Source organism: Carettochelys insculpta, chromosome 11, assembly GCF_033958435.1.
Source record: "Carettochelys insculpta isolate YL-2023 chromosome 11, ASM3395843v1, whole genome shotgun sequence".
Taxonomy (NCBI): domain Eukaryota; kingdom Metazoa; phylum Chordata; order Testudines; family Carettochelyidae; genus Carettochelys; species Carettochelys insculpta.
Window position 1 is genome coordinate 21,485,377 of NC_134147.1, and position 263,457 is coordinate 21,748,833.

The 263,457-nt window shown below is 42.3% G+C and overlaps 3 protein-coding genes and 1 pseudogene across 6 annotated transcripts; 2 read left to right on the forward strand and 2 right to left on the reverse strand.

Annotated features, from left to right (window-relative positions):
- Positions 1-2,405: 2,405 nt before the first annotated feature.
- Positions 2,406-146,575, reverse strand: BICD2 (BICD cargo adaptor 2). 2 transcript variants are annotated; one of them, XM_075005003.1, is made up of 8 exons: positions 145,862-146,499; positions 67,569-67,781; positions 29,224-29,376; positions 26,593-27,045; positions 23,968-24,987; positions 22,491-22,642; positions 7,727-7,937; positions 2,406-4,549 (listed from the first exon to the last, which is right to left on the reverse strand). In XM_075005003.1, the coding sequence occupies exons 1-8, from the start codon at positions 146,099-146,101 to the stop codon at positions 4,544-4,546; spliced, it is 2,448 nt and encodes an 815-aa protein (XP_074861104.1). In that variant the 5' UTR covers positions 146,102-146,499; the 3' UTR covers positions 2,406-4,543. The 2 variants fall into 2 exon arrangements, with proteins under 2 accessions (XP_074861104.1, XP_074861103.1); XM_075005002.1 differs by lacking the exon at positions 2,406-4,549 and having other exon boundaries at positions 4,558-7,937; positions 145,862-146,575.
- On the forward strand, positions 129,402-129,753 carry LOC142019256 (small ribosomal subunit protein eS28-like; annotated as a pseudogene).
- A 51,467-nt stretch (positions 146,576-198,042) lies between the features above and the next one.
- Positions 198,043-221,353, forward strand: TMEM40 (transmembrane protein 40). The gene is made up of 10 exons (XM_075005408.1): positions 198,043-198,186; positions 205,065-205,121; positions 209,300-209,401; positions 211,599-211,634; positions 213,605-213,637; positions 215,564-215,626; positions 216,230-216,301; positions 216,388-216,462; positions 217,253-217,315; positions 217,778-221,353. Exons 2-10 carry the CDS (start codon positions 205,073-205,075, stop codon positions 217,795-217,797), a joined length of 513 nt encoding a protein of 170 aa, XP_074861509.1. The 5' UTR covers positions 198,043-198,186; positions 205,065-205,072; the 3' UTR covers positions 217,798-221,353.
- Positions 221,354-221,720: 367 nt separating this feature from the next.
- TKT (transketolase) lies at positions 221,721-258,580 on the reverse strand. 3 transcript variants are annotated; one of them, XM_075005219.1, is made up of 15 exons: positions 258,369-258,462; positions 250,645-250,691; positions 247,744-247,861; positions 244,969-245,082; positions 243,537-243,634; positions 239,044-239,235; positions 237,996-238,114; positions 235,020-235,213; positions 233,265-233,429; positions 231,845-232,001; positions 229,105-229,235; positions 226,312-226,395; positions 226,038-226,131; positions 223,793-223,915; positions 221,721-222,041 (listed from the first exon to the last, which is right to left on the reverse strand). In XM_075005219.1, the coding sequence occupies exons 2-15, from the start codon at positions 250,647-250,649 to the stop codon at positions 221,854-221,856; spliced, it is 1,782 nt and encodes a 593-aa protein (XP_074861320.1). In that variant the 5' UTR covers positions 250,650-250,691; positions 258,369-258,462; the 3' UTR covers positions 221,721-221,853. The 3 variants fall into 3 exon arrangements, with proteins under 3 accessions (XP_074861320.1, XP_074861321.1, XP_074861319.1); XM_075005220.1 differs by lacking the exon at positions 258,369-258,462 and adding an exon at positions 257,190-257,206; XM_075005218.1 differs by lacking the exon at positions 250,645-250,691 and having other exon boundaries at positions 258,369-258,580.
- Between the last annotated feature and the right edge of the window lie 4,877 nt (positions 258,581-263,457).

The following is a 263,457-nucleotide window of genomic DNA, read 5'->3' on the forward strand; positions in this document are numbered from 1 at the left end:
AAGGGGGTTACAGCACTCACATGAAAGGTAAGTGATGCAGATTCAGTTCTCAACTAGGATTCAGGGTGAGAGAAGAGAGATCTACAGCTGTCTCTCAGGTGAATAGCTTAATTAACAGACTACAGCATCAGTAGCTTTGGAGCAATCAAGATTTAAGTATTCATAGCAAGCAGAACAGCTTCTACAGGAAAAACCAAGAGCAACGCACTGCTGAATAGTGTGGTGATAAGATGCTCACTTGGGCTATGCCTACACAGTGCCTGAACCTCGAAATAAACTATTTCAGCATGTGGCGCTGTCTAAACCTAAGTGATGAGGTGTAGAGGGATGCTGGAATAGTGCACCCATTATCTCAAACTGTTTTGAGACAATGGGCATGTTTCTGAGATGTGGGCAGCTACTTCAGGATACTGCCGTATCCCAAGATAGCACCCACCATGTAGACATAGGCCTGGAGGGGTGGAGGAAGCCTGAGTTCAAGTCCCTGCTCCAGAGCCAGGAGGTAACCCGGACCTTCCCCCATCCCAGGTGAGTGCATTAGCCACTGGGTGAAAGGTTACAAGCTGCGATGGACACATACCTGTCTGTTTACAGATGACTGGAATGAAATAATTTCATGTAACCCAAACCAGACTTTCCTGTTTTTCTGACAAACTCAGAGCATTTTTTAGCCAATGAATCCTCCAAAAATGGGAGGAGGGGGAAGGTGAGCAAAAGACAACACTTGACAATTGGGATATGTTTAGGGGAGATAGCACGAAGAGTAGAAAACCCAGTCATGCTTCTTCTATATACCATACAGGTTTTTTGAAGGTGTAGAGGGGAACACAAAACCCTGTTTCTCTCTGGCCATCTCTCTACTGGCACTTTTAATACTGTGCCTCAAAAATGCTATCTGAAGAGAAACACTTGCACTAGACACTAGCAGGCAGCCTTAGTAACAGCCCTGGGGGAGTGGAACTTAACGAAGCTTACAAAATGCCACATTCCTTGCAAAGACCAACCTCGGTGCCATTACCTCTGACATGGTATCAAATAGCTCTGTCCAACTGCCTGGAGTTATTTACTCCTTCCCACAATACAAGAAACCTGGGCCCTTCTAAATCACTGGGATCCAGAACATCTGCCCTTTTGGTCTGTCCTCCCCTTACTCCCATCAGTGGTTCTGCCCATCTAAGAGAATTGAGGTTACGTAGCACATGGGAGGGCTGAGCCCTCAGAGACAGATTTTTAAAGGTATTTAGGGTTCTCAAGAACGGATTTTCAAAAGCACCGAGGGGGTTAACTTCCATTGAAATAGCTTCAAAAATCAGATCCCAATTTCCTTATAAGAGATTTTAAAAAAGTGATTATTTTATAGTGTTCACTGCAAAGCAGCAAGTACTCACCTCTAAATTGCTGACTCTCCAGGTGTTATATTTGGTGGCCAATTTCTTTAATTAAGACTAACTACAGTATCATCTGTCAGTCCAGCATTTCAGCTCTGAACTAAGTCTGGAAAGTCAATACGTGCAACATGCCAGCAGAGGCGCTCAGTTTTTACACCAGGAAGAAGGGTGTAAGAAATTAGCATTGCATTAAACCATACAAAAGAAACACAGCTACATGCTTTCCTTGTATTATTTTTGCTGTTTTCCCAGTACACAGATTTTTACTCAAGCTCTTATCTTTTGAATTGATCTGTTCTCTGTGTGCGCTTATTTGCACATATATATACTTTTGTTCTCTAGGCACAGAAATTCTGCTGGGAAAAGTCCAATTAAAGCTATGGGAAGTCGTGAATGAATAAGCACTAACAGATCGGGCCAAGAGCCTTGTCAGGCATGAGTTCTGAGAATTTAGCAGGCAGAACACCACACATTTTGTGAATGCTTGCTAAAGTTTAGCTTCCTTTAGTCATAATGTACATTAAGTTGTTTGGCTTTTCTAATGGAATTGAATACCAGATTATATAAACTACAGTTGGGTTTGGTGAGGACAACCCCCATTCTGGGAGAGGACAATATTACAAACCTTAAAAATCCCCACAAACCTGTATTTCATGTTCCTAGAGGTCAAGACCAACTCACAGTAAGCAAGATCCTGGACCAGCTTTGTGTGTTATTTTGGTTGATAAAAAGTAATTTAGTTACAGGTCAATTGTATCTACAACTTCCTTTTCAGTTCTGAAGGGTCCATCAGAAATTACTATTAAACGCACAAATGACAGTTAATATATGTAGGGCTTCGTTTTTCTACTCAAATGACACATAAAGCAAACAACCTTCTAGGTTTTTCACAGGTAAAACCTATGACAAAAATACAAATATTCATTTAACCTTGTGCTCAGATTCTTAGTGACCTAGGAATATTTCAACAAATTAAAATGTCGAACATTGGAAAAAAAACCCAAACCCAAAACAATAAACAGATCTCCTTTTCTTGTTTATTGGTACTGCCAATGTGACTACCTTTACACAAGCAGATTGCTTTCCTACATTACACACTTTTTGTAATTTAGAAGTAACACTTCCCCACCCCCATGCTTTCTAAAGTTATCAAATTAGCAGTTACACCTTAAAATCAGTTTTCCACATTTTTCTTTTAAGCAATGACATTTACTTTTTCAGATCTGTGTAAAGGTTACTTGGCAAGAGTACATGCATATGACATTAAATGGAGACCAATCCACCACTAAAAGATAATGCACATAAAACATAATACAGTACTTTGACATCATTTCAAATAAATACCCACATACAAATGTAGTAATTTTTAAATGTAACAATATTTCATGTGAATCAATACTGTAACAAAAGATGAAAATAGAAGTCCCCACATCTAGGAATAATAGTGCTTCTTCCAGGAAACAGAAATATTTTCCCTGCTGGCAATATTACTACAATTTGTACTTTTTTGGCAGGGAGGGAGGGAAGTTTCCCCCCTCCCAGAAGTACCAATTTAATCATTCATGCTAGCCTCAACAAACAGCACCAAGGTAGGCAGGCACAGCTTGCTGATGCACTTTTCACTTTCTGTTTCCTGAAATTACAATGATTAGATACAACATGCAAGAGAAGGTATTAATGTCTTGTCTTTCACATTTCAAACAATACTATGGTTAAACTGTTATCCACCACCATACATAGCTAACAGAACGTCAACGTTCCCAATACATCATCTGTACTGCAGCCACAAATGTGTTAATACATCTTGCTCATTTGTTCAATAAAAGTCCATTTGGTTCCCAAAGTGTATTCGGGTTTTTTTTCTATACCCCTGAATTTGCAAAGATCTGCATGATGAAGTATCATTGACTAACAGTATTTTTTACAATTTCTTGTGTGTATATATAATCTCTATAGGACTAGCCATTAAAAATGTGCGAAAGGGGAATTCACTTTGCACTTATTGCTCCACGTCTTTACTAAGTTCCAAAGCAACTGTTCATTTCTTCTTGTATAGACTACACTATTCTAGGATTCTCACTTAAATTATTAAAGGCACTACTGGTAATAATGAATGACAAAAAAGGCTCTGAAATAGAACACCCTATTCATTGATAACTTTAGAATTTTTCCTTTCTAAATGTACCATAATTTGGCACAATAAAATGAAGACGTAACAAAACAATTCCAATTTGGAATTTAAGCCATACAGTTGTATAAAATTCTGTTAATCAATAATACTTCATACCTTCCTAAAACCCAGAAATTCTGGAATTCATAGGTAATACTACTTATTTAATATTTTTCAAGTGCCTATTACTGTTTTTAACTAGAGCAAAGTCAAGTTTTCTTCTTGTTACATTGAACTATTCCTAAGAATAATAATACAATATGAAAAAACCCCAGAATTTGAATACCCTGGATTTCTTAATGAACATGGCAGCTAAAAATCAGTAATTTTAACACATAAAGCTTAACATTTTATAATAATAAAAAAGCTGCTGAAGCACAGCACATATATATAGTTTAGCAGAGCTCCTGGTTTTTGTGTTGAAACTCTTTATCTAAACACTGTCTAGAGCAAAATCAAAAATAGTCCAAATCTCTGCCACATGCTGATGTAGAAAAACAACAAGCACAAGCCCAAAAAGGGGAGAGAGACTATGAGCACAAACCACTGCGTTTCATATAAACTCTTCTACATAAAGAATTAAAAGAAGCTAAAGTAAAATATCAAAATATCAAAAGTGCACAGGTTTAACAATCAGATTAAAAAATGAGTATCTGCAATGAACTAATATGGTGATCATTTCTGTTCAAAGTAGGTTTCTTCAGCACTTGTAAGTTTTCTTCCTGCAGCAGCTCGTATTAAGTAAAGCTTGTTTGTTTTACAACTTGAAATATAAAAGTAAAATTGCAGGTAGTATACTGGAAAAGGTGTTCAAAACCAAAAAAAAAACAAAAACAAAAACAAAACAAAAAAAAAAACAGCCCAACAATCTAGGATCAGGTCAGTGGTTTCCATTCTTTGTGCAACAGCCTACCACTGTTAACCATAACGAGACAGGTTAAGAAATACTGTTGCACTGTTGGAAAGGCCTTCTCCAGGAACTACTCTAAAGCTGAAAAATGGAAAACAGAATAACATTAGAAAAACTGGAACTCATTCATCAGTTAAAAACTGATTACTTAATACAGAGTGCACTGCAAGATCTCCATAGCAGGTTAGTCAGCTGAGGGACATCTGTTAGTTTCCCCAAGAGGCAGTCATTTTTAGTTGGGATGTGCTTTCCAAGCAAATGAACAATGTTTCACATGAGGACTGCTCAGAAGCAACAGCTTTGCAGGAAGGTTTTTTACAAGTACTGAATAAAGCTAGGCTGTTCGAGCAGAAGATACAGCAGTGAGTATGCAAAAGACATTACCAGTGAAGATTTAGGTTCTCCCATAAACATGCAAGTCAATATCTCATGCAGGCCAATGCTGAGAACAGTAATCATTCAGAAGAAGAGCCTGCTTGCAGAGGTAGGTGATGGCTTAATTTTTCTAAGCAAAATCCCAACCCATTAAAGGAAAATGAAAGACTTAATATGGCATAGTTAAGTTTCAAGAGATTTGTTTAACAAAAGTACAAGCCCCCCCATAATCTTAAATATATTGAACATACACACAGCAGTAAAAAGCCACTTATGTACTGTTGCTCATTTTTCTTTAGATCAGGATTTAAAACATACATTGACAAGCTTACATAGCCTGGTTGTTTATCTTAAGAGCCATAGAGATGAATAAAAATGGAAAGGATTACTAAAATGGTTGTAATGTAGCAAAACTATCTGTATTTTGTACTGAGACAATATTGATAGTGACAGTAACACTGAAATCTTCCTCTGAAGGTTCAGTTGACTTGAAAATTTATCAGTGGCTGTCAAATCTTAAATTTACCTTTTTTGTCATTAGTATTTTGTGACAACAATACCACTAAAGACAAGGAAGCAATAAGAATGGTATTAACAGCTTCCTATGAAAGTGGAAACAAAACAATAGCTGCTTCTAATGGAGCAAAATGAGTTAGTAATGTAAATGACTACTTTTAGAAGGTACAGTATTCGTTATGCTACCCACATTGCAAAATAAGAATAAAGGCCTTTTGGATGATTGTGCAGCAAAGAAGAAAAAAGCAGGATTGAAAACTGGTAAAAGGTATTTTTTAAAATATCAAACCTGCTACATAGCAATATTAAAGCTCAAATTCAAGAGAATACAGTGGTTGCTAAAGATCAAGTAATTGATACACAGGGGCCTGCTTTTCGGGCCATAATTACTGTTTTTTTAAATGTCGTATGTGCACATGTAATTGGGGCATGTACTAGACTTCAAAAATCCACTTCTTTTAAAAATAGATATTGGCAGATGTGATTCTGGCACCAAATTTAAGAAGGTCTCAAGTCACTGAAATATTTCTTGTAAAATAAGATTTTTTTTTTGTGTGTTTTTTTTAAATTCTGACCTCCAATTTGGTTTGGATTTTAGAAGCATTTCTTAAAGTCTCTCAGAAGCCAAAGACTGTTTTTCTCTCTATTGGGAAAGCAGGCTGTGCGCCTTACTACTTGACATTTATATTGTGGTATCTCCTGACTACTTATAGGCAGAGTGGCAATACGCAGGAAGAAAGCGGCTGACCATCTACAAAAAATGGTAGTGAAATGGGGCAGTACTACACCAGGATTATTAGAGTGGCTTTAGAAAACATCACTATCAGCAGACAGAACTGTGCAGTCTTGGATTACTTTAAGTTAATACTATAAGCATACAAAATTATTTGAAAAAAGTACAAAATGAACAGGGCTTTACATTAAAATAAAGTTTGAGGCTAGGCACTTCAGAAACTTCTATCTTTTAAAAAATGTGCCTCTATTGTGCTCCACAAATTTTCCACAATTTTAAAAGCAACATTTTTCAATCTTGAATGCTTATCACTTGTATAGGCACCAGTTATGAAGTACACTTTTTTATGTTATCAAACATATTGAAATTAAGTGGCTAAAAGGCCCCTTAAAAGTCCAATAGCAGACAAAGCAATTTTTTCAAGATTAATGCATATGCTAATCTACTTCATAAATATTTATTAAACAATATGAACTGGTTAAATTTCCTGTGCCTATAATGTAGAGCCCTGTGAAAGGTATGCTTGCATAAGGAATGCAATATTTTTGTATATTAAGAAAACCAACAAACAAAACAGAGCTCTGAAACACTATCCCATTGATATTAATACTGAGAAGCACTATATTGTGACTTAAAAATAGTAGAACACTGAGTCATACTAATTCTGTACAGATATGGTGTGGCTACAGTAATAGGTAAAACACCTTTTTTCCAAACTGTTATGCTGCAAAAAGCAACGTAAGACTACAACCATCCTTTCTGTACATGATACTTTTTCACAGCATAACTTTAACATGAAACTGCATATCAGTTAGAATCCTAATATTTTTAATTTTCAATTTCATTCCAGATGGGGAAATATTGCATATTTTAAGTAGAATATAAATGTGCAAGTTTCTTTAGGTTAACCCTCTGATGTAGAGAAGAAAGCAGAGCTTAAAAACGTATCCTATGTTTCTCCAACTTTTATAGCTTGTAAAAGGTTTGGGGACTTTGGTCAGTGGTGATATGGCAGAAAATTTCTGATGACTGCCACAGCGGGCAAATCTAGTTTTGGTACTGGTTTTGAACTGGTCTGCATTTCCATGTTATACATCTAACTTCAAGTATTGCATTTCACCACTTTTTGAACCACATTAACAAAGATTTTAGGTTTGCTTTTTCCTGTTATTAAATATCTTTTTTTATTTGAAGTATACAGTAAACCCTGGGGAAAGGACCACATTTGTGCTAATCAAACTACACAGTTGGTAACACCAGACCTAGTAGATCTGGTATACACTTTCAACACTTACCCATAAACAGCAAAAGCAGACATGTTAACTGTGGAAACAAAAGTTCCTTTCCACTGTTTACTTGTTAATAAGATCTCCATACGTATGAAATAGTTACAGTTAAGACCAGCATAATACCATTTGTATTACATGGTTTAACAACATATTAATACAAGTCAACTCACCGCAACATTAGATAGTGGGGATTTGGCCTGACAATTACAGCATAAAAATTAGATGCATAATATGATTTCCTACATGCTTCTGCTAGTCACAATAGATCTTATACTTCTCACAAAACACCTGGTTGTTAAGGACAGACCCCTCAGCTCTATCTCCACAGGAGCGGATATGACTTACACTGGGGTTACTGGTCTTGGCTTTGGAAGCAGATTTAGTGCGCACCCTTTTGGACTGCTCATGGTCAAGCTCCAGATGCTCCAGGCGCTGGGTCAGTGCCAGTTTTTGCTGGATAGCCATACGAAGCAAGGAGTTCAGCGTCTTCTTCTCATCTTCAGCAGCTGCGAGCTGGCGTTGCATTTCATCCAGCTGTGTGACATATTCGTCACATCTGCAATGAAATATATCAAGAAACTTTAGCAACCCTATTTCCCATGACAAAGCAGGAATCCTCTGTGTGCAGCAGACATGGCCACAGGCTGATGGGTAGGAGCTTTTTTAATAATCTGTTGTATGCATATTTATATAGGAACTTCAGCAAAAACACTGTGCAGCCCAATTAGTTTCCTCTGTGAATCTCCAAATCCCAGTAGTGCTCAAGCTCTCCCACTCCACGTAGTATGCCCACAGAGGGTTCCCTGTTGACTCAAGTATGGGACCTGGATGCTCTGTGAAGGGGCTCTGAAAATTGAATGCCTCACACTAACATGAAGGTACAATATATTTGACACGACAGCCATGACTTATGTCTCATGACTCATTCCTTCATTAAACTGCAGCATTTTGTTAACAGAAAGTTAGACCTTTAGTTCTAAGGTTTAATTAGAATGAAAGGGTGTTATTTTTAATAAAATGCCATTAACACAACTTTACCCTTGACTCCAATGAATTCATTCCCCTATTTTCCATGAGAAGTAAGGCTGAGGAATGTTTAATAAACTCCTCTTCGTATGTTCCAAGCCACAGCCAATGTCATATTGAATTCACTTACTCTCCCTGTCCTAAAGAAAAGGCCAAACAGCTGTCCAATGCTATTTCAATAGGCTTTATGTTTTAGAGGAACAGTTAGAGATTCCAAAACTGCAGTTTTCCCTATCCTGTTTGCTGGTGTAAGATACCAGCTATTTAGTGTTCATTGCTCTTTTGTTTTGAGCAAATGTGTTCATAGGTTTTATGCAAAAAATTATTGTTTTCAATGGAACGGGTTTGAAATCAATTTCTAATAAAGAAAAGCTGGGCCCTTCCAGTGTGAGTTACACAGTGTCTTGCAGGGCAAGCTCCACAAAGGCCTGTGAGATGTTTAATCTGCAGTCGCTTTCCTGAGCTATTAAAACTGCATGTGCACCAGAAACAATTCTAAATGAAGCTCTTCAAGTATAGGTGTGTGGGCATAGTACATGTAGAAAACATGAGGAAGACTGGTATAAAAATACAAGTATCAGAGAGGTAGCTGTGATAATCTGTATCTTCAAAAGCAACAAGAAGTCCTGTGGCACCTTATAGACTAACAGACATTTTGGAGCATAAGCTTTCGTGGGCAAAGACCCGCTTCATCAGATGTAGCACGTCTTTGCCCACGAAAGCCTATGCTCCAAAATATCTGTTAGTCTATAAGGTGCCACAGGACTTCTTGTTGCTTATAAAAATACATATGTCTATACAATCAGCAGAAGTTTCTCATGACCACATCTGTAAAATGGAGCACCTGCATAAAAATCAAAGCCAAACCTCCAACAGCAGATCCTTCTTGTGAAATGAATGGAAAAGTCCAACAATCTATTAGCAATGTATATTCCTAAAGCAGATTTAAAAAAAAAAAAAATCTGCATTCAAATGAAGATTTGGAGATCATTCTTTAAAAAGGGCTGTATTATTTTCCCATTTACTTCAGGCAGCAGAGGTGAGTCTACAATCTAAGTTGAGTTTGCAGAAGAAAAAAAGTTTTTATTTTGAAATAAACATCGGAGAAAGTTTCCAATAACTTCCCCCGTTATTGTCATGTCATGCTCATTTCAAACTTCAGCGCACTCAGACTGCACCCTAGATTAGCGTACCAGGGACCCCTAGACTCAGTGCCCAGAGATGGAAATCAACTTTTTTTTTTTTTCTTTATAAAGGAACGGGACTAAGAGTGAAGACCTAAGGTGATAAATTCTTGCAGAGTTTTGAGACAAGGCAGTATGCTGACTCCACTTCTCTTCAGCCTAACTATGGAGTAATTAGTAGAACCAAGCCAGTGGGAAGACAGATAAAACTATCCATGCTGATATTCTGGCCCTTTTGGTTGATAGCAAAGAGGAATTAGTTAATATGGCATAAGAATGGGCCTGTGTGTTTGAACACCATGGTTTGAAGGCGTAAACACACAAAGGCTACGTCTACATGAGCCCCAAACTTCGAAATGGCCACGCAAATGGCCATTTTGAAGTTTCTTCATGAAGAGCTGAAATGCATATTCAGTGCTTCATTAGCATGCGGGTGGCCACGGCACTTCGAAATTGATGCGCCTCGCTGCTGCACGTCTCGTCCCCACGGGGCTCCTTTTCGAAAGGACCCTGCCTACTTCGAAGTCCCCTTATTCCCATCAGCTCATGGGAATAAGGGGACTTCAAAGTAGGCGGGGTCCTTTCGAAAAGGAGCCCCGTGGGGACGAGACATGCTGCGGCGAGGCGCGTCAATTTCGAAGTGCGGCGGCCGCCCGCATGCTAATGAAGCACTGAATATGCATTTCAACGCTTCATTAGTAAACTTCGAAATGGCCATTTGCATGGCCATTTCGAAGTTTGGGGCTCATGTAGACACGGCCAAAAAAAGCAGAAGTGACGTCAGGATGATGATTGATTGACATTTCAGGAGAGAAGGTATTGCAGAACTACTGAGATATGTAACCTATTATTTAAATGAGTTTCTGACCAAATGACTGGGGGATAGCTAATGTGATGCCAATTTAAAAACAAAAACAAAAAAAAAAACCAACAACAACAAGCTCCAGAAGCAATCCTGGCAATTTTAAGCCAGTAAGTCTAACCAGTACCAGTAATAAGCCTATTTACAACAGCTTCATTAACAAATACATTACAAAGCACAAGTATACTGGTTAGGTGGTGGTTGGTAGCATTAGCTGATCTTTACTCAATCCAAGGGCAGCATGGCTTTGAGAAAGCTTTCAGCTGCGTGGGGGAAAAGGGGCAGGGCTGAGATCTTGCCTCGTGTGTCAATGAAAATCGGCCCATGTGCCACTCTTGGCACACATGCTGGAGATTGCTGATCCCTGGTTTGGAATGTCTTGCAGCTTTTTCACGTTTGAGGCATTTCATAACTTCCTTTCCTGATTCCATTCTCCTGAATGGTTCCTTAGACTAAATTATTCTATATGTGAAACAAATCAGTATCTCAATCTTGTTTGTGTCTGAACCTACCCAGGATTCCTTCATAGAGCAAGAGAAGCAATGTTTTGCCCGTAAGAACAGTAGTCCATTTAAACAGAACAAATGAGGTTCAAAAGATACAGGCTTTAGCACACATGGATGCAGGTCTTATATATATATCTGTTCTGTTGACCTACTTTCCTCCCCTAAACTGTTCACAGAATCACAGAAGGTTAGGATTGGAAGAGACCTCAGGAGATCATCTAGTCCAACACACTGCTCAAAAAGGGCTAATCCCAACTAAATTATAAAACACATTTCAAATTTATTCAACAGCAATAAGCAAACTTATAAAGCATAATTCCCAGTACTACCTTGTAGTGATGCAGTATAACAATTCACACAAAAGATCATGATTTTTTTTACATGCACTGTTATTAATTTGTAGCTTTGCATGTCTAAGAGGAAAATATCTCCCCTCTTTATAAATTCACATGTCTGGTGCAAGCAAGGTTTCAGACTATGTATTCCACATAGTGTGCTTAGATGAGTAGAACTGAAGAGTCCTTTGTTCTGAAGACACTTTTGAAACTAAAATAATTGAGTTTTCATGCTTACAAAGGAAAATAAGATTAGCATAATTCAAGTCTGTGGTGCATGTACTTCTATAGGTGTATGAAGCAGACCTTGAACAGATGGCTTTGATGTAGTTTCCCTGGTCAATTATCAGTGATAAAAGCAAGCAAGAATTTAAGGAAACCACCAACTTGAAAAATTTGAAATAAGATATTGTATAAAAACCTTAAACTCTGATGATACAGAAAACGGAAAATCCCTGAAGAGTTCCCTAAAGCAAAAGTTAAAACATTTAAAATTCCCATATGTAAAGTTAAATTATTCCTCAAAAGCAAAAATCAAAAACATGCTGAATAGCAATGTCTCCAGGGTTAAAGAGCTCATTTTCCAAAGCCATTTAACATTACTATTACTTATTGCACATGCCAATCTCTCCTTATTTCGGAATACATTAAAACTGGTTAATTAATCCTGATATATTTTCAATCATGTGGTTTGTCATCTTTTACTCTGGTAAGATCTGTATTCAGAAAGGTAACCCTTGTAGCTATTTGGCATGTGCACTTACTTACACCCATTTACCTATTCCTATTTTCAACTGTGATCAATATAAAGCCATTTATAAAAAAAAGCAGTAAGCAGAACAAGGTAACTGAAGAAGCCTCTTTGGAAACTATGACAGTTACTTTAGCCTCTACCACATTAAACTAAACTGCCACCTACATTAGAAATTACAGCAAAGAGGATTAGTGTCTCCCAATTTTTCCTCTTTATTCAAAGATGAAAAACAGATCAAAGTACTGCTAAAATGACAGTTAAATGAACAGGTACCTGAACAGAGACTATAGCATGACTATAAGAGGCATTAGCTACCACCTGCCATATTAATCTCCATCTCTACGGCTGGAATAAATTTGATGAGATAAATCCTAGCATCATCATCCCCAGGAGGGGTAAAGAGGCCCTTGCCAAAAAAACATTTCCACTTGTGCTGCAAGATGGGTGGGCCTGTAGAGGAAGAGAGGGGTCAGGAAAAGTTGAACCTCTCTAATCTAGCAAATGCTTGTCCGGCAACATCCGTAATCCAACAGGATATTAGCCAGACAGCCCACCACATCATGGGTATGGCCAAGTTTCCCCGTGGTCCCATGAAGTTGGTTTCCAGCCACCAGTCCTGGCTTTCAGTGTTCTGTGCTGTTATTTAGCTTTAATTTACCCCTAAATGTCTTCTAAGAGCCCAGTAAGCAGTGCAAATATTGGTAATGCTGCTAGACAATATTGACTTTCTGTGGGCCTGCAAATTCTCTCATTTGTCATAGGTGAGGTCCCAAAGGTGCTGGATGAGAGAGGTTCAACCTGTAGCTCCATTATCCTTCTATCCAAAACTACAGTAGAAAACGCCCACCAGTTCTACCATTGCTTTGTAGGTTAGAGGGCAGAAGAACTTCTTTCTTCTCCCCAGCCCCCTGAACAATCCCTAGTTTGGGTTTAACACCTTAGACAAGATTTAGCAAAGTACCATTTCAATTTATTTAGAACACCAAGTTTTAAATGGCTGATTGCATCAGCTCCCCATACAATGCAGAGAAGTAAAGTACAAGTGAAGGTGCTTCATTTGAGATAGACCACCTCTAATTTACAAATTTTCTTTCACATAGGGCCAAATTTTAACTTTTCTCAAGCCAAACACCTACTGGACTTCATGGAATTTTTCTCACCTAGGGGCTATAGACATTAAACTTCATTTACTCCAGTCTCAGTCCAATAGATGTTTAATTCCCAACTCACTTTATATAGATTAATATGCAATCAAATATCCGTATCCCTATCCCTCGGCAGCCTTGACACCAAAGTGCATAGCAAGGAAAACAAATAGAAAAAGAAAAAAAAAAAAGCACAATCTAACAGAAATGCAGTTATCCCACCCACTCTGACAGAAGTGGACTCTAAGCTGTCCATGAGTTCTTGACCTTCATTAAAAGCAATCGGAATAAACAAACTGAAGCCCAATCCTGATCTATATCAATATGCTTCTACAACATGAATTTGTGTGGCTCCAGCTACAGAAGCAAAGCCCTAGTCCTAATCCAGTGTCTGAAATATTTTATGAAGTTACTTCACAATCTTGACTTGTCTGCCTGTGTGGGATCAGGCATGTGTAGTGCACATGCTTAGCAGATCCATGTAACCAAGGCATTCTTTCAAATATATCTCAGGAGTAGAGATCAAATCAATTCAAATATCTACTGCAAATCTTTTCTGACTTCTGCCCACTCCCTACTCTTCTGGACATCTTACACTGAAAACTCATCCAAACTGCATATTAAACGGAAGTTACTTATGGGCTTGTTGCCATTTGGTTACAACTCAAGCACAGATTACATCCAATATATAATTTCCTAGATCGCTTATCTCAGCCATATATAATGAATACTTTTGCAAAGTAAATGTAATAACTGTTTAAAATAATCATATGGATAACATCTTCTGCAGCTTCATATTTCCCAGGACAATTACCTCTATAACACACAGGCCAAAGTCAGATCTACAATCTCAAGGAATAAAATGGGACTCTGCCAACAAGCTCTACCTCCTTACATCCTACTGAAGGGTCATGAACAAATATGGCGGGGGGGGGCAACTGAATTTACCATTTTAATAAAACACAGGAAACCCTATTTCTGTATCAGGAGTGAAATTAACTCTAATGAACCATTGCATTTCCATCTAGGCCATGTATACAGAACAGAGGGCCTGTACAGTTGCTCTCGCTGCTAGCTATCTATTAGTTACTAGGTGACACTTGAGGTTTTGATTTTAACCATAAAAACCCTTGCCTATTTGCGTTGCTGAAGTCAACATACTGACTGCAGTGTTTTCCATATAGTAAGATTGGTGGAGGCTTCTCTTGTCATCCAGGTGGGGTACTGGAGTCAATGGGGGAGCACTAAGAGATTAATTTATTGTGTCTAAGCACCTGCCATAGTCTTTGGCCAGTGGATCGAATGCTGCACTGTTGATCCACCACTCGTGAAGTGAGCCCTTACTGCCCTCATTGCCACACAATATGACCATCAGCCAAGTAGAATCATAGAACACTAGGACTGGAAGGAACCGCGAGAGACCATCGAGTCCAGCCCCCTGCCCCAATGGCAGGACCAAGTACTGTCTAAACCATCCCTGACAGACATCTATCTAACCTGTTCTTAAACATCTCCAGCGATGGAGATTCCACAGCCTCCCTTGGCAATTTATTCTACTGTTTGACCACCCTGACAGTTAGGAACTTTTTCCTGATGTCCAACCTAAACCTCCCTTGCTGCAGTTTAAGCCCACTGCCTCTTGTTCTATCCTCAGAGGCCAAAAAGAACAAGTTTTCTCCCTCCTCCTTATGACACCCTTTTAGATACCTGAAAACCGCTATCATGTCTCCCCTCAATCTTCTCTTTTCTAAACTAAACAAGCCCAATTCTTTCAGCCTTTCTTCATAGGTCACATTCTCTAGACCTTTAATCATTCTTGTCGCTCTTTTCTGGACCCCCTCTAATTTCTCCACATATTTCTTGAACTGCGGTGCCCAGACCTGGACACGACACTCCAGCTGAGGCTTAACCAGCGCAGAGTAGAGCAGAAGAATGATTTCTCGTGTCTTGTTCACAACACACCTGTTAATGAATCCCAGAATCATGTTTGCTTTTTTTGCAACAGCGTCACACTGTTGACTCATATTTAGCTTGTGGTCCACTATAACCCCTAGATCCCTTTCTGCTGTAGTCATTCCTAGACAGTCTCTCCCCATTCTGTGTGTGTGAAGTATTTACAACATTCCCGTGAGATGAGGAAGCCTCATTACCTAAGGTTTGCAAATGAGGAACTGGGGCACAAAACAATTAGGCGACTTGCTCGGAATCACATAGGACAGCTGAGATCTGAACCCAGATCTGCCTAGTCTCAGTCATAAACCTAGCCTTAAAGCTATCCCCAGGGGGACATTAGAATATGATTAATTTTATAGCTCTGGTCCCATTCTCGTTTGAGGGAAGCCTTTGACTATTTTTTATTGTATTTTTCAGTCTTATGTCAGACGGGCCTAGACCCTATGATAGGTGCACTGTTACAAATATAAACACATAAATCAGTACAGGAAGCCACTAGTGTCATTTTACAGTATTAAATTCTGAATACAGTTTGAATTCTTCTTTTTTAATGCCACTATGTCTTGTTACTTTCATATAGAGGACACTGGCAGAAAAAAGGTATGGTGGAAAAGATAACACACTGAATCATTCACTGTCTCCAAGCTATACTATACTGCTGGGTGTACAAATTGGGAGACAAGTGCGTGTTAGCGAGGGCTCATAAGACCCAGCCTAGCCTAATTTTTAAGATCCCAGTTTTTCCATCTGGCGTCTCTGAACTGAACATTTATCCAACGCAGAAATATTCCACAACTTTTTGCACAACTGTCGTAGTCCAGCATGAAGCTTAGTAATGTGTGTCTCCTACATATAAATTTCGCAATCCTCTTGTTCAGTTTACAGCCTCCATTGTTCATCACTTCCTCCGTTGTCTGTAGGCCCCCCGGGCATCTGAACAAGAGGGTGTTCTCCAAATTAGCTTAGCTATTTTAACCACTCTGCCAGTTTTTGGATTTATTTACTCCATTTCATATTCACATGGTCAGTTGGAGGCCTCCTCTGTGATGGTGCACAGTCATTATTCGTTAATTGCAGTTTGGGTGGTAAAATTCACAGCCTGTTTCTCTTATTCCAATGGCCTTCGTGGAATTTCTTCTCCATTTCTAATCTAGTCTCATACTATGCACCGTACTTGTCTTACCAGCCTCTTCTAAGAGGTCATCTTCCTGCCTGCTGACCAGCTGCAGAGGTTGTCTACCCTTTCACCTCCTATTTATGAAGTACTGGAGCATCAGGATGCTTGTTAATTACATCTAGATGAACTTGTGCCCTGCTTGTCAAAGTCGTCTATTCACTGCAGGACACCACTTCTTAATTACTGTTCCATCATTATTCTGAAGGGAAAACCTTGATTCTCATTGCATTCTCCCTTCTCCTCTGTTTCTGGGAAGAAGGTTTCCCCAGAGGTTCACTGTAAGGTTTTATTTGTTGATGCTCTACATAACCAATTTTCCTGTGGCAGTTGCTCTGCTCAGTGAATTCAGCAGCCTGTGCTCTGAAGCAGGGAATTTGCTATTTGCTGTGGCAAGTTCTTTTTAGTGCTAGTATTTATTTGTCTTCCTTGCAGACCTTAAATAGTTTTCTTCTGTTAGAAGAGGCAGAATATTTCTGCAGAATGGTCTGAATGGATCTGTTTGATTCAAGGTTTCAGCTTCTTACAACACACAGACACTACATTTGAAAACAGTTTGTCTTTGGAATGGACAAGTCTCTCATTTCGCTTTCTTTAGGTCTCCATTTGAAGCTGCACCCTTTTAATGTCTTCTTATTTTGTTAACTGTTTTGATCTTTGCATGCATTATTCCCTGATGTTGTATGTCTCAATGCTGTGGTCTTTGTGCCGAGATGTGGGATTTTGTTCTTATATCTGCACTCTTAGGACAGAGTTCAGCAGCCAAAATAGAAAGAGCCATTTTTTTTTTTAATTTTGTAAAAAACTCAATAATTCAAGAGTCACAATGCATGTGAATATGAGACAGTCTTTAACATCAAACCATCCTGTTTGTGACCCCTAATTTAAGAACAGTCCACACACAAGGATTTGTAATGTGATACATGTTTACTGCAGGACACTTACATATTCTATGTCCTCACATTTTACATGTGTGTGTTTGTACTGTCTTCCTGACTTTCACTCCCAAACTCATTCTCTGTCTCTCGATTCTGAACAATTTCATTTTTGTTTTTGAAATCACTGTACAGCTGCTCTGATACTTTGATGAAGCCCTCTTACATATTCATCGTCCATCAATGGCTTTCCTCATTTCACGATCGTTTGAGTTGCCACAAAACTAGCCACACAGTTATTCTACATGGTGATTTCACCCATTTAGCAAGCATGTTTTCACTTTGCTCTGCGTAGCAGCTCCTCCACAGCCTGTTTTGTGGCCTCTCCAGCTGGATGCCGTTTGGCAAAAGTAGTGTGGTTTGTTTTTTTTTTGAGAAAATGCCTCTCGAGGGTGTATTTTTTGTTGTTGGCGACTTTCTCATTACAATGAAACAAAGGGAGCAAGGCCAAACTCGATATAAATGCAAAGGATTGGATCCATCCAGTTTGAAATTCTCTGTTTTCAACTTCCATTTTCCTCTTTTTTGAAACCACTCCTGATTCACTGTAATAATGCCAATTTTAGTTTACATTTAATTTCAGTTTTCTTTCTTAAAACATGTTGCCCTTCACAGCATGAATACCTCAGGCTTCCTTTTCCCTTTCAAAATCAAGACTTTATTAGCAACATGATCAAAAACCAGATACAGGATCATATCCCACAATGCACTGCACACATATTAAAAGAGGGAATTATCCAACATTTCAAGATCACATATTGTTTGCTATTTAGATATGAGCTGTTCACTGTTGGGCTTTTAGGTGTTCATTATTCATCAAAAATAATGATGAGAGTTTTTTCCGTTTTGTTTAAACTTTTCAACAATAGTGTCAGGAGCCATAAAGAAGTCCTTAAAAAGCCACCTGCAGCTCCAGAACCACAGGTTGCAGACCCCTAATCTAGGTCATGTCTACATGGCAGGAGCTATTTCGGGATACTGCAGTATCCCAAAATAGCTGCCCTGCATCTATGCAATGTGCCTCTCATTTCAAAATATTTTTTGAAATGACGGGCATACTATTTCAAAATCCCTGGACACCTCATCGCAGGAGGAGTAAGGGATGCCTCAGAACAGTGCTTTATTTTGACACGTGGTGCTGTAGCGTAGCTTGTTTCGAGTGTAGGCTGTCATGCATACACAGCGTTAGAGTTGTAGCATGGCCTGAGGTTGGATGTCCAGTCCTTGAGAGGCAATGCAGACTGTTCTAGTGCGTCACACTAGCTCACTGATCAATTCGGTCTCTTTGGCCCAGATTTTCATTTGGCACTGATGTTCTTATTCAGTGCTGCAACACCTACATGATTTAGGAGCCTGAATCTCACTTGTGGAAGAGAAATTCAGAAGTCTAAATTCTATCAACAGGATTGAAGCACTTACATCCCTTTTGGGCATGAGATTCAAGCTTGTAAATTGAATTAGGTGTTGCAACACTGAGCAAGGGCAGCAACATTTGAAGACCTTTGAAAAGCTGGGCTTTTTGCTCCAACTCAAAGATATACACAGAAGGATAAAGCAGTGCAGCACAGAAAATTCCTGGGACTAGCCTTTGGGAAAAGGAGCGGAGTCTGCACATTTCCATGTTTGTAGGTAGGAACCTGCTCCACTATGCGTACAGTTAAAAACAGAAGAAAAATCAGAGTAAGATAGGAATTTTGTGCAAACTAAAGAAACAAATCTCTCCCAAGGGGCTAGCAATCTAGTTTTCTCAAAACGCAGCCAATGATATCCTGGGAACTATAAGGGTCCCATTCAAAGATCATGATGTACTTTTCATATGGGCACATCCTGGGTTCAGTGTTTTTTTTAATTTTATTTTAAATTTTAGAAGGGTGTCCATGTATTCATTAATATATTAAAATGCTATTATTTTTAAGAGCTGGGGAAGAGGACGAGACAAGAGGACATGAGAAGTACAATGGAATCAGCATTAGCCAGTCTTCAGATTGAAACCCAAGCATCTTCCTTTTCCTTCAGCTTTTCTATGCTTGTGATTAATCAATACCTGCATGATCAGGGTTTGGATTTTGATTGAAAAACTGGTCTTTTCTCCCAAACCAGCAGTAGTGCCTTGTGTTTAGTCTGCCATAGTACACTAGCTTCTTCAATAATGACTTGTTGGTCGATTATTTTCTGTCCTTCACCAAGACAGCTTCTTTTGACCACACTCTTTCATTCTAGCATCGGCTAATGAGACAGGCTATTCCTCAAATTTTGTTTTGCAGGGCCTCCTCCGTCCACATCAAGTCCCGTCATGTGTTCGTTATTTATTGAAAACAGTTGATAGTAAAGTCAAATTAGTAGGCTTAACCTACTTTAAAGGAAGTTAGGCCTCTATTTTTAATGCCTATTTATAATTTCAGCTTCCCTCATGCACTACGAAACGGTCAGCCACTCCACTCCACATACATCCCAACTAAATAGGGACATATTTTGGGGAAGAAAGGATTTTTCACAAGCTGCACATAAGTCTGCCAATTAGTCTCAGTTTCAATATAAAATAACCTGTAGTAATTATGTTCAATTCCTTGATGTCTTCAGGTGGAATTGCTGATAATTCCTCTTCTATATAGATGACTTAAGATACTATATGAATTCAGGTGTTCAAAGGTGAAAGACTAGCAGACAATCACCATTCATGCAGTCCTCTGCTTTCTACAGGTTGCTTTGGGCTCTTACAGCTCACTCCTTCCTCTTCCATTGCAATGCCTGGTAAAATGGGACCTTATAAATGTTAGGTGGTCCATTGTGCAAGCAGGTTGACAGTGTGTTAAGGAAACAGAGCCATTCCCGAGTTCTTCATTCACTGAAAACTGTCACTGACTTCACCGAGCATTATGGCTACAGGCTTAAGCTCACAGACTCTCTCTCTGAACCTAGCTCAAAGGTATATAAGAATCTTCTCTTGTAACATATATTTTCCTTCCCCTTAAAAGACCAGGGTGGAGCGCCTAATGACAATATGCTAGGAATAAGGAAAAACAGAAGAGAAAATTCCCCCTGCACCATTGCATTCTATGACAGAAAAACAATCCTTTTAGGGCAACCAAAAGAGGATTTTAAGAAGTGAAGATACTATTGAAGGAAAAATCTGCTGTGGTTAAACATACATGTGGCTAAAGATACACCTTACGTACCAACTACCTTTACTTAACCTTTTAGCCAAGTTTAAAAAATGGATTAAGCTGTTTGTTTTCACTTCCTACCCCCTTTGCTTCCTACTTCCAGCCATTGTCTCATTGATATGTAACTAGTTATGGCAAGATTTGGCTGTATTAGTTCCAGGCTTGTGTAAAGACAAACACGGGAAAGGCAGGAAGTGGGGACACCAAGAAAAGTCTATACTGGGCATTAAATTGTGAAGAATAATGATCTGCCAATTCATCATCATCATCATCATCATAATAATTCTCCATATCCGGTTTCTCTTTTTGCGTGATGCCCAAATGCCAAGGATATTGCCGGGAAATAGGGTACTTCTATCTATCCAACAATGAACTTCTCTGGAATTCTGCTATCCCTTGAGTGATGTACTTTGGATGGAGCCATCCTCTCAAGTGTCTGAAGCCTCAGAGTCCTCACAAATGTTCTCATTCATCCTCACTGTGGTACCATCTAACAGACGGCACAGAAAATCCTTTCAGAGTAAAAATAGCTCATGGCAGAGAAGAAGAAGATATAAGCAGTACCGAGTGTAAGGATGCACACAGTAAACCTGCCCTCCCTGGAGGTTAGCGTAAATGGATAGAGCAATGCCACCCAAACTACTGAATTACAATAAATGGTGATCTTCACAAAATCTGCGCTGCCCCTCTTGCATTGCTTATATAGCTCTGCATGGGTTATTCCTACTTTTTTTAAAAAAAGTCTAACAATTTGAAAGTGCTTACTTCAAATATTTTTTCAGGCTCATTTCAGACAGTGTCTCACTGAACTTCTCCCTAGGTGAGGAGATCTGGATATGGAAACAATATAGCTGGGTCTACACGTGCCCCTTCCTTTCGAAAGGGGCATGTTAATGAGCGGGTTCGAAAGATGCTAATGAGGCGCTGCAATAAATATGCAGTGCTTCATTAGCATAATGGTGGCTGCGGCAATTCAGCTTTTCAAATCACGCACTGCCTGTGGAGATGGGACCTTCTGAAAGGACCCCCCCAGTTTTCGAAAGCCCTTCTTCTGATCACAGATAGGAAGAAGGGCTTTCGAAAACTGGGGGGGGGGTCCTTTCGGAAGATCCCGTCTCCATGGGCAGCGTGCGATTCGAAAAGCCGCACTTCCAAATCGGCGCAGCTGCCATTATGCTAATCAGGCGCTGCATACTCATTGCAACGCCTCATTAGCATCTTTCGAACCCACTCATTAACATGCCCCTTTCGAAAGGAAAGGGCACGTGTAGACCCAGCCTATGTGTATTTTCCCCAGTATTCCCTCCAACACTGAGTTTTGCTGGGCTGAGAGACAACGTCAGAGACAGGCAACTCCAAGCAACATGCAAATCAACAACTCCTTTTACAGCGCGTGATGTATCAGCATGTTCTCCAGGAAGACCGCAAAACACAGCTAAGCAAGGCAAAAACAAATGCCACATGGAAGTCGTGATGCACCTCTGACAAGGCTAGCTTTGTAAATGGCAAGAGAGACAGGTGCCAAATGCAGCATCTGCTGCTCTAAGATATTTTTTCTTTAGGTTATTAAAATATTGATACTTACTCTTTAGTACTTGCCAGCACCTTCCATATTACTCTGCGTACCACAGGATTCAATTACAGCTGCATCTTCATTGCGTAATATATGCTCATTTTTATGTTGTTTTACATAATCACCACTCAACCAGAATGTAATTCACAACAGCTAGTTTCTCCCTCCCCACAACTTTCACATTACAAAGCCCCCTCCACCATCCCTACGCACTCCAGAGTCCATATGATTTGTTACAGCAGCATGCTATATCTCTGTCATTCTCCTAAGCAATAGGGAAACGTAATGGCTAGTCACTTTAATTCAACATTTCAAACCGTAGAAATGTGAAGGAAAATAAGGCATCCCCTTTTGTTTTTCCTCTCTAATATGATGCCATCTTTACATGGTCAATACTGCTGTTTGCAATTAATATTTATTTATTAATTAATATTTATTTATTCCACATACAAACAAGGAGTGTTTGGGGATCTCAAAGAGAGTTCACGTGTTCTTTACCTTGTAGCAAACATCGCTCTCAGAGAAGAGAAGGTGGCAGCATCTTCTTTTAAAGCCTTCAGCTCATTACGCAGCTTCATCATTGTTTCCGTAACCATAGCCTTCTCATTTTCATATTTGCTTTTTAAGTTGGCAAGGGCTACCTCTGCAGTCTATTGTTTACCGAGAAGAATAAAAATGTACCAGTTAATGAAACTCTTCATTTAAGGGTAAACTAAGAGGTTTTTAATCTCCATTCATACAATGAAACATTTACTTAGCACTGAAATGTTAAGCTTCTACCAAACTTTTCGTGGACAGATTAAATAAATTGCCTATTGGAGACAGAGCATAGTTTATTTCAAACAATGTAGCATCCTCCCAAAGAGGTCACTGAGGATATTTAGTTAATTGTGTATGTACTCCCAACACTTTTGTTGAGTCAAAAGGTACTGCGAAGATACAAAAAAGATAAACTATATAATTGAGCACTTTATGTGTAAATTGTTAGGACTATATGTTTACATAGCTTCTAAAGTATACCAGGTTTTCAGGGTGGATTACATTTCTCAAACCATAACATTGCAAACCAAATGAGTACAAGTCTATTTCTGAAATAATGTTCTAGACGATTATTATTTAGCTTAACATCTATGCTTTGAGGTAAATTTGAATTTGCATCTCCTTAATTTTATATTAAGCATAATGTAGCATTTGTCATTTGATGCCCTTGGCTGATCCCAAGTATTCTAATCCAGCTACGCTACCAGAGTTATCAAAATGACATGACATAATCCAGTCTCAAGTTTAAAAATTTCTGTTTCTGCTTGTTTTTTTCCCCTTATTCATTTTTAAAGGTTCTTATACCAGTCTCACCACCATGGAATGTTTGAATTTTGTATGTGCAAAACCTCAGAAAGGACATACCTTTTTAACAATCCCTTTAAAAGGCCAGCAAAAATGATTCTTTCAATAGAAAAAACAATATTTACCTAATATTTTCAGTGAATGCAAGGATTATTGATCCATTACACTATATATAGCCTAATATGTTTTAGGCAGTCACTACTGAACCTTGGCCAGAAAGGTTTGTGAGCCTACTTACTTCTAACCTTCAAAAAGCCACTATTCCAGTTCAGAGAAGATGCCAATAGCATTCCATTATATGAGTTTATTCATAAATCCCCCTAGGCACTACGCTGAACACTTTCCATTTCTCTTGTCATCTCAGCGAAATTGGAACTCATGAAAGGCAAAAGCATGTCAAGGTTTTGACTCCCTGGACTGCACAACATCAAACTTTTGTCTTTAGGGGAATCCATTACTCACTAATAAATAAGAGTTTTTCATGGACTTGAATGGAGCCAAGATTTCACCCATGACTGCAGTATCTAACATATGTGGCAAAGGGATCATTACAGTCAAATTTGCTTTAATGCTTTCGCAGATGAAGTAGCTCTGTAAAACCAGGGATATCATCTCTGCAAAACCTGCTCACCTGTTTGTTGGCCTTAAGGACAGTTCTCAGGGTTGCTATCTGTTCTCTCTTAGTGCTTAGCAGGGACTTCAACTTCAGGATTTCCTCCATAAGAGCTTCCTTGTCTTTGTCCACTACCGGCCCAAGTTCTTGGGTGGCAACACGCTGCCTGGACAACTCAGTTGTTCTGTCCACAGCAGCCTGTAGGTGTTTGATCTGATCGCGAATGATAGCAATCAAGTTGTAAATGTTCATGGGTTCCTTCCGAGGATCTGACACGGGAGATGGGAGGGATGACACTGGAGATGGACTGCTGTCACCACTTCCATTCTCTGCCTTTCCTAGGTCTATAGAGAGCAGCCCTTTAGAGAGTAGGATTGGCGACCTTCGACCTCTGCCCTCGGGGCTGCTGCGTCCTCCTCTGCCCTCCTTGTAATAATCCAGCATCACCCTGTTTGGAGTTTCATTGTTGCACATGCAGACGTGGTGATACAAATTGGCCAGTTCCTCACTGAATGTGACCAGTTCATCTTGGGCTACACTGAGACTGCCCTGCGATTCTCCAGCAACATCACTCACTTTCTTCAGCTCCTTCTCCAGCCTGCCTACCTGTTCTCTATCTTGCCGATTTGATTTTTCTAGCAAGGTGATCTTTTCCGTCAGAGCTTGGCTTTCAGTCTCATACCTGCTCTTCTCCTCCTCATACTTAGACTCACACTCTTCATATTTGGCCTTAAGGACTTTAAGCTCGTCTTTTAGGTCACCAATCTCTGCCACGGCCACTTTGTACTTGCACTCTAGGATCTCTGGCCCATTGATGTCCACTTCGTAATAATCTCCGTCTTCGTGGCTGTCGCGCTCCTTCTCATTGTCAAGAGCAGACTGACGTTCCTTGCTGGCTTGGAGTTTTTTCATTGCATTAAGGTTCTCGGTGAGCCTGCCGACTTTTTCATGCTGCTCTGAAAGGGCTCCCCGGGTGTTCTCCAGCTGTTTCTGAGATTCTTGGAGTGTAGATAACAAATTAACTTTTTCTCTTTCCATCTGAAACACAAAGTCAGACATGAATTATCTGGAAACAACTATTCGTGCAGTTTGATTCTGTACAAACAGATGAAAAAATGGTGAAGAGTCTATAAACGTTCATACAGCTGCAGAAACTTGGCCCCTCATACTTTGTGGATAAGGCAATTTCACTTACATTAAATACTGTTTCAAAACCTATTGGCGTTACTAATTTGCAGCCTATGGTGGTTCTGACATTCATTAAGAATTCACACACATGCACACGCTCTCTCTCTCTCTTTTCTGTTTTACTAGTCCTTTCCACAGCATGAGCCTCTTAGCGAAAATGTTATCTGTTCAGCCAAAGCTGAGCACAAACCAGTAATATCCTGTAAAGTGCCTCGGAACACTTCTTGGTATTGGTGACAATTTTGAAATGGACAAAAGCAAACTGCCACTGCACAAAAGAGTCAGTTTACCATATGTACACTGAAGAGACCATCCATTCCTGTTTATATCACTCTGAACCCAACAAGAGGCATAATGTGGTTTTGGAATCATAGAATCAGAACACTAAAACTGGAAGGGACCTCGAGAGGTCATCAAGTCCAGTCCCCTGCCCTCATAGCAGGACTAAACACCATCTAAACCATTCCTGATAAATGTCTACATAACCTGCTCTTAAACATCTCCAGTGATAGAGATTCCACAACCCTACTAGGCAATTTATTCCAATGTTTAACTACCCTGACAGTTAAGAAGTTTATTCTAATGTCCAACCTCAACCTCTCTTGCTGCAGTTTAAAGCCCATTGCTCCTTGTCCTATCCTCAGAGGCCAAGGAGAACAATTTTTCCCCCTTCTCCTTGCAAACCTCGAGGTACTTGTAAACCGCTATCATGTCCCCTCTCAGTCTCTCTTTTCCAAACTAAACAAGCCCAGTTCTTTCCATTTTCCCTCCTAGCTCATGTTCTCTAGATCTTTAATCATTCTTGTTGCTCTTCTCTGGACCTTCTCCAGTTTCTCCACATCTTTCTTGAAATGTGGTGCTCAGAACTGGACACAATACTCCAATTGAGGCATAATGAGTGCTGATTAGAGCAGAAAAATGACTTCCCATGTCTTGCTCACAACACTCCTGTTAATGCACCCCAGAATCATGTTTGCTTTTCTTGCAACAGCATCACACTATTAACTCATATTTAGCTTGTAGTTCACTATGACACCTAGATCCCTTTCAGCAGTACTGCTTCCTGGAGAATCACTTCTAATTCTGTATGTATAAAACTGACTGTTCCTTCCTAAGTGGAGTACTTTGCATTTGTCCTTATTAAACCTCATCATACCTACCTCAGCCCATCTGGTTGGCTTGTTTGTGTGTATATAAAATCTACGCTGGCCATAAGCCCCTATGAATCATAGGGCCACAAAGGAGCATTAACAGCCTCAAGACCTAGAGGTATTACAGGTGCAGTTTGCGCTACATTAGGATAGATGAAAAAGCTCCACTTCTAGTATTTGAAAGATGCCCCATCAGACTGCTGGAACTGCAAGAAAAAGAGCTTTTAAAAAGACTGGGTTAGCCCAGTGTAATCTCAGAAAGCTAATGTAACAGAAACTTATTACCTAGGATTGTGACGTTTACCTGCACAAGCTGTTGTTTCAGCTTCTGGATTTCTGATATATTGAGCTCACTCAGAAGATCTGAGACCAGGCTTGGGGCTGGAGGAAAGCTGTCATTCTTCTTGGGGGTAGATGTACTATTTTTGCCATTGTTAATTTTGCCGAGGCAGTTCTGTTCAAAGCCATTCATGATTTCATCATTATTGGGCTCTGTGGTTTCTTCACTGAATTTCAGTCCATCCAAAGAGATGTTCAGGTGGCTGGTGTACATGGAGTCATTGATGTTCATGTAATGAGACAGCTCTTTACGAAGGTTGTTCTTCTGCTCACGCTCTGTCTTCAGGGTCTCCAAGGCCTCCTCGAGTTGGCGTTCTGATATTTCCTTCAACCGTATAGCATCTTCCAGCTGGCTGTTGAGAAATTCGGTTTCTTCTTCAAGCCTTTTGATTTCATGTTTTAGGCCTTCAAACTCCACCTAACAAAACATATCATAACACATGATCACACCTGGCTGTAAAGTACTCACAAAGCAATTTCAGAACACTTGACTGTTATGTATTTTATTTAGCTAATTATGCTGGAGGGGGCAACACTTTTTAGGTTCAGGACTCTAGTTTCTGATCCAGGACTACAGACATCGTTCATTTAATCTACCTTACGCAATAAATATGTTCTGTGCAAACTGTGAACGGCTGATTTACTCCAAATTAATCAGAATAGTTGTGATATGCATCCTGTTGCAAAGAGGCTGCACTGAACAGTTTTCCCTAGCAGTGTATAAAGCCAACGGTCTGGCTGATCAGTAAGTTTGCACACGCAAACTGACCCTCAACATATTTAAAACCAATGATTTAAAAATTGCAAGCCTGATTTGCTCCTGCATAGCTCCACTGAAATGACCTGTTGTGGTACAGTGATGAAAAGCCACATAAATTACAAATGTATGAGAAATGCCTCATTACTAAACAAAGAGTAGGAGGTCTTTAAATCAAACTTATATTGACAACACAATATGAAGTCTGTATTTCCATAGTTTTTTCATCTGCACAATGAGGAGAAAACTATTTGTTGTTAACCTTAATTAACAGCCATTAATGTTTGTACAGCTCTTTGGATTCCTCACAAGGAAAAAAAAAAAAAAAAAGAGAGTAGCAGAAGTGCAAAGTACTGTATTATCTTATTTATTTTTGTCAGTGAGGAAAAGGAGATTTTTGAATAGTAATATTCCCACAGTGTGGTATCACTGAACCAGAACTTACTCCAGACATAGGCCCTCTGTGTCAATTCTGCTCTGCAAATGATTCTGGGAAGATTTTAGGGGGTTCTTTTAGATGTCCCAATGGATTAATTAAAAACTAATATAATTCCACCCACTGAATTTTGGGATGGCAAAAAGCAAAAAAAAATCCTAATGTTGTGAAAAGAAACTTACTTACTATGGTTCTAAACTATACCCCCAAAATCACAATATTTAGGGTGGTGTTCACTTTATCAAAGGATCCAGGCCACACAATGATAACGAGCAACTGCTGGAAACGACAGCCATCAACCAACACTGCCTGACTTAAAGTTGGCTAAAGCTCAAAGTCAGCATTAGTGAGTTTAATTGGCTTTGGGTGCAAAGAATTAAGTATCTAGAGGCAATTTCACTTGCTTTCCTATGGGCCAAAGTGAAATCGTGCTGGCCAGAAGGAAAAAAGAAAAAGGAAGGAGGACAACACTTTTCTATTTCCAGTAATTTTCTTCAGTACCTATTATAGCTGTAAATGCAGTGTGTGCAAATAAGCCAGTTCCTCAGCTGAAGATCTGGACCCATACATTAAACTAAGGGAGAAACTTGTAAGCAACAGTGCTTTATGTTAGTTGAAGTTCATCTGCTTCAAGCAAACCACGTATCCTCAATGTGTGATGTCGGGGCGACCATATCCACATAATCCTAGCCCACCCTCAACTCCCCCTTATGTGCTGGCCTATTTGAAGCCCTCTTCTGGGCACAAAGGTGGGGTAGGAGCCCAGTTGTACAGCCAGTCCACCCACAGAGTTTGTGCACAGAACCCTTTCCACCTCTGGATGACTTTCACATTGACAGATATGGAGGTCCATGTATCTGAACATCTCTCAACATGAGTTGAATGAACGCCTTCTGTTGAGCAATCCCTTTAATTCTTGGGGGCGGGGGAGGGGAAAGGTGGTTATGGACAAAGAAGAGGAAAGTTAAAGCAAATCCCAATAAGTTTTAACCTCATGTTTCCCATATTCTGTCTAAGGTAAGCACCACTACATTTTTTCTCCCCAAGTGCTTCTTATCTCAGTAAAATGGCAGTTATGTTCTGAAGCCTCCCAAACTATGACACTTTAAATACAACTGACAGGATCTCAGCGGGAAAGAATGACTAGACATCACTATTTTTCTCTGAACAGATGAACAGAGGTGAAAGTAAGCTGGTGCGCTGCTCCAGCTGGCGGGTTAGGGCACTTTGCTGCAGGAGGAGTGAGGGCCACTACTAGCCCAGGTCCTGGAGCTTTCTGTAGTCTGCCATGTTAAGCAGCAAAAAGGTGAATGAGGCCAGTAGGGGGCACCCCATCTCCAACGGTCTCAGATTGCCCCAATTTAGAGCCTCCCCTGAGCCAGGAGGTTTATTTCAGTACTTGCCTGGTTTTGCTTCAGGACAGACACTTGTTTCTGAAGGCTGATGTTTTCTTCTTCAAGCTCAGTGTAGTCTTGCAGCAAACGAGTTTCTCTGAATTTATATTCCTTGATGTCATCTCGCAAGCGGGCTCTCTGGGTCTCCACATTCTGATTGATCTGTGGAAGAAGAACCAAAAATATAAGCATTTACATTAAACTCTCTCAAGTGATCACTATATAAACAATGCTTCAATTTTAAACTAAACCATACATACAACCTCTTTTTTTTAATGAGACTAACCTGAACCTGTTTCCCCCCCAATTTTGAGCTGAAACCTCAGGGAATTAAGTACTTTACACAATAATTAATAACAGAGCTACCTGTTTATCTTACAGGGAACCAGGCCCTCTCAGAGAAGGATATAGGCCCAAGGCATTTTGAGTTTAGAGGCCCTAGCCCAGCCCACCGACATATCTACCTTCTCATTTACAGGGTCATACTCGAACCAAAACAACAGATGAAAATGAACACTTGAGATATTTATTTATTAATAATTAAATCATATCAATAGCATGTGTATTAAAAATGTAAGTTTAATGGCGACTTTCTATTGCAAGCAAAAAAATCTTCATTCTAGTAATGCTTTTCTGACTTTGTTGTGTGCACACTCATTTATAATTGAAGAAAAATTTAATTTATGTGCAACATCACTATTAATGTTAAACACTGCAAGCCCAAACGCTCGTCCCATTGTAGAATGATGATAGTTCGTTACTTGTTTTAACACATTGAATGTGCATTCACCTGAAAGCCACTTATTCAGATAGACTGACAAAAATACGCAATGCAATTATGATATTAAGAAATACTGTCAACAGTCTAAGATTGAATATTTCTATTTCTTGAAACAGTTTTTGGCTTGCATTTGATTTTAAGTTGGTGGGATGTATACGTTTCAGGAAGATATTGTCACAGAGATCTCTTGAAATTTCATTGTTACATCTTTGTGAAAACTGTTCAGCTGCTGAATACAGATCTCCATTGCTTATTTCTCTGAACTCCCAAAGGAATCCAAAAGGGCAGAGATTTGTCACGTTGACACAAATCAACATGTAGACCAGATTTGATGGACTCAATTTTTTTTGTTTGTTATTGACTCAATAGTGCCTTCCTGCATCAGATTGAGATGTTAGGCTGCAATTGGTGGACAACTCAGATGAAAGGTCAATACACTGTGCTACTAATTTGAACTAAAAGGATTGTGTCCCATTAATCACAGTATATATTATTATTATTATTTATTATTATTATTATTGTTAGTTGTATGTTAGTTATATGGTAGTTACTTAAGGAGTAATTCAATCATATACCATTCAACAACCAATATAGCATTGTGTGCTTTAATTACAAGATTAGCCTCGTGGATCATTTTTAATCAGCATTGTCCACATGTACAACATTAAAATGCGTTCAAAATTTTGGATGTATACTTATGAACTGTCTTAAGCTCAGTGAGCACCTGTGTGAATGTAAGTGATTCAAACTCACTTAAAGCCTCTCACAGAGTCCAGAGTCTGTGCAACTGGTTTAACACCATAAATTCATGCTGACCATCTCATTGTTGACATGCCATGAAAGGAAACATGTAGATGCTCCTTCAGAATTTCCCACTTCTGAGGACTACTACTGAAGAGGTTGTACAATTGCTAGATTGTTCCAAAGTATGTGATTGCTTCCTTGCATAATTCAGCATGATCAAAACCAACAAGATTTCGTGTGTGGTTGCCAAAACCTGAGAAAATGTAGTTTGGATTTTGCTTAAGATGGACTGCTCATACTCCATTGTACTTTCCAGACACGTTGGATCCATTGTCATAGGCTTGACTAGTGCAGACCTGAAAATTTAATTTGAAGTTTTCCAGAATTTCTAACACACAAGCGGAGATTCCTTTTCCTGTTTTTGTGTGAAATTATTGAACAAAATGAATTGTTCTTCAGTTGAAACCTTTGAATTTCCTTCAATTTTAACACATTGAACAACCAAGGTCACCTATTCTTCATGAGAATGGTGTGGAGATGCAACAATAACAACTGAAAAGTACTTCAGATCTCATCTTTCTTCAAGAATTGTTTGCACAAATGTCCCACCCAGCTCAATCAATGCACTTTATATTCTGGTACAGATAATGGACTTGCACGTGTTCTCTGTCTTGTGAGTCATGGGAATACTTAACATGGCCTGATAAAAGTAGGTCATACTTGCTAAGAAATTCAAATATAACAATAAAATTTCCACTTGTAGGGTCATCAGTATGTTGACTGGAACCAAATAAACCCAATCCCTGTTCAGAAAGAAAACCAATGACATGCAATAGGCTCTCAACATTTTTTTTTCCAGTTACCTGTTTCCGTGCTTATTTCACGCAGGAGTAGATTGTCAATGGAACTGTCAGCTAGTGCTGCTCTACTAGCTGATTTCCACCTAACAGTTATTTTTATGCGATACTAAAGTTTCATGTGCAGCTATTCAGTCTTTCAACTTTCTCCCACCTCTACTGATGCTCCAGCTGGATGGATCAGAGAGTACTGATACATTTGAAGTAATACTGTTAAAAATCAAACAAACAAGGTACACAATACAGAGCCTGCTTTTCCTTGCTCCAGCAGAGCCAATCTCATCTCCATTTGGGAGGGTTTTTATCAGCAGATGAGTAGGAAAAGCATGATTTTCCGCATATTACTTGGAATCTGAGAACAACTAACTTTGAGAAATGACTGCATTTGAGCAACATTGTTCATACCAAGAAGTTCAATATCAGGTTCTGATGCCATTGTTGTTACAGTGTGTCCTGTGCTAGTCAAAAGTTCTTGTTCTTGCTACACAGTATCTCCAAGTTCCTAATTTTCTGCCTGCAAAGTCTCTAAATTGAGTGCAGACTCTGCATCTATCGCTGATGTTGGCATTTCTGTGTCTTGGTTAATGACCTCCTCATTTTGAGGCAGTGACACTGAAATGTCATTTGTGGGTACAAAGTTTTCACCATCAGAACTGCAAGTGTCACTGCCATTGTGGTCACCATCTAATGGCTGAGGTGTCTTTTCTATGAAAAAATGATGTTATTGGCTTTAAAGTCTTAACTGCTGCATCAGTCGTGTCGCTTTTGCCTTCCAGGATTTGTACCACTTTCAGATCTTTGCTTCATTTTTTAAGGAGGTCCTTTTAAAACACAGTAACACAATAAATTAATTCACTAAAGGCTTCTGATAACACAAAACTTTAATTGTATATACTTTGTAATGAATATTATATAACAGTTTGGGGGTGTTATTTACTGTGGCCCTTAAAAGCCTTATTTCAAAGTCTTGAAATTCCATCGGCTAACATGTTCCCATTATTAAATTCCTCCAATAACTGGTGTGTTATTATGAATATGAACAATGGGTGACTGCCAGATTAGATACAAGGTTTATTAAACAACTAAAATCAAAAGATTATCATCACAAAAAAGCCTTTTTTTGGTGAATCTAAAATTGGACCAAGAGGTAGCTTACAGCTGAGTCTGATATGGTTATTGTATATAAAGACATGCAAGAAAAAACAAGAACACAAAAATTTCCTATGCGGTGGTAAACCATCTAATTTATACGGTCAACACCCTCATGACAGGAAAATCACTTTACAGTAACAGAATTGCTACTTTCAAAATCTCTAAACTATGCAAAGACTGTAAACAGCATTTCATAACATCGAGTCACTAATCACAGAAGCTATGCCAGTCATGCAGATGAAAACTTGTCTGTGACCATCAATTTTTGCATGCGCGCGTGCGCGCGTGCGCACACAGAGAAAGAGAGCTTCTTTTGTTGTCTCTTATAATTGAAAGGTATATAATAAATGGAAGTGACTTAGTGGAAAAAAGTCAACATTTGAGGCCTCCGGGCCATATATGCCCTGCTCTCCCACCCCAACCCCACTATGGCTGACAGGGAACTATCCTGCCTTGGAACTCCCTCGTGTGAAATAACACAGAAAGCAATATTAATAGACCTCTCATGCACAGGCTGTAAGAATCAGGACAAAGTCTTCCCACTTAGGACACTGAAGTTACTCACCTCAATCCATCTGTAGGCATTTAAATAAAAAGGGCTTTTTAAGAGGGCAAACACAGTTTAGTTTTAGGCAGCCCATATTTGAATACCGGGCCTAATGGCTTACGCTCCTCACCAGAATTTAAGACCATCCCCCATGCTGACAACGTAGCACAGTAACTCGGGGATACTGCAGGATTAGAATTAGAAGTGCATCCTTTGGATGAAACATGGAACTGATGACCCCCACAGCCCAAGATATCAAACAGGATATAAAGGCGCCACTCAGTCCAGTACAATGCAGATGTAAGTTCTGTAACTTTCAGTCATTGCTGGTTTTAAGTCCTGTAACTGCAGTTTGTTCTATATAGTTATATTTTGTTTCTTGAGCTTTGTTTTGTAAAAGCTGCTAGGTCTGTATTAAATATTACAAGTTAATAAGAAATTGTTTATAGATACCACAAGTCTCTAAGAAATCCTGTCTGTTACTTTGTAAAAGAAATTGCTTTCTGTGTGAGAGTGAGGAAAGTGTGAATGTGGTGCATGTTTGAAAGCTACTTCCCCTTTTTCTTTAATCCAGTAGTGACATTTAATAAATGACCTATCAGGGTAAGCCTGGGGTGGTCTCTAATGAAAAGAAGGTAACAATTAGAACAGGCTGACAAGTTTGCTAAATTGGCTAATATTCCCTCTCTTAGGAATAGCCCAAGATTTGTACAAGATATTGCTGAGCAAATCCTGTCTTCGTACATGGTCATCACAACCATCCAAGTCATTCCTGGAAAGCAATTAGGGATATGGGAGTACAAAAACCAATCTAATGAACCAAGTTATAATCATATGACATACATATGGACACACTCAAATACTGAGCTAACACAAATACCATTTCTTCGAAAGCTTCTCTGCATTTTGCCAGATTTTTTCCCCCCCACACAATTTTTAACTTCATGCTATACTGAACTGTAACAATGAAAAATATACTTTGGATGTTAGGGAAAATATTTTCAGAGGAAAAAATGGCTAAAAGATTTTTCAGCCATATAAAAGCAGCCAAATATTTTGCAGCTGTATGCTTGATGGTGTAAATATAGTAGCTTTTCAAGCCTTTACAAAACAAGAGAGGTTGTCTATTATCAATTCAGCAATTTAGGCTATCACATCTTGTCACTGCTATCCCTCATCCAGCAGCCTAGTCAATATACAACAACAGTGCTTCATTCTTTTCTGGAGCTGGAATGCAAACTAGTAAAATAATGCTACTTTGCATTCTCACAGCATAATGTTATACTACTGGTTGGAAACCAGAATATCAACACATCTTGCAAATTCATCAAAACACTGTGCAAATCAGCAGCCTCTTCAACCAAGACACACAGCACAGACCTCAAGCAGGCATTAAAATAAAGACGCAACACAAAGAAACGTATTCCAGTAGAGATGTCAAGAGCAGAGTCCGTTGTGTTTGCAGGATATAAGTGGAGTTAACTCACCTGGAGCTACAAATCCAATAAAGTTAAAATAGGGTCCCTCCCACCTTTGCTGGAGATTCAGCTGTGCAAGTTAGTCTATTTACTTTTACCAGGCAAGAAAATGGAATCCCTGTAGTGGAAGGCTAAATTAATGCTGATTGCTAAAACAGACACTCAAATGCAATCAACAATGCAAATGAGAGGCCTTTAGAGCCCATATTCCAGAGCACACATCACAGCTCTACAACAGAGTTACTAATCAAAACAAAAAGCAGTCAAGTAGCACTTTAAAGACTAGCAAAATAATTTATTAGGTGAGCTTTCGTGGGACAGACCCACTTCTTCAGACCATAGCCATACCAGAATAGACTGTTTTGGTATGGCTATGGTCTGAAGAAGTGGGTCTGTCCCACGAAAGCTCACCTAATAAATTATTTTGTTAGTCTTTAAAGTGCTATTTGACTGCTTTTTGTTTTGCTAGTGTGTAGACTAGCTTGGCTCCCTCTGTTATTAATGGCTTCCATGGGGTCAGGTTTCAAGAGACCATTTGTACTTTTAACTATAACAGTGAAGGGTTCAGAGATTTTGAGTCTCGGAACTTTGTGGGACCCTTTTACTCCCCATTTCAATTCATATGCGTTTTTCTCTGGGCTCATGGCTTTGGTGCAAAAATGAAATTTGGGCTTAGTCTCGACTGATAGATTCATGAAATGTCTAACAAATCCTAGCCAAGTAAGATTCATAGCTTGTAATGAAAACTCCAAACCAAGCAAATCTGCAATTTATAATCTACAGTTGCAAGCAGATCAGTTTTTATTTTGTGCTTTTGCAATGCCTTTTTTAAGAGATTCTAAAAGCTCACTGCAAACATTTATGATTAAATCTTCACAATACTTTTGCAGGTAATATTTCCTCCTATTTTACAAAGGAGTACTGGTTAAGGCAGACAGACACCCAAACTGTTGTGAAGCAGAGGGAGTTTAAAATAAATGTAGAATTCTAGAGAGCCAAAAGTTATAGGCAGGCATTAATGAATATCAGAACTCCTACCCCTGCTTAAAGGCCATATCTCAGGAAGAAAGAAGAATTCACAGCCAAATTATTCAAATTATTAAAAAGCTAAAATCTTAAAAGGTTCCTTGGTTATGGATAATGAGCCCATTCTCATACCTTTACCCACATGAAAGTTCCACTTAAGTCAATGGTACTCACACATACCCCATCTCCCCAAGTGAGTGACCAGCTCCCCCATAACCTTCAAGTTATTCTAAAAGTAAGATATTGTGAGGTACGGTGCTTTTTTGGTGATGGTACTTGCTGTACTGCAGCTCCACAAGATTGGCGGGGGTGGGGGGAAGGGAAGAGATACACACAAGCAGCCCAGATTTTAAAAAACAGTAGGGTCTCAACATTCACAAGGGTTCTATGTTTAGAACCCTTGCAAGTGTTGATTTTTCGCAAATACGGGGGTGCCCAGAGCCCTGGGGGAAGCGGCAGCTGCCAGCGCTCCCTGCTTGGGGCCCCGGGGAAGGGGCCACCTGTGAATAATTGAATTTGCGAACCTTAAGTTCACAAATCGTGAGACTCTACTGTAGCTGGTTTGCTTTCTGAACAAAAAAATAGATACGTAACCCTGGTATTTTGTGCGTCTAGAAGACTGTAGTTTCCATTTGCTCCTATCACATTTAGGCCTAGCATGTATGGATGTTGCTAGTTTCAGATGTTATAGTTAGGTCTCTGGCTGTCTCATATACAGTAAACTCTTTCATATTTGGCAGCTCTGGGACCAGAAGGCTGCTGGATATTCAAATATTCTGGATGTTAGAGAGGTATACTTAGCAATGTATAACCCTAACGAAAAACAAGATTAGATATTAAACAAAATTGTATGCAAAGTACTTTATTTACTGACAGTATTTTACTGCATTTGCTGTATTTATTTGTATTTACTTTCACGAGACTGTACTTATGGAAAACGTAACTAAAATTTACTTAGGGTTAAAAATGCCAATTATTTCAGGGTTCTGGATGATAGAATGCCAGATATGAAAGAGTTTACTGTAGTTGCCTAACTGCTGAGGCTTAGAAGTCTGGGGTGCCTGTTTATTTTCCCCACTCCATACATAAAAACACAACACATATCCACCAAATGCATGGATTCAATGCCCTGGCCTCTCCACCAAAGGAAATTACACTGCATTCATGCCTACAATTAATGACAATGGCAATCATTGTTCACAGTATAGAAGACAGCTTAGTATTAGTGCCTATCAGCATGCCAGAGTTCCCTCTCCTATTAACTAAGGAATATTTTCTGCTATACAAAAAAATCTCTCTCACTCTACTCAGCAGAGGATATTCATCAGATTGAATACATGGTAAAATGATTCTGTTAATTAAAAACCACACAGATGTTTTGTCTGAACTGTGCATCAACCCTCCTGTTAGAATATTTATCAGTGGAATTTCTCCCACATGAGTTGTTGAAGGGATCCCCATGTTGAAGGGATCCCCATTTTACAACACAGATATTAGTCATAGCTATTAGAACCAGCAGACATTTTCTTGGCAACAAACGAGGCAGGCCAATTCCACATTACCCCTTATGTACTAGGGTACAAACTGCTTTAGTTGGTGAACCTAGAGGCCTGTTCTCCACCAGTGACATCAATGCCTGTATCTGAATAGAAGATAAACTGGAAAAATATTGAATTCAAATACAAGCTTACTTTAATTTCCTCCATGTGGGAGACAAATGGCACTAAACATTTGGGAATAGCCTCTTTAATTTGGAGGAAAACGTGCACGCACACACATGCGCACACACCAAAGCAGGCAAAATGGTGGTCCTGCTGAAGTCAATAGGAGTAGAACCAGAAACAAAATGTAAATTCAGAAATCTACAAATAGGTAAATTTCTCTTTAGTGTCTCTTAGGGTGTGTCTTCACTTCCAAGTGATTGACACTGGGTCTGAACAGTCAGGTTAGCCAAGTCTGGGTATGAGTCACTGCAAAAACCATAACTGAGTTCCTGAATCATCAGCCGTGCTGCACCCACCTATACATGTGGCTAAAATTTCTGGGAAAATCTCCCCAAGTTCTTTGGGTCACACTACATGAAGCTATTCTAGAATTCCTTCCTAGCCAACTAAGGAAGAACTAATCTGTCTTCCCAAGCAGTGGGGTGGAATCATGTGAAGGTATTGCAAGACTGTCGGCTCTCAAGCTTATTAGCCTGTATCCTCACTGCAACAAGAGCGATTATCACCCTCGGTGAAAGTGGCAACCAGGGTTTATTTTACAGATTGGCTGGGTCACCTTAAAAGGACTGAAAATGCCACTACATTTGGCTGAGATGGGTTTGTGTATGGATGGGAAGGGGATTCAGGGTAACTCACAAGAACCTTTAACTGCAGTGAAGACATTTTCAGTGGGTCTGAGTAGGACTTCTAGGTGTTTTGATAAAGTCAACAACAGAATCAATAGGTATAACATATAAGATCAGTTATTTTATGAGCTACACCTGCAAACTCACGTACTGACCAGCTACAGTTCAGCTTCTATGCATCAGCCTACAAAAATACAGCCCTCATGAAGGACAGACAGCACTGGACACAAAGCAACCTTTGGTAGCTGAATATTGAAGCTGGGATCAGTCAGGCCAGCCTACAGCTGTTAATGAACTTACACTTAAAATAGGAAATTACAATCACATCCTGGTGGGGTGGGTTGAGAGAACTGGCTACTGTGCCACTTAAATGCCGGAGGCCTGAGGCCAGCCAACCCTGATGATGTGTGGGAGCCATCTGTGCTACATTAACTGCTCTGATGGAGCCTGATGAAGAGCAGCAGGAAGTATGCTGTGGGGGAGGGAAGTACCATCGAAAGTGGGTATTTATATCAAAACTTAGAGGCCTTGAAATCGCAAAGATTGTGTGGCAACACATACTAAGAGCATCAGGGAAAAACGGGGCCTTATTTAAAAAAAAAAAAAAGCAATATTTCAATTCTTTAAGACTTCTGGGAGAGAAAAGACTAATTTTGAATTATGGGTCCCATGTTTGGAGGTCTGAGTCTGCTTTGCCCTAAAGCACAGGAAGAAGGGGTGGGAGTGGAGGAACCTCAGGCAGCTGTGGCAGGGACAGCAGCACGTGAAGAATACTGCAAACACAGCAGTCAAGGCCTTAAGATCAGAGGAGCTGCCCCTGCTGGGAAGGCTGGAGACCATGACACCAGTGTAGTTTGAGCCTTAAGGCTGAGCTCCAGCCAGGTAAAGCCTGGGAGAGTTAACTGACTTGGGAACCACATCGGGAAAGCAAGCACACGTAATGTGTGAGGTGACCATCCGTCCCATATTAGGCAGGATGGTCCCATATCTGGGACTCCAAAAAGGCATGCCTACTTATTTTTTAAGAGGGACTAATTGTCTCATATTTGAGCCCAACCCTGCTGATCTTTTCTGACAGCAGCTGTGGAGTCACTTCCCCAAGCCTCAGGGAAGTGAAGGAGCGTGGGTGGCTACTGTGGCCCTGCTGCTTCCCCAGGGCAGGCTGGCCACTGTCACTTCCCTGGGCTCCCATGGAGGGCTGGCCGATGCCAACTCCTTCCTGGCTCCCAGGGGGGCTGGTGGAGCTGGTAGGAGCCACTCCTTCCCCGCATATCTCCCTGTTCCGTATTTGGGACAGGAAGATATGATCACCCTCGTAACGTGCAGGGTGGAGCAGGCACATGCAGCTCATGCACCTCCCCCAGATTTTTGCTAGGTTGGGAGCTGGATAGAAGGAGTGTGCCTGGAAAACGTGCAAGCTGCCAGTGCTCCCTCTGAGCCCCACTAGGCGGCACCCAGAGCTGGGAAGCGAGACCATGTTAAAGCAGGTAAAATAAACAAGGCAAGTCAAAGTGGGTAAATTCAAAATGATAGTGATGTGCTCATCTGCCAGTTTCCCCAAAAGTCATTTCATGGCTACCCAGAATAATTCTGGGAATCTTTGTGGTTTACTTATTTTACCTTGTTAGGGTAAAATAAATTAGCCCAAAGATAAAGGAAGAATCAGCACTTACAGCTTCTTCTTCAAAACAACAATCTGGTAGGTCTTTTTAAATATCCAATGGCCACTTGCTTTGAAATCAGTGTTTGGTGTTACAGACCTTAAATCTCTCATTAGCATTTCACAAGGTTCCTTTGAGTAATTTAGTTACAGGGTTAAGGACAAATGCAAATATTTGTAATAGTAATTAATAGGGTATTTCTCTTCTTTTTAATAACTGAACATCTGAATACATTCTCACATGAGCACATATTTTAATTTAGGGTTATCGAAAGGAATCCTATAGGCAATGCAAATGCAATGTAATGGCAGACAACTGATTACAGATAAGTAAATACAATAATAGGAGTACCAGAGGGGTAACCAAATTTGTCTGTATCTTCAAAAACAATAAGCCCTGTGGCACGTTATAGACTAACAGATATTTTGGAGCATAAGCTTTCATGGGCAAAGACCCGCTTCATCAGATACATCACACAATAAACAATACGATACGTCATCATCAGACACGACGGACTACCTACAAAAAATAACATGAGCATCTCTTCTGATGTCTACTAACAGTAGAGTGAATTCATTTGAATACTTACTAATACAGTTAACACTTCTTTGATAATCACAGACAAGTGAATTGGCTTATGGCTCCTGCTTGAGCTAGTCTGTCAGCCTCACAGCCTGTTTCAGCTGATTATGGAAAACTAAGCCTTGCCTTCCCTTTGTCTTTATACAATCTTCTCCTTGTGTCACTTTCATATCAACAAACCCTATATTTAAATCTACTTGGGAAAAAAAAACAAAGCAACAGAAATGTAGCACTTTAAAGACCTAGAAAATGATTTATTTGGTGATGAGCTTTCGTGGGACAGACCCACTTCATCAGATCATCATGGGTCTGTCCCACGAAAGCTCATCACCAAATAAATCATTTTCTAGGTCTTTAAAGTGCTACATTTCTGTTGCTTTGTTTTGTTGCAGTACAGACTAACACAGCTACCTCTCTGTTACTATTCTACTTGGAAAAATCATTCTCTATCAGGTAAGTTGTATCATAAGAGATGCTACCATGGTATAAAATATACAGCTTCAGTGTGATTCAGTACTCTGATTACGATTGGTATTACATCCATTTTTGGTTGATGTAAGCACAAAAGAGTTAAAATCAATGATGTATAAGGCATAAAAATCAGCTTTTTGTCACTTGCAGAGGTACTGCTGTGTAATAAATTCAGTATTTTTGGCAGGCAAGTTAATAAATACATGTACTATTAGCTTGCTTGAGAATCCTCCTTAGCAATAACACCACTACCCTAAAGGTAGTTGTCTTTGGAATACAACAAAATGTACTTAAAACTAGTTACAGCTGTCCACAGATGTACATTTAAAAATAAAAACATGATAAGATGCTGGAGAATGGATCTTAGAGTTGATATATGCCAAAAGCATTGTCCAAAGTATGGAAGTAATTTATTTGTACAGCAAGAATTCAATTCTTGTTCTCCATGTTCACTGAGCTGTCTTGACCACTGTACAAAATGGGGTGATACTGCAAATGAAGCCCACGTGAATACACATTTTTTCATGTCGCTATTGTAGGTCCCTAAGGGCAGGATCTGCCTCTCTATTATTGGGTCAGATTCAGTGCTTTCACTGTGAAACTGGCTCCGAGCAAACCTTGTGTGCCACTCTTATACGTTTGCTGTCTCTCTTTCAGAGAGCACCAGTTGCCATAGAGCAGATGGCTGTCCCAAAAAATATTCCACTTGTATATTTGGTATTTCATGCAAGAAAAAAAGTTAGGGGCCATAGCTTGTAAATGTTGACCTACGCAAGTCTACAGCTTTCCCCGTTACATGGCATCACCAGTGGAAAGATGCATAAAGAGATTGCAACGGATTGCAATTTCCTTCATTACTGTACAGCAGCTAGTTCACGGAGGTCTCACCTGGAAAAAAGTCAACTCCTAACCATTGTCCTAAAAAAAATCACCATGAAAACTGAAGAAACCGCTCTACCAGGCTCAGGGCAGCAGACCTTGTCATTAGCTTCAAAAAGCTGTCAAGGTGGTGAATACAGATTAACAATGTTCTGAATGTTTCATCTGTCTCAGGAACGAGTATCCCACAGCAATTTCCCCACAACCTCATGCTACAGCCTATTCATGGCTTAGACTATCTGGATAACCCAACTGATTGTGGGTATGATTCCAGGGGTTAATTTTGAGCCACACAGTGCTTTTGCATCCAAAAAACCTAATTGTTAACGGAGAACTATTTTGGCTAATAGCCAGCATTAAGAGAGGCCAGATTTACAAGAGCCCATGTGCAATTCTACCTTGTGCATCTAGTTTGTGCACTAAATAAGGTAGAGACTCCATGGCAAAGCAGTGGCTGATGGTGCAGTTTAAGACCCTCATCATGCACAAGGGGCAACATTAAGATTGCACAAGACACTATTCATTTGGCTTTTCTTAACTTTTGAATGATTGTTTTTACCACTTAAATATTATTTTAATTAATATTTTTATGTAATTTATTAGAGGGTTTTTTTCCCCTATTTATAGGAGAAAAAAGATTAAAAACAAATTCTGCTAGGTGTCACTATGAAAATCCATTCACACCAGGCATGATCAGGCAGGTCTGAAGCCTGAACTTCAGCACTGCAACACACACAGCTTGAGCGAAAGGACGAATTGCATTAGCTACCAGCAGAAAGCTTTTATCCTGAAGGTGGGAGATGGACTGTTAAGCCCATGGACTGTGTCCAAAGGTGGCTGAGGGATCCTGACTATCTTTCACACCACTCTCCAGAGGCTGGAGGAACTTCAGCATCTGATATCAAAAATTTTGCATTGTTTTTGGTTTTGCTTTTCAATCAAAGGATCCAAAATTATTTCTGCCTAGAGTAGGTATTTAGATACTATATTTGCATATTAAGAAGCCACAAGTGGACTACAAAAGATAACTCGGACACCTTTGTGCCACTTTTCTCCTTACTTGCACAAATTTTACCTCAGACAGAGGTGAATATCTAGCCATGTTTTATTATAGTTTATATATACACACATACAATTTTGGTAGCAAAGTCTCCTGTGCTTATGCCTTTTGACACTATATTTAATACACACAAAATATACAGTACAGAAAGACCTCAAAAAAAAAGGGCACCTTTGGGGTGAAGGCTGGAGAGCAAATGACACCATGCCGCAAAGGTCTGTGCTCCTCCATAGCAGACAGGATAGCAGTTTAGATTATATATGAACTGCACAGTACTTGATTTGTCTATAGCTCAGGGTGATCATCCTCCAGTCATAAATGTACTACTCTGGATATTTCTCACTATAACTTATGGATCCATTGCTAATCTCATCTTGCTATTCAGGCTACTATATCTGTGAGACATACTGTTTGTGGTGATCTGTGTTTTGTTTAGATTCTGTTCACCATTTTCTTTGATGAAACAAATACAAAAAAATGTGTGTGAACAAACTGTTATAGGAAACTTGTTCAATTATCTTCCTCATAATTTGCAAGGAGCATTATTCATAAATGTTTAGTAAAAAGTAAATATTTATTCATGTGTCTTTATTTACAAACACGTATCAGTCTACATTGCATCCAACAAATTGAGCTCATGAAATAAATGAAATGGATATTGGATGGGAACAGGGTGTTCCACATACTGTAAAGGTACTAAGCAAAAATCTATATGGAACACACCATTTATGGATTCCAGCAGATACAAAGGAAAACAATTAAAAAGCATCTTGGTTGTTCCACATGTATATTAGCACAAACACACTAAAAAGATAAACCTTCAGCCTGATTTCATATAGGGGGAAAAGAACTTTGGCAGGGAGGGGGAAGGTGTATTATACCCAGTATTATCTGTTTCTTCAACATGAAAGATGTAAGGTTCCCTAACAGAAGAACCTTTTGTACAAGAGGCTATCTACCATACAGGAGTCTGAAGCAGGGGCAGATTCCACCAGGGATGTTGCACCCTTCTGGATAAGCACAGGCTGGGAGTGGTACAAAATCCCTTACCCCAGTCTCTAACAGAAGTACCACCTATTGTGGCACCTTGTGTAGATTCTGTGAGCGCTGGTAAAAGACGACCTTAGTGAAAGTGTCCTGATGCAACCCAAATGTTACCCCACCTTAGGGGTTTGTAGAAAAACCTAGAAGTCATGCCAGATTTGTTCAAAGTCATGAACCAGGAGCCAACTCCTGGGTTACTGTAGATCAACTTCTGGTTTCTAAAGGAAACCACCCCAAAAGGTTTGCACAATATCTCTGCAAACCAAAGAGCTCTAGTAAATGAAATCTGCCAGTCATGCTGGGGCAGACAAGATGAGTTCTAAACACAAGAACTCTACAGGAAATCGAAGATGGGAAGGGGAAGGAAGAGACAGTAATGTCCTCAGAGCTCCAAGAGGGCTGGTGGGCATTACCTTTCTTCACCCTCCTATAGCCACACAAAAGAGGAGTATATAGTTAAGGATAACCACTCCTTGTACCTTTTGCCATATTTAATATATGGCTTCTGCTACCTTTAAAATATTTTAACGGCAGCCATGCAGATAAATTCAAAACTTTAGAGGTGAACTTGAATGACTGGTTTCTTTCCTTTCCCCATTTTATCCAAACATTCATTCCATGGAGAAATAGCTAATATTTTCATCTTTATCGCTACTAATCTCTCATATTTTTCCTCATATTATTTCCAAGGTGAGGTGTCTGGTTTACCTTGATAACCCCAAATTTTAGTCACAGCCTACAAGCCCTTTAAATAAATAACTTTTATGAAGCTGTAAAAATTAAAGACTTATTACCACAGAGAACAAAAAAAAAAAAAACCCACACCACACCCCACAGATTCCTGTTCTGTGCAACATTAAAAGCTTTGCTTATTTAAAAAGCGCCAAGAGCAATAAACCCACAGGCATTTAAATCTTCCATAATTTCTTAATCAGCACAAAGCCTTGGCATAATACAGATATTTGATTAGCAACTATTGCTTAATACACAGTTTTCTAATTAACGCTTCAGATTTTTGAACCGATCAAAGACCCAAGTTTCAAAGCACAACCCCAAAACCTTTTCTTTGTCACGGTTAATAAGGAGAGTTGACATTTGTGCATATGCAGCTGGGACTACAGACACATCACTGTCTCTTTTCTGTCAGCGTGTATTTGTTTGTGTTCCTTGTTTGAGGATCTGCCTTGATCAAATAAGCAATGCGGTCTTCCAGAGGTGCCTTTAGGTAGGACTTGGGATGTGCACTGCCTCCCTATGCTGCTGCCAAATTTTTAATTACTAAAGGGGTGCCCTCACATGCCATTCCAACTAACTAACTGTCTAGCCCTGGCTGCACCCTCTGCCATACAGGCACCAGTCAGTGCGAAGACTGAACCAAAAATATCTGCTGTGGCTTTTCTCCCACTTCACTAGTTACCACTGCCCTCTGGACTCCTTCCTGGGCTGGTAATCTGCATATTTTCTGGGGTGGGGAGGAGATTTGTAGATATGGGGTGGTTGGCACTGGTGTGGCTACACTCATGCAGCTGCAATAATGCAAACCCCAATTACAATTGCAGTCCATGGATGTAAAACAAAGCAAAAAAAAAATAAAACCCAAAACAAACAAACAAACAAACAAGCAACTTGCACCAGTGGAGTTAGAGTGGTATAACTACACCAGTACTAAGTCGTCCTCACGGCAGAGAATTCCTAGAAGCAAAAGATTCCATGTATCTGAGGAAAGCCAAACACCAGTGATGTGCTGACCATGTGGGCTTCTCACCTACAAAGCGGGGCGCTACAAATGCAAAGTGCAAAATTGCATCCAGTCTCAAGGTTTATCCATTCTCACGCTTTTAATGAAAAGAAACAAGCACATTATTTTGCAGCACTTTTGTACACGCACGTGTCCAAATTCTGTATTGCCCCTGCCGCATCCCAGAGGGGGAATTTACAAGGAAAATACTGACCCAAGCGTAACAACAGTGGCAGGAATAGCATAGTGTGGCACTATTCTAATCATCTCTCTCCCACTCCCCCTGCATTGAACTGCTTGCTAAGAAGAGAAACTCCAGATGCTTTTCAATTCCAACATTTAAATGACTGGCAGCATTCCACGTCCTTTATTTTAATCAGGAAGGGATTTAGCCCTTAAGAGGCATGCTAAGGTAGGGTGACCATCCATCCTGCATCAGGCAGGATGGCCCCGTATTTTTTTTTTAAAGGGACTAATTGTCCTGTATTTGTGCCCTCTTCCACTAACCTTTTCCACCAGCAGCTGCTCAGGTGCAGCTGCTGGTGGGAGTCACTTTCCCAAGCCTTGGAAAAGCAGGGGAGCGTGGGCAGCTGCTGCATCCATGCTGCTCCTCCGGGGCTCTTGGGTAGGCCGACAGCTACTACTTCCCCAGGGCTCCCGGGGAGCGCTGGGGGTTGCTGCTTCCCCATGGCTCCAGGGGAGTGCCGGCAGCTGACGCCTCCTTCCCGGCTCCCTGGGGCTTGGCGGAGCCAGGAGAAGCCACAACTCCCCCCGCCCCCACCATATCTCCCTGACCCGTATTTGGGACAGGGCAATATGGTCACCTTATGCTAAGGGAACACCAATCTATTTCAACACTCATGGTGTTAATTCAAAGGATTTCTTTGAAGGGCTTGTATTGAGAGAGATTTTACACCTCTGCTAACTTGGCCCTGAGGGCAGGGATGAGTGTGCTGCTGGAGCTTTGTAAGAAAGGTACCGCCCAACCAAAACATGTCTTTGGAAGCACTTTAAGTGCCAAAAGACAGCTAACTATTTGCTGGCTTCTCAGTTTGTGGTAATCTGCAAGAGAAATCCAAGCTAATCATGATGGAAGTAACATGCAATAGCATGGCAAAAGAGCCAAAATGAAGCCCAGTACCAGGAAGATATCAGAGCGACGCCTTACCTACTAAATGCACTTTGGTCCAATCTGCCTCACAGCGATATTACCTTCTGCTCTTATGGAAAGAAATTAATGCCTTATTATACAACCGACACCAGCATGACTTCACTTGCGCACACATTAAAAAAAATGTGCCCTGGTCTAAACTCTTACAGTGTTAGCGTGAGAATCAATGACACTAATCGCTACAGTCAGCCACGCTAGTTCAAATTGTTCTAGCTTGCAATATGACCTGCTGCCACTGGGGGACTCCTGGTGAGGCTGAAGCCTGTGGGCTGCAAGCAGCAGGGGAATTGTGTGTAGAACAGGGATTTGGGTTTATGAGGGGCTAGGTCAACTTAGCCCTTCCCATGTCCACAGACGGGGGGCACTTGACACAGAGCCCAGCAATTCAAAAGGGCCTGGGGCTCTAGGTTGCTGCCACCACTACTGTGGCAGCAGCCAGAGACACAGGCCCTTTAAATTATCACTGGAGCACCAGGAAGTACGCACCATGCAGCTCTTAGGGCTGCCTTGAGGGTGTGGGAAGTTTGTGCCTTTGGCAGCACGCTCCAGCCCTGTTCCTTCTACGTGAGGCCATGCCCCTTCCAAGAACATGTCATTGCCCCTTCCTTGCCCAAGGAATCCTGTCGGCCCCCTGGACCTTCCAGAGACAAGGTATGAAGCTCCTGCTTCTTCACTTCAAGTAAGGGCAGGGGGTGGGGGGAGGCACAAACATCAGAAGGTGATTTTGAGCCAGGGGAATTGGTTCTCGCTCAATCTGATGGTATCAGGCAAGTCTCTGAGCCAAGGAGGGTTCTGAGCCTGAGCTGGGATTTAGATGGAAGAGGGAAGAGCCTGGGGGATAATTTTTGAGCCAATGGAAAGAAAAGGACTCAGAACCTGGAGGGAATCCAACAGGAGGGAGAACTGTGAAGCAGAAGGACATTTTGGGGCACTGAGGAGCTGGTCAAAGGAATTTGGGGGAGAGGTTCAGAACTTGGAAGGGGGATGGGTTGGCTTGGCAGGGAAAGACAGAATAAGGTCCATGGAGCAGGAAACCATGGAAAGGAGAGAGAAAAAAAACCAACACGTCAGGACTGAGCAAGGGGAGTTACTCTGCTCCTTAAAACAGTGCTGCTCCATTTTTATTTTGAAAGTGGCTTCACTTTCTTTCCCATCTCCCCACCTGTGTATTTTCCCAGGTTTTCCCCCGCTCACCCCACTCTTCCAAAATCCACGTTTCAGTTTGGAAAATGTGGTCACCCTGCAGTAAGTAGGTGAGGAGAAGGTCTGATGCATAGAAGTGGCAGGCAAGAAACCAGAGAAATGGGTCTCTGCTATTGGAAACACCCGTACTTATTCTGGAAACCAGCTGTGCCATCTCCCCCTTTACATTTAGTAAAGAGAGGGTTTTCTGGGCCTGCTCACTAGAGTCTTTTAGGCTTTGCCTATATACACTTCAAGGTGACCTAAGGCTCTGCAGGACTCGGCAGTCTGAACATGTTACTGATATTTTCAGAGAACATTTCAAAGAGCTTTGCAGCACAAAAATGCACTGTATGATTCACATCTGGTCAGAGGTGAAATTCTGACCTGAGTGAACTCCCATTGACTTCAGCTGGGTCCAGGACTGCACTCCAGGTGTTTATAACAAGCAAAACTGACTTCAGAGCTATTCTGATGCCTGGAATTTCCAGAATGACCTCAATTTAGTGACCTATATCCGGATAATCCTCAAACTGTCTGACACCTCAAATTACATCCATAAATTTTTGCTCAGATCGTATGATGGGAAATTCCATTTCCACCCATGAATTCAGATCTTTTAAAAAATTACTCCATTCTGATTTTGAAGCTCCAAGTTTATATGTTACGTTCCCAGTATAAGCAACCCATTACACAAAAGTGTTGCAGAGAGATCAAGAAGGGAACCTGATAACTGGACAGCCAATCTGCAAGCTCTCTCAGCATCCAGAAGACTTATAGTTTTGTTCCAAAAATAATGGTTAGCTGATAGATCAGGGCAAAATCATGCCCTAGGAAATCATTCAGGGAGGATATGAACACATCGTTTCACAGCCAAAGAGTAAGAGGCAACAAACTGATGTTTTGTAGGAGGTCAAAGGTCTTTTTAGGACAGTGTTCCTCAACCTGGGGTACATCAACTCATCTAGATATTTACTTTGTTTTACAACAGGCTACATAAAAGCATTAGCAAAATCAGTACAATCTAAAAGTTCATTCAGACAGGGACTTGTTTCTACTGCTTCATGTGCCTTACACTGAAATGTAAACTACAATATTTCTACTCCAATTCATTTATTTGAAAATAAGATAGTAAAGAGTCAAAGTTTCCAGCAATAATCTGCTGTGATATTTTGTGTGTGTTTTTGTAAGCAGTTTTTTAAGTGAGAAGTAATTTAGTGGTATGCAAAACTAATCTGACTGATGAAAAGCATACAGTAATCTGGATGGGTTGAATGGAATATTTTCAACACCTCAGGTTACCTTAGGACCATGTTTCTCAACCAGTGGCACATGTACCAACAGGGGTATGAGAGAGAAGACTGGGGATACTTTTTATTTCCTCCCCCTCCCTTTTTTTTTTTTGGAAAAGGGGGGCTTCATCATAAAGAAAAAATCGTTTAGAAACACTGTTTAAGGAGACAGGAAACAAAAAGAATACTAAGACCACACACAGGGAAACAAAATGAGCACTAAACAGTTCAGTGGGAGCTAACAGCCAGACAGATATAGATGGTGTGTAGAAACTGGCAATTCCACAGCTCATCATTCAGATCTAGCTTCCCATATCGCCCTCCCATTGAGCCATAAGCAGGTCACACATTGTATTTTAACTACCCAAACTACAAGTCATGTTTTAATTCAACTAAAAGACATCTGACTCTGAACCTATTGGAAAAGAGCAATTTCCTTATTTTAAATTCTTTCCAGAACATTCTCTCTTCTATGCTCCTCCCCCCATTAAAATGGTAGGGAAAAAAAGAGCCCACGAATGTGGTATTGTTCTGTCAGGAATTAAAAATATTGGGTGACTTTAAATACAAACGTATACCAAGGAAACGCTGAAGTAGCGCCAGCCTGGGTTTTGAAATAAGACAGTCATAAGTCTAAAAGCATTGAAGTTCAAATTCCTGACTGAAATGTACTACCTAAACAGTGACTCTACACCAGGGGTCAGCAACCTTTCCGAGCAAGTAGCCCTACTTACAACAGCTTCATTAATAGATAAATTAAGATGCAGAACTTTACCATTCAGGTGGTGGTTGGTAGCACTAGCTGGTCATTTGTTAATCCACAGGCAGGCTCCCAGCTGCATGGGGAAAATGGGGGCAGGGCTGAGCTCCCGCCTCATGTGCCCATGAAAATCAGCTCAAGTGCCACTCCTGGCACCCATGCTGGGCGTTGTGGACCCCTACTCTAAACCTTTCCAGACAACTGTACCCCTTTCAGGAGTCTGATTTGTCATGAGTTCATCCAAGTTTATAGCTCACTTAAAACCTGCTTGTTTACCAAATCAGAAATACAGAAGTACCACAGCACCATTATTACTGAAAAATTTGCTTTCTCCTTTTTACCATATAATTACAAAATAAATCCACTAGAACCTAAATATTGTACTTACACTTCATTGTATAGTATGTACAGCAGCATAAACAAGTCATTGTCAGTGCAAAAGTCTACCTTGCAATGGCTTTGCCAGTGCTTTTTATGTAGCCTATTATAAAACTAGGCAAATATCTAGATGAACTGAAGCACCCTGTGGAAGACATCTGCATCCCCTTAGGGGGTATATGTACCCCTGGTTGAGAGCCGCTGACCTATTTATTGCATTGTGTTCTATAACAGCAAAGTATGTGTGGTGTGATGTGATCATTTAAACAATAAACTAACAAAAGGCAGTTTCTCGCTCCAGAAATTGACCTACAGCCTTATATTTAGGAACAGAGTCCTTCCTTTAATTATAGCCAGACTGCTGCGTATGCAGGACCCGTTTATAATACTTGACTCAATTACCACATTTCATCATGAGCAAATTGAGGATTGTTTTCCTGATTCTGTACATGATGGCTCCCCACAGCAAATTACAGTCAACATGATTGTCAATCTCCAAATTGTAAACTGGACTAGGAGCTAAGGTGCTTTGTTGTTTATACTAATAATCACTCCGAATGAAAATATGAGATTGGGTTGCCCAGTGTATCTCCCTGTCAGAGCTGCACTGTTCCCGACAGCATTCTGCCCCGCCTACTAGCAAATGTCTCAGACACTACCACCAGAAGTCACTTACACTCTACTCTGGGCTGATTAGGCCTCAGTTGGAGTATTGTGTCCAGTTCTGGGCACCGCATTTCAAGAAAGATGTGGAAAAATTGGAAAGGATCCAGAAAAAAGAAGCAAGAAAGATCAAAGATCTAGAGAACATAACCTATGAAGAAAGGTTGAAAGAACTGGGCTTGGTTAGTTTGGAAAAAAGAAGATTGAGGGGGACATAATCGCAGTTTTCAGGTGTCTAAAAGGGTGTCATAAGGAGGAGGGAGAAAACTTGTTCTTCTTGGCCTCTAAGTATAGAACAAGAAGCAATGGGCTTAAACTGTAGGAAGTTTACAGTTGGACTTTAGGAAAAAGTTTCTAACTGTCAAGGTGGTCAAACAGTGGAATAAATTGCCTAGGAAGGTTGTGGAATCTCCATCTCTGGAGATATTTAAGAACGGGTTAGATAAATGTCTATCAGGGATGATCTAGACAGTACTTGGTCCTGCCATGAGGACAGGGGGCTGGACTGGATGACTCTCAAGGTCCCTTCCAGTCCCAGCATTCTACTATTCTATGTTTTCTCTAAAACATTAGAGTTTTCCCTATCTTAATTTCAACCCATTTTCAGAGTTTTGACCTTCCTTCCTCACCCAAGCCCTACATATTTAATTCTTTATCCTCTCCTCAAACCATTCCTTTCAGACCATGGATAATTTTGAGCCTGGTCTAAACTTAATTTTACTCAATACAGCTACACTGCTCAGGGGTATGAAAACACTACATCCTTGAACAACATAGGTAAATCAACCCAATCCCCAGTGTAGACAAAGGTAGGTCAACAGAAGAAAATGTCCTCTAAACCCAGCTACTGTCAATCAGGAGGTCTTCCTCTCAGCCATGAAAATCGCCGTCCAGCCTCATGGGCTGTGTTGACACTAGAGGGTTATGCAGGCAAAGCAGCACAGCTATGCTGCTAGAGTTCCAGCGTCTGTTACTCTTCTTTGAACTCTCTCAAATTTATCCACTTTTTTCCAGTAGTCAGTTGCCCAACTCTAAATGCAAAATCATAGGCACAGATATATTTCATCCCTATGGAAAGCAACTACTGCCTCATTGTTCCATTGGGGCAGTCCCTCAGTAGCCCACAACTGAATTGGCTCTTTTATTTTGCTGACATATCCCGTTGGAGACTGGTGTCTAATTTGTTGCCTCATGTACATAAACATACATGCCACTTTAACAGTCTAAGATTTTAAAGGTTAACCAATGACTAGCCTTCTTCTACTCTGAGGTGCTAAGGAGTCTAACTTATTTTCTCTTCTACTTTAATATTAAAGACCTATTTTAATATCCATTAATCATTTACAACAACATTCTTGTCATGAAGATTTACAGATAACACATTATATTCTCCAGCCATTTGGGACCATATTCTCAGGAGTTTTGTGCTAGATTACACAAATTAAGGTCTCTCTATGCTAACCGGAGGGTCAATGCTACAGAGGTCAATCTCTGGGGCTCAATTTAGCAAGTCTAATAAGGACACACTGAACTGAATGCTGGCGGCATGCCTGTTGACTCCAGTACTCCTCGCAGTTGCAAAGTGTAAGAGAAATCAACAGGAGAGTTTCTCCCATTGACCTCCTGCAGCAGGGATGGCACAGAAAATTGATGTAAGGTATGTCAACTCCAGCAACACGCATCTGACTCAGTGGGTCTTTACCCCTGAAAGCTTATGCTCCAAAAAGCTGTTAGTCTAGAAACTCCCAGAGGACTTCTCATTGTTTTTAACTCCAACAATGCAATTGACTTAGCCAGATTTCCATATCTTACATCGATTTTCTCCCCTAGTGCAGACCTCACCTTAGTCAGATTTGAGGAAAGACTTTACAACTACCAATGTTAACAAAGCAAGAAGTTATGAACTGAACAAAGATGTCATAGGGTACATCTAACCTATCAGTTTAGCTTTGTCATAACACTGATATACGTCAACATTAATTAAAGGTTTGGTTAGGTGTAAACTAAGAATATTGCATTTGCCTTTAAAGGAAAAAAAAACCTACCAATATAGTAAGGAGCAGTTTTTACAAACTACCCTATCTCTGGGATGTAATATGGGTTTAACATCCCAACAAAATTAAATAAGAGTCAGCTCTCTCACAAATACCTTCTCGGGACTGCATCACTGTTTAAAATGACAAAACAAGCCATTAGGCCAAACTGTTTCCATGACAACCCATCAACAGGGGAGTTATGTTCAGGGATGAGAATCAGGTTCTGCTGGAGGGAATTTGGGCGTGAGAGGAGTATTAGGCATCTACATTGTGTACTGTATACTACAGGGGATAAAAATGTAAGACATTAAATGGCATTAGACAGAACAAGAATGTGTTTCAGTTCTACATACCCCTTCTTCATAGGTATCAGTTATTCAATCACAACCTGAATCCAGGAGGACATTTTAGTTTAGAAAAACAGGACGGGGCAGATTATTCTGAGACTGAAGCGATACAAATTTATAACTTTACATAATGAGTAAAGCACACACAGAACACCATGAACTTATAACAGATTGGCTCTGGCCCTACATTCAAGGCACTGTCCCACCCTATGTGAGGAATTCTCCTTATTCAAGAGCTGACAAAGTGATGGGGAGGAGGTGCAACCATGGAACTAGCAGATTTAGGATACATCTTCACTGTACAATTAGCCTAGGCTTCTACCGCAATGTTATTCCAAACCCTGTCCCATCCAGCCACACAAACCCACTCAACTGAATTTCATAGTGCTTTCAACCCAAGCTAGCTGGCCCAGTGGTTACTGAATTAGATCCTGTTTTATCTTCCTTTTACAGACACCAGAGCAGTGGCATTCAATTAAAGCCCAGTCCTGCAGCCTTCACCTTGTACTACACAGCTCTTTAGCTGGACTCTTCACCGCAGCTACCACTGAAATGGCAGCCACTATGTTAGGAAGTTTATAGCGGAGGGTGTGCTCCAAGCTCTAATGTGATAAATGCTTCCAAACTGCAGTCACCTAGCATTCCAGTTTCAACAGTCGGCACCATTTTCCTGGCTTCACACATACTGCAAGTTTCCTTGTAATAAATTATCCAACCCCAAAGATTGCCTGTAGTCAGTATTTTGAGAAGCAAATGAACAAAAAGAATGTTTGACATGTTTTTTCGTCTCTCTCACCACTTGTATTTACTATTCAGCAGGGCGCCAGTGATTCACTGAAATAACTTCAGGTTTATTATAATCCAACTGCAGATGAAGTCTTGTTGTCTACTTCTCCCAGCTGACCTGCAAACAACAATCTCAGCTCTTTGCAATTTACAGAAACAAATTGGGACATTTGTCAAACAGTGACTCAATTCTGTTTCCAGATATTTCCTTTGCCTTCCCCTTCTGCGTCACTGATGCCCAACTATAATATGAACAGGATAGGCTTTGGGTGAGTCTGTCAAGTGTTAATGTGATGCATTCTGAGGCCTTGTGTATGCACAAGAGTTACACCACTAATTGTCCCAATACCTAGTTCTACAATGCTTTAACTATATTAGTAGCACAACAGTGTGGACACTGCTATACTGGTCTATAAGTTCTTATGCTAGTGCAGTTGATTCCCATTATGAAATAAACTGCCAATACAAGGAACCTTTCTACTTATATAACTTCAACTAAAAAGCAACGTGAACAACTAAAATGATTAAAGGTCTAGAAAATATGACCTATGAGAAAAGATTAAAAGAATTGGGTTTGTTTCGTTTAGAAAAGAGAAGGCTGAGACGGGACATGATAGCAGCTTTCAAATACCTGAAAAGGTGTTAACAGGGAGGAGGCAGAAAAATTATTCTCCTTAGGCTCTGATGATAGGACAAGAAACAGTGGGTTTAAACTGCAACAAGGGAGGTTTAGGTTGAGGTCCCTTCCAGCCCTAGGATTCTAGGATTCTAGGTTGGACATAAGGAGAAATTTCTTGACGGGGTGGTTAAGTACTAGAATAAATTGCCTAGGGTAGTTGTAGAATCTCCATCACTGGAGATATTTACAGACAGGTTGGTAAATAACAGGTATGATATGGAAGGTGCTTGGCACTGCCATGAAGGCAGGGGACTGGACTTGATCTTGATGTCCCTTACAGTTCTAGTGTTCTATAATTCTATCCACACTAGATGTTATACTAGGGTAACTATGTGAGGTAAAAATCAACCAACCAATCATGCCCCAACTGAAATAACTATACTGGGGGGAAAAAAATGATTCAACGATTAGGTACACACTGGCAACACAGAAAGTGTTACAAGTTTCTCCAAATCTACCTTCACTGATTGGATGATTGCAAAAAAGCAGCTTTTGTCCAAACAGTGCACAAGTCAGATGCCTGCCTGAAAACGACAGAGCACGGGGGAAAGTTAAGCTCAGCTACAATGGTCATCTAAACGCAACCCATTCACTAGCCTATCACTGATATAAGCAGTTAAGACAATGGAGAAACAAACAATTGATATAGGAGCTGGTGCAGTGGTAGCACAAGTCAATACAATTGTGACCATTCACTAACAAAGTATCTGTGCTACCTTTTTGGACTGTTCTTATCACATCTGTAAAACAAATATAAAAAGACTCAAAGCTATCCCGAAAGCAGTTCTGGGTCACTTTGCTTAGCTGTCAAGCTACTAAACAAAACTGATTTTAATTCAGGTACATTACAGTACTGCTTTAGGATGTACTACTACATATCCAAGCTCTTCAGTTTCAAAACTTCGCCTCTCAAAAACATGCCAAACAAATTTTACTTGGAAATCGTGCGAGGGGACTTTAGTGGAGGTAGCAACCCAGACCTGCCAAACCAAAACAGTGCCGCTATCTTCTGCGGTCTAAAAACTGTAATGCTGCTGGAGTCTGAGATTTCATTCAGCAGCCAAAGAGCTCTTTTAATAATGGTTTGTCAAGTTATTTCAAGCCATGGTCAGACTGGATAGAATGTTTTCAGTCAGTCATTCTCTACGCTGTCTATGTAGTTTCAGATCAGAGCAAAGATTATTTCACAGGGGATTATTTTACTTCTCCGGAGTTTATGCTGGACAGAAAACTCTGACCAGACAAAGGTCAAAATGAACATTGTAAGACGCCATTATTTTTTAAATGCTGTGTTCCTTCCAGTGCAGCACCAATGATCACATGCCAACTTAATTCAAAGTGATGCAATGAAAAAGATTCTCACATATACATGGTACAAAGATCAATTCCCAAACAATAGACTATCTTGGAATCTTGCCACTAACGGAACCTTTGAGACTCTTGATACATAAGCATAATAGACTAATAAATAATGAGACAAAACTCTCTACACTTATGTATTACTTTAAACCTAGAATTTGAAAAATATGCAGTATGGTTAAAGAGCGACACGTGCATCCCTTTAAATTTCCAGCATTAATTTATTTTTCAAAATTCTGACTCTCTGGGAAGCAGCCGTTACAGAAAGAGAAATGCTGTTAACATCTTTCTTTCTTCAACAACAATGGAGAAATCAGGAGCAGATGCCTCCTGGAATACATGCAAAGCAAATCAACTGAATTTCCATGACAATTCATCTTCTTTTAAATGGATTTTATATTATTTCTCAAAGGGCTACAAATGATATATGCTTCTCCATTGTAAAAATACAAATTTCTCATCTTCATCAAAAAAGGGGGAAGTTGTCAGTTCAAAATCAACTCCAATGAAGATGAAAGGTGGGAAGAAAACAGCTGTCATCTGTAACCATCTGCAATATGCTGAGACAGCACCCAGCAGCAAGTCTGTATCATACTGTTATCACCACATTTGAACTTCCCCTAATGAACAAAAGACAGGCAATTACTCTGCCTATTTACCCAGTCATCTCTTCCAGTGTTCTAGAGTCAAAGGAGGGTGAGAAGGAGGGGGGAGAAAAAAAAAAAAAAAAAAAAAAAGGATAAATAAAAAAGGGTTGGGGGAGTTGTGGGGGAAAAAATCTCACTGTGACTCTTCTAATATGTTGTGGAGATAAGGAATTCAATCTTGCAGATCAAATTTGATAGTTTCAGTTCCTTTGAGATATCCACCTATCTCCAGCTTGCTTTTAGGAAAGAGTATTGTCACTTAACAAAAAAAAAAACAAAAACAAAAACAAAAACCAGCCAGTTTCAAGCTCCATTAATGATTTCAGTGCAAGGAGTGTTTAAAAAAAAAAAAAAAGAGGCTGTCACCTATAAATCAATAAACAAACAATGCTTTCTTCAGCAAACTGACATATTTCACATTAAAATGTTTCTTAAATTATGTTCCACAGAACACTGGTGTTCGTGAGCATCTGACACTTTTTTATCTCATATACTGATAGTTTCTGTTATTAAAACCAGATACAATGTTACTTCTTCATTGCTATGATACCTGATTAAATTACTTCATTTTGTTTTTTCTCTGTGTGCCACTGTTCGGTTTTTTTTTTTTTTTGGTCTGACAACAATTTTTTTTTAAGAAAATTTTCATAGGTGTTCCACATAAAAAGTGTTATATGGTGTTCCATGGTCTCAAAAAGTGTAAGAAACACAGATCTTGAGTATTTCTTTTGAATTTTAGGACCTCTCTAATCCCACAGACATGAATTCTAGAGGGGATCAAGCCTGTTTTGTGAGAATATTATGGATCCAAAGGTGTTCTTTCTAAAATTGGCATTTGACATGGTATCTGCTCTACCTCCCAAAACTGTTGTGCAAAGTGCGGTATGCCAGATGTTTGCTACTCATCTCCATCCCCCTGCCACCCATCCCCAAGGCATATTTCACAGTGGTGAGATAGAATGCGTGCATGTAACATACCTTGGGAAATTTCAGCATGAAAGGCAATATACAACTGTTATTTGTTTAAGATTTTTTTACCCCCTAGGATGCATGAAGATGGAAATGAGTGATGTGAGATATCAAACCCTCTACACAATGAAAAAAAAAAAAAAAAAAAAAAGGAGAACTGAATTCAATACTGAGCAATAACCAAAAGCACCAAAGCAAAGCAAAGCAAAGCAGAGGTACTGTAACTTTAAGTTGTATATGACTTGTGAACGCACAATCTATGTCCGCTGATTCCACCGCACAAATACTTCACGTTTGGACTTCTCATCAAAGTAACCGAAAGGCCTCAACTTGCCAATATGCCACACAATGTGGTGTCTAATTTTCAAGCTTGGAGCTCTAGGTGACTGCCAGGTTCACCTATACTGGACCAGGAAAAAATACAGCCTGTGGGCCGAATCCAGCCCCACAAGTCATTGGATCTGGCCAGCAGTCCATCAGAAGCCTCAGCTAGGCTCCCTACCAGCCTGGTGCCTGCATGCTGAAGGCTGTGAACATGTGGGGGGAAGAGGCTCCACCACCAGCACAATCTCCCTGCCTGTACCTGCCCATAGCACAGCCTGAAAACCAGCCCATCCCATCCCACATAACTCAAGCCCTCTGTTGCCCTGCTTCTGCACCCACACCCCTCCCAGACCCTGTATCCCAATCCCCTGCTCCAGTGATAACTCGAATGCCTGCATCCCTCCTCCACGTAACAACTTCCTCACAGACCTTTCACCCCAATCCCCTACTCCCTTATCTCCTCCTGCACTCATACCCCCTACCAGACCCTGCACCCTTTGTATAACCCAATCCCTAATAGCAAGTTCCCTGCTGCACCCAACCTTCATCTCCAATCCCACATCTCCCCCATTAATATCATAGAAGAATGCAGCCCTTGACCACTTTTCAAATCCTTGGAGTGGGCCCCTCCCCTTGCGCCCCAGTGGAAAATTATCGCCCACCCCAAGCCTACATGGCAGGCTGGCCCTGCTTCCCTGCCCTCCTCTACAGCAGGCCATCAGACACAGACACCTCATTCTTTCTCCAACATACATCTCTGATACAAACCCCCTGTTTTGCTGTCAATGTACCACCATTCCCTTTCTCCCTTTGCTTCTTTTGCCATTTTCTGAATTTATACCATGTCTACGCTACAGCAACCCAGCTACAGGGCTGTATCTAAACCGCGGTTATGAGGATGCTTCCTACTTCAGGGACAAGGGTTTTTTCCCCCACCAGCACCATTACACCTCCTCTCCAAGACATGGTCACTACCAGTATCTACAATGGGGGTTAGGTTGACCTTATTATGTCACACAGGGCAACAAATATTTCATAGCCCTGAGCAATGTACCTAGGCTGATCTAATGTTTAGGTATAGACCAAGATTCTCCTGTTATTTCATATTTTATTTATCATCGTGCAACTCCACTTTCCTCATTTAAGTCTCATTGAGGACTTCCTAATTTGTTCTCATAAATCTTCCTTCCTCCTTACACGGATTGTTTTCCCATGTCCTGTCTTACTTGATAAAGTCTGCCGGCAAGGGTAGTAGTCTTACTCTGCCTGCCTGCAAGCAGTCAGCATGTGTGTGCGAGCATGCACATTTATGGTGCTGTAAGATTAACATTTCCAGGCCTACCCTCACCTCACTGTGTGGCAAATTGACAAGTTGAGGCCTCTCTCCTTCCTGGTAAGTGCATCAGAATATATGTACTATTTCAATTTGGAGTAAATAGTTTACCAGTTTCTTGTGGGGCGAGGGGCACCACAAAGAAAAACAATCCACAAAGAACTAATCAGCATTTATCAAATGTTTAACTATAAATCCTACTGGGAAAGAGAAGTAACCCAGCGACTTTGGGAATACTCTTCTCACTACTTAGAATGCTATGGCAAGTGCTTATGGGAACTTGGAGGACTAGAACAATTGCCCTACTGTCTACTTAGAAAAAGAGCACCAGACAGTGCTGCTGTAGGCTGACGAGCACTTTGAGTCTAATAGCCAGCTTAATGGGCTACCATGGTGATGGTGTTGGCACCTAAAAATACACTTGATAGAAATCAAAAATTCCCTTCCCCACAGACAAACGGCTCTGAATAGAGCAGGCTCTGTGCTTTTCAGCAATGCCTTTCCCATCTCCAGTTCTCTGTCTTAATGTCAAGTTTCAAAGACCATGAAGAGCTGATGTCGAATTGGTGACGCTGATGCCTCTAGCGCTCAAGTAGCTGAAGATCCAAGACCACTGGCAGGCCTCTTTGTAAACTGGGTCTACTGGGAGACAAAGGAGAATGGGACTGGGATCTGGCACTTCTCTGAGGGACAAGGATAGCACCGAAGCTCTTGACCCTGAGAGGTTGCCTGACTTAGGGCTTGTCTATACTATGGGGAAGATCGACCCATTCAGGGTTGATCTTCTGGAGTTAGATTCCGCACACCTGGTAGAGATGCACAAAATCAAACCATCTGGGGACAGCAATCGACTTGTGTACTCCTCGCTAGTGCTATTGTGAAGAGAAAGGGAGGTGTATGGGAGAGTTTCTTCATGGATCTCCCTCTGCATAGGTGGGTCAGGTAAGTCAATCGCAGACAAGTCAATTCTAGCTACTCAATTGCCATAACTAGAATTGCATATCTGCAATCAACTTACCTGCCTAGTACAGACCTAGCCTTAGTCTCAGTTCTCAGGGCTAGAAGAAAGTCAGTGCTGACCCCAGGACACAAGTCTCTGGGTGATCCCTTATGGCAGAACAAAACAAGCAGTCCTGCAGCACCTTAAAGACTAACAATATTACTTATTAGTTGATGAGCTTTCGTGGAACAGACCCACTTCTTCAGATCTGGAGAGCACTGGAGAATCATGGCAGAGTGATGAAGTGAGGCGACATTTTGAGATCCCCAAGCACAGAGGTTTTGCCCTTCCTGTTGAGAGGGTTTAGCCCCAGCTGCTGTCAAGGAAGGGTTCCCCAACTCTAGACATCTCCTTTCCTCTCTGACCTCCCCCAGGGCTTTGTTCCTGAAGCTCTGCTCCAGCTCAAACGGTAAAAGCAATCAGAGGAAAAGCCCTGCTGCAGTAAACCAACCTGCATTCATGATGTTTTCTAGCACTGCTGCTGGGTGAGTGAGGCACTGCAGATTCCTGACACTAAAAAGGAGATGATCTGAGTGCTGGACCACACTGCAAATGCTGATGCTACTCAGCAAATGCTGCTCTTGCCCTAGACTAGTGCCCTCTTCCTGTTGGAAATGCTGCTTAGGAAGGGGGAGAGAAAGACAAAAACCTGGCCTTGTAAGCAGGCCTAGAGAGCCTTAAGAACATCTCTCTGCCCTTAAAGAAAGGCCATTCTTGGTTTATGACAGTACATAAATACTGTCAACAGGAGAAGCTAATAAGAAGTCCTGTGGCCTCTTACAGACTAAGAAATATTTTGGAGCATAAGCTTTCATGGGCAAAGATGCATCTGATGAGGTGGGTCTTTGCCCACGAAAGCTTAAGCTCCAAAAGATCAGTTAGTCTGTCAGGTGCCACAGGACTTCTTGCTGGTTTTGAAGACACAGACTAACACCGCTACCTCTCTGATACTTGTCACCCTGCAAGGAGGAGCTAATGTGCAGCCTAGCAGGGTGTGGCAGAAGTCACAAAGGAACTGCTTCCTAGAACAGTGGTTCCCAACCTTTTCAATGAGACAAACAATTCCATGGCACACCCACTTTTTTCAGATTAACTGATTGCTCATAAACATTGCCCCTCTCCACCAGCCCACTGGAGTGGGGACATGCCTCATTCCCACAGCAGGAAACAAGCAGTCTTGCTGCTTGAGCCTCAGCTGCTGCTGGGTCATCAGTTTCCCCATGCAGAGACTCTGCAAAAAGCTGCATTAAGAGGAAATTGACAAAATTTCACTGCACAATAGGACAGTTCTCATGGCACACCAGTATCGGGGCACGCCAGGTGCAAATCACTGCTCTAGAACGTGAGTTAAGTCAGAAAGCTTGTCCATCAGTACAGCCTGATATAACACTGGATACTTATCTGGAAGAGAAAAAGGACACTAAGTGCAGTGACTGGGCTAATTCCTTAATACAACATTAACCTGCTACCCTACATTACCTCCACAATCTGTTCCCAGAGGAGAAAGGGTTGACCTGGAAAATAAACAGGCATGTACAAAGTGTTGCCCCTCTGTAAATAGATTTTTATGAAACTTGGTGAGTCCTCCCATGGCAGAATACTTTTGGAAGGGGGAAAAAAAAATGTTGGCATTACCCATTTAAAAAAAAAAAAAAAAAAGAAAACCAAGGTTGGGAGAGGAGAGAGAAAGCAGGATCAAAAAACTGCATTTTTGCCCTGCAGTTTGACATGTATTTTCTCCATGTAGCACAACCAAACAAAGATAACTGATAACACAGAACAACGCAACACAAACAGGTTTCTTCAGAATGAGCCTTACGAAAACAGCTGCAATTTTATGGTTTTAGATGACTGGAACTTGTTCATACTTTCCTGATAACTCTGAATAAGAGAATTTATTTTTTCAAGCATAATTTACTGCAGATTACACAGAGCCATGTCATTTTAGCCAGTCTAGTACTTAAATTTGATTTTTTTAAAACCCAGATACTGAAACAATACAATTGTTTTGAGATCATTTTCTTCTCCAGTTTGTATAAAACTGAAGCATCTTTCCACTTTCCATGCTCTCTTGGGAAAGCATTGCTCAATTATTTTATGCCTTCTATCTACTGTAGTGGTTATGGTGAGGTTGGAATCATCTGCTTTGCAATCCTACTGCTAAAATGAAGAAAACAATAAAGAAGAGAAAAAGGAGTGGTAATTACCAATGGCTCAGATTTCCTTCTAATGAGTCCTCCAGGGCACAAAAGTTGCTGAGCCGCACTTGAATTCGCATCTGGTAACCACCCTGTCAATTTGTCTCAACAGGACTGAGCTAGATACTTCAATGGAAAACCAGCAAAAACATCTCAACAGGATTGAACTAGATACTTCAGTGGACAAACTGTTAAAAATATTTGGATCTACTTCTGCATCTTCACGTGTACTAGAGGTCATTGTTTCCTTAGCAAAGCATTGGTCACCTACCCATGAATGCTTATGAGAAGATCTCCTCTTGGACATAGGTTCTGATGGTTTCCAAAAAAGATACAAGGACAACAGAATGAGTTTGATATTGATCTTAGAATTTTTCATGGAAATTAAGGGTAAATTTTTAACACATAGGCCGTGTCTACACGTGCCCCAAACTTCGAAATGGCCACGCAAATGGCCATTTCGAAGTTTGCTAATGAAGCGCTGAAATACATATTCAGCGCTTCATTAGCATGCGGGCAGCAGCGGCGCTTCGAAATTGCCGCGAATTGCCGCCGTGCATCTCGTCCAGACGGGGCTCCTTTTCGAAAGGACCCCGCCTACTTCGAAGTCCCCTTATTCCCATCAGCTCATGGGAATAAGGGGACTTCGAAGTAGGCGGGGTCCTTTCGAAAAGGAGCCCCGTCTGGACGCGCCGCGCGGCTGCAATCCGCATCAATTTCAAAGCACCACTGCCGCCCGCATGCTAATGAAGCGCTGAATATGCATTTCAGCGCTTCATTAGTAAACTTCGAAATGGCCATTTGCGTGGCCATTTCGAAGTTTGGGGCATGTGTAGACACGGCCATAGAGTAATTAACTATCAGAACAACTTATGTAATCATGGTAGATTCCCCAACGCTGACAATTTCTAATTCAATATTGGATTTTTTTTTTTTTTTTTTAAAGACATGCTTTACAAATTATTTTGGGGAAAGTTGTATGGCTTGTGTTTTATAAGAGTTGAGACTAGTTGATCAGAATGGTCTCTTCTTCCCTTGGAATCTACTAATTATTATCTATTATTTATTTTTGGTATCCAATGACAAAAATATCCTGCTACATTACATGACCACTAACATTGTCCAATATAACTCAAGAGCGAGCTGCTAATTAGTCTCAGGACAACTACTTCCCTATTCTGTTATTGAGGATGGGTTGATCTTTCTTTTTATGTTGTGATGAATAAAGGGTAGCCACACAACAGGTTACTTACTACAAGGGAAGTGCTAGCGTCTCCACCAACACTGCCAAATATATCTGGGATTTTTGTCTCCCTGGTCCATTAAATTCTCATCTTTTTACTGTTTGACCATGTGGTCACCTCCACCAGGAAATGGACTAAGGCCATCTCAGGCCTCATTGATATGCCACCCTCCTTTCTGAGGTAACCAGTCACTAACAGCCTGAGCCAGACCTGAAATCAATCAAGAGGTAGCGAACACCACCGTGTTCCACTAGGGATCTCAGAAGCCAGCCTATTAATTCCTTTTTGAAGAAATCTGTCCAGCAGCAGTAAGGCAGAACTTCCCAAACCTATGCACTGAATGAGCCAAATACCGCAGGGGAACTATTACAGCAGAGCGGGGAGATGGGAAAATTGAAGTGGATCTCTATGGTCATAGAACAACTAGCCACACTGTTTATGCCTTCCATGTTGCCATTGAGAGGAATGCAGGAGCACTCTATGTAATTTACAGGGAATGGAATCTCCTTGGACTACAGTCTGGTGTCTCTCTCTATATATAACTGTCTGTGCCTGCATGGTGTATGGAATGGGAATACTTCTCTCACCACTACACAACTGCTATTGCATATTCTCCTCCAATTCTCCCCTGTAATGGTTTTGAATAAATACACTCATATGTACTGTATGCATAAATTTTTCTTGTATGTCTCATCCCAGTTTCACTCAGCTAAGGAGCACTGTGACTTAGCTATTCAATACCCTGAAGAAGATGATGAAATATGAATGGTTTGAAGCTCTGCCACTACTTGACCCACTGCTTTAGAAAAGGGCGAGTCTGTCAGGTTAGAAATGTGCAGCATTTTGGATTGGCTCTAAATACACTAGAGAACTTGCGATAGTTAATACAACATGGTTCACATGCGCTGCCTTGATATTACAGCTAACAATGGTAATTAATGGGTGGTTTAAACTTAAACGTTACACAGAAGTAAAGTACCTTCACAGGAGGGGAATTCCAAAATATATAAAGCCAGCTGGCCCAGATGTTTTCATTTGAGCATTACAGGCCTTGTGTTATGTTTTTCTTAGCAGAAGAAACAGCTGGGCCTTAGCAAATGGGAAACAGGAAAAAAAAAAGCAAAGCGAGGACAGAGGAAATGACATACAACTACTCTTTTTAAAGCATCTCTATTCTTAAGTATTCAAACTCATCAGCACGGGTCTAAGTTTTAGAATACACACATACAGTACGGCAAAATACACAGTTCTGCCACTTTTTTTTTTTTTTAGTGCAGGACTATTCCAAGTTTAATTTACTCATTTAACATTTACAGTCAACCATGCAGTAAAATTCTTTAAATTACTCTGACAGCTGATTTGTAGTCAGACGTATAACATGAAATTTAGCAAATTTTCCCACCCCACACAAGGGAAACTTCAAGCTTCCTTTTTTAAGCACAGGAAGAAACTCCCCAAGTTCTCAGGAGTGATCTGATGTCACCATTTCCCCTTTTTTACGGCTGCTCAGCTCTCTCTGGCCCAAATCTACTCAAAAAGGTTCCCCTCTCATACACATTGTGTGTGTGCGTGGCAGAGGGAGGATGGGCCTGAACCAAGCTGAACAGCTTGTCCTAATGGAACTAAGGCAACATTCTATTAATCAATATGATGCTTTCTAAGCAAATCAGGTAGAGTTGTTTCAGCATGACAGTATAAAAACCATCAGCTACAGCTGCTGACTCATTGATTTTTGGAGTCAAATCTGCTGATCAGCATGTTTGAAAGAGCATTTGAAATTTTATTAAGTGCACAACGCGGTGGCTCTCGGAGAGGGGAGAAAGGAAGGGAAAGGATTTAAATTGAGCTTAATAGTAAAAAATAGATACTTGATAGCTCTGCATGTGTCTGCAGAGACTGGTTCATATGCTCTTATTGCCTGAGTATACCAGCATGGCTTGACTCCAGCTTTACAGTTCGGCAAACAACAGTGGCACACAATCAGCGATAGAAGAGAGTTGGTCTATTCCTGTTCAATAACTTGTAGTAATTCAAATCCCCATACGTTTCTACTAAAAAGACTAGGTGCTGACTGATCCTGATTTTCTGCTGCACTGAAATAATGGAATTTTCCAGGATGACTCAATTTAAGTGCATTATTGTTCCTACCACGTATTTGCCATGTATATACCATTCATATAGAGGAGAGAAAAAAAAAGGAAAAACTAAACAAAGTGCCTCCGTATGTCCCTTAGCATTGTGAACTATATACCAGGTAAACCTATATAGGAACTGCCCCACCAGCCTAGTACTCAAGTATTCACAGGCAGGCACAAGAAATCTGATAACAAAACAATTATGAAATAGTTTCTTGCAATTTATCATTTTTAGACAATTTTTATCTGATCTATATTGAAGAAAATGGTTTGAAATCAGTGAATTTTAAACTCAAAACGTTAAAGGATTCACCTCCTTGTGTACCTGTATGTTTTTGTTTTTATGTGAGTTATAAGTGCTGGAATAGTTTGGTGCAGCTGTCCCAGGCGTCATGCTTTGGGGAGCCTTAAAAGGCTCAGGGCAGCCAGGGGTATTACTGGGAGGGAGGCCTACTACCAATAACAGGGTTTGGGCCTGGCCCTGCACTCCCCAGCAGTGGCAGCAGCCACAGGAAGCAGAGCGACTCAGCCCCAACCTGATCTCCACTTCACTGAAGCAGTGGAAAACGGCTGGGAGCTGAGCTTAGGAGAGTTCCCCACAGCAGGCTGGGGCAAATCAGTCTGCTTCTCAACACTGCAGGGAGCATGGAGAGGGCAGACCACTGCTGCCAGCCCCCCCCCGGGGAATACCCTAGGTCGTGTCACTCCCACGAGGGGATATAGGGGAAGGGGTGGAGTGAGGATAGAGGCAGGGCCTGGGGCAGAGGGAAACAGGGGTGGGGCTGCCCCTGGGCTCTGCACTCCCCAAGGAACAGCCCTGACTATAAGAGTCCATATATAATGGAATTGTTTGATTAATCAGTTAAACGTCTCTATTTCTTCTCTACAGATAGCCCAGCACTATTCATATTCTGCAGCCATAAACACTGAAGGAATATTATGATCAGGACTGAAATGAAAGGGTCACATCTTTTGCGACAGCCATTCACGTGACCCTTGAAAAGCAGTCTGTTACTCTGAAATTAAATACAAACTTGTAACAATAACAAAGGGAAATGGTATTAGGATTTTGACAGTAACCGAGTTCAAGGTTTTAATCCTACCCATGTGTGTATTTTCAAGTTAGGCTGCAGAAAGTTTTAAGTCATCTTAAAACAAAGAGTCAAATTCTGTCCCATTTCTCGCACTGATCCAACCCTCTGATTTCACTGCAGAAGTTGCTGCCAGGGTGCAAGCCAAGGCAGAACTGAGTCAGGAGATTAAGCCTGAGCTAAGCAATGTTCCTGTTTCTTAGCTGGATACAGTGCTTTGTTTCAGTCCCAAGAGTGACACCCTGTCTTACTAGCTGCAGGCTAACTACACGGAATATTGATCCAGGATGATTTCACAAGGCATGAAGCAGAACACTAGGCTTTCACAATGGGCAACACAAAGCATTCTTACAGTTGATGCCATGATGCACAGTGTCCATTGCCCCTTACCTCTTTCAGTTCCTGGGCGACAGAATTAAGGCGTTCATTTTCAGACTGGGTGTTGGCAAGGACATTTCTGAGCTGCTTGAGCTCAGTCTGTAGCTCCATTACTTTTTTCATGTAGTACTCTTCTTTGGTAGCAGACTCCTGAATCAAGGTCTCCTCTCTGCTCTCTCCATCTGCTGCTACTTTCTTGTGGTTGGTATGAGCCTGTCCAAATGCCTGGAACAGACATAAATAAATAAATAAATAAATAAATAAATAAATAATCAGTGTCTGATTAATAAACATGTTGAACTTTGTATAAAACCAACTTCCATCTTAATAGCTCGTGAACGTTTCTGAAATGCAAAATAAACAATTAAACACCCTTTCCTTGTACATAAATCACTCGCTTCATTACAGGGCAGATCATTCGCCAGTGCAAGCCCACCTGGCTGCACTGACTTCAAAGAAGTTGAACTGACGTACATCCACTGAATCTCTGGCTGTAGGTGGACAAGGACTTGGCCTTATAATTGGAAGCCATTTTGTGTAAGAAGGGCCCCTAAAAACTGTAGGATAAAGCCTAAGGAGCATTTCCAGTGACTTATTCACGATGCATGAGCAAACAGACACACAGAACCTTGGAGACCTGAGGGACTATCTACTATATTTCATACCGCTGGACATGTCAATTTTGACAGCTTACTCATCGCTTTTGTCACTGCCGTTTAAATGTAAATGCTGTGCCAATAAATACATTTTGTACACAAGAAAAACAATTTAGGGTATTCCTCCAAAATCTGGACTGAAAAAACAGTTACAATGGGCAATGTCAAACAGTGAACAACCTCTTTTTGAAAGCCATGCAGCATTCATGCCCCTTTCTCCAGCTTGAGCACAGATGGCTCGAAACACAGAAGCAGTGGAGCGGTTCTTCATTTGTCGTTGCCAGAACTGATTTTACTCCCTGGTGCAACTTCTAGCTCCAAAGAGAAGCTGACTCTTCAAAACAAGCATTTCGTTTTATCCAGGGTTTATAATCAAATCCTCCTGCCTATGCTACTCGTGTTTGAGGTGTGGATCAGGACTCAGGGTCCCAATTCTGCAGAACACTTCATGGGATGATGCAAATGCTAAAAATAAAGCACATGCTTACATCTCATTGACGAATGGCATTTAACCATGTTTGCAAGTGGTTTGCTGAAGCAGTGTCTTAATCTCCAACTGGACAAGCTGTCCGTGTAATGCTCAGATACTATACTTTTATTCTCCCCAGCTTCCTTCTCTCTTGGCATGATGTACAGCAGGAGTCAGCAACCCCTGGCACAGGTGCCCAGAATGGCAGGCAAGCTGATTTTCACCAGCACATGAGATGGGAGCTCAGCCCCACCTCTCTTCTCCCATGCATCCTGGAGTTTGCTCAAAGCAAGGCCTCCTGGTGATTAACAAAAGATCAGCTAATGCTACCAACCACCACCAAACCAGTAAAGCACTGCATCTTTATCTATTAATGAAGCTGCTGTAAGTAGGACGATTAGGCTATGGCCACACAACAAAAGTTATTTCAAGATAACTTTGCAAGCATCTACACTATGCACATGCGATTTTGAAAGAGCAGGTGTATTATTTCGCATTTCATAAACCTCATTGCAGAAGAACACCACCTATTTCAAAATAGGTGTTGTTAAGACACGGAATAGCACTATTGCAAAATAACCCATAATGGTGCCAAATGGCATTATTTTAAAATAGGCACTACGTGTCCAGACATGCTATTTTGAAATAGCTGGGTGCTATTTTGAAATGCATTCTTGGCTGTGTATACACTTGCATTCCTCTTTTGAAAGAGAATGCAAATGAGGGAAATTGAAAATGCAGACAAGGCACTGATTTACATACCTTGTACTTTGTTTGCACAATCTCTTTTCGGAAGAGATACTTTCAAAAGAAAAAAAAAAACAATCAGTCTATATGGGGCTCTTTTGAAAATAAACCCCATCTTTGAAAGAAACCTTTTCCTATTTTATTTCAGGAAGAAGGGTTCTTTCGAAGAGGGGGTTTATTTTTGAAAGAGCCCCATCTACGTTGCTTTCTCTCTTTCCAAAGAAGCTCTTCCAAAAAGAGGATTATGCAAATGAGGCACCGATTTACATATCTGATGCTTCATTTGCATTTTGATTCCTCTAGCTGTGCTATTTTGAAATAAGCTATTTCAGAATAGCTATTGTGGAACGGCTTATTTCAAAACAACACTCGTGTAAACATAGCATTAGTGACTTGAAAAAATTATCACCAGCACTCAGGCCATACATAGAGGTCAGAGGTGAAACTCTGGCACTTCGCCTCAGAAATTTTGCTGACCCCAGTGTGTAGTATAAGTGGTCTGGTCCACTTCTGTGACAGCTGAATCATAGAAAACTGATTTTAGGCTAGCAGGTTCTTCTGGTCCCTGGTTTTCCTTTGTGATGGCAGAAGCATTTCACAGCAAAATTGTTCTTCAAGATGTAAGCATGCAAATCTCAAAAATTCAGTGAGCATCAGACGGCAGATCCTGTTTGTACAGCCCAGCCCACTGCTTTCACTAAAAGACATTATAAAGCAAAGCGTTTAACAATTTAAGTAGGTATATACTGGTAACAATGTCTGACAGATCGACTGGAGTCAATGAGATTAACAAATGCTATCTTTAAACTGTGGTACGTATTCATGATCCAGTCCACTCCAAGCTGAATTTGGGGCTTCCAGGTGCTAGCACAGTTTTCAGAATGCCTGTCTCCAAAAGGCAGGCATATCACAGCTAGTATTTCTATTATACTTTAAGCCAAATCAATGACAGACTGACTATCATCACCACCACCAAAGGAAACTCCCTTCTCTAGTCAACTGTAAATTTCTTCTATTAGCCATTTTTCTTCCAATCTTCAAATGTGTCGTATCACCACAAAAGATTGGCTGCCAATGTGTATAAGTAGGTTTCAGCATTTCATTCTTCTGCATATTAGACAGGAAGCATTTACTGATGCAGTAATTATTGAACACACAAAGGCTGAAGGAGGCGACTGATATGTCTGCACGATCTGTTAAAGGCACACACTTACTGCTCTTCTCAGAGTGAATTTGATTTCAGATAAGCAAAATCAGAGAGCAACTGACATATACGCACTGAGGTACAGCCATTGAGGAAATTCTCACCGGAGTCACTCAGCCAACCCCAGGGAAATGAAAAAGCATCACATTTCATACAGAGAGTAAAACACCATCTGGGCAAGTCCTTATCAAAATGAGTTTCAACTGTATAAAGCAGCTGGAAAGCCTAATACCTCAGACCTCCATAAATGTCAAAGAGAGGAATAAAGAAAAAAAATTTATATATATATATATAAAAAAAAAAAGCTGCTTCTCCTCAACGTACTGACATTTTCCCCCTAAGAATTAAAATCAGGTTTTTTTGGACCTGCATTTTTTTTTTTTTTTTTTTTTTTTTTTTAAGATTACAATATGGAGAACATCCACTTACATAGTAATATCAACCTTTTTCAATATGACAGGGTTTCCTTCCCAGTAGACAGCCAACACTGAACAGCTACAACTTAAACTCATTTCTGATCACCCGCTTAAAACCAAAATGAAAACAAACTATTTACTAAATTATCTACAGACAAATTCTTGAGAGCAATGAAGGGTTTGCAGTCAAGCCTTTGGATGCAGGTGTCAAGTTTAAGATTTCCTGTAGGCGTTCATAACTCTCACACATCAGCCAAGAAGCAGCACTTTGTCACCGTCTCACTGGCGCAAATACAACCTAAGGCCAAGTTCACAGGATCACAAGAGCTGCCATACTGGGTCAGCCCAGTGCTCCTCTCTCTCCAGTAGTCTGTCTGCAACTGTTGCCAGGACCAGACACTTGAGAGGAAAATGCAAGAAACCTCCTACTCACTGGTAGTTGGGAAATTGGTTTAAACTCTTACTATTGCTTCCATTACTGATCATAACTCTGGATCTTCTTGTTTTGCACACAACATATCCCATCTCTAAGAATCTTGGTATATTTGTGATCTCAGTGACGGCCTCCAGGGCATCGAGTTCCACAGTAGAACCACACATTCTGTGAAACTATTGTCATGTAATAAGCTCAAATTTGCCAATTTTTAATTTCATTGATGGACACCTTTTTCTTGCATTATGGGACAGGGACAACAGAAATTCCCCAGCCACCTTCTCAGAACCTTGGCTCTTTTATGTACTTCAATCTTTTTTACTCCAGTTCCTTTCCTTTCCGAGATAAACTATTACAGTCTTTTCACTCTCTCTTCACATAAGATTTTGCCCGTGCCCCTGATTATTCTGAGCGTCCTTCTCTGACCCTTCCCTTAATTCTGCAGTATTAAGCCATACGTCGTTATAAAATGTGACAAATACAATCTTCTCAAATTGTGTGACAAAAACCGTGACTGAAGTCAACAGCAAATACAGGCTCAGTCCCATGATTTATTCTGTGCCAAGTCCACGTACATCATATTGCAAAATAAAGGCCTAAAAGACTTAACAGTCTATCACCTGGAAATAAGCGCAGGGTACCCTGTTCGAAGGAGGTTAGTTGTTTCAGTAGAGGCAAGAGATAACCCCATCAAAAAGCCAACCATCACAAGAGCAGACATTCTTATGGGTGATTTTTTCATGAATCAATGGCTCTACAGGTAAGGAGACTTAGCTAGTTTCTAAACTCTCATGTGTGGCCCACCCGGAATAAGGCTGAGGCAGGGCACTGTGGTACGTACATGCTGACTCTACCCAAGATACACACATTATACGTGAGACGCCTTCACTTACAAAGCTGTCAGCCTGGGTCCTTTCTCTAATACTAAATAAACCTGAATGGGTGGAGTGCAGAGCTGGGGGGTACACCTGAGGTGTTCTCCCATTTGTAACCACTGTGCTTCTCTTCATGTTATAACTAGTAATTTCTGTAAATGTTATAGGCTATGTGGAATGAGAAATTTTATGTCCATATGTTCATAATTAAAATGCAAATGTAATTACCATCCAAAGGTTAGGGTTCAGGTCTGTTTCCAAGTAAATAAATAAAAATCAAATGTTAAGAGAAAAAACAGAGTTTAACAACATGTATAAAGCCCATTAAAAACTAGTCGTGTGCACAGCTTCCTCTTATATCCTTTGCTATGAAGACGGAAGAACTACTGGGGGAATGGGGAGAACTCAGAGTTAAGTATGCTCTCCCCTACTAAATTACCTAGCTACTGTGCTGTGATTAACAAGCATCAGATACCATCATTTCCCTAAGGCTTTTAAGAAAAAAGTAAAGGTAAACATGTTAGTTCTATCTGCACAAAGAGATCTCATGGGGCATGTCTACGCTACAGTTATGTCAGCCTAACTTATGTCACTGTTCGAGCTGAATAAATCACACGCACACCCCACACACAAGAGACATCAATTACACCAGCACAAGTGCTGGTGTGGACAGCACTATCTCTAAAGGACAGGTTCTCCAACCAACATTTCTACCACTGCCCACATGGGCTGGAGTAGTAAAGTAGAGGGGAGGCCTCTTTCTTCTGTTGGCTTAAAGTGGTTACATTAACAGAGCTGGCAGCAGCACTGTTGCCCTTCCTCTAGGGTAGCAGTAGCTTAGAAGAGGAAGGAGGCCACTTACAGGGGGATCACTGGAGAAGAGTCACTACATGTCACTAAAATGAAACCCTGACTGGAGAATTCAGAATGTCGATACTACGTGATCATGTAATTAGAGAGATTATCACAATGCTTACACACAAGGGGACAGAGTTAAGATTGCCCAGCCACTTTTAATTCTGCCACTTCCTAACTTTTGAGCATTTCAGATTGCAGCTTTAATAATGTCCTCTTTACATAGGCTTGTGTCCATGTGATATCTATTTGTGCATATATACACACACAAAGAGAGGGGTACACTTTTTACTGCAAGTTTGTGTAGCAAGCTACCACAATCCATGTAGAAGTTTTGGCAGATGGTGACTAAAAGTCTGGGAGGTACCAACCTTAGAACAATTACTAGAATTCTCTCTGCCCAGTCCTCTCCCTGTACTGGTAACCATATTGTTTTTCCCCCAGGGTGAAGCCAGCAGCAGGAGCCAAAATGTTCTTTATTTAGAGGTGTTGCCAGCAAAACACTTCCCTATATCAATACAGTGCTAGTTTATGTTGCCATCTGCATGCCTCCGAACAGTTCCTCACTGTGGAAGGATATTTTATGTTAGACCCACATATACTTCGGACCCACATAGATGTTTATTTCCTCAAGGCTTACGTTACAAATAAGGAACATTCTACTTATGAAGCTGAGGTTGGGGATAATATTATATGAAACAAAACCTCTTTCTACACATATGATTGCAAACTTCGTGAATTATTCACAGCTCTGCATCTTTGAATACACAGTTGTGCTCCAGGGGGTTGAATGCTATGGAAAATTGTCCTGTAGGCTCAAGGAGAAAATGATCAAGCAAATGTAGTCTGGAAAATGAGCATACTACCAATTAGTATGCATGGAGGGTATTTAGTCTCACTAGGTTTTCTGGGTCTCCCACCCCAACCACCATACTCTAGTTGCGCTTTATGGATAAAACACTGAAGGTGCGCATGGAATTGTATATGAAGTTGTGGAAAAAACAAAAAATCAAGTTATAGATTACCAATTTTATCTGCTTCTCTCCCAATTGTTGAAAGCTTAATACTAAAAATTAAACTAACCTCATTGGCCGTTTCTACACACAAATGCTAATGAGGCACAGATGTAAGTGTCTGATGCCTCATTAGCATATGGTCACATGATCCAGAGCACAGAAGAAGCTCTTCTGGACTCCAAAATAGCCATGTCGAAGTGCAATCCCCGGAGATCTCCCAGAAGGAAATCCCCCTTCCAGAAGCCCTGTCTCCCTGAACCATACAGGTTTGTTTAGTCAAGTATCATTTGTTGCACTAATATTGTGGACAGCAATATAGTAAAAAAATGTTTTTTGATTTTAACACTTAATCAGGGGTGCAAAATGCTCCTCGTTTAACCACTGAGCTCCAGGCTTTGGGTAATCATTTCTTTACCATCACAGGGAATGTAAAATGTTAAAGTCAAAATTCTCCAGGCATGCCCATGGAAGTACTTACACCCAAATTTTGTTGGTAAAAAATGATTATGCAAGGTGTCAGGCAGTAGAGAAACAGATGCGTAAGAAAAACCTAAGAATGCCTATACTGGGTTCGACCAACGGTCCGCTTAGCACAGTATCCTGTCCTCTGACAGTGACCAATGTCAGGTGTCCGAGAAGAATGAAGACAACAGGTAATCACCACGTGATCCCTCTCACCACCTGTTCCCAGCTTCTGACAAACAGAGGCTAGGGACACCATTCCTACCCTCTTGGCTAAGAGCCATTGCTGGACCTATCTTCCATGAATTCATGTAACCTCTTTTTGGAAACCTGTTAAAAGTTCTGACCTTCACAACATCAGCTGGCAAGACGTTCCACAGGTTGACTATGCCTTGCATGAAGAAATACTTCTTTTTGTTTATTTTAAATTGCTTCCTACTAATTTCATTTGGAGACCCCGCATTCTTTAAAGATATTTAGTGTTCTTTGAGGATATCCAAAGTAGGGTTGAAAGAGACGCACAAAGTCAGCATCATGTGATGCCTCTTCTCAAAAAAATGATCATCAGTATCTATGGCTACAAACACACAAAAATTCTCACACATATGGCTTCTCCTTTCCAAATCCTTTAACCTTAAAAAAAACTTGTGTTTTGTTTTAAGATAGGTTCAAGTCAGAAAATGGAAGTCCACACCTTCCACAAGTCAGAATCTTTCCATGCTTTCATCTTAATAGTAACGGACCATAATGATAAATTAATTTATCAGATTTGACAAACATGAATGTACACAAAGTCAATGGGCTACAATAGATCTGGACATGTTAATTGGCAATAGAAAGAAAATCTTTCATCTGCACTCTACCCTTACCTCATAGTAAACATGTTTACTGAAAATTTAAGATACTGTTTTCCACCCAAGAACCTCAAGTACTTGAAAGCCATTAAAGAAGTCAGCCGCACAACAGCCAGTCGTGGTAGGTAAATACTACTAGTATCCTTATTTTGCAGATAAGGAAGCATAGAAGGGGTAGGCAACCTGTGGCATCATCTCCTTCTGCTTGATTCTGCACTCAAGTTATAACGCTTTATTTGCAACAGACTGTACATTTACATGACCACAGATTGAAACATAACTTGTATTTCACTACGGCATCAAGCTGAAAAAGATTGGTAAGGGTCCAACCCAGCTCCTGCTGAAAGCCTGGACAGTAGCAGAAGTTGGAGACAACCAACCATTCAAGTACGATTCAACTCCCAATGTTGCCCTTGCCTGTTTTTTTACACACACTTCAGTAGGAATTAGATCAAACTAAATAAAAAAGCTCTTCACCAAGACTAAGTATCTGAAACAATAGCAAACACAATACAGAAGAGGACCAACTAGTTGAAACAACTTCCATAAAACGGGTTCTTCTCTTTAATGTTTGCTCATGTTAACGCTGCTCTTCTACACCAAGCAAAAATATGTACATACATAGTCTCAAATCCACTCTCAATATATGCGGCTGACTGATCCAGTTTGCACAGGGTGTTCTTGTAACAGGGCCAGACTATGGTCCCACTTAAGTCAAGCATTTTTCCAGGGACAGCAAACAGAGCGGATGCAGGTTCAAAGCATATACCTTTGATTTCATATATTATTAAGTTAAGAGGATTTGAAGAGAGGAAGGCAATCACGATGCGTGCAATTAGAAACTCCCAGCCAAACAAAATTTCACTTTGGCTACATTATTCATACAGTTAGCTACAAGAAAGCACTTTTTACAAAATCACTAACATTTTAAAGTGACCCACCCAAAACACTTAACAGAAAGAGACATCTATTAGTTTAAACTTTAAAGATAAAATGCAACAACTTTATCCAGATTTATACCATCACAGGGCTAATTCAAAGTGCTCCATAGTTGATTAGAAGTAGAAAAAGGAATTAGGAAAGTAATTGAATAAAGTGGACCCATGCCAAGAATGACATTTTATATAAAGCACACCCAATTTCCAAATTACAAATGCACACTAAATGAAGTTTCATGGATATTTTAATCAACAGAGATCTAAAAATCATGCGTATTTACAAGAAAGGCTCAAACCTTATGTCTCTTGGAAGCAGTGAATGGATTTTTCTGTTCATGACAGCCTAGCGTAATAGCAAAGTAACTCAATACTAAGGATGAGGCTTACACCCAAACATCATAAGAAGCAGCTGTCCTCCCTTTGATAATCTTGACACTAACTTTCAAACTGGTTTTTAACAAAAAGTGGGCACTAACATACAGAAACAGCTCCATTCGGCATAAACACAAAACAACTGGAAGAGCCATTAAAACTCAAATCATCGTGCTCATCAATTTCATGCGCTGAACCTCACATCTATTAAAATAGCCAGTGTGATATGGCAGAACTGACCCTGAAGTGCTCAAAACTCAAAGCAAAGTCCAAGCTTTGTCTGGGATTTGAAAAGGGGTTTGGTGGCTTGGATTGCTTAAAATAAACAAACCAAACTTAACATTGCATGCCACTATTGTAGCATGTCGACATGACCAGATGCTGAACTACAGAAAAATCTGCAGTGTGCATCTTCAGTCCTCAGTTCTCTGATTAGCATTTCATTGTAATTCCAGAAAATTTAGAATCAATGCAACACTGCAAAAGTGTTCTAACGCACTGGGGAAAAAAAAAAAAAAGGGCCAGATACCTGAGAAGTTACTTTCAAAAGGCATTAATGGCATATTGGAAGGAGGGATAGCTCAGTGGTTTGAGCATTGGCCTGCTGAACCCAGGATTGTGATCTCAATTGTTGAGATGGTCATTTAGGGATCTGATGCAAATAGATTAAAAAACAGGATGGTGCTTGGTCCTGTCAAGTGGACAGGGGACTGTACTCAATGACCTCCTAAGGTCCCTTCCAGATCTGTGAGATGTGTATCTCCATATATTTTATTTAAATTTCGATCATTGCATATTACCAGTTTGGAAGAAAAACCAGAAGGACCCTCTGCATTTGCTCTTGGCCCTTTGTCTCACCTAAAATGTCATTTCAAAAACAATTTAGTGGATGGTACAAGGAGCAAGCTACTTCACAACATGATGTGGGTGCTGGGAGCACTAAAAATACTCTTGGAAATTAAAACAATATTATTTGTGATTTCTTCAGATCTATTACTAGGATTTTTTTTTAAAGGCTCTCTTCCATTTCAGCAAAGTGCACAAATTTTGTAGTGCAAACAGTAACAGCAGCCACCTCATGGGTAGGTCCTACCAAATTTGTGGCCCATTTCCACAGTCATAGGATTTTAAAAATTGTAAACAGTGTCAGCCATTTCAATCTGAAATTTCATAATATTGTAATTGTAGGGCACCTGACCCAAAAAGGAGAGGTGGGGTGCTTGAAAGATAATTGCAGGGGAGGTTGCGGATCTGCTACCCTTACTTCTGTGCTGCTGCTGGCAGTGGCACTGCCTTCACACCTGGGCAGCTGGACAGTGGTGGCTGTTAGAGCCCAGCTCGGAAGGCAGCAGCACTGGCACAGAAGGATGGCCTGGTATGGTACTGCCACCCTTACTTCTGTGCTGAGAACTGCCACTCTCCTCCCACCCAACTCTGAAGGCAGTGCATAAGGCAGGGTGACCCCCATGAAACAACCTTGCAATCCCCTTGCAACTCCCTTTTGGGTCGGGACCCCCAATTTGAGAAAGAGTGGTTTTCCCAGTGACATCTATATACAGTAAAAGCACACAAAGGACCAAATTTCACAGGGGGAGACCAAATTTCACCATCTGGGATGCGTTTTTCACGGCTGTGAATTCGATAGGGCCCAGCTCAGAGGTAGGTCTTCACTGAGGAGTTAGCTGTCTCTCATACCTGGGTGCTGCCCCCAGCTCCTCTCCCATTTACATACAAACCCTCTCACATAAGGTCTTTGGTGCTTTCAACCCAGGCTAGGTGCACGGCTGCGTTTCAGGGTTAGAACCTGGGTTTCCTTTTTTCCAGAGCTGGTAATCCAGCGAGGACGCTGGCTAGAGCGTTTGAACACTGACAGTGCTCCATTGCCTTTTCCAATTCCTGCCATGTGCCTAGGAGGACAGACATGTTCTCCCAGAATTCCCTGTTGGAAGATTCATACAGCAAGCCAAGAGATAAGGGCAGTACCGGAGAGGCCACAGGAACTTGGGTAGGACTTGGCAGTGGGACCAGGGCTGATGACTAGGGTGTTGGGGAGCAAAAGGGGCAGCATCACCATGAGGCCCACAAGCTGTTGCCTCCATGTTGCACGCAAGGAGCCAGCGCTACTTGGAGCCCGAGGAGCCGCTCCAGCCCGCCACCCCACATTTGCCACAATATGCTTCCCCATTCGCCACATGGACCCAGATAAAACTAGGGACACTGAATGGGAGAAAGCTATCACAGGAAGTTGAAGAGCCAGTCTTTCAGTTCATCAGCAGCAGAAATAAGAGCTCTATCCTACAAGTTGTAATAATGGGTATTCGCTGTGCAATAAACATATCCGTTAGCAAAGAAAAAAGAATCTTTTAATAAAACTGTTTAATGGAAATTACAACAAAATTCATTTGCCATAGCTACACTCATTGGTAAATTGAAGTATGTCACAGTAAAGGATTGAAGGAGAAACGAAGAAAAGCAAACTGCTTATGAAAAATGTATGATTCAGGAGAATTAAAGGTCAGCAAATAAACAGAATGACATCCTGAAGATTAAGCAGCAGCAGGTGCCCAGGTACAAAGCAGCCACAAGGCAGTCTGTATCACCGTTAGAACACACACAGCTAGGCACCTTCAGATAAAAAGTCGTTGAAGTTCTTTATCACACTGAAAACCTCAAATCTATGAGCTCAACTAAAAATTAAAAAAAAAAAAAAAAGGTAAAGCAATAGGGCATTCCATGTAAAATACTTCACTAGGCTCTTTGTGTGATTATCTGCAATTCCTCAGCCTGAACACATCAAAGTGGCAAAGCATGTTTTTATGTTGTATAATTTGTCTTCTGGTCCATATGTGCCTTTTAGGTTTTGATTGCCTGGTTAGAAGCAGCCTTTTTTAAGTAAAAAAAAAAAAAACTTTTAAAAAGTCAAACATGAGTAATAATATTAGGGCCGTATTTTCTAAAGCATTAATGGGTACAAAAATTTACATATAACTGCATGCTTCATTTATATATTTACGTTGCCAGTTATTATTCATTTCCACATAAAATAGCATGAACATGCATACAGATATATGCATATAATAAAAGGATAGCTTGGTATCTGGTCATTTCTGTGCAAATATCCAGTGCATAACAACCGAAGTATTTGTTCATCCAAAGTAGACCTGCAGTTTTACTCTTTCATAGCAGGAACCTCCGTATTTGTTGTTTATCTCAGTCATGCACGAATTATTACATACCTAGCTTATCCCCAATAGGAAGGAAAAGTAAATCCATTAGTGACTTAGGCCCTGACCCTGCAATTGTGCAGTTATGTTCTTAAATTTATTAATGGAAGAAAAAGTTTGCAAATTTGGGTGTGTGGTTCTTAGCCTGTGAAGCACATATAACATCATGGAGGAGCCAAACGCTGTGAGTGTATTTTTAGCACTTTTAAAACTAATGCTTTCAAAGCATATGCTTGTTCTTTAGTCATTTTCCATTGCTCATGCTTATTCACATATGATCTCTAACAGAGACATTCAAATTTAATTAAAAATGTTCTATACATCCTGGTGTAGGTCTTGAGGACTAAAGAACGTATTTCACGATGGGCGACTATTACCTACGTGGAGCTTGGGAGGTGCAAATACTTTTTGCTCTCTTCAAGTCTCAGATATCAGTGGTGGTCACAGACTGTCTTTTCTTCCTCTCTGTCCCAAAAATGGCAGTTAGTTAGTCAGGCTGTTTTTATTTAATTTTTGTGAGGCACTCCAGAGGAAGACAGTGGGAAAGGGGCTTAGCAGGGGGAGAGAAACACAAGAGAAAGATGCTTTGAAGGGGAACAACAGAAGCAAACCATCAAATTAAAAACTCTTATTTCTGCCATCAATTTTTTTTTATTTTATTCTTTCACTCTGTGTGTTCATTTTTCCTCTTTCAATGAAAGCAACGGGGGATTTTTAAATTTAGCAACTGTACAAATGCTCAGCTCTGGAGCATAAGAGCTACCAGAGTTTAGTTCCTCCTTTCTTGGACCACTTTGGTATACAGTTCTATAAACCAATACTAGGACTCTTCCATGGTAAACTGCAAAGCTAGAGCAGACCAGTTCAGCACTATTTTCTGTATCAGAGCACTGCGTACAACGATACTAGGTGCTGTCCTCAGACATGTGCCACTCCAGGGATTATGGGATGGCTGTTGAGGAAAACAGATGACTTCTCTTGAAACAATCTGTATGTCCCCTTTAGAAAACAGTAAAGCAAAATGAACACATGCTTGTTCTTCTTGTCACTCCCGAGAGCTAAATTTTGCTGCTGGTTGAAGCGCCGAGACCACATCAAGGATCCCACAGCAGCTCAGGGCTGACTGCATCAGCTGAAATTAACACAGAAAGAGTGCCTGGCTGATAAAATAAATAGGGCAAATAAAATAGGGCAATTCCGAAATGTCGTGATTTTCTCCAGTCAGGTGTTTGAATGATGAGCAGAGCTGGGAGTTACTGAGTTCAAAGACACCACAGCAGCCATTCCTTAGATTCCCCGAATGAATGTTTGCACAGACCAAGTTCATGTTTCCGAGCCACAGGCAAATTAAGGTTTCCTGGGATCCTGGGCCAAAGGAAGTTGGGGGTCTCTCTCCACCTGCTCTGCCTGTGGCCTCACCCACAGCCAAGCTATTCCACCCAGGGTCTCCTGTAGCCCCATAAACTATTTGCTCCTTTTCCCCCCCTCCCTGATGGAGAAACTCTCTCCCAGGCCATGGTCCTGAGCCACAGCAAAGAATGACAGCTCCTCCAGTCCCATAGCCACAGGAGGGGAGGACACTATTCCAGGAGGGGAAGACAAGAATCAGGGTGCTGGGGTTCCTCCTGGGCCCCAAGCCCTGGCTCTTCTGCTGCAGAGGACATTGGGACAGGGTGTCTTTTCCTGCCACTTGGGGGCTTCTGCTGGGGATGGGGGCCACTGGAGCTTCCCTTCTTCCCAGCTTCTGCTGCTGCAGGAGAGCACGATCATCAGCCGCTGGGGGGGGACTTCCCCCACCCTGCTTGCCCAGTGCTGCTGTTGCCCAAGAGTGAGATTGGGACTGCTGAAGGGCTACCCTTAACCCCCCTGCCCAGGGTCTGAGCCTCTACCACTCCGCAGCCAATTTTTCAAAGAGCTCCCCACTTGGTTGGGCCCCCCCATCAGCGCCGTGGCTGATTCACCCTTGTTCTGAACTATAGCCAATCGCAAAGGGCTAAAGGGCTAATAAGCAGCAACAGGAAAAGCATTATGATGGAAGCGGGTCTTCCAGAACTGCTATTAGACGAGTATTTTACATTTATGTAAAAATCTAACATTTGTTTAAAGTCATCCCATGGATTTCACACTACTTTATAAGCATGAGATAAGGGAGGGCTCTGTGGGGGAGCAGGGAATTGGACAACACAGGTCTGATCGCTGTCTTATTTCCTAGAGATGGTAGAACATGCAGGATTCAGGACACCAAGCAGTTTTAAACTACAGCTGGGGACAAATTATGATTACATTTCAGGATCTCCGAGAGTAAACAGGTAAACTTGCTTTCAAGAGATTCTGACTCACAGGCATTTGAAATCATGCAAGGCAGTCATTCATGACACTTCCATTGTCTTGGGGTTTATCAGATCCAGGATCTGACTAGTTTAAAAGGCCTGTTTCTGTTGGGCATACAGCTCAATGGTCTAGAGAGTGGGTTCAGCTGTGGGGTTTAGCCTATACAAAAAGATGTACAAACTAAGGAGAAGTAAAAGTTAAAAAATATTTTTAAATAACTGAAAAGGGTAGAGTGAAATACATGGAAAGGTGAAACGTCACGTGTTAAAAACAGAAAAGAGTTTTAAAAAAAAAAAAGGATGAGACTGAGGTATGAGACAATTCAGAAATAAAGGCAAGAGCTACTATTAGTATTAATAAATTAGGCAAAGGCTAAACAAAGTTCAAACGTGCCAGGCATCCTGACCATGTCACAAGGGTGTTGTATTCTAGTTTCCCCACCTTCTGGCCACTCACATAATTCCTTTTTTTTTTTAAATTTAACTTCAGAAAAACCGGTCCTCTACCCAAAGACCTTACAATGGGTTTGTACAGCTTTCAGCATCATGGAGTCCTCATCCATACAGCGGTCTTCACAATAATTCAACTGAAGTATAAGTGGCTGTCGAAATGGGGAGTTATTCTGAAATAGTTAATCCTGATTAATTCCCTGTGTGAATGCACTTCTTGTGGAATAAGTTTACCTGATTCCATATTAGTGTAACCCATTTTGGAAATGGATTAAACTAACTCAGAATAAGGCACTCTTATTCTGGTATGAGAGGGCCACACTTGAAACTAAACAGGAACAGATCATCACTTTAAATCCATATCCTCCTCCTTTCAGATTGATTTCCGAGACCTGATAAAATTGTGGGTTACACATCCACATCTATACCCACTCCACACAGTTATTCCACCCACCACTAAAACACAGCCACCTCTACCATGATACACAACAGGACAGGAGTGTGGGATAGTACTGTATCAAATAGAAACCAAGAAAGGAGAAGTGGGAAGTTAAGCAGAAAAGCAGGACCCTCATGATTATGCACAGTAGAATTTGGCAAAGATGCCATTTGGCCAAGACACCTCACTCTCCAATATTACTTATAAAACCTTTCAGAAGTGAAGACAGTTTAGGTTCTCTCACACCTCTCAAGCATACAATCATATTTGTACCAAGTGAGCACGTCTACATTGCACAAGGTGCAGTTGTTCCCATATCAGGTAAAGTCCTATCGAAAAGTCCTCCTGCCTGTATTGTAGACAAAGCTTGTATCTTTCAGATCCTTTGGAGTCGGGCATGTTCAAACCCAGGTGGGAGTTGAGGCTTGTGTAAGCAAACACACCCTTTTAATCCTACACCAGAGGACACATTATATCAACAGTACTTCAGTGTCATTATGCCAATTTATAGTTGCCGAGCATCTAGTGGCAGCATACCTGACTTTTTCAAGCAGCCAGACAATAATAATAATTTTTATTATTATTTATTATTATATCACACAGAGGGAAGTTGAATTTGTGCTACCTGGACCTGAGATGACAAAATTCTCCCCAAAAGGCTAGAACTGCATTTTTTTCAAATTACAGGCTATCAATAAAGCAAAGATTTACTACTTTGCCTTCTTGCTCATAGTACAGAGACCACATTCACACATTCACGGCTGCTCTTTGTTCTCCAAACCGTTCTATACCATAGATAAATCATATAGGCTCAACTCTGGATTGGTTTCTACCTCAAGAAGTCTGACTGCTGTGTACTCACACTGCATTTGTTTTGTCAGCTAAACATTTATGCTCACCACATATCACAGATTTCCAAGCAAGTTAAATGCTATGCTGGTTACATGATCTAAAAATCAATACTCCACAGAATTATATGTACTCTACCAACATTTCCAGGCATTAATACTGAAACTTAGAGGAACTGTCTCTATTGCATGAGCATAGCTTCCATCATCAAGAAGGGGAGAGTGGACTTTTATAATGTTGACCAAAGCAGTCTTCCATTTTAAAGTCCTGTCTGTTACAACTGAATGAAACCAGAGTCACGGAAAAGAGAGAGAGAAACGCAAGAGCTGTTACTGAAAATTTAAAAACAGGAAATTTCAAATGTAAGTAATGGTTAACTTCACACTTTACAAGGAGAATGACCACAATAAAAGCAGGTTTAAATAGTTGATTTGTAATGAGAAATAAACCAGCTAAAAGGAATTTGGGATGTTTAATTCTCCTATTTCTGGAGAATTAAAGACTCATTATCTTCATTGACTGGTAGTTGATGAAAGGAGATATCTTTTCACATAATGCGCTTTTCAGCTGTGGAACTTTTTCACCAGTGGATATCACAGAGGTCAAAAATGCAGTAAGATCCAAGAAAGAATTAGGCTGTGCCTACACAGTGGGCACTATTTCAGGATACAGCAGTATTCCAAACGAGCTGCCTGAGTCTAACAAAAATGTCCTTTGTCTAGAAACAGTTTTCAAGATACTGGGCGTGGCATCCCAGCAACCCCGAACACCTCGTCGGAGGAGGAATGCAGGGACACCTCAAAACAGCGCTTTTTTTGGGCATGTGGCACTGTTTACACAGCGCCACTTGACAAAATAGCCTATTTCAAGGTTAGGGCACCTTGTAGATATAGCCTTAGACATTTTAATGAAAATACGTCAAACTGCCTATGTTTGGGGCAAATTATTTCACATCTGCTTAATGCAAGGACACACGTGGGCTATTGTTGGAGACAAGATATAGGTATAAATGAGTCACAGGTGGGATTCAGGATGGCAATTCGTATGTCCTTAACTGGAAAAAAGTCAGGAAGCAATAGTTCTTTGTTATGAGTATCTGTATCCCTCCCCACAATTAATTTATAAAGTGGTACAGTGATAGAAGCTTCTTCCATGATATAATGCAGCAGTATAGGCCTGCTTTCCACACAGTAACAACCAAGATCCCATACCATATTGCAGTGGCAACTACAGAGGTCTGAAATACACTGTAATGTTTCCCAGTACAATTGACCTTTCAATATGTCATGAATCGCACTTCTCTCTTCTATACACCACTAAAATTTTCAAGCACAGGAAGTGAATATTTATCTAGTTATATCTGAAATCGTCTGGTAAGCTTCAGGGCAGAAGTGCAATGGAAAAAACAGCCAGAGAAGAGAGTAGTGTGGCAGCTGTTTCCTACCCAAACTGGCTGAGCTTTCACTGCAGTCCCATGATGATTGGAGCCACAGAGGGGTTTGCTTGTAAACCTGCTGCTCAGTAATGACCTCTGTTCTTTCTCACACACATGAAGCTTTAAGCAGGAACAGCCTGTGAAGGGAAGCTTTTCATTGACAAAATATGGATGCAGATAAAGGGTTTTTATTTCAAATTCAAGTGTAAACCTGCCTGTACTATGAACATGATTATGTGCTCATAATTTTGTTTGGAAAACCATTCTTTGCTGCTAACCCAAAAACAGACCTAAAAGCAAGGCAGCATTTTGCATGGAAGCAGAGTTTGAATGATGCAGCATTCCACCCTCAATGGCTTAAAAGAAAAAAGAAATCCAGCTTAGTTAAACTGCACTACTTTGTTCGCAGCACTTTAGTTCTCAGTATATCTCATCAACATTATACTAATCAGGAAGTGTTAATACACTTCAGAAGATTAATTAGCACTAAAAGCCACAAGGATTTTTGTTAGCACTTTCAGTTTCAGCCTCTGAACTTAATTACGAAATTTTATCACAATATCAGCTCCTAATTTTTTCTGGTCATCAGATTCAAACTGGAAAAAAAGAGGGTTGTTTGCTAGAGTTGCCCTGAGTGCTGCAGACTAACACAGTCATTAATACCTCTAATGAACTAAGTAGTGAAACGAATGTAAGAAACATAGATCTCCAGGGAGTCAACTCACTTGCCAGCGTGGAGCATTAACAACATTAACTTTCCTCTTGCGTCGTAATTGTCTGTATTCCTTTTCCCTGAACCTTCATGTACAATGTGTATGTCCTCGTTTCTCTGTTAACAGACTCAGTAGTTTGGGTAGACTGCTCAATAAAGTCCTTAAAGTGACACATTAAGCATGTGTCAAAAGGTAAGTCCCTCACAGAAATCCGATCCTCCTGTGATCCTGCTTGATTTCTTCGACATATGTTTACAAACTTTTAAACTAAGGCCTTGTCCACACTTGGAAATATCATCACTATTGTTGGCCTCAGTGCAGCTGTTTCTGGTAACTAAAAAAAAGCTGTAGTATAAACAGGGCCCAGAATAAGTTTTGTCACTGTATCAAAGGGATAGCCATATTAGTCTGTATCCGCAAAAAAGAACAAGAAGTCCTGTGGCATCTAATTGACAAACAGATTTTTTGTGGGGGGCAAAGACCCACTTTGTCAGATTCATGCTCCAAAAAAATCTGTTCATCTATAAAGTGCCACAGGACTTAATGTCTTTTGTCACTGTCATCAAAATGATGGCTGGGTCCTTTACAAGGAAAACTAATCCAAGAAAGAATAAAAAGGAAAGATTTTGAAGTACAGAATTTTAATTTTAAAATTACTGTGCATAACGAAATCTGAGAGGGGTCCCCATACTCAATGACATGGCTAGTTGTTATGCAGGTATCTATCTACTCATTCTCCTGTCTTAGTGTGTAGATACAGAACCTGTTCCAATACCAAAAGATGATTTAGGGCGTCTAGGCTCCCCTACCTGTAACTACAAAATCCCCTTTGATTTGTGCAGATAGCTGAGAATCCAACACAGGCATAAGCTGGGTGCTCACCCCAGGAATTCATTTCCTTCCTTAGTTTCAGTACAGCCAGAATTGATGGCAGACACAGGGAATGTTACAAGACTTACTAGGTTTCCAATCCAGTAGGAATGGATGCAATTGCCTTGTGAGATCACAAATAATCTTATTCTGCCAAGGCAATCACGGAGGGACATTCAGCACAGAGATCACTTAGAAAGGCTTCTTAATGACTTTTGTGTTACAGGAGCACCTAAGACCTGCGGTGCACTGATTTTGGCGCGGGGAGGTTGTCTCAAGTATTATTTAAACATGTTTGTTTTTATCCCAACCATTTGCAAAATATAGAAGGGGAAGAGCCGGAGTAGCCTGAGAAGCGAACACTAATCTCCTTGAAGAATTTGGCAAAAGTTGCACCAAGTCTGGAGGTATCATCATTCCCCCTTTATGAATTAGAGGTGTTTGTTTCCCTCACTGGCTGCTGCTCTGCATCTAGGTGACTTTTGTGACTTTGTATCTATTATTCTGAGAACCATATATGTGGCTCTTGAGCCAGTCTGGCCCAGTGTTTCTTAAACTATGTTCCACAGAACACTGGTGTTCTGTCACCAACTTGCAGGTGTGCTGCAAGCGTCTAACACGTTGTTTTATATCATCAGGGTTGGGGGTTTTCTGCAGCCCCAGGGACAAGGAGTCAGCTGAGTACTGTCACCATTCTCTCTTTTTTTTTGTTTTGTTTTGTTTTGTTTTTTTAACTACACACCAAAAGGCTCTGGTATATTATTGTTACTTCTTCATTGCTATGATACCTGATTAAAATTACTTAATTTAGATTTTGCTGTATATATTACTGGTTGTTTTTTTTTTTGGTCCAACAACAAAATTTTCATCAGTATTCAGCATAAAAACATTGCTGTTCAGTATTCTGTGGTCTCAAAAAGCTTAAGAAACACTGGTCTAGTGCCTCCAACAGGGTTCTACCAGCACAAAATTTGGTCCTAGGTGTGGAAACAGCTGAGATAGAGAAAACAGAATTCAGCCGCTGTGCAAAGTTGTGAGACTCACAGCACTGGAAACTGAAGGCTTATTCTCTCTCTCCCTCTCTCTCTCTCACACACACACACGCACACGCACGCGCCCCAAGGAGCCCCTACTCCCTGCATTCAATATCACTCTTCCACTTTGAGCAAGGGGCTGGACTCAGTGGCTTTTTTAGGTCTCTTCCAGCTCGATTGTTCTATGATTCTATGACTAACCTGCAGAATCACCTTTAAGACTGAGGGGTAAGATCTGTTTCCTATCCCTTTTACTCCATGGCTTCACTAGCAGATTAGCCATCAGTGCCATTGGTTACAATGGTTACTTGCTTTGATTTCAACCATTGGCCCAGCACCAGTGCTTAGGTTAGGGGGTCAACAACCCCCAGCACATAGGCCAAGAGTGGCACATGAACTGATTTTCATCAGCACACAAAGTGGAAGCTCAGCTCCACCCCTCCTCCCTCATGCAGCCAGGAAATTGCTCAAAAACCAGGCCACCTGTAGATGAACAAAAGACCAGCTAACGCCACCAACCACCACCTAACCAGTAAAGCTCCACATCTTTATTTATTTATTAATGAAGCTGTTGTAAGTAGGACTATTATTGACTTTGAAAAGTACCATCGGCACTCAGACCATATACAGAGATCAAAAGGTCAAATTTTGCCACTCTGCCTCAGAAAGGTTGCTGATCCCTGGTTTAGGCAAAACCACATTAGCACCAAATTTGACAACACAATTGTGATGGGGTTCAGGGGTCCCCCTGCACTGCACCCCGTCCGCTGGCAGGAGTAACTCTCACTCAGCAGGTACAACAGCAGGTTTATTAGGCAACAGATGTCCAGTTTCTCACAGAAGCAACAGCATAGCAGCCAGAGACAGTCCTTCCAACCTGTCCTGGGGGGAAGACCCCGAGGGGTGCCCCTCTGGGGTGTAGCTTTCCCCCTCTTCAGGCTGGCTGCCTTCCAGCTCTCCCTTCCCCAGCCTCTAACTGCCACCCCCAATTCAAAAACCCAGCTCAGCTCCTCCCTGCTCTTTGTTCAGGCAGAGGTGTTATCTGCCAGTTGTAGCCCCAGGGTCACCCTTAGCCACTGGGAGCTGCTGCTTGCCTCGGACATCCAGCCTGACTCACACATGCACCCCCCCCCACTCCATCACAACAATACTAGAATCAGGACCACTTTTGGTTGTTTCATACATGTGACTTGGCCACTACGTGAGCAAAGACTTTTTTCAGAGTGTGGGCCTAAATGCCTCATGTCATTTTTAATTTTTTTTTTCAGATGCCTCAAATGCTTATTCCAACTCCAGCAGTTCACACATTAGTATTAGTGCTACTACAAGTCACATCACAGTTAAAACAAAGGGGGTCGTATGACAGATGTGATGGCGGAGTCCAAATATTTGCAACCTGCCAAGGCTACAGGCAAATTCTTTAGGATTGGAAAAAATGGGACTCCTAGACCCTTCATTTGTATGAAGCCTAACAGAAGACCTTAAAATATCATTAGGTCACTCTACCTGACTGCTTTTTTGGCACTGGCCTGAATATATGCCCTCCTCAACATTCAGATAAGATTAGGAATAAGACCATTCTCTTTGTGATGTAGACATCTGTCCACAGGGGCCATTGATTTATTTCTCCCAGGCCACCGAGCAGCCATCAGCTGGTAATTACATCTGGTCACTACTGGTCTAAAGGTGAAAGGCTCTGTAGCATTAGCAATCCCTTGCTATCTAGCCCTCCATTATTAATAATATAATTGGAGGCATTTCCCTTCCATTAGTGGTATTTTGATAAACACATTAACCTGAGAGAGCTCTTTATGGCTGGAAAGGAGGTCTCTTTCACCCCAGCAGAAGTTGGTTCAATAAAAGCCATTACCTCACCTATCTCATCTCTCAAAACATATTACCAACAGTCTGTACAAAATGAAAGAGTTATTCTGCCAATTTGTAACATTCATTTGGGAGGTTACCAAACAAAATAAGCTCATTAGTATTATAGCAGAGAACAAACCCCCTGGCTTTTAAAGCACTAAGTAATTATAAAAACTACTGGACTAAGGGACACTCCCTTGCGCAAACAGTATTTTCAAACCAACCGAGATTTCTAGATCTGAATATTTCCAAAAGCTGTTATTTCTTAAATAACTGAACAACAGAAATACTGCTAAGGCAAATCATTTTAGACCATCTCTGTGAACACTTCTGCAGTTAGGAGCCTTAATCACAAATGCAATCACACAGACAACACGTGACCTGTCTTACCCCACAAACAGATTTGCCTGCAAATGGGTCAGGCTGACATGCATAATTCATGCAATCTTCTGCATGATTTGTTAAAATTAAATCAGACACTGCTGCCACAACCGCACTGCACTAAAACAAAGCATAAGATCAAAAACTGGTAGTCACTGTGACCAGCTCCAGTACAATAACCTCTTTCGTATCCGGCATTCTATCATCTGGAAATCTCAAATAACCGGCACTTTAACCATAAGCAAATTTTAGTTACGTTTTCCACAGGTACAGTATAGTAAAAGAAAATACAAATAAATACAGCAAATACAGTATAAGTTTACAGTGTACAATACTGTTGTTGTTGGTAAATAAAATACTGTGCATACATTTTTGTTTGTTTCTTAATATCTAATCACATTTTTCTTTAGTGTTAAGCACTGTTAGGTACACCTCTCTATTATCCAGACTATTTGAACATCTGGCAACCTCCCCGTCCCAGGGCTGCTCAATATGAAAATTTCCTGTATATCTGTCTTCCTATACACAACAGTGTAATCCAATGTATCCTGCAGATAAAGTACACCAAACTGAATGGCACATAATAATGTATTTTTATCTACAGTTTCTGATTTTTATATAAGCCACAAAACACATTAGGAGTTCATCTATAACATCAAATTAAAGAGAGAAAAAATGTATTTCAGGGGGCAAGCCATATTATAGATTTTTAGTACAGCATTTAATTTTCTGTCATAAGGTACTGTGTCCTCACTTTTCATACGAGCCCCACCCCCAAAAAGGTCTAGAACACACACAAACAAACTATTTCAGGCTTTGCACACACATCTGAGATTTCTGACTAACACAAAAATGATAGGTAAATTAAAGAAGTGATTTACAATGCTCTGCAGCTACATTCCACTTCTCATCCCAGAGATCCCTTGCTCTCACAAAAGCAGGTAAATGTTATAATCCCAGTGTCACTTAGGTGGAAGTCAGTGGGACACAGAAGGTTAAATGACTTGCCCAAGGTTACACACTGAGTTAATACAAGTGCAAGACTAAGATGAGTGTCTTCAGACACTGACCTTCCTGTACTATGCTGCCTCCCTATTACCTAGATTCTATGAAACCTGAAAAAAAAATCCAGTAGTTCTCTTATTCGCAGTTCTTCCATTATTATTATTATTATTATTACTATTATTAATTTATAAGCACAGCAGTTGCCAATCACAATTCAGGTGCCAGTATGCTGAACACTGCACAAAACACTGACAGTCTATGCTCCAGACAACTTAGATTTCAGTGTTCTTGAAAAAATGAAATGAGTTTTTTTTTTTCCAGTGAAACAATTAAAAACACAAATTTCTCAGAAAACTTAGAAAGGAAGAAAATGCAAAAAACCCCACACAAGATGGAAATAATGAAGTGGGGTTGTTATTGTTTTTGAAGTGCTCAGTTTGCTCGTAGGACAGTTAAACAAGAGGATAATGAAATGGCATCAGAGCACCCCATCTCTACACAACAGCCTTTCACAATTGTTTATATTTTGCAGTCTTATTACTTAAGACACTGGTTGGGGGTCAATGGGGCTGTTTACTCACATAAAGTTAAGGATATGAAGAATAGGTGCTGACTTCCCCTACAGCTGGGGGTGCTCTATCCCCCCCACTCTACTCCACCCCTACCCAAACTCCTGCCTTTGCCCTGTCTCCTCCCTGAACACGACCCCATCCCCACTCCTCCTCCTTTCTCACACAGGTTCCTGAACGCCAGCTGTTCATGGTACTCTGCAAAGAATGGGAAGGATTTGGCCAGCAGGGCCAACAACAGCTGAGTGGCATGGAGGGAAATAGGGAGCTTGGTGCCAGTGGGCCTCCACCCCCATTAACTTTTTCCCATGGGTGTTCCAGCCCCAAAGCACCCGTAGAGTCAGTGCCTGTGTGTATAAATGTTTGTAAAATCAAGATCTCTGAGCACAAAACACACAAAGTAAGAACAGAAATCAACCTGAGCCACCGATGCCTAGTCCAGGTTCCCAATTCTCTAAAACTGAACAGTGCTCTTATCTTGGCATTTGACTCAGATTTTCCTCTCTTCTACTCTAATATAACATACCACAAATCAAATCTGCAGACAACCCAATAATTAGGGAGCCTGGTTTTCAGATTAGCTTCAACAACAGAACCTCTGTAAAAAAAATAAATTTCCCCCCAGACAATCTACATACAGTGCATATATCACAGCATGACCTAGTTTGCTGCTATCTTTTAAATCGTTTTTGGTTTTTTTAATCTTACTTGACCATAAAAATCTTGTTCCAACATGCTGAAGAGTACAGAGGGAATTAGGCTCATCCACAGAGAGAGAATGACCTAGGTATGGAGTCCAAAGACTGGCCAAATGCATGACAACATGCATCTGCAGAAAATGAAATCTTCAACATTGTTCTAATCCCGCAGTGACCAATACGCTTGCCACTCACCACAGGTGGCAAATAGGACAGCGTGTTGTGGTGAATGCGGCTTCCCCTGGCAGCCGCATGCAGGGAGTTTGTCCGCCCAATCCGTGCGCGCACCCACCGCTCCATGGGAGAAGCGTGTGCTGGCCCCTGTGGTTCTGGTGACTCGTCAACATTGAATTAGAATGGGAGAGGGGAAGGGTATTTGTCTCGAGTGGGTGAGGCTGGGAGTGCAAATAATATGGTGAATATAGAAAGATGACAACCATGAATATGGCAATCTTTGAATTCCTATTGGACACCGCTGGTCTAATCCCAGGCTGCCACTAATACAAACTCATGAAATTGGGGCGGGGAGATTAAATGTGTTTTTGTGCACACCCTGCGTATTTCCAAGCTAATGAATTCTTCAGGTTAAAAGGCGATCCACCCACTCCCATTAGCCCCTAAAAATATAGTTTCCCCTCTCTAATGCCCTGTACCCCTCCCCTCAAAAAACTAACAGAAAAAAGTTCCCCCTGAAACACAGAACTTGTAAAACACTGGGTAAATATTAAATGCAGTTTTTATTATTATTTTAAATGGTTCTCTTTGTTTTTATTCAAACAGGGCGCCAGAGCAGAGAGCTAAGCATTTGAGTTGTAAATGATTGGTTTAATTCCTGGCTCTGCCACAGACTCCTGTGATTTCAGGCAGGTCATTTATAAGATGATTTTGAAAGGCTTTAGGTGTTGTTCAGTGATTACATTTAGCCATGGAAATACTAAGGCCCAAATAGTTAAAGCTATTTGCCATTGCTCAGCCTTGCAAAGTCTGAGGCTAGGACTATCCTACCATGGAGGATCAACCCGCTCAGGGCTATCTTCTGGGGTTTTGTTTCACGCACGTGCAAAACTGTGCATTCCAGGGTCAAAGTCAACCCCAGGACTCCTCACAAACTGAGAGGATTAAGGAAGAGAAATGCTCCTATCAACCTTCTTCCGTACAGACGCACATTGAAGTTGACTGCTGATAATTTGATTTTAGCTACCCAATTGTCATAGCTAAAAATCACATATTGGCGGTCACCTTCTGTGCCTAGTATAGACGTAGCCTAAGTGATTTAGTCATCTAAATCCCATTTTAGGCACTTAAATACCTTTAGCAAAATGCAATGTATTATACTTAAAAATCTGGGTCTTAAGGGAACAGAATTGTGGTGGGACTATCTGTAAAGAAGGGCTAATAATACTTCTGTGCCACAAGTAGGCATTGGGAAATGTAAGCATGAAAAGAACAAGCTAACTTCCCACAGTGTTTGTTAGTTTTAGTATTACATTTTCCCACTTCATCTCTTCCATCAGATAATCAAATAGATGAGACCAATTCTGAGATATAAGCACCATAAGCAATCAGCCAATCAATCAAAGAAAGGAGACATAGTAGAACGAATAAATAGAAAAATTACAACTTTAATGATAATGTGGAATGAAGGAATATATATATATATATATATATATATTACACACACACACACACACACACACACACACACACACACACACACACACACACACCAGAGTGGCTTTCAAAGTGGCTTGTATATATACCAGAGTGGCTTCCAAAGAGATATCTTAGGTAACAGGCTTTACTTACCTACCCTTTGCTCTAAATTCACTTACATTTACTTTTAGTTGTGGTTTAACGATGCTTAAAAGAAACCACATAAAATATAGTTGAACTTGGCAGAAACTATTTGCTCTAAATGATACATTGCATCATCTCTGGTTCATTTTTTCATATCTAGAGGAAAAATGCCTGTGTAGTTACTAACACAACACCTCTCTGACATCAAATTTGGAAACACTACTCAAGAGAATAAGCAGGGACACAGCTAATACACCACAGGTCCTACATCTGCTCTGAGATGTTCATTCTTCTCTTCTGACATTTTACTTATCATACCAGGGGACCAAAAGGAGAAAAAAAAAAATCACATTGCAACCATTTGATTTACCCTCTCATTGCAAACGGGAAGCAGTGAGATGCCTACATAGCTGGAAACCTAGTGCATTGCTGATGTCTGTCAGCTGCCCGCCCACCCACCCGCCCTCCCACAATGAGATTATTTCACAAACCAATTTTCAGAAGTATTAAAAAAAAAAAGTCTTCAAAATATGAGTGATTCTGTTTCTATTATATTTCTTCTCAAATCAATCTGCTGCCACACGCTAAGCTAACCGCAAATGATGTGACCTTTGTCCTTCAGCGAATGCCCTGGAGTCAGAACGCCTTGCACAGCAGGCACTAATTAAACCCCGTGTTTGAAGCATGAGATGGGGCATCATTAACAGCCCAAGGACTGTGCACCTAAGCGTGTGTGTTGCTCATTGATACTTCAGCTTGTCCCTGAGCTCTAGTCTTTACCCAATATGGCTGCATAATCACATTTGTCAGTCTGGCCTCACTAGCGCAAGCCCACGTTTATTTCTGCATCTCCAGCGACTGCATTGATCCATCCAAGCTCTCTTCTCTGCCCACCCCCAAAATTTGTCTGGCTGAGCATCAAGTGACGTGGTGTTGAAATGTCAAGCAATGCAGGGCAGGCTTTAATAAATGCCACTCTGCCCTTTCCTCTGAAACGAAAGGCTGACACACGAAGTTAATTGTACTCAATGGGTGAACCAACAGGAGGAGGCATTGACTGTTGCTTTCACTCATTCACAGAGATATGGAGGATTGGGTTCTCTCATTACATTGACATTGCTATGCACAGCACACCCTCACAATAAGGCAGTGTTTGGAAGCAAAGGAATGCACATGTGTTCCAACAAGACACGTATCAAATAAGGAACCCAACTGCAAGCCTTTCAACAGCACTGCGCATCTAGGGGCTTGTCTATACTAACAGCACTGCAGAGGTGAAGGCGTGCCACTATAGCGCTTAGCAAACATGCCATCTATGCTGGTGGGAGACGGGTTACCATTGGCTACTCTAGCTCTGTAAGACACAGGAGTTATGTCGACAGCAGGAGCCAGGAGTAAGTCAGAATGACTATGTCGCTGAGGTGCCTGAATTTCCCACACCCAGGAGTGACGTAGTTTTACTAAAGTTCCTGGAGTGGGCCAAGCTGGAGTGTGAAAGAAGAACAGACACATAAATATAGTAGATCTGTTGAGAATAATCCACTTTCTAGTTTATTAAGCTAGAAGTACCTGTGTTTGGGAAGTGATGGTGTTTTGCGTGTATTTAAACAGGAGCAGGATAGGTCAATACTATGACCCGTTCCTTTTGTGTAAGGCAAGTGTCCACTGTCTGAAACATGATTCAGGAGCATTAGTTCATGTAACTTTCCCCTGCTCTGTCCAGTGTTCATTTTTGCCTATTGGAAAGGTAAAGAAAAAAAAATTCAGGAAAAAGTCTACAAGTCCCTCCTTTGGATTTTGTGCCTCAGCTGTTTTTCCATCAAAAGAAGCAGTTTATGGATAAATAACTAGACAAACCAAACAAGAGCACTGATAATCAAGAACTCCCAATGAGGGATGCGATGCACTCTGTCTTAAACCCTCGGTTAAGGAAGCAAGAGCCAGCACAACAAACTGGTCTTCTTCAAACTGTTCTTTACTGAAAGAGATTCACATAATATACAGCAAGGACAGGCGCAGACACAATTCTAACCTCCTCTTCACAGAAGTGGTGTCCAACATGCTAGCCTCTAGCCGCACGTGGCTATTTGGCTGGTTGAGTGTGGCTAGTTGGCTTGAACAATAAATGTGTTTTCAGAATAATGTGGCTAGCTCACTAGTGGCTACTGCTTCAGAACTGGTTGGACACCATGGATTTCGGGTGTATGTATTCTCTTTTAGGTGGTAATACATAAAGTCAAAACTGCTAAGTAAGCATTACTGGTTGCCTTCCCTGTACGGTTGGGTTAGGTGGACTTCAGGTCAAACATTAATCTTACGATATTTAATTAAATTAACATTTCTCTTCCACCACCCCATATTATATAAAATCATGCCAGCTGCCATTGGCTATGCTAAAGGTATCTAGTTCCATTATGCAGCTGGTGCTAAAAAAAGGCCATCAGTGTAAAAATCTCACACACACACACACACAGACACACACAGACACGCCAAAGCACATTTAACACAGCATTCCCTCAAATCTCCTTCAGAGCATTCCCCCATCTGGGGCACTCAGCACTGCAGTGTTCCAACAACAAAAAGGTGTCTGGCTGCATGGAACAGCCTCCCTATATGCGCTGTATGGTTCAGAGATTGCTTGGGAGGCAATGGCAAATAAGCAGTTGCTACAGTGGTTCTGGGTGGCTGCATTTGGGCATCCATGCAAGCTTTTAAAAGAAAATTACAGAGTAACTGCAGGGAAGAAGGAAAATTAGACGCTCCAAATAAATTTTGCTGAGTTTAAAAATTCAGTTACCATTTTACAGTCATTCAGACAAAAAATATGTACGTCTGTGTGCACATGTGAGTCTAAAAAGACTGTGTTGAGCTATAATTTCAGGGTCTGATAGACTTGGGACAAAGGTTTTCCTTTCTGGGGTAGCATAACAGATCAGTGAACTAATGCTCTTGTCTGCTAGCAGCAGGCATCTGCTCTTACAGATCACAGCTCAAAATTGGGTCTCAAGCAAGGAGGGGAAAACAGCCTCCCCAGCCTCAAAAAAAAAAAAAAAAAAAATTGTGCCCCCGACAGAAACTTTGCAGCCAGTGCTTCTGTTTAACACTAGCAAAATTCATTCATCTATGAAATTCTATCCCCCAGTACTGTGGCTGCCCTTTACTAACCACAGGGGGTATTGTGGAAGGCTTTTTACAGCGCATGTCTACACTACAGCTGAGGTGTGGAGGTGGGGTTCCGAGCCCAGACAGACAGATTCATTCTCTCTTCACTCGAGCTAGCCCACTAAAACTGGCAGTGTGGACATGAGGATCAAGCTACCCACTTGAGCTCAGACCCAGAGAGCTGGCCAGCTTAGACTTGAGTGGCGAGGCCAAACTGCAACCCACAGAACTTCACACACTTGGCCTGCCCCGTGTGACAGGATGAGTCTCACTATTGTCTGATAAGGCTGAGAATTAAGGGGGAAATAAAAAGTAACTTTTGGGGGACAGAGCAACTGGGGAGAGAGAAATGACACCTCCCCAAAAGCCCACTGAAAAACTAGGGACATTAACATAAATTTTAGAAATTACTTGGGGGAAAAAAAACCCATGTATAAGCTCACTTAAAAAAAAAATTCACACAATTAAAGAGATGCACCCACTGCTTTGATGCAGCATGGCAATAGCTATATTCTGCAATGCTTGTGGGCCAGATCTCCAAGTGATGTAAATTGATATTGCTTCACTGACAATCACTGGATCAAAGCAGATTTGCAACAGCTGAAGCTCTGTCGCACCCTGCATGCCACTTTTACATAAAAAAAAACCTTTTTGCATCTATGCCACTGTGTAACCGAAAGCTGCAGGACAATGCATTAGCATGCTGCTTGTACTGTGCCATTAAAAAATTTCTTTCACAGATGAACACTTGAGGCCCGGATAATGTACAATATGGACTTAACTGTGTGATGTCCCACCACATTGTATTAATCACTATTATTCCTGTACTGAATTGCAGGCAGGGTAGCTTTAGGCTGGAATATCCTTTTAAAGACCTGGCTTATTTTCAGTTCTCTGAATCGTAAGTCTGCAGCTAGCAAAGACGTGATCAGATTCCTAACACCATCATCTCTTCCCATAGCTATCCACTCCTGCCAGATTGGCATGGATCCACGCACTGACTGGCACAGTCCTGGCTGTGCAGGGTGCAGCGGCTGTGACAAATTGTGGGCAACGGGACAACAGCAGACACCGTGAAGACAATGAAAACTGTATATCGAGCCATTTATGTAGAGGTGCTGGGTTCCGCACCAGTGGTAAGAGAAAGTGAAACACAGCCAGCTGGCTACAGACTCCTGGGGAGGGTAGTCTCTGGCATTTGGGCAAGGCCAACCACTTCCAGATGGACTGGGCTTCGCACAGCCTGCACAAGCATAACCACTGCCCATTCGCTTACGAGCAGGCTTGTCTCAGCCCTCATTTTAAATCAGTTTCCAACAGCATGCCAAGCCATTTGAGGCACAGAGGCACCAGCAGCTCAAGATCAGCCTACAGCAAGGCAATGCTGTATGTAGTACAAGCCATTCCCTATCAGGGAACTGGCAGGAGAGGCTGGGAAGGACACATAGCCAGGGTAGCAACAGGACGAAATAATTCAGCAGATCCCCTCAAGAGTGCACAGCCTCCCATGGTAGATCCCTGGCCTTCAGAAAGATCTTACCTAGCTCTACCCTTTGGGCGACCCATAGAGGGTGTGGGAAGTACAAGCACTACCTGCTATCTTCAGAAGTCATGAAATAAATCCTTATGTTCACAAGCTGTAAGGTGTTTGACTTGATCATCCCTCCCAACCCCAGTACAAAAGGTAGTCAATGGACAGATCAGTTATGTAGCACATAATAATGGCCATACTGGGTCATCTCACAGGTCCAGCTAGCCCAGTATCCTGTCTTCCAATATTGGCCAATACTAAGTGCCCCAGAAGGAATGAACAGAACAGGCAATCAAATGAGCCATCCCCTGATGCCCTCTCTCAGGTTCTGGCAAGCAGAGGCTCAGGTCACCATTCCTACCCTATCCTGTCTAATGGCCACTGATAGACCAGCCTTGCTTGAATTTATCTAGCGCTTTTTTGAACTCTGTTAAAGTCTTGGTCTTCACAACCTCCTCTGGCCAGGAGTTCCACAGGCCTACTGTGCCCTGTGCGAAGAGAAACTTCTTTTTGTTAGTTTTAAACCTGCTACCCATCAATTTCATTTTGTGACCCTGAGTTCTTGTGTTATGGGACAGAGTAAATAACTCTTTGGTCAGAGGGAACCAAGAAAACCTTGACTTTCCCTAAAACTTAGGTTTGGCTTACACTATAGCCTATGCTCAGGGGTGTGAATATTCCAGCCCCAGGCGACCTAAGTTATTCTGACATAGGCATTTGTGTGCACAGTGCTCTGTTGCAAGAAAGCTTCTCCTGCCAACAACTGCTTATGGCAGTCACAGAGGTGGTTTTATTATACCAATGGAAGAGCTACTCCCATTGCCACAGAGTGTCTCCACCCTAAATGCGTTCCTTGTCTATCCCTTCCTCTTGCAGTAAAAACATCCTTAACGCCACTCCCTAAAGTGCCATCTCCCCTCTTGTCCCATAATCTACTTGTAGACTAGCTCCGCACCAATCTATTATGCCATCTACCCATTCTCGGGGGAGGTCTGCCTCTCCTATTTGAGCTGTTGATTATGCTGAATACCAGGCTCTTGACTTTCTGTTTGTCATTGATTCTGCAAATATGCTCAGATAGCTGTAAACTTCCATTGTATAACTTTCTGCCGTAGGCTCTCTTTCGGCAGTACATTCCTATATAATTCCTCATTGGTGGCCTTCTGGATGCATCCTATTCTCAGGATCTTTCTATAAAAACAACTCCTCTTGAGCACCAATATCCTTTTCTTTGAATCTTACATTATCACTTATGTCTCACATCTGTACAACATACTGCTGAATACACACATTTTCAAGATGCTCAGCTTCATTCCTAAGCTAATTACTTCGCTTTTCCAGACCATATCCATCACCTTCAAACTCACTCTTGCTTTCACTATTCTAGTCGCTATTTCCTTCTTACAGTCTAAATTACATTATGTTGCTCCCCAGATACATGAACCTCTCTGTTTTCTCTAGTTTGATCCCATCTACACTGATCTTCCTTCCTATTTCCTTACCTTCAAATATCATTGTTTTCGTTTTACCAAAGTTCATATTCAGTCCATACCGCTTCCCTTCCTCATTTAGCACCTGTACCGTTCTAGCTAGCTTCTCTTCATCTTCTTCAAAGATAACTACATCATCCATGAACCTCAAGTTGTTGATTCTCATCCTGTGCACAGATAACCCTTCTAACTCTTCCTTGATCTTGTCCATCACTGTCTCCAGTTGCACGATAAAGAGAATCAGTGATATTGGATCTCCTTGTCTCGAAACTCTACTCATTTTAAACCAACTTCTCAACTCCCTGCACAGTCTCATATGCCAGTGGAGTCCGACAATAATTCAAAGATCGCCACACTTGTGGTTATGATCCTTGAATATTCGCCACACCCCCTCCAAATGAATGCCTTCCCCAGAGACAGGCACCCCCAGAGCTCCCCCACAACTGCATATTCCGGAGACTTGCTGGAGCTGCCACCTCTAGAGCTGGGACCACCAGGGTCACAGGAGTTGTGCTGTTACCACCCTCAGCCAAACAGGGGCAGGAAAAGCTGTGCCATGCCCTGGCTGCACCAGGGCAGGAGAAGCCACACCAGCTGGGGCAGGAGAAGCCGCTCAGCTCCTAGCTAGAGCTGTAGGAGCGGCACCAGGGCCAAAGGAACTGGGCGGCTCTGAGCAGAAACACCAGGGCATTTGCTGGAGGAGTCACCTCTGCCACTATGCACATGTCCCACCAAGTGGTGGGGCACATGCATGGAGCAGGCAGGGGATGCTCCACATTTTGTCACCCCCTAGTGCCCTGTTTGCCACATATGGCGAACGGGAAGCTGTCCGCCTCATACGTCAAAACAGGAAGCATATTGGACACCATGGGTACATACTATAACACATTAATACAGCATGAGTGGGTCGATACTGATACAGATTAAAAAAAGAGGACACCCCTGAGAGGGAATGCATCTGTATTGGTATCTACCAACTCACGTTGTACTGATGTATTATCATATAGATAGATACACTCCCTTTCAGAGATATCCTCTGTTTGGAAAGTTCAAATATGGTAACCCTAGTCATCTCTCTCCATTAAGTGAGCACCACGTTGTCAAAGAACTCCAGCTCACCGCATGCAAAACAGATTGCATCCAGAGCTCCTTCAGCCATTGCTTGTCAAATATAAACAGCATCCACAAGTATGGCTATAATTAAGCAATTGTGAATGGACCCTGCTCTGTAAGGGGACAAGAACATTTACACAACCACATTCCAGGAGGGGTTAACTCTGGGTGGACCTTTTATTAGGGGGTCTCAATTTTTTAAATGTTGCAGAAGGAAACTAAATCACAAATACACACTCATTTGTTTTGGGAGCACTAAAAATCTATCTAAAAATCAGCCAAAATATTAAAAGATTGGAGGCAGTGGGGCAAGAATTTGCTTCTTATTCTCAATCATCCCCATGTTTCTGATGTTACAACCACACAACTCTGAGTATTAAAAGGTAAATAGAAATTAATATATGAGAAATACTATTTAATGGTGATCAATAAATATTTAGTCTCAATGGTTTAAATGTGGGAAAGTGCCTGAGAGTCCAGATAGATAAGCAGGCAGCTTACTAGAAAGTCACAAGCCGCAACTGATCCAAGGCAAAAAGGATCCAATTATTCGTCATAAGTCACTGATTAAAAACTAATCTTCCCAAGCCTAAACATATCACTTTCACAAAGCACACATGAGCCATCAAAAGAAATATTTCTATCTATAATAATCTAAATTAACAGATGGGCAGAAGGAAAAAAAAACCTGTTGCATGAGAACTCAAGAGTTTGGTTTAAAGATATTTATTTCATCTATTTTGATGAGCTACTGACAAGTTTTTTGAATTTTAACAGCCACTGCCATTAAATAATTATTGTCCAACTCTTCCCAACAATTTTTGGGAACCGTGAAAAATCTAAAAAAAAAAGCTTAAAAATGAGCACTGAAAATTTTCATCAAAATTATACAGAAATAGAAAATGAATTCTGCCATGACTCAATACATTCAGCCCTTTCTTGGTTCTTGAACCACTTCCACAAAGGTTTTCTTTGTAGTAAGAGGGCCTAAAACAAGCCCATATATACCACAGGCCTGGCTTGTGGTCTGAGTTTAGGTTAAAAAGTTGAGTTGTGAGCAAAAGGCAAACCCTGCTCACAAAAGCTGATAAGAACAGGGATGATATTGCCAAAACACATAACAAAGAGGTGCTAGACGCGTCTTGTAAACATGTTCCAAAACAGTGGTACCAGAACATCCTGTTAGAAAACATCTTTGGTACCAACCCACTCCCCATAAATAACAGGAACATACTGACCCCCGTTTAGTATAAGGTTCAGTGTGACAGATAGTGATGTTTTGATCAAAACACTGTACAAAGTAAAGGTCGTACCTAAGTACTTCAAAGGGTGGCACCCTGGTACCTCAAGGAGTGATGTATAACTTGTTTATGTCTGTGTATTTAAATTGATCTGAGAAGGGGTCAACCTTCTGCAGCCGAGGGGATAGTGGAGAATTCCTAGTGGAGAACTGATGGAGCCAAGTCCATTATTAGGGGGCACACATGTGGAGCGGTTCAACAGAGTTTGCTGACAACTATTACTCTGCTTCGTTTGGCGACAAACCCAGCCTGCTGCCTTTGCCCCTTACCTGATTTTGTGGTCTTTGGGGGGTTCCTTCGGTGTCTGCTAGCTACCTGTGCAGAGCCAGTGCAACACACGGGGGAGCACAGGCGAACAGTCATCATAGTTGGACAGAGCAAGATACCTGTCAGGACACTTCTGACCACATTCTTCATACTCCAAATTTCTGCTCCTGAGACATTCTTGAGATATTTGGGTGCACATAAGCGGTTTGCTATCCATTGTTTGCAGCGGCTGAGCAGTCACCCAAGTGCAAACATGGGTGTGTGCACACTGGATACTTACAGTAACAACCACCATTCTCCACACATGCAAACAAAAACCCATTTGAGCAATGTGCAAATATAAGAGAGTGCACAAACACTTACAAAAAAGTGTCAGCTCTAACCAAAGCTAAGGAGGTGCCAGCAGCAGAGAAGTACTTTTTCACTTCAATAAAGATTCAAGTTTGGGTGATGGGTAAGGCTACTTGCCAGTTTTAATTTTTCCCCAATGCCAATTCGTTCATCCCATGATAGTAGCATGTGTAGCCTCACCTTTTCAAAACCAACTAGGGATTCTGAATACCCAATTTCCACTAAAATTAAAATCAAGATTTGGACACAGTCTAGACAGTTTGGGGGGAAAAAAAAAAATCTCAGACTAAAAATACTTCCTTGTGCATCCACAAATCCTAACAGGTGCAGTTAATGAAACAGGACAGAGAATGATTGAACATTTAATAAAGTCGGCATTTAGTACCAGTTCTAATATTGCACAACTGCATCAGCGAGTCCTCTGCATACAATGCAAGTGAAGCAGCTTTAAAAATGAAGGTACAGATAACATTGAAAAGTTCTACCTTTCAGTTTTCTGCCATCTCAAAGATGCACACAGAGATTGCTCAGAGTCCTTATTTTTAAATAGATCTTCACCAGTTTCAAAATTTAATTTGTGACTATTACTAAACAAAAAAAAAGCAGTCAAGTAGCACTTCAAAGACTAGCAAAATAGTTTATTAGGTGAGCTTTAGCTATTTTGCTAGTCTTTAAAGTGCTACTTGACTGCTTTTTGTTTTGATAGTGTATATAATAGTAACAGAGAGGAAGCTGTGTTAGTCAACTGAAAAAGGGATTTCTGTTCAACTGATTCACTTCCCTGTTGTAGCCATCACTTTATTCAAAAGCTTTAAAAATGGTGAGATTGCAAAAGAATTGGTTCTTAATCTGAGCAAGGACTATTTAGGTGATCCCAACAACACTCAGAAAAGCTTGTAAGACTAACTATCAAGCATGTATTTACAAGTTTAAAACTTTATTTCCTTCCTTTTTAACTGGAGCCTATGCTGAAAGTGCTGGCTCTGCATCAAACAAAGGTACATCAGTTTACCAGTGCCTGTCATGTTAGCATGTGTCATTTAAAAAAAAAAATGCTCTGCTTCTTTATGCTTAAGTTTCCAGCTAAAAAGGAAGGGAATGGGGGAGGCGGGAAAAAACAAAAATGTAAAAGAGAAATTGTATTTCACTAAAAGAGCTATGATCAAACAGGGTAACGTAGATCAGTGCTCAGCAACCTTTATCACCTCCTGGCACACATCAGCACTCAATAAAATTTTCATAGCACACCCAATATATATTACTCAATCCCCTCCTCCTCCTAAATCAGGCATCCCCAGCTCCCAACTATAACCCAATCCCCCACCTCTCCTCCCTAGTGATTAGTCCCAGCCCAGTGGGGGGGGGGGGGGGAAATAGAACCCAGGATTCCTGGCTCCCAGCCCCCTTGCTTTAACCACTAGGCTAACTGTCCCCCAGGTGATAATATAGGCCCAAGAGTACTGGCTCCCACACTCCCTCCACTCTAACCAGTAGACATCACTCTCCTCCTGGTGCTGGGTCTGAACCCACAGGTCCTGGCTCCCAATCCCCTGCTCTAACCAATAGACTAGAGTCCCAACCCGTTCCCACGGCTGGCATAGAACCCAGGAGTCTTGGCTCCCAGCCCCTCTCTCCAGTCTAACCATGAGATCAGTGCTCAGAAACCTCTATCACCCTCCTGGAGCACTTCAGCACATGTTACAATTTCACAGCACACCCAACATATATAACCTAATCCCCTCCCCGTCAGCTAGGCACTCCCAACCTCCTGCTCTAACCCAATCCTCCCTCCCTTCCCTCAAAGCCAGGCTCCCCACAAGTGCCCGCCACTCCATCTCAACACCTGTGACTCAGCAGAGCTGTTACCGCCCCAGAGCCGCTGCTGCTGCCAAGCACACTACGCATGTGTGGAGTGGCAGACAGCAATCCTGCTGTGCAGCTCTGTGGCATACTAGGCACTGCTTCGCAGCAGAGCACTGATCTACACTGACTGCAGGATTCAGACAGAAAGCAAAGAGTAAAAGCTAAATCACTGGTGTGCACCATTTAACCTAGAGCACAGAGCTCAATCAATGCAAGATAAAGTTAGAGTACTAATATTGGAGGTGATCACAATTGCGTTGTATATCCTAGCTCCTGATGATGTCATGGTCCCCAGCGATTCAAGGAAAAGCTGCAAAAAATTAAACAAAGAACTAAGAAAGTCTGCTTAACATAGAAGCCTCAGAGAAAAAATTTTTTTTTGTTTGAAATCTCTGAGGAATATGCAGTTCCAGTGATTTACTTACACGCTGGAAAACAGGAAGCCCAGGCTTCCTTTATATTCATGTGCCCCATGTGAATTTTTTGAAATAGAAATCATGCAAGTGAAGAGGAAACAGCAGGGTCACGTGACATTACAGAATAGCTGGTAGCTATTTTTACATCTTCTGGCGAAGAACACTTTTCCAGATCTCCAGTTACATCAGTCACCTCCTGTTTAATAGCTGCAAGACTGAAAAAATACAACCCAATGTAACACATGCTGTTTCCATAGGTGGCAAGTTACATGGGCCCATGATGACTGGTACCAGGAATATTCCTGGCCCGGAGCTAGGCTCCACCAAAACTTGCCGCCTTCTGCCCTCTATGCCCCATGTACCACCTGGTCATGAGACGGCATATGTCAGAGCAGCTCACACACACACACCCCACCCCACCCCACCCCACCCCCGGCCACAGAAATGCTCGAGCAAGTAGCCACAGGGAGTGAGGGGCAGGAAGCCACTCAAACCCCACTGAGTGGCTGATGGGGCACCAGCTTCAAGGGGCATTTAAAATTGACCAAGGGCAGCAGGTGGGGCCAGGGGATGTGCAGGGGGAGCCAGAAAGGCCAGGGAGCACACAAGAGGGCCAGGGGAGCATATGTGGGCTCCAGGTGGGCAGCAGCATCCAGAAACTCCTGCTCCTCCACCCCCAAAGACCACAGTCCTGGGGGCACCCCTCTCTGGCAGCATGCCCCACCCCTCCACACACACACCTGCTCCTACCACACACTCTAATTTCAGATTTGGCTCATAAATGCTAAAGCACAAATGTACTTTACATTTTCTATCATACTTAATGGTGGCCCAAAGGCCCCCATTAACTGTGTCTAAACACCATTCCTACCAACAGCAACCATAATCAGTCGTGCCTTAGAATCAGCTCTCTCCAGTTGCCATTAGCCATATTACATTTTACATATAGGGTACTAAATTTTGCTTTTAGTTTCACTTGTGTAAACGGCAGGAGCTGAAAGGGATTTGGAACAGAAGTTGATCCATACCAGAGAAGCACCAAAGAAGAAACCCAATCCACCGAGGTGCAGAGCACAGCAGTTCCTGTTGATATGTCTTTGTATAGGAGTTAGGGATGCTCAACACTTTTAAAAACTAAGCTCCTGGTTTGCAGATGTTTTATTCTGGTGTTACAAGGCAGCAAGGGTATAAAAACCATTGAAAAAGATATTCAGTGCAACGAGGCTCAGTTACACCCACAAACACCAAAAACATGTCCAGCCCAGACATTTACTTCTAGTGACAACGAGCAAAATAATTTCCTCACCAAAACAAACAGCTTCATCCTTCCCTTCCTCTTATTTTTAAGAAGTCTCACATGCTGATAGGGGTATAACAATATATATTATTCACATGCTGTGACAGGAGTGACCCTGTTGCTATTAAAATACTAATTTGTTCAGATCTGCAGATTGATATTAAAAAAGGTACAACTGACGCTTCACAATGATATATTAAAAAGTAAGTCAGCAATGTTTAAATGGTGGTTACTTTAAATAGAGATTTCCCAATTACTCAAATCTTCTTGTTTCGTGTAACATTGCAGACCCTTTGCTCAACAGGTTTTCCCCAATTAGCTCTGCATTTAAAAAATATAAAAGTAAAATGATACATACAAAAGTTCCCCATATACTAATTTTCCCTGGCAAAATGGAGCTTCTCTCTGTGTCCTAATTCGATGCAATCCATTTTGTTACTGTAAACACAAAGGAGCCATTGCCAGGCCAATACAGGTTGTAAAGGCACAGCTGATGCAGTGTGAGGTCATCTGCCACAGATAATGTCCAGACTGTGCTCTCTGCACGCAGGAAGCCTGTCATAGAAGTCTAGATTGTCTGCAGTGAGCTCAACATCCTGATTTAGCCTAGAGACAGCTCCTCTGCTGTTCCACAGCCTCCCCCTGACAATGCAGTGAAATGGCAGGGAGCCAAATGGATTGCATCAAGGCATTAAAGCTTATTGTTGTCTTACATATTCTACCTTAACCAAAAGGCACTGTGGTTGCCGGCAATGAAAACAGGTTAGAGCAGGAAGGAGAATGAAAATTAAAAGTAACTGAGGAGTGGGAACAACTGCTATAGTAAGTGGCAAAAAAAAACCACACACACACACACACACACACACACTAAAAGCACACATGGGTGAGGGGCCACAAAGGACCAAGTCACAGGGAATGTGTTACAGGTTGAACCTCTCTAAGCCAGAACTCTCTTGGCCGGCACCTTTCATAATCCAGCACGATTTTAGCTGGATGACTAATTCTCCTGGATGTAGCCAAGTTTCCCATGGTCCCATAAATTTGTTTACAGCCACCAATTATGACTTTCAGTGTTCTGTGCTGTTATTTCGCTCTAATTTACACCTAAATGTCTTCTATGAGCCCAGTAAGCAGTGAAAGTGTTGGTAAGGCTGCCACACAATATTGACCTCCTGGTGGTCCAACAAATTCTCTCATACAGCACCAGTCAGATCCCATGGGTGCCAGATGACAGAGGTTCAACCTGTAGTAAGTACTGAACTTTTGTTTGGAAGGATAAGAGAGAGACGAGTACCACAGTCACGGGAGACTAACAGCAATGGTCAAAATATTACCATATAGGCCGTGTCTACACTAGCCCCATGCAAATGGCCATTTCGAAGTTTTCTAATGAAGTGCTGAAGTACGTATTCAGCACCTCATTAGCATGCGGGCAGCCGCGGCACTTTGAAATTGATGCGGTTCGCTGCCGTGCGGCTCCTTTTCAAAAGGACCCCGGCTATTTCGAAGTCCCCTTATTCCCATCTGCTCATAGGAATAAGGGGACTTCGAAGTAGCCGGGGTCCTTTTGAAAAGGAGCTGCGCGGCAGCGAGCCGCATCAATTTCAAAGTGCCGTGGCCGCCCGCATGCTAATGAGGCACTAAATATGTACTTCAGCGCTTCATTAGAAAACTTCGAAGTGGCCATTTGCATGGCCATTTCGAACTTTGGGGCTAGTGTAGACATAGCCATAATGATCTTCATATCAACATTGCCATCTTAAGCCCCAATGGCTGACTGAGCTGGAAAGCGATGACAGACACCAGCCAGAGCCTGAAGAAAGAAGCACGCCATACCTACTATTCAAAGGTCTTCTAGAGCAGAAGAATTTAAGCAAGGAATCTAGTCAGCCATTTGTTTTGAAGACTATAAGGGAGGAGGTGACTCTCTAAACTTAAGTATTAACGTATTATGAAAACAAAGAGAGAGCCACACTCTCTTTGTCCTTGTTCTCACTGCCAAATAAAAATGAGGCTTTTTTTAAAAAAAAAAAACAAAAAAAACAAAAAAAATAAAAAACAAACCATGAACAGGAGCTTTCCCAAGGTTAAAAAAAACCCCACACCGTGAAGAAGAGACACTTCACTTTTAGTGCAAAGCAAACTCACTGAGTTGTGTGATCTCTGCACACAAAAGAAAAGGTCTTTTTACTAATCTTGACAGCGGATGAAAATGGGAAAAAACTTACTTCTTGTGTGGGGGGTGGGGGTGGGGGGCTCAAAATAAGTCATTGGGGCCTTAACGGAGAATCAGAATCAACAGGCCTCACTTTGAGTGTGCTTATACACATGCAACTCCACTGATTTCACTGGAGTCAGTCAGGATTTAAATGGAAGCAGAATCAGGCACTGGAAGTCTGTGCACACTACCAAGATGACCAGTTGTTGCCAACAGCTAGCAGCAGCAGTTCCAGCTGATGTGTTGGAGACAACAGTTTAGCCCAAGAATGGGCAAGCTATGGCCTTTGGGCCACACCCATCCAATCACACCTTCTACTCTAGAAATTGAGCTTGTAGGGGGCTTGCCCTCTTCATATGCTCTAGCAAGGGCACGTGGCTGGGGGCTTACCCTGCTCTGTGCATGCCTTGGCTCCGCACAGCTCCTGGAAATGGGTAGCCAGAAGGCTCTGCAGCTCCCACGGGCCAGGAACCACAGCCAATGGGAGCTGTGGACACAATAACTGTGGCTGGAGCATTGCACTAAGCCACCTGGCTGTACCTCCATGTAGGAGTGGGGCAGGGGGAAGGTGGAGAGAGGGGACCAGACATTGTCACTGCTTCCTGGGAGTTGCTTTAAGTAAGTGAGCAAGTAAGCAATACCCAGAGCCCACACCTCTGTGCCTCTACCCCAATCCCAACCCCAATTCCCCCTCCCATCAGCCTAACCCCTCAACCCCAGCCTGAAGCACTCTCCTGCCCTTTAAATCCCTTATCTTTGGCCTACCCTAGAGCTTGCAGGCCCAGCTGGAACCCTTACTCCTTCCCACATCCCATCTCCCAGCCCAGAGCCCCCTCCTACACCCGAACTCATTTCTGCCTCCACTCTTGAGCCCACAGCCAGAGCCCTCACCTCCTTCCACACATCAACCCCCAATTTTGTGAGCATTCATGGCATCCCATGTAATTTCCCTACTGAGATGTGGCAAAGTTTGCCCATGCCTGGCTTAGCTATTAGCTCTGACTCAAATACAGGAACTGGGGTTGTGGAGAGTCATGGTAGAACACACCCAAGTCCTGGTTGACAGCCGACACCCTGGCCTTCCCTGGTCCTGACTGTCCCACTGTTAAAAAAAAAGTGTTGTTATTACATCACTGCTCTGGCTCCTCCCTTCCTTAAGGACGCTCAGAATTACAATTTAGCTGCTGTAGTTTAGGAAGAAGGAACAAGGCTCAAATGGCAGTCAGCAGAGCAATCTGAAAGAATAAAAGTATGGTACAGCAATCCCTGGACAGGCTGCGCAGTGTGTTTAGGAGCAGCTACTGTTTTAAGATGGCGGCACAACGTAAGTATTTTCTTTCAAGTTTTGCAAAACAAATAAGCCAAAGATGACAGCAGAAGTTTCAGATTGGACAGATTCTTGCTCAGGTCAAGGAACATTGCTTTAAGCTTTGACCCTGTAAAGACAGCCACAAGGGTAGACCCCAGTACCCATACAGCTCCACTGATTTCTTTGTTTTCTCTGCAGGATCAGTTCTTAAGTCCTAACTAGGGATAGGCTAGCACGCTATTGAGGGTCATATCTACAAAGCTTTCTAAGAAAACAACAAATTTAGCCTGTAAGAACATTTTTTACCTCAGTTTTCAAATAGCTGTAGATCAGGTCACAGTAAAGGCAAACAAAATCTCTTCAGGAAGATAAACTACAAGGAGTTAGGAGCAAATTCTTGCCATGGATTTAATTACTAGTTGAGAAACAGGAAATGGATTCAGTGTGCAGCTGCTCCCCAGAGCAGAGATAACTTAGTTGTAGGCTATCGTAGGGACTGACCAAGGAACAGAGACTTATTTGAAGAGAACAATTTAGAGAAGGCCATGACTGAAATTTAATGATTATTGCTGATGATTCAAAGTTCATTTGATTAGTAAAAATGTATTGGCAAATAAGAGAAATTTGAAATGGATTGTAAATACACTGGTGGATTGGGCAGCACGTTGGCAGACAAAGCTTAGACTGGATAATCATCTACTAGGACCACCAAATTCAGAATACAGCTTCCTCTTACTGTAACTTAAAGAAAGGTAAGGGATTTGTTGTGCCAGGACAATGAGATGTGCCTGGAATGGGACTGTTTTTCATAGTGCCATACAGAAAAGAGCCAGATCACCAGGCAAGAGAAAGGGAGTGGCTGGGGGAGCACCCTTCTCCACCTGGAACTGCCTCAGTCCCAAAACTGCCACCCCCCAGATTTGAATGGACACGTTGCTGGCCGTTCCCTGTTATCACTGTCAGCAAGCAAAGGGAAAGTGACAAACTTAACTGAGTTAAGGACCTGTGCAATACCACTTAAACGTTCTAGAAAGTTAATAAAGGAAACAGAACTTTGGATGCATACTGAAAAAGCTGGAAACGATCACGATCTTCTGTGAAAAGACTCTGGAATCTGCACAGGTAACCAAGAAAAGGGCTGTCGAGAATACAGTCCCAGTTATTAGAAGCTGATGTGATGTTCTGGATGAGAATACACAATATTACGAGGGCATAATATCAAAAGCATTTTTTTTTCCCCAATCTCTCTCTTCCTATGGCACCCAGTTCTGTTGCCCTGACTTAGAAATCATAGCATAGACTAAATGGACCAAACGTCATTTAACAGAATGATGAAATTTGAATATAACAAAAGCAAAAATTAGAATTACACAGCAATGAGGGCACTGAACAGGAGAGAGGTATTCAGAATTCTGAAAGGCAAAATAAAACCAGATAGGTTCTTTCATGACTTTGTTTCGCTGCAATGTGACACCGAACAAAGCTAAAGGAATGTAAATATAGGCCACAGAAAGTAAACACTGCTTTATTGCAGCTTACAGTCAAACTGGAATCTACAACTGTAGTAGGTCATCAAGTCAAGTTCCATGGATAAGTCTTCAAAAAGGCTAGATAATTTCAGTACTACCAGCAACTGGAAATATGTAAGACAAGATAATCAGGGTGATCAAATCTCACATTCTATCTATAGGGAATCAAGGGACTCAAACACACAACCCACTATACAGCCTTTCACAATTCGCAAAGTATGGCATGAATTTTTGACTTCGTTCGAAAGATCCTTTATAGTTCTGTTGCCCAGGCAGCATGTTTAATTCCTTACCTCTTGTGCCAAGTGTCAAGAAAATGCTATCCAGACCTGGTAGTATTTCATGCCCACTAAGCATAGGTATAAAATGACTCCACTGGTTACCAGGCAGCAGACAAATCAAGTCTAAGGTGCTCAACTCAGAATCCTGACCTCACATAGCAGGCCTTAAATTGCTCTAGCAAAGAAACAGACACTGTTCGCTGAATTTAAATAAAACTAACCCCTAACCTTTTAAACACTACTACTTAAAGTGACATTGCCTGCTTACAAGCCTCTTAATACTGAATAATTTTCATACCTATGTAACTAATACAAGCATGACGCTGACGGACCTGGGTTGCCAGCACCAGGGATAGAACCTGCGATCATAGAGATTAAACCCCAGTGCTCTACCACATGAGCTAAATGCCAGCTAGCTCTCAGCCAAGGCTGTAGAGCAGAAACTTCACTCACTCTAGTATGAGGTCTCAGTGCTCTGAGTACTACACAAGGAAATTGTAAATAACCAAATTTACTTTTCAATATTTATAATTTGTTTACTTTCTGTATTTCACTAATTTTGGCAATGAAAATAGATTGGCCAGTTTCCATTTGGTTTCTAGTTACCTCCAGTATAGCCTAGATTTTGATGGGCAGTAAGTGGCCCATGGGCCAGAGTGGCTCGCCAGGATTAGCCTCTGGCAGGCCAATGGCACTTTATTTACCAGCTCCTCTGAAGGTACAGACACTTGCAGCTCCCGTTGGTCACATATTGCTCTTCCCAAGGAAGTTGGGTCCCAGCCCAGAGTTTCCTACAGCTCCCATTTGCTGGGAACGGCAATCCGCAGCCATAACTTCAGAGGCACACGTAAATAAAGCACCCATGGCCCACCAGCAGCTAACCCTAGCAAACTACCTCCAGCTTATTGTCCACTAAGGCCTAGATGGAGCTACTAAAATGTTAGTGCACAACCAATTGAAAAGAGAGTAAACAGCAGGTATCAGTAGCTACAGTCAAGCTTGAAGGGCATTTCAAGTGAGGTCCCACAGGGCTCTGGCCTGAGTCCAGTGCTGTTCAAAAGCTTCATAAGTGGTTCAGATAACAGCACACCACCTACCTAAGATACCAAACTAGGAGGGGTTGAAAGTGCTTTGGAGGTTAGTATTAAAATTCAGAGTGATCTAGACAAACTGAAGGAACAAATGGTGAATAGAAGAAAATTCATTAGGAACAAATGCAAAATATTCCACTGTGGAAGGAATAATCAGTTGCACACATACAAAGCAGAAAATGACTGCTTAGGAAGGAGTACTGCAGAAAGAGAACTGAGGGTGGGGAGGGGATCATAGTGAATCACAAGCTAAATTTGACTCAGTGTGACACATTTGCCAAACATTATTCTGGGATGTACTGGCAAGAGTGTTGTCAACAAGGCATGAAAGTAAATCTGCTGCTGCTCTACTCCATTTTGATAAGGTCTCAGCTGCAGAATTGTGTCCAGTTCCAGGCACCACATTTCAGGAAAGATGTAGACAAATTTGAAAGAGATAAGAACAAAAAAAACATGAAAAGCCTAGAAAACCTGACTGGTGAAAAATCGCCTTGTTTAGTCTGAAGGAGAAGACTGAGGGGTGATAACACAAGTTTTCAAGTACATCAAAGATTGTTACAGGGAGGAGAAAGTGAAACTATTCTCCTTAACCTCCCAGGATAGGATAAGAAGCAATGGGGCTTAAAATGCAGCAAAGGACATTTAGGCTGGACACCAGGAGAAGTTTCCCCACTGTCAGGTAGATAAGCACTGGAATAAATTGACTGGGAGGTATGGAATCCCCATCATTGGAGGTTTTTATGGGCAGGTTAGAAAAACACCTGGCAGAAACAGTCTATTACTGAATCCTCCCTGGAATGCAGGGGACTGCACTGGACACCCTATTGAGGCCCCTTTCAGTCCTACAGTTCTGTGATTCATTCCCCTTCAGGCTTGATTTTAAGCACCAACACAATGCAGCAGCACTTCATTTGCAAGCTGTTCGGGAGAACGTTCAACTCCTGTACAGCATTCTCACCAACCTTCACACCGAACAGCATTAAGAGAAGTGCCATGATCAACATTTTAAAACAAAATTCTAACTTGCCGTCTCAGCTCCCTGAACACATGTGGGAACGCAGGGTTTCCTAAATTGCTATAGTGACCTAATTTCAAGGTCTACTTTTCAGCAAAACAGTTTTTAGTCAGTTGTTCTAAGGGTTTGTGGGTTTTTTTTTTAAATTAATCTAAGGATATTTTTTGGAGATTGCCAATGTATTTATTATCTCATACTACAGGCTGTTCACGTGGGCACTGACCGCTTTCTGAACGCTTGCCACAGATGGCAGCTGCTAATTGAAAACTTCTTATAATTAAATTCACCCGTGACTCCAGAATTCGACTAAGGATGTGTTTGTTTGCTGAATTACATGTTTAATAAGAACTGAATGCTGATTTTAGAGCCATTAATTATCTTCCTATGGTCTCTCTAAGGCTCAACAGCCTGAGGGTCACAGGTTCAAGCCCATCTGTCACTGTCCCAGCATGCACCAAGCAGTTGTTATACTGTGGTGGGTTCGGTTCATCTTACCAGGCACATGAACTTGGAGACATGTGCCTTAAGAAAAAGGCAGTTCTGATCTCTGTGTGATAGTATTTGAGAGGTACAGACCCTCAGCTTAATAATGATTAACTTATGTATCCATTTTCACATGTTACTCTGGAGCAAAAAAATGACACAGAACCTCAAACATTCTGACTGGGACCAATCCTTTTTCACTTGAAGGATTTTTCAGAAATCCTTCTAAAACAACAAAGGAGAGGTGACTGTATTAAACCCCCCCAATAACAACACAAGCTGACATCTGGGTTTGACAATAGCACACAGGTTGACATATTTGGCACAGCCAATGTCTGTAAATCAGAGAGCCCTTCCTCTCTCCTGACATTTCACAGGTTGTTTGGTTCATTGTTAATTAAGTTGTACAGAATCCTATTTATTGCTGTTTGCACTATAAATTCTCTCAAAAGAACCACAAACAAAGGAGTTCTCTGTTAGGTGGGCCCGAGTGCTCAATCAGAAAGAAAAATGCAAATCCCTCTCAGGAACACTGAAGTTAGTTGCTTCTACACAGCGCCTTTTTTTGTAAAAAAAGAGCCAGTACTTAGCCAGCTCCCCATCCCCAACCCCCTCCTGCCAGTCTGGCACCTGGGGCTGTAGAAGTGCTGGTATTCAGTACCAGCACAAAAAAAAACAAAAACACCACTGGTTTTACATCATTTATTAGCACAGGTCACCAACCACTACTCAGAGCAGTCAGAATCAGAGTATAATTTTGATTTACATGGCAGCATTTGATGTTAAGTACCAAAAACAGTGCAGTTGCTAGCCTCTAATCCTATATTTTTAAGGAGAGGGGTTTTCTTCATTAAAAACTCTGGCACAAGACTTGTCCTCCCAAAAATAAAATTTGTGATGGCTGCTCTAATCATGCCAACATAGGCACAGCCTCCCTTGATTATCCTCAAAATGTTCACTGGAACATTAAAGCAGGAAAAGTTTAGCTATGCATTGCACTGAAATTGGCCTATTAAACGAAGCAAAGTACTTCAGACGAGGAGCCTGAACCAATGTTATCCAAGGTAACTAAGATAATGGGCTCCAGACATTATACAATTTTTCCCCCCAAGTTCCAAATGGAAAACAACTTAAAGGAGACAAAGATTTCTTCTGTTTTTTCCCCCTTTATTTGGCATTTGGGGGCTCCCATCTATATTTCCAACTAAATAAAAAAGTTTCACGTTCCATCACCAGTCAGATTATCCAGACCATTGTTGTACTAGTAGGCTGGACAGTGTCCCAAACAATAAGCTGTTTTTAGAAAACCAGGGATTCATCCTCTTATGTGGCACGAGGGAGGGATTTAGACTTTATTTAGCACCATTTAGAAAAGATTACCCCTTAATTGCAACAGGAACTGGCGGACATGGGCAGCAATGAAAAGCTTTTATCCAGTAAACCTTGCAATCACTAGAGACAGCCACCTAGCCAGAAGGGAAGAGGCACCAAACTGAACTAGCCACAAACTTGTCCATTTGCTGAATCTGGACTCCTTGCTCAGGCCTAGTGGGAAGGCCTCCTCATGTGCAAAGGAGGGAGGAGAGGGGGGGAAAAACCCAATTCTTTAGGAGCAGCTGCTGGCTCTTTTGCATATTCAACATAACCCCCAGGAAAGACACAAACCCTTCATTCATCATCATGCAAATCAGAGGGGCGGCTGAGGGCCAAGAGAAGCTGCCACCATGCATAGGGAAAGTCCACTCAATGTTTTATTTAAATCAACAAGATGCCTTAATGGTCTACAGCAGTGGTTCCCAACCTTTTCATTAGTGCAGACCCCCAATCACCCTTCCAAACTGTTCACAGACCCCCATCAAAGCCAATTCTATCTGCCAGGTACACTTCATTAAAGGAAAAAGCAACTAAACACTATTGGAAGGTATTTCATTTAAAAATAATAATGGATTGTAATTCTGCAATTTATTTAAGCTCATTTTCTGTGGTCATTTTTATTTATCTTTTATTTTTTTCCCCTCACAGACCTATTCTCGTGTTGGGGGTCCAGGGACTCAAGGCTGGGAACCACTGGTCTATAGAAATAATGCATATGGAGAAATGCCAACTATTCAGTTTTAACATCAACAGGTTCGATAACTGGTTTGCAGACTGGCCAACAGCCTGGGGTAAAATGGAGATTTGATCATTCATCTTTACAATAGCCTTCATATGTAGGTTTTATGTACATACTCACAACCAAACTGGTTGACATATTTGGGGGCATGAATGAATACTTGCCTGGGTCAGACTGGCAGAGACCATGGAGGATTTTCAGCTTCCTCTGTAGTGTGGGTCACTTTCAGGTTTACACTAGTGTAAAATGGTTGATGCTCTGTAACTCAAGTCTATGGACTGGGGTCTCAAACTTCAGCACAAGCACTTGCTCAATCTGCCCCACAAAAAGCTGCACTGGCTGCTCTGCCATGATGCGAACTGCTCTGGCCAGCAAGCCACCCGAGCTCATGTTGGCTAGGATGCTTTGCTTTCCACTGCCACCGTGAGTTGGGTGGGGTGCGGTGGTGGGAAGAACAGACCCAGGCTGCCCCCCATGCCAGATCCCTGTCCCTGAACCATCTGCTGGGTTGCATCACTTGGAGAAGGAGCAGGAAGAAGTAGTGCGGGGATGAAGCGAGGGTAGGGCTCAGGGGAAGGAGTGGAGTAAGGTGGGGCCTGGGGCAGAGGAGGGGTTGCCGCTGGCCCCACACACCCTTAGGAACAGCCCTGGTCCCTTCTGGCCTTGAAGTCTATGAGTTTAACCTGCAAAGGCATGAACTCAAGGTGAGTTTCTTTTCCAGAAAAGAGGACAAGTAGTGTCCTGCTCCAAGAATGCCATGGCACTCTCTGCACTACTCAAGGGATCACGGTACAAGTGAAAATAACCCACCTCAAGTGCCCACCATGGAGCTCCTTTTGGAGAATAGCTGTGAAGCTTTATTAACTTTTCTATAGCTCTGGAGCCACGAGGGGAAACCTATCCCTATGGTTAGTACAGGAGTAATATGAGTAACCTCTTTCCTGCCATTCAAATACAAAAAATGAGAAGTACTATAAGCAAGAACAAAATAAGAACCATAAATTAGTTCAAAACACACACGAGCAGATTTTTTTTAAAAAAGAAAAAAAAAAGGTATGAGGAAGTGATACTTTTTGCCTATATAAGGGCTGATCTCATTTGCACAGAAGGAATCTAAGGAAAGCTGTAGGCACTGCAGTATCTATTACACTCGTAGGATGCCATTTTCATACCCTTCTCACACTGTGAGAGGTTCTCCGGTGCTGGGGAAGGGAGAGAGGAATGTCTAGCTCTCCTTATATCCACTGCTCGTGTGCTCCTTCGCTAAAACACTTTCACCTTTGCCTCTGCTTTTCAGCCTGATAATATCTCACTGAGAAATAAAAATCCTTGAGATTTATCTCCAGTCCTAATATTTCAAAAACCTAACCCTCGAGCTCAATGTTGCAGCAGAATAAGAGGAATTCAGTGTCATTATGCTATAGGTAGAGCCATAGAGAGCAAAAATCAATCTCTATGCTATATTTTAAGAAGTATGTCAAAAGACAATTAGAAGAGCCAGACAATTTGATAAAGCAGACTGGAAGGCCTTAATGAACAGACAAACAATAAATTTTGGCTTCTTTTGGTGAGCTGTGACAATCTTTTAAAGTCCCCTTTAAAGAGACACATAATGAAACAAAATCTGAATTGTCTCCATGTCTTCTGGAGGCAGTCTTGCTTTTACACCAAGTGCCTATTGAAGCACAAGGCTACATATTCTTCATACAAAGCCTAACATTATGTACAGTGCCACAAAGCTAATACGCAACTAACACAGCATGGCACTGGGCAGCGAGTGTAGAAACTTAGGGCACGCTGAATAAATCATCCAGAATTGTCACATTCTATGTAACTGACCTTGCTACAGAAAAGAACAATGTAAATAAAATGAGGAAAAAAAATACTCTTTATGAAGCGTATTTAAAACACGTCAATCTTAACAGTATGCCATGCCCACTGTGAGAAAATACAGGATGTGGCTAGTTTGAAAAGAGAAGGATAAAGAATGATACTGAAGTAGAATAGGCACAGTGAACCACAGGGTCAATAAAATGTTCTTTGCGACTGGTTCTCACCATTCCAGTAGCTAAGAACCTTACAATCTATTAAAGTAATGTCAGAGCTTTGCCAGGGAGAAAGCCACACTGGATCCGTGAAATTCCAAGACACATTCTCCAGCTGCAGTCCAACATTGATGGGAACTAAAGGAATGAATGCCTTACTATGTTCCCTGTAAACCAGAACAATAGGAAGGTCAGAGGGAACATCAGACCAATTTTTATGTTAACAGGCTTTGTGTCACAGCTAAGAAGTCCACTGGCTTGAGTCCCCAATAACACATTTGTATTTTAGAGCATCTGGCCTCTCAGGCAACGCGAAAACAACAAATGACCTCAAAAGGCACACAGTCTATAATGTAAATCCACATCGGCTAATAAAGAAACTATATGTACTTCCATTATATGGTGGCTTGGCACCCTAGAATAGAAATCTATTCTTTAAAGGCATTATACTTCATGTTGTACTCCCACACATGTGTTTGCCTTGGGACAAATATACAAGTCACACAAGGTCAGGAGTTTGATTTAGCAGGTGGAGAGCATCCCTGAAACAGTTGCTGCTATCTGGATAGCTGCTACCTCTTCAAATTCAGGTCAGCTCCTTCCTGTGCCCCAGCAGGTACTTTGGGGATATTAACACACAGGATGAGTGGAGCATATGAACAACAGAAAAACAGAAGTTACCTTGATAAAGATCCCTCAACCTCTCCCACTCCACCTTATTTCTCACCATTCACCTCCACTGGAGCTAGTATACAAGACCCATGCATATGCCCTTGGGTTCCCGCTGTGTCTTTCAAAAAAATGTTTCCCTAATCTCCAAGTGTTTGCAAATGCTGCCAAACGGACAAAGATTCACAATCTAGGCCCGTCTTTGCTCATTGCTGGCAAAGCCCTGAGCTCAACACAGCCACGCCCCACCTGTCAGAATGCCACTCCTCAGCCCGAGGCAGACAGCAGAACCTAGCAGGGAGGGCCAGGAGCGTGGATACAGCCAGTCCAGGCTGTCTGTGGTCCCAATCAAAACCCTGATTCAAACATCCATACAGCCTCTTGCCCACTGCAGCACCTTCTAGTGTTGTCTTTATCCATGGCAGTTAGCCAGTACCCAGGCAACAGGTGATGCCACCTCCAAGAGAAAACAGGAAGTACACATGGTTGTATTGACTTACAGCTCTTCTGGCCGGCCACAATCAGACTAATGCATGTGGAGAAGGAAGTACAAACATATACAGGAGGAATTTCAAAGTGGTAAGAATGTAACAGAGAACTAGGGGCCCTTACATGCAACACAGGTGACATAGCTGGGAGTAAGAGCGAGCATTCCGGATCGTCTGAGACCCCTCCCCAGATTCCATTCATGACAGGCAATGCCAAAGTGTCCCAGCAGTCAACAGACATGAGATCCGCACTCCACGGGTCACTCTCAACTCATGCTGACAAGCTGTATGACTTTTTTCTGTTGTTTAAATCTGGCAGCTAGACCCTTCAGTGAACATTCACTCTGACAAAGCAACAAACCAATGAAAAGTCTTACCACTTACAGCCATGAAGCACAATATAAAGCATATTTTATATGTCTCTTATGACTGCCACCTGTATTTAAGGTTGACTAGGACTGGAAATCGGCTTTCACATGCAAGGTTCTGGAAGCGTGCCAGTGAACACTGGCGTCGGCATTCTCTCCTGTTGTCTGCCGAAGCGGCAAAGCAATATTCTTGTTGTGGGTTCTGCTTCCTTGACAGCAGAGTCTCAAGTGTGTCTATCGTGGGATGTTCCTCTTCGGTCATTAAGTCCAGCCTGGCAGACCATGTGTGCCGCTTGAGGCAGCATTAGGGACAGACAGGCCTTCTTATTTCTTTTTTTTAAATTCACTATACCAGTGTTTCCCAAAGGGTGGCACATGTACTACCAGTGGTATGCAAAAGGATTTCAAGGGGTACACACCAGAAAATAAATGGCCAAAAATCAGAAGATAAGCACTGGGATGGCACTGGAAGAGGGGGTACACCAATAAGCTCGAAGTCCTGAAAGAGGTACACGAACGTTTTAAGTTTGGGAAACACTGCACTATACAGAACAATCTTGGGCAGGCAACTGTTACATACGACCTGGCCAACCCAGGTCATTTGCCTCCATACTAGCACGGCTTCCTCACTCAGCACAGCTGCCAACCATAGTATTTCACTGTGGGTGATTTTGTCAGACCATAAGCATACTATATTAACAATGTAATAATACAAAAGAGAACAAGCTGAACACAGCACGTTGGTTTTGGGTGAAGTCGCGTACGTGTGAGCTTTGCTTCCACCCTTGTAATTATGGAATGTGGCACATGAATACAAATGAGGTAATTTAAGAGTGGATGGATTGAAAGAGCTAAACTGTCCATCTCTGATCTCCCAGTAGCAATAAATTATCGCTTTAGCAAGAAACTAGGGCCAGTTCTAGGGTCCCCACTACTGGGGGGAGAGGGATACAGGTGAGGTATTCTGGGAGCCCTGGGCTTCACTGTTTAAAAAAAAAAAAAATACCTAGCAACCTTGTAGGTGTCCAGGAGCTAGTTACACCCTCGGAAAATCTTGGAATTTGAGAGTTTAAAACTTGGATGTGTGTATATTTTGCTGTGATTTCTAAAGTATCTAAAGAACGAAGACTCTTCATAGCGTACATATTTTGACCTTTCTGACAATAATTTGAGTGCCCTTGAAGATCATCTATCTGGCTAATAATTAGCAGTTGAAAGTCAGTGCTGTCACACAGGGATGGTAGTCGGGCCAAGAAAGCCACCATTTGTGCAGTCCCCTTCACACAACCAGTGACATTGCTGCATGCAAAATAGCTGCAGAATAACAACAACAATGGGTGGAGTTACTTTTGTTACCACAACAGTGTGAGTAGGACTCTGGTTTTGGCATGGCATAGATAACATGCCATACTGCAGCTCTACACCAAACAGATGTAATTCAGTAAGTCAAATTGGCAGAGACCTAAGGATGTAAAATCCCTTTTGATTAACCAGTTAAATGTTAAGTTTAACTGGTTAATGAATGAAATGGGAGTGGGGTGGGGAAGGGGCCCCACCACCACAGACATGCTGGACTGCACCCCCCCGCCACCCACCATAAGATAGTGGCTGCTCCAGATGGGATGGAGCTCCTCCTGCCCACAGCAGGCTGTGCTGTCTGGCACAACCCCTGCCCACTCCAGCCTCCACCAGTTAACCATAACAGGTAAACTTGCCCCAAAACCTGGATACTAACAGACAAATCCCAGTATGATTGAACCTGGTGATATTCTAAACAAAGACAGCTCTCAGACATACTAACAGCTATTTCCATAGCTTCTATCTGACTTAACACAAAAGGATGTTGGTACAAGACTTCAGAATACATTTGTGTTTTATACTCCCTTATTACAGACTCCAGCTCAGCCAGTTGTTTAAGCATGTACCTATGTTTAAGCACAAGAACAGTCTCATTCACCGAGATGACACAAATGCTTAAAGATCATTATGGCCCGGGTGCATGCCTAAGAATAAAAGGTCATGTTTGTTAATACACAAAAGCAGCAATTCCTCCTTAAAAAATAATCTAAGAAACTTTGGAAATAATTGCTCTCCCCAAATTCACTCTGTCAAAAAGTTTAAGATGTCTGCATGGATGTTAATTAAAAATTCTCTAACAAACTTCAGTGGAGAATTAGTTACCTGTGCTACTTTTCTCCAGGCCTGTCCAGAACGTTGATGTTCGAGGCCCCAAAGAACATGAGATAACCGGCAGATGTCATGCTAAGATAATGCACACAATACAACATTAACTCTGCCCCCTTCACTGCAAGTATGATTCAGCATCCCCACCTTTCTGAGCCGAGCTGTCCTCATATGGAAATTGATGGAATAATCTCACAAATCTAAAGCCAGATAAGTGAAGTTAATGAATAATTTGTTGGAACGCTCTCCCAGCAATGCAAGAGAGACTTACCATTATAGTATTCAAAGTACCTTGCAGCAAATAAACCTCACCAATTATTCAAGCAAAGGGTACCTCAATAACCTAAAGTGATTAAATTAGAGACTGCTGTACTATTTCCACCAATGAAGTCTACACTCTACTACTGACAAACTGATCCCTGCTTTTAACTTCTACTCAAATCAAATGCATTGATTGGTTTCCTTTGAACTCCTGTTGGATGCTTTTAAAGGTAGTTATTTTTATTGTTTCATGATTATTTCTCACTGTGTGAAACAACACAATGGCTAGATACCACTCACTCCTGGATTGCTATTTATACTTTGACCAGAAGCACTTTGAAGCTGTTTTTTCCTTCTAATTTTTATGCATTTTTCCATCAACTGAAGTGCCTAGTATATATACATAGCAATGGATCCAGTAACAAGTAATCATAAATTTAAGATAGTGTATATACCTCTGCGTGCAACAAAACTTATGCTATCAATACTATAAGCTAAACCTGGTGAGGTTCAGAGGAGAGTATTCAGTGTTGACAAATCTCATTTTTACTGAAAAATGGATATTGGATATTTTACTTAAAGCTCCATCTCACTGGAGACAAATTTTAAAGGGTTTGTAGTCATCAGAGTTAAGGACTTTTTTTAAAAAAAAAAACACTTTGAAAAAAAACATAATAAAAGGGCACACTAAAGATTCAAAAACTAGACAGCAAATTTTTTTTTAAATCTATGAATTGAAGACCTGCCTCATGCTTTTTGAGCATTTTGAGCTACCAATACCAAGTGTTGCTGATACTAGTAAATACAGAGTGAAGACAAGAGAAAATGAAACTGTATTGTAATTCTTCAAATATCTAATTCCTCAAATAAGACAACTATTCTCAAAACTCCCCTTGGTATTACTGTTCTGATATTACTAAATCAAAAAAATAAAAAAAAAGCGTTCTTAATGAGCTTTCTGGATTGAAGTCAATTACATTTTTTTTTAAAGAGGTACGAAATTAAATCTCAGTGTTTGTAATTCCAATAGAACATAAACTTACACAAGATACAGACCAGTAAGTATAAATGCTTCCAGAATCTACGACCTTCTGTGGTCACAGATGGAGACTTAAACCAAGTGCCAAAACGACACACTTTCCAGCTGCGTCCCTCGAAACACACACAAGGACTGATAAGCAGTTCAATATCTTCTCAATGGCCACAGGCAGGAGGACCACGACACAAAGTGTGTATGTATCTAGGTGTTAGCTGGATTATACCAGGACTTTCAAGGAACACCTTTCCAAGGCCTCAATGAAGACAAGAAATAATCTGATCAGCAAACTAACTGGTGCATTCCAGAGAGATGTACAGACATTAAGAAATCCCAGACTTAACTTTTGCTATTCTGTAGCTGAACTGTGCTCCCCAGTGCTGCTCATTAACTCTCATACAAAACTAGCGGACACTCAACTGAACTTAACAATAAAAACCAGTAGATTCACTGATTTGGCCTGGCTATCAACCCTGTACAACACTGCTGCTTTGGATATCAAGCAACAAGTCACCTTGCAGAATTTGCTCCTGAAGGTGCAAGACGAGCAACTTCTACCCCTATTTCAAAATGAGTATAATCCATGATCTACTCTTGTATCACAAGGCGCCCTGTTTGGATTATTTTTCTTTCAATGACTTTGATATCATCTCCAGATGTTGCACTAGGTTCGTGTTTCTCAACCTTTTTATAAAGTATCCCTTTAAATAAAATTACAAGTACCCCCCCAAACTTCTTTTGAATACCCATATGCATTCCACTGGTTGAGAAACATGGTCCTAAAGTAAGATGAGGTCTTGAAATAAGTGTCATTCAACCTCTCCAGATTACTGTACCCTTTTTAAGAGCCAGCATTGTTTTGCATGCCATCAAATTACACCTCACTTAAAAACAACCTACTTAGAAAAACATCACAGAAAACTACTACTGAAAACTTGCTGACTTTCAAATAAATGAACTGGAATAGAAATACTGTACTTACATTTCAGCGTAAGGCACGTGAAGCAGTAGAAATAAGTCACTGTCTGAATGAACTTTTAGATTGTACTGACTTTACTAATTTTTTTCATGTAGCCCATTGTAAAGCTAGGCAAACATCTAGATGAGTTGATGTATCCCTGGAAGACATTGGTGTATCCCCAAGGGTACACATAACCCTGGTTGAGAAACACTTCATTAAGTGACAAGAATAAGCGCCAAACATAGCCAATGTCTGTCTTGTGACAGATCCAACAGTCCAGCCCCCAGCATTAATGTTCCATGCCATCAGTGGCAAAGCTCAATCTCATCAAACAGGTGTCTTCATGACTCTCCCATTGGCTGCTGTGGCCATTTGAAGACATAAATCAAATACTTATAGGCTGCATCCCTTGGTAAGCCTTGTTGACTCCTCATGGACATGCGTAACACCCTTTCCTTGACTCATGAATGGTTAGGACATTAAGACTAACACATCTGAATGTCTACATTAATACAATCACAATAAAAATATGTGCTTTTTTTTTTAAAATGCCATCTATCAGCTAGCACGTGATAAAAACCTCATGTAAACACGGCTGTTGTAGTTTTCACGTCTGTTTTCAGCTGAGGTAAAAAGATAAGCTTTCCCCAAACTTCACGTGCACCTCTCCCGTTGAGCTCTCTTGCCAACCCACTTTACTTAAGAACTTCACAGAAAACCACCTTCCTCCTTGGAGGAAGTAGCAACCGGTGCACTTTGGGTAGGCAGTCTGAAAAGACACAAACAAGACTCTCCAGGTAAAAAGACAAGGAGGTCTCTTTTTTCAAAGATTTCCTCAAATTTTACACCAAGAAAATATAAAATTTGTTTGGTCTGGGAAGAAGTATGTTAAACATGGAGATTAAATTCTGCCCTTATAATATGGAATTAATCTGCTTTCAGATCAAAATCTTCATATAGGTTTAACTATGGTCCCAATGGAACCCCTCTATGACTGACTGTCTCTTGAAGGTTCCGGTAAGACTCCAGAATGTTTACACTAATTTCTCACAGGAGAGATGCACTGGAAAATATATAATAACTCTCAGGAAGAATTTTCATTCAGAAGCCAGGAAATAGGATTAAGTTGAATGGCTATTTAAAAGCTCCAAGAGATGAGCTGGAACACTGGGCTTTGTTTAACTACCACCTACCACAGCAACTCCAGTGAAGAGCCCTGGAGCAGGACAAGTATGTAACTCTACTAGTGCTCTAGGATTGGGACAGTCTGTGCTGGCAATGATGAGATTGTGATAATGCTTAAAGCAGACAAGTATTTACAGTGAAAAGGGTCTGTGTAGACAAGTATTTACATGAAGTGATAAGATCTGTCTGTAGTCAGTATCTCTTCCTTCCTCTGTTCTCCCAGTTGGAAACAGTAAACCTCTACATCAGGCAACAGTTAAATTATTAAAAATCAGCTTTAGAAAAACCATAAAACAACTTTCAAAACTACATTCTTAAAAAATGAGTCTATTTGTTTTTTGTTCTTTGTATAAACTGTGGCTATAGAAAATAGGAACAGGACAAAAAAATCTAGTAGACTCTCTTACAATGCAGAGCATGGTGTCAAAAATACATACACCAAAAACAGTAAACATCTGAAAAGCAAACAGCCATGTCCAGCTGAGAGATATTATGGGTTATTTTAAATATGTTTGTGCCCCTAATGGCACCCAATACATTTTTAAATTATTCATTATGTTAGTTATGTGTTACGAGATTTGCATTTAAAATTCTTAGGTTTGACGTGTTCAAAGGGGTTTTGTAATGCAGTTCGCCAAGGTCACATTAAATGAGCTAAACACGACCACTCAATGCTTAATTGCCTGCACTGTTTCACAAACGTGAAACAACAGAGCTGATCTAATGCGCTCTATTTTAGGGAGCAGATAGCTAATTCTTCCAATTTTAGATTCAGATTTTCCTTGGACAGTTGATTTTTAAAACTGCCGAATGCATTGCTCTTCCTGTGAATTCACATAAGCGCAAAACAGAGCTAATGAATGAGTTTTAGTCAAGGGTTAAACTCCAACAGCAAATCAAAACACACAGTTTCTCGCAATTTACATTCTTGCAAATGTAACGAGGGAAACAGCTTTAAAATGACCCCTGAAATTACAGGATAACAATTATAATGCTGCATATTACACAACCAAAATCTTGGAAAATTAGGTCTTTGGGGATTTGGGTTTTTTTTGTTTTGTTCTGTTTTGTTTTTTTAAATCAAATGATTTTCTAGTCCTGTAGTCATCTGATCTTGATGGAGATCTGTTGGCCCTGGACAAAATAAAGGCATTCCACATACCCGTTCTGGTTTAGATTTTATTTAAACCAGCTGTGTTCATGAACCAACGATCCCCATTTCCTGCACATAAAACATCCCTAACACATTTTACACGAGCGGGGGGGGGAGGAAGAAGAGAACACACTTCCAAAAAACAAAAAAACAAAAAACACCCACTTCCAACAACATAAAAACAAAAACAAAAAACACTGTTGTTGCAACTGCAGACTAAACCCCAAACATCAGTTACAGCATGCCACTATACAGCCAGACAATTTTTACACTCACCCATTGAATGCCAAGGCAGTATTCCAAGGAAGTGCTATCCAAGTCATTACTATCCACATCATTAGATTTCAGGGTCTGTGTTCCCATTAAATCTCCCATTTTGTAAGTAATTAGTACCCAATGTAGACTGCATTTTATTTAATTTATTGCTGTTTTTAGAAAAGTTGTAACAAAGCCTCTTTGAAAACTTAGCTCTTAACTCACTCTAAACTCAAAAAGGCCACATGATCAATGCCATGATTTTGTATATGTATTTGTTTATATGCAGGTTTTAGTAGTACAAACTGCAGCTGCAAGCGGTTAGGTGTTCAGCTATTAAATTCAGGTGAGGCCAATTTATGATTTGAATTGCAAGTCTTATAAGATTTTTCTAAAGACTCAAGCTCCTGGAGTCACGGAATTAGAAGAGAATCACGGGTTTAATTAAAAAGTAGTTTCTAGGACTCATGGTTGCAAAGAAAAAAAAATACTAAAAACATAAAGGCAAAATACAAAGAACCCCAACATTTAATAGTTTAAAAAAAAAAAAATCAAGATTTTTGTGACCTGGTTTATGATTTTTAACACGTGGCATGAGGAATAAGGTTAGTGAACTTGACGTGTACGAAGCAAAGGTTTTGCTTGTGCCAATTATACCACCCTAGTTTGAGCCCACTTTTGAAAATGTTGCCCCCCACACACAGAAAATCACCCCATACTCTAATGAATCAGGCCACAGATCACACTCATATGGATCCAACTAGCCCCGCAATTCGAAAGAAATCCTGACACCTGTATGGAGACCCACTGACTTCAGTTAATCTTTTTGCAGGGTTGGGCGCTTCATGATCCATGAACTAAAATCTAATTGAGCCCAATGCTGTTCCCACTGAAAAGCATGATCCCATAACAAGCTACAGAGAGATCTTAGTTCAGAGACCACATCTAGGCTATGTCTACACTAGGCTAAGAAACACGATTGCATATACAGAGCACTAAAGTTCTCACTTTAGCATTTAATGTACTTTTGGCATACATGTAAAGATAAAATTCACATGCCTGGATCTCATTCCTCTTGAAAACCAATTACCCATTCTTATTAAATACCTGTATGGTTATCTGTCATAATCATAAGGGTTAGCCAGCAGCCTGGAAAGTAAAAGGGTTAACCTCCTTAGCCAGGTGCGGTTGGCCTATAAAAATGTAGGTAAAAATTAAATTTTGGTTCCTCCCTTCTTCTGTTCTCTGTCTTTTTCTTCTTCTTTCCAGCCATGGGGGAGAGAGAGACAAAATATCTCCCTCCAAAAACAGGCCCCCCAATCTTCTGTAAGTAGGGTAAAGTTTAAATAGATCCATTAGGCTTTATTGTTTTATGGTTTGGGAAGTGGGATCTAATGTCTGTGCAGTTTTTAAAAGTGTTATTTTACTCTCCTTGTAAGCTGTAGCTGCTGCCATGGATACGAGCCACGTGCAGCCCATGAAATTGGCCCGGGTCACCAAGGTGCTGGGCCGGACAGGCTCGCAAGGCCAGTGCACCCAGGTTCGTGCTGAATTCATGGATGACACCAGTCGCTCCATCATCCAGACCGTCAAGGGGCCTGTGCAGGAGGGGGATGTCCTGATGCTGCTGGAATCTGAGTGGGAAGCTCAGCGACTACACTGATGTGCACAGGGCAGCTTGGTAATTGCAGTTTCACTTGCAGGCAGTGGCACACCTGATGCGACTACCATTTCTGATTTCTTGTAATGAAGACGCTCTGCTTAACATAATGAAGAGGAATGTTGTGGTTCAGAGACTAAAATAAAGGGATTTTTCCAGGAAAAAAAAACCTAAGTTCTAGGCCCATGGTAAAGACTCCCCATGTGTTTTACTTTGTAACTCTTCCATCTAGTCATGAGGCTTGCAACACAAATATTGTTGTAATAATAAAAGTTCTCTCTTTTTCTTTTTATTAACTTGGTAGTGGTTAATGTTTGTGTCCTGGTTTTTACTTTTGGGGCTAAGATTTCCCAAGTAGTCTCTCCCTGGTTTCCTTATTATTACTTGGGTGGTGGCAGCAAATTTTATTCCCAAAATCTAAGGTTTTTAAAATTTTTAGGGCAAAGTTTATACCAAAACCTGGTAAATAAGGTTTTAAAGGTACTTTTGCTGGCCCCCACTTCTGCATTTGTCTTGCTAAAGTGGGAAAGGAGCCATAATATTAATCAGTCACCAAAAAGCTGAGTGACAAAAGCTAGAAAGAGGCAGATTTGTCTAAGATCACAAAGGTTATTCTATTGCAACAGCAAAATCAACATAATTTGTTCCTAGGGTACAGGAACAACATAAAGCTTTCCCGAAGGGTACCAAAAGCTCAAAAGCTAGACAATTCCCTACGCAGCTGTAATGTGGGTGGGACTATACCATTCAGTTGGCTGACCGCATGAGTGCCAATACTAAAAGTGTTACTTGACTTTTCTAATGAGACAATAATTAAAATTGTATCCACAAAAATTTACAAAAGGTAAAGAAGGAATTCCTTCCTATTGGAGTTGCCGTCTTTATTTATTTTTCTTAATCTCACTTTCTTAATTTAGCATCTGCAATGTTAATACTGTATTATTATTAATAAATACCAATTATTTACAGTAAGGTTAAATAGAACCAAAGAAATCCTGAGATTGAAAAGAAGGAGGAACTTTGTAATGGAGTAGAGTTGAGAGATAAGCCAATCTGTTCTAGATCTTCTTTAACAGATGACTTAGGCTACACCTACACTTGCCCAGAAGACTGGCCCACTCAGGATCGATCTCCCAGGGTTCGATTTCACGTGTCTGCTAGAGATGAACAAAAATCAACCTCTCAGGGGTCACAGTCGACTCCTGTACTCCTTGCAAGACACAAGGAGTAAGGGAGGTCTAAGGGAGAAACTCTCTCGTTAATCTTGTTCGGTAAGGACAGCCAAGTAATCCGAGGGCAGATTTGTCGATTCTAGCTACGAAGTTGCTGCCATAGGTAGAACTGTGTATCTGCAGTAGACTTACTTTGCCTACGTAGACATAACCTCAGGCAAAGTGCTGCCAGGCCAGCACTTCACAGTGAAAGTACGACCACTGCACCACCTATGTAAACCACCTAAACAGGGGGCATAGCCCCCAGTGCTGAGAGCTCAGAGGCACTGCTGCCCTACAGCACTGCAAATTGCTGTACTGGGGTGGGGGGGGCGTATTTTCAAACCCCTGAGCCAGAAAGTTGCAGCAGAGGAAAAGTGGCAGTGTAGACCTGGCCTTCATCTCAAGTTACATTTGCAAGAGAAAGGGTTTGTGATGGAGTGCAAACACAGAAGACCCCCTTGGTATGTCCCCTGGTGTGTACAGGATTATTTCGGTTTAACCATTTAATTTTTAAATACAAGCTGCACCTGCCTCATCTGGCACCCTTGGGATCTTAGCAGTCCTGGATGAAGGATTTTCCCAGACCAGGAGTGGTTAATGCCCGTGGGGCTCCCCTTCTGTACCTTAGCCCCAGTCACTTTTCAGAGTTCCCGCTGGCTCCCCGGCTCTGTGGTTCCCTAACTACTCCCACCCCGCAGCTCCCCAGCAGTTCCGTGGCCTGCAACTTCCCAGCCCAGCAGACCCCCAGCTGGCTCCCAACCCACCAGTTCCCAGCCCCACTGCTCCCCAACCAGTCCCCCAACCACCGAGGCCCCAGTGCTCACAACTGGTTCTCTAGCCACTGGGGCTCACTGGCTTCTGCTCCCCAGTTTCCCCTCTTTCTCCTGCTGTGTGGTCTCAGCAGGTGCTCCAGCAGGGGCTCAACGCCACCCCACTTCCTTCCCCTCCTACCCCCCTGGTACTGCAGCAGGGGCTCCAGCTCTGGCCCAGGCCAGGCTGCTGGCTACTGCTAAGGCTCCTTCCCTCACTGATGCAGGTCCTGTCCCATCACTGGGATGCTCTGGTCCTGCAGCATCAGTGGTCATGCAGGACCAGGAATGTTGTTGAATGAGAGAATACCGGATTTAAGAGGTTGAACCCGTACTACTTTATAAACTACCCATAAACTGAGCAGAGTAAATTTGCTGGCACAGCTGTTGAACACAGCAAACTAAGATATCAGAACCTGAGGTCTTGCAGAGATGCAGTTACTAGAGCAGAGTTACAGCATTTAACAATGCCACAGAGTGCTTGGAGGAAGAGGGAAGGAAATCAAATCAAGAGCAATCTACAAAGCATAGTAATTTCATTACATAAGCAGTATCAGTAACAAATGGATGGCTTAGGAAAGAAAATTCTTAGAGAATGAGAACCCCTCCCCCTTATACGTTATGTAATGAAATTGGTAAATCTAGCAGTTTGTTTGCCAGCTGTCTTTTGAGAGGGGTAGCATTCAGCTGAGAAGTGTTGCATTTCTGCTAATTAATTTAGAAATTTTTCATCCAATTAAATCACAAGACGACACAGAATAATCATACAGCAATAGCTTGGTACTGCACTGTGCTGTTTTGTTCCGCACATCAGATTTCAGGATGACCATATCCATAATGTAAATTTGGAAACCAGCAACTGGAAAATTATTACTTGGAGATGGTCCACCAAACCTGTCAAGAACAGTCTGTTTTCTACAGCCATCCCCCATCAGCTACTTGGAGAAATCCTTAGCAGTCCCATCTGTGAGTTCAGCTCCATATAAGCCAGCTCCGACACCAGGCAGGAAAACACAAAGTTCCAAAAAAAACTTAAGAAAGGTCTGCAAAGAACCACATGTGACAACCACAGAGTCACATGTACAGCACCAATGTTCTCCAGCTATGCTAACAGGGAATCACCACTCCAACAACTCCCTGGTCCTACCTGCTCAGACATTCCTCATTGCCAGCTTTCAACAAATTCTAAGACTTATACTTGATTTGTGATCCTGGATGAGCCATTTATGCATTCTGTTCCTGTAGTCCCTTTATAAACCATAACCCTCACAACAACTTAAGAGTCTGGATTCAGAATACTTTAAAAACAGGGCTACAGGAACAGAATGCATAAATGTCTCGTCCAGGATCACAAATCAAGTCACTGGTGGAACTGAGACCAAAATCTAGAGTCTTTGCTCAGTTCCTACTCTGGGCATGAAGCCTGCCTTCTCCTTTGCCCAAATCAGGAACAGACAGCAAAGACAAAAAAAGTGGCTTCTTTTTAGCCAAACGTAGGCCAAGACCGAGTTCTTGGCTTACACTGAAAAGTTGTATCTGCACAGCCACATAGATCAGGAGCCTGGGGGGCAAAAAAACCTCCTGATGACATAGTTATGCAATGTCCTCAGTATAGCCACAGATATGTTGACAGAAAAGAATATCCACCCGTGCATAACATAGTGAAGGGACACGGTCTCCCGGAACAAACAGAACAGAGCCTTTTGTTTGTGTAGACTGCATCTACATGATTGTGGTTGCCAGTACTGCTAAGCCAACCAAGTGTCCATAGTGGCACATACATTCAGCCTGCTTTATCACATGGCTCGTCCTTGGGTTCTTTTTCAGAACCTCACTGAAAATCTGAACACTGAGGAACAGCCCACCATTTAAAAGACACTAACTGAAAGAACAACAAGAAGTCCAGTGGCACCTCAGAGACTACCAGATATTTTGGAGCATAAGCTTTTGTGGGCAAAGACCCGCTTCCTCAGATGCATGGCCACTCATGCATCTGATGAAGCAGGACTTCTTGTTGTTTTTGAAGATACAGAGTAACGTGGCTACCTCTCTGATAACTGAAAGAACATACTCAAACTCACCCATGCAGAGCATTCTACGTTCCAGAGACAAACTGAGACACAGGCCCCAGAAACTGAACTGGTTGTTTGAGGGACCCGTATGCAACATGAAAGCAAACCTTTTCAGGAATGGCACAATGGAGAACATCAGGCTGGAGGTGCAGTTTGGGGAGGGAGCAAATGAGGTGTGTTTGCTGGCCCCCCATGTAGTAACAGGGGTGGGCAAAATACAGCCCATCAAATCTTTGGATCCAGCCCACCATGATACTCTGGGCAACCACTGCCCTGCAGCCCAGCAGGACCCTTGGGCAGCTTCCTGCTTCCCACGCACTCACTGCCCTACGCATGCAGCTGCTGGGGCCATGCCTGTCTATGCACTGTGCGCCCCATGGTGGGGAGGCTCCAGGCGTTGCGTCGACTGCCAGCACAGTCCTTGCAGCTCTGAGCTGCCTGGGCCACACTTGCAGACATATGCAACGTGTAAAGTCCCCCTCCTCCAAGGGGCACACAACATAGATATGCACATGGCCTCAGAGGATTGGAACTCCACCCCCTCCAGCTCTAACTCCCTGCCCCAGATCATAACCCAAACCCCTGCATCGACTCCTGTAGCCCTATCGCAGATCACAAGTCCCCACTAGACCCTGCACCAACTCCTACTTTCTCCCAAGTCCATATCCTCTCCTGCACCCAGGCCTGCTAAACCAGGGGTTAAGAGTTCAATCCTTGAGAGGGCCATTTTGTGACCGGGGGCAAATAGATTTAAAAAAAAGGATGGTACTTGGACCTGCCACAAGGGCGGGGACTGGACTCAATGACCTCCTGAGGTCCCTTCCAGTTGTATGATATACGTATCTCCATATAATAACCTCTCCCTGACCTTGCACTTCAATCCCTGTCCAAGGTCACAACTCTGTCTTCCACCCAAAACTCCCTCCCAGAACCCACACCCCCTCCTGCACCCCAATCCTCCATTCCAAGCTCTATTCTGCACACAGCCTCCATTCCAGAATCTGCACCTCCTTCATTAACACAGAAGAGTACAGCCCTTGACCACTCACCATATTATCAGAGTGGGCCCCCCACCACAAATTATTCCCCAAACCATATAACAACGTAACCCGACTATTTTATAAACAAAGTACATGTTTCTTTTCATAGGCGACTACATCAATGGGTTAAGACTTTCAAAGCTGATTTGGCAATTTTGTCACAGAACACCCACTCAATTTCAGTGCTGTCTGTGTGGCTCAGTTTCCTAGTCCGCTATAGAAATCACAACTCAGATATTCACACTGAACCAAGAAAAAAGATTTTGACCTTGAACAAGATGTCAGTGGAATGAGTAATGGATCAGAGAACAAAGTACTGGAGGAGTAAAGACTGAATCCTGCAGTACATGCAAACTGCATACCAAAGCTGTTCTGTTCATTTCAATGCAAGTTCTACTTGTCCAAAGGCTCCAGGATTGGGCTCATTAGATAGAACAGCTTTGCAAAATGCAAATCCAAAAATGACTAAGCATTAGAGAGATGAGATCAAAGTGCAACAGGATAAAACCTGTTGTGAGAGTTAGGCCTAGTCTACATTCCTGTGGGCTGTCAAACTAATTTACAGCTTCAACTATGAGAATAACATACCGGAAGTCAAAGTGTTTATGATAACCAAGGTCCCAGGGGCATGAGCTGAGGCCACTCATTAGGGTGCACGGCAAGAAATGAGATAGCCAATCCCCAACGCTGGTGCTTATTCAAATCTTTATATTTACTAAGCCAGCATAAAACAGTTTCTGTATTATCTTCTTGGTTAGTCAGGAGCCTAAATACAATTTGCATAAAGTACCAAGTGACAGGCATTCATCCAGACACCCTAGTCAAACATAGTTCTACCAGTCCAAAAGCATAAGACACATTACCTTCCAGGTCAATAAATATTTCAGACCATATCTCAAATACACACTTATACCTAATTCATATTAACTAAACAAAAATGTATTTAAAAAATAAAAACAGAACCTATTGGGTAAAAGATCAATACACATGCAGACAAGCTGAGCTCTTGAGGCTGCGATATATAATGGACATGATTTTGAAGTTGCCAAGCATTCTTTTAGAGGTAGTACTTGGGCCATAGTCCAATGCTCCATATTCAGGATAACTCCAGCCAGTGACTGGGATCTTAATCCTTATCCCTTAGGCTTCCCCACTGGATGAAACCTCAAGCAGATCAAATATAACAAGATCAGGATCCAAGGGCCTTTTATATACTCCTGAGTAAACACCAGGCTTTTGATGTAACCTTCTGTTTCCTAAACATCATGGTAATTAACATAATTTATCTATTAAAGCAGTTTATTAAAACTTAGACATCGCAATAATGGAATTCTCTTACTTCAGATTCATCTCAATGTTAATACTCCGTTTTTCTCTCTAAAGCAACAGTTATGAGAGACAGGAAGTGACGGTTTACATGGTAATGATCTATAAGATAGAAGTCAACACTAATATTACCTCTAATTTCTAGCAAGGCAGATTTGCATTTCAAAATTCTAGCCTAACTAGCCTGGAATGACCTTAGTTACCATTTACATTCCTTGCTCACCTGCCTCTACTGGTTGACTCTGGGTCATTTGGCCTGGGATTGTTTAACCCTTTCTGGCCACGTGTCCTACTTGGCACAAGAGTTGTTGAAACTAGAACACAGTGATATTAACAATGTTTTTTATAATCATATTGTAATCAGATAACACCATAGCACTTAAATCTACTTACTGCAGTACATGCAGTCTGGTAACTCAACAGCTGACAGTCTCTGCATACCCTTCTCATTCTCGTGGGACTCCGGAGTGAAAATAACTTACATTTCTTACAGGTATAAGTTGAACCCGTGCCAGATGAGAGAGTTTGCCAAACCACAGGTCAATATTGTCTAGCAATATTACCAATGCTTTCACAGCATACTGAGCTCTTAGATGACATTTCGGGGTAAATTACAGCCAAATGACAGCACAGAGAACTGAGAGCCAGGACTGGTGGCTGGAAACAAACCTTGGGGGACGATGGGAAACTTGGCCACACCCATGATAAGTGGATATCTGGCTGACTAAAATCATGCAGGACTACGGATGCTGCCAAACAGGAGTGCTTGTGCTAAACTCTCTGTATAGTGGAATCGCAACCCCTCCCCCTCCTTTGGCAGGGCTGAAGGTCACATGCCGGGGGGTCTGCCATACCCTAGTACCTGTAACAAATTGAAGCATAGAGCAGAGTGCAGGGGGGCCCTCATGGCATGGAGGTTTGCGGAGTCAGGGTGCAGGAATCAGGGCTGGGGGTGTGGAGAACTCAGGGCAGGAGGCTGGGGGCTTGAGGGGTACGCAGGAGTCAAGGCAAGGGGCTTGGGGTGGGTATGTGTAGGGTGGAGCATAGGGTGGGCAGCTTGTGAAGTCCCAGCTGGCGATATTTGCCTGCACTGCTCCTATTTCCAACCCAATAGAAGATTGGGGGGGGGGGGTGAACATAGGCATGAGAAGGGAACTAAGATGCAGGAGGAGGGGAGTGCTGCAGCACCCCAAAGCGCCTGACCACAGACCCTGCCTGCCGGGGAGCTTTGTTTACAGCCTCAGCTCTGTGCGGGGGGAATGAGGGGTGAGACAAGGGCAGAGAAGGGGTAGCATTCCCTCGCAAATCTCGGCCATCCATGGGCACAAGAAGTTTTGTTACATGCACTCAGGCATGTGCAAATGTGCACCACAATAGAAACATATGCTGCACACAGAGGGAAGGGCCCCTCTCCTCCAGTAGCGGCCAGCACAGTAGGTCCAGCTCCTGGACGTGGGGGTGGGGGGAGACACTGCCTGAACTCTAACCCTCAGCCCCAACTTGAACCCTTCCAAAACAGAGCCACCTTCTGCACCTCAAACCCCTACTCCTCAGGCCCAATCCAAAGCCCATACCCCCAGTTCAGAGCCTGTACCCCCTCCTGCATCCCAACACCAAGACCTGAGCCCCTTTCTTGCACTACCACCCCTCATCCCTGGGCCTGCCCAAGAGCCCTCAGTCCCTCCTGGACCCCAGCCTGCTTCCCTGACCTTCAACTCCTTCCTGTATTCCAAATCTCTCAGCCCCATCTGCCAGCCAGGTGCCCCCCCTCCTGTGCCCCAAATCCATCATCCCTGGAGTCCCCTGAACCCCAACCCTCTGTCGCAGGCCTGAGCCCCCTCCTCCACACAGAACCCCTTAACTCCACTCCTGACGCATGAATGTTACATGCCCCGATGTGAAGAGGAAGTGTCACAAATCCCCGCCACATTGGTGCGCACAACAAAATTCATTCTACTCAGGGTGGGAAAAATTAGCAGGAATACTACTCCAAGCCCTGATTTCTAAGCACAAGTCAGCCCAGCTCTATGAAGGATGTGGCAGCATATTACATCTTACAGCCTGGGAGGGAAAACAAAAGTATCCGTGTGGGTGGAAGGAGAAAGAGACAAGAAGATATCAAAGGAGTCATATTTCCCAGCTCTTACATTAGAAACTTTGACTTTTCCTGTCTGGATCAGATGAGATTCTGACATTCATCTGGGTGGCAAAAGTTTATTAATTTGTGTCACTTCCCTCCGTTAAGGTCTTATGGATCATATTTCAAACACATGTTATATTCCACTGTTGCTTGGTTACCGGCTCTGAACAAACAATTCTCACATACGGAGAAAGAAAAAGCAAATGAAATGCCTGGAGAATGAATCATCCACTGGAAGTTGTCTTATGGCCCCACAGCGCAGCAGATTAGTCATAACCTCACATACAGTAGAGTGGAAAAGGAAATGGTGAACCGATTAACTCCAGCTCATTGAACTGCCCCCCCACCACCTTCACCCACTAACCACCGTTCTTAAAAAAAGGGACCCTTTCCAAATCACTAGATTTTACTTTAAGGATATAGGCTTGTGTTTTCACTGGGGCAAATTTAACCTGGCACCATTCCCCTAAAATTCAGAGTCACACAAGCAGGGCATTCGGCTGGGCAGCTTTTTGAACAGTCATTAAAAGCTGTGACTCACAGCTTAAAGATTCACTCATACCCTCCCCCCAGATAAATCCGTACAAGGACCATGAGAATGGTTCTGTAATAGTCTGCTTGCAGACATCCCAGCATTAGGGCCGGCCAGGGTTTGACTTTTCACAGAGGGAGTGCAAGTCACAAAATATGTGGCTATCTGACATGCCACAGCAAAATCTTGTGCATTGGGAAAGCATCCGCCAGGCCCACACCATTGTTCCCGGTAACCTGTGCACTTGTGCAGCAGCTCCGGCGAGATTCAAATGCTGCCCAGCTGATTAGCAGGGTGCCCACAGCTATGTTTTTGTTACTAGTGGTGGTGCACTTTTGCACATGCCTTGGTGCACAGAGAAAAATTATTCCACACATGGATGAAAAAAATCTACGCTTAGGTGGACAAGATTAGATGGAATATTGCCCCTCACTGTTTCCCCCAGCTCATCTGACCCCACCCCTGTGGAGCTGCTTGTACAAGAACACTCCTTTGTACCGCAAGCTTCCCAATGACTCTCCCTCACCAAGGAAGCAAGGGGAGGTGCCCTTAATGCTGACAGTATTTGTTCCAATCAGCGCTAGTTTACACATTGTCAGAGAAGGAAGTCATCTGATACATTAAAGATAAAAAGGTAGACTATGTTCGTAATGCTACTGAAGTGTGGCCTAGTGGTTAGAGAACTCCAGTGTCCTAGGTTCTGTTCCTGGATTTGCCCACAGTTAGCTACTCAATCTTTTGTAGCTAACACACAATGCAAAACTTACATGAGTACTCGCTCTGACTAGGCAACACGTGTTTCAGTGGTATATTAATATATGTAGAGATTTGCATATATACACTAATATATAGAGAGACGTGTTACACACACACACACACACACACACCCTTGGCTGTGTTTTGCAGCAGGAAGCCTACAGCCTGATCTACAGACACTTTAATCATGTATTAACCGAGTACTGTCACTTGCCCCAAATTATCTTGATGGTAATATATTATGCCGGCTTTGTTTGATTTAACCAAGAAAGTTTCTAAATATAACTGAGAGTGCACAGTTGGATTATGTACCTTCACTGAGCCAGAAAGTTCACATGTGAGAGAGAACACATGCAAAAATTGCAAAGCAAGAATTCACAAAAGAAAAAAAAAAAATGATCTCCCTGATTCTTTTCAAACAGACCTTTAAATTAAAGAAGAGGGATTTATTTCTCAATTTTCATGAATTGCCTTCCTCCTTGTCTTACCTTTGCTGAACAGCAAGCATATTACAAAGTATATAGATAAGAGATTCTTTTAGATACCTTGCCCTATCATACCTCCTTGCTGGCCGGGCCTGTCTACTAAACATCACTACTTCCAACAGAGATGAACCCCTTACACATTATGTTTGAATTGTTTAACTAAACAAATAATTCCAGGTGCATCTGATACACTACTGAGAAGGCAATTGCAAGGTGCTAGATGACAGGTGTAGGGGAGGTGAGAAGTCTTAAAGAAAACAAATGCCAGCTTTGTATTTTTATGATGGGTCTAGCATAACCTGTAAACAAGAAGTAAGACAATTCCTGTTTTTCTTCCCCACCCCACACACACACTTAACACTATACTCTTTCAGACTCCAAGGTTTTTAAAGCAGGCACATCATTTCACATGCATTTTTTGTTACTGCATATCTATGCTATGAATTGTTTATTACTGTAATCATGTCTGTGTTTGGTGAGAGATTTAAACATGAATCTAACTGCACAGAAATGGACTTAAAAGCCAATAAAAAAAACCAGCTCTCAGAAGCATCCCAGTTTCATACATGAATTTACAGCTACCTATAAATCAAAATGACATCTCAAACACAACTCAGAGTACCGTGCAGAGCAGCTATCTACTTTTCAAGTCAATGCTCCAATACACATGCTCCCATAAATCATCCAGACTGCCAATAATCAGACTCTCAACTCCAGACAGACACTTGTGAAACCAGGGTTCATCCTGCAACCTTCACTTGTATAAGTAGTCTTCGCTCAGGCAGGGTAGCCTGTGTTAGCTATGCTACCAGATTTGTTTCAGACAAAGGTTTGCAGGATCACATCCCAGCATAATAAAGCCCTTTTATTACTTCACCCTGGTGTTGCATTCAAATGTGATGCAATATTTAACTGCAAGAGGACTAATTATTTTTCCCCCCTCCTCGTGCAATCCCCAAGGAAATCAATGACACACTGCATTACAACTGCATAATGAATGTTTGAAATTGATTCTGCATTACAGAGCCTAGGTCATAAGTCATTACCACCTCGCTCATTATGTTCAGCAGTGGAGATCACCTGCACCTGTTTCCAGTTCTCTTAGGTGCCACTGAATGAAACAATGGATCAGTGTGAAATGCAGCACAAACTAACACACATGCAGCACATAGCTAGATCTCACCACATTCAGATGGCAGCATACACGAGGGGAATTCCATGCATCACCAAGGGCCCTGAACTCAAAGCAGGGGCTCTAGATGGGGAGACCGACCTGAGGGAATGCTTGAGGTCCAAATGCTGAGGTCACCTCCCCACATAATCTGTATGCTGCTGGAGAGAGCTGGGGATAGAACTGTTGGAGAAGTAACTATACAGCTCCAATCACATTAGCAGCTGGGATGTGGGCAAAGCAGCGGTTCCCAACCTTTTTGAGACGGTGACCCATTTTGACAGTTCAGTAAGACTTTGTGACCCAAGGCAATTCAAAACCAGGGGGCAGGGGCAAGGTTCTCCCAGGAATTTTGTTTTTTTAAATAAATCTTGATTCTGTTTTACTCCCCTTACACATTTTTACACCCCATGAAACTTTCACCTGGATCCGCCCTTGCAAGATACATAAAAATGTATATAGTTGAAAGGAAATAAAACAATTAATATGCATTCTAAAAAGTTTATTTGCAGGTGTCAGGACAGGTGTAGGTGTGTAGTGGTTTTGTGCGTGTGAGCACTGCTAATGCTGGGTACAGGGTGTGCTGGTGGTAGTGGCTGTGTGCCGGGGCAAGAGTGAGTGTGGTGCTGTGCAGAGGGGCAGGGTATCCATAGCAGTGATGTACGTACATGATCAGGGAGCATGCGTGGTGCTGTGTGCAGGCATCGGGAGGGTGGGCAGTGCTGTTTGCAGGAGCATAGTGTTTGGAGGTGGCACTTAAACCCCTCTCAGCCCCAAACTGCCCCCCCCACCTCACACAAGCTCCACACAATGCTGCTGCTGCCCCCGGCTGCTCCTTCACCAGGCTACCACCTCCTATACGTGTCTCCCCACAGCCCTCCTACTCCCTTCCTCCCCCACCCCGCAGCAGAAATAGGCTGGGAATCGCTGGGGTAGAGCACACTGGCCCAGCAGTGTTACCGAAGCTCTGATGCTACAGGAGAGGAAACGGAGCAGCTTGTAGCTTGGAGGGGGCTAGTAAAGAATCCCTGCCTCCCCCAACTTCCCTGCACACAGCCCATTTACAAAGCTAGTGCTCTCCTCTGTAGTCTCTTAAGGGAATGGATCTTGCCTTGCTAGGTGTTTGCATAGTACCCGAGCGCAACGGGGACTCGATCTCTCAGCACTGCTATAACAACAACAACGATGGATGGTGAAATAAAGGATTGGTTTGATGAGGTTTAAAAGCAGCATGGGGCTGTAGCTAGAGCAGGAGACTCAGAGGCACAATTCCTGTGTTTCATTACAGTTCATTACGTGGCCACTGACGGATCACTCCTGCTCTGGGCAAACCGTCTGCCATCAAGGCCCCTGCTTTACTCCAGCACTAGCTTACGCAACCCAGGCAAGGCTGCGCCCCTTCTAACTTGGAGCCGGATAGGTGGCAGATACTGTGTGCAAATGTATCTTGGCTAAATCTGGGAGGAACCACGTGTTTAAAATAAAAAGGTTACATAAACATGAAGGGGAAAAAGTCCCTTCTGAGAATGCCCAGTGTGCATCTGCTAAGGTTTAGTGGATCCTAATGAAGTCCAGATTCCTTCATAATACCATGAAGGAGCTAGAGAAATTATGTATTGACCCTGCCTGGTCTGACTAAGGGATTCAACAGGGTACTTGGGTTGCTTGTAGGGCTGCTCACATGGAAGGATAGGAGATAATTATAATGCAACAAAAACAGAGCAAAATCCTACTGAATATCAAAGGCAGGAGACAATCTGGGGGGTGAATAACCGCTGATTTGTGGCTTTAAGGGGTCTTCATTTCTGAGGCATTCTACAACATTCGGCAACTGTCTAGCTTTAAGGTGACAAAAAGGTTAAATATCTATCTTCTTCAATTTTAAAAAGATATAACACCCCACAATCACAGACAGCGTGTCCTGTTGGCTACAGCCTGGTGATCCAAGATGCAACAATTCTACTCCTTTTGGCCACTGGCTTGCTGCATGACCTTAGGTAAGTCACATGACTTTTCTATGTCTCAGTTTCCCCACCCTCACCAGTAAAATAGGGAGAATGATGCTTCCCTCCTTTGTGAAGTTCTTTGATTTCTACTGATTAAAGGAGAGCTAAGGACTATTATCTCTCTTCCATGAGGCTGAGGGACACCGCAAGGATGACTAAAGTACCCTGACTATTGCACGCAGGGTGTGACATTTTTCACAGACCTGAATGGTGCAAGTAGGTTGACCTAAGTTCTAAGTGTAGACCAGACCTTAACATAAGGCAAGAGATAACAGACGCATAAAGACAGATTGACAGGAGAGCACCAGAAAGACACTTCCAGGTCATGGAATTTTCACCAGAGACACTCTGCAGCACAAAAGCAATAGTGGGGGAAGCAGATGTTGAAGGAGAGCAAGGGTCCTGGGTTGGAAGGACAGACCTTGCAATGGGAGAGAAGAATGAAAGAGTCCAGGCCGGAGAAGAGTGAGATATGAAGAGACTGAACAACCCTATTGATGGCAGAAAGCTTCATCTGGGGTTTATTTAAACACACTCAGACATACACAGAAACAAAGAGTACATCTATGCTACATGGGACTCAGGCTGCCAGGCTGTTTCATTGCTGTGCAGACTTCCAGACAGGGCCTGTGGGGAGGTGGGAGAGTCCCAGAGTTAGTAAAGAAGTAAGCCTAATACAGACTGACCACATATAAGTGTGTCTGTGGCTTGTCTTCATCTGCCTTCTCTTCTGTGACTCAGGAGCTCCACGTTCTCATGATGTGCATTCAGAAGTTCCTTTCCAGATGCTCCAATTCCCCACTCTCCTCCTACCTGGTCTTCCTTCAACAGCAGTCTGGTCCCTCAAGCCTTGTTTTTCCCCTTCTTGATCCCTAGCCTCATGCAGTTCCTCTGCTTCCCCACACAGTCTGAGCTGACTCCTCTTCAAAAGGTCTATCCTCCTACAGATTTTTCATTTTCACCAGTTTCTCTGCTTTCCCATTTTCATGCTGTGGATGTTTACGTCTCTGGTGCTGAGCAGACTAGGGGAATAGGAGAGCACTGCTGCTTTGACTCTGTGCCTTGGCAGAGGTGTCCCACTACATGGCAAGAGAAAGACATACATCCAGAGCTCAGAGAAAGAAATCTCTCTCTCCACTCTGGGCTGGAGATGGAGGGAGGGCCAGGGCCTTTGTTAGTGGGGGGAGGGAGAAAGGGGGAGGAAAGGACAGGTAAATACACTGTTGTCCCCACCTCTGGCTGAATAAATCCTCATTGTAATTAGCCTATAATCCCAATGTAAAGTGAAGTCATCCTGCCAATCTACCCTTTCAGAAAATTACCTCCACCCAAACAATTAGCAGAAGATCTCTTCCCTCACCCCATTCAGGTGTTGGGGGGGAACTTCAAAGCTTTGGAGTCTGCATTTAGCCCTAAGTTTGACAAGCCAGCAACAGCAAGGAATTTGAGTTAATGCTGACACTCCACCACCTTCCACTTTAATGCTCAAAGACCAATTGTTTGATTTATGTTTGCTGCCAGGAAGCTCCATGTCCCATGCATGGCCAACACAGCATGTCAAGAGGCTCAGTAGAAAACAAATTTTGGGCATAGAGCATGGTATTTCTACACCTATCATTGAGCCACTCATTCATTGCAGGTCTCCACAGATTTTTTGTTATAAGGCTAACTTATTAAAGAACCATCAGCTCTGTACAGAAAAGATCCTATGAATGCTCAGTATTTAAATATCAGCAATTCAGCCTTTTATAAGGCCTACTGCTAAAAAATGATGCACCAGCCATTTCTCCATTTAAAGAAGTAGTAAACCTCTGTACTTAGCTGGGGAAATGTATTTATAGTACTAAGATACTCATAGGTCATCCCCCCCCCCATATGCTTAAATGATTATATACAAAAATATAAACCACCACCTTAATTTAATTTCAAACCAGTGTATCTTTGGAGGGATGGGAAAGATGAGAAAAACCTGATTCAAATATCGATTTGCAGCCTTAAAATGCAGGGAACCCGGGTTTTATCTGGAGAGCACAGGACTGGACACCCTTCTGCAGCAAACAAGGGACTTGTGGTCTGAAACATCCGTTCTCCCTTTCCCCCTGCGAGCATCACACACAGCGACAGACCGGCCCTTGATCTCCCGAGTATTAACCGCAAGTCTCCTCCTTCCTGTGCATCGCGCCCAGCTGAGCGAAGACCCAGCAGATGTCATGGGAAGGGCACAGGGTCTTAGAGGAATTGCCGACCTGCCCCTTTAAAGAGCTGCAGATCATTACGCCAGCAATGATGAGGCCGGATCTAGCTGTGACACTGCATTGGGCATCATGAGGATGATGCGCTCCTTCTGAGCTGGAAGAAGCCAAGCTGCAGCCGCTTTCTAGGGCGGGGGAATGACACCGCTACCGCCTGGCACAGCCAGGCGCAGAGCAGCCGGGGACATGCACGCCCCGAACCTCATCCGGTGCAATGCGTCCTCTGCGCTCCCGGGCCACCTCCCCACTGCAGAGCTCGGGGGACTCTGCGGGCAGCAACGGATCCGTCCTTGCGGCCGCCCCAGGAGAGGTGACCGGCCCCGGCCTACCACAGCGGGTCGCTCAGCCCCACTGAGCCTCCTCCCAGGAGTCACCCCGAAACGACTGCCCCCCCCCCACGCCAGGAGCCGGGCACAGCCCCGCGCGTCTCCCCCCCCACCCCCCGCGCACCTCCTTCAGCTGCTCCATCTCGGTGCGGATGGTCTCGTACTCCGCCTCCAGCTCCTCGTACTGCTGCTTGAGCTGCTGCTTCTCCTCCAGCACGGCCAGCCCGTACTCCGCCGCCTGGATCTTCTCCCGGGTGGTCTCGCCCAGCTCCTGCGAGAGCCGCTTGAGCTCGCTCCGCAGCCACTCGGGCTCCGACTCCATCACCAGCTTGGCGTACTCCTCCTCCTCCATGGCCAGGGCCATCTGGGCCAGGAGCGGCGCCTCCCCGCCCCGTCCGTCTGTCCGTCCGCCCCACGGGGCAGCGCAGCGAGGGGGCGAGCCGGGCAGCGGGGGGACGGACGCGGAGCCCTCAGCAGCCCCGCTGGGCTGCCACGGGCCGCCCTCCGCCAGCACCACTGGGCCCCGCTGCAGCGCTGCCCGCTCTCCCGGCTGCCATGAACCGGGCAGGGCGCTGGGTTGGCCGCTTTCGTCCCCGGCTGCAGCCGCCAGCCCCTTACACCATGTCCCCCGCCTCCTCCTCCGGCAAGCAAGCAGGCAGGGCGCAGTGAAATCATTCAAAAGGCACGGCGAACCAGCTGCCTGCCGGGCCGGCTGGGGCTTGTAGTCCCGCTTCCGTCCGCTCCCAGCCAACGCGCGCCCAAGAGGACTACGAGTCCCACAATGCACGGCGCGGGCAGCCCAGCTGGAAGGCAGCCCAGCCCTCTCGGAGGAATTCGTGCTGCGAGGGGAGGCTGGCACCGGGGCTGTGTTACGATCGCCCTCAGCGGCGGCGGCAGGGCGGTCGTGGCAGTGACCCCTACAGGCCGCGGGAAGCATTGGTGGCTTCCTTCTGGCGGGCGGGGGAGGGCAGGAGGTGCTAGGTGCTGTGCTGCTTGCAGAGGCTGTATTCATTGCAAACCCGGGGAGTGGGGGGGTGTCACTTCCTCAAATCAACTGGACTCGGGCACCTAAACTGCTTTGGGAATGGGACTCTTTGTCTGTGATGGACGCGACCTTAACATGCCAAGCAGCCCTCTGGCTTTTAAACAACCCAGGACAATGATTTCCCCCATCACACACACACGCACAACTCGTTATTTTCAGCAGCAGCGCTGTCAAACTCATGTTTGTCTTCTTTTCTGTAGTTCTAGATTGATTGATGTATTTAGCACTATTGCTGTGCTCTGGCCTTTATGTACTATGTATTCTCGAAACTTCGTAAGTGAGTCTGTTTGTTCAAGACCCCCTAAACCAGTGTGTCTTAATTTTGAGACCACAGAACACCAAAGAATAACATTAATGCAGAACACCTGTGAAAATTTTCTGGAAAAAACAAATTCCTGTCAGACCAAAAAAAAAAAAAAACCTAAACAAACAAACCAGCAACATAAACAGCAAAAACAAAATGAAGTAATTTAATCAGGTATCATACCTATGAGGAAGTAACATTGTAGCTGGTTTTAATAACAGAAAATAAATACATGTGCTGCACATCATTGTGAATTGCTACAGTGCCGTGGCGCACCTGCAAGTTGTTCACTGAATATCGGCTTTCCACCAAACATAGTTTAAAAAACACTATTCGAAATGTTAAGAGCTGGGACTGCCAAAGTTAGTATGCAGCTTCCTCTTACAACTTAAAGCAAGGGAAGGGTTCAGGTGTGCCAGGACAATGGGATGTGCCTGGAATCCAATGGTGTTCCATAACATGGAAAGAGAGAGGTCCAATAGCAGAGACAGCTGTGCTCCAGAATGACCAAACGAGGGTAACAAGTATGGGGGACAATTATCCTGCAGAGTGACCAGAAGGTGGTGGTGTACCTGTAACAGTGACTCACTCGGAGCAGGGCTCTGCATGTTGCTGGCCACTCGCCACAGGAACGTGTCCCCCCCCAGCCCCATAGCTGGAGCTCAAACCCTCAACCCCAGAACCAGACACTGAGGGAGGAAGCCCAGTAGCCAACAAGCACAGCCTGTGCTGCCCTGTCCCTCCCTCAGGAGCAGCCACCAGCTGGGCACCACTGTCCCTGCCTCCGTGTCCCACCTCCCCCCTGGGCACAGTCCTGGGCAGCCTAAGGGAGGACCTGCCATCTGGGCACCACAGACCATGCTGCTGCAGCCCCTCTTGTAGGCTAGGCACCATGGCCCTGCCCAGGCTTGGGGAGCAGCTGCTGGCTGGCCACCGCAGACCCAGCTGACCTCAGCCTCCCCATCCTGACTTCTGCACCAACCATACCCTACCTCGAGAGCCCCTGCCCACACACACCTCCCAATGCCCTGCCCTCACTTCTGCACACCCTTATCCCCTGCCCTGAGCCCTTAAGAGGCCCTGATCAATGCTGAGTAAATCCTCTAGTGCAGGAATGTGCAAAGTGGAGGGTGGGCCCCCTGGGTGGAGCATTTAATTTTGTAAGGGCTGGGCACAGCACAACCGAGGTCTGGGTCTCAGTTTCATCCATCTCATTAACAATGCTGAAATATCTTACTGTTTTTACATATCTGTATTCACATTTATATACCGATTAATAAAGTTTGTCCATTCTACTGAGTTTTCTTACACATGCCAAGAGTTTATATATATATATATATATATATATATATAACCAAAATTTCTGTCTGCTTGGATTATATTAGATAGGTTGGGCGACCCTGCTGATCGCAGAGATGGAAAGTGGGGCCTGACTTAAAAGATTTGTTCACCCTTGCCCTAGTAAACAAACACAAATCAGCAATTTCCTCAGCCAAAAGATTACATAATTTTGCAGGACCAGAGATAAAGATTTAGGCACTTGCTTAATTTTATGCACATGACTAGGACACACTGAAATCGATGCAGCTTGCTCATACTATAAAGTTAATTGCGTGCATAGGTCTTTGCAGTATCAGATCTGCCTTACGTGAGCCTTAAACCTGTGCTCACCCACAGAGCAGCAGTGAAGTCAAAGGTAATTCTTGTGAATAATGTGCACCTACCAAAGGGCTTGAAGACCTGGCAGAAGATAAGATGTATCGGGGGAGGGCCACAAAGAATGGGAGGGGAGGAGAAGAAAGGGAGAGCAAAGGGTGCAACAATAGCAGCATGTGTTTGCTTTTGCATGCCCTGCATGCTTCTTGAGGGTGCTGGCTTTATTTCTTTCATAGTTCAAAAACTAAAACCAATATATAGCATTCCAATAAAATGAACAGGTTACAAGGAATAGTTTCAACTGTAGTGCTACAGAGCCACACCACCAGTCTCACTTTCACTCAAGGGGAGTACGTTTAATGATGCTATAAATTCCTCCCCACAATTATGACTGAAGTGTCCTTGTTGCTAATTAATGCTGTTATTTGAAATAAAAAAAAGTAAATGTATTGATTATGACTTTTTGGAGGGCACTTGTTTATGAGGTTGTAGTTATTATGTTGCTACTTTTGGGGTCTTTATAAAAATGTTTTGTCATTCAGGTTCTTTATCTATAGAGTCACTGATGTGCAGGGCGTTGAGCAGATAAAACAACAGGTGCTGGCTTCCAGGAGTTTACAATCTGAACAGATAAGCATAAAAGGGGAAGTTACAACAGACTGTAGCATGGAGTACACCTGGGAAGAAACATCAGAAAACAAGGGGAAAGGTAATCAGCTCATGGAGAGCATAAGGTAATGTATTTTATTATAGGTTTGTCTTAATTTCGTTATTATAATTTTTATGGCTTTGCAGAAACAACTACAGACACAAAGGGAAAAGCAGTGGATGCCAGAGTTAAAATTAATAAGAGGAAGAACACATGGCCAAGGTTTATGTTGCCTTTAAGGCACAGATCCAGTAAAGCGCATAAGCACATGCACAACTGTAATCACATGAGTCATTCCATGGAATTCACTAGAATTGCTCACATTTAAAGTTATGCACATGCTTAAATAATTTGCTAAAGTGGGGTCTAAATAAGCATGCTGTGTAAATGACACAAAATGTATTATTGAGAACAGGCTTGCTACTGACTACAATTCAGAGGAAAGAAATTTTATAAGACCCATTTGCAAAAGTTACAAGATCTTATTTGCCAGATATAATTTTATTGAATACTTTGTACAGTTATTCATTCATTATTAGTATTCACCATAGCAGGAATATATTTAGAACTATGCAGCTGTGAATAAGGCCCAGGATTTTGAAGGGTCATTCACTACATTTGTACAACTAACTGCCAGCTAGAGTTTCAGCCTCAATGGCCGATCAGTTATTTCATCTAACATTAGTACCAGCTAGGGATGGCAGAGAATGAAGTCATAAGCATTTCCTGTGATGGGGTGCAGTCACAGAAGACCCCTTGGTAGGGTTCCCCTGTGTGCAGATCAAGCCACTGATGCCCATCTCCTTATCCTCTGGGGTTTCCCACCAACCCAGTCCTACTGGGCTAGATCTTCTGGTCTCTTCCAGGCAAGGCATAGAGTTGGGGTTACCACCCTCCTGCAAAGCAAAGCAGTGCAGACACCAATCTACTTCAGCTCTGAGACGATGCAATTCTAGGGCACAGCACTCGGGAAACCAACCACCAAAAGGGAGAAAAACCTAAAATCAATCTGTCTTTCTCTGTTTTAAAAGTTTTATACAGTGAGAGATCATCAAGTAAGCCCCCTTTATCAATGAAAGAAAGACACGCACAGTGGTGGCCTCCACCAGGTAACAACTATTTACACTGGGCTTGATCATGAACAAAAGAATTTTTATTTAGCATATAAAGAAGAATTTAAGTGATTACAATTGAAAACAGACAGATTCCACTAAGTTACTAAATTAAAATGAAAAGAAAATGCATAGCTAGTTCTAACTTCATTAAGAAACATATCACATGTAGATTCTTGCCCTAAATAACTGATCTTATGTCAGATACACTAGTAGTAGTAGGCATCCTTCAGTCTGCATAGACTATGGATCGCGCCCTTTATGGTTTCAATTGAGGACTTCATTTACAGCGTCTACGGTGACTATGAAGACCCACATGAGAGTGACAGTCCTTGCTGCATCTCTTGCAGATGTGATGGGTGTCTGGCAAGTCCTTAGTGTGCTTTCCGTGTGCTCGCTTCTCCTCTGCTAGCTGTCTGATCCTCATCTTGCCCTTCTGAAGGCCCTTGTGTAACCCCTGCCTCCATCTGCTGCGGTCGTCTGCTAGTTCTTCCCAGTTGTCCAGCTCGATGTCTACCTCTCTGAGGTCTCTCTTGCAGACATCTTTGTCGCGCAACTGGGGGCGTCCGGGAGGTCTTTTGCCAGAGGCTAGCTCACCATACAGGATGTCTTTTGGAATCCTTCCATCCTTCATCCTGTGGACGTGGCCAAGCCAGCGGAGCCGACGCTGCCTGAGGAGGGTGTGCATGGATGGGATTCCAGCTTGCTCGAGAACGGCGGTGTTGGTCACTCTGTCCTTCCATGATATTCCAAGGATGCGCCTGAGGCGGCACAAGTGGAAGACGTTCAGCCTCTTTTCCTGGCGGGCATACAGGGTCCAAGTCTCGCTGCCATAAAGGAGGGTGCTGAGGATGCAGGCTCTGTAGACTTGCATTTTGGTGTGAGTGTACAGCTTGCTGTTATTTCACACGCTGTTGCTGAGTCTGGACAGAAACTTTTTCATATCCAGCAGCCCCGGGACCAGGAAGTTGCTGGATATTCAAATATTTTGGATAATAGAGAAGTATACCTAGCAAGGCATAACACTAAAGGAAAAACAAGATTAGCTATTAAGAAACAAACAAATGTATGCAGAGTACTTTAGTTACCATCAGTAGTATTGTACACTGTAAACTGTACTGTTTGTTATATTTATTTGTATTTACTTTCACTATACTGTACTTATGGAAAATGTAACTAAAATATACTTATGGTTAAAATGCCAGTTACCTGAGTGTTCCAGAATGCTGGATATGAAAGTATTTACTCTAATTTACTCAAAAATCTTCAGAGAGAAGCTGTTCTTTTTCTCTGATTTGGGTCAACAGCCTTTTGTAGCACTTTGTTTCCTTTTAGGGTATGTTGGGCAGTTTCCAAGGCAGGGTAAAGACAAAAAACTGATGGCTTCCCTTTGCTTAAATGGACTTTATCCGGGGGTGGGAAATCTTCTTCAAGCTTCCCCACTTCTCTTTGAAAAACACTGGATCAAAATGAAACCCAGTACCAGGTGGTATGCTTACATGTCTTTCTAGCATCAGCCACCTTCTAGTATTAAAAGGACAAACAAAGCTGTTTACAAGTCACCCAGTCATTAGGGTTCTGGAGCATGAGCAATGTCTCTCATTAGCACATTTCGAAATATAAACAGTCTCACAATTCATATGCTAACTTCACATACAAAAATGATACATGCACCAAAATAGTAGCTACAGATCCTGCAGATTATAACATTAAAACGGATAAATTAAATTTCCAAATTATGCCTATTTATATTCATAAGTCAATTTCCATGAAGCGGGGGGTAGGGGATGGCAGGGACATCAGTCCTGTCTTGCTGCTTCTTCTGGTTTCTTAGTTCTTTTAGGATAGCACATCAGAAAGCATCACAACCACCCGCATGAACGAAAATACAGCAGTATCAGCTGATCAGGACAGTATCACGTGGGTACCCAGGATTGAATACCATTTAACACATGGCAGAATACTGGACAGGACACTTACCATCTTGCAGGGGGCTGGCTATAAGAATGAAGTAGTAAGTAAATTCAAATTTCTGTGTGAAAGCAAATGTCTTACTGTAATTTTCTCCACACAGACTAATGTGATCATTGTCCCAAATAAATCCTTCATGTGCCCAAGGGAATTCTGACAAGTATCAGAGAGGTAGCCATGTTAGTCCGTATCTTCAAAAACAACACGAAGTCCTGTGGCACCTTATAGACTAACCGATATTTTGGAGCATAAGCTTTCATGGGCAAAGATGAAGCAGGTCTTCGCCCGTGAAAGCTTATGCTCCAAAATATCTGTTAGTCTATAAGGTGCCACAGGACTTCTTGTTGTTTTTCAAGGGAATTCTGAAGATCTCTTACTTTTCCATTGTTTTATGTCTCCCAAGTCAATGGCTACTCCTAACAGTCCCCTTCCTTCCACTGGGAGTAACAGCATAGGACAGAATTAATAAGTGGATAAATGCTTTGAGGACTGCGGGGTTCTCAGGTACTTCAGGAATGTGGGAGCTGTATAAGTACCTACGACAGATTCTGCACCAGTTTTGGTTGACTTGTGCAGCACTGGAAAAAACAGTACTGTTGTGGAACTCTGAAGATGAGGAAAAGCCATCAGCTATGATTGCTCATGACCCTTTAATGAAAATATGATAGTTACCAAAAAAGGCTAAATAGGACACAACGAATTACATTACTTCTCCCCAACAAGCAGAATTAATTTCTAAGCCACGATGTAGGACTTATGATCTAATGAAGCGGGTCTTTGCCCACGAGAGCTTATGCTCCAAAATGTCTGTTAGTGTATAAGGTGCCACAGGACTTTTTGTTGCTTTTGAAGATACTGACAAACTCAGCTACCTCTCTGATATCCGCTGTAGGGCTAAGCGACCTGGACCAAATTCTGCTTGCAGGCCTGGTCTATACCTGAAATTTCATTGACCTAGCAACATCACTCAAGCTGTGAAAAATTTCATGCCCTGTGCAATCCAGATAATGTTACCCTCGCTGCAAATGCTGCTCTGTCAGCAAATGAAATCTTCCGTGACTTTGCCAACTGCTTGTCAATGTGGTGAATATAGTTCAATGATGGGGAACAAGACCCCTTTCATCACTCTAATCAGTGTCTACCCTACAGGGTGACAGCAGCGGCCATTGAGAATCCTGATTACTCCACTGACCTCAGTGTATTTACTCCAGATTTACACCAGCGTAGCTGCGAGCACTATTTGGCCCCCTGCATGTCAGCTTCAGAGCTTGCCCGACTTATTCATTGCTTCTCCTTCCTTTATTGCAGCAGGCTCAGCTCTTTTTTTTCATCTAATGTCAAAAATAATTGGTATTGAATTGGCAGATAAGTGCCAAACACAATAAAATGTGACCTGTCTGAGCACACATGCAGATTAGAAGGGAGTATATAACATGGGCTGTGCCTATAGCTCTTGGGCTTTTTCAGGCTGCTTTAATCTTCTACCTACCTATGTTCATCCAAATCCACCCTGGTACATGTGAAAACATTATGCCCCTTTATTAAAGTGGTTTAATGTCTGAGTTCAGCCTTGCAGTCATGAAGATGCCCAGTGAATATGTTGTTGAGGAGCTTGTGCCAACTTAAACCTTCATATGGCTCATCTAGAGAGGCTGAATTTGACATGTGATTATCGAGGTAGTCCCAAATTCTCTTCCCTGTAATGAATTTGCCTGAAGCTGACAAACAAAAGTTGAATGTAAAGAGTCTGCTGCACTTAATGAAAATGCCTTTTGTTTTCAAGTGCCTTGAGTCCTGTGTTAAAACCCGTATGTATCTGCCTTGATTTAAAAAAAACCTTACACGCCCTTAACAGCTAACACCCAGCTTTTGTACATGCTCAATTATTTTTTTTTCTCTACATTCACATCAATTCCTCACGTCTGACCCTCATTTAAACCCCCGACGGAATGCACAACATGCAACCAAACTGGCTGGGCCTGCTTCTGATCTCACATCTGTGCAAGAAGCTGATGTAGCTAACTCCTTTTACTTCATTAGATATGCTCCAGTTTTACATCACTGTGAGATCAGAATTTGGCCCACTGAACATGAAAGTCCTGGAGTAGAGCTGCCACACTTGACTTGCAGCTGTTTTCATACCCTGCTACCATTGTTGTTCTGCCAACTTCCACTTCCTCCCAAACTACACAACCCAACAGGGCCAGAAGCAGCTTGTACTGTCTGTAACTGGCAAATAGCTCAGCTTGCCAGCTGCCCACCAACAAGGAGAATCAAGGAAGAGAGAGGCTCAGGGGAGACTGCACACTTAATACACTCAGACTTCTATGCATGGACAAGACAACAGGGAGCTTACGAGGAGCTTTGTCCTCCACCACCAAAAAAAAAAAAAGTTTAAGGATTGTATTAATAAATAAAAGAAATGCTGAGTTTGCAACAGGAATTTGCTTATTTCCCTTGATTAAATATGGAAAAGTCATAGTACAAAGCTATTCTTTAAAACGATATGAAACAGCTATTATTCTTTTAGTGTAGTCTCCACCCCCACCTCCCCATAATGAAATTTGTCTGTGTCTGTGGTATTGCTCAACTTTCATGGGAGATCTGGAACCACTTCCAAGGGAATTCATTAAAACTAAGGTAATTGTTTCCTTATGGATTTTGCAGACACGGGCTTTGAGGTAGCTGTCCCCCTTACAGTTTCAGTCATGGGAGAAGTCGCAGCTGTAAATGGCATTGAAGAATTCAAGTGGGTAGAAAGGTCCTAGAGATTATGTAAAAGTTAGTCCCTTTAGCTCAATGAAACCTTTTTGCACCCACTCTTCTTTGCATTGATGAGTATGTCTGTTGGCGGTCATATTTTTAGTACAGGTTGAACCTCTCTAGTCCAGCACTCTTTCATCCAGCAACATCTGTAATCTGGCATCATTTTAGATAGTTGGACAACCACTTATCATGGGTGTGGCCAAGTTTCCCATGGTCCCATAAAGTTTGTTTATGGCCACCAGTCCTGGCTTTCCATGTTCTGTGCTGTTATTTAGCTGTAACTTACCCCTTAATGTCTTCTAAGAGCCCAGTGAGCAGTGGAAGTGTTGGTAATGTGCTAGATGATATTGACCTCCCATGGTCCAGCAAATTCTCTCATCCAGCACCAGTTGGGTTCCAAGGGCACAGGACAAGAGGGGATCAACCTATATATATAGGTAGGCATGCCCATGCTAGCTTTAATTTAGTTGTTCAGTGGACAACAGTAGTGAAGACATGGCTGCATGGGCTCATTCTTGGACTGTCCACCAGAGTCAGAGCTGCTGACAGGGAAGGCAAAGGGGACAGTTGCCAGGAGCTCTGGACCCTTTAAATCTCTCCTGATACCCCACACAGTGCAGCCTGGTTAGCTCTGACAGCTGGGTAGGGGAGGCACAGCATGGTCCCAGCTACACTGAGAGCTGCCTGCCCCTAGCCCTGCCTGAAGCCCTGCCCTCTTGGGGTGGAGCTGAGCTCCCCCCCACACACTTTTGCCAGGGTCCTGTGAAGTCTGTCACCAGCCCAGACCTGAGTACAAGCCTACTGGAGACCATAAGTAGATACTTGCCTGACTAAACTGCACTGATGCTCAAGCCACTACGTTTTCACTTATATTGTTACCCATAACACCTACGCCCATGCTATGATCCCCTTTTCACTGAACATAATATAACTTCCATGCAGTGGAGCCAGAAAAAGGCAAAGTGAGGTGTAAAATAGAGTCGCCTTCCCCCTACTTTAATTTATACCATTTTATAGCTCTTTGGTGTGTACATTACAGCAATTTAGAGTACCTTGGACATCATTACAGTGGGTGATAGTAGCACTAAGCCCATAGGTACATGAGGACACTCACAAAAATATAGCCAATTAACTAAAGGTATGAAGTCAATGCACATAAATTACAGCATGTTAAACCCCATGTGGAGGAAGAGTCTAAAGTTACAGTGAACTAAAGCAATTTTACTCCTAAATGAGGGGCATCCACATGGGAATTTAATGTGCTTCAATGTGACTGAGCTCATATCTTTAGTTGATTTGCCATAGTCTTCCCACATGTTCCCAGGTGTAGATAAATTTTAGTCTCCCTGAGGTCTGGTCTACACCTAAAACACTGGTTGACCTAGCTACATGATTCAGGACTGTAGAAAAGTCACACTTTGTTTCCAACCTAGTTAGGTCAACCTAACCCATGATAGACACAACTTGGTCACATTAAAGAATTCGTCCACTAACACTGCTACCACACCTCAAGGAGGTGCATTCACCACAGTGATGGACAACCCCTTCCTCCAGAGTACTATCTCAATATAGTGTTACAGTCACTGCAGCTTTGCCTCGGTAGCTCTTCTAGTGTACACACACCTTCTGTATAGGTGTTGCACATTCCCTCTAAATTTCACCCAAAGAGTTATGAACAAGGCCAAAGATGCCGACAAGTTACAAAACCATCTTCTTCCATTATGGGACCTAGTCAGCCTCCAGATAGATTGTTTCCAAACTCATATGCCTAACACAGGTTCCTCATGAGCTGGCAAGTGTAAAAACAGGCAGCAATTAGCAAAGCTACGTTACCAGCTCCAGGGAAAGAAATAAGTGTAAAAACAAAAGGCTTACCTTTTCAGTCATAAATTGGGAACCTAATCTCAGCAACAAGGGAGACACAGAGCTTGATTTTCCAATATGTTGCACCGATTTTCTGTACTATCAATGAAGTCAGCAAAGTAACTAGAACTGATCAACATTTTATGAATTTTGAAATCTGAAAAGCCAAAATAAAATGGAAAAATTTTTAAATATTTTTGTTGATTTCTCCCTCTTTTTCTTTACTAGTTGTACTGTCAACACTAACTATTAAAAAAGCATGAGTCATACGTGGGGTGGGGGAATGGAATCTGACTAACATGCTGAGATTTTGGAGAAACAATAAATATGGGGTTCTTTTTCATTTGCTTTGGTTTCTCAGGATGCACTTGGCTGATATGTTCAGGTTTTTTTCTTCAATTACAAGGACTAGGAACTTAGTTTCATTTTTAAATGAAAGCAGAGATTTTTACACAATCACTTGCCTATCTGAGCTAAGATTTTAAGAAAACACTGAGTATTGCAAGATGCATGATAAAATCATGAAAGCTAGCAACATTGGACTGGCTTAGGAAGTAAGGCATCTGACGAAGAGGGTCTTTGCCTATGAAATCTAATGCTCCAAAATATCTTAGTCTATAAGGTGCAACAGGACTTCTTGTTGTTTTCGAAGATACAGACTAACTTGGCTACCCCTCTGATACATGTCCTAACTGGTTTGTCATAGAGTTGAATAATTAACTATGTGTTTTGGTTGGCTCATAAAACTACTGGAGTCTCATTAACATTCTGCAACGTTTTGCTGAAGAGTCTTGTTTAAAATGTGAAATAAAATGGTTAGCACCAATTGTTAACTGAGGAACTGCTATTTCAGAGGCATTTGTGAGCATTTTTGGAAAACAGCAGATTGCCAAAGACAGAGCCAGTGTGGTGCTTTGATAGAATGTTAGCATAATAAAAACTTGTAATGGCTGCAATTTGTAAACAGGTGCTTGCATGTGTCCAGAGCTTGCACATCTGCTTCAAAAAGTTTCTATGAAGAACTTAATCGTAGTTAGCCAGAAGGTGACTAGTCAATTCAATTACCTCTCTTCTGCTGTCTGCAACCATACAAACTCCTGACTGTTATCCAGCTGATTCACAGCATTGCAGCCAAGTGTAATTCCTTTTATAGTATAACATGCGTAACAAACACCAGAGAAACAGACACCCTCGCTCCCTGTTGTTCAGAAGATTTCAGCTTAACCCTTTCATTATATCTCAGTGGAATCTCCCAGGCACTGTAACGTGAGGATTCAAACAGTTCAAGGTGCTAACAGCAAAGATCAATTCCAACCAAGCCTGAATTACCATGGTGTTTTCTGCTGTGTGACCGTGGACAGCCAGACCAAGAAGTGAAGGATATGATGAAGCCGTCAGAGCCATGAAAACTAAAATTTTCATACTTCATTTCAGACTAAACCAATTGTACTAAAATAGGACAAGAATATGCAACTACCTATTCAAGCACTATCTGTGTAGAGTTCAGATATTACAAATGATGGCGCCAAAAAAATATCCATTTTGTAACTGGGCCCCTAAACAGGTGCATATTATATCTAAACAAACACCCAGTGGGAACTAGCACTCCTGCAAATCTGTATTCTGGCAGGCAGCCAGAACTCTGTACTGTACAGAGCCTTTGGGCAGATTATTCCTGGAAGGGAATTAATGATCTGTGCACAGGCAGGTATACTGGGCTCATTGCAAGATCAGAAGTATGGTCACAGGTATTAAAAAGCAGATCATAGTGCCTGACCCCTAAAATGTCTCTCTGTGTTGCCCATCATGGTAAACCCAGGGAATGGGCTCATTTTGGAGATTTAAAGGATAGAATACAGGATGCTTCCCTTACGAAAGGATTGTGTTCCAAAATTTCATTTGTAAGTCAGTTGTATGGAACTCACAACATATTACCTATGGAAAAAATGGTATAAATTGGAGTTAGATTCCCAAGCTAGCCCACAAAAGCCTATTTAATCTGATGGTGATACTGGCGATCATTCATTGCCAAGTATGATCAACTTCCATGGGAGCTGTGGCTCCTCAGGTCACTGATAAGGCCTACCCTTGAACCACAAAACAAGTGTTGTTTTCCCAAAAATCAGAAGACTTCCTTGTGGGACTTCTTTTAAAGTGGGGGAAACCAGTGCACAACCATCACCACTCTGTCCTTGACAGAGGACTTGAAACCAGTGGTATGAATACCACGACGACTGGAAATCCTCTGTCAGCTGCAGCCTTCATCCACCTTCACACCCTTTATAACATTACACAACAGTTTCACTGCCATTGTGCACTTTTCTTCCAGCTGCTTTGCCACCGAGGACTTCTTGGATCACATTTTGTCCAGAACCTTGCCCTTGACCATTCTGTCCTGGGTGACCCTAAGGGAGTACATGACTCCAGGAAGCATTGGTCTAGTGGTCAGAACACAGGCTGGATAGGAAAACAAAAAAGCACTCCAGTAGCACTTTAAAGACTAACAAAATAATTTATTAGGTGGTGAGCTTTTGTGGGACAGACCCACTTCTTCAGACCATACCGTACAGGGGATCTGCATGTGGAACTAATCTGTGTTGATGACTGATCCTACAACAACAGCAACAAAAAGGAAACTAATAACCTGAGGTGCTTTGAAGTGTTGATTCCAACCACAGAATACTGTGGATGTACATCATTTACTACTACACATAGGAAAATTTGGGGAGTTGACATCTTTACTGGTTGAAATCTGCCAGTGGCAGAGCTTACATCTTATTCTGGCACACTTGCATAGGAAATATAGATTTTTGTTAGGAAATTAAATTCTTAAAGTGTCTGTGAACAGACAAAGAATGTGCCTCAACTCCTGAGACGAGTGAGGAAGTTTTGGCTGATCTTTGGGAGTATACATTGAACACAGAGATTACTCATTGAATGGATAATCAGCCTAATAACTGCTTGGCTTATTGCCAGAGACAGAGAAGTAGGAACAAACGATAGTATGTCTGGCACGCCATCTGCCATGCATATCAGGCAGCAGATGCACATCATGATTACATGCTCCCTGTTCTGCCAAGATGGAATACGTATGGAGAGAGTGGGCATTTTTATTAAATATTTCCTCATTTTCATCTCTTGTCTTTGTACTATAAACAACTGCCTGCATAAAGCCAGCTCACACTGCTAATGGCTGCTTTTAATTGTTTATTCTTTCTCAGCTTTAGCTACATGACAGAGTTGCACTGGTTTAGCTCAAGTTGTGACTTCGATTTAGTTAAATTGGGGCCAAAGGCAGTGTGGCTACACTCTTAGTTTGGTTTAAAACAGGGTTATTTCAGAATGGTTTAAATCAAGTAAAGTAAGCCAAAGTAAGCATCTCCTGAAATAAGGTGAGTGTTCACACGAGAGCGTTCACCACTTTAACTAAATGGGTTGAAAACCAATTTGAGGCACACGGGCACAATATTTTCATGCTGTATTCTTCTGCATCCTGTACCTGAGCTCACCTGTATCCTTGCTAGTTTGTGAACTGAGACTCTGGGGCAGTCCTTCAGTTTTCCTGCTGTAGTGATTCTGAATGTAATCTCCCTGAACCTATTCCCCAGTTACAAGTCATACAGTGGGCAGCGCCCTGCATTTAGATTTGATGGGATTCCTTTCCATTACCTTACTTTACTTTTTAGGTCGGGCAGAGCAGTTGCCTGTTCCTGTTGTCTAACTATTCTGAAGCAATCAATACTTGAAACATAAAAAGATTTCAAGTTGCAAGTTGTGGATTTGCCTTCTATACTTATCTATGGTGAATCAAAAGTTTGTTAGTAAATACACCATTCATGCAGAATGGTGACCGGATCATTCCCCAAACAGACACCGGGCTAGGGTAGCATAAAAGATAGCTTCAAGCCTTTTTGTCACACCTCACCAATTTGTGCTGGACACAGCTGGAACACAACACAGGGTCTGAGCCAGAATCTGGCCCATTTCAAGGAATTTTGTGTCACATCCCATGAGTGACATTATCTTCAACCTGGTAGACACTAAAAAGCAATATCAGCATTGCTATGTGTGTCAGAGGTCCAAAACCACTGTTCCCCTAACCAATCTGGATTTTCTGAGATGAGGTCAAGTGTCAACACAAGGGCTACATTTACACAAGAGCCTTTTCTTGGCAAAACTGGGCTTTTGCTAGGAAAAAAACACAGAGCATCTACATGCAAAATGCACGTTTGTTGACAAAACCTGGCACATCTGTTGGCAGTGTTATTCCTCTCCCTGTTCAGGTATAACGCGTCTCCCAACAGTGTTCTGTCAATAAAACAGCTGTGTAGATGCTCCTGGGCCCTTTTTTCAACAGATAGGGCTTCCAGTTCACCGGGCAGCCCCGTTTGCAGAGCTTCTGGACAGCTGTTCTGGCAAGAGAGAGCCAGGCAGTTTGGCTGCTCTCTTTTGACAGAGCAGATTGAGCTGCTTTTGGGTGTAGACGCAATCTGTCAACAGAAGTTTTGCCAGGCAATCCCTTCTGACAGTGACTTCTGTCGACAGAGGCTTCTTGTGTAGATGTAGCCAGTTACACTGACAGAAGAGTTCTCATTGACATAGCTAACTCTGTGGAGGTGAAGTTCCTATACTTAGAAAAATTTGGTTCAAACAGCATCTACACAACAGGACTCTGCCAGGAGCCTGATATAATAATGCCAATATATCTATACGAGTATAATCTAGCATGTATCTAGATCACTGAAGAGCATTTATCCTGGTTTACAGAAACTGCATGGTGAATTATGTTTCTGGCTCGTGCATTCCAAAGTCCATTACCTTGTTAGGCAGCTTGATGAGGTGTGAAATGGCTGCTCTCCCGTCTCCATTGTTTTTGTTATATCTTCACGACAGTATTTCCTGTCACCAGCTTTTTTCATTGGATTAGGGAACAATTAGTGGAATTAATTAAAAGGCTATTACACTAAACACCACACTGTAGGTCTGATTTCATTTTATTTTCTTCAAACTGTGTCATAACAAAATGTAAGGAAACTTAATTACAACAGCCTCAGGTTGAAGAAAATGCGAATGTACAGGAGTGCAGGAGCGTGGGCTGCTAATGAAGCAACCTGATTATTTTTCAGATCATTATGGGAAGAGAAAATGAAGTGAGCAATGGTGTTTCAGCCCTGAAGGCCTTGTTTGGGAGAGACCTGTAATAAAGAACAATACAGGTTTTTTCTCTATATATTATTCTTCAGGAAAGATGTACTGGCCTGGCTGGAACTAAAATGCACATGGACAAAACTACCTGTACTCAGGCCCACCAATATGAGGGGCAAAGGGGACAGTTGCCCCATGGCTCGGCGATTCTGAAGGGTCTGAGACTCTGGGCTGCCGCTGCTGCTACCATGACAGCAATGGTAGCCAGAGGCCCAGGCCCTTTAGCGGCACTGCCAGAGCCCCAAGGCAGTGCACTCCAGAGCCCCATGCCATGTGTTCTGGCCAGCTCTGAGGGCCAGTGGGGGATTCTGTGTGCTCTGGGTGGGGCAGAGGGCTGGCTGCTCCCACCCCTTCCAGTAGCAGAGAGTTATCTCCCCACATTCCCCAGGGGCTCGGAACTCCTGCTGATCCCCCTGCCAATACTCGCAGCTCTCAGAAATCCAAATCACTGCTGGCAGATATAAAAAGCAAATCGAGACCTTTAAAGTGGACGAGAATCTTTCTAGTCACATTGGTGGGCTCTGAACCACTCTCATAGTTTTTCATGGCATACACGACATCCAACTACATATTTCAGGAATGTATGGATTTTTGTGTCAAATACCACACTACTGTGCAAGAAACAATAATTTGTACAGCAGCTTTGCTCTGAGGATTTCAAAGTGCCTTAGGGCTTTGCCAACTAAACTTTTCAGTTGGGGAAACTGAGGCACAGAACTGTTAAATATCCCCTCAACATTCACATCAGTAAATCAGCATCAGACTCCTCAGTAGAACCTCAAGCCAAGACTTTCAAGTATGGTTGCCTAACGTTAGGCTTCTGAATCCATGCCCAGGGTCCTAAACAAGTGGTCAGGTTTTTTAAACGTGTGAAAATGCAAAAGCAATTAAAGTCAGTGGGAGCTGCTGGGTACTTATGGAAATCTGGCCACTTATGGAGGAGCCCATATAGTGGTTTAGGAGGCTAACTTTCAGGCTCCTTTGCAAAGAACAAAACAAATCCTCTGGGCCCGTTTTGATAAAGTCTGCTTCTCTGCTCCAGCTCCCTAGGAGCGCTGATGCCTCATAACTGATCAAGAACACCCCACAACTATTCAACCAAAAAAAGGGCAGGGAAGGGGAATCAGCTGGATATATATAAGAGCCACATTAGCAAAGGATCCCCCATTTAAATGCTTGTGTTCCAAAAGCCCGACTAGGGGAAATGGGATCCCCTGTGGCTGTATTTAGAAAGCCTCTAGGAAGTGGGGCTACAAGTGAATTGTACGTGGTTAAAGCAGACCATTTACACAGGTAACACTTGTTTAAAGGGGCCTTTGGCAGCTATCTGTTTTATGTGTCTGATTATTACCCAACTCGGCTTCCACATATTTGGCTCAGATTATACTACGGGACTGATTCTGACCTCCCTCAGGGCATATCTACAAAGTAAAAATCAAAATGTGTTTTTTTGGATTAGCTGACTTGGGTTTGAAATAGCAGTGGAGATATGGCAAGGTGGATTTTAGCTCAGGTTAGCAGCGTGAGTTAACATCTAAAGGGGATCCTTGTATTGAGCTCAGCTACTAATCAGTCAAAAGTCAAGTTGTCATGTGACCACTCTGGTTTCGAACTGAGTTAAGCTATCCCACTTTAAGAACACATCTTTTTACAGGGAAGACACAAACGTACACAGGTGGTATGCTAGTGGAACACTATTACCTTCACTGGAGTTATTCCTGATTTACACAAGTACACATGCAGTGAGAATCAGGCCCTGTGTTTCTTTATTTGGTTTTTACAGAAAAATGGTGAAAATCTATATTCATAACAATGGAGAAAATACAGACAAATTCTATTAAAAGCATAATCTTAAAATGACATGCAGAATGAAACCCTGGACATCAATGGGACCAGGACACCACTTTCCTCCCCCATACTTTGAAATCTAATATGTGTACACTTTTGAAATCAATGGCAAGGCTCCTACAGACATCAGCAGACTTTGGATCAAGCCCATAGTGTACGGCACCTCAAATTCATTGCTGATAATACAGCTACTGTTCTGAAAGTGAGTTTTAAACTATCTGCCAGTGGGCCCCTCTTATTCCCTAAAGTGCAACAGAAATGCATTGAAAATTACAAGTAAAAAATTAATTACAGATAACAGAAAGGCCCACAGCATTCATAGAGTTTTCTTCTTATCTGAAAACTTAAATCTATGTACATGCAAAAATTAGTCCATATCCAACTTATTCCGCTGTGTTTTTACTACTACAGTCTCAAAAGAGTTTAAATGCAAAAGATCTGGGAGATAATAACTAGACAGGGATTTGTCGTACACTAAGAAAATAAAATATGAATAAAAGCTAGGAAAATAAAATCCTACCCCTTAGGATTTGACTGATGGGCACGTTAGACCAAAATCTTCCCTGGTGTAAGTGGTGGCTTTAATGGAGTTCCACCAGAGAGGACTTTAGACCCCCATTTTCTGCTAAAAGCAAGAGTTTTCACTGGAACTTACGGAGTTTCATTTAACAATCTGTCTGGTATACGAAATGTATAGCTGAAAGGTCACAGCTTCACAGACTGATCCCTGGAATATTTCAAGAGAGGAGGTGCCCATTTTTACTTCCAAATTTCACATTCCTTCTGGCAGCTGATTTAAGCTGCCTGGCTGTCAATGAGACATAAAAGATGCACCTGTCAAAAGTCCATCTGTTATACTTTGAGTCTTTCATTTCTAGTGAAAGGTGTTTTCTAGGGCTGCTGTCTTTGAGAAGAACAGGAAAGTGAAGAGGAGGGAAGACGGAAGGATTGGGAATTAAAAAGGGAAAACAGAGGGAAGGAAAAATTAGTCCAGGGTTTCTCAGGCCATGAGTTGCCAGCTGTCCTTTTGCTCCTCTGTCATGATGATGATGACCCATCTACTGGTCACAACACCACTCACACAATTTTGGCTGGGCCAGCCCTGTCAGGGGAGTAGAGCTGAACAGGAGACACACTACTGTGACCTCAGAGATTACACCACTTGGAGTGAGGTGCCCAGGCCTGACAGCCCAACAGGACCAGAGCTATTGCTGGATTTGCCACTGTGGAGTGAGTGCAAGGAAGTTTCTGAAAACCCTGCCCAAGGCCTGTCACCCACTCTTGGAACAGAACCCAACAGCCCTTCAGTCTATTTACAGGGCTGCAACAGACGGTCAACATTCACAAATGGCTCCTAAGCTCGGAAAGGTTGAGAAACGATTGTCTTGTCCTTCACTTACATCCAAATCTATTACCTCCTTTTTATCCTTTATTCCTGTCTTTTAAACCATAATCTTCCAATTCTCCCTTCCTATTCCTTTCTTTTCTGTCCTCATCTTCTCTGTTCTCCTTTGCCAGGGATTCCTATCAAGCTATAATTCCATGAATGTTGATGGCAGCAGGATCAGGGGCCTGTAGCACAAGTGGCTATGTCAGCAACTGAAGGTGCATCCCTGCCTTCGGGAATGCACTTCCCAGGTCAGGTCCACAGACTCCACCAGCATTCTCAAAACAGCCATGTAGCTAGTTCTTTGATGCTACACCTACAGCTTGGGCTGGAGCTCAGTGTCTCAAGCCCAGCAAGAAGTCCTGTGGCACCTTATAGACTAACAGACATTTTGGAACATAAGCTTTCATGGGCAAAGACCCGTGTCATCAGATACATCCGACGAAGGAGGTCTTTGCCCACGGAAGCTTATGCTCCAAAATATCTGTTAGTCTATAAGGTGCCACAGGACTTCTTGTTTTTGAAGGTACAGACTAACTTGGCTACCTCTCTGATACTTGTCCGAAGCCCATCACTTGCTGCCCACAGGCACCTGACCTGCGATATCTCACAACTATTCCTCATGGGGGGGGTTAGAGCATTGGTGTTGTAAACAGAGGGTTGTGATCTCAATCCTTGAGGAAGCCATTCAAGGGTCTGGGGCAGGTTAAATTTAAAAAAGAAAAAAAAAATCGATCAGGGAGGGCGATAGGTCCTGCTGTGTGGGCAGGGGACTGGACTTGATGACCTCATGAGGTCCCTTCCAGTTTTATGATATGAGCAAATACACTGGCATGAGCCTGACCAAAACACCTCTGGACCTGGGCTGGGAAGTCACTCCCAGGCACAGGCAATGAGTTATAGGGGCCTGTGGTGGTCATGTTCCACCAATAGACTGAACACAGGCCTGGCTTCACTGGCTTTGATCTTATATCTTCAGAGCCATCCCATCTATAGGACGGACCAGGGCAACCATCCCAGGCCCCATGCTTTGGGGGTCCCACACTTCAGTGGATGCAGTGTCCAGAGCCGCTTGGTGCCAGCAACAGTGAGCAAGCTGGTGAGCAAGCTGGTCCTAGCCCACTCTGCTCTGCCCCCACTCCACCCTTCCTCCAAACCCACATCTCACCTAATCTCTTTCCGGATTCTGCCTCCTCTCACAAGCAACAGCAGGAGAGTGGAGCAGGGTGGCACGGAGCAGGCTAGGGCCATGTTGCTTGCTGTTACCTGTGCCAGGGCCCCGCTAACTCCCCAGGCTGCCCTGTACCCCACATCCCCCTGAAATGTGGAGACCTCACAGTGTCGGCCCTGGGGTGGTTGCTCTTCTCTGTCCTATGGACCAGCTCTGCTTAGACCCCTTCTGGGCATCACCAAAAACTGTGCAAACCCACACCCATGGTCCCAGGTGTAATCTGGACATACCCAACAGACCTGTGTCTCTGGCACACAATAACAGAGGTTGGGGGGCGGGGCTGGTTTTGGTTTTGTCTTTGCCCTTGTTTGGTTTCTCCTTCCCATATTAAATGAACTGAACTTTAATAATTACATTAATTATACTTGAAGTTATGATGCAGTTTATCCAGAAATTAGTTGTCCACTACAAAAACTCAGTAGAGCAAACAATACAAAAGATTATTGTGGTCATTCTCATGATAGCTGTGTTTTTTTCCTGCTCCGTCCTATATCTGGAAAGCATGCCAGTTAGAGAACCTGAATAAAAGCTCCCAGTCAAAGAAAGACTTTTCTGTTCCACATCATCCTGCCTCTGTCACTGACTTTGTGTGTGACTCTTGGCAGGTCACTTAACATTTACAGGCCTCAGTTTCCACGGCTGGATGTTGAAGGATAATAAACTCAGACATCATTTTAAAATGGTAGATGAAAAAGGCTTATCATTTTTAATTATATGATAGTGCAGAGGATGCAGGCACCATAAGGAACGACTTGTGCACAAATGACCATGTGGCATCAGGTGATTTACAGGTGTGAACTAACATTGAGGTTGCCCAGGATTGTTGGTCAGAGGTGGGGCAGTGGGTGATTTACTATTTGTGTCACTTCCTGTTGGGGAAAGAACGTGTAGCTTATATTCGTATTCTCTGTAAGGGAAGTTTCTCACTGGTGTGTTGACCAGTGCTATCAAAATAAAATAAAACATAAATTAACCAGTTAAAAGGCAGGGTAGTTCACCTCATTTGGAACATCAGATGCGGGGCAGTTCTAGACATGCGCTCCTGTACTTCACACTGGCCTGTTCTGCTTCAGAAAGTCATCAGTATGTGTTCAGAGGAGCCTGTCCAAAGCAGTGCAGGACAAATCAATGTTCAAAATGGCTTTGCATATCCTAAGGAAGCTGAGGGGAAACAGAGAGGTTACTGTAGGCTCATCTACTTGAGAAAGTGTGTCAATATAACTTATGGAGTGAATTTACATTGAAATACTCGTAGTTCAACTGGTTCAAAAGGCCGCTGGAACCTGGTATTGCTGGTAAATCTGAATTAATACTATGTTTTTTCCAAGCCTAGCTATGCAGTTAGGTTAGGCTTGTGGTTGTTTTCATACTCCTAATCAGTATAGTTATTCTGGCAAAACATTTAAGTATAGATCCTTTTGGAATAATTTAACTATATCAGTCAAGAAGCCAATTCAAGTTTTATATCCATGCAACTGGCTTAAGCAGATCAGACTGACCGTTTGAGTACTATGCAATCAACTTCATTTCAGCTTCTCAGTGAGCCTTTCTGAGCCTGTATATACCTTTCAAATCTCCCTTCTATTCATGATGCAACACTGGCAAGTCCTAACCTGGAAATAGCCTGAAAGCAGCAGTGCATCTTCATTAGATCTTCCCTGAGCCAAGTCATGGAGTTTTTTGGCTGGGATGCAGCAGATATACCATAGGGGGAGTTTAGTTGACCTAACTGATTGTTGTATTAGGATCAGTGTTTCAAAAGGTTGCCTGACCAATTAGTCAACTTTGGCCCTAAAAAAAATTAAATGGAATGTTTTAAAATATTATTTAGCAGCCATATAAAATGATAGCATCTTGGAAATATGCTCAATATCAGCTAAGAAGGGGCTGGAGCACCATTCAAGCTGCATTCCAAGTGCAGTGTGGAATACAACTGGCACTGCTTAGGACTGCAAATTTACCAAGCAATCAGACTAAAATGTGAATGTCTTATATGAAAAAATTGCCATTCTATGCACAGAGAAAATACAGTGGGCATAGCCTCACTAGAGTGCCAGTAACAGAAATATTACAAAGTATGCTCACTGTTCAGCCTCAGCACAACAAATGTCGTTCGCGGCGTTTAAACAGTATAGTCAGTCGGTAAAAGGTACATGAAAGTGGAATGAGATTTTTCCTGTCTTTTGGTGGCAACACACTTGGCCACATGCAACATTTTATCTGAACACGAGTGATTTTATTTTTGCAGGGGATGGGCTGGTAGGCAACAACTGGCTATCATGCTGTTACTATGGTGGATACTTGCATCACCATAAATCTGACATACCACATTACCCTGCACAGCTGTCATGAGCCAAACATGCATTATTATATGGCTACTGTCATTCCATACGTGACACGCACAAAAAGAAATGTTAAAAGGTTCCTTTCCTGGGTTGCCTAATGTACTTACAGCAGCTAATGACTGCAAATTATATGGAAATTACAGCCCATTACTACAATAGAGGCCCACAGACAAAAGCACTACCATAAAGTGAGAGCCTGCATGTCATGTGTGATGCCATGAATATAATCATCAGCATACTCACTAATTATTTCCAAATACACCTATGATCCATATATTCTATACATGTCCCAGCTCAGCCAGATAATTACATTTGACAGACAGACATGGGAAGCTTGTTAGTTCATTGCATCTAATTTCGTTGTTGTCTTTCCTCAAGGCTGGTATGAGCATGAATTTTTAGAGCTGAGCATATAGTATTTATTAATGCTTCATTAAAAACCATCTGATTTGCTGTTCCAAGATTCGTTTCTTCCCAACTTCCATAAGATCATTTCAATACTTTGCCTTCTTTTGCAGAATGCTATAATTCAACAATACAGTGCAACAAATCAGTGCTATTGCTGTCACACGGTAAACTCCCTGAGATCTTTTTGTTTTGTGTTCGTATAGTGTCTAGTACCCGAGGGTGCTGGTCCATGACTTGAGTGCCTCTGAGGTACTACAGTGAGACAAATAATAATAATAGCTCAAGTGTGTCACTGAGGATGCAGCTTCTATCACTATTCCACAAATACAGAAAAAGCACAAAATTAGGCTCTAAGGAAAGAGGATAGTTGTTCTATATAATCTTGAATTGACTCTGCTTTCTCTTTCCTGAGATATTTAAGTTGTTCATCACAATGGTAGGTAAGCACCAGTATCAACATGTAAATTACAAAGATTCCAAGTGAAGATTTTTTTAAAATGATTTGTGATTTTTGGTGCCTAACTATCCTACCCTGGCCCCAAAGGAACCTGGTTTTCAGAGGGTAGCTGTTTGGTTGGGCACCCAAAGAGTATGTCTACACTACAGAGTTATTCTGGAATAACTGATTCCAGAGTTATTACTCCAAAATAAACTGTTCTGGAATAATGCATCTGTACTACAAGGAAAGCCCCAAAATAAGCAAAGCTTATTCTGAAATAGAGTGTCCACGCACAGTACAGCCTATTTTGAATTAGAGTCCCTGGAAGCAGTGATGCTTCCATGAGATCTAATCCAAAATACTATGTCTACCCAGCAGCTTTATTTCGAAATAGCCCCTACTCCCTGTCTACACAGTCCTTATTTTGAAATGCCTATTTTGAAATAGGCACGATTCTTCATGGTATGAGATTTACCAATTTCGAAATAAGATGACCACTATTTCAAAATTATTTTGAAATAGCAGTTGCGTTGGGTAGACACTTGCAAAGTTATTTTGAAATAGCTTTGCAGTGTAGACATACCCAAAACTCACTAATCACTTTGACAACTTGACTTTGGCCTGTGTTACCTCATCTGGCTGGTGCACTGTCCAATCTCTAGTCATGTTCTTTCCCTCCGTTCCAAACAAACGAATCCTACCTCTTTTTATCTGGTCCAAGAGCATTAAAATTGCCCGTCCTTGTGCAAAATTGAGCATAATAACAGTCAATATTTATGTTCCATCTTGAAGGCATTGCCTAAGGACAGTTCTTTCTGTTCACACACAACTCATATGTCCATGACCCATGGCAAGGATTCACACAGGGCCTGCCCACTTTATTTTTATCTGGTACAGGTGGTTAGGAAAGTACTACTGCTACAGAAAGCTATAGAATTGCAATAAATTGCTTGCTGGTGTCTGAAGAGGACTGGCTGTGACCCTTGTGCCTGTTGTTTGAAGACATAGCCTCTGGTAACCTTGGTGTTAATCAGAACATTGAAGTCTATTTATCATTTTCACACTTATGCCTCATTAGCATAATAGTCCTGGTCATTAGTTATTTGTCCCAGAGGGACAAAGTCCGTTAGTCTGTTGCTTTACTGAATAAACAGCATGTTTTATTCATCCATCTGATCAAGTAGCTCCTTTATAATTGCTGCAAGAATGCAGTGTATCTTTGTTATCAATGTAATTACAGTGCAAGAGAAATTAATATTTAAAAAAAAAAGAAATAAACCAGTTTCTAACAATTTGGGTGGCAAATCACTATTTAAAAATGTATTCTGGCATCTGTAGGAAATCCTGTAAACAGCTGGGACCAGGCAGAATGAAATTTAGCATACAGGTTGAACCTCTCTGATCCGGAACTCTCTCATCCAGCAACATCCATAATCCAGCATGATTTTAGTTAGCCAGATGACCACTTATCATGGGTCTGACTAAGATTCCCATGGTCTCATAAAATTTGTTTATAGCTACCAATTCTGGATCTCAGTGTTCTGTGCTGTTATTTAGCTGTAATTTACCCCTAAATATCTTCTAAGGGCCCAGTAAGCAGTGGAAATGTTAATTATGTGCCACACAATATTGACCTCCCATGGTCCAGCAAATTCTCTGATTTGGCACAGATCAGGTCCAGAGGGTGCCAGACTAGAGAAGTTCAACTTGTAGAAGCATCCCCCTAAAACTGCTTGGCTGTAACCATGCTGGCTAGCCAAATCATGGGCCTCTTCCTGCAACCACTTAGTACATGAATAATTTCAAAGGGACTTCAACATGAATAAAATTACTCCTCTGAGCATCAGCTGCATCAACCTTCATATTGCAATCTGGTTTAGTTGGAACTGTGTTTACATAGTTTTTTAATGTTTCTCCTGACCCAGTGCAGATGCTTCCCCCATTGACCCATCTCAGAAAAAAACACTCATTTTCCAGCTGCCTTGGCATGTAATTTAAAGGCATACCATCTACTTAAAAATTACAGTCTGTCTGAAAATACACCCTGCATGATTTAGGGACACCTAAAATTAAAATGAAAAATTAAAGAGTGTTTTCTTTGCAGTATATCTACTTTGTGCAGTTAACAGCACTTGACGTATATTTTGTTTCACTATATAGTCCATTTTGCCAGCTCACACAGGTCTTTTGCCATTAAAAGTGTGGAGGATTCTATTTCCATGCTACGAGGAATCTATTTTTGTGAATTGCCAACATGCATATTTTGCGGTGCTGCCTGCTTTGGAAAAGATGAGTCAGAATTTTGCAGAGCTGATTTCTGATGTCTGACTCAAAGAAAGCTACTTTCTGAAGGAGAAAGGCGTTGAAAATAAATTATTTAATAAGAACCCTTTGTAAATGTGTAACATCTTTTAGCTAAAGATCTCAAAGTCACACAACACTCATCTGAGACTAAGTTCTACTGCACCCATTTTGCTTATATAACAGAAGTTTTCAGGAATAAATGGCCACTGATTTTTTGAGGTACCTGATTTTTCAGAGGTGCTGAAGCCAATGGGCACTTCAGCTCCTGAGCAGCTCTGTAACTAGTGAATGGAAAGATGGACTCCCATAAGTTAAGGCACACAAAACTAAAGGCTATTTTTGAAAATCTAGCTGTTAATGACTTACGTGATATTGCATTGCATCAATAACAGGGCTGGGAAAATAACCCAAAAGCTTTAATTCCCAGTTCCCTATTCTAATCACTAGGCAACATTCTTCACAACAGTGCATTAATAATCAAATAATCATTCAACAACTTCAGGCACTAGGAGAGGACCTGGTCTCATAGCACCTCTCAATAATGTATCTCAAAGTACCTGAAGTTAGCTAGGCACTCACTGTCTGTAAGCTCTTTGGAGGACAGACTATACCTTCCTTCCTTTCTGCTCAGGACAAAGCACTTCTTGGAGGCAAAGATTTTATATCTTGCGCAATGGCTCTGTAATAATTGTGCAGCCACTCTAAGGAAAGTGGCTGCTATCTGCTCGCTCACAAACATTAGATCCTGTTCAACTGAGAGGACTGTTGATAAAGGCACTTCAGTTACCACCTCTTCTTATCTATATTATGATGGTGTCTAGCAACCCCAGTCAAAAATCAGAGTCCTTTGTGTTAACCACTGTGAACACATATTTCTGAAGACTTCTTTGGGATCTTTTATTTCAAAAGACAGGAGCATGATTTAAATATCTCTTACAAAAAACTGCTGCTGTATTGTCACATCCACCATGGGGACAAGGAGGGAGGAATCCATGCTAGTCCTAGTATACACCCCTCACCATTACTGTACAGAACTATTTGCAGGTCATTTTTCTAAGTTATGAGCGCAAGTCCCCCTAAGAAACGATACATAAGGCAAAATTCTCAGCTGCCATAAGCCAACATCACTCCACTGAAGAGTGCTAAAGGGTAAAAAGAGGGATGAGGTGCCTCAGTGTCTTTGAAAATCTCCCACTAAAGGCACGTCTTGAAAAAAGCCATTAAGCGGGTGGAGTGGTTTCATTATTTGAAGACTGTTTATTTTGTGATTTCCCCCCACAAAAGGAAAACAACACCCAACTGTGAAATAAGAGGAAGTTAATGGATTGCAGCAGCAGCAAAATATGCTTTTTTCTGGATAGTAAGTACAAAAGCTAGAAGAAAATGACTAGCACAGTCATTTCCTATGCAGGTTAACGGCTTGATTCAGAGAACAAGCTGAGCAGTTTTACAGGGTCTCACAGAGCTTTTTGTTTAACACACACAGATGCCCCAGAACTGAGAGAAGCTCCATATTCACTTTCCATAGAGCAGCATGGGGCATGCAAACCAGGGCACCAGGACATAAGAATGATTGGGGAAAAGAGGGAGTGGTCCCTGGGTTCAGGGGTTTGAGGACAGGGCCTCTCTGAAGGCTCAGGTAGGAATTGCACCTGTGACCATCTGCTGAATAAAGCAACTCAGAACATCTCCTTCCAAACAAGCGTATTGCCCATTTACCAAAAGGCACAGAGCGAGCTGGCGGAAAGCACTAACCTTACAACAGGGACCTAGGACTTGCACGCTGCTCATCACCTCTCCCAGGGCATAGGCATGCCAAGCTGTACCAAGAACATCCTGCAGATCCTCCGCTTGTGTACAGCATGGCTAACAGCCTCCACGGGCCCTTGGGCAAGGCGGGATGAGTGGCCCCACCTCCACACTCCTAGAGGGAGCGGGAACAAGGATGGAAGGGGAAGAGCTTAGGACAGTCAGCCCTTAGCACCGCCCAGACAGGGGCACTGGTGTCACTCCTGCTGCCACAGTAAGTTCAAAGGGGCTCAGAGCTTAGGCCACTGCTGAAGTAGCAGTGGTGGCAGCTGGAGCTTCAGATGCCTTTGAAATAGTAGGCCTCTCTACAATGATCTCCCTTGCTCCCACCATGCCAGCAGACCTGCCTGCATTCCATGGCCCGGCTGCTGCAGGCTCTGCCTATAACCTATCTGAGTTGTGGCAGAGAGGCTCTGATTTTACAGTTTCTCTCTTCCCGTCTCCTGCAACCTGTGCCTCTCCCGCCAGCATCTCTGCCAGAGCCACTGCTGCCAGCTCAAGTCCCCTTTTAGTCTCTAAGCCAGGATTTAATGGCATAGTGCTTTTAAAATCTCAGGCTCTCTCTGGCCTTAGAAAAATAGGCCTGTTAACCTGGCTGGCAATAGTTAGGTAGGCGTTCCCTAGGACTCTCTCTCTTTTAGGAATCCTGGAATTTTGCCTGGATCCACCTTGTCTCTACCAACGTTTCATTTTCTGCTCATTCCTGCCATATGCCCTCCTTTGATTTAACTTCATACAATCAGCCAGAATAATAGCAAGCAGGTAAATTGAAGTACATACAATTTTCATACAAAATAAGAGCTCTCTTCATCACCCTTCAGCATACCGCCTACAGGGAGGTAGAAAAGCCCCTTGATGCCAATTAAATCATGTATATTATGGCTGACTCTCCCTTCCCTCCCGCATCACCCACAGTGCATTAAAGAGGAAATATTAAAGCTACTGGAATGGGTATGTGATAGAGGCAGCTAAACGTCATATGTCACTGACAGGTTTTCCATGCCAGCGATCAGTTTGCATGTTGATTACTGGCTGGGTTTTTTTTTGTTGTTTTTTTTTTTTTCCCAAAATGTTGATGAAAACCCAAATGCTTCTGGCGTTTGTGCTCTGACTTCAAGTGAACAGAAAAGGATCAGGGGGAGAAAAAGAGAACTGACATTTGTGAGGCATCCCTGATGAAATCTCAATGGGAGATGACACCTCTGCCCTACCATTTCCACTGCTCCACGAGCTTCTGCTCTAACAAATTATTTACAGTCCAGATAAACTAATAGCAAAATAGTCTTAGCAGGTCAGGTGTGGGTGGCAAATGCAGATCAAATGTTGCATTCCTTTCCTGTTCACTTTATATTCTCATGACAAAACTGTGGTGAAACTCAGCCAGACTTTAGGGTGTTGGAGTTTCTGTTATTTCCTTTATTCTGCTCACCCTTCCCTCTGTTTCCAAGCTTCTCTGAAGATGCCAAGCCACCCTGAGGTTAAGTAATTGTGTCTGGCCCCTATCTCCCTCATTGCAGCTTTGTCAACAAAACTGGCCTTGATTAGATTCCTATTGGCAAACCTCATCCAGTATGTTTACGTGCCTTGCATCCCACTTAAAGTATTTCACTGCATGATATGTCCTTGTTCATGCTTTGTATCCTTAAATAGGTTAGATAAACGTCTTCTTTTAGCTCCTGTGCTAAAAAAGAATTGGGTAACATTTTTGGCCTATTACTGGAGTTGCCTCTGGAGTAAGCTTACATTGTCTTAACATGTAACTGCTTTGCCTCCAACTACACGAAAGGCAGGTTGTCTATGGTAGCTGGTAGTATCAGTCCCAAAACCAACAGATGTCTTAAGCCAGCTATTCTCTTCCACAGTGTCACTTGGATTTTGCCTTCTCTCCACTATATTATTTTAGTTTCAGAGCTAGTTCTTTTATGGTAATGAACCTGATATAGCATCTTGCAGCACAACCATAGTTTACCTTCCTAGAGTAAATTCAGCTTGAAATGTCACAGTTTGTTGCGGGGCTTGTTTTCATTGCAGGTTTTGAACAAAAATAACCTTTGTTACAGTGTGTTACTAAAGCTAACATTGTCAAATAATAATGCTTTTCTTTGGGCCTAACATCATTAAGTCAACTGTCAGATTTTGGCTGTCATACCAAAGATGCGATTAAAAACCATTTATAAAAAGTGCAGTGTTAATTTAATCATTTTTCAAACTTAAAACAAGACACACTCCCTGGCATGAAAGCATTTGGGATTGAAGTAAAGACAAGATCAGACATGAGACAGCAGCTGAGGGAGAAGAGGGTGTGGAGATTATACTAACCAGGAGAAAAGGGAGGAGGGATTGTTCGGAGAAGTGGGGTTTAGGAGGCAGAATAAGAACAGGGAAAGGAACTGTAGTGCGGGAACACGGATTGTTCTGCAGAGGTCAGGGCAGTATGGTAGAAAATATAATCCTGATGCGGAGACAGAGATAGCTTAAACCAATGGTTCTCAACCCACTGACCACTGCAGGCTACATATGCAGCTCTGTTTTAAGTGGACTGCATCTATGCAATATATTACCTGTATGTCCCTGCAGATGTCACACAGCAGCATTGTGTGCTGATTGGGCTGAGAACCACTAGCTGAAGAATAAAGCCAAAGCACAGGAAAGAGAAGAGGAAAGGGGAGCAGAGAACTATGGTGGGAGAAAGATTACATAGGGCCTTGTAAGCCATTTTGCACTTTGCTTTTCTAAGAATGTACATGTTGCTAATCCACACATCTGAGATGCAAACACTGAAATGCTGTGAACAACTAGCACGATGTTCCAATTATTCACTTTCTATCTTTTTTCTTAGGCTCCCACTTTCTCACTGCCCTTAGAGATGCTGCCAGAAGGTTCCTGGTACCCTGCTGTGTTTGAAGAGCAGCCCCTCTTGCCATTGGCTGAAAAGAATTGCCTTCTCTGACTCAGTTTAGAGATCTCCCTTCTAAACTGTAAGCTTATACCAGCCTGTTTAGGTTAAGTGCAGAAGCAACACCTTACCAGAAGTACCAAGCTGCCCTGACTTAGCTAAATGGGAACAAAGGCCTGGTAACATCAACAAGAAACAGAAGAAGAAAATGTTTACACAGTGTTTAATTCTGTCCATTAAAGGGAAGAAGGGGGAGAGAGAAAGAAAGAGAGAGGGAGGAATACAGAGGAGATAATTGGACAGAGGAGAGACAAAAGATGGAGGCAATGGAAAGGTAGCCAGTGCTCAGATGTTATAGTGATGGATATAGTAAAGGAACCTGAATAGAATAGTAAAGGTGGAGTCCTACTAATCTTCTATTCACTTTCCATTGATCCATCTCCCTCCTTGTCTTTTCTCATCCAACACTTCATGTGCATGACCACTTTTCTCTTCAGACCCTCGGCATCTGCTTCCCATAACAAAAGGCCAAAACCTAATAGCAGGTTGAAATCTGTTATGAGAAGGTCCTTCCTAGTTACATTCCCCTTCAGTAGACTCGTGTGCTGCTCCTTTCTGCCTCAACGTGTTCTGACAGGCTGGCAGAGAAAGTCAAGAAGGCAGCTAACATGCCATGCAATGAAAAAAACCGTTCTAGCCCATAAGCCTGTGTAACATTTCCTTTGTTGCTCCAAGGCATTGCATAATCTACTTTACTCAGCTTGAATAAGAGTTCCCTCTAGTGGATAGTCTCAGAGAGGTAGCCGTGTTAGTCTATCTTCACAAAAAAAAAATGCAGTCCTATAGCACCTCACAGGCTAACGACGTAATTTATTAGGTGATGAGCTTTCATGGGACAGACCCACTTCTTCAGATCAGTTTGGTTTATTATTTGTAAAGTATAGAGGTTTCTTTTACTTTCTTTCCACCATGTTCTAAAGCCACGGTATCCAATATGCGCCCTGTTCACCACATGCAGTGAACATGGGGTGCACCTCCAGCCACTCCACGTACGCACCCCACTATACTGGGGGACAAGTGCATGGTGGCAGGAATGGAGGCAGCTCCTCTGGCCCTGGCAGGCTCCTACTGCAGGGTGGCTTGCAACGCAGCTTCATTGTCTCTCAAGAGTTGGGTACCACCCTTTGATGTCAGGGCATTGATTCCATGGTTTCTTGGTCCATAAACAGCTTTAGTAGCATTGATGAAACCCCTTGTATCATTGATGTCTGCGAGTTGCTGAAGTTCTTGAGCCCTCTCAGTCCACCACTGGTTTTTCAGAGGCCTTGCTTTATGTTGCTCTTCTGCTTTGGCTTGGCACACTCTTTTCTTTTCATTGTGCAATTGATGTTGTTTTTGTCAGGCACGGCCTAAAGGCTTTCCTTATTGCCTCAATCAAGTGTTCAGTTCCCACTTTGTTCTCATCAAACCAGTCCTTATGCTTCCTGGGCTGGCGGCCATCAGTTTCTCCACAAGCTCCAATGATGGCATTTTTCAGTTGACACCAGTGTCCTTCCGCATCTTCAGGGTATACTGTCAGCAGCTTCCTTTGGAGAGCTATCTGGAAGGCACCTCGTCTGATGGGGTCCTTCAAGTCTTATACATAGACCTTTCATTGGATCTGTTTCCTCTGACTTCTCAGTCAATACACCCTTTTGAAAATACTAGCCTCAACAATATACTGCTCTAGTTTTTTCCCCACATGAATACCCAAAGAACTCAGCACAGTGTCTTAGCCAAGGAGTTAAAATTAACATATTTTTAAACTACAAGCTGTTTAGTTACAAAACACCCAAACCCAGTTTAAACTTCAGCTAAAACAATACATTTAAGCAAATTAGTCATTTATATACCAAAAAGTGCATTTGAAACCATTTTAAAAATACTATTGCCAATTTTAAGCCTCGAGCCTAATGACAATATTCTGTGAGAAAACTAATATTTTTCAGGACATCTAAAAACTCTTGATGTGCAGACTTTAGAATGATTTTGAGAAAGGGCAAGCTTTCAGGGAGAATGGAAGTTACTCCTACCTAACTCTCTGCTAGTGCTCAGCACAAAACACTGTCCATTTCCTTATGCTTATGATGGTTTGCGAGAGCAGGACGCACTGGCACAACTGTGGATGCTCTTGATGTAAGGGTTTGTGTAGAGGGCTGCAGCTAATCACAGAATTTCTTCATCCCCCTTCCAAAAAAAAAATCTGATTGGTGAGGTGTCTTTTCTAACAGAGTATTGCTCACAGGACATGCATTTCTAAAGTGCTCCTTATTGTAGTATTCTGGGTCTCTTGACCTAAATTTTCAAGGAGACCTCCTGAAAGGAGCATAGCTCTCTATCCTTGAACCTGCCAGTTGACTCAAAGTGAGTCCAATCATCTGTTAAGGAAAGTAATACACAGAGTTAAGTCAGGTCTTGAATTAGCACCAGTGACAGCCATCTTGAGATAGGGTGACCGTCCTTCCCATTTTTACCAGGACAGTCCCTTATTTAAGCTGTTTCACAGGCATCCCAGCTTTTTTAAGAAAATGGGCAAATTGTCCCATATTTTGCAGGGCTCCAGTTCCCTGGCATGCAGTGTCTCAAGGTGGCAGCTCCCACTGCCAGGGGGCTCTTCCGCTGGGTGGCTACCTCATTCCTGGGCACCCCCTGGAGGCAGCCCCACTGCCAGTGAACTCTGCCATGGGGCAGCCTCTTAGTTCCCTGGTACCCCCTGCTGGGAGGTTGTGGAGCCCCCATTCCGGGTGTCTCACTGTGGGGCAGCTGCCCCCATCGCTGAGGAGCCCTGACATGGAACAGCAGCTCCCCTAGCCCCAGAGGGGACAAGATGGGGACCACAACAGTGAGGGGTTTCTTGGGGTTTTTCACTTCTCACTTTTGTGGCCTCTGACTAATTTGTCTACAGGTCAGCGGCCCCGACCTGAAAAAGGTTCCCCATGCCGGGTTAGGGAGTTGGGATCAGTAACCGCATCTTGCCTACTTACACAGAGTGGGACAATTTTTACTCTTATATTCATTTAAATCCAGGGTATTTCCATTACACTAAGTTAAGGCGTGATGCACCTCAACCGAATTTCACCCACCATCTGATGAAATTACAGCACAGTGGGCTGATTCCCTCCATGACAGCAATTTAAAGACAGCTAGATTCCAATTATCAGGGAGCAGCAAATTTCACCACTCCAGAGTGTTCTACCTGTGTGCCGGCCCTGGCAGCTGGGAATTCTCCATTCTTCCCTCAGCTCAATGACACTTCATTCTTTTTCTAAATGCCTTCCTTCTGCTCAGATCCTCTCTGCCTCTAATCCACCGCCCATTCAGTCTCTGCCCCCTTCGCCCTTCCTTCACTGTGTGCCGGGCCTTTTTCCTGCACACTGGGAATTGACAGTCACTCCAGGGCTGGCAGATGGGAAAAGACACACCCCTCTACAACCAGAGCAGTGCCCCTGCCATCTCCCCATGCAGCCCCAAGGGGGGAAAAGCTGGGGAATTCTCTTTCCTACACAGACTCTATCCCAGCAGGCCTCAGCTCTCAGGCACCCTAGCAATGGCCAGCCCCCCCTCCACACACATCAGGGCCTCCTCCTGCACACCGTCTCCATTTTATTAGCTTGAGCAGAACTTGTTCTGCAGCAGGAAGTGGCCAGGTGCGTTCCCTCCCTCCCACCTGATTGTGGGAACCTAGGGCTGTCTGTCACTGCTACCTTCCCCATGTCGGTGCAGCAAATGCCGATACCTTGTCTGCCCTGGGACTAGTGACTCAGCACTGGTGCCTGCAGGTTCACCATGGGCAGCTATGGTGGAAGGTGTAGTGTAGACAGGATTCGGAAGAGTTTATTGCCCTGTTGTCTAACCCTGCTCAGAGCAAAAACAATTGAGACTATGTAAACCCTCCTGTGCTGACTTACAAGCCCCAGTTTTGATATTACAGCTGCAGTCTAATTCTCAGAGGGGATAAGCTCATACATAACGAAAAACTGCACTCTCAGACGGCCCTGGCCAAAATAAGAAATGTTCGTGCTTTATTATTGCTTGCTCTCCTGAATAAAAGTCAGTCTTCTATTTATATTTAAGGTAGACATGTTTTAAACCTTGCAAAGAATGTCCCTCCCTTCCCAATTGCTCTACTTTACAAAGGAAATCCCGGGGGGCCATGCTCTTCGTGTTTTTGTTGATGGATAATCCGGGTGTTTGGCATATGTCCATAGGACCATTTAAGTATTGTCTTCTTGGACATACAGTGTACATCCTAAAACCCTTAAGGGCTTACACAAACCCTTCATTACTTATGCTTTGTCTCCCTGAGAGGTCACTGAACACAATAGTGTCTATGTCCATTGTCATTATGTATCATTAATCTCCAACAGTTGTGAATTTTTTGTTAATATTAAAAAAAAATTCTCACCCTGCCACCAATTGTAAATAGTTAATTGAGTCAAATTTGGCAAATTCTGCATCAGATTCATAAAAAGATTGATTTGTTCACTTCAGATCTAAACACAAGGAATACAACGCATAGAAAAGCAGAAAAGATACCAGAAAGGAGCAAAAAATGTAAAGAATAAATAAGACAAAGTTGGAGAAAATGGAGATAGGCAAGCAACTAGGATGAGGGGAAAACCTAGGTGACTTAGGTGCACAAATCTCCTTGATTTCTAGTAGAAATCATGTTCCTTAGTCACCTAGGAACCTCTGAAAATCCCATTTTGTGTGTCAGCCTTATTTGGCCCCCTTATTGTGGCCTGCAATATCCATGTCAGCTGTGTCATTATGTTCATGATATCACAAAACACTGACCTTCTTAGGTTATTATACATACATATATGTGTCATACTGTCTTAATATTGGCATATGTAAAGCTTTCTGAAATTTATTTGATTAATTATCTCGGGGAAGGAGAACACAAGAATGAAAAGAAAAAGTAATTCATTTCATATGGAATGAAGTCCTAGCCCCATTGAAGTCAATGACAAAACTCCCCTTGACTTTCAATGGCGGCTATTTCTCCCAGAGTTTGTTAAAGGGTGGAGCAAATCCTAAAGCTGAAAATAATGGTATTTTTAGCAACCGATTAAACATAGGAGACTATAGCAAAGTTGGAAATACATTTTAAACCACTGATGTGTTGTTTCATACTGGCTCCATCTATACTAAGGAAATAGGTCTTGTTTTCAAACATATTAGCTAACTCATGTGAGTACAATTTAAATATTAGTATAGACAGGGCGTTAACACCTTTGAGATTATTTCAGCAGCTTGTGATCATCCGAAAGTCAACCACATCACCTAGCATAATTGTGTTTGTCTACCGCAGAGGCTAAAATGTCCCAAAAACTTATTAAATTAACAACTTAACATTTTCATACACCATTCACTTCTCCAGTGTCATCAAACCCATTGTGACATATGTGGGCACTGCCTGTGTAAGGGATTTCAACCGCAAAAGCCTTTTCAAATCCCCCCAGTTCTACTTCATATATTGGTGACACTCAGTTAATCAGAGCAGGCATCATGGGGCCCAGCTGGTGGCATGCTGATAGCAGGGCCCAACCATTGGGCAGCGGATGCTGGAATCAGTTGGAGGGCAGGGCCCTCAAGGCATGAGGCCCAAGGCAACCCTGTTGCTTGCCTTGCCATATGGCTGGGCTTGCAGTTAATAGTAAACACCTAGGCACTGCTGTAACGTAACAGTAGTAAATAATCTCCTCCCTTCATCCTTTGTTCTGTAACCTTGTGTGTTACATCCCTCTGAGGAAACAGATATCTAATAGGTTTAACACACTGGTCCTTATCCTGTTGTCACTAATTAAAGCCATTGACTGCAACATGAGAAGAATTGGGCCAGTCACGACAGTGCTCTACATAGATCAGGCATATTATTCAGTAAATGAGGGCTAGCCATGCTATGTAACAGACTATCATTCAGCTTTGTCTACTGGGCTACTTATTCTGAAAATTTAAATAAAAGATCCCTTCAGAACACAAGTATATGGGTGTAGAAGGAACTTGGATTCCTCCTACTCATGCTGTATCTGTTCTGTGTATAAGCAGGACTTTGGTCTCCAGCACGGTCAGGCAGTACCTTTCACAGGTCTTACATTTATTTTTATTCTAATCAATGTGTGGTGGGGGCAGGGTTGGGTTGTCTCACCAGTCAGGAGCACCTGATCCTAAAGGAGTCAAAGAGGCCTGTGCAGTTCTATGCAGCATCTCTGAACATGTACAACAGGATGATTGACTCTGGAAAGGCTGAAGTCTCTTCTTACAGGCCTTGCATATTCGATAGCCCTGCTGCAGGACTGCTCAATTGTTAATGTGACCATTAAGTACACCCTAGGCATTCATGCTGTGGAAGAACCAGCTGCTACTTCATCAAAACAGAGAACCCAAGTTAGTTTAGCCTGAGGTGTGCATGCGCACGCGCACACACACACACTAGAGGAATATCCATAACAGGTTCCCTCCTCAACCCATCTGCCCTGGGGTAGCTGTACAAGCTGGAGAACACAGCATCTGCTCTGCTTTTATTTACTCTTTTTAATTAAAGAAGGGGATTAGGGGTGGAGGGGTCTGCTTTCAGCCTCAGGATGTCAAGAGTTTACACTAATGCACGTGAGTCAGAATCTAGCCCAAGCCCTGTGGGGGTGTCACTTTACCTTAGACCATAGACTGAAGGTAGGGTTACATGCATACAAGGTAAAGACCATGGAGTCAGTGCTCTCAAATACTCTATTCCAGCACATCGTTTAATTATATACCAGCTTGGAACTACAAATTTTTCAGCTCAGCTCTTTTAAAGGCTGGACTTCTGTTGGCTCATCAGCTAAAATTTGATCAAGGGATCAATGACCTTTTTTAGCCTTTAAAATGTGTCGCTACAAAAAACATACCATAAAACCACGCAAGCTTAGAAAATAAAACAAGGGAATGGATGGTTTAAGTATGCAGAACTTCCACATGGAACTTCCAGTCCCACCAATGTTCAGCTCTTCATTATATGCATTCAAGAAATAAAATGGAACCCTATGGGGAAGCCAGGATAGCTTTCTAGAACACCCCTTTGATTTATTGGTTTAATAAATAATCTCTGGCTGCTGCATAAGAATCAACAGCTGTGCTCTGGGCTTTGAAAGACCAGTGATCGTGAGCTCTGTTTGAGTTAAATTTAGCTCTGCAGTAACCGAATTGAATCTCAAGCAGTGGTATGATTTTACTGTACAGAGCCCAGTCGTATGATGGCTGCCTGGGCCTGCTGACAGTAATTCTGGGCCTTGGAGCAAAGCTGTCAATAGCCGCGCCCCCTACCCCCACCCCGTACACATAAACTGCAAGGACACATCTGGCTTGACATTTGGAGGGTGCTGGGCCTGCACTGCCTGATGCACAGCAAGCTGCTGTCTGCACTCCTGGGTGTGCTCTTCTGGCACAGGCCAGGCCTTCCACAGGCTTTCGCTCAGATTCATATCATCTCACATGCACCCAGGAGCACTTCAGCACACCTGGGTGATTTAAAAGGGCCCAGGGCTCCTGGCCACTGCCACCACAGCAGCAGCTGGGAACTCCTGGGCCCTTTCAAATCATCTGGGGTCCTGGGCAATCGGCATCTTCCCTTCTGTCCCCATGTCAGGCCTGTGGCTGCTACACTGGCTGCCACTGGTGCTCTCTAGTTCTAAAAACTGTATGTGTTGGTGTTCGGGGTTTGTTTGTTTGTTTTTTGAAGAAAATTTTCAGAGGTGTTCTGCATATTATTGTTTGGTGTTCCGTGGTCTCAAAAAGTTTAAGAAACAGCTTGAACTAGAAAGCTAGTAGGGCAGGACAAAAGTGGGGAAACGCTAACGTGCTATAGCAGGACAGCTGTGCTAAGGGTTGCCAATTTTGGTTGGACCTATTCCTGGAGGTTTCATCACATGGCATGAGCTTTAAGTAAAGATGAGTCTTTAATTTCTGGAGACTTCAGGACAAGTCTGGAGGGCTGGCAACCCCAGCTGCACTGCTGCAGAGCTCCCATGTAGACACTACTGATAGGAGAACTCTGCCCTTTGGCATAGGTAATCGCACTCCCCGATAGTCAGTATCTAGGAATTCTTTCACTTACCTAGCACCGTCTACTCAGAGACTTAGTCAATTTAACCCACATCGCTTGGAGGGTTGATTTTTCATGCCACTGACCGTCACAGCTTTCTGACCTAATTTCTTAATGTAGACCAGGCTTCTATGAACTAGGGACATGTAACTATAGTTATGGGGGATACCTCATATATATTTGTATGTTTTCTTACTTTGGGGATCTCAAAACATCTTATTCACTAGTTCTTAAAACACAGTTGATAGGAAAGTAAGTACAAATTGCAAATTGGTACAAGTTGCAAATTGGTAAACTGAGGTATGGAGGGTAACACACAGTTGAGCCAACGGCCTCGGTGGGCTCCTGGGCAACATGGGGGTTGCCCCCATCTCCACATTCCCGGGGCGGGCCTAGGGTGGACATGGTGGGGGCCGAGGGCAGTGGCCCCTCAGCACACACTCTCCATCCCAGCATGCTCTTCCCCCAGCCCTTAGCTTTGCTGGGGGCACACGGCTCAGAGCTCCAGCAGCAACTTAAAGGGCCAAGTGCTCCTGCTGCTGCAGCCAGTGCTCCAGGCTTCTTTGAACCATTGGGGCCCGGGACATTTGCCCGCTGACCTACCCCACCTTCAGCGGGCCTGGTCGCACAACAAGTCAGTGGCAGACCAGCTTTAAAACCCTGCATCCTGACTGCTGCTTCCATGCTCTGATGCCCTAACCCTCTCTCACATCTGGAAACACATGTGGCATAGATTAACCACTGCATGCAAATAAGGGTTGTTTGTTCCCCTCATAAGGCCTCCCAAGGATTCCAGAGGATTCTCACCAAAGCTGGTTAAACGGAGATTCTTCACACAGAGAACTGACCATGACACAGCAGTGTGGGGTGTGGGAGAGTAGGGGGAGACCACTGATAACATGTTACTCTCCTTTAGTTTCCACAAAAGAATTAGTTGGGGTGCTTGCTGTGATTTACCCTAATGAAAGCAACTGGACCTTCATGGCGGTTTCATGGATGTTTGTAAAGACACAACACCTGGCCGCTTATTCTGGCAGGCAATCTGTTGCTTCTTCTCCTGCATGTTGATTTCTAGCAGCCCACATAGCTGCTTGCTGCAAAACATGACCAAGCACCAAAACATTAAAAAGCTGGAACTAAGGGGATGAGGCTTTGAAAAGATGAGCTGTGAAATAGATACAAAATCAGGGCAGCTGATAGACTCACCAGGCCCCTGGACAAGGTCGGGGAGACTGGTTCTGCAGACCTGGAAGGGGTGGGGCCTCAGACAGCAGGGTGAGACTGGGGCGACCAGTGTCAATGGGAGTGTGCTGCCTGGGGCTTTGGTGTATCCCGTGTGGCCCTCTTACAGTGATTTAAAGCTTTGTAATACTGCATCAGTGTTCTGAAGAGATGGGTTCATTTTCCAGTGCTGTCAATCCAGAGTCTCTTACAAGTACTGGAATTACTTATAATATAATTTAGTGCCCATTGTGATTATGTCCAACTTTGGGGCTTTTTCACTGCAGCTTTTTTATATATTTTGGCACTTACCAATTCCAAGCAATAGGAAAAATGTAAAAAAAAGACATTTAAGTGACCACAGGAAAGAACAAAATGGCTCAAAATGGGGTCTCAGAAGGGGCTCACAATTTCTTAATTTCACGCAATAGTGAGTGTCTCTCTCTAAGAAAGTGATATCAAATGAATAGAATAGGGAATTAAGCAGCTTGAGCTTTCAAGTTTCCTTTTTAGATTTCCCCTTGACCCAGTGTAAGTCCAGCTGTTACTGGGTCTTTCTTTTTCCATTTGTAAGATATAACTAACACTGACCACACACCTTCCATAAGGTAGGCAGTTAAGTAGTACTTTGTGATCTTCTGTGCCCAGATCAACACACACTACAATCCCCACTGACTTCATTACACGTCAGGCAAGCAGGAAAGAACTGAACTGTCTTACTAATATGCTGGCCAATCTCAGAAATTCTGACTGCATAAATCTTATCTTTGACATGTTCCTTACTTGAAAAGGCAAAAAATATATCTCTGAAACTAATGGTTTGTTAGTTGCAGGCCTAGAGATCAAGGCTCATGTGATACGACTGTTGCAACATGCTAATGTGGTAGGTCAATGGCTCACTGCTTGGTAGCATGTGTCAGGTTTCTTTTTCTTTCCCTGCTGTGCTTATTAAAGCTCGACTTCAAAATCTATGATGAGGAATAAGACAGGATACAAAAAAAAAAAAAGAAAGAAAGAAAAAACCACAAGAACATGTCAGATATTTTATAGCTGACCCAGAAAAGAAATGTCAGTACTCACGCTATATTTAATGATGACTACAGCAAACGGATTAGTATAACCCACTCATCCTCCTCTTCCCTGGCATGTGTGAGAGTAATCTGATCTCTTCAGTCTTGAGAATAAAATCCAAGATGCAGATTAACCCACCACAGTGCCGCTCAATGACCTACAGTTAACTATAAATCCCTTGCATTTGGGTTTCATTAGGGATTCCGGAACCTGCCTCAAAGATCTGGTCCCAGCCCCTGTGATAGAGTGGGCAAGAGATTAGGTATACCAGGGGTCTGATCTGTTAGGGCAATGTCTATATCCCTATATAACCAGAATAAGTGCAACTATGAAAAGAAGAGGTGAAGGCCAGCTAATAATCTAAGCAACCAGCCCCACCCAGGCACAGTTCATTCATTACGCTCTTTGGACTCGCACACAATTTATATTTAATAATTCTGCAGATAAGATGAGACCAGGAGGTTTAGCTTTTGCAAATCCAGAATCAGGTTGGTTCAGCTCTTATCCAAACCTATGAAGTGCATAGGTGTGGAGCAAGGTTTGAATTTAAGACAAAATGTTATTCCTAGTATGGGTACAGAAGGGACCAAATGAAAATTCCACAGCCTGTCTCTCTAGGGCCATTCTGTCTAGCCTGGCTGACCTGCATTTACTGTTGGACTGGAGAAGGGAGTTTAAGCACAAAGGTAACATCATATTCACTGGTTCCCAGAAAAGGTAGAGATGAGCTTTCTGGCTGTCACAACTTACAGCTACAGCTGGTAGAAAATTCCCAAACCTGTGCAGGAAAAAATGTTGATCTTCCAAGAAGCTCCAGTTTCAGAAAGTTTGAAATGGCCCCTCTCTACTTTTCTCATTAAATGTTTTAATTGAAATGTTTCATTTCCAGAACACTCACGGCCGAATCTGTCATTTTACAATTATGCAGCATAACAGAAACAGGCACTCTAAATTCAATTCAGTCAGTTCAACCATTTCTATGCTTTCAAGGACACCAGTACCCTGCAGATTGCTGTGCATCTGAAAGAGGATTGTAACAAAGAGGAAGCCATGCTAGTCTATACACTATCAAAACAAAAATCAGTCAAGTAGCACTTTAAGACTAGCAAAATGGTTTGGGTGATGAGAATTCCTGAATCTCCCAAGCACTGTACAAAAATACAGTGCACTAGGCACTGGAAACCAAGAGACAATCTTCCCTTCTCTCCATATACTGTTTGTAAAAGTTTGTCATTTACACAGAAGTTATCACATTTAACAACAATGTTTCTAATATATAGTAATTTTGCTAAAAACTAACTTGAATTCATCCAGACACAGTTTGGGATGAGGGGAGCAAAGCAGCTGTAAGGGCAGATCTGCACAAGGGAAGAAAGTCAACCTAAGACAGGCAACTCAGGTATGAGAATAGTGTAGCTGGAGTCAATGTACTTTTGGCAGACTTTCCCCACTGTCCCTACAACAAGAGGTCAACGGGCAAAACTCTCCCCTCAACTTGCCTTACTCCTTACCTGAGGAGTAAAGCAAGTTGATGGGGATACCCTCAGCATTTGATTTTGCACTTACCTACTAGATGCACTAAACTGATCCTCGGAAGATCCATTTCCACAGCATTGACACACCCTAAAATACTTAAGGGTTTCACTGGCATCATATTCTGCTTATCTGCAGGCATGAATTCAGAGAGCACATAAAATGCTAAGCCACAAGATGGCAGTAATTCTTTATAAGTGAAGTTGATGGATCTCCATTCCAGTTTGCTGGGCATTCTCCCGTGGTTTATAAATCAGAGTGCTGCTGTGGTCTGATGATCCATGGTTGTCGGAAAACCCCTTTTGGGAGCCACCGCAGCCAACACAACTTGCAGCACTCTTGAGAGCCATTCTGTCCCTAGCTACCCCAGGACTGCGGAGGTGCAAAAATGAAAAAAGTTGCTTCCTTCTTCCTGGAGCGGCACCAGGCACAGCTAAAGATCAGTCCTTGTACATCTGTATGGTGCTTATCATGATCCTAGCTGATGAATATGTAACGATAATTAATAGTTATCACATAATTTACTGACCTGAGCGTTGAAACACCCTGATGCTGCAAATTTTTCCGTGAATTTTCTCTGAGACCTTTTGGGGTAGTCCTTTTTTTTTTTTTTTTTTTTTACCAGGGCCTAAATTTCTTGGTCAATGTACAGTTGAGGTCTAGATTCTAGAGAAAATAATGAAAAAGGTGAACAACAGGTAAATAAAATGGTTTCGGGGTCCACTCAAATGCATCTGAAGATCTAAATTTGAACCACGATCTGCCAGTGGATTACTCCTATTAAAGCCCTTTACTGAGTGCTGAGATCTCTTTAGCATCACTGTGACACATGCCTAAAAGGAAGGAAAATGGGGACTTTGCAGCCAACAGGATAGCTGGTGATCACTACAGCAATAACTGTGGCGCTGATGATGAGGAACAGAATGGGTAGAAGAGAGTGGCCGTTTCGGGTCTTTAGGAGAAAGCAGATAATTACAACGGACCCTATAGATTTTGTCATCCCCACGAAGAGAGTTTCCCATTGCAACGCTGACATACCCAGGTCGTCAGCAGGAGGGAATGAGCCTGCAACATAGGAGCTAAAGTCCTGTGCTCTATGACATGAGCTAAAGGCCAGCTGGCTCTCAGCCAAAGCTGTACAGCAGAGACTTCACTCTCCCTAGTATGTGGTCTCAGTGCCTCTGGGGTTACCTGTTATCATAGAATCACAGACACATAAAATTGGAAGGAAGCCAGAGGGATCATCAAATCACATCAGGAGGCAGGTCCCAGCTACAGATACAATAAACACCCATGTAGATGGCCCACAGCAACTTTGTAGCAGCAGGTAAGGTAGGTAAACTGGTCACAGGGCTCTTCCCCACTTGCCTCCACACACCCAGCCCCCGGGCCTGATTCCTGAATCCTGCCCTTCACCCACACCCCCCAGCAGACTGACTCCTGCACCCCCAACCGACTCCTGACCTCTCCCTGACACCCAGCCTCCTTCCCTAACTCCTGGACCCCCACTCCGGCCTCCTGTCCTCCCCTCAACATGCCCAGCCCTGACTCCTGCAGCATATCCACACACCGTCAGCCCTCCCACCTATCCAGCCTCCTGCAGCTCTCCCTCACATTACCAGCCCCACCCTGCACCAATGCCCCATCCGACCCTTGCTCTGCGCCCACGCCGTCTTGCCTCCCTTTATTCCTCCCTTACCAACCAGGCTGTACCCTGCCCCAGGTAATCCTTCCCCCTCCCATCCATAGGATGGCTGGGGAAGCCTCTTAGGCGTCCCCAAAATTGCAGGGCCTGTGGTAGTTGCCCCTGTTCATCCTATGGATGGAACAGATCTGTCTATCCCTTCAGCCTCTCATGCCTCTGTTGCTAACAGCTGGATATGGGGAAGCAGCATCAACTTGTGTAAATGTAAGCAGACTGCAAGACCCAGAGTACAGGTAGGAAACGGTTACTTTTCTTGCTAGTATTAGAGCCATGTTTCAAATCTAAGTCAAATTTAAATTAGCAGTAATGATCTGCATATAGCACTTGCAATCAGGGATTTATTCTTGTGATAAAGAAGACCTTAACGAAGCAACTCTAACAGGAGGCAGTGTCACAAACCAGAAAGTCCTGTTTCTGAAAAAAATCTGCAAAGCATTATCTCCATTAAATAAAATTCCCATATGGTACATTTTCACCAAGGCATTTGGTATAATGAGGATAGGATTTTGATCACTCATTTGATCTGAACATCCAAGTGCTGACAGACATTTTGTTTAAGGTTATACTTAATCAAAACAGTAAGGTTTGAAAATTCCATTTTTCTTTCCGGTCACAGCCTATGATTTCCTTCATAAAATAATAGTTGCTTTTGACTTTGGACTGTGTTTTATTGTGGATTTCTGGAAATGCAGAAGAAGTTTCAGTTTGAGAAAGGTTTGTTTATGCCACTTCCCAATTTTTTGTATTTTCCTGAGCAGTAGAATTACAGAAATTGTCAGATGAGGAAATAAATTTTTGCTCTGATTTCCCCATAGTTGCTGGTATTTTCCCACGCCAGCTGGAGAACATGTAACCCTTCCAATTGCTAAGTTAACATCCAGGATACAGGTGTCATTGCACAGAGGCAAGTCGTCTTGCAAAGGGCATTGGTATTCTAATCTTTTTTGTACATAGTAGGGACAAAATAATTTAGTTCTATAATGGATTTAGGGGACCAAGGAGAGTTTAGATCAGTGGTGTGCAAAGTAGGGATGAGCCCTTCTGGGGGGGTGGGGGGCACAACACAATCAGCTGCTGCGTCTCAGGCTCATCCACCTCATTAAAAATGCTGAAATATGTGACTTCTTTATGTATGTGTATATAGCAGTTAATAGTTTTTCTATTCTTCGTAGTTATTTCTACACATGCTGAAAGGTGCTTTGTTTTTGTTTTTTCATATGGACATAAACAAAATTTCTGTCAATTTGGCTTACACTAGACAGAGCTGGGGGCCCTGATAACTGAAGGGACAAAAAGTGGGGCCCCACGTAAAAAGTTTGCTCATCCCCTGGTTTAGGTCTTGTGCACAAATACTACGTATTAGGTCCTCAAGTATAGAAGCAATGGGGCGCACATGGCATTTCAACACATTCTGCCAACAGAATAAGAAAACAAGACCAGTGACCTGTGAGTTTAGGTATTTTTGTCCAGCTGACACACCTTAAAGGGACCCAATTTTTAGATATCGACGAGCACCCATCCTGTAAAACTCAGGGCCCATTAAGGGGTCTCCCTTTGGGTGTCCAGTAACGGAGGCCTTTAAATTTAAGCCTTATTTTGTAGCTGGCTTGCAGTCAGGGTGAAAGTAACAAACTTCTTACAAGGATTGTCCTGTTACAGCCCATCCCCCTATCAGGGGAACGTCAGGGCAGAGATGGGAAGATTATGATACAACAGTACTTGTAAGAAAATTAAGTGTGAGGTGGAGAGCAGGGGCTCAAGGTAGAGAGTTGGAGTGGGGGGTGGTGCAGGAGTCAGGGCTGGGGATGTGGGAACTGCAGGAGTCAGGCTTGTATGTGTGAGGGGCTCAGGGCAGGGGGGCCAGACATATGAGCGGGGGGTGCAGGAGTCGCGGCAGGGGACTTGGGAGCAGAGGGAAAGGAATGGTGGGGGAGCCTGGGAGCAGGTTACCCTACCTGGCTGGTGGACAGGCCCTTACCCCACTGCTCCTGTTCACTGCCGCATGAGATCTGGGGGCTGGCAGTATAGGGGCATTGCTGCCAGGAAACTGGCAGCAGTGCAAGAGATCCCCTGGCCTCCTGCCCAGGGGACGCTGGCAGCAGTGCATGCCATGGGCTGCACAAGCGCTGCCCAACATTCTCTGAGAGGAACAGCAGGATAGGTATGGCTGCACCAGTAGCCCGGCTGGGAGGGCACACGGCTCCCCTACAGCACACCCCTAGCCAGTCCCTTCCACACCTGCCTGCCTCACCAGCCTGCGGCAGGAGCCCCAGGAGCCCAGCTGGGAGAGCACACTGCAAGCCATGCCAGGCACTAGCCGGCTCTCAGCAGAGTGGTGCACCAGGCTGCACCGCCTTACTTTCACCTCTGTTTGCAATCCATAACCAGCTCCTTGGCAGAGGCTCACGACACCGTGTACAACAGACCACAGATCAAGAAAAGCATTTCGCCTTTTATTTGGGGCAGCCTGTCCCAGCTGTTGAAGCTCATGCAGCTCTTCTTCTCCCCTTTGCCCTGACCCCTCTGTGTGTAGGGCAGAAGGTAGAACTGCCACCTCTTCTAGTGCCCTACCCTGCCCGGAGGGGAGAAATGTGCCCGTTGAAGATCTGGAGAATGTCAGGCACAAACCTGTCGACATGTAAAAGTCTCTCTCCCTGCCTAAAGGGAGGAGCCACACCTCAGCTGAAGCTGGGGGAGAGAAAATGAAAAACAGGAAGAGGAGTGAGGTTTAGGGGATTGAAACCCAGTCTGCATGAGCAGCAACAGCTGGGTGTATCTGCACTGCATACCCTCTCCTTGAGCCACTAAGGCAGCAGATAAACTAACAAGTTCTAATTCTGAATGAACAGCTAGGCGCTGCCAGGGTGCATTTCTTGGACAGATCTACAGCATCTATTCCACACAGCTCTACTTCATTCAGCACAACACGCTGTTGTTTATTCATGCCGACCTATACCCCCTGTGTGTGTCATGATGGCCAGTCCCCCAGTCACTGGCCAGAAACCTATTGATCAAAAGGGTAATCAGAAAAATAGGGGCCTGGCCAGAGTGGACATAAGAGGTCCCATTCAGCGGGCTAGGCTGAGGTAGTGGGGGAGACAGGCCAGAGTAGTGCCCACTAGCGCTAATTCTAAGATCACTCCCTCACCTCTTGCCTCCTCTCACACGGGCCTCTGTGAGGTCCCTGCCTCACCCCTGTATCCTAAATAACCAAATGGTGATTTTAGTGGAAACTGGACTTTTCTGACTTTCACCAAAATCAGCCCCTGCTGCCTAAACTCTTCCCTGGAATTTTGGAATTGATTGGACGAGGATTTCAAGTGCTCGCATTAGACAGTCAATTCAAGGACTCCTTGCTAAGGCACTGGAGAAGCACAGCAAATACCTTCTGTGGGACAGAGTGCAGCTCGCGGTGCACTTCCTCCGCAGTAGTATGCAAGGAATAGGTGGAGAGAAGTCCTCAGAAGCCAGGAGATGGATGGAAGGGGTGAGGGGCGTAAAGGAGCCTGCCAAAGCTAGTTCAGCCATGGGGTTAAAGAAGCCTTCATGAAGCAGCTCTACAGCCACTCTGCAGTCTGTCAGGAAGGCAGAAATGAACAAGAAATGATCTGAACAGACCTCCTGGGATCCTACTACAGATACAGGAACAACAAAGCTAAACAGAGGGACCATTAATTCAATTATACATTCCTCAGAGATTGTATGGGGTTTCAAGGAGACAATTTGTGTCCTTTGTCTCCTCCTAACCTAGAGAGCGGTAAAAATCCACAATATAGCTCAATAAATAAATCCTCTCTACAAATAAAATACTGAGGAACTATCTCAATTTTTTAGGCATATCCAGGCAGCTCCAATGATAAAGAAAATGAATTAATAACAGATAGAGAAGCATAGAAACTACAAGACAAGGGACTGACGGTGTCAGTCTCCACGGACGGCAGGCCAGACAGTCAAGTAACAATGCTAGCTTCCTTAGCAATCCCAATGTTACAGCAAATAGCTGCTAGCAAGCCATTCTGAGTGTGAGTTTTTATTACGAACAAAAAAATGTAGATTTTTTTTTACCTCAGTGTGTATTACTGACTAATGTGTCTGACTCTTTCTGAGGTAAAAACACAGCGAAGAAAAAAATTCAGTTTTACTGTGAGGCAAACTCAAGGAGGTTAGCCCTATACCTTCTTATGGATCTGACTTCTGCAAATTTACCTCATGGCACAAGTAAAGCAACTTGTCTTCACCTCAGCTTACATCCTGCATGTTAGTTACCCTGGGGCAAAAAAACTGCACACTTTTGAACAGGAAAGCCCAAGCTTGAGCATATGATGCCAAGGGAGGGATTAAAAACAGACTTTCCTCCAAAAAAGAGACCACTATAGTCCATGCTTAATTTGCAAAGAAATAGGTGCTGGGACTCAAGCCATTTTCTTACTTTCATAACTGACGCAGCAAGCCCAGAGGTGCTGGGACTATGAATTGCCAAGCCCAGAGGTGCTCAGCCCTGGCACAAATTAAGCATTGTCTATAGCTAAGGATAGGATGACTTAACTTGGTTAGTGAGTGAGATAGAGAGCATCCTAACAGACAAGTATCTGGGGGTATGCTGTTTGACTTCAGGGACTGCAAGGACCTTTTAATTTCTGGAGAGTCCATTTTGAATCCTGATGTTGCTGCTGACCAGGACTTGAGGGAGAAGAGGAAACCGTACCAATTATAAGGCATAATGAAAAAGGATTGAAGTGAAGTAAGGGGGAGGAGGAGGCTGCTTGCCATTCATCCTAATGGCCTAACAGAGACTAGAAGCCAGACTCACTGTACTGCTCTGGATGCCTTTGCTGCTCCAGTAATACAAAGCCACTGGAGTATGTCAGCAAATTACGCACTTAACCTTAATACCCACTGAGGATTTGCACCCACACACTTAAATTATACACCTCACTACAAAAACTGACAATGTAATAAAATCTAATCCCAGCTAAAAAACCCAGAAAGCTTCTGACAGGAGTGAAAGTACAGTTGGAAATCTGAGGTAGTCAGAGACTTGATGTAACATTTATAGTGACTAAAATGGCCACTCAACTGGGTAAAAGTGAATTTATAGTAAAATATTTGCTAGGTCAAAACAGAGTCTGATGTGCTTTGCTGAGGCCCTTATGGTGCAGTAGAGAAGGAGGGTTGTGAAAGAGTGGATATGATTCCCATATTCTCTACTGGCCCCAGCACAGGTTTCCTCAGTCTGGAAGCAGTTAGCAACAGCCCAAAGGGATTTTCTGCTATCCATGAATAACCAGTATCCAGAGCACAAACATCCCACCCCTTGCACTAAGGCTGCAAGTTTAGGGTGATCTAGGTAGTGCTTATTTGTGCTGGTACTTGCCAGTGCCCAGAGCTGGCACCTCGGCAGCCCAGGCACAGGGTTGGCTTGGGGGAGGGGAACTGGCTGAGTACCAGTTGTCGGGTTTTTTTTTTTTAAACAAAAAAAAGATGGGTGTAGGCATAGGGGGCTGCTGGTGCCACAACCCCATGAATATTCACAGCTTGGCCCTCAGCTCCAGCAATGTTCAGAGACCCAGGTCTCTGGGCATTGGAAAGCTACTTCATGCGGAGCTGCAAAGGACCTGCCAAGGATCAGTGCCTGACGGCAGCAGGCTCACAACAGGTGAGCCCTGGATTCTCTACCTGTGTGGCAGGGGGAGGATGTGGCATGATTGGTAGCCCCTGTAGTTTCCTGCAGTGCAAAAGGAGAGGATAGACCTGGCACCTGACCAGCTCCCTGAGGGGGCTTCTTGGGTGAGTGCCTTGCACAGAGCTGGCCTTAAGAAAAATGGCACCTTGGACACCTTTGCATTTAATTGCCCCTGGTCCCCATGGTAGTGGTGTCCTCCATTGCCCCTGCTCCCTCATAGGCTTCCTAGGCTCCCCACACTCCACTCCACTCAATTCCTGAACCTGCCCCCTTTCCCCCAACCCCTGCACTCCTGTCCCCTGCAGCTCCCTCCTGTGCCCCTAAGCCCTGAACTGTGCCCTCTGCACTCTGCTCCTTCACTTCTACCCCTTGCACCTCTGGCTGGCACTGCTGCTCATTCCTATGCTGGACGGCTGATCCTTCAGCTCAAGCAGCCCAGGGGTTGCACAAGCAAAGGGAGGAGAACAGAGCTGCTGATGACTCGGCACAGCCCACGTGGGGGAGATGACATGAGTGGAGGGAGCCCTGGTGTTGTGTATTGGGGGAGTAGGAGAGCAACTATTTCTACTCCATGTTTATGTTATTTTATATATCAACTTACAAGGTAGGTGGTGGGGTGGGACTTGAAATCATTCTGGGCACCACCAAAAGTTACACAAACCTGCCGCCACTGGAGGTAGGAAGTGGCTAAATCAGCTCTACTCCTGCTGGGGATTCAGCAGGGGAGATCAGGCTAGCACCAGGGAGGGGATCTGGCCCTAATTACCTTTCTGACTCATGGTTAAGTTTGCTCTTATACAATCTCTGTGGTGCCTCATACTGCACTGACAGATCGCCCTGTTTTCTTGCTTTCTAATCGGGAAAACCTGATTTACTTGCTATGCTAAACTTCTCTCTGGAAAGAGCACAAATTCTTGTAGGCATTTAGGAACAGACTGTAGCTCACATGTGGTCCCACATTGGGTGTTCGCGGGTGTGAAGCTGTCTTGTCCCCAGTGGTTGCTCTGGGAGCGAGTTCACCTCCCAATTGTGAGCACGGCTCTAGTGACTTGGACATACAGGGCAAAAGCACAGGATGCACAGCTCCTTCTGCCCATCATGTCTGCATGGGATGACGCAGCCAGGCAATAGCTTTGTCTATTCAATATCCCCATCGGAGCAACTTCTGCCCTGGGGCAAGTAGTTTCTGGGTAAGTCTGCACTGCAGTCAGAGAGGTGACCGCAGCACATCTAGGCTTGTGTGAGCTACCTTTCATCTAGCTAGCTCAAACAGCAGTGGTGGCCGGGAAGCCTCAGCAGCATGTGGCTTCCTCCTCCTAGCCAGCCTCCTCCCATAAAGAAAATAATCCCCTTGTAAAGGAACTTGAAGAGCAAAACTGGAATGTGTCTAGATGTCATTTCCTCTCTGCTCTTTATGAAGCAACCAGAAAACGGAAGCTGCAGCTGCTCCACCTCCACCCAGGCGAATCAAGCAAGTTGCGCTGCATTTGTGGCTGGCTGATTCAGGGGCCTGAGGCTCCACCACCTCCTGTAATTGAAATCAAAAGACTCCCAGACGTGGAAGAAGATGAATGTCCAATCTCATTGCTTGGTGTTTGGACTAAAATGTTAATGTAAGGAGACCACAGCCTGGAGGTGGAAATGAAACCCATCTGTGAGTCAGGCAACCTAAGGGAGCAGCACTGTACGTAAGTGTCAGCAGGGCTGTGATTTCATAGCCCCTCTGCGTGCCAACCAATCCAGGACACGTGATTAACCTTCTTAGACATCTAGTCATTATCACTCTGCCAGGCCCAGGATCCTGCCATAAACAGCCTTCTCTACCTTTCAGACAGGACGGTTCACCACTGAAGCAGCAGTGCCGGCAGAAGAGCAGGTAAATGCCAAGCGCACATAGAACATTGTTACATCACAGGGTTTCGGGTTTTGCTCATTTCTGACATTGTAATAAGCTGTTTCTTCTAATTGTGATACAGGAACTCTTTATTCTCCTTTGGGAACTGAATTCACACGGCAGTAGTTTTTGTGATTTAAAGGACAACGTTAAACAGATTGGGCTTCAAAGCCAACCACCTAAAAAATTGGTTCCTACTGTCTGCCTTATTCTGATGTGTTGTTTTTAATTATTGCTGTAGTGAAGAGATAATCAATGTTTTAAATAAGTGATACTAAGTTTTTGTTTAATTCTTCTCTAGTGGTAAATGTGAGCTCTGTGGGGCTGTGATAACTAATTCTGCTGAAAAATTAGTCTTTAGTTTTTTTGAAGACAGCAATGTAGACAAATAGTACACAAGGAAATAGATACATAAATTGAGACTTTTAAAGGAACATTCTACACCTGTGGCTCTCAACCTTTCTGCACTACTCCATCTGTTTCAGGAGTTTCATTTGTCTTGCATAGTCCTCATTTAAGAACTACTTGCTAACAAAATCAGACTTAAAAATACAGAAATGTCATAGCACACTATTACTGGAAAAACTGCTGATTTTCTCTTGTTTACCAGATTTATATATGTAAAAAAAGATTGGAATATAGTTGTTTTACCTGAATTTTAGTTTATAATTATATAAGAACGGTCATGCTGGGTCAGACTAAAGGCCCATGTAGCCCGGTATCCTGTCTTCTGACAGTGGCCAATGCAAGATGCCCCAAATGGAGTGAACAGAACAGGAAATCATGATGTGATCCCTCTCCAGTCATCCATTTCCAACCTCTGACAAACAATATTCCTGCCCTTCCTGGCTCATAGCCATTGAGGGACCTAATCTCCATGAACGTATGTAGTTCTTTCTTGAACCCTGTTGAAGTGCAGGTCTTCACAACATCCTCTGGCATGGAGAACCACAGGTCTGCTATGCGCTGTGTGAAGAAAAACTGCCTTTTGTTAGTTTTAACTTGCTATCCATTAATTTAATTTAGTGACCCCTAGTTCTTATGTTATGGGAACAAATACATAACTTTTCCTTATTCACTTTTGCCACACCAGGCACGATTTTATAGACCTCTGTTATACCCCCCCGTAGTCTCCTCTTTTCTAAGCTGAGAAGTCCCTGTCTTTTTAGTTTCTCTGAATGTAGCACCGGTTCTAAACCCTAATAATTTTTGTTGCCCTTCTCTGAACCTTTTCCAATGCCCATATGTCTTTTTTGAGATGAGGTGACCACACTTGTACATAGTATTCAAGATGTGGGCCTACCATGGATTTACATAGCAGCAATAATATATTCTCTGTCTTATTCTCTATCCCTTTTTTAATGATTCCTAACACACAGAGCCACATAAACAAGTCCCATCTCTATGACAGCGGTCCCAACCTTTTCAGTAACGCGGCACACTTCAATGAGACAAACAAGTCCATGGCACAGCCACTTTTTTCAGCTGAATTGATAGCTCATAAATGTCACATCTGCTATGGTTACAGTCTTACTAGAAAGGTTTGCAACATAGTAGTGCTTACAACAAGCTAAACAAGAATCAAATGGAATATTGCATGACTGAGTAACTGCTGAAAATTTCAGCAGTTACTTAATTACTTGTGAGATGCAGGATGAGGCGGCTCCAGAGAGTAGCCTACCCTTCCCTCCAGCCCCCTGGAGCCAGGACGCAGCATTTAAATTGCATCCCAGGTCCAACCAGCTCCCACCCTTCCTTGCTCCCACCTTTCCTAGAGCCCCTGTGAGGGGAAATTGATGAACTCCACACCACCTGGGGCTCAGGCAGCTTTGCTGCTTGAGTGCTAGTGGGTGTGGGGCTATCAATATCCCCCTGCCGTGGCTCTGCAAAGAGCTGTGGCAAGGGGAAATTGACAAAATTTCACAGAGCACCAGTGTGTCATGGCACACCAGTTGAAACCACTGCTCAATGAAATTTTAGTTTGTAATGACTTCGCTAGTACTTTCTATGTCGCCTGTTATATACTTAAGCAAATATCTAGATGAACACCTGATGGTAGGTGGAGGTCTTCAAATAGGTACACATGCGCTCTGGTTGAGAATCATTGCTGTATATCTTTGCATGCATAAATGAACAATTAATAAAATGACAGTGGGTGGCACTTAAGAATTGAAAGCACAGTTCTTGGGTTTTGCATGATCAGTGAAACTTGTGCACTGCAAATGGCTTCCCTGAGCACCTGCTTACATGATTTCTTAACACAGAACAAAAAGGGTATCAGAGGCCTGATTCTGAACTCACAGAAATTTTACTCGAGTATAATTCTTAACATACTTCAGAGACATTAAGTTCTGATTTACACCATGCAATGAGAACCATTATGCATGGCTCATCATTCCTCCTCAGCAAACACTACACTTGAAATTCCAATATATTAACATAATCTTGTCATTCCTGTGCATAAGCTACTAAAACAGATTTCAGAGATTTACCGTTACAGGGTGGATGGAGTTTTCTAAGGAAGAAAATAATAATCTACAGCACATAAGTATTTTTTGTGTGTTTAGACTGTTATTTTCAAAGGAACCCAAGGGGACTTTGCTGCCCAAATCCCTACTCCTTTCTACTCCTTTGAAAATCCCAGCATTAAAGCACAAGGATTGATTAGGCTTTATCAGGGCATATCTGAGGTACTAATAATCAGAGGCAACAGGAGCAGTGATTCTAGGAGGGGGACCCACTGGCCATGTGCCCCTGCCTTGCCCCCTCCCCTCCACTCATGCCCCACCCCTTCCCACCTGTGCTCCTCCCCCTTCCCCTGCTCCACCCTCGCCACCTCTTTCTGCAGAAGCACCGCACTGCTTCAGGTGCATGCAGTACAGTCCCCCTACCCCTTAGCAGCATGCCTTGGTAGTAGCGCAAGCAAGGAAGCTCACGTTGCTCTTGGGATGCACTGCTGCGGGGGAAGAGCAGAAGTGCCCCGCACTGATGGGAAGCAGGGCGGTACTGATGGTGAGTGTGAAGGGCGGATGATGGGGGTGCACGTGTCCCCCTATGCACCCTCACGTCTCACCTCCAGCATATTTATTCCTCTTTCCAGGCCTATGCAGACGGACACATAGTGCAGGGGCTCCACGCACTATTTTTTTCAAGCTCCAGTATTCCAATAAAATCTGACAGAATGTTGTCATATGTGGGGAGTGGCACCTACTCTGTTAGATGCAATGAAAGCATTAGCCCACGAAGGCATATAAAGAAGTAAAGTTTTAAGGTAAATCAGCTCTGATGGCTCATGAAGTTGACACTGTCACATCTCCCTATAAGATTGTTTCTATTATTCCCCTGGTACCCTGTATGTCACATTCACTGATGCATGGTAGCTCGCTTGGAGCATTTGGATGCTGCTGCAGTGAAAAGCCAGGAGTAAAAGCTGACTGCACACAGCAGTGCAGAGCATACAGGTGAAACTCCCCTCCCATGCCCCAAGTTTCACTTCAAGCTGACAACTGTAGGAAATATGCCAGTACTTTGTGACAAAATACAAACACTCACTGAATTAACTTTGTGTGTTATTAACCACCCAAAATCCCTGACTTGCTAGAATAAGAGAGATAAAACTTATTTCCAACAATGTTACTCCTTTCTCCTTTAGTATTTCCACTGGTACCAATGGCTCTTAGCACTCCCACTATAAAAACTGTGCCAGCATCCCTGACTATTTCAATTCAATTTGACCAAATTCAGTACTCCGCATTATACACATATATACGCTCATAAAAATGCCATAATTTAAAGTGAAAAATAGTCCACCCAGTTTAAAAGCATTGTTTGGTCAAGATATCACTTCTACCTCTCCTCTTACTCAGTTTAGGCCATTTGCTTCTGATTTACACAACTGTGAATTGGAATCAAGCCTATGGTAATTGAAAACAGTTCTAGTTCAAAAATTAATGATTTCATGTGAAAGTATTTAGTCCTTTTCTAATTTCAGAGACTGTTACACACAAAGAACTGTATTACAGTCACATTTAAGATGTTGAGCGCTCAGAAGTTAGGAAATACCAGAAGTAAAGGTTACCTGGGCAATCGTAATATTGCCTCTTTGTGTATACACAGTCTTGATCACATACTCTTTTTTTCCCCCCACAAGACCATTGCCTCATTTCCTTCCCTCCCTCCAGCTTTCAGGTGCACATGCCTTGTGCAGGCTGTCCTACTTTCTTTCTTCTCCCCCTTCCCAGTCTCACCAGGCTCCTTATTGCAGTTCATTCCTCTCCCTTCCCTGGTTCCAAGTCTTATTCCCTCTGCATGCCACTCATACTGCTTCCTCCTCCATGCTACCTGGTTGCCTTGACCAGCTCCATCCTGGCTCAGAGCAGCCATTACAACTTCACCAGTATAGCTTTGGGTGGCTCGAGCACGCTCAAACACTGTGTGGGCATAGTATGGTCACTACTGGAAGCTTGAGCATGCTCAGAGCAGATGAAAACGTCAGATATTTTAGCTGCTAACATCTAATGCCTCTACTGAGCATGTCTAACTGTGCCAGATCAAGAAAGTAAATCATAGGTACATTGATAAGCATATTCCTAACAAAAAGACCTCATTTCTGACAAGATTCAAGTCCAAACCTTGGGTATAGTAGATCTGTTCAAAGAAAAGGTTGCCACAGTAGTTTTTTAACATGGGCAAAACTATGTGTTTCCCATAACTTTGTTCTCAGAAATGGCTAGACTTTTGCTGTTTTCCAAAGAGTTCAACCAGAGGCAGACAACTGGCATGGGAAATTTCAGTTTGGCAAAGTTATAAGCAATTGAAAACTGTCTTGCCTCAGAGCTGTCAGGCTACTAGTCCCATCTACAATGACAAGGCATTACTAAAATCAGCGGGGCATTCTGATGAAAGGAACTGATGTTATAATATGACCTAAGGTAAACTGTAAAGTGATAACCTGTGCAGCCAGATTCCAGGATTCTATATTTTACCTGCACAAAATTTCTGTTGTTAAACAGAGCAGAGCTGCATTTCTAGAAATTTATAAGCTTTTGGCAACTTATAGTATCATTAGCTGGAATAATATCTTAAAAGCACTTCACAAATCATTAACTAATTAATTTGTGCAGAAGAACAGAGAAATAACTACGTATTAGTTTACATTTAGTCTTAAAGTGGGTAAGTGATATACAGAAGGCTACACAATGAATAAATAGCTAACCAGGGATTCAAGCTGAGGCCTTTACAACTCACAGCTTCTTGATCATTAATCCAGGAAAACACATGGAACTCTGAATTGGAGGAGGGGAGGAGAAATCTGTCAAATTAAAGAAGTGGTTTATTTCAAGACTTAAATCACTTCAGTTCACCTCCATGATATTAGCCTTCTGAAAATATTAATAGAGTTTCCCCTTTCCTCCCTGATCTACCTATTTCCAGTTTAAGGAGTGAGAGCTCTCAAGTGAAGATTGATCACTCTGTTTGAATGATAAATAGTCTCAGCTGGGAAGCCATGTTAGCCTGTAGCCACTTCACAAATAACAAGCAGTGCTGTGGCCCCTCAGAGGCTAATAAATGTATTAGGTCATGAGCTTTCATGGGTAAAACCCACTTCCTGAGATGAATAGAGTAGAAAAACAGAGGGAGACATCTGAACTGGAATTCATTTTAAAATCTGACACATTTAATCTCAGCCTGAACAGAGATCTCAACTAGCTGATACATTACAAGGGCAATTTCCCCACCTTTCATATGCATGGGAATGGGACACATCCTGCTTAATTTGCTTCATTAGCTGGTCCTACTAGTGACAGGTAACCCTTTTTTCCCCTTTCTCCCCTGCTATATAAGCCCTGGATTCTGTTTTTTTCACTCCATTCATCTGAGGAAGTGGGTTTTACCCATGAAAGTTCATGACCTAATAAATGAGTTCATCTTGAAGGTGCTACAGGACTGCTTGTTATCTGTTTAATGAGTGAGGAATTATCCTCAAGTTACTCACATCTATGGCAAATAATTAAATATTTTTATAATAGCAACAAACACTTCCATGGTTTGAGTCAGGAGTTCCTATGTTTTTACTCATGGTGACAATGCTCTAGATCTTACATAATACCCGTGGCGTAATCTTAGTGGGATTCTTGACTCAAAGGGAGCTTTGCTTAAATAAGTGTGGCAGGAATGCAATGTAGGAGTGATGTCAGAATTGTAAGTGCTGTAATGAACAAGACACGAGAAGTCATTCTTCCACTCTACTCTGAGCTGGTTAGGCCTCAGCTGGAGTATTGTGTCCAGTTCTGGGCACCACAGTTCAAAAAAGATGTGGAGAAATTAGAGAGGGTCAAAAAAGAGCGACAAGAATGATTAAAGGTCTAGAGAATGTGACCTATGAAGAAAGACTGAAAGAATTGGGCTTGTTTAGTTTGGAAAAGAGATGATTGAGGGGCGACATGATAGCAGTTTTCAGGTGTCTAAAAGGGTGTCATAAGGAGGAGGGAGAAAATTTGTTCTTCTTGGCCTCTGAGGATAGAACAAGAGGCAATGGACTTAAACTGCAGCAAGGGAGGTTTAGGTTGGACATTAGGAAAAAGTTCCTAACTGTCAGGGTGGTCAAACAGTGGAATAAATTGACAAGGGAGGTTGTAGAATCTCCATCGCTGGAGATGTTTAAGAACAGGTTAGATAGATGCATATCAGGGATGGTTTAGACAGTACTTGGTCCTGCCATTGGGGCAGGGGGCTGGACTCAATGGCCTCTCAAGGTCCCTTCCAGTCCTAGTGTTCTATGACCTGTGTCTCCAAGGAAGCCCATTGGAGAAAGCACAGCAGGAGAAGCTCAAGCTCATTTTAAAATTCTGTTTTTACAGACACAGCAATGGACAACTCCAACGTGTCAGCCCCAGTTCTCCTCAGAAAGCAACAAGGTAACATGAAGGGAAAGACGGAGGCCAAGGTCTGTGCACGGGCACTTCACGGTCCATTTCCCAGCTTTTGTGATGCTGCAGAACTTGGTCCCTCTGAAAATGGGATTTGATCCAGCTCCTCCCACTTGGAAGAGTCCTGTGGAAATATTCTGATGGCTCATGGGTCAGACAGCAGATGAGCACTGCTTCAGGCTGAGGCGCCTGCATTTATTCTGACTTCTCCTCTGTTTGGCATTAACATGGTTGTGGGGCAAGCGGTTTGCCTTCACCTCCAGGCCTCTGTACACTGGAGCACCATGAATTCCATTACCACACACACGCTCTGTGCCTGGGCAATGCTGCCTGGCCTGCAAGCCCCATGTAGGAGTGCTGCTGTGACCATGTTACAGATGCTCTGGGACACAGCACCCCCCCCTGACAGCCCCCTGAGTTCCCTAAATTACCCTGGGGTGTTTTTGGCCCCAGTCAAGCCAGAGTCCCCAGAACTCAAAGATGGCTGAAGGCCTCCTCTTTCTTCAAGTCTGCAGTGCTGCGTGTGTTGTACTGCCGAGATGCTCAGCCCATGAATTCACCTTGTGACAGGGTCAGGCCTGAGTGCTAGCTGAGAAGGGGAGAGAATGGCCTGGCTAAATTAACAGAAGGATACTTCAGGGCAGTGAGGAGCCGCTAACCTGGGGAAGCAGCTGAGGCAGGGGCTGCTATCAATCCATTAGGGCCAGCTGAGCTCACTGGAGGCTGCCACAGGACTGTTTAAAAGGCCTCCCCGGATAGGAGAAGGAGAGGGGAGAAGAACTGGAAGCTGGAGTGAGGGAAACTAGAGAAGGTGAGAGTAAGAAAGATTTAAAGAGCAGAAAAAAAAAAAAACACCAGCATTGCCAGAGACTGTGGGGGAGATGGAGAGGTCCCATAGGGAGTATTGAGGCTCCTCTGCCCTTCAGGTAATTAAGGGGCCTCTATTCCAGACCCCTTTGGCCCTGGGACGTAGGGGCAAACTGTAGCTAGGACATGTGGGGCCTTAGCTACCTGCAGGACTGTGAGCTTGTCATGAATGAGTGCAGGGAAGGGGTTAATCTTCCTGATGGAACATGAATCCCAAGTGAGCCAATGGGAGTGAAGTAATTTTATTTAAAAACTGAGAACAATTGAGGCTTTCTGGTGCTTTCTTTTTGATGGACCAGCAGAGAGGAAGACTAGAGGGAGATATCTCCTGGGCATTCAGAAATATACTGAATCACAAAAATCAGTCATAAAGGTGTAAGTAAGAGGGAAATGTATAGTTTGATGTGATCACGTTATGGTAATTTTTAATTTGACTGGATTGGCTGCTGTGTTTTTTCCTCTTGTGTTGTTTGACTTGATTTTTTTCCCCCTGTAACTTTTAAGCTGAATCCCAGGGAAATAGTTTTCTCTGTGTGCAGCCCCATGATTTACTTTCTCTTATTTTGTGAATAAATCACATTTTTTTTTCTTAAGCAAACACTGTGATACCTGTGCCTGGGAAGGGTCTGTGTACATGCCTTTGGCCACACAGCTATCAAGTCAGAGCATGCTCTTTTCAAGCCCTTTGTGGAGTGAAGAATGGGGTTGGACTTTTACCCACACAGGGCATCCCTAGCGTGTCTGCCTGGTTTAAATGAGTCTCCAAGGACTGGGATGGTGACAGCTCTACCTTCCAGGGTCCACAGGATCTGTGACCTTGGGAAGTCCTCAAGTAAAGCCTGTATATAAGGAAGGTGTTTTTAAGTTTCTGCGGCGTTCCACTGGAGTGGAGAGGAGCCCCTGAGAGAGCTGAACTAGGAGGTGGGGCCCAAGAGTGAGGATGACCCTGCTATAACCCGTTATGTTAAATTGCCAATTTAGAAAGAGATTAAGGAAGAGACCAGACAATGAAAGAGTAAACATTAAATTCCTATCGGAGAAATCAAGGACATGTCATGGGTTGGATCACAGTGGTCCCCGTGGGGTTGTTGCCAGTGTACTGATCAAGCCACTGAGCCTGCCTTCCTGCCCTTTGGGGCTCCCCACCACCCTGTGCTGCTGGGCCAGAAGCTCTGGTCTTCCCCAGCTAAGGCACAGCTTTTGGGTTACTGCCCCCCTTGCAGAACAACAGACACTGACCCAGCTCTGCTTAGGAAGGGCTCAGCTATAAGGCAGCTAACAGCACCTAGGAAACCAATCCCCCAAAGGGACTAAACCCCAAATAAATCCATTTTACCCGGTGTAAAACTTTTACCCAGAAAAAACTCATAAAGGTGTCTGCTGCCTTTATTAATGAAAGGGAGAGATGCACAATGGTTGCTCTCCAGGCCCATGTAACAATTTACATTGATGTTGATAATAAAGAAAAGTGTTTTTTTATTGGTTAGAAGTGAAAACAGATCAAAGTAAATTACTAAGCCAAAATAAACAAAACATGCCAGTTAATGCTAATACACCAAGAAATTTGTTACATGCCAAGTCTTACCCTAACAGTAGTGCTAAACTTCTCTTTCACAAGCTACGCAGCCTCCTAGATTGGGCCTGATCCTTCTCCCATTCAGTCTTAGATTTTTCCATCAGGCATCTTTCAATTGAATGGTGTGTATATAATATATAAATATATAGATATAAAAATTATCGGTAGGCTGACTACAGGCTCAGGTATTTATAAAAGAGAATTCTATTCCAGTCCCATAAGGATTGAACAGGAGAGGTGTTACTTGGGTACTGATAGTTAGTATGGACACAAGGAGAAGCTCCACATCTCTGAGACTCAGGATGGAACGATGAAAGGCATGCAAGAGGAAGGGAGGAGGGAAGAAGCTGGAATTACGGTTTTGGAAAGCGGTAGAACCAGCTGCTTGAGGGAGCGAGTAATGAAGACCGGCAGCACTGCAGTCCAGGGTGGTGGTGGTGGTGGTGGTGGGGTACTAGTAGAAGACACGGCACTGGGGTGAGGAAGAGTGACAGAAAGCCAAAAGGCCACAGTAGGGCAGAGCCAATACAGACCATACAGATGCCATGTATTGAATGAAGTCGAGCATACAGACAGCATTTAAGTATTTGTATCTTTTTCTGTTTTGGAGTCACACAGACACAACTACCATCAAAATTCCTGTCCTTGAACAGATCAGTGCCAAAGAGTATCTCTCAATCCCTTCTACAGAGGGAACAAACCTGCACCTATTATTCTGTCCTTTTAAAGAGTTCTCTCTTCAGGAGTGTGAAGGAATTGACTCTTCACACCAGCACCTCCTACTGGCCAGGATGGGGATTAGCTCTGCCGCACAGTGCACCCTTTACAAGTGGTGCCTCTGCTGTCACCTTCTCCATTGGCAGAGCCACCTCAGGCCAAGTAGTGCAGCATATCGCTATCTGCATTTCCCCCTTCTAGGGATGCAAATCACTGTTCATTAGTCAAGCCACTTCCACAATGGCAAATGGAGGGGTACGGAGCAGGGAGGGAATTAAGGCCAGCCTGATACTGTGGGTCCCAGCCCAGGGACCCTGTAGATAGCAGCCTGCTGCTGCATCTCTTTAACTTCCTTCTATGCTTCCTCAATGATCTGAGCCAGTTCCCCAGCACTTTTTTCACTCTTCTCAAGACGTTCAGCCAGCAAGTCCCAGCAGCTGCCTCTTGATCCCGCAGTCCCCACCAACAGCTGCTCTGGCCAAGGTGCTACCCTTCCTGCAGCCTGCTAAGAGCACACTCCTCACTCCTTGGCCCCTGCAGCTCTACAGCTCCTTTTTCACTAGTTTGCTGGACCTTGATTGGTTGCTCTGGGCATCTTTCTTGCAAGTGGCTGGTTCCTGTAGAACCTCCCTACACCACTAGGAGGACTCACCTACTCTGCTCCTTTTTGAGACAGGTTTTGGCAGGTCGCTTGGGGCTTCCATTATCTCCTTCCACTCATCAGAAGTAGGTTATTTGTTTTAGCAGCTTAAACAGGTATTATAAGGAAAATACTTTAATGATGTATCAAGGCACATTCCTTCCAGAATTCTATATTTTAGTGCAGCACGATATTGGTTTTTCCTGGATTTCTCACCAACAACTGAATGCTCATTTGTCTGCACTCTGCAAGGTATTTATGGTGTGTGTGACACCTGTGCTAAGGCTCTTCATAAGGTAGTTTAAAGTGCATACAGAAGATGTTTCTAATACTAAAGTAATTCACTATACTTTCTTTGCTTATTAGCAACCAGCCCTGGCAAGAAAAAATCCAATGTGGCAACAGTTAAACCAATTTCTCACAAGCAAAGTGAGAAAGACCAAGACCATGAAAATCAAGATGGAAGTGGTATGCAAATCTTTTTTCCCCATGGGGCCCCATTTTAATTAACTTCCTAGCAACCATGACCAAGTGAATTATATTTTAGAGGTGTGAGTGCAGGGCAGAAACAGCTAGGTTGTTCTTTATGCAGCGGTGTGAAAAAACATAAACCCTATTACTGAAACTTTCCGTACAGTCCTACTGTATTCAGGCAAAAACAGTTAGGAACCTGGTGGCACTTAAAGACTATCGATTTTAGTTTAGCATAAGCTTTCATGAGATGCAACTCACTTCATCAGATGCAACTCAGAAAAGCTTATGCCATAATACAATTGTCAGTCTTTAAGATGCCACTGGCTGCATTGCTTTTGCTGAAACTGGCTAACGTGGCTACCTGTGAAACCTGGATTCAGACAGTTTGAAATGGTCACTGCATTGAAAGGGCCAGGACTTCTCAACCATATCCAAATTGTTTATGACAACATAGCCAAAACAAACATGTTTGTGCCCATGATTCAGAGGTTGCAGAACTATTTTTCATTAAGCCTGATAAGATAATTATTTCTCTACACAAATGTGGGTCAGGAAGATTCAGAAGACCTGCTGCTTGGGGGGTGGGATGACATAGTGGTAGTCTTAGTTGCTTCGTGGTGGCATCCATATGCAGTACAAGGGCTACACTTCCAATATTCTTTCGTTTTTCCCCCAGACAGGCATAACTTAACCTTCTACCAGCAGTACCTTATATGTCCATATTCAGTTTGGTCACAGCCTCTTCAGTCGTTCTGATCCTGAAAGAAGCAAGAGCCATCTATAGGGTTGCAGACGGCTTTGGAAACTGTGCATAAACCTGCACAGACCATGTTGCCTCCAGTTCAGGCCCTGGCTTACAAAACTCCGCCGCCTCTGTACTCCCAGAGAATGTGCAGGTGTCATGGGAGCCAGAAGCAATTTTTCCACTCTGATCTCTCTGTGGTTGTACTTCTTGAGTCACCTGCATATGCACAAACAGCAGCCAGCACTTGGTTGTAGAAAGGGGCGGTTATGATAAAATATGAATAACCATAGCGCACATGTGTATCCCTGAACTTTTTGAAATGTTTGTGTAATAAATCATTCATAGCAGAGATGGGCCTGGAGAGTAGCACCAACTTTAAAACCCTACGCCACCAGAAATATGGGAGAGCTTCCAACCAGGTCTCACCTTTTTATAGCTTTCAGTTCATGCCTCAAATATTGATTGAGCAGACAGCTACTGAAATTTATCTCAAAAGTCCAAACACAAATTACAGGCATCATTTACAGGGTACATAACCAGCCCCCAGAATTAATTTGGGGAATATAACTACAAGTCAGTGCAGTTGTCTGTTCTCAGGTCCTTTCCTTCCCTTTAAAAGAAACCACAAAGCAAGTGCAGTCCAGATACAGAAAAGGTATGTGAGAGCCACATACACAGATGGTAACATCCACTAGCCCACAGCAGAGGATCACGAAATGTGAAAAGTTAAAGCTTTTGTCATTTAACCAACCATTTGAAATGTATAGTGGGCCAGATTCAATAGTAAGCGGTTCAGATTGATATAACGAGTTATGGTTTGTCACTCAAGAGTCTGACAGTGAAATAGTACTTCATCACCTAGCGCAGAACTAAGCTAGAGCAGCACCTAAACATTATTTACTTGCAGTTGCTGAGCGTACATCTAGACTACATGGAAGACTAAACCAGTCAGGGTGAATCTTCCAAAGTTGGATTTTGCACGCCTGGTAGAGATGTGCAAAATTGAACTATCTGGGGTTGGCAGTCAATCCCCTGTACTCCTCAATATCATGAAGAGTAAGGGAGATCAATGGGAGACACTCTCCTGTTGACCTCCCTCTGTGAAGATAGCCAGGTAAGTCAACTGCAGATAAGTCGATTCTAGCTACACAATTTCTGTAGCTAGAATTGTGTATCTACAGTCGACTTAACCTGTCTAGTGTAGACGAAGCCTGAGTAATGTTGGGTATAAATTACTTTTCTTTAGATGCCAAACTGCGTAACCCACACAACCACAATACCCACATTAAAGGCTATAGGCTCAATTCTGTCTTTAGTTACCCTTGTGTTGCAGCTGCACTAATTTCAAGGAGGTTGCATGCAATGATGTGACTGAAGGGAGAAATGGGCCCTCAGTACTTGCTAATGGGATGGATATTAATTTACTGTATTTGTGCAATCTTTTAGGTGCACCAGGAGAGGTTGCTCCCTATAATGAATCAGGTAAATGCTCACAGGTTACCACATTCAGCAACGTCACATGGATGGCAACTGACTTGCTTAACTGAAAAGTTGCTAACTGCTGGCCTGCAAACTTCTTGTGTAAAAGAGTAACTGCGTGCTTGCAAGTGTGCCATGTCCATGTTCCTGCTTTCTCAGGTTTCCACTAGCCTGTCTGTTAGACCTGCCTGTAGTGTGATGACAACACTGGTAGCTTTGTTTGGGCTCTTTGGGATATGTGTCCATGCTGATTTTTAGTACATCTGTCTGCTGTCTTTTGCACAGCTGATGAGGTGATAGCGACTATTTGTTAGACCAGCCAGAGGTGGATGGGTTCCATATAAAATGGGTCAACTCATTTCTTTTCTGGAGGGACTTAGTGATTATGAAGGACAGTAATTCACTCTTCCCCCCCCCCGGGAAATGCACATATGACAGTGGTTCCTAACCTTTTCACTAGTGCAGAACCCCAATCATCCTCTCAAATCATTTGTGAACCCATCTGAAAGCCAATTCTAGCTGCTATGGACACATCCTTACATGAAAAAAGAAACAACATATTATTATGAAACATATTATTATTGGAAGATATTTCATTTAAAATAATAATAGATTGTAACTTCACAATTTATTTAAAACTTATTTTATCATTTTAATTTTTTCGTGGGGCCCCCTGCAATATCCTCACAGACCCCAGGTTGGGAAACACTGACATGACATTTCTCATAGTTCCATTCTGTTGTTTGCCCCCGTGGTCAGTGTGGCCACGAGACTAGGAGCTGTTGGGGGTGTGTGTTCACTAAGGTGATGATGCTCCACGCAGTCTCATGAAAAAAGCCTTGCTTGAAACAGGATCCTGGATAAAATCCAAGTGAAAATCCAGGTAGAGGCATTGCTAGGCAGAGGGGTTTTGGAGCCTAGCCTGGTTCCATTCACCATGTATGCTAATGTGGCTGTAAGAGAAACATCCTTACCTGAGGCCTGCATGCCCTCTGCTGTTGCACTGAGGATACTGCAGTGGCTGAGTTGATGGCCCTCTTGTGTACTGCAGTTCATCCTTCCTGCTCCCTGGGCAGATCTCTGTAGAAATGCTGGACGGGTGTTAGCCGTTTTGGGAAAATGCCTGCTCAGCTGCTACCCTTTATTGCAGTAGGGCAGGGGGGATAGGAGTTGCTGCTGACTTGGAGGCAAGGGAGCGGTTCTGGGAGTCCCTACAGAGTGAGCCACTGTTAACAACACCAAGTGAGATGCCTGGCTGATCTAGATAGTAAAGAGGGAATGAGCACATGTGAATGCTGCCCCTGAATTCCCAGGTGAGGTAGAATCCCACAGTATCTTTGCTGGGCCTGGAGATGCAGCATTTTTATCTCTGTGAATGACCACAGTCACCCGCACCTTTGTTACTTCCAGCCTAGACTACTTCAGTGCAGTCCACTGTGCACAGATTTAGCCTGGGGCTCGTGGGAAATATTTGGCTAGTCCTGAACACTGCTGCCAACCTCATGCACAAGTTTTGTTGGCATAAACATCACACCTGTGCTCCATGCTGGGCTGTGCTGACTTCCAAAGGCAGTTGTGAGACTGGGGATGAACTACACATCTCTAAATTGATTGGGACTCAGCCATCTTAAAGACTGCAGTATTCAGAGCAAAGGCAGCCAAAATATGCTTCCTGCTCATTGCTCGTGTCGAATTCATGGGGTGCTGGAGACACCCGGCCTCTCGCTCCATCCTCTGGTGTGGACAACCTAATGAGGTGACCTTTTTGGTGCATCTTTTCCAGTTTTGAGACACTAGATGGATTGCTGTTTGGCCCTGGGATAATAGTGAGGAACATGCAACCAGCTGTTGACAAAAAGCACAGTGTTTTTCACTGTTGTAAATAAGCATGTGGGTTGTAATGAAGGGTGCAACATGAATTGATTTTTGTTTTATATCACAAGGGACTAAGGCAATGTTTTGTTGCTTTTCAGAAATTGCAAGAGGAGAAAATACAACTGCTGCTGGTAAATATGAAAAAGCAAACGAAGTTCTGTTTTCCTGAGAGCAGTTCTTTAGCAATAGCCACTATGGTGCAAACTAGCCATATTATTCTGAAAATATATTTTTCTACAGTAACAGCGGTAGCTGTGTTAGTCTGTATTCTAACAAAACAGCAGTCATGTAGCACTTTAAAAGACTAACAATGATTTATTAGGTGATAAGCTTGATCTGAAGAAGTGGGTCTGTCCCATAAAGCTCATCACCTAATCATTTTGTTAAAGTGCTACATGACTGCTGTTTTATTTATTTTTAAAGTTAACCAGCCACACTCAACTGGTCAAATAGTCAGATGTGGCACGCATGTTGGGCACCATGTACTTTGAGTATGTGTACTTTTTCTTTCAAATATATTGTACTTAATTACCTTTGGGTATTGGAGAACTATTTAGTCTCCAAACCCCTGCTGTAATTCATATTCATACAAAACCCACATGAACCAAAATTGCTGTTTTAAACAATTGTTCCATTATTTTTGTAACTGTGGTCATGATTAATTTTGCCCCAGGCAAATCATTTGTATGGTAAATTCTGCTAAATATAGGCAGAAACAGCAGAGCTGTAGGCAGTGATGATTTCACCATGAAGGTGTGTTTCAAGGGGGTTGTTTTAGGCCTTGTCAAATGAACAGTGAATAAGAAAAGAAGAAAAATCATTTCTGAATTTGTTGCTTTCAAAATCTGGCTAGAAAGAGTTAAAATTTCCATTCCTTTCCAATTTCTTTCAGTCCAGCCTTCCCAAATTTTATATTTACATATCCAAAATTTCTTTTAAGCTTCAAGAGATTGGGATCAGGTTTTATTTTATCCAAACATCCCAGATATAATTTTTAATTTCAGAGACATTATAGGAACACATCACGCAGTTCAGGGCATCTGCATCTATATTGCCCCTCCATGATCCAACCTGGGCACTCCCATTTTTAGGCTTCTAGCTCCTCAGCTGTTACCTCTCACTGGCACAGAGCCATATTTCTTCTCCCTCCCATGGATTTATTACGGTTCCAAGATTAACGGCCATAGCTCAGAACAAGGAATTGCCTCTCCCTCCTACAGTTGAGCCTGCGTTCTCAAGTAAAAGGTGATCAGCAGCCAAAAGGTCCCCTCTGCAAAGCTTCAAAAGGCTGAGGACTTGTAAAGCCAAGGTGATTACATTTTCATAAACTCCCCCTAGTGATTTCCTGGGAAACCCACTTTAAGAGTAAGTCCAAACAGTTCTTTGAAGCGCACAACAGTTTCCTCTCTCAAGACATTAGTGACTGTTCCCTACCAATGCATAAACATCTTGCAGTTTTCGTACAAGCAACTCCTGATACCCGAACTTAACAATTCAGTAGGGTTTGTCCAGGTTATTGCAGGAAATTACCATATCTGTCACACCCTTAATCATTGGACTTCAGCAGCCTCTAGCCACATCCTCATAATGCATAATTTTAATTTATTCCATTAGGGTAGCTGTGGCCCTAAAAAAAGGATTGAGCCTGACGGTCTTCAATCTGAAATGCCTTATTAGACAAAATACTGGTTTACGAGAATCTCAGCAGTCACATGACTCCTCCTGCTTCAAGCCAAATAGGCTAGTGTTGAGGGCCACAGAAATTTCTGCTCTTAAGAGAACTATGTTTTGCTAATTCATGTGGCATAATACAGCTTTTTCTAAATCATTACTATCAGTTAAAAGTTCTATTTTGGGGAGTGGTGTGTGTGTGTGTAAATTGTTATGGCTTTCTGCAATCACTAATTTGATTTTTGTTAAAAGTGGTTGCTAGTCCTTCCTAGGATCAGTATTACAATGATCTGCAAAGCAAAATTCACTTCTGAAAGCAAGACCCCCACCCAACTTCTCTATATTAGAGTTACTGTTGTACTAACAGTGGTGTCACTTTCCTCTAGCATGTGAAAAGGCTACTTATTTTCAGCGATGTCAAAGACAGTGGATAAGAATACGTAAAGATGGTAAGATTTTTTTTAAACTTAGGTAATCTCAATCTTAGGGCAGGTCTACACTGCCCTAGAAGATCGACCTACTCAGGGTTGATATTCCTGGGTTCGATTTTGCCCGTCTAATAGAAATGCACAAAATCAACCTCAAGGGTTGCAGTTGAGCTGTGTCCTCCTTGCAAGTAGTAAGGTAGGTCGACCGGAGGAACCTCCCCTGTTGACGTTCCCCAGTACAGCCAGCCAAGTTAGCTGAATGCAGATAACCTTGATTTTTAGCTATGCAATTTTTGCAGCTAGAATTGCATATCTGCAGTCAACTTTCTTAGCTTAGTGTAGACAGCCTTTGATAAACTTGGGCACAAAAGAAACTCACTTGAGGGTTTTGGCTTCAGTTCAAGAAAGGACTTAGGCAGCTGAGTAACTTTAAGCATATGATTAAACATTTTGAAGTTAATGGGACTACTCATGCTTCACTTTATGTATATTCTTCACACTTGAGTCTTGTAGAAATACAAAAGGCAGCTGAAGTGGAAAAAGAAGTGATTTACTGTAAGCGCTGTAGCTGAAGATGGATAACCAAGAGTCATGATGTTAATGATACGTTTTCTCTCTTTTCAGATTTCTTCTTTCATTTTGTCATTCTTTGCTTTGCCATTGGAGCCCTATTAATTAGCTTTTACCACTACAAAGGTAAACCAGCACTTAAGGCCAAGAATAAATTGTATTTTGGAAGCCAGAGCAAAACCAAATACTTGTATTTATTTTATTCTCTTTAGATTGGATCGTTTCTCTCGGTCTTGGCTTAATCACCTTTGCTTCCCTAGAAGTTACTGGAATATATTTTGGTTTTGGTAAGTGTATTTTACAGTACCTAAGAAAACAAGCAGCTTTATCTCAGCACCTAGGAAATGCATCTTAAAGAATCAGAAAAAACCCCCACAAATACAGAAACATGCTAATAGCAGAGATTATGTAAAATATCACATAATCCCCCTGCCCCCACCTTCAGAATTCCATGCTGCTCCTAGCAATGCACTGGCCTCTGTTTGAAACATGATGCTGATTCATTTTTCTCTGAGGCTGTTTCTACACAGGCCACTTCCGAAGGAAGTGGCCTGTGTAGAAACAGCCTGAGGGTCCCTGAAGACAGAGACATACCTTCTTCTTCAGCAATGGTTAAACAACACTAGTTTCACAACATGTAGCAAGGTGGAAGTACCTAAGAGTCTGATTCTAGGAGGTGCTAGAGAATCCCAACTTCTGAAAGGCAGTTGATGGTAAGCACTCCTGCCAGAATGATTTTCCAGTTCTCTCACTCAAATATTTCTACTTAAATAATAATTAAAAAAAAAAAATTCTTGATTTTTTGGTTGAAAGTGCAGTAAACAGAAACTTAAGGTTTCCTGCGACAGAGTAGTAGAAGCTCTTTTACTTATTTAATAGGAGAATATTTAATATGTAGAACTGTGTTGTTAGAAAACAACTTTGTTCACAGTATGTTGTTCGCAACTGAACTGCAGGACTCGCTTTAAACAGTCAAAACAAACAGTTTGTATATTTCACTCACCTCTTGTCCATTTCATTTCAATGTTGAGATCTAGCTTGCCCTGAACAGCTCTTGACCTTTTTGTTTTTAAATAGTGCATCGAATTCACAGTGTCATTGAGAGTTTCATTCCTCTGATGCAGAGATTCAAAATACCAGGTAATACCACCACATTTTTAACCCTCTTACTCTCAGATATATTTCCAGCCATCTTAGAGCATCACGTTTCTATTATGGCCAAAGAACTAGTTTTATAATGTGCAAGGCCTGTTTTTTAAAAAGATTGTACTGTAGGCTGTCACTCATTCCTTGAATCGGTTTTATTTAGAAATTCATTTCTCTCAACCATGAATGGCACAGCATTTTCACATTCTTAATATACTGTAGGACTTCAGTTACTTCTTGGCAATGTTTGACTGAAAAATGTGACTGAGCTGGGACAAAGCCCTACTTTCAGGTCTTTGGCTTTTCCATATTTAGATGCTAGCTAGTACTTGTACAGAGAGGTGGCATTGGTGGGAGGTGTGTATGTTGCAGGGTTTAATAGTCAACCCATGGGAGTTAACTTGAATGGAATACTCCTGACAGTCGTCTTCTTGGTTTTTTTGTATCATCCTACAGGTATAAGGAAAGTCGAATGAATGGAAGATTCTGAGAGCTCTGGTTTCTGGATGGATTGTACTTAAGTTAAAGCTGTTTTATGGTACAGTCATAAAAGCTAATGGCTATGTCTACACTAGCCAAAAACTTCGAAATGGAATAAGGAGACTTTAAAGTAGCCGGGGTCCTTTCGAAAAGGAGCCCCGTTGGACGAGCCATGTCAATTTTGAAGTGCCGCAGCCACCCGCATGCTAATGAGGCGCTGAATATGTATTTCAGCACTTCATTAGTAAACTCTGAAATGGTCATTTTGAAGTTTTTGGCTAATGCAGACACGGCCAATGGGTATTATAAAATACTGGAGTGTTAATCAAAATTAGTTATTCTCTCCACTCAGGAATAAAAACTGTGGTACAGGATGTTCACTTTTTCCATCAACACGTTTTGTAACTTAGTGCAGCAAGTAAAATAAACTGGGATTAGGTTTATAAATTCATTCTAAGATGTGCACGTTAATACATCATGTTTTTCCATCTATAAAATCATGTCAGTCACACTGAAGAGATGTGATCCAAGGCCCTGGAAGTCAAGAAACATCTTGCACAGAATTCCTTGAGCCCTGGATCAGGCCTGTGATGTTTAAAACACATATCTGGAAACCTTTGTGAGGTTCTTTTTCTCCACCATGGTGCAGGTTAGGCTTACTTTTCATGTTGCACCTACTTACACCTCCAGTGCTGATTGGAGTAATTTCCCTCTGTCTAGTCCTGCATTGCAAGAGTTCTATCTGAGCATGTGGGCTAGTCAAGGCTGTTTTTCAAAGCACTTTGTTAGCATGTTTCCTCAAGGCCCTCACAAGCTTTGCTTTCTTCACACCTTGTGAAACCATAAGCCAGGCAAACCTCAGCTTCTTTCTTGCACAGCTGAACATTAGCAGTACAATTACTTTGGATTAGATTAATGTATTGTAGCAGACCTTGATAAACTGTGACTTGCAATGAAAGCCAGGTGGGATGTTGCATGCAGCATACAGTAAAATTCAGAATTATTATTAAATGACAGCAAATTTAATTTCTAATCTTGTGACAGCAGTTTTGAGGAAGAACAAATGGTTAAAACACTGTTAATTTTGAACACTAGTCATTTGATAGGGATTTTTGGTTCTGCAAATTTGTAGGACTATAAACAGTGGAAAGTGCTGAAGACAGCAAAAGAAAATGGTTAAAATATTATATAATACAGCGTATGTAGGCATCAAAATGTTTAAGCAGGTACAAGTAAAAGAAACTGGAAAAAAAACCAAGTCATAAAATGTTAGCCCAACGCAGCCTATTTTAAGCACAAAAGAACTATATTTTCAATCTTGGTCAGCAGACTACAGAGGAAAAGAAACTGTAAGCATTTATTTTTAAACATATTTACCTATTTTGCTGAATTTAGTCCAACCTGTTTGTTTAGTACTAAAATTAATTGAGACAGCCTTCCTGAACACAGTATCACTGAAGCAGAACTTATGTTTAAACTTATGTTTAAATGTATTAAGAGTATAAATAATAGCATCATTGACATGCGCATGTTCACAGCTAACCGGTTATATGTATCGTTTTTATGCCTTTGTCACACATAATGTAATTTCACTTTGAAAGCAAAAGTCAAGCTCAGACACTGTTCCTGCAGAATGGGGCTATTTGCATTTTCTGTAAAAGATGATAAATGGTTTCTTCCCGCTCTCATAACAAATGCAAAGACACCTCTTCCTCTGTATCACATGCCTTGATGTGGAAGGCAGTGACACAGTTTGTTTAAGCTGTCTTTGCCAGGGTTGGGGAGAAGGGGAACTGTGCATCCTCCTTTTGTGGAATATACTGAAATTAACATTCTGCCAGAGCTGTAACCTACTGCCCTGTACTTAAACTCAGAGCCAAAGGATGTTGTGAATTGGAATACATGAACAGGAGATGCTGCCCATGGGCAAGTGATCACAATTCATGTACATGGGTCCTTGAATAATGCCTATGGATAACCCTGCTCTTAGGAGCATGTGGGTTCCCAAGAGCCAGAGCCAGAGCCTCACGCCCCCTGCCCCCACCTTTTTTTTTGCTGGGTAAAGTGGATGGAGTGGTGAAAATGAGACTTAAAGCTCTGTTTCTGCCTGGAAGAGAATTTCCCCTGCACAGGCAGACACTCAAGCAGGCAGGCATCAGCCTGACTTACAAAGACATTCTACAAACTCTGGCAAATGGGACATGTCAAAGGTAGAAAGGTGCGTTAGGAGCAGGGCCATAGCATCACTACAAAGATTCTGAGAAGTGCTGTGTCTCAGAGTATGTTGCCATATCTTAGACAGCCTGGGGGAACCTAAATTATGCTGGCAGCCTCGCTTGTTCCTGGAAAAGCTCAGAAGCAGAAGGCTGCAATGGTAACTGAACAACATCGCCCCAGGCTACATGTTCTGTGCTACACTTCAAGGCTGAAGCACAGAATATCATCCCAGAGCTGTTTAATGGGTGTGACCCAAGGACCTCCTGATGCCACATGGCACAAAGCATTGGAGCATACAGGAGCTCCTGGGAGTCTGGGTTTGGTATCTACATTCTAGTCTGACACTGCATCATCTAAGGTCTGTAGTGGCAACCTTTGTCACAGTAATTACTGCAATCAGGGTAAGATGCATGGAAAATGTGACGAGTTGTATATGTCGGGGTCCAGCGATACCAAGGTATCCTTCAATTGATGAGGACAAGTTATGAAACTGGGGTGGGAGAGAAGAGAAGGGATCTCAGCCACGCTGGTTAAAAATGCTGGGAAAAGTACTTGGGGGTAAGCAAACTTGTAGCAGCAAGAGGAGTATCTTGACAGTTAAGTCTAGACTCTGGAAAGCAAATTATTATTTTGTTTGACATGTAACCGTTTGTTTCCAATACTTGTGCTTTCTATCACTTGAATCTCTGTTTGATAATAAACTCATCCTTGTTTTCTCTCTGTGAATCTCATTGCTGTGTGTTAACTGATCCTGAGCTGGACTTTGTAAGCCACTGCATACTGTTAGCGAAATCAGAGCTCTGAGCGTGTCCAGGGCATTGGGGCTGAGCACTCTGGACAGACGTTCACAGCTCTTGGCAGTCAGTGTGTGCCTGTCACTGTACAGAGAGACTGAGGCCTGGGAGGACCTGGAAGGTAGAGTGGTGCGAGAGACTGGTGGACTCCTGAGAGCTGTCCACAATGGGCACAGACAAGACTCACCCACGCTGGGGGGCAGATAGTAGTAGGGTGCCTCACAACACTGAGTACAGCTGGAAGTGGTCCAATGGTGCAAATACAAAGGCCTGTGAGAACTTAGAGGTAGCGTTTCAGAATGGAGTATGCTGGGGACACAAGGGAACTACACCGTGTATACAGCTGTTTCAGGGATATCATTGCATTCACAATACAATCCAGGCTCTCCTCCTCCTCCTTGGATATTCCTGAATTTGAGACTTCCCTGCTTTGTACAACAGAAACTGATACAAAATTCAGACCTGATTGCAGGATTGAGCACAGAGCTGCTGACATGGGAGGGAAATAAACCTTGAGAAACACAAATATATTATGTAACTCAGAAATATGGCAATTAAATATGAAAAACAGGTGAGAGATAAATGGAGTTCCACCTCCCAAAAGACTAGTAACAGAAAGGTAGCCATGTTAGTCTGTACTCCAACAAAACAAAGCAGCAGAAATGTAGCACTTTAAAGACTAACAAAATGATTTATTCAGAGACGAGTTTTCATGGGACAGACTCACTTGATCAAAGACTGATCTGAAGAAGTGGATCTGTCTCACCAAAGCTCATTACCAAATAAATCATTTTGTTAGTCTCCCAAAAGACTGACATTCCAAACTGGTCTGAAGCGACCAGAAAGGTACTACACAGTTTATACTCATACACCACTACGCTACATAAAATCTCCTAAAAGTAAAATGGCTTAACACACTGTTTTGTTTACATCTTGTATTTTTATTAGATGTGCTGGGAATACATTTTAAGAACCTTCTCTCCAAGTTACAGTATAGTTTTGAACATTGGTCCCAGGCAACACAATGTGTGATGCTTCAATCTACTCCGCATTTTGTGATTTGGAAACTGCTGCTCTAACAGCCTGCACAATGGCATCTTTATCAATGCCAAACATCTTAAGGAGCTCAGCTGGTTTCCCACTTCTTGGCACATGGGATACAGCCAAGCGAGTGACTGTGACACCAGGCTCTCCAACTAGAGCGCCTGACACCGCTTCTCCAATCCCACCTAGGAAGAACACAGTAACATACATGAAATTCAGTGTGTCTAGGTTAATAGTCTATTTTTGCAGAAGTAACTTCATGCACCAATTAAAATACAAATTTGGAAGCTGGATGGTCCAGTGGTTAGAGTGCTAGCCAGCACTTAGGCTAACCAGGTTCAGTTCCCCATTTCACCACAGATTTTCTGTGACCTGGGCAAATAATTTTAAATTTTTCAAAAGGTGTAAAGTGGAATATACAAAAGCACCTGAACTAGAGTCCTAACTCCCCAGTTAGTCGGAGGGGGTTTAGGCATGCCACTTCAGCCATTTTGTAAAGTCTACTAGCTGTCTATCTGTAGAGCCCAAATATCAGAGGTGGAAAAAGTATTCAAAGTTATTTGAGTAAAAGTGCAGCTGCCTGGAAGGACTGGGGGAATATTCTTAAGTACAAGTCACTGGTGTCCCTCTGGAAAACTACCTGAGTAAAAGTACACATGCACACAAACCATATCTTTATTATACTAAAGTACCCAGAAGCGAAAGCAGCTGCACTTTTACTCGCAAACTTTTCGGGTACTTTTTGCACCTCTGCTAAACATCTTTGTAAAGCTGGTGCTGAGTCACTGCACTCTGCAGGGAAGGAGGTGCAAGAGGGAGCCAGGCACCAGGAACAGCAGCAGGAGGTGGTCTGGATGAGGCAGACACAATAAGCTTGATACACTTTGGCTACTATTCTTTATGTAAGCAGGTGGGCCCGTGTAACTACCCATGAGGGAATTTCACACTACCAAGGCAATTGTCTAGTTATGCAGAATTTGAGTAAGAACATCTAGCTAGCATTAAGAGGAAGTGCAAAAAAGCATGTGGCTCAACCAAACTGCCAGCATTGGTGTCCTGGCACAACGATGCATCTCTTGATCCATATTTACAATCATACTGTCTCACTTTTGCTAAAACACTGACCACAAACATCAGCCTAGGACAAACTCAGGGTAACAAAAGCTAATTATGAGGTACTTCATCTCCTAGTTTTCCTTTTAATGCTTCCCTCTCAAGCAGCACAAACCTGACACATGGGTCCTGGAAACTCTCGTCTGCATAATGTGAAGGCTGAGCCTCCAGAACACTTTTTCACAGGGAGCCACTGAAGATTTGTGCGGACAGGAGATACTTGCCACAGGCCCCGAGTATGACCCGTGTGCCTTCTTTTTACACTCAGGATGCTCTCCAAGTACCCCACAGCAGCAAGAGCAGATGCAACAGGCCAGCAAACCACTGCTGCACAAATTGTGGAATGAAGAGAGGATGATGGATGTATGCCAAGCAATCCAGAATTGAGCCCAGTGACTCAGGGAATGGCCAGCAAATGCACAGACCAGTGGGTCTCCATTTATCTTTTGGCACGCTGGCAGCTGCATACTCTCTCTGCTGGCCAGTGTGGAGAGGCAATCGCCATTAAGTTCATAATCTCCCCACCAACTCTGGAATTTATGGCATGAGCAAGAGGATCAAGATTTCACCAATCCATGTTCAAAGGAGAACCCAAAAGGACATGGTAACTAGGGATCTTCTAATTAACCCATTACTTCTAGAAAAAACTAGAGACTTTCACCCCTCCTGATCAGTTTCCATTGTTGAGGTTAAATTTGCAAGGAATTTGCTGGACACTTTTAAAGAAAACCTTGTGATCAGCCATAATATTTGAGACTCCAAGAAGAGACTGTTGGCTTCACACACCAGCTTGGTGGGCTATCACCAGCTGAACTTAGTTTACCTTCAGGATAATGGTCTTCCACAGTGATAATTCTGCCATTGGTTGCTCTTGCACTTTCAAGTATGGTCATCTTATCCAGGGGTTTTATGGTGAATGGATCAATCACTCGGATGTAGATTTTTTCTGCAAAAGTGAAATTGTAAAGTTATTGTACAATATGGTATGTGGCTTAAGAGAATGTGAGAGTTAAAACTTCTGTGAGAAATGCACTGGGAACCCTTCAGAGGTTCTTGTGTAGTTACTGAAAAATTAGCTCTAATGGTTTCCAGAGTATCATTCTTTATTTTCAAACTTCTCAGTCATGCAGGTTCCCTACCCATTCCCTCAGTCTCTGGAGATGGCTCCAGCTCCCAGTACAGTTAGCTAGAGCCAGACTGAAAGCTTTTCACACAGCCTATATTGCAGGTCATGGGCTACTTGCACACAGTCTTAATGCCACTAGCCACAATCACAACTTTTCCTCTGGCTGACAAAGCAATCGGAGTTTACTCTGCCATCATCTCGGAGTCTGAGGCCCACCTTGTCTGGTAAGGGGTTCTCAACCTTTTTATTTCCAAGGACCCTACAACATACTCCAAGGCCCAGCTGTGCCGCAACTGGTTCTCTGCTTGCAAAAGCCAGGGTGGGCACTATGGGGTAGCAAGCAGGACAACTGCCTGGGGCTCCACACCACAGGGGCCCTTGCAAAGCTATGTCACTCAGCCTTCAGTTTCAGGTGCCCCATGCACTGGGGATTCAGCTTTCTGCCCTGCTTGGCAGACCCCCTGAAATCTGCTCATGGCTCTGTCTGAGAATCACTGCGCTAAAGCACAGCACAATTCAATGGCATGTACAAAATGGCTTTAAACTACCTTAACTTCTCCTCATTCTTGAGCTGACTGCATGTGGAGCTAGCTCTCACATACGCCAGAGCAGCCCGAGGTCTGGTCTAACTCATATCGCCTATCAATAATGTAAGGGGCCAATACAACACCCCAGGAACACTGAGGCCCAAAGAAACCTCTGCAACACTATGCTAACAGATAGGGGATGGGCTAGGAGCTGCTATATCAGTTCTACGCCATGAGAGGATGCCCTTACATTGGGACGACCCCTTTGTGGCTTGTTATACTGATATCAGGATTTGTGATGACATGCAAAGCAGTTAGAGCACAAAGAAGAATCTGGCCCTAAGAATCGAACTGACAAAATGCCGTAAGCAGCTCAAGGTCATGGCAGAATCCGTGTCCACCCAGGCACAGTCTGCAGAACTTTCCACTAAGCCCTCTGAAGCATTAATTGTATTACACTCTTAATATCTTGTAATCTATTCTTGGGCATAAGGCTACTGAATTAAGAGGTGGATTTTGTGGGTCACATTCTCCTATTTTTCCACTGAAGCATTTTTGTTTACTCCAAGAGCTGTCAGTGGACCAGAACATTGTCAAAGAGTTATGACTTGCTGTTTCTATTTAAATGCTGAGGCACTGATCAAAATCAAGTTACCAATGAAACATACCTAAAAGCAGCATTGTCAACCAAAGTCCTATTAAAATTATCTTAGTCCTATTATAGTAACGTATGCCGCAGAACATTTCAAACAAACAGATCAGATGTGTTATTCAGTACGCCTGTTAACTAAAACAGAGCTAAGTGTGTGGACACAATTAATCACTACCTTATATACGGTTCAGCATATTCTGCACACAGTAACACCACAAAATAGTACTTAGCCAACTGGTTCAGACAGCCTAGAAAAGCTTTGCCTTCCTGCAGTGTATTAATCCATTTTCAAACAAACAACATACAAGGAATAATCACAAGCTCATGTGAGAAAATGCAAAATGTTAAGTGTAAATGATAATATTAAAAATATTTCAGAGAAAGGTTACACTTGCAACGCAAGGCAGGTTTTTCATTTTGGGTACTTGTTGCCATCACAGTTCACTGACAGCCAGCCTGTGTGCCACGCTATGCTGTTTTGGTGTATTCTGACTGGTTATACTACAAGCAATAGTTACTTGTGCTAGGAGCCCCACTATTGTAAACAGGATTATTTACAAGAGTGAAGATCTACAGGATGGGATACAATACTGTGTATTTCAGTTAACAGGAGATCAGAATTTCTAAAACATCTTTTTATATTTAAACGAGTTTCTGATTAGCAGAGTTGACATATCAATACAGAAGGCTCCGCCATCCAGGAATCAGGCTGGCTGGTACTGACTTATTTAGATCTAGTTACAAATGAGCAATCTCCATTCACCTTTCTTCAGCTGCTCTGCTGCAGCTAATGCCTCATGCAGAGTCACTCCTGCTCCAATAACTGTGACCTGGTCATCTTTACTCTTCATCACCACCTAAGAGGAAAAAGCAAATGGGAACTATATTTTTTTAAGTCTCCTTTTTATGATAAATATTGTTGATGGTTGTTTGACTAAGATTCCTTTAGTTTTCTTTGCATACTAAGTAGAGTCAGAATATCCTGGAGAAGAAGAGATTTGCGAGAAGGATGCCACAGTTCTCTAAACAATACATACCTTGGCCTGTCCAATATGGAAGTCCTCACTGTTGCCATAGAGAACATAATTTTCAGGACGACTGGTTCTTATGAAACAAACGCCCTGTTTCCAAAAGGAACACAGCCTGAAGTTACACAAACAGGTGAAGCTAAGACAGTCCAATTTTTTTATACACATAAAACAAACTTTCCAGAAATTGATTTTTTCATTCCACTTGGCAATGGTGTCATCCCTCTGTATTATCAGAGCTTTTATTGAGTGATCTTTCCTTGCCCAAGAGTTCTCCCTAAATACATCATGAGTACTTTTCAATTACCACTACTCTCACTCATTGCTGCACAGGTAACCTCTTTCACAGTGCAGAAACAATTTAACAGCCAGTTTTTGCTTCAGGAAATGAAAATCCAACCTGGCCTAATTAGAGTTTAAAATCTTACCATACAGCTACAGAAGCTGATATCTCTGCTCAGTCTAGCAGCTTGAGGGTCAAAACCAACTAAGCAAAAGAGGAAAGCCTCAGCTGAAAGTGAAGAAGTGCTCAGTCTTTCAGTTTATGCTTGTATGCTCTTATAAAGAAGTACCATTTTTTTTTCCAACAAATCTCTACTATATTCCATCCATCTTTCCCCTTGCTCTTGCTCTCCTGATCCACGTTTTGCATCTCTTTTCCTATTGGGCATGTCTGACACACCAATATCTTAACACTGCCTTGGGTAAGGCAGCATTAGGAGAGGCACAGCAGCAGTGGCTAAAGATTATTCCACCTTTGGTGAGCCAAAACTTTTCTAAATCAACAGAATTTCAGGGAGTGCAGAATCCAACCCTTTGTTGCCAGCAATCTATGGAGACAATGACCGATTTTAGTCAACAACCATCTGGCATAAGCAGGAACAGTAATGAAATTATCATCCAATCCCCACTGAGAGATGGGCAATGGAATACCAAATAGTTAAGTGGCTGGCCCAAGATAACACAAGAAGTCTGTGGCAGCACCACCAATAGAATTTAGCTGTCTCGAGTTACAGGCACTCTCTTAACCACAAGTGCTTCCTCACTAACAGAAGACTGAAAGAAAAATGTCTAGATAAGTCAGCAGAGGTCTAAGGGAGCTACAGTGATTGACACCATCTGAGAAACTGTTCAGTGTGCTTTAATTTTTGTCCATTTCATCCCCAATGCCCTCCGGCCACACCAGGCTGAATATAGTCCCCCCAGAATATCACAATAAGTTCACCCACTCATACCAGAACAAGTGTTAGGACATAATGCTCCCCACCTTTTCTGAAGTGATTTAGACCCAGTGCATAATCACTCTATAACCACTTACATTAACATGCCCCTGCAAAAAGAACATCTGTCATTTGAACACTCAGACCAGTGTGTGCTAGAGTACTAAAAATGAAATGCAGACACAGAAGTGCAAACAATAGGACAGACTAGCTGCCCTGAATACAATCATGTCTGAAATCCTACGCACGTACTTGAAGTGGCTAAGCCATCCTGCTGCTGGAGCCACCATGCTTCTATGCTTTGCTTCTATTTTTAGTCTGTTAGCTCAGTTAGAGCTAGCACTGGTACAGGTGCCAGCTCATGCCAAAGCTCCAGGTCTCACTGAACATTTGCATATCCAGCTGTGCTTCCTTGCATGTTAGCATTATCAAAATTGATATTAGACATTATACTGACAAGAATGTATTTCATATTAAGACTTCACAAAGTGCTTGTAGGTTGCTGCATATACTGATCTCACTTACATCCTCCACGGCCAATGCTATAAATTATACTAAGTGTTTGAACTGTAAATTTCTGTGATTGTGTAACTCACCAAATGGAAAAGAACAATTAAATTAAGGTGACAGACTCATCCTGCATACAAGATGGCCCACTGAAGGCAAATGGAGTATTATGTAGCATAAAAAGAGCCCTGTCGACTGTATTCCTAACTCCCTCCAGGAAGGGGAGACCTGTATGTGAACTCATCTCATTTGCTTGGATTCGGGAGAGGAGAGGACACAAATCCATGACAAGGAAAAACTGAATATTTTATGCTGTCTGATTCTGAGGGACAAAATTTCCTGAACACACGCAGAGATATTCCCAAGCTGTTTGGCATGGATTAGCACTGAAAATAATTCTGAACTGACTGATTACTACAACTCTGTCACCTTTTGAATCACAACTTCAAACTCATTTGTGTATATACACTTGTTTGCTTTAATCTATAACTCTCTCATACTTTTTTCTGAGTTAATAAATCTTTAGCTGACTTTGAATACCAGCCTTGTCTCTGGTGCAAAATCTAAGGAACAAGTTGATCTGGGGTCAATAACTGGTATTTTGGACTGTAAAAACCTGACTATTTTGTGATTTTTGCTGTAAGTGACTATATATCATTAAGTCCAGCTTGCCTGGGTGGCAATATAGATTGGCAGGTCCATGGGGACCGCCTGTGAATCCATAGTAGGACTACAACAATGATCCAGGAGTTTAGATTTGTTACTGCGGTGACAGAATCTAACGACAGAACATACCACCCGTTTGCGATGTCTGCCCTGCCTTTTGACAGTCTGCTCTGAGGTCGGCACTCCCAGTCATGAACCACTCCAGACAGCATGGCAGTGTCTGCTCAAGTGGGAAACCACATCTGCAACTCGAGTGTAGACATATTGCTAGGATTCACTAAACGAAGGAGATGTCTTGCCACAAGAAAATTGAGGCATATCAAAGATGGGCTAGTTAAAAACAATTTCCAACACTTACAGACAATACATTTAAAATATATTTTCCAATTCAGAAATACTAGGCAGAAACCTTAGTGTTGGCAGCTATTTCTACTGCTTTTTCAGTGGATACAGCATCACTTGGGTAAAACACAGTTGAATTAGGAACAGCACGAAACATGCACAGATCTTCCAGCCCCATCTGAGAAGGCCCATCTTCACCTAAGAGAACAAAAAACGGAATGCGTATTTGCTCTGGGGACTCATTTCAGGACAGAAGAGCAAACAAATGTAATTTATATAATCGGGCACACAAAGGACATGCACTTCTACCTGAATCAGAAAAGTATCATCTTCTCTTTAAATTTGGAACCATATAAGAAGTAAAAAGGACAAAAGGAAACTAAAAAGAAAGAACTAGCATTATAAAGAAAAAAAAGTAAAAATAAAAAACAACAAAACAATAAAAGAAGCAACTAAAGCAGGAAGTGTAAAGAAAAAACAAGAGGTACAAGACGTCAAACTACATCCAGATTTGAAGTTCAGCAATGAAGTTTTGTGAGCTAAAGTTGTGTTCACGTTTATGATATTATTCTGGATTTGCATTAAAAACATGCAAAGAGAATAAGTTATAGTTGATCAACAGTTAATACATCAACTGATACAATTACTTTCAGATCTTTATGTTTGTTTAAAAGACTAAATGAGGAGATATATATTGTAAATACTCATGAAAGAGCAATGAAAAGTGCACATATGTTCATTTAACTGTTCAATTATCTTATGGCATACACTGCAGGTCAAAAAAAAAAAAAAGACAACACACAAAAGTATTCTGTATGCCATAAGTCATCACAATTAAAAAGAAATCCCCACAAAATGCCCTTATATAATACGGCTCTGAAGGTGGCACTCTCTCAGACTAACCCTGCAAAGATACCTGAAACCAATGGTGTCACTGCAAAGGCAAAAGACAAGCAGCAGCAAAGCCCATATGTATAAACCCGCTATCTGTTTAAAAAGAGGTTTCAAGAGAGTTGACAAGAAAGGAGAGTGTGTTTTTGTAAGAGACGCCCAAAAATCCATAAGGAACAAGAAACAAAGGGGGAAAAAAAAAAAAGTCATGTAGCACTTTAAAGACTAGCAAAATTATTTATTAGGTAATGAGCTTTCATGGGACAGACCCACTTCTTCAGATCTGAAGAAGTGGGTCTGTCCCACGAAAGCTCATTACCTAATAAATTATTTTGTTAGTCTTTAAAGTGCTACATGACTGTTTTTTTGTTTTGATAGAATACAGATTAAACACGGCTATCTCTCTGTTACAAAGGAAAAAAAGTATCACCAAACCCTGGATACTAAAAAGGTCAATGAAAAAAGTCTGAACCAGAGCAAAAGTGAAAAAGGAGTAAAACCCAGGTCAGCATTTTTGTCGACAAAAACTTGCACCTCCTGGCCACATCTACATGGGCAGCCTCTGTTGACACAGGTCCCTGTGGATAGAGGAGCCTTGGCAGTACCTCTGTCGAGAGACAGCGTCCACACACAAAAGCAGATTGAAAGAGCAAGCCACTCTTTTGGCAGAGAGCAGCCAGACAGCCCTCCCCTCTTTCGACAGGATGGTTGACTAGAAACTCCGCAAACAAGGCTGCCCAGGGAACCAGAAGCCCTCTCTGTCTACAGAGGTGTCTACATGGGCATTCTGTCAACAAAACACTGTTGATAGAGGTGTTATACCTGATCAGGAAGAGGGACAATGCTGGTGATTAAACAGCTGAGTTTTGTTGACAAACTCTCGACAGAACATTTTAACTGTGTAGACATTGAGTTTTGTCAGCAAAAGCCCAGTTTTGTCCATAGAAGCTGCCTGTGTAGATGTGGCCTGTATGAGCAGCATTTACTACATCATTTGTCCACAGAACAGCGCACTTCTTCCCATAAAGCAGTTCACACTAGCACTTGCTGCAGAAAGCTTTTGTCATCCAGAATTTTGGCTGATTTTTTTTTCCTTTTAAAAAGTGCCAGCGAAAGAGAAAAGCTTTGTCACTCAGCTGCCAATGTAGACAAAGCCTCAGTGCTTGTTATGAATATTACACAACTTGCCAACTCAGCTAGGGGCAAGGTTCTATCTTCAGGCTTGTCTACAGAAAGTTTTTTAATGTTTTAATTACACTGGCTTGTGGTATAGTTAAAATAGTATAATTCCTGAATGGGGGTGTCATCATACCACAGAATTTATACATTAGCATAGCTTATTCACATACATTTAGGAATACACAAACACACACACACAAATACAGATAAATACATACTGAATATGAAAATCTGCTCCTGTTTTTTATTTTGGGATCTTTATGCTCCTCTCCCTCTCCTCCCTCCAGTACGAACAGACATTTATTGAACAATTTTGGAGGTAAGCAAAAATTGGAAGGGGTACTGCAAATTCCTGCACTGTGCACCTATTTCACAGATTCTAGTTTTCTAAGTTATCTGTAAGTTTGGCATTTAAAAATGTATTTACTACTACAATAAGAAATAATTACCGTGGTAAATAAAATAATTACATCAAATGGGTACACTTAAATAGCAAGTCTCACCTCCCTAATAAAAGCACATTAATATCTACGATGCACATAGTACATTTCATTCAAAGAACTCAAGGCACTATACAAAAGTTGATATAATTATTCTCTTGTTTCAGGGATAGGGAAAATAAGGCAGAGACGCAAAGTGACTATCAAAATCACCAGGCAAATCAGTAACAGAGATGGGAACATTCATCTAGCAAGTGACTGACAAATTTCTGGCAAATAACTTTAGTTTGCACTTACCAATAGAAACCCCACAGTGAGAGCCACAGAGATTGATGTTACTCTCAGAAATGGCAGCCATACGGATCTGATCAAAAGCCCTGGTGAAAAACGTGGCAAATGCACTTGCGAAAGCAACAGTCCTGTCACGAGTGCTGCAGCCAACTGCAATGCTCACCTGGGAAGAGAAAGATGAAGGAAGTTAATTAACAGGGAAGGCGCAAGAAAGGGTACAAAGTGGTCTGTGAGAGTCTTCACTGTGATGATATTTAATTCTTGTGATGAAGACCTCCAGAAATTACTACTTAAAATCTCTCTCTTTCACAAATTTAACATTTTGTCCTTATTAATTGGATCTTCACTTCAGGAAAGCAAAGGGAATTTTTTCCATCTAATCATTGTGCTCTGGAAACCTGAATAGCGTTCATTCTATTTCTTAATCATTATTGATCGATTGTATAGCATTAGCATTTTTTCCCTCACCTATCCCCAGGCAGCCATTCTAAGGACTCTTGGACTTGAGTCCCTCTTATCTTTTCCTTTTCTGTAACTGAAGGCTGTGCACTTTCAATCTGCGGATTTTACTAACTCCAATTTGTGGAGAGGGATAAAATTAATAGTTGTGGACAGACTTGTCCTTTGGTTTGAACTAATGTCTACCACAATGGTGCTTCAGGGTGCAGATGAGAGCACAACAAAGACCTATGTCAGGTTTTCACTAGAATCCCTTGATACATTTACCAAGTATTTTTTATTTCATTATCAGAGTTATTATTCTGCTTGTTTTTCTGAGCTGTTTTTCTCTCACTCACACTAACATATATCAGGACTAACTTCACAGAAGTCACTGGAAGTATACTGACAAGAAACGAGAGAAGAGAACTTGTGATTCTTAGTTTGCAAGTTACTAAAACCAGTGGCTAAATTCTGCTCTCACTTACACGAAGGTTGTTCCATTTGCTTCTGTAAGGTTTCAAAGGTGTCAGAATTTGGCCAAAAGACTATTGTATTATTCTATGACATAACAGATTTTTAATGATATCATTACAAAAAACCAGACAGACAATATTGCCTAATTTTCTCCCTCTGTCCTCAAATTTTTACAGCTATTATTGTACTGCAAATTGTGGGGAGTCAGTTCAAAGAGACATATTTCTCTCTTCTGACTGGAAATAGAATGTTACAGCATGACAAGCTGTTTGCATCTCTGTTCTGCTAAGATGCCAAAACTGTGATTTTTTAAAAAAATATATTGAAGAAGCGTTTCCATTGTGCAATTATTCCTGAGATGTAGTTTCTTTCTAAACAGAAGGCAAATCAAATTACAATGGATAGGCATCTAAAAATCAAATGCTAAAACATCTGCGATCAGGACAAAATTATTTGTTGTCTCATCTTCAGAAGAGTACACAGTATTTCATAGAGCAAAGGAACTAGTTACCATGTTCTGTTCAGCAATGTAGCATTCAATGAAGCGGCTAGGGTGTTCTTTTTTAAACAGTTCAGAGAAGGTAGAATTCTTTGTGTCTCCATCCAAAGCAATTACTCGATCATTGGCATGGCCCAGTTTTGCAAGTGCAAGGCCATAAGCTTTGCGTGTAGCAATCTGTATACAGCAAAATAAGCCAGTGCTGCTGTTAGGTTTTGAATGAGGTTTTGTTTGTTTTAGGTATGTTAAAATATTTTATTAACTATCAACTTTATCTAGATATATATGAGAAATGTAATAAAAAGAAATCAGAAAATAGTAGGAAAAATATAAAATAATATTACATCAGGTCTATTTAGTCTAAACAGAACACATATATACTTGCTTTTCTTTACACCCAGACATGATTTCTTTATACCCAGACATCTTCTACCCCCTGTTGAGTCATAAAACTGTATGGCCGTTCAGATAATTTTCTTTGAAAATTTACAACAAAATTATATGCAGTATAAATATTCAACAAACAGCTTTATTCTCCACTCATTAATTTTTGTCTGCACACTTCAATAAGACCAGACACTCTATGAAATTTGAACATATATTCTTCCACATAAGTGACTGTCACACACTGATGTTTTCAAATCTCATTGAAGAATTGCTATAGGTGACTCTCACACTATTCTTTTCCTTGAAGCAGGATACACAGCAATTTCTTAAACAGTGCAGACAATTTATGACAAATTCACACCAATATTAAAAGGTGCGCTACAACCAGTGAGTTCCTTCCAATGACCATATTGGAAATCGAGTCAAGCCCTTATATTCAGACAGCTAGTCCCTTTTAACTCGATGGATTCAATTTTGCTTCCACTTGCTCCATCACATAACTGCACAGGTGTACAAGAGAGGAAAATATGATCATGTGAATAAGAGGAACTTGATTTAGCTTTTTCTATGTACAAAGACTACCCATTTACACACATTATCCCCCAGCACCAGGAACAGGTGTGGAGGCGAAGAAGCAGCAGAAAAAAAAGAAATGAATGGGGAACACCTATGGTAGACAGGTTAAGGAAACTAGGGTCACCATATAAAAAAAGAGGACACCCCTGAGAGGGACTGCATCTGTACCAGTATCTACGAATTCAAGTTGTATTACATGTTATACAAGGAGTTGGTAGATGTTAATATGGACACACTTCCGCTTAGGGTGTCCTCTTTTTGAAAGGTCAAATATGATAACCACTGGAAACCACATAAAAAAAGAACTATTTGTTTTTATTTATACATGGTCTAGGGTAGCAATGGGAAACCTAGGCTATAGAGTGGGCCCTCCTTCATCTCAGTGGGCCACAAGGTTGTTGTAACTAAAATAATTTGACTACTGCACTTGTACACCTAGAATTTGCAGTGTGTGACAACTAAACAATAGCGATGTTTTAACTGGATGCAGAAGGAGTGCACATTTCTCAGTCAATGTTATTTGCAATTAGCATGCTCCTGATTTCAGAATCTGGCAACCATGCATGTGAGCAATGGTAAACAAAATGTCTTACAGGCCACACACAGAACCCAAACTGGCCACACATTGCCTATGCACAGTAGTTGCCCACCACTCATCTAGAGTAACACACAGAATTCATCGTTGTTCATTCGGTAAGTAAGTCACTCAACAGAATGCAAAATACAAGTAAGCACCTTCCCGGATGGCATATTTCCTTCCCTCTCATCCCTAAAACAGGTAAATGTAAGCAGACAGCATGGTACCTTCTCTCCTAGTTTGTAATTTGGAGGAGAAGGCATCTTAATGTTTCTAATATTTACTACTGGGGCATCCTCTTCTGGAAGAGCTGGAGAAAGCTTTTTCTTGCTCTGGATTTTGTCATCAATTTCTTGAATGATTTGTTCAGACATGCTTTTTGGAAGGGGCTTACCATGCCAGTTTTCCTTATCTTCAATACCTGCATTTAAAATAAAACAAAAATGACTTAAAGCTTTTAGTCTCACAGTACTAAAAGTGCTAAAATCAATGGGTGCACTAACTGAGTAAGGACTTCACTATTATGCCATTGTTTACAGGTACTGCACCATCCATTTGCACCAAGCAAATAAAAATGAAAATGTATACCAGGATAGAAATTATCACATTCTCGATATTCTACATCTGTGGGCCTGGATCAGCAGTTATTCCATGCATAGAACCCCCACTGGTATACCTTGAACCCTTATTAGACTCAGCCCCACAACTAGTAACACAGTTTCATTATTAAACATGTGAATTTCACATAAAGAATATGTCTTTACCGCAACTGGAGATGTGTAGACATACCCTCTGTGTCAGCAAAGACCAGTTAAACAGATCAAACAGGATTCGCTTCACAAAAACTACACTAACATTCCATTGTTCATGTACCTATTTAATCTAAACAAGACCTAAAATTTTATAATATGAATTAAATAGAGTTCCATACAATTGTAACCTTGTCTGCTTAACAGTAGAGAGAGAAGAACATAAGCCTTGGCAAAACGTCACTAGTCTTGCTTCCTTATGTAATGAAAAGATGAGCATTATGCATTCCAACTTCTATTGATCCCTTGGGTGATTAAAAGGAGGAATTCACACCCTCCCACTTAAAATCCATGTTCCAATTCACCAATGGCAAACTCCTTAGTGCAAGGGTGTGCAACCTGTGGCTCTTTGGAGCTAGGTGCAACTCTTTAAGGACTTTTTTGTAGCTTCTGATGCTGTAATTGCAAGATTAAAAGAAAAAAAAAAAACACCTCCTGATAATTTTCAATAAATGGTGAACATCTAAAAGCCCAATAATGAACAATTCATATCTAAATAGCAAAAATGTGATCTCAAAAACATTGGATAACTCTCCCTTTAATATGTGTAATGCATTGTGGGATACGATACTGCATCTGTGTTTTGACAGTGTTGCTAATAAAGTCTTATCCACATGTCTTGCAGCTCTTGAATTGTTGATTTTTTTACTGAATTTGAAAAGAATGTCTCTTTCTGCTATTTGGGTTGCCGACCCTGCTTTAGTACATGCTGGAGTATAGCTGTGTCCTGTAGGCAGCATACATTTCTTGCTGCACAGGAGCCAGTAAAAAGCTCTCAGGTATCAGTGTCTGACAGAAGTACAAAAAAATTTGGACTTTTTTTTTTTTTAATAGTTTACAAGTACTGAGCAGAAATGAGAAAAACGATTAGTCTGCTGTATACAAGTTTCAGATACACGTTGTTTTCACTATCTCAGTAGATAAAATGTTTTCCAAGGCTACTGAAAAGTTAGAACAATCTTCATTGCCAAGACAAAATTCCCAACTTATTCAACAAGGACTCAAGTGGCTGTTATCCCATTACAATACCTTGATAGTGTAATGTACTTTAATGAAGACTGGAAATTATGTAAAATAAAGTATGGTATACGACCAAGTGCTGGGGCAATGAATACTGCATATTTAATATGGATTTAGTGTCATATTTACCCACCCACTGTAGGGATTTACAGATTCTGGCTGGGACACCCTGTGCATGCTATCACCTGTTCTTAACCACAGGTGGTCAGCTGTCTCTGCAGCAATTCTACTCCCTTACTCTGTTCAAATGAAGGACTCTCTGTGAATCAGTGTCAGGACAGGGCAGGAAGAGAGATAATTTACCTTAGGGGGATGTGTACTGTCTCCATGAAAATTTTGACAGTAGAGTAATAATACCTGCAGATAATTTTCCACAGCCTTCTCTCTCACTAGGGAAACTACTTTAAGGAGAGTCTGAAGGGCAGTCATTAGTAGGCAAAGTTCTGCTGTGGATGCTCTAAGCACCCAGACTTCCCACAGAGTCATGAGGCTCCCACACGTATGGCCTGGTGTCATATACAGATCTCAAATAAACCAGTGGGTAAGTAGGCCAGATCCTCTCTTTCCTCTGCAAGGTGGCACGTAGTGGTACCCTCCCAAAGGCAAAAATGCAAGAGGAATTCAAAAGCTGAAAATAATAATGGAAACCAAACCCCCTGCTCCGCCTCCCTGGTTTCATCCTATTGAGCATCATGAGACCTATAGTTAATATCAAACTTCCTTATAGTCCACCAAGCAAAGTCTTGATTGGCCTATGGCAGCAGCCTCTGTTTTAAGTAAATTTAAATATTTAAGATTTAGCTAACAGTATTTTTAAAAACTTATTTTCTCAGAAATTTAAAGCACTTCAGATAAAAAATAGTTTATATATTTCATGACATTGTTATTTAAGTATTGGATTTCATATAACAATTGTAGCAACTGAGTAAAGAGAGGTTTCACATTTGGATCAATCTTCGCCTTACAACGAATCCTGGATGAAATTATGTCTAGAGTTCAGGTTCATATTAAACAGAACTAAAAATCTCACAGCTGTTCTCCAGAAATTTGAGTCCCACGTCATTAAAAACCCTAAGGAGAATTGAGCAGATTTCAGTCACTTTGCAGTTCCAGTCTCATGCTACATAAAGCTGAGAAAAAAAATATTTTTTTTATCCATTGAAGAACCAAAACTTCAGTAATGGTTTCAGATTTAAGAAATCCAATGAACGGGGGTATTTGCACATTTGAGGCTCTGATTTTGCCCTCTTTCTAACCAAATGTTATTTTTTCTTATACTGTACGCACTTAAATAACATCTTTATGAACGCTGTTTGAAACATTCTTCTTATGTAAACCATTACGGCTCTGTGCCTTTAAATTGCCACTTATTACCTGATATTCCTTTGCCTTTAAAAGTCTTTGCAATAATAGCAGTTGGTTGATCTCTGATCTGGCCAAAGGCTTTGCAGAGCTCTTCCACACTGTGCCCATCCACTATGACAGCATGCCAGCTAGGAACGCAAAAGGACAAATTATTTCTCAAGAGTTAGCACAAATGAATCTCTGCAAGAGTTAGTAAGAATAAGGAATAATACTTCATTATGATTCAAGAGACTCTCAAAGCATTTTAAAAACATTAACACTCATGAAATCAGTAAAATATCACATTTTTCAGAGAAGGAAATAAGGCAGGAGAGGTTTGGTACTTGCCCAATGGTCACACAAACATAACAATCACAAGGTGGGACATAGAACAGAATTTCCATCTCTTGTCCCCTCTTCCAATCCATTGTACCATACTTCCTCAAATATGATAGCTCACTTTCATTACAAGAGCAAGTGCTCCAAATTTTAAAAGAATTAAGAAATTCACATTGAAAACTTGTAGTGTAACGTGGATCAAAACACAATTTGCCTGTATAGCTTCCATTAGGTCCTGTAAATATTTATGTGCACACATGTAAAAAGTATTATAAATATTTAAACTAGCTGATGACCTTTCAGGAAGCAGTAAAATATTAAAATAGTTATTTTTAAAATGTTTTCATGTCCATAAGAAGAAAATATGACATTTTATCCCTTTTTCCTGCCCCCTGTACACCTGAGGTGCCCAATATTCCTCAAGAGATAGAGTACAAATAGCCAGATACATTATTAGGGCAGATTTTCTTAAGGTCCTTAAAGTACTAGATAAGCTCTTTAATAAATCTACAAGAATAAACAGCTTTATTGAGTAAAGAAAGAAGTTGCAGCTGTGTATTGTTTTTCGCAATAAAGAAACAAGAACCTAATTGTGACCAGTGGTAAGAATTTCTTACATAGCCCTGGTGAGCTGTTACCTGAATTCAATTCATTTTAACATGCATATTTGAAAATGAAGACACAGATATAACACATGGTTTTGCAAAGACAGGAAACTGAAGTTTTTCCAGCCACATACCCAAAGGCTTCACAGCGTTTTTGGTAGATCTCAACACAATGCTGTAGTGGCGTAGGGTCACTTTGTCCAAGACGGTTAATATCCAGTATAGCAACCAGATTATCTAACTTGTAGAATCCAGCAAAGGCCATTGCCTCCCAAACAGAGCCTTCCGACAGCTCCCCGTCCCCAAGCAGACAATAGACTTGATAGCTAGAAAAGGTTATATTTTCACAAAAGTTAGTATGTCAAGTTAATAAAAATAGAACATAACATAAGAACCTAAGAATGGCCATACTGGGTCAGACCAAATGTCCATTTAGCTCATATTCAGCACCTCATTAGCATGCTGCCGGCTGCAGCACTTCGAAATTGCCACTTTTCGCTCCCGTGCGGCTCATCCACATGGGGGTCCTTTTTGAAATGACCCCACCAACTTCAAAATCCCCTTATTCCTAAGAGCTGATAGGAATAAGGGCATTTCAAAGTTGACCAGGTCCTTTTGAAAAGAACTCCCATCTGGACGAGCCGCACGGGGCGAAAAGCGGCAACTTCGAAGAGCTGCGGCTGGTGGCATGCTAATGAAGTGCTGAATATGCATTTCAGCTCCTCATTAGTAATCTTCAATTTGGCCATTTGTATGGCCATTTCGAAATTTTGTGCCAGTGTAGACGTAGCCTAAACGTCCAAGTTAGGTCAAACTTTGGTTTTGTCTTTTTTCCCCATAAAACCAAAGACCAACAGACATAATCAAAGATTCCAATGCAAATAGTATTTCAAGCAAACTGTTGGATCCTGTTAATGTGTGAGAATCTCAAAGTGAGTGAAAAATAAAATGTAACATACAATATAAGCAGTGAAAAAGTTTAATTTATAATGTTCTTTCTGCTTTAAGTGAAGTGATGTAAAATATGATTATCATATTTAATTTAACAGTACCTCTTCAAAACATGAAAAAAAAAAAAAAAAAAAAATCAAGAAAAGCCTAGAAAACAGATCCCATTTTCTATGTCTCTCTTTCTTGTGCAGGCAGGAGAGAACCACATAGATAAGGAACTGACCAGAACATTTATTTTTGAAACTGCTGATCCTTGTTGAATCAAATAATGTTACTTTGCAATGAATTTCCAAAATAGGAAACAAGAAGAGTGGTGTCACCTATATTTATTTTCATATTTTATTATCTAAAATAATTAAAAATTGTGGTAGCAAATACACTCTGGTACAAAAATACTTAAATATCCTTAAAGACGGGCTGCTCTCAAACATGGAGAAAACCATGTATAGTAAATTAATTTTTTTTCCAGACTAAAATTTATCATATTTCAACATTTAAATTCTTTGAATCTTTTGAGTTACATGAAAAAAGGTTATTCTGAGCATAAAGCTTTGTTTAATTTTACAATTTTTCTATTGATTTCAAAAGGAGCAAGACTGTGCCAAAATAGAATTCAGAATTATGCCAGTAGTTATTTTAAAATAAGATTCAAAATCTCTAACAATTCACATGATCTGCCACTATTTTGACCTAACAGTCATTGCAGTTCTAAATATGCAACCATCTCAGATAAGTTTACAAAAAAAAAAAAAAAAAAGAGGGGGGGCAATGTGTGTTCTGGTGTAAGAATGCTGTTGAGTATGAATAAAAAAAACTGTTAAAAGTGGTAAATATGATGTGATATATGCTGTATGCTCCTTACAGCCCTTGTCTTCAGAACCAAGCCTATTGTATGATATATTGATGTGCAGGAAACCCTAATTATAACAGTAAGAGACTACATCTGCATGCTAAGATACAGGTAACCTTGGTAAAAGAGTTCTAACTATGAGTCTTACTACAATTAAAGCTGGAATGAACATGCCTTTTGAACACTGTTGCTGTGACTCAGCAAGCTAAGTAGTTTCATGCATTTTCAATTTTAAGCACTGCTTTTTACTTCCTAGTTTTATTTCCTCATTTAAACAGTTTCAATTAGTATACTCCTTAGAATGAACACCTACTTTTTATTTCAGAGAAACCATAAATCAGACTGGGCTATGTAGCAAAAATATGCATGATCATCCATAGCAAATAAAAAAAATCACTACAATATTTACCAGGCATTGCTCTGGTCCTTAATTAATTCTTGTTTTTCCTCATTTAAATCATTGCTCTGGGGTGGGGCTGGAGATGAGGGGGTTCAGTATTCAGCCTGCCCTGGGGAGCAAGAACTACCCTAGCCATTTCTCACCGCAGCGGCTTGGGGGCCAGGTGAGAAGTGCCGCTCCATGGCTACTGCAGCTCCAGCAGGCACTCCCTCTTCCAGCTGCACATGTCCCTCAACTGGGGCAGCTCTGGACTCGCCTGCCACCTGTGCTCCTCAGCCAGAGCGAGGAGTGCAGCAAACTGTGGACTTTACTCTCAGTACCCGATGAAGGGGACCAGCCTACCAATGTTGCCCGTGAGAAATGCTGGGGAGGCAAGAGCTTCAGACCTCCCCTCTCCCCACCCTTCATAAAGAGCACCTCATGGGTGAGAGGCTCGGGGCAGTCCTGGACAAGAAAGAAAGGGGTGTGGTGCCCCCTTCACCTACCTGATGATTGTCTCTCTCTTCTATATAGTTTTATGAGAAGCAGTCCCATTCCAGGCACATCCTATATTCCTGACACAACCAAACCCCTTTTTTTGCAGTTTAAGGTATGATAAGAGGAAGCTGTATACTGAATTTGGTGGCCCTAGCTCTTACCGTTTAGGAGGAGCTCTTGAATAAACACATAACACAGACATGCGCACAGACAGACAAATGTTCTCAAATATATGTAGATTATCTAGTTTTGCAGACTATTTCTAAAATACTGAGCCCGTTCTCAGGCAAAACTCAGTGACAGGAGCATTACCTGATCATGGATTGCTGGATTCAGCCCTTAGATTTAGGATTACTGTATACAATTTTAAAACAAAATTGAGCAAAAAACTAATAAAATTAATAATCATCACAGCTACTAACTATTCCATATTACTACACTAAATATGATGTCCCAACACACACTTCACAAGATTCTTGACTAAACCTGATAATTCACTGAGACGAATTACAATTCCACCCATACTGGCTGCTCTCCAATGCTACATGCAGTACGGCCATTTGCTGCCAGGAATCGCTAGTAAATTATTCCTACAACTAGCACCTGTTCAACTATATTAAAAAAGGAACGCATATTCCACAGAAATGATTTCAAGCTAATGAAGTGTAGGATTTTATATTATATTAACTTAGCAAGCTCCATTTGAATGTGATAAAACTGATATACATCAAGCTTAATGTAGCACTTTAACAGACTGATTAGGTGATGAGCTTTCGTGGGACAGACCGACTTCTTCAGATCAACAGCATTTCCAGTACAGACTAGCACCTATATAGTACAGACGTCCAAAAAAAAAGTAATAAAAACTGATAAATCAAATTCTTAGGACTGAAGGATGTGGGGTAAGAGGTGGGGGATGTTAAGTATATTGCCTGAGATAATTAGAAACATCAAAGGAAGGGAAGCAGGCCTTGTCCATTGAACTGGGGTTCATATTCAAATTCGACACTTTAACACTTGGTATGAACAAAGAAAGCAAATCACCTCACGCATTACAATGCCTATTTCCCTTCCTTTGATGTTCATAATTACCTCAGGCAAGACGCAACATCTCCCACCCTTACCCCCCTCCTTCAGTCCTATGTACTTTGACTTGTAAGTTTATATTGCTTTTTTTTTTTTGGACCTCTATACTATATAGATGTTAGTCTGTATTGGAAATGCAATTGATCTGATGAAGTGGGTCTGTCCCACAAAAGCTCATCACCCAATAAATCATTCTTAGTCAGTCTTTAAAATGCTACATTACTGCTGTTTTGTAACAACACAGACTAAAACGGCTACCTCTCTGTTACTATCCATCAACCTTCTCAGATCGCTTTCTTCATCATATAGATATGTCTTTTGACGTCCACTTTCCTTATCTTCCACCCAGACAAATGGCAGAAATGGTCATTCCCATTCCACTGAAGTTGTGCAGATTTTAGTTACTATTTTGGACCTCTATTTATGGCCCAGCAATTCTTCCCTTGATTTTAAAAGGCACACAACCAAGTCCTTATGCTTCATATTTTCTTCACCATCTGTCTTTACTCTGTAACAACAACTATATACAGCTAGATTCTTCCCTGTGAGTAAGAGGGCAGAACAGCCTTGAATGGCCAAGCAATGTGCCACCTTCCCTCTGCAAGAACAGTACCATCACATCAACATTCTCAGATTGGACATGAACAGCATGCATCAAACTTTGCCAGTTCTTGGCTCCACACAATTTTATGAGCTAGGCCTCCCAGTTACACACCTTTAATTTCTAAACTGAATTTGGATTTGGGTAAGGTGTTGGAAATCACAGAATAAACAATTTTGATCAGGGTAAGAATGACATTGGTTTGCTCAGCAATTTTTTCTCTCTTACATGTCTACAAGCACTTAACACATTAAAAAATTACCTGGCTTTATCAAAGTATTTGCCAGTATAGGCCATACCACAAGCAGCACCAAGCCCCTGACCCAGTGATCCAGTAGCTACATCTGTGAATGGTTGTTTCTGAAAATGAAAATGAAACAATTACTTTGCAGTTAAAAATTTCAGAGACTAATTTTACAGGACAAGAAAGCCACAGAGAAGTAGCTGTGTTAGTCTGTATCTTCACAAAATTTAAAAAAAAAAAAGCCATCATGTAGCACTTTAAAGACTAAAATAATAACATTACTATTATTGTTATTTTAGTCTTTAAAGTGTTACATGACCGCTTTTTTGTTTTGTGAAGGCAAGAAAAGTCATTCCCACTCTGGTGAACACACAGCAGCAGGACAGGATTCCATCACAAAGAGATTAGTGAGATGGGGCCCAGACAATGGATTTCAGTACATTTAAATGGATTCAAATTTCCTTTGCATACTGCCCTGTCCTGCTTCTCCGCTGGTAATGCAGGTGGCTTAACTGATCATTAACTGGCCATAAACTGATCCTGTCAGAGAGGGCTTGGAAGTGATACATCAGGCATACACACTGAAAAGAACAGATTTAGCTTCCAACAATCTTAAGTGCCTTGTTTGAAAAACTTTTTCTTATTCTTCTCCTTGAGATAGTGGCAGTGACAGAAAAGAGCTAATGGCCCTGATAAGAGGCTTCAGCAGGAGTGGGGGTGAAAAAACCAGTAATGCAATCAGATAGGTTTCTTTTGAAACCAGGAAATGCTACTTGAGAGTTTCCCCATAGGGAAAGATGAGCCACGCTACAACTCCATAAAAAGTGATATGTATGGGAACAGCATTGGTGTTTGTGACTTCATTAAATGTTAAGTAATACTTTTGGGCATCTACTTCTATGGACAATCAGTTCCCCATGGGCAGTGGGTGAACCCAGTCCCATCCCTTCCATCTCAGAACCTGTGCTTGCCACCCGACGCTCCCATGGGAGCTAAGTACCTCCACTGTAGGGGCAGCGTCTCCCCCCTGCCCCACAAGCATTGCTTGATACCCAACCCCAAGCCTGAGAAGCCTGCAGTCTCCACCCAACCCCAAGCGGCCAGTGGCCCATCTCTCCAGGAGCACTTGAGGCGTGGCCCCCACTGACCAAGAGCATAACAGAGACTGGCAGCACAGGACTGAAACCCAGGTGCTGAATGGAGGCACAGTGTGGGTGTGGCCAGCCAAGTACGTTGGGAAGGCATTTCCTTCCCCCGTCTCTTACACCAGCTGTCCATGAGTTCTGCTTTTTCCAAACCATAGATGCTACTGCCTTCTTTAAAAAAACTAAACTTATCTTTACTGTGCAGCAGTCATCAACTACACCCTGTTGCAAAAGGTGCGCGTATTTCTTGATTTACATGAAGCTCTTATTTTAATACTTATTAAGCTTATTGCTCAATTACTCACTGGTACAGGGTGTCCTTCCAAAATGGAATCAATTTTCCTCAAGTTTAATAATTCTGCTTCTTGTAGGAAGCCTGCCTCAGCCCAGGCAGCATACAGAATGGGTGCTGCATGACCCTAGAAGAAAAAAAAAGCTATTTTAAACACAGAGCAAATTTCCAAAATATCTCGATATCAAGACAAAGTAATAATATGTAAACATGACAAATTCAGCTCTTTATGCCTACTGAAAGTTTCTTTATAATGTAAGGGACCAAGTTCTAAAATGCTTGCAAACCAGTCACTGCTTCATATTACCTTTGAGCCCTTGGAGTTCTCCTTTTGGAGACCTGATATTCCCACAGGGTCAGAGCCTTCAACTAAGAAGCAGAGTGTAACTCCTTTTGTAGCTATGTTAAAGCTCTTACAGGAGGTCATATTGAGGAAGAATAGATCCTCTGAGGCAGATAGATGTATTCTAAAGCAGAACTTCAAGTATAACTCTTCAACTTAGACTCTGCATCAATGGAGAGCCAGTGGAGAGAATGAACTATTTTGGGTGACATACCCAGGGGAACCAGTTCTGTTGAACAGATGGAATGTTGAGTTTTGTTCCAGGTGGAGCTCTCTCAGGGTATATGGATTTAAGATTAGATACAGTGGCTGCACCTACACTAGGAACTAACTTCGAAGTTAAGCACTACATCAAAGTAGCCAGCAGAGAGACCAAAAATAACTTTGAACTCCGTTCCCTGGGAATGAAGTAGTGCCCTACTTCGAAGTAAGCAACTTCAAAGTTATTTTTGTAGCGTAGACACTGTCAGTGAGTGGTAACTATAAAGATTAGTGGCCTTGAATACACAGGCCAGGTTTGAATTTGATATGAATGGGTATAATCTTCTGACCAGTTACAGAAGAAACGGTCATTTTTGTGTCCATGGCTACTTTGGCACCCTATAGCTCAAGTAAACCATGAGGTGCTTGGTCTTGCCATGAGGGCAGGGGACTGGACTTGATGACCTCTTCAGGTCCCTTCCAGGTCTTTTGTTCTATGATTCTAAGAGCAGAAGCTTTCATCACTGCGGATGGGGAGATGGTATCAAAGCAGAATCAAGTACATCTCAAAATTTGCCTGACTTCTTTAGAGAGCTGCTCATCCTCCAGGTTCTGAATTCCTATAGGTACCGAGAAAGCTGAGAGATGGCACTCTTCTATTTTATGCACGTGTTCTGTACACTTCATCTCTAGGGGTGACTATTTTTGTAACTTGCCAAATTTTAGACAGTTAACTATCATATAAAAAATTAGACTCCCTATCTGCAGCACATTCTGCAGTCTGCTGGGATGCTCCCTAGTTTCCAACTGTATAACACTACCTGGTACAGTACTTTTGGCACTTTTCTTAACACCTGACGTTTGAAATGCCACTCACTTCAAAGCACTTTGTAAAATTAAATATATACTCAGGAATCACTGCATTGGCTACTGAAGATCCTAAGAATATACCAGTAGTTTAACACTACAGAACCGTTTAGAATAGAAAACAGAAGACTCAGACAGACTTTAAATAGCAAGGATGCAATTATCCGAGCTGAAATTGTAGCCAGAATTACAAGTTAGCACCCCTCTCTGGCTAAAAGTGCCATGGAAACTTTGATGACCTCAAGCAGTCAGGACGTTTGTTTTATGTCTTAGCTGAAAACTACACCTTCAGGAGCACTGATTTCTTTTAGTGCCATACTAATGCACAGGGACAAGAATGTCACCCACTAAACTACAAATGCAACTTTTTATCATACGTCTCAGAAAGCTTCCAACAAAGTACTAAACTGGCACAACAAAGCTTATCAGAACTCTGAAAGGCTCACATTAAAGGCAGCATGGCTACAGACAGAAGGGACATCATGAAAAAATGTAACCATAACTTACTGGTTAAAAATATGCAGATTAGAATAATTTCTTGGAGAAACATAAAAAATAATCCTTGCCTTAAAGTGACATTGTTTCTGATTAGATTTCACACACAGTACCAGGAAAGAATAGCTAATGGCCATGTCTACACTAGCCCAAAACTTCAAAACGGACATGCAAATGGCCATTTCAAAGTTCACTAATGAAGCGCTGAAATACATATTCAGCACCTCATAAGAATGCCAGCAGCCGTGGCACTTCAAAATGGATACGGCTCGCTGCCGTGTGGCTCATCCAGACGGGGCTCCTTTTCGAAAGGACCCCGGCAACTTCGAAATCCCCTTATTCCTAACAGCAGATAGGAATAAGGGGATTTCAAAGTTGCCAGGGTCCTTTCGAAAAGGAGCCCCATCTGGATGAGCCACATGGCAGAAAGCCGCGTCAATTTCAAAGTGCCACGGCTGCGGGCATTCTAATGAGGTGCTGAATATCTACTGCAGCGCTTCATTAGTAAACTTTGAAATGGCCACTTGCACGGCCATTTCGAAGTTTTGGGCTAGTGTAGACGTAGCCAATATGTAATTCAACAGCTTAACTGCTTAAATATTTTGTATGATATATGAACACACAGATTCCTAGAAATCTGGCAATTCTTTTCAGGCACTATGCTTACCCTTTCCAATGTCCTGCAAGATTTTGTCTTTTTCCCTTTTTATTGCATATAATAATCTTAAAACTCTTTTGAAAAAAGATTTTAATTGTTATTACTAGCATTGTGTACTGATAAGGACCCTAAAGAATGACAGTGAGTACGAGTCAAGAAAACACGAACGTTTATTTGGAAAAACAACTAATCAAGAAGGTAAAACTGCTAGTTCTGGATCTTACCTTCGAGAGTACAAATCGGTCATTGCTGGGATTTCGGGGATCTTTCGCTTTGTACCTCATGGTATGAAAAAAGAGCACAGACATGATCTCTGCTGCACTGCAACATGATGTCGGGTGGCTACAAATCAAAGCAGATACAATATTATCAGTGCTGCCCCCTGCCAACTCACATTCACATGATTAGAATACCGCCTTGCCAGTTCTCTAATCCTCAATTAAAATAGGGAATTCTAAGTGTTTTTGATAACTCATACCATCTACTGTTATCCTACCACCAATTAGCTGTGCTTTGAGGGTGTATGATGTCTTTTTATCAAAACCAAAGTGATTGTTAAAATGCAGGCTTTAGTGATAGGGCACTGGCTTATCTGTTTGTGTGCTCCATTCCTCTTCATACCAGGGAATGGCATGACAATCAGCCATTCTTAGGTGTAAGAGAGACTATGCAATACGCACTTGAAATTATTCTGTTCATTTATCAGCAGGAGTAAAATTCACCGTGAAGTAGAGAGCATGAGCTCAAGCCTTCAGGCCATTTATAACTCACATTAAGTGAGCAAGTATCAAAAGGGTTAGCCAAGTTAGTCTGTACGTTCAAAAGCAACAAGACCTATGGCACCTTATAGACTAACAGATAAGCAAGCAGGGTTAAGTGTGGATAGTATCTTGTGCAGGCCTTTTGAAAAGGTGAGAATTTCACCCTGGAAATGCTGTCATTTTTAATTTTTGGAAGACCTGTGGGACATTTAAAATTGTACTACATAAATCCCAATTACATTCTATCATAATAGCAGCTAACGAAGGGACCTTATTCCACTCACTTTATTTTCATATCAATAAAAAAAATTTAGGTACTGAAAACTGGAAAGATCAATTTATGATCCGTTTATCTGAGGTACTTCTAATAACACAACCAGCTCTGCTACTGAAAAAATGGTGATTTGTTTCATCTTTGACTTGCAGAAAGAGGAGCATTTTCTATATTTATAGTCTAAAATATTGAGTAAATTCACATATTTCAGTAGTTGATACATTTGGGGGCTATCTTGCTCTTGCTGATGTCAGGGGCACTTTTGCCGCAGATTGTAATAGGAACACAAAGGATTCCTTGTCCCATAATTTACTAGAGAAGCTCAGAGAACTATGCATTCCAATTTCAGAAAACAGTTGTGCCACACAGCATATCAACCACAAATGCGTAAACATGAAAGGTGCAGTGTCCAGCTGTGGATAGCGGATTATTGGGCTCTTGTGTTTCAAATGTCAGAGAACAGTACTCTTACATTCTGACTTGTGTTCCCTATCATAAACTTAAATAATTGCCATTTGAAATTTATTACCCGCTTTTGTATAATCTATAGCATCTAACGAATTAACACAAAGTTTTGTATACATGGCAGTGTGTTATGTGTCTCTCTGAAGATATACATGAAAAAAATATAGCCTTAACATTAAATGCATTTCTAAAAGAAGGCCTTTTTAGTTACCTGCAAATAGGGCCTCTGGTTCTCACCATTTCCCAATTACAGTAAAATTCCTTTAATCCAGCACATCCGGGACCGGACAGATACCAGATTACCAAATTTTCTGGATTACTGGATGTCACCATGCCCCCCCGACAACCTTGTTCAACCCCGCCTGCCCTCGCAGCTCACCATCCCCACACCCACCTACAGCTCACCACTCTTGTGCATCCCCAGCTTCTTCACCACCCTTGCAGACTCTACAGTGCCACTTTCACACCAGTGGCAGAAGAAAACAGATACGTGTGTGCTCGCTGCCACCACCCAATGACTGGGGCCCCAGAGGCCTGCAGAGCTCAGCATGCCCTGGGCCAGCACCATGGTACTGGGGACAGTGGATCTGTAGGCTGCTTCACCATGCAGCTAATACATGCTTGAGAGCCAGGCCCTGCCCTGCGTGCATGGGGTCAACCTGGTAAAAGAGGGCCACGATGCACGGTCAGTGTCTGCTGGCAGGGGCGGAGGGGGCCAGTCTGTGCTGCGCTGAAGGGGGTAGACCCTGGGCGCCACAGCTTGTGTCCAGCTGAGGGTGCACTTGTCACCTAGCAGCAGTTGCTGGTTCCCTCCATTCCCACTCGCCCACGGCTGTTCCAAGTTGTGTATTTCAACACCTGTGTGCAGGGAGAGTGGGTGAAATGGGCAGCACTGTAGAGCCAGCTTCTTCACCCCTCCCACAGCTCTCATGTATCTCGGGGGGAACTACAGATGCTGGATCATCAGGATTTCCAGACCATCAGAGGCTAGATTAAAGGAATTTTACTGTATCTAGCAGGTATTTCTGGGTTCTATACTAGACCCCAAAGTAGCAATTTTCAAGCATTTATTGATACTAAATAGGAATATTTTTGATCTCAACAGTCATTGTGTGATGAAGTAACAGCCATAGATTGTTTAAATTATAGGATGTTTTCTTGTCTACAAATATTTACTAATAAGCTTTTAATATGATATTCATTTGAAACCCAAAGCCCTATTTGTAAAACAAGAACAGTTGTGTCAAGAATGACACGCAACAAAACTTTTATTTTCCTTTTCTACATTCCCCATGCATGTTAAAATTCATAAGCAGTTTACTATATAATATATATCAGAATACAAGTCCTTTTGGTAGTGACACTTCTACCCTCTCCCCCGCATAATGACTTCAAATTGAAATAAGAGAGTAAGTTAGACACGTGCAAACACTCTAGCAAAATGCAGAGTAAAGATTAGTGTCTATCCCTTAGTACGTCCTCAGACACAAGGAGCCAAAACAATCAGGTTTAAACTATTGTTCAAACACATATTAGTAAATGTTTATACATGTGAGTTAATCAATAAAACTTACATGCATGTTTAAAGTTATCATTCTTTTAACTGCATTAACTTTATACTTAACCACATTTCTATGAACTCTTGGTCTTGGGAAAAAAGATTTTAAGTGACCTAGAGCGGTGAACATGTGGGAAAAAAAAATAAAGTATAAAATGTAACAACTGAAATCCAAAAAATAACTTCTGGTTATTTAAAAGCTTTTTTAATTACAGAAAATAATCCAAGCTGAGACTGTACTTCAGCTACTGGAAATCAATCTCAAAACAGAGTACAGAATTTTGTTTAATCAGCTTATATAAGACTATTGCTGTAGTCATTGTCAATTTTATTAGACTACCGAAAGACCTGCCAGTGCTGAGTTACATTAAAATCCCAGGCATTGTTTATTTATTACTACCAAGGGAAAAATATGACAATATCTTTACATTATTCACACACAGGTTACATTCAGAATCGACATCCAATTTTGAATTATAAAAAGGTGGTGTGGTTAGTAAACTTCATTGCCACCTGCCTTTTATAGAAGCGCCACCACTCTTTTGAATCTTTTTGCATTAAACAAGAGAGACTACAAGAAATTAAGGTCTGCATCTTGGGGTAAAATCCTGGGTCTGTTGATGCAGTCAGGCTTTTCAGTCTCGAACTATGTATTTAAACTGCTATACACTGCAGCTAAAAAGGGCTTAATTAAAAGGAACAATAATAGCAAAAGAAAGAAAAAAAAAACACCCTGCCAAAACCAAAAAAGAATAATTCTAATGTAAAAAGATCTATTCATACACCAAATTGTGAAACTTAACGGCTTCTAAAGAAATTCTTGTAGGTTCCACTTTTAAGAATGTTATCAAATCTTACAAGGAAACTATTGTTTCAAAAACTGCAGAAGTTCACCCTTAATTTTTTCCCCTCAAACTCCGCATCTCCTAACAGTCAAAATGCTATCAGCTTTGGCCAATCAGTCACTGGCATTAATAAAAGATCATCTTCTCCTCTGCACAAAACCAGCAAAGATGAAGCACCAAAGATGTCATCTCAGCCTTTACAATTAGCTAAGCTAAATGCACCAGCTGGGGAAAAAAAATAATGCAGAAGCTCACCTGTCCATAAGGAAAATAATAACAATAATAGATTAATCACTGTGTGTCATGAGCTTAGAATCCCATATTAACTAGGCTCAATTTTAAGGTAGCTGGCAGGATTCATTTGCAAGTATTGCTCTCTTATCACTGCCAAGCAACAAGACTGCCACCTCCACAGTTGTGAAAAACTGATCAAGAGAATACTTACAGAGAGGTAGCCGTGTTTGTCTGTATCCTCACAAATCAAAAAAGCAGCCAGGCAGCATTTTTTTAAAGACTAACAAAAAAACAATTATTAGGTGATAAGCTTTCCTGGGGCAGACCCACTTCTTTGGATCTGGAAACAGCACCAATCTGAAGAAGTGGGTCTGCCCCATGAAAGCTCATCACCTAATAAATTATTTTTTAGTCTTTAAAGTGACACATGACTGCTTTTCTGTTCTGATTAAGAGAAGGAACAGAAGTGCTGAATCCTGGACATCTGTACCTATGGACACTCTTGGGTGAACGAAGATGATCTTCAATCTTCGTTCTGAATTACCTACATTTTGTAGTTCATTAACATTAATACTAATTTTATATTTATTTTTATTCCCAATACAATTACAGTGAATTAACAGTAAAGTAAAAACATCTCCCTGCCCATAAAACTACACGTTTTCAGTGGACCTGGAATATTCCTAGTATCTCTAAACTGCACTTGCTATCACCCTGTAAAATCAGGTTTCCATATCCTTTAGGTCTCATTCAGGCAAAGCTCCCATTTTTTTCAATGAGAGTTCAATGCAAACAAAAATGCAAGAAATAACTAATATACCGACCACTTCACAACACTTGTTGCAACACAGGTCACAGTTCACAAAGTCACTTCCTTCAAGAAAGTCCACAAGTTCTCTTTTGTTCTTAAATGCTTTAAATTACAAGCATTTCCTGTATTTTTTCTTAATCCTATTGCACAGAAACCATTTTTTAAAACAAATATTAACTTCCTTAAAAGAGTTGGTGTAAAGTGTGACTCAGTCTCTCTCTGCAATAAGCCTGTAATCAAATACATTTATATGCAGTGTTGTAGTCTTGTGGATTCCGGGATATTGAGACAAGGTGGGTGAGGTTATGTCTTTTATTGGACCAACTTCTGCTGGTGAGAGAGAAAGCTTGTGTTTCTCACCAAAAGAAGTTGGTCCAATGAAAGACATAACTTCACCCACCTTGTCCTTTAAATGAAACTGACAATCATGGCCATTTTATGCTATATACTTTCTTACCCTGAGAGCCAAATCCTTAACTTGCCTTGTTAAGGTAATAAAGATTTGGACATCAGTGTGCAGATATATAGCTGTGAGAGCTTAATTTGACTCCCTAAAGCCAATCCTAATCAGAGTCTTTTTGAATCAGTGCTCTCTTTTCTCCTATTAAATGTACTGCTGTGTTATCATCCTGCTAATCAAGTCTCATTTATTAAGAAAATGTCACTTATGACAATCTTCTGTGTGCTTCCCGCATTCCATGACCAAGTCATGACCTGAGCTGTGAAAAAATTTTAGACTTTTCACATTAATCCTTAGTAGTAAATGAACAAGCTGAATGAATTATGTGATTTTATTTTTGTGGAGCGAGTATTTTTATACACATACAAAAGAAGTATCAAGGAAACCTTTTTACTGTTTTTTCATATACTTTAAAATAAGTAAATTTAGCAAATTGTTCCATTCTTGCACTAAGGATTATAATGAAATATTGTTTCAAAACTGTTGATGGGTCCCAATGCTGTTCCACTTGAAGTCCAAAGGAATGTTGCCTGTGAATTGAGGGGAAGCAGAAGAGGAAGCTAAGTCTGTGCCAAATGTTGCAGCTTTTAAAAAAAAAGTAATATTTAAAAAGGAACCAGTGAAGACTCTGCACTTGAGTGCACCATCGAGGGCAAACCAAATATCTGAAATTAAGGATCCATTCCTGCGACAGGCTGAGCCTCCTCAACTTCCACTGACTTGGCCGTTTATAGGAAAAAGCCAAAACGTCTCTCCTCTGGGTGAAAACCGAATGACATAAAGCAACAACGCATTTTCAATATGCAACACAAGACTCTCAAAAAAGAAATGTAAAAAACAGTTTACACCACAAACATAGTGAAAGACAACAGAAAATTAAGAGATTAAAAATATTTTTGCACCAGTTGCACTTCCTAAAACCAGCACTCCCTGGTACAGTAAGACCCCTGGTCCTCCCGGACCAGAGAACCAGCGTAGGAGGGCAAGCAAGAGCCAGTGTCCTGACAGCTTCGCGGGGCCTTAGTATCCAAGAGATTATTTGTCCAATTCTTTTTGAAAAAAAAAATGCATTTTCAACCACCTTTCACAGGCGTAAACAAAATGTAAATTTTGAGAAAACGGAAAATAGTCTGCATTCCACAATGAAAAGCTTAACTGTGATCTTGAGTCAAAACTTTGGCTGTAATTACGTACAAACAAACATGGACAGTATTTTTCCATACATACAGCAGGATCAAAGCAAGGTCAGCTCCAGACCCTACACTAAATCCTGTCCAGGGGCCTGAATAAACTGCCCATTTGAGACTACAGGCATTTTGCAGATAATCCCATGTGGGCTAACTTGAAATTCTGTAGAGAATTAGTTCCACCTGATAGGTACAAAATAAAACAAAGGGAGAAGATATGGCCCTAGGCCTAAATTCTTTGGTGTTTAGTTCTAAGATTAATTTAGCATTCCTGGTCTCTTTTTCCAGTCATAGTATATTTGCTAGTACAGTGAACTGATACACACCTTGTTAGCAAGCAAGATTTCCTCAAAAGGGTGATAACTAAGCTGTCAAAATGTTAAGTGCATGCTTTCTCAGTCTGAATCCTGTCCAATCTTGTATCATCAAAGCTTAATCCATGATTAACAAAGGCAACTCTCCAGAAAGACAAAGTGAAAATCACTGTGTCCCCAACAAACACAGGACTTCCCCCACCCCGCCCCTCCTATCCCACTCTTCACACCTTTAACAAACATCTACCCAAACCACAGAGGCAGCACATTCAGAAGGAAACCTAACTTATGCCTCCATTACTCCACGCAAGAGATACATTTCCTGGACACTACAGTACAAATCAAGGATGGCCTGATCAGGACCACACTCTACCGGAAACCCACTGATCACTATATTGACCTACACGCTTCTAGCTTCCATCCTGCACACATAACTACATCCATTGTTTACAGTCAAGCCCGTAGGTACAATCGCATTTGCTCTCGTCCTACTGACAGAGACCAAAAACTACAAGATCTTTACTGAACAGTCATAAACCTGAACTACCGACCAGGAGAAATAAAAAAACAAATTGACAGGGCCAGACAAATACCCAGAGACCACCTACTCCAAGATAGGCCCAAAAAAGCCAAGAATAGACCACCACTGGTCATTACCTACAGCCCCCAACTCAAACCAATGCAACACATTATTAAAGACCTATGACCTATCCTTAATCAGGATGCCACACTCCAGAAGGCCCTCGGTGACAGGCCTGTTCCCTCCTACAACCTTCCAACCATATGAGGATTCTCACCCACAATCACAGTCTATACCACAGGAACACCAGTCCTGGAACTCTTCCTTGCAACAAAGCCTGCTGCCAGCTTTGTCCACATAGCTGTTCTGGAGATACCATCACTCAACCTAACCAGGTTATTTTCAAAATCACAAGCACATTCTCATGTTCGTTAACTGACATCATATATGTCATCATGTGCCAACAATGCCCACATGCTTTGTATATTGGTCAGACTTCAAACTCTCTTAGACAAAAAGTTAAAGGGCACAAAACAGACATAAAAACACTCCTGATCCACAAACCTGTCAGCCAGCATTTTAATGAAGTGGGCCATTGTGTCAATGACTTAAAAGTTTGTGTCTGACTGAAGAGGAATTTTCACAACACTCTTGAAAGAGAGGCTGCTGAACTCTTTTATATTCAAATTCGACACATTAACACGTGGTTTGAACCTGGATGGGAATTTTCTGGGTCATTATAGGGGATCTTTGGCATACTTGGCTTAATCCAATTCTTGACTCCCCCCACACTTCTGCCCCTCTACTCTCTGATTTGCTCACCTTAATTTTTTTTCTGATTTGTCCACCTTGATTACTATGTTTGGTTCTCTGTGCCTTAAATATTGAGTCTGTTCTGGTATGGCTATGGTCTGAACAAGTGGGTCTATCCCACAAAAGCTCCCCTAATAAATTATTTTGTTAGTCTTTAAAGTGCTACTTGACTGCTTTTTTGTTTTGATAGCATATAAACTAGCACAGCTTTCTCTCTGTTACTACAGCCCTGATATTTAACAGTTAGATACCTCAATTATCTTTAAAGTGACTAGTTTGAAGAAACATTTTCAACATGAAAGATTTTTTATCACCATCCTCATCTCACACATATACTCCCCATACACCCCTCTTCCACAAACATCCATTCTCCCACACAACTGAACTCTAAATCTTTGCATACACCTCAATACAGTAAGACATTCCTCCACCCAAAACCGCAGAATCCCAACCCTCAATGAACCCCTAACCCCCATGTAAATACTGTCCTTAATTTGTAATGGCAGAGGTGCTGGGACTCAAGCAATTTTTTACATTCGTAATTGATGCAGGAAGTTGAGTTTTCAGGGCTATGAACAGCCAAGTGCAGAGTACCAGGGCATTAAGCACTGCTTAAATATAGACTCCCACCCATACATACACACTATCCCAAATCATTTAGTACTTTATATTAGTTAAAGAACTAAAATGAATTATGTTTTGCAGCTGGACCTTTAATTGGCACCTCTACGCTATAGCAATCTTTCGAAAGATGGTCTTCTGGAATATCATCTTTTGGAAGAGTGCATCCACATGCAAAAAAAAATAGCTAAATCTTTTTGATCCACTCTTTCAACAGAGAGCATCAACACAGCACCCACTCTTTCGAAAAATGGGCCATGGGCTGAAAAATCCAGTGCCATGAGGACTGCTCTTTCGAAAGATGGGCCTGTGGAGCATCTACACATGCTTGTTTCAAAAGAAGCTTTCAAAAGCAGGTGCTCTTACTGATCCAGGAGCAGAAGAGAAGAGGGCTTCTGGAAAAAGATCCGCAGCCTTAATTTCAGACAAGAAGAGTGCATTTTTTGTGTTGTTGTGTCGCACGTTCTTTCAAAAAAGGACCTGAGTTTCTGAAAGACCTTGCTAGTGTAGGCATGGCCAATATGTGCAAAATACGGTTCCACATAAACACGATATAGAAAGGACCTCACCAAATTGCACCAATAAGTTCACATTAAATCTAACAGTGATTCTAATATAACAACCTTTGCTCTTTGCAAGTTTGGGAAATGCAACTACTGTGTCAAAACTCTAGATTTCCTAACAGTGATAATTCTCTTAGTCCAACCCATCCCAAAGTGTATATTTGCCCCCAGGACAGGAGCATGCTGCTCTTCAAAATATCATGCACCATGCAGACAAACTCCTTACGCATGACTCAGCAGTCACCTGCTGAAGATTTTGAAACGAAGTAAACGTGAAATCAAGCAGCAAATTCTTTTTTCAGTTACACCAGTGAGACCCCAATGAACTCAAATCCAGTGACTGTATCGGACAGTACACAGATACAGCAGAATCTGGCCCACTTCATTTCACTAACCAGAAACCTGCGGATTGGAAAAGTGGGAGGACAGATAAAGAAAGAAGTGAGGTTCTAAGGCTCACTGATGCAAGGGGCAAATGGAGGCCACTGAACAGGACTGAATTACATACAAGGCCTAAGTTTGGGAAGAGTGATAGAGTAGGGGGCAGAACAAATGAGGGAGTAGTAGTAGAAGGATGGCACAGGTGCAACCTACACAGAAAGGCAGAGCCTGGGGGGCTGCAGGAGGGCAATCTGCATGTGGGGGCAGAGCTGGGGAGGTCAGCAGGGCCAAGCTGCACAAGGGAGCAGAACTTGGTAGCTCTGGAGGCAAGGAGCAAAACTGGGGGTAGGCAGCACAAGGGAGGAGCACAGGTGCTGGAACTAAAGATGCTGCATCACCACCACCACATCGGTTTGAAGCGGTTTCAGGACTTACAGTTTAATTCAGTGGCTCTCAGCACCCCCACTGCAAACATTGTTCCAGCGCCCGTGGGGACTAGGAGAGCTGGCGGCAGCAGGGAGCAGAGCTAGGGCTTGGCAGGCTACACAAGGGAGCAAAGCTATGGGTGGTGAAGAAGCAGCCTGCACGAGGAGGCCGAACTGGGACAGGTCGCCAGAGGAAGGAGAGCCCGGGCAGGCACGTGGACGGCAGAGGCGGGGGAAGACCATACGGAGAGACAGAGGGATGCATTATCTGGGGGGGGGGGGGGGGGGGAAGATGGAGGGGACCAGGTTACCCGAGGGGGGCAGAGTTGGGGAGGAGGGAGCCAGGCCAGCAGGGGGGGCAGAGCTGAGAGGCTGGGAGGGGGCCAGGCCGCCCGAGGGAGGGGACAGCGCTGGGGGGAGGGAGCCTGGCCACACGAGGCGGGGGTCAGAGCTGGGAAGATGGGAGGGGGACCAGGCCGCCCCAGTGGTTCAGAGCTGGGGGCAGTAAGGAGCAGCCTGCCCGAGGGGCGGCGATCGAGGGGCGGGAGAGGGACGGGGCGCGCGAAAACCTGGGAGGTGGATGCCGGGCCGCACTCAGCGCCAGGCCCTGGCCTTACCCGGAGCCGGCGGCCGTGGTGGCCCGGATGGAGCTGATGCGCAGCCGGTTGGCCGTGTCCTTCAGGGCCTGCAGCGCCTGCTGGTCGGGCTTGTGATAAGCCTCCATGGAGCTGCCGGAGTGCGCGGGGCGGGCGAGCGAACGGGCCTGTGCTGCGCTGGGAGCAGAATGAGGGACAGCCCGCGCGGCGAGCCGACTCGCGAGACACGCCCAGCCCGCCGCGGGGCCACCCACAGGAGGAGCCAGCCCGAGCGGCCCCAGCAAGCGCGGGCATCACGGGTCGGAGATGGGGATTACGAGGCTAGTCCCCAGGGGCTGGGGGCAGACTGGGGCATTAAGGGGCACAGTACGGGGCGCGGGGGCTGCAGGCGCCTGTCTCAATAACTTTCGTGGTCCGAGCCCCTCCAAAGGCGCTCAGCGCAGTTAGTGTCCATCCTCCTCCTGCTGCTTTCTGCTGTGCCGCGTGACGTAGCTTTTGTCCCCGGGCACAACCCCCTGGAGCATTTCAGTCCTCGGAGTCAGGCTCTGAGTCCAGCCCGTGCGGGGCACGTGCGTAAACGCCGCGCGTAGCGCCCAAGGCAGAGAGGGCTCAGCAGCTCCTGGAGCTCGTACCCGAGCACCGAGCGCTTACGCGTGGGAGTGCAGACTTGGCCTCCTCCCTGGCTGCAACGGGCCCCCATCCGTTCTCCTTCCAAGGGAGGAAGCGGGGCTGTAATTCCCTCCAGGGTTACAAAAAATCGAACTCGGCCCAAGCTTCCCCGCTGGTTTTTGAAGACCATCTTGTATATTGTTTTTGCTTTGTCTGTCCGTTTGTCTGTCCCGGCAAGGTTCTACCATGTTCCCCCACCCGCGCTAGCCCCAGCCCCCTGCTAGCATGGGGCCCGGCGCAACCCAGCCTCCAGTGACACTCCCCTTTCTCTCCGCCTTGCTAACCCTTCCACGGCCGGCGCAGGACCTGGTCCAGCACTCACACAACCCCTACCCATGCCAGCTCCACCCCCACCCTGGGCCAGCCGCCGACCCCTCATGGAGCCATACACCCCTTCCCCAGGGCCCCTGCCTAATCCTCCCTAAGAGAACCGCCCCCACTGCGACCTGCCCAGCCCCCGATGGAGCCCTTCCCCCAGCCAGCCCCCCATAAACTTTGTGTGTTACAACAAGTTTCTCTGTACAACTTTTTAGCAGCCTAACTTGCTCAAGATCTCTAAAATAATCACTTGTGCATTAAGGAACTGAACTCTGCTCAAGTGCCAGACTGGCATTCTAACCCCTGAACCACCCTTCCTTGCTTAACTGACAAACCAGACACAGAATAAGGCCTCGGCATAATTGTGACCGATATTGATTCATTGCTGAATTTGGTTTAAGACAGGAATGCATAGGAGTTTCTGAACAAGCTGAAGATCTGCCCCTGGACATTTTCCCCACTCTGGTTGGGCTTGTCTACACTACCTCCCTACTTTAAATGGGGAATGGTAAGTAGAGTGTTGGGAGTTTATTAATGAAGTGTTGCAGTGCATATGCAGCACTTCATTAAGCAAATTTGCCCACCCCCAGCAACTCTGAAGTGTTCAACTTCGACGTTCCCGCTCGTCTGTAGCTGCGGCTCACCCGCCAGTACTTTGAAATATCTGGGAAACTTTGGAGTCCCTTTACTCAAAATTTTGAGGAGTAAAGGGACTTCGAAGTAGCCTGGGCACTGCAGAGTACTGGCAGGTGAGCTGAGACTACACACAAGCTGACACTTTGAAGTTGCCGTCGGAGGGAATTTGCTTAATGAAGTACTGCATATGCACTGTAGCACTTCATTAATAAACTCCCAACACCCTACTTACCTTCCTCCCTTCAAACTAGGGAGGTAGTGTAGACAAGCCCAACCAAAGTGGGAAAAATGTCCAGGGGCAGGTCTTCAGCTTGTATAAATGGTCAGATCTCCATTGAGGTGCCAGTAAATATAAAAAAATATATTTTAACACAAACATCTTTAAATTTATATTAATATTAAATTCCTTCACTGGTTTTCTTGGCCACCACTAATACTGCTATCTTCTTAGATAGAGCTTATTCTTTTGTAGTTTCTCATTATAAAAGTTAATTTTACCACATCAACTAAATGCTATCCAGTAATAGTTCTGCTGCTCTGAAAGGCCCAATCCAAGTCTGGGACAAAATTCAGCTATTGTAGGATTTTTCATATTTCAGACTATTCAAAGTACATCCCCTAGATTTTAAAAAGGTATTCTAAGTTCTTGGTATGATTGTTGGAAGTCCATATCCACTAAATCTCTTTACCCTAGAATTGCAAGGATGGGGGACATGTTTGCAGTGTTCTTATGGCTGTGTTGGTCTCACCATGTCAGAGACACAATATGGGTGAACTTCTGTTGATAAAAGAGACAAGCTTTTGAGCTACACCGAGGTACTGTTGCAGTCATTCAGCAAGTCAGATTTTATTGAAATTATGGACTTTCTTGAACAGTGCTGTAATAGTATTTAACCCATCAAAGCAAACCATAAAAAAGCAGAACAAAAATATACAGAAGAAACAAAAATGCATTCTTGGGGAATAGGAAGTTTAAAGTCAGAGTAGAGAATTTAGAGCAGCAATGGGCAACCTAGGCTAGCAAGTGGGCTGCATAAGTGTTCCTCCTTCTCAGTGGGTTTCATGATTGGTGTAACCAAGATTGTCTCCCAGAATAGTTCTGCTAACTGCATGTGCATACTTAGAATTTGCACGATGTGCTTGTTGAACCGTAGAAGAGCTTTGATTGGATGTAATGATTGCAAGCAGGGAACATGAATGGCTCTGTGTGACATGAATAGAGGCAGCTCCCCTGACTTTAGTGGAAGTTGCAGATGCTCTGCACTACTGAAAATCAGGTCGCTCATTTAGATACCCAAATATGCAGTTAGGCGCTTAACATTTGTCCTAAATTTAACATTTTGACCTGAAATCAAAATTCAAAGACTTATAAAGGTGCTGACTGGTCATTAGGTCCTTACCTAGCACATCATCTACAAAATCAGACTGCTTAAGAGCAAAGAAATAAATAATTAACAACATTACATACCTCATATATAAACAAGTTATTCATTTCAGGTATAAAGCAACATAGAAAAACTCTGCTTGAGTCTCTCCTCCACTTCAGCCCCTTTACACCAAGCAAGAGGGCTGGAGAGGTGTAAAGGGGCCCTAAAAATCCACTCTCAGACTATGGGAGGGATTTGCTCATTACAGGTACTGCAGAGGACAGCTGTAAGGGTCCCCTCCCAACAAGGATGACCTGGTAAGCCCTGATGTTCTCAAGAGGCATACCCAGGGCAGGTAGGGATTGCTGGTGAGGAACACTAGAGATTCTGATCTGTTCTGTGGCTCATAGGGCAGCTGTAATTTAGCCAGGTCTGGGAAACCTGTATAAACTATACTGGGGAGTAGGGAGGGTTCTCCCACACCTGGAGCAGCCCAAGCTCACAATGGCACAAAAGCAGGTTAAAGGCACTCCAGCCTAACCCCTTCTTGCCCAGGTTGTACTGCACCTTTTCCTCTGCTTGAGGATGAATACTGTTCTTTCAGTCAGTGGATCTCAAAAGTACAAAATGAAACCCTTTTCAAAAGTGTTCGGATGACACATTGTGTAAGAGGAACTTCAAGATCTCGCGTAACGACAATTACTCCTGCCTCTCCCTCAAAAAGGCTCCCTTGACTTATGGAAAAAAATGCACAAGTTATATTTTCAGATCAAGTAAATGTAGTTTAAGTGACTTGCTAAAGGTTACACAAGAAATCTGCCATAGAATCAAAATAAAAAGCCTTTTCTGTGATAGCAGACACATGCCTTAAGGACATGAACCCTCATGTTTAACACACACAGGACTTTAATGCATAAACTAAAGTAAGGTATCCGTTTGCCATTTTCTACAAATTCTACCTAAACACTCACGCTATTTCTAAGGAGCAACTAACAGCCCACAGAATACAAAAACATGCTCACAATGTCTGAGCTGGCTCCTAAATGCAGCAATGGTAAATACAGTCCCAGTGAAGTCTCTGGGAACAGGACCGGACCCGAAGACAGGCACATAAAGACATAAGTATTTTTAGTAAAATTGTGTGATGATTTTACATTATTTTAAACTTTGCAGAAAATAAACCAACAAGAATAATTCTTTGTCTTCAGGGTTTATTCCGCAATTTCCAGACAAAGTCTGTTTTCTGAGCTAATATAATCAGAGGCAAAATAGCTTTGTTTGATGCTCACTGCAGCCTTTACAAGGGGGACACTGCCACTCTAATGGATAAAAACAAAAACACAGTCCAGTAGCACTTTAAAGACGAACAAAATAACTAACTCTAATGGATGGACATTCTATTGGAAACTGCCGCACCTGCCTGCAAACACGCACACGTTCTCTTCTCTTTCATTTCGCCAGAGAGTTCTAGGAATCTCATTAATGAGTTACTTTGGATAACAGATGCAAACCAATACCTGAGCCAAGAGAGGCACAGTAATTTACAGAAGCACTTCAGCTACAGATTGATTTAAATTGCAGAATTAAGAACTAGATCTAGGTTTCAAATGCTGCAAACTTTGGAGCTGTTAGGATTTTGGGCGAGGGTTTTGATTCAGCCACACTGATTTCAGTCTTACTTTAGAAGATTTTGTTTGTACTTGGTTAAGCCAAGCCCTTAGCTCTATCTGATCCCCATTTTAGTTAGATAAATGTTCTTCAGCAAATCTCTATAGCACATACCTTTAAAAGCAATTTCATTATATCTACAGGAGAGCTGCCAGACATTTGATTCATGAAAAGCAAACAAACCAGTTCTCTTCCTCTTCCCGCACCCCTTTTAAACAGGCTAGGAATTTGCTTTGTCATTATAGGCTGGCATACCTGATCAGAACTCACTGTTTAAAAGAATATTTCCATTCAAATGAGTGAACAATAATCTTATTACCAAAAATGGAGTAACTCATTGTGTACATAGGGAGACAGTTATATTATTTAAAAAACAAAACAACCACCAACCAACCCCTTTCCTGCTTATAGTATAAACAGAAAGGAGAAGGGGAACAGGCAAGGCATCTACA

What these genes read in the sequence shown, in the direction of transcription:
- BICD2 (XM_075005002.1), bottom strand. Translation starts at nt 146,101, where the DNA reads ATGGCCCTGGCCATGGAGGAGGAGGAGTACGCCAAGCTGGTGATGGAG. An exon ending in TCCTTAAGGCCAACAAACAG is followed by an intron (nt 22,643 to 23,967) that starts GTGAGCAGGTTT and finishes GGTAAACAATAG; the next exon opens with ACTGCAGAGGTAGCCCTTGC. An exon ending in AGAGCGATGTTTGCTACAAG is followed by an intron (nt 7,938 to 22,490) that starts GTAAAGAACACG and finishes ATTTCATTGCAG; the next exon opens with ATGTGACGAATATGTCACAC.
- TMEM40 (XM_075005408.1), top strand. Translation starts at nt 205,073, where the DNA reads ATGGACAACTCCAACGTGTCAGCCCCAGTTCTCCTCAGAAAGCAACAA. An exon ending in TAGCTTTTACCACTACAAAG is followed by an intron (nt 216,302 to 216,387) that starts GTAAACCAGCAC and finishes TATTCTCTTTAG; the next exon opens with ATTGGATCGTTTCTCTCGGT. An exon ending in GCAGAGATTCAAAATACCAG is followed by an intron (nt 217,316 to 217,777) that starts GTAATACCACCA and finishes ATCATCCTACAG; the next exon opens with GTATAAGGAAAGTCGAATGA.
- TKT (XM_075005218.1), bottom strand. Translation starts at nt 258,475, where the DNA reads ATGGAGGCTTATCACAAGCCCGACCAGCAGGCGCTGCAGGCCCTGAAG. An exon ending in ACCACGGCCGCCGGCTCCGG is followed by an intron (nt 247,862 to 258,368) that starts GTAAGGCCAGGG and finishes TTTGATTTGTAG; the next exon opens with CCACCCGACATCATGTTGCA. An exon ending in TAAAGGCAAAGGAATATCAG is followed by an intron (nt 235,214 to 237,995) that starts GTAATAAGTGGC and finishes TTTTAAATGCAG; the next exon opens with GTATTGAAGATAAGGAAAAC.